At 43.0% G+C, this 217,305-nt stretch overlaps 2 protein-coding genes across 3 annotated transcripts; both read left to right on the forward strand.

Annotated features, from left to right (window-relative positions):
• The first annotated feature begins 1,907 nt into the window (after window positions 1–1,907).
• Window positions 1,908–156,895, forward strand: myo1f (myosin IF). The gene is made up of 28 exons (XM_068016402.1): window positions 1,908–2,372; window positions 37,848–37,985; window positions 68,404–68,493; window positions 76,505–76,599; window positions 78,523–78,610; window positions 81,718–81,807; window positions 82,544–82,675; window positions 89,078–89,212; window positions 93,509–93,641; window positions 95,937–96,133; window positions 98,418–98,498; window positions 102,363–102,449; window positions 103,978–104,064; window positions 105,275–105,442; window positions 116,907–116,992; window positions 121,382–121,463; window positions 128,788–128,894; window positions 132,283–132,381; window positions 135,450–135,594; window positions 135,945–136,059; window positions 138,568–138,737; window positions 140,699–140,844; window positions 142,378–142,524; window positions 147,553–147,701; window positions 150,078–150,155; window positions 150,605–150,818; window positions 152,258–152,421; window positions 154,276–156,895. The coding sequence occupies exons 1-28, from the start codon at window positions 2,370–2,372 to the stop codon at window positions 154,350–154,352; spliced, it is 3,303 nt and encodes a 1,100-aa protein (XP_067872503.1). The 5' UTR covers window positions 1,908–2,369; the 3' UTR covers window positions 154,353–156,895.
• A 5,293-nt stretch (window positions 156,896–162,188) lies between these two features.
• Window positions 162,189–194,857, forward strand: znf414 (zinc finger protein 414). 2 transcript variants are annotated; one of them, XM_068016404.1, is made up of 5 exons: window positions 162,189–162,333; window positions 165,761–165,972; window positions 185,930–186,035; window positions 190,313–190,866; window positions 191,584–194,857. In XM_068016404.1, exons 3-5 carry the CDS (start codon window positions 185,980–185,982, stop codon window positions 191,808–191,810), a joined length of 837 nt encoding a protein of 278 aa, XP_067872505.1. In that variant the 5' UTR covers window positions 162,189–162,333; window positions 165,761–165,972; window positions 185,930–185,979; the 3' UTR covers window positions 191,811–194,857. The 2 variants fall into 2 exon arrangements, with proteins under 2 accessions (XP_067872505.1, XP_067872504.1); XM_068016403.1 differs by having other exon boundaries at window positions 165,761–165,921.
• Window positions 194,858–217,305: the final 22,448 nt, after the last annotated feature.

A 217,305-nucleotide genomic window follows, 5' to 3' on the forward strand; every position in this document is an offset into this window, starting at 1 on the left:
TAAACTTTTTTCATGGGAAATTGCTGATCGTGCAATCTGATAATGTTGTAGCAAGGGAAACAGGGCCTCTAGGACCTCAATGAACAGGGCCAGAAACTGTGTATCTCCTTCACCAATCAGATTGAAGGATTGTGAAATTAACAGTGCAAGGACTGAGAAGTGTAAATGAGAGTGGGTGAATCCAATGAAAAATCATGTACAGAAAGAGAAATAAGGAACAGGAAAGAAAGATTGAATTAAGAGAGAGAGGATGAAATGAAAAGTAAAAGATAAGCTTAATTTAAAATTTTACATTTTTAAAATCTCCAACAACAATTAAAACATGAAGGAATGAGAGTCCACACTTGTAACAGTTAATTTTCCGTGCCAGAGAGGTTGACTGGCAGTCTTTAAAACTTATCACATCAGTATAAGGGTACTTAGACTTCAATAGACAAGGCTTAACTTGCTGTTGTGAGTTTTTTTCACATTTACTGTGCAAGTAGAACTTTTGAAGAATTGCACGCTAAATCCTGTGGAAATAAAGGGATGGAAATCCAAGTGTGTGACCCCAGAAGCTGGGGTCAGAGGCTCATCTGAAATTGGACCTCAGACCTCATTTTAATAATGGAGGAGAGCTGTGTCACCTGTGACATCTCGAGAAGCAGCTCGCCCATCAGCGGGGATTAAATTTGAGTCTGCTGCATTGCTGAAACATTGCAAAAACAGAAACACCACCTTAGAAAGTAAGAAACTGAATGGGATAAGGGAGCAAAGGGATCTGTGGATATGTGAACAAAATCATTAAAAGCAGCATCACAGATCAGAGAAGCAATTAAAAATGCCAACAAAGTACTGGGATTTTATTCTGGTGGTATAGAAATCAACAGCAGTAAAGTTATGTTAAACTTGTATCGGACCCTGGTCAGGCTGCACATCGAGAACAGTACACAATTCTGGTCGCCATTCCATAGAAGCACTGGAGAAAGTGGAAAAAAGATTTACAAGAATGATACCAGAACTGAGAGATTACAGTTGTCGGGAAAGATTAAGCAGGGTGGGGTTTTTCTTAAGAAAATAGAAGATTTAGAGGCGATCTGATAGTGGTCTTTTAAAATTATGAACGGGCTGCACAGGGTAGATGTGGACTGGATGTTTCCACTTGTGGGAGAATCAAAACTAGGGGCCATTAATACAAGTTAGTTACTATTAAATCCAGCATGAAATAATGAGAAATTTTTACACAGAAAGTGGTTAGATTGTGGAAGTCAGTACGAAAGGAAGTGGTTGAGACAAACAGCTTAGATGTTTTCAAAAGGAAACTAGATCAGCATGTGAGAAAAAAGAGAATAGAAAGATAGGCTGAAAGGCCAAGATGAGGTAGATGGAATGGAAGGAAATTATAATGGAGTGTCAACTCCTGTACAGACTAGGTGGGCCGAATGGCCTGTTTCAGTGCTGTTTATTCTGTATCACTCTTCGCAGTTCTGTGCAAGTCCAGCAACTTCACAGCATTCAATGTCTTTAATGGTCAGCCCCTCAGCGAGTTGGCTTTTTTCTCAAAGCTAACAGCATGGCTTTTAGATTTTCGTGTTGAACCGCGCATCAGCCCTTGCCTGAAATTACTACAGCATTCGCACTTAAATGACAGCGAATATTAGCCTCACTGTTAACCTTAACAGCAAATTATTGCCCAAATTGTCTCCAGACTCTCCTCGTGATTCAAACCCTGAAATTAGCACCAGAAATCTGGCTGTATCTGGTGTCTTCAGCATTTGGATGAATCTTCACCCTCTAAGGAGGTGTGTTACTGTTCAGAGGGAAGATGGATGGAGCTTGTTTGGGTCACAATCCAGTTGCAACACTTGCCCATTGTGAAATGCACAGAATGGGAGAGCTAGTTATTGTAACTGCCCCTTTCAGAAGTTCACACAGCAATTTAAACTTGAAAAGCCCCCAAAAATCAATGGGGGTGTCTTTATGTCTTTGTAACTCTGTCTTGCATTTTATATATAGTACAGTGTATCCGCTTATTCGTTAGTCTGTCATTAGTATCTGTTGCAATTTTTCGGTATCCAGTAATTCTTTTGAAAGTGGCCCGTCATTAAAGCCTTGGCGGTTTGAGCAGAATTACCGTATGAACTGCCAATCACAGGTTAATGGATAACTGCATACATCAAAAAAGAGGAAGTAGAGGATCCGCAGCCTGCAGCTTACTGCAAAATAACCGGCCCGTTAGCAGGACACACCGGTACAAGAAATGATCAAGTTACTGTTTGAGCATAAAATGCTAATTTAAACAGACCCAGAACGTGGATTGTGGAAAATTTGCAAATTAGGAGATTGCAGTACGGTCACCAGAAGGGAAGCGAATCCATTTCAACTGCAAAATGGTGAGTGTCAGTTCATCTCTTTGCATCTTTGTTGTATTTAAGTTGTCAGCATTCTGAACTGTCTTCAAAATGTTACTGGTGGTTGGAATAGGATCCGGCAAATTCTAGTCTTGAAACTGCTGGAAATTATGTTTCACCGAGCAGGTTGATTTCCGCAACTGCCGACTTTCCTGTCGTCAATCGGTCTCTGACATTTCAAAAGAAGATTCTGCTTTACAGTTGTCATTTAACTCTGTGACATTAAATTTACCAGTAAGTGCTCTAACAGTGGTGGACAATATAGCTTGTTCACCAGCTTTTACTAAAATTCAGTTGTGTGTTTGTTCTTGCAGCTTTTTCTAGTTATGTGTGAAGTGTCATTTGGTCTACAGAAGGGTTTGCCATTCACCCTACAACATATAATACTTCAGTTGTAAGTCAAATTACTCAAACTCCAAGTGAATATTAACTTTTTCCAAAAACAAAATCAGTAACAGGAAATGGAGAAAATAGGAACTAGACACCCATTTCAGTATTAAGTTCATGTTTCTTTTCTGGAAGTAGTCAAATAAGTCCTTTTATGTAAGCATTGTTAGCAAGTTTCTGGATAGCTCTATTACTGTTGTGTTTCTCGATATATAACCCTCCAAATAAGATCACTATTTCAATTCTGGTCTGTCTAATGGTTTTTATTTTTAACCCTTTTTGGATAGGGAGAGTAGAGGGATGGAACTTGTAGTTCCCTGTAATGGCACTACTGTCTGGTATTCCTGTGTCTGTTCTTTTAAATGTTCATTTCACTGCACCATCACCAACAGTAATTCTGAGCCTTATGTTTTAATACTTTACAATCTAAAAATGTTTGTCATGCGCAGTGAGTGAGTACAGAAAATATGAGTTAAAGTTCAGCTGTGGCACTTCCTAGAAGTTGGTTTAAAGATCTTGTTTTGATTATATCGACTCGCCTTTATTCCACTTGAAGCTACTGAAGCTAAAAATTGTTCACTGCAAATAGTTTCATAGTTAAATCCAAGTGATCCCACTGCTGCCTCTGAGCTACCATGGTATTTTGTTCCATCAGGATATCTGGATTATTATTGACGAGTGTTGTAAACAGTGTCTTTTCACAAATTAACTGAATAATTTAGAGTTAGATTCCAAATTAAAAGTGCAGGACCCTTAAAGAAAGAATTTGCAATTATGCAGCACTTTTCACATCCTCAGGATGTCCCAATAAGCTTCACAGTCAATTTTGAAGTGAACACAACAAATATTTGCACAAAGTAAGATTCCAACACGCAGCAATGAGATAAATGATCAGTTAATCCATTCTGATAGTGTTGTTTGAGGAATAAAACTTGGCTGGGACACGAGGAGAATAGTGTATGGAATCATTTATGTCCAACTGAACATGTGCACGGGCCTCTGTTTAATATCACATCCAAAAGATGGCACCTCGGAGAGTGCAGCACACCCTCAGCACTGCACTGAAATGGCAGCCTAGAATATGTGCTCAAGGCCTGCACTGGAGCTTGAACCCACAACCTTCTGACTCAGTATTGCCACTGAACCAAACTGGCACAGTAAAGTTGCAGTGAAGTCTTTAAAGGTACTTTTATTTTTGTGCTGATAGGTTTCCCATGGTTATCAAAGTTAGGGGTAATCCTTCGATGAAGAGCCTTCCACATGCATTAATTGATGCTGTAGGTATAAGTATGGGGATCATCTGCTTCTGAAGCTCCATCTAGTGGTAGCAGTATTAGGTATTACTATGGCAGAACTTTCCTGCCCTAAATTGGTGAGCTTGGAGATGGGGTGGCCAGGAAAATAGGAGGAGCCACATCGGGGACAGCTCCCCAATGCATTCCTGCTGCTGGGGAGCTATCCCAGGATGGACGGGAGCCCGGATCGGCTACCTGCACCAAACTATTTACATAGTTAAATCCCCAATTAGGGGCAATTCTGCGAGATAGCCGTCATTTTTCCAGTGACGGAGCAGCCCCACACCACATGCAGAGGCCATCAGCTTGGTGGAGGTGGTCTCCCTGTGGCAGTCTGGGAGGCCATGGGAGCCTGAGGCTCCATTCAATGGAGAAGATGCTACTTTAATAAACGGCCATGACTGCGGCAGTGCTCAATAGTTGGGTGGGGGGGGGGTGGTGTTCGCCCCCTGTCCAATGGCACTAACCCTTTTGGCTCCTCTTATCTCCCCAATTTGTGCCCCAGTGACCGGGAATAGCGGTGCCCTCATGCCTCCCTACCTACTTCGGCAGCACCCACCTCTGATAGGGCGGCTACCGATCAATAGGATGGCCTCCTATTGGCCCTCCAGATTTGGGAGCCTCCCTGCCATCCTGAATTGAACAGTGAGTGCAGAGGCGGCCAATTAGGAGGTCACCTCTGGGGAAAATAGCTCTGCCATTCTGGCTGCTGGCAAGTGTGGGCTCAAGACTCCCATTTGGTCCCATCATTGGAGTCCCGAAATCGATGGGAAAATCGTGCCGTAGATGTCACAGAATGTCAATGCCAAATTAGAGGTTTACAACATACATAGTAATTTTAATGCATTGTAACACTGAAATATCTGTAACCTCCCAGGAGATATTGTCTTGAAAAACGGAATTACAGTAGGCCAACATGCACTAAATAGAATGCCAAAAATCAAAATACATAGGGCCATGTTTTCCTGAGTTTCATACCCTAGGTGCAGCTAATTTTAGGGTGCAAAATCCATGAAAAATAAGCACTGGGTCTGCACAATATATAACAACCCAGCTATCGCTGTCTTCTGGCTGACCTCCACTTTGGGTGTGTTTCTCTACACCTGAAATAGGCATTTCACCCACTTTGTAGACAACAATCAAGTGAAGTAATCAAGGGTGCCTGCTGCAGCCCAGGCTGATGACTCCCTCACAAAATCTCAGTGCACCAGCTGAGAGAAGATATCCAAAGACCATAATAGAGAATACATTAGGCATCCTAAAGCAGCACATCCAGTGTTCAGATAGATCAGGAGGGGTTTCTGCAGTATGAGCCTGCCAAAGTCTCCTGCATCACTGTGGCTTTCTGCATCCCACATAATATTGCGAAAGGAAAAGGCATCTATATTGAGGGGCTATAGCAGGATACTGAAAATCAGATCCTTGATACCAATGGACAGGCAGCAGAGGAGATAATACCACAGTAACTGCTGGAGCAATTTGGGAGGTCCCCATCATGAGGGCAAACATTTTCTCACATCCTCACAGCAACATTGTCACCTTGCCCATCAATGCATGAAGAAAACCATGCAGCACTTGTAGGTCCATACTGCTGTGACAGAAAGCTCTTGCATCTCCTTTGCTGTCTATTCACCAGTTCCCTGAAAAATGTGACCGTCTACACTCAACAACTGTGTTTCCTAACGTCATAATTGTCCCTATTCAATGTGTCACTGTGTCTAGTGACTGCTACCCATAGTGTTCCTCCTTCCTAACAGTGAAAGCTGTGCTCAGTTACTCGTCTCATGTTTTTTGCTAAAGGCACTATGGCAAGAGCCTGGGTGGTGGCTGGCAGCATGTCTCCAGAACAGGCACTGAGGATCAAGGATGCTTTTGACTTTAGCCAGCCTGACTGTCTGAGAAGCCTCCTTCAGTCTGGAGCACTTTCACCAAGCTGGGTTCAGCTGGGCCCTGCCTGCTTTCAAGTTCCTGTAGAGCTGTCAGGTGGGGGGAGGACTGCAGTGGTAGCCTCCCCATCGTGAGAAACAGAAACCTTATGCATCAGCAGTTCTGTCCAGGGGCTGCTGGATACCTCCTATGTCACTGTGCCTGCTGACCTGTGTGCGAGTGGACTCATTGCACCAGTAACATTGCTGAAACTGCTTTTAATAGCTCTCCCCATTCAGCCAACTGATAGGATGAAGTCACATTCCAGCCCAGGGGTCTTAGGGCAACAGTCTGAGAATTCAGGTGAGGCGCTTTGAGACTGCTCCTCAGAGAAGCTAACTGATTCTTCTTTGGCCATACCTGCAAAGACAGAAAGAGGCAACTGCTAGGAAAAGGAACTCAATACTTGTGTAGAGCTGTCGTGGACAAACATCTAGCATATTGCATCAACTTGTGTGTCAGTGCTTCTGGGCATAACCAGGAGGATTATGGTGATGGTTTCATACAAACTCTGCACAGGGACATTTCTCCTGCATTTCCATCTCCAGCCCCTTGCAGGACATCCTGCCTCTGGATCGCCAAGGCCTTCTCTTCAAAAAGTGTCAGCTTATATTGCCACAGGCCTGCTTCTGTTGAGGTCCGCTCCCTTCTGTTGTGAGCAGACATTTCCTGCAGGAGAATAAGCAGCGAAAGCACTGTACCATATGTGTGATGGTAAAGACTATCAGGATTGCAAGGCCAGATTTGAGCAGCATCTCTGATGGGAAGGAGGCCAGCGGAATATTGTTTTCCTGCATGTGTTGGAGGAAGTGAGGTAGGAAAAGGGATTCGGTGGAAGGCGAGGTAATGGATATCAAAGAGTTGATGAATATTTAATGAGGATGTGGTGCTGCAACATGTTTGTGTTACTTGCTACAGATCAGAAATAAGAGGTGTCCATGCAGCTGTGTACCTTGCTGCTCCTGATGCATTTCTTCATCACTGCAGCCATATCCTATGCATCATGCTGTTGGCATTCATTGACTCAGTCCCTGTTGCAACGCTTTCCTTGTAACTGTCTTTGGCATCTTCCATCCATGGCATGGTAAGGGAACATCCCTGCTCTGCTGAACTTCCTACACCAACAGTTCAGTACTGTACTCCTCAAAGCAGGGTGCCATGCTTCTTCCCAAATTGCTACCTGCCACTTCAAGATTCTCCAAGGAACGTAGCACAGGACCAATTGTCATCACAACAGGAAATAAACCCAAATATTGACAGAAGCCAGAACATAATATTTGAGCTCAAGTATGAAATTCATAACACATTTCTCAGGAAAGAGATCTCTTAGGAAGCAAATGCAGTCAGTCTAGAAGTAGCCAATGAAATTTCCACTGCCACTTGAAGCAGGCGGAGGGCTTTAAGGACTTGAGAAGCCACTCTCAACCTATATCAGAAGATTGTGGGCAAGCATGCAGTTTTCTAATATGTGGAGAAGGACTTTTAAAAATCTGTCCTTATATATGAACTTTATGGTGAGGCTGGGTGTTCAAACTAAGTATTTGACAATGTTGATCCATCTTTGTGCTTTGTTGTGCACATTTGAGGTTAATTTGCCAGGGGAGACTTTGCATGAGGGTCAATTTCTGATCCGCAGTCATTTTTCATTATAAGGATAGAAAATACAGGAAATATACAGCAGGCCAGTTAACATCCGTAACGAGAAAAGATCAGTTCTGATCTTTCAGAGTTGTTGTGACTTGTTATTTATTTCTAGTATTTTCTATTTTTGTTTCAGATTTGCAGTTGTTCTTTTATTATGCTTCATTATAACAACCTTGTAATCCACACATAAGCTCCTTTCATCAATTCAATGTTGGAAGACGTTTTTGGAATGTTCTTTACTGCTTGGGACTATATAAAATTAATAGATTGCACAAGGACTTGCATTGATCAAAGGCTTGTGTGTAACTAACTAATGTTATTGAACTCAAAGAAAACTAGATTTAGACCTTGCTCTACCAAATGAAGGACCCAAGATAGAAAGTTTGCAGAACTGACTTGAAAGCAGTGGCTTTCCATTCTAGTCACACTGCAGCAAGTTGAGGGATCAGAACCAATACTCATATTAAACACTAGCTGCAAATTGTAGATTACTGCTCTACACTCTGTAGCTCGGGCAGTATAAATGCAAGGAAATCTTAAATTCAAAGGATTTAAAGCAGTGACCACTTCAAGTGACAATTTTAGTCATGCTTATTTTATTCAGTTGAAATCATGGGCATTTAGTGAGCCACAACTCCGTTGCAACCACAAGAAATAGCAATAATTTTATAGTTTCCAGTTATAAACAAAGGATAGTTAATATCTCAAAATTTTATGCAAGGGAAATACTGACCTAAAAAAGATTAAATAAAAAAATTAGCAGTGATTTTAGAATGGAATCTTCACTGAGCCCTGCAGCATTATATAAGCCCATAGCTTTCAATGAAAAAAAAACTATTTTTTTATGAAGAGGATCAGAGGATCAGAAATAACAAGACGGAGAAGCCAAACTGATCTGGCTGCATTCGGTATCATCTGTCATCCTCCTGCACGTACCTAGTCCACCATCTCAGCAGACCCAGGCAGTCTTAACTAAACTTCTGAAATTGCCAATCTTTACAAAGGCTGTACTTCCATCACAAGACAACAAAGATGTGCCATCTACTTTACCTTGGACCTGCAGCCCACCTGAACCAGAACTAACCGGACTGCCAGTATCAATAAAAGTAACTGTGGCCCTGAAATTCTATGCCTCTACTTCCTTGCAGGCAGCATCAGGGGACAAGTCATCTAATCAGCTTCCTACCACATCAAGCTAATAACTTGTTTGAGCAGCCCAGTTCATCTCCTTTCTTATGGATCTTCAGGCTGAGAAGGTTGTCCATTTTTACAGACTGACTGGATTTCCCCAGCTCCAAGTGAACATCAATGGGACCCACATCACCATATATTCCTCCTTCAAGAGCACAATCGACCTGATCAACACAAAAGGGTATCATTCCCTAAATGTACAACTGGTATACATAATCACAGATGTGAATACATGCCATCATAGGAGCTGTCAGAGTCCTTTTTTAAGACAGTTAACAATTCATCTGCTGTTCACAGGTCATTTCAGACACCTGCCTTTGACCTATCAGTAATTAAGGTCACCCCCTACCCCAATAACTGATGACACTGGATCAGAGCCTGAGGCCCGTGTTACAGTGCTACTCCTATTGCCTCCAGGAATGTAATTGGGCAGACCTTGGGAAACTGAAGGTGCATTCTGGTGCCTGTGTAGAACTGGGGAAGTGTCCATTGACTGCCATGATAGGGTCTCTTGCATCATTGTGGTTTGTTGCATGCTGCACAATTTTGTCATTTGCAAAGAATAGCTAATTAAATGCCCAAGGGATGAAAAGGAAGCTGAGAAGGGTGAGCAGGCATCTGAGACATTGATTGAGGAAGAGGATGTACAAGTAGACTACTTTAATATTATTATAAGATGATCTCATATTTAGGGCGGCACAGTGGCGCAGTGGTTAGCACCGCAGCCTCACAGCTCCAGGGACCTGGGTTCGATTCCGGGTACTGCTTGTGTGGAGTTTGCAAGTTCTCCCTGTGTCTGCGTGGGTTTTCTCCGGGTGCTCCGGTTTCCTCCCACAAGCCAAAAGACTTGCAGGTTGATAGGTAAATTGGCCATTATAAATTGTCACTAGTATAGGTAGGTGGTAGGGAAATATAGGGACAGGTGGGGATGTTTGGTAGGAATATGGGATTAGTGTAGGATTAGTATAAATGGGTGGTTGATGTTCGGCACAGACTCGGTGGGCTGAAGGGCCTGTTTCAGTGCTGTATCTCTAATCTAGACCCGTTGAGAACTACCGCACATATGTAGCTACAGTCCATAAAAACACATTCAGCTAAATAAGATCCTATCCTCCTAAAATGGATGAAGCATCAGGGCCAGATGAGATGCATCCAGGGATACTGAGGCAAGTGGGGGTGGAAATCGCAGAGGCACTGGCCATAATTTTTCCATCTTCCTTAGACTTGGGGTGATGCCAGAGGACTGGAGAATTGCAAACGTTACACCCTTGTTCAAAAAATGGTGTAAAGATAAGCCCAGCTACTACAGGCCAGTCAGTTTAACTTCGGTGGTAGGAATAATATCAATCGTCACATGGACAAATGCGAGTTAATTAAGAAAAGCCAACATAGAAAATCATGTTTAACTAACTTGCTGGAGTTTTTTGAGGAGGTAACAGAGAGGGTTGATGAGGGCAATGCTGTTGATGTGGTGTACATGGACTTTCAAAAGGCGTTTGATACAGTGCCACACAACAGACTTATGAGCAAACTTGTAGCTCATGGAATAAAAAGGACGGTAACAACATAGATACGAAATTGCTGAATGACAGGAAAGAAAGAGTAGTGGTTAATGGATGTTTTTTGGACTGGAGGAAAGTTTGTAGTGGAGTTCCCCAGGGATCAGTGTTGGGATCCTGACTTTATTTGATATATACTAATGACCTAGACCTTGGTGTACAGGGCACAATTTCAAAGTTTGCAGATGATACGAAACTTGGAAGTGTTGTGAACTGTGAGGAGGATAGTATAGAACTTCAAAAGGACACAGACAAATTGGTGGAATAGGCAGACAGGTGGCAGATGAAGTTCAATGCAGAGGAATGTGAGGTGATTCATTTTGGTAGGAAGAATATGGAGAGACAATATATAATAAAGGGTACAATTCTAAAAGGGGTGCCGGAGCAGAGGGACCCAGGTGTATATGTGCATGTCATTGAATGTGGCAGGACAGGTTGAGATCGCAGTTAATAAAGCGTACAGTATCCTGGGCTTTATTAATAGAGGCATAGAGTACAAGAGCAAGAAAGTTATGTTGAACTTGTATAAGACACTAGTTCAGCCTCAGCTGGAGTATTGCGTCCAATTCTGGGTGCCAGACTTGAGGAAAGACGTGAGGGCATTGGAGAGAGTACAGAAAAGGTTCACAAGAATGGTTCCAGGGATGAGGAATTTCAGTTATGAAGATAGATTGGAGAAGTTAGGCCTGTTTTTCTTGGAGAAGAGAAGGCTGTGAGATGATTTGATAGAGATATTCAAAATCATGAGGAGTCTGGACAGAGTAGATGGAGAGAAACTATTCCCACTCGTGAAAGGATTGAGAATGAGAGGCATAGATTTGAAGTATTTGGTAAGAGAAGCAAAAGTGACATGAGGAAAACTTTTTCACGCAGCGAGTGGTTAAGGTCTGGAATGCTCTGCCTGAGAACTTGGTGGAGGCAGTTTCAATTGAAGCATTCAAAAGGGAATTAGCCAGTTCTATGAAAAGGAAGAATGTGCAGAGTTACAGGAAGAAGGCAGGGGACTGGAACAGAGGAAGTAGCTCTTTCAGAGAGCCGGTGCAGACATGATGAGCCGAATGGCCCCCTTCTGCACTGTAACAATTCTGTGATTCTGTCATTATGGTCCCGTTCTGACAACTACATCATCTCATTCATGTATTCAAATGTAGCTCAGATCCTCTTTCCCTCAAGCAGTCAGCTGATTTGCCATAAAAAACCCTGCAAATATAACTTCTGTATGAGCAGATCTTTAATGAAAGTGCAAAGGGCCATTTGTACTCTTTCCTTGGTCGCCAATTGCATGCCACTTCAATCTTAGTCTCCTCATTTTCCTCAGTGCTGTCTGAGTAGCAGGAGGGATTGAGGTGTTTGTATGCTGCTATCCAGTAGGAGCCCTGGGGAACCAAGGTGGCCCTTAAGAATGTAAGATACAGGAGCAGATGTAGGCCATGTGGCCCCTCGAGCCTGCTCCGCCATTCAATAAGATCTTGTAGAAGTTCAGACATCAGCTCCACTTTCTTGTCCTATCCCCTTGTCCAGGGCAATTGAGGTCCCTGCGGAATCTACTGCAAACTGTTTCTCCTATGCTATTACAAAAGTAACCTGATTCTAGATCCCTTCTCACACATGTAGGCATCTGAAGATGCTTGCAAGAGGCACATATATGGCACTAGCCTATGAGGCAAAATCATAATACAACAACAATTTGTGTTTATATAGCACCTTTAATGTAGTCAAACTTTCAAGGCACTTCACAGCAATATTGTCAGTCAATATTTGACAGCAGGCCACATAAAGAGATATTAGGACAGGTGGCCAAAAGCTTGGTCAGGGGGGTAGGCAGACCAAATGTTTATATTTGCATCTTAGAAGCACCAAGAGATGGCGTATCTGCTCTGACACTGAGCATCAACAGTAGAAGCTACAACAGGCCTTGGATTTGCTGCTATGCTCTCTAGGGTCAGTTGCATGGCTGTGTACATATCCATCATTGTGCTGCAGTTGCAGCCTGTGGACAAAAGAATAATAGAAATTTACAGCACAGAAGATGGTTACTCAGCCCAACAAATCTGTAAGAGCTCTTCACAAGAACATTGAAATAACTAATCCCATTTCCCTGCTCTCTCCTCCAACTAAACCATCATCTGCTGCATGTACTGACACACCACTATAAGTGCTTGAAAAGGTGTTTCCTTTTAAAATGCGACATAATGATAGGGTTGGCAAAGTGGGGAAACCCTGGTTCTTGATGCTCTTCCTCTTCTGCTTATTAGTTGTATTCTCCTAAGAGGGCAGGGCAAAAGGAGTGGTTAACAGGAGTATCTGAGCTGCACAATGTCCACTGCACTTTGAAATCACATTGTGAGCTTAAGCATTACAATTCATTTTCAGGGGAAAGTTCATCCAAGCAGCAGGAGCTGAAGAAACATCACTTGCTAGGAGTTTCCTGATCAGCACACAGATGACGTCTTCTGTCCCACTGCCTGATCAACAGTTCCATAGCTTCCTCCTCATACCAAGTGAGAGGCCAGAGGTTTGCGGACCTCTCCCCATGACTGTGATTGCATGCAGTTTTCTCCTTTTAAAGGTGGAAGTGTAAATGCAGTCTGCTTGCTGTCAAACATGTTCCTCAATGGAGGGTCAAAATAGGTACATGAGCAAACACGTATATGAGTCTCTGCACCATTACCTACATGTTAGGCTGTAAGTGGAAAAAATAATTGCCGAGGAAGGCAGGGGATGTAAAAGATTTTGTGCTTCCTTGGGTTCATTTTAGAGAAGTAGTACATGATGTGGAACAGAGGGAGAGCAAGCTGGGTAGAAATGCGAACTATGCCTTTTACTTTCATTGGTTCAAGTTATGATTACCTCCTTTACTTTGGCTAACTTACTGAGGTCATTAAACTTTTTTCAGCATTGAATTGCTACAGATGACAATGCTGATGCTACTTCCTCCTACTGTCCCTGTGCCATTGCCTTTATGGACCTCCTTTCTTCACTCCCAAATGTGTGATGGCTTCTGTGCCTGATTGCGGTCGACAGCACCTCTCAAAGCAAAAGTCAGAAATTGTGGGGACTCTGTGTCCTGAAGAACCCGTCTCAGGCTTATACCAGTGTTGGAAGTTGTTGCACAAACAAAATAGCTGCCCTGGCCCTTTTACACTGTTGCAGCTACTGAAATGCTGCAGCAGCACTGGATTTATTTCCTCCCCAGAGACAGGCTCTCAAATGTGATCACAAATAATGCTGGCTGTCTGACCTGAACATTTGATTAAGGGCCACCAAGGAAACTGATACTGGATCACAGTGGATGGTGAGTGTAGTTCTAGCCCACTCCCACCAGTAATCCTGCTATAGCGGAAAATCTAGGCTCAGATGTCTCTATACATCGGAAGTTTTATATGTCTTACAGTACATGAGGTCCTTAGGATTGACATCATCTGCTGTATGTTCCAGAGCTTTGCTATTCAAAAATGAGTTACCATGCAAGATGGGGAGGAGGCTAATCTGAAAACAATACCAGAAAAAGAAGCTGACAGTGACCCTGAGGATGGAGTCCCTGAAACGCCAATGTAGCCTGAAAGACTGGGTTGCTGGATGCTCCGACAAGATAAATTAAGCTGTGCTTCAACTATCTGTTTGAAGAACTGTTATGTTCACATACACAATATAAAGTGACTTGAGATAGTTTCAGGGGTATAGGGAAGCTGTACAGATGTTGCAGACTTCACTTAATCCACATTGGTACTAATGTGTTGCAGAGAAGATAAGTAGGGAAATGATGGAAAATAATGGTGGAGTATAATGTGGGAAAATGTGAACTTGTCCACTTTGGCAGGAAGAATAGTGAAGCAGTATATTATTTAAATGGAGAGATTGCAGAACTCTGCAGTACGGAGGGATCTGGGTGCCGTGGTACATGATTCACAAAAAGTTATTTTGCAGGTACAGCAAGTGATTAGGAAGGCAAATGGAATGTTGTCCTTTAGTACAAGGGGAATGGAATATAAAAGGAGGGGAGTTTTGCTACAGTTGTACAGGGCATTGGTGAGATCACATCTGGAGTACTGCTTACCATTTTGGTCTCTTTAAGAAAGAATATAATTGCATTAGCAGTTCAGAGAAGGTTTATTTGACTGATTCCTGGGATGAAGGGGTTATCTTATGAGGAAAGGTTGGATCGGTTGGGCCTGTATCCATTGGAGTTTAGAAGAATGAGAGGTGTTGTTATTGAAACATATAAGATCCTGAGGGGACTTGACAGGGTGGATGCTGAGAGGATGGTTTCCCCTATGGGAGAGACAAGAACTAGGGGACCCAGTTTAAAAATAAGGGGTCTCCCATTTAAAATGGAGATGAGAAATTTTTTTCTCTGAGGGTTATTAGTCTGTGGAATTCTCCTCCAGAGAGCAGTGGAGACAAGGTCATTGAATATTTTTAAGGCTGATTTAGATAGATTCTAGATTGACAATGGTGTCAAAGGTTATAAACGGGTAGACAGGAAAGTAGAGTTGAGGCCACAATCGGACCAACCATGATCTCATCAAATGGCGGAACAGGCTCAAGGGGCTGAATGGCCGACTCCTGCTCCTAATTCATATGTTCATATGTAAGATGAGGAGAAAGAAGAGGAAGATACAGGAACACAGGAAGAAAGCATGAATGTGGGATTAGTTTTGGATTGCTCTAGCAAAGAACCAGAACAATCAAAGTTGGACAAATGGCAGCCTTCAGTAAGCTGCCACAGTTCTATAATGTGGAGAAACAAATAAGATAAAAAGGCAAGATAGTAATTTATATAATTAGAAGAAATATATAAAACAAAAATGTATTGAAGGATAAGTTATTAAGGTGCAATTTTAACTCAAGTTAATGTAGTAATTAAGAACTACGATATATTGGGAATTTTAGAAACATGGTTAAGCTGCACATAATTTGGTTTAAAGTAGTTATGGAAAGAGAACAGAAAATATCAAAGGTAAAAATGCACAAAGGGGAAGAGCTAATTTCAGTAATTTTAGAAGGGAGCTAGCGCAGGTAATTTGGAAAAGGTAATTGCAGGCTAAGGCAGTAATGCAGCAATGAAAGACATTCAAGGAAGAGATAGTTCAGGTACAAACTAGGAATTTTGTTTGAAGGGAAAAGGTAAAGCATCAAAAGCTAATGTGTTCAGGATGACAAAGGAAATAAAAATTAAAACATATAAAGGAGGCTTATGACAAATGGCAGGAGCAAGATCAGTTTCTATGCAAGAAGATTATGGAAAGTACAAGAGGGAATTGAAAAAGTTAATAGGAGGCAAAGAGAGGTTACAAGAAAAGATTAGCAGGCAGCATTAAATTGAACATTTTATAAAGAGATAAAGTGTAAGAGGTTATCCAGGGAAAAAGTTGGGCCTATTAAGGACCCAAAGGAAAATCTTTATGGAGCGCCAGAGGACATGACTTAAAGGAATAGTTTGCATCTGTCTTCACAAAGAAAGTGGATAATGTGAAGGTTACATTAAAAGAGGAGAGGGAAGTTATGGACAGGAGAGTAATAGAGAAGACTTACTAAAATAATTAGCATTACTGAAAGTTGATAAATCGCCAGAAATGTTAGGTACAAATAGCAGAGGCATTGATCGCAACCTTTGAAGCCTCATTGGATGCAAGAGTAGTGCTGCACGACAGGTGGGTTTCTAATGTTATACCACAATTCAAGAAAGGGGAGAGTGAAAAACCAGGAAATTACAGTCCAATGAACCTAACATCCATGGTGGGGAGTTTATTGGAAACTATTATCAGGGGCAAAATTGATTTTCATTTGGAAAGACATGGGTTAATCAAGGAGAACTAGTATGGATTTATTAAAAGCAAATGGTATCTAACTTGATTGAATTCTTTGTTGAGGTAACAGAGAAGTTTGATCAAGGTAGTACAGTAGATGTATATATGGGCTGGAATTTTATGTTGGGTGGGAGGCCCTGCCCTCTGGCCAAAAAGTCAGGGGCGAGCCCACCTCCACCAGGTCTGGGAGCCACGACAGGATTTTACGCCCCCCAGGCCCTTAATTGGCCCTGGGCAGCATGTCCACCCCTCTGAGTCAGGAAGTCCCACCACCAAGAGCTGCCAGCCAATCAGTAGGCCAGCAGCTCTCAGTCCCAGCAGCGCCACCGGGACTGGTGGTCACTGCTGGGATGCACCCAGCTTCAGCAGGTAGATATATGCTGGTCCGGAAACACAGTAGGTGTCTGGGTCCTTGCCAGGGACAGTCGACTGGGGCCGGGTGAGGCAAGGGCGGGGGTCGGTTAGGAGGGGTGGGGGAATGTTGTGTAGTAGGGACAGTTGGGCCGTGGGGGTCCCTCCATAGGACATAGGGTGCCTGATCAGGAGGGCCCTCTCCAGCCCACAAGCAGGCCACCAGGTTTTACTTGGCGGCCTCCTAAGGGACCTCAGCCACCCGCCGGCCGCTGGTAAAATACCAGAGGCAACAGGAGGAAACCCTTAAGTGGCAGTTAATTGGTGGGCGGGCCATTTCTCACCACTGTCATCCCTCGTAAATTTGCAACAGGGACGGGAAGGCGGGGGAATGGCACCCTCTGCTTCCCACTCAATTTCATGACACCACCCCACCCTCCGTTTCCACCCCCCCACACCGCCACCAGACTACTCCTGTGGGGAGGGGGGGGGGGGGTCGTAAAATTCCACCCATGGTCTTTCAGAAGGCATTTGATGAGTGCCACAAAGCAGCTTTGTTAAGAAGATGGAAGCTCATGGTCTTAAGGGGAAAGTGGTGGCATAAATACAGAATTAGTTCAGTTACAGGATGCAGAGGGTGGTAGTGGATGGATGTTTCTCATACTGGGAGGTGGTTTGCAGTGGTGTTTCCCAAGGACCAGTTTCAGGTCCATTACTCTTTTCAATTTTCATAAATGACTGAGATTCAGATTTAGGGACCAGCGTTATAAAGTTTGCAGATGATACAAAACTTGGCAACATTGTACACAATAGTGATGCAGACTTCAGGATGATATGGACAAGATGGTGAAATGAGCTGATGGAAATCAATGTGGAGAAATGTGAAGTGATGCTCTTTGGGAGGACTAATATGTAACGATAATATACTATAAATAGCATGATTTTGAAAAGTGCAGATGAGCAGAGAGACCTTGGTGTTTATATACACAAATCCTTAAAGGATTGGTAAGGTAATTTAAAAAAAGCATATGGGCTACTTGGGTTTATAAATAGAGCAATAGAATATAAAACCAAAGAGATCATGCTCAAACTTCATAAATTACTGATTAGGTTTCAGCTGGAGTATTGTGGACAAATCTGGGCACCACACTTCAGGAAAGATGTAAAGGCCGTAGAAAGGGTACAGAGGAGGTTTACCAGATGTTATCAGGGATGAGGGACTTCAGTTATAAGATGATGTTGGAAAGGTTCTCCTTGGAACAGAGGAAGTTAAGAGATGACCAATTAAAGGTTTTCATGATGATGAGAGGTTTTGGTAGAATAGAGAGAGAAAATCTATTCCCGCTGGCAATTTGGTCAATAGCCAGAGGTCATAGATTTAAAATCATTGGCAAAAGATCTAGAGGGGAGGTGAACAAAAATGTTTTCATTCAAGAGAGTTGTTAGGATCTGGAACAACCTATCACAAAAGATGGTGGAAGCTAATTCCATAAATACCTTTTAAAGGAAATTTGGCAGGTACTTGAGGATGGGGAACTTACAGGACTACAGACACAAAGCAGGTGTGTAGGAATAAGTACGGTTGCGCTATCGATGAGCCAGCACAGACCAAATGGCCTCCTTCTATGCTGTAAGTTTCTGTGATTCTATGAACCCCAAATATGGAATAGGTACCACAAATAAGAATTTAGAGCATCTAGAAGTTAGATCAGAGAGGAGATAGTGTATCTGGAATGTAAAGGAAGTAAACCAATTGGTATAAGGCAGGCTTTCTAAATAATTAATTTACTTTGGCAGACTGTACTGTGAAAAGAACAAAGAAATATTGAAGTTTGCTATAGAATGTCAAACAGATAGGATAGTGTTGTGCCTAACACGCACTCTACTCTTAAAGAATCCACGGAATCCGATTGGTGAAAGGTATCTCAATATTTTATTCACACACTAAATCGTCAAAGTACAAGCTCTCGCTACTTGTACAGTATCAAAACTCATCAAAGTATAGGCACTCACTACTTGCACAGTATACTACCCGTCAAGGCACGAGGTGATCAGTCTCGGACTTGCGGCTGCTCTTCTGTTCTCTGAGCCCCTGGCTCAGGGTATCTTCTCGAGTGTTCTTCCCCGGGGTTCTCGTACTTTCCTCAGTTTCAGTCAGGGATTAAGTCTTGTTTCTAAGACCCGCCCCTCTTACGTACTCATAGGGGTCTGGTATAATGACATAATGATAATTCCTTATTTGGCTCAGTGAGAACCTGTTCAAAACTTCACGGTTTCCCATTATCTATTATGAGTTTAATCATATCTGGTGTCCATGACGACTTCTAGTTTCTGGGATCCTCCTCAATACCTTTTCTATAATCATATCTACAACTCCTTGGCCATCTGTGTGCTGTGGCCTCTTTTACCCATCCTCCCTTCAATACACTGTTCATTGTTGTGTTACTGGCCCCTTTGTTTTAATTAAGTTCTTCTGTGTTTTTACTGTATGTGTTTTTACTGGGTCTACAGTCCTCCTTTTGATCCTGCAGGGCTATGCCCAAGAGATCACACTCTCATGTCTCTTAGGTAGTACACTTGTACAATTACAATTTCATTTTCAAAACAAAAGCATAAGCAGTGTAATGTTAAAGAAAGCACAATTTAATTATCACTATTACATAATCAATTGTGCAAACATAATACAATTTCATTCTTAGAGTACATTGATCATTCATTAACTCATTTTAAGTATATACAAATAGGTTATACAATTACCCTTGTGTTACATAACTAATTGTCTATCCTTTTATAAAGCAAGTTCGAATACTGATTGCCTTTCGGGTAGCTGTCCAACCTGCATTCATACATCCTGTCACATTGCCTAATTAATTTCTTAAGTTTCCAAATTAAGTATGTCACATATAACACCATGATACCCAAAACCACTATCAGGACATGGGAGATAATTCTAAACCAGGGGTGTATCTGCACGTTTGACCCCCAGTTCCATAAGTCCTCCCACCGGCTAGAATCGTTTATCTCATCAATCTCATCTTGTAGCATCTTCGACTGTTGTTCCAAATTGTAGTACACTACAGCAATGGCTTCTAGCTGCTGTCTCTCTTTACCCAAGCGTGCGGGCAATGGCTGAATAGTATATGCATATTCCCGGAGGTAATTTGTCAAACCCTCCTTAATATTTTCTGTCACAGGTTTCGTTTCTGTCTTTCATTTGTGTATGTCTACCAACTGCATCTTCCCTACTCGGGTTGGTATTTCTGGGTTGAAACAAAACGTACTGTTGCTCACCGGACAAGTCTGGTTATGTCCATACTGGTATTCCTTCGCTGTGGTGGTTAAGCAATATCTCCCCTTTCCCATATAGGCCACATGGGTTAGCCCTGACAATGCTTTCCTAGTCTCCATGGTGCAATTTACAGTGGCATTAAATCCACATTTTGATTCTGCCGTTTTATATATAGGATGAGGACATATGACCACCTGGTTTTCCAGACTACACTCAGATGATGTTGTTCCAACTACCTCTTTTCCAATTTCCATAACATAGGGTAAAATATCATAGTATTTTATGTAATCCTTTCCCCTTATCACCCCTATATTTTCTACTTCATATAATTGCATCCCTAACTTATCTGTCAGAATTACAGGTATTCCCAACACTACTCCAATACTCATAGATCCTGTATTTACACATTCCTGACCTCTCCATACCTTAAGTTTTCTGAGTTAGCACCTGGTAATTTTATCATTTGTGTGACTAGCTAAGTCCTGCAACTGGGTGGCATTTATCCAAACTGGCACCTGTCCCTCATCAATTTGCCTCAAATTTTCCTTCGTTTGTTCTAACATTCACGAAATGTATGTACTACAAACACTTTCATTATTTGAAATATCATGGACCTCCTTTACCTTGTCTATTATATCATTAATAGTATGAGCATGACCTTCTAGTACTCTCACCAGTCCTGTCACTATATTCATCAAATCCTTTCCTACTTTAGCTACACCACTCTGTCCCTTTTGTTCCTTTTTCAAAATATCCTTTACTAGCTGACCTTCTGATCCACATTTTCCAAATCTATAGTATTGACAATTGAAGTTCCCGTATTAAAGACTGTGGCTGCATCATTCACTAAACTACGTTTACGTCTCTTTCCCTTTATTATTCCCTCATCACCAAATTCTTGTCTTAGCAATTGGTGCAGTAGTACTTTGTACAACTCTCGGGTCTTCTCAGGGCGCCAGTCAGGTAGCTGGCTATCTGAGATATTCAATATTACCAGTACCAACTCATGCTGTATATTATCAAATACAATTTTATTAGTTTTTATTATCACAAGTCGATTTTCTGGTCCTGCAGTTAAGGCAGGGCAAGGGAGACCAGTCACTTGTGGCTGCTGGGTCGTAACCTTACTCGTCGGTAATTCGGATGTGGGGGTAACCGTGGGGGTTGGTGCTTCTTGTCCATTTAATCTCACAACCTGGAATAGGAACTGTCCTTTTTTATTTCTTCAAACACAATAGAGCCAATAGCCCCCATTATTTTGTGGTTTCACACATATTGATCGGTTTCTACCGTCTTTATCATCACACTGCCATACAGGGAACTCGGGGGGTCTCTGGTGGGTCCCTTTTGGGCATTTGACACGTACCCACTGTATTATAGTAACATTTACAAGACCCACTGCAATTCGTCCCTGAGTCCTCCTGTACATGTAATCCACGCCCTGTCTGCCTAATCCCGTCCTCCACTGTAGAGGAACAAAAAATTTTGAGTGCTGGTTTGATTGCTGGCTCCTTCCCTTGTACACCCTCCAATGATTTTGACACGAAAGGTCCCTTGAGGGCCTTTGCTGTCAAAACCTGACACACCTGGTAGATTAAATTGTCCACTAAAATAAAAGCAAAATACTGCAGATGCTGGAAATCTGAACTAAAAACAAGAAATGCTGGAAATACTCAGCAGATTAAAATGTCCACCAGGCACATAGTAGTTCTTTTTCAGGAGATTATATAAAGGGGCTGGCTTTAAGGCAAATACATCAGTAAGGTTCCTGCGATACCCAACAAGGCCCAAAAATGATCTTAGAGCTTTAATATCTTGCGGTAGGGGAGTTCGAGGATTGTCTGCGCTCACTTTTGCTGTCTCTCATGCTTTCCCTGTGTTATCACTATTCCCAAATAAGAAACCTTTTGTTTCAATATCTGTGCCTTTTTAGGGTTAACTTTCACTTTGACCTTCTGGAGGAAGGTGGAATATTGACGGACTGTTATGAAATCCCTGGGAGAGACACGTCCAGGTGAACTGTTGTCCCTGGAACGTAAACGTAAATTTATATTGACACTCTTGTGCCAGTGGTATGGACCAGAACCCATTGCTAATATCCAACACAGTAAACCACTTAGACTGTTTTGTTTTTTATTTTCTAAAACTTTGTCCTCTTAAATAGCAGATAAATTTCCCTTTGAGTGCTTTAAATAACCACTCATATCAATTAAATTGTGTTTATTGATTCCAATTTCTTATGCCCAGACTTGGTGGGTTTTTTTACCTTAAAGACAGAAGTGTTTGCAACTATCTCTCCTTCTCAAGTACTTAATCTCATTGATAAAGATGCTGTGATGTTTGATGTCTGCAATTAAGTTCTTAAATTCTTAAAGCTGCTGGATCTCTTGCTGTGGTATCAGTTCTCACGTGGCCTTGGAACCTACCATCACCTGCTTTAAATAAAACAGAAAGAATCCATTGTGGCTGTGCCCCTGAGCCCAATGGGTTAATTTGTCCAATTATATCTGTCAATTTAGAAATTTAAAATTTAATAATGTCCAATATGTATAAATTTTACTCTCAGCAATGCAAAAATTGTGTGGTGGATTAAATGGAAGAACAATAGCTGCAGTGGAGTTAATTTCTTTGTTTGTCTCCAAGGGGGCGGAGCAAAACATTCTCAGCTGCGTCACTTTACGTAACCTTTTTTTTCTGATCGAAAAGAACTACACTCTATTTTAAACTTATTTTTTCAATCCTTTTGGTATCCTTAGGGTTTGAAAACAACAAAATTATTAGTAACATTATCAACTTCAAAGGAAAGCATCTCCATCAGGAAAGAGGGCATTTTAGATCAAACTGCAATTGTTTCCAAATTTTTATCATCTTTTGTAAGACGTTTCTAATGCCAGGATTTTTTTTTTATGACAAAGATGATTCCAAATTCCAATTCACTGCAATAAATATTTAAAAATCAAAACTTCCAATGTTATATAAACAAGTTTTATGTACGGAACTGAAGACTCCTCCAAACTTGACATAATAAACTTGAAAGTTCGTTGTGGCCACAAATGAAATTTCCAGTTTTTTAACTTAACAGGTCAGTTAACCTTAATAGTATAAACTTAACTCAAACTTATTAACTTGTAATACTTACTAACTACACACACAACAGAATAGCACGTGCTTTTTTTAAGGATAGGTAAATTACGTCATCTTTCTTGTTCTTTCTTCAGGCGCCTTTTCAAATGACTGTAATAAAACCAAAAACTAAAGAAAAAGTTATTTAACATTCTTAAAACAAAAGATTTAACATCAGTTTCTTAAACAAATGTTAAACAGATAGAATCTTTCCTGTATCTCCTTTGTTTATCCTTCTCTCCCTTAAACCAATATCCAATTCTTGACATTTGCTACTTAAATACAGTCAATAAAACATGTCTTTAATTTAAACTCCAAAAAAAAAACAGATTTCAAACTGGAACTCCAATTAAAATAATGTTTTAAACTTCAAATTGGATTTTTGCCAAACATCTTCAGACCTTCAAGGTTGAAGCTTATCTCTTAGAAAATTGTTCATTGCCTTTTCACAGTTGCAAAACCAACTTTTAAAATAAAAATAAAACTTCAACTTAAATATAATTCAATTTTATATCCCATTCCTGGGTGCACAATCTTAAATTGAAATGAATACACTTAATAATCACTTTTCACACTCATTCAATTCCAAACAACTTAGAAAATTGATTCCTGTAATGGGTTATGAATTCAAAATACCAAAATCTCTCTCAAATTCCCTGTCCTGATGTCAAGGAACACACAGCTTCAACTAATTCACAACCAAAATAGGTTCCCACAAAATATACACGTGTAAAAATAGAAAAAGTAACAGACTCATTCTTTCATCATTAAGGCCAGACAACAAAGAGTTAATGACTGTTGGCTCTACAGAACACAAGCTGCACATCCCACATTCATGGAAACTTCCAACATTCACACATTCGAATCAAATGACACAGTAACTTGTTTTTACTCACTTGAAATTTCATTAAAACTAGTCTTTTTATGTCACTCTGCCATAAACTTTGTCATGGAGCCCTCTGGCCTTATCTGCCAAGTTGGCCCAATTAAAATTGTTATTGTCATCACTCTCCCTATCCACAAAAGTGCATGTTATGCCCCTCTGTGCTGAGACTTGAGACTGTAGTTTACTTGTCCCCTCCTGACATTTGGTATGATCCGCTGACTGGTACACCCACTACTTCTGTAAGCGGTGCAGAACCGTCATTGCTCTGACACTCAGAGCATTTCTGTTCCGCTCCTGTGAGCTGTTCCTTTGCCTTGTCCGCTTCCCTCTCAGCCTTACTGCGACTGTACTCAGCCTTTTTGGCCTGAGACTGGAATTGGATTAAATGCACTACCTGTGCTGAACTAACTGACTCTGCCTTCAGGGCCCTATCATGCCACTCAGCAATGGCTTTCACTAACTTAGGCGCCCATTTGGCCCTGGTGGGTATGCACATCCTCCCAATGCTGTACCCCAACGGACCCCTCACCCGCGTACTGTTTAACTGCAAACTGTATCCACGAGGGCCACTTGCCCTTCAAATATTTCTGGAGTTCCTACTCCCACTCTGGCCTGGCCAGGGCCATAATTAACTTTGTTTATAATTTAGTTCAAACTCAGCGAGGCTATTCAAAATAACTTGAAATAGCACTACAACCGAGCCCCACGTTGGGCACCAATTATGTTGTGCCCAACGCGCACTCTACTCTTAAAGAATCCACGGAATCCGATTGGTGAAAGGTATCTCAATATTTTATTCACACACTAAATCATCAAAGTACAAGCACTCACTATTTGCACAGTATACTAACCAAGACACGAGGTGATCAGTCTCGGACTTGCGGCTGCTCTTCTGTTCTCTGAGCCCCTGGCTCAGGGTATCTTCTCGAGTGTTCTTCCCCAGGGTTCTCGTACCTTCCTCAGTTTCAGTCAGGGGTTAAATCTTGTTTCTAAGACTCGCCCCTCTTACTTCTCATAGGGGTCTGGTATAAGGACATAATGATAATTCCTTATTTGGTTCAGTGAGAACCTGTTCAAAACTTCACAGTTTCCCATTGTCTGTTGTGAGTTTAATCATATCTGGTGTCCATGACGACTCCTAGTTTCTGGGATCCTCCTCAATACCTTTTCTATAATCATATCTACAACTCCTCGGCCATCTGTGTGCTGTGGCCTCTTTTACGCATCCTCCCTATGCTTTAACACGCTGTTCATTGTTGTGTTACTGGTCCCTTTGTTTTAATTAAGTTCTTCTGTGTTTTTACTGTATGTGTTTTTAATGGGTCTACAATAGGTGCCTCTGTATTAATTTTACATTCTTCCATTTCTCTTTTAAATAAAATTATAGCCTGTGCCTCAGTTGCCTTGTTCAGTAAAGTATCTCATATTCCAGTAATCTTCTGCACAAAAATGTTTTAGTAACTTCTCCCTTTGTCTAATGATAATGCTAAGTCTATGGCCCTTGTTACTTATGCCTCCATTAGATTTCTCTGCACTGAGCTATAATAACCACTTGCTCCAAGATGTCATGGTATTACTTATGATTTCAGTATTATATGTCACTGTCTGTTTTGTAACTTAAGCATCCAGTATTGTACACTTATCAGGCAACATTTAAGCATCCAGTAATTTCTTGCATTGCTTCTTCCTGAGTCCTCGTCGTTTAGCACGCTCTTAGTTTCTAGTTGTGGTTTGGCCACTCTCTGGAATTTGCTTTCCAGGAACTCTTCTTCCTTCCATATATCGTGGAGTGTCTCGAAGTACTCCTCAAGCTTGGTATTATAAATTCTAGCAAGTTCATCCGGAGACATTTGTTGTCCTTGTTGTCCTGCTCACTTATGGTTTCCAGATACTCCCACATTGTGCAAGTTCTGCATAACATTACTGTCTTGCCATATTAAATGGATTCAAATAGACTTGGATACTTAGAAAACTGAAAGTAATTTCATGACAACTGCACTTCAGTACCAGGCATTGCTTATTCATCTGCCTTCTCACTTTTCTTGACTGTATCTAGTTTGTACAATCGACCTAAATCAATTCAAGAGAATACAGTCACTACAACTAGTCAATTAAATAACTGATTTAAAAAGCAGCCAGGGAATAAAAAGCACATCCAATCAGTGTACTTTCCACCGAGTTAATAACTAGATTGTCAGTCAAACCATCCCAGCCAGTACGTACAAAGGCAATGCTCAATTAATGAGTCAAAAATTATAATTCATATTGCACTCACTCACACCATTTTGAGCCAAACCCTACATACTCAGCTGACTTCTCATAATGCTAGCCTCTTGCTGCTCTAGTTCAGAATCCATGTTTCCAGTTCAAGAGTTAGTTTTTCCCAGTGGCTCAAATGGTCATCTTCTGTGCTCCAGTTCCTACGATTCTATAAATATCTTAATTGAGGCACCTTAACCAACATACTACTGAGCATGCAAGACATATACAGACTAATGATTAGTAAGTACAGTCTAAACAAACACGGGCCTAAATAAATTAACAAAGTAGTATGAAATGAAGCAAGTAATGAAATCCACTGCATTTCAACACTGTGGCTGCAGAATAGGGCAGAAGCAGGGAACTCCCTGATGAGTGGCTGATTTCTCAATCACTCAAAGCATCTCCACCATCTACAAAGCTCACACCAAGAGCATAGTATAAGGTTCACCACTCAGTTAGATGGCTGCAACTGCAACAATGCTCAAGAAGCAGATGGAGAAGTTTTGATCATTATTCCTTGGGCTTAATGTCTACCTCCCTAGCACTAACGCACGGTTGCCATGGTATGTGTTGCCTACAGGATACATTGCAGCAATTCATTCAGCTTGCTTCAATAGTGCCTTCTTGCCCTGCGACCTCTATCACCAAGAAGGACAAGATCAGCAAGACCTTGGGAACACAATCACCTTCAAGCCACACACCACCCTGGCTTGGATTTTTACTGCCATTCTTTCAATGAGTCAAAATCCTACAATTTCCTATCTAACACCATTGTGGAAACATCATCACCACAGGGATTGCATCAGTCAGAGGAAAAATTCCATCATATTCTCAGGACAACCAGGGATAGGCAATAAATGTAATATTCCCAGCAATGCCAACAACCCAGGAATAAATATTGTTTTAAATACAAAATGGTGTGAAAACAGTGTAATAGAAGAATGAAAGCAATGTTTGAAGTAAATGCAAATGGGGCAAAGACAGAACTACAAATGAGCATGCCTTTAGAGGCAATCTACAACAGTAAAACTTCTTGCAATGCTTTAAACCTAAAGGGTTATCAAAAAAGATTTCCTGAAGGATAAAAACAGTTGAAACTAAAGATGAGCTTAAAAAAATTTAATGTACTAATGATTGCTGTGGTACTTTTATAATTTTATCGCTGATGTTTTTCTCCAGTCCGGTACCAAAGACCATTCCCAGAAGTGAGCCTTTGTTCCCGATGAGCCTGAATGTGTCTTTAGCTATGCAGTATCTAGGATTTTACAGCAAGCACAAGGATCAAGCAGAAACCTGTATCACTGTGTTCAGCTACTGGATCATATGTACACAAGTGATCCCCTTAAATTCAGGATCCGGGTTAAATTCAATCAGACTGTGGCTTTGACTGTAAACTACCAAGCAAGTATATTAACCAGTGAATAGCTAAGTGAACAGTAAAAGGGACAAATGATAGATTTGTTACAGACTTAAACGTACCTCCTTGAACTATAGAAAATACCAAATTGTCGCATCTTCTGCACTAAAACTTCAAAGTAAAACTGGGCCCGAAACAAAGTCCCTAACAATAACCTACTAGGCAGTTCACTTTCATGGAACCACTTGCCTATACTTCTCTTTGTTGCAGAAGGACTTTTAGATTGGGGGCGGCTGTTTGAGGGTAAATCAACATCTGACATGTGAGAGTCTTTCAAACGTCAGTTGATTAGAATCCAGGACCAGCATGTTCCTGTGAGGATGAAGGATGAGTTTGGCAAGTTTTGGGAACCTGGATAATGAGGGATGTTGTGAGCCTAGTCAAAAAGAAAAAGGAAGCATTCATAAGGGCTAGAAGTCTGGGAACAGACGAAGCCCTTGAGGGATATAAAGAAAGTAGGAAGGAACTTAAGCAAGGAATCAGGAGGGCTAAAAGGGGTCATGAAAAGTCATTGGCAAACAGGATTAAGGAGAATCCCAAGGCTATTTATATGAATATAAAGAGCAAGTGGGTGGAATCTATGTGTGGAGCCAGAGGAAATGGGCGATGTACTAAATGAGTACTTTGCATCAGTATTCACCCAAGAGAAGGACTTGGTGGATGATGAGTCTAGGGAAGGGAGTGTAGATAGACTGGGTCATATCAATATCAAAAAGGAGGAGGTGTTGGGCGTCTTGAAAAACATTAAGGTAGATAAGTCCCCAGGGCCTGATGGGATCTACCCTAGAATACTGAGGGAGGCAAGGGAGGACATTGCTGGGGCCTTGACAGAAATCTTTGTATCCTCATTGGCTACAGGTGAGGTCCCAGAGGACTGGAGAATAGCCAATGTTGTTCCTTTGTTTAAGAAGAGTGGCAAGGATAATCCAGGAAATTACAGGCCGGTGAGCCTTACGTCAGTGGTAGGGAAATTATTGGAGAGGATTCTGCAGGACAAAATTTACTCCCATTTGGAAACAAATGGACTTATTAGCAAGAGGCAGCATGGTTTTGTGAAGGGGAGGTCATGTCTCACTAACTTGATCGAGTTTTTTGAGGAAGTGACGAAGATGATTGATGAAGGAAGGGCAGTGGATGTTGTCTACATGGACTTCAGTAAAGTCTTTGACAAGGTCCCTCATGGCAGACTGGTACAAAAGGTGAAGTCACACGGGATCAGAAGTGAGCTGGCAAGATGGATACAGAACTAGCTCGGTCATAGAAGACAGAGGGTAGCAGTGGAAGGGTGCTTTTCTGAATGGAGGGCTGTGACTAGTGGTGTTCCGCAGGGATCATTGCTGGGTCCTTTGTTGTTTGTAGTATATATAAATGATTTGGAGGAAAATGTAGCTGGTCTGATTAGTAAGTTTGCAGACGACACAAAGGTTGGTGGAGTTGCGGATAGTGATGAGGATTATCAGAGGATACAGCAGGATATTGATCGGTTGGAGATTTGGGGTGGAGAAATGGCAGATGGAGTTTAATCTGGACAAATGTGAGGTAATGCATTTTGGAAGATCTAATGCAGGTGGGAAGTATACAGTAAATGGCAGAACCCTTAGGAGTATTGACAGGGAGAGAGATCTGGGCGTACAGGTGCACAGATCACTGAAAGTGGCAACGCAGGTAGATAAGGTAGTCAAGAAGGCATACGGCATGCTTGCCTTCATCGGTTGGGGCATAGAGTATCAAAATTGGCAAGTCATGCTGCAGCTGTACAGAACCTTAGTTAGACCACAATTGGAATATTGTATACAATTCTGGTCACCACACTACCAGAAGGATGTGGAGGCTTTGGAGGGAGTACAGAAGAGGTTTACCAGGATGTTGCCTGGTCTGGAGGGCATTAGCTATGAGGAGAGGTTGTATAAACTCGGATTGTTTTCACTGGAACGACGGAGGTGGAGGGGCGACATGATAGAGGTTTACAAAGTTATGAGCGGCATGGACAGAGTGGATAGTCAGAAGCTTTTTCCCAGGGTGGAAGAGTCAGTTACTAGGGGACATAGGTTTAAGGTGCGATGGACAAAGTTTAGAGGGGATGTGCAAGGCAAGTTTTTTTGCACAGAGGGTGGTGAGTGCTTCGCACTTGCTGCCGGGTGAGGTGGTGGAAGCAGGTACGATAGCGACGTTTAAAAAGCATCTTGACAAATACATGAATAGGAAGGGAATAGAGGGATTCGGACCCAGGAAGGGCAGAAGGTTTTAGTTTAGACAGGCATCATGATCGGTGCAGGCTGGAGGGTCGAATGGCCTGTTCCTGTACTGTACTGTTCTTTGTTCTTTGACTGCCGAATTGAAGCTGGTCAGCCTTTTGACGTACTTCCAACAGCCCTCAAAAATTGAAAAAAAAAATTAAAAATGTATCTCCTGAACTCAAGTAGAGTTGGCAATCAAGCATGTACTTAAATATGACCCAACTGAATGGTTTCTATTTCAAGCAATGTTTATCAATTGTGAGAATGTTGATTTAATAAACTTGGGAACAATCCAATTGTTGCCTGTTCGTAACAGCACCTAGAAAATAATGACTACATCAAGTCGGTAACCAAGCTTATAATTTAAGGTATTTGCATCTGTCTATCTCCCTGAAGCTATAACAGACATATTTCTGGGGCATTATGTATCAAATAGCTTGAGCCATTTTGTCTGAGTGGACCTGGTTTTAAATGAAAGAAATCATAGCTTAGTGATCCTCACATGTGTGCAGGGATCCTACTGAAGTTTTAACCAACTAAAACCATGTAGCTTACTAGCACACAGCACTATTACCAATTAGGACAGCTTACCAAGGTTAATTTCACAGCTTGTATTCCGTGTATCACATACAAATTTCCGGAAGGAGGCCATTCAGCTCATTTTGCCTGTTCCAGATCTTTGAAAGAGTTATTCAATTAGTCCCACTCCCCTGCCTTTTCTTCATAGCCTTTCAAATTTTTATCCTTCAAGTATTTATCCAATTCCCTATTGAAAGGCATTATTGAATCATCTTCCACCACCTTTTCAAGCAGTGAATTCCAGACCATAACAACTCGCAAAATAATCAGCCAAAATTGCAAGAATATCGCTGAGAATCATGTACCACTTTGCCATCAATAGAATAAATTTATACCTCAGTATGTTTAAAGAAAGTATTAAATTACCCATTAAATGTATTGAAAGTGAAGGAAGCAAAGCAAAAAAAATTAGTGAAATACTTCAGAACAGCTTGTTGAATACCATAAATGTACAAGCTATGTTCTGATCTTCACATCTTGTTAGTGAGTCACAGTTTATGTGGTCAGTTAGCTAATTATAGCATTCAAACATATGTAACCGGATGCTGTCAAGACAATTTTGTCAGTTCAGAAAATATTTAATTGATATTTGGATCACCTTCTGTACAATGTGCTGATTGTGGATGACACCGGTTATGTGCCCCACCGTCACGAATGCATTCATTCTGAATCATACCAGTCACCCTAAAAGCCTAGCAAAAGCTGACCAACAGATTCAAACATCCTGACAAAACCTCAAACGCTGACTACTCAACCACAGCTCTGAATAAAGGTTTATAACCTGTAGGTAAACTGAACATGGACTGGGGAATAGCTTTGTTTGTAATATAACTTGAACTGCTGATCCAGCATTGATATAGAAGAAGGTGTAGCAAGATTTGCAGGGATTGTCTCTCATTTTCTGTGGAGAAATTACATATATTTTATATATATGTATATATTTACACTGACTGTTACTATTTTTGATTGTTAGACAATTTCAAAACAATTTATGTGCCACTGTGACAGCTATCTAGACAATCTTCTTCCCCTTCCCAATTCACATCCTTCTCTCTCTCCCTCTTCAATTCCTGTAAGCACTCTTCTATTCCCTCCTTATTTAGTTCAAACTGGCACTCTATTCCTTCCCTCTCTCCTCAGTGTCTGTTCATACTCTCAGCATCCTGTCCCCTCATTCCATGCTTGCACTCTCCTGCACACTCTCTTCCAGTTTACACTAGCAGTTCCCTCATGCTACGCCATCCCCATTGACACTGGCAGTAGCGTTCTCCACTCTACTCTCAGCCAGTGCAGGTATAAGAATGAAGTGGTTTACTTGCTTACTGATATATTAATCTCCATTCATGCATTACATCATCTATCTGGGGAAATGTCTTCCCTGTGTTCTGTGATTCCTGCAGGCTGCAACCAGGAACTCCTATTCTGTGAAATCACTGCCAGTTCTGGTTCCTTACTGTTGCTTCTCCAAGCAATAGAATTCTGCTGATTTCACAAAACCATTGTGAAAGTTCCCATCTACGGCAGTGGTCTGTCTCCTGTAGCAACAGTGACATTATGTAGAAAGAAGAGTGGATCTGAGAATTGGAGCTAGAAGTGGTCAAGCCAATTGTGATGCTGATCTTCAACCACGAATGAGCAGATTCTGAGCTCAAAATGGCAACAGTTAAACTTGTGCATGTTAGTTTACTGTAGTTTTGTTCTAACCACCCTGGGATGTCCTGTAATGTTAAAAGAATTGATCTCATTTATAATTTCAAGGCACTTTTAAGTGGAAATCACTGAAATAAAACAAAAAAAAATCATAAACATGTTAAATGGTTAGGATGGAGGACCAATGTGGAAAGTGGAAGTGAGCGAGCCTACAGATATTAAATAACATCTTTTCAGCACAATTGCAATAATCAGAGAATAGGTAAAAAGCCTAAAGAATGTTAATGGAGCGAAAACTAAGAATGAGCATAAAATAGGTAATATACCCCACAATAATGGTGTCCAGATCTGCCTATTTCATTGCTGCAAAGCAGTGGAAAATTCAGCAGAGATCCAAAATGCCAGGTGTCCATGTAATTGCCATTTAGACTTCCAGTTCCACTTTCCTAGGGATGTACTGCGGTATTCTCAAAAGAGGGGTTATTATTTAAATTAGATTGGAATGTACGTCAAATGACACGTTTGCAACAGATTTCCTCTTGTTTCATTAATCAATTGCCGGCTGTTTGGATATAAACTAAACACTGAGGCTGCCTTTGGCCTAGAAATTGGTCAGCAAAACTGGACTATTAAGGCCCCAACATGGTGCGAAGGAAGCAAGTGCACATTTCCAGTTGGCAGTGCGGTGCCCACCATATTGGGAAAGAACACAAAATATGCATCCTTTACCTGCGATGCTAGCAGCGGCCCAACCTTCCATTCCACCGACGGGCACAAATCACATGCCCGCTCCATGATGATCGGGCCTGAGGCTAAATATCTAGGGAATCATAGGGTATCACCATTAAGGCACAGGGAATGAACCCTATGAACCCCCCCCCCCCCAAATTTATGGGTCACTGGACCAGATTTTAATTCACTCAAAACCCATTCACTTACACAGAATTGGAATCGAGCCCACTGTCTCAACAACAGAACCATTTAAAGGGACAGGCAGAAAATTGTCTAGAATTGCAATGTTGAGTTTGTGGCCATTGCTGGGCCAAATGTATGGAAGTTTCTTGCTACACCTTGGGGAGGGGGGGGGGGGGTTCTATTATGTTCCACATTTTGATGCAAGAGGTGCAGAGTGGGTGGAGCCTGCAGAATGGTGTTGGAGTGGCAGGATGGAATCCCCATCCTTATTCTTAAGGAACAATGGTCTTGAATATTCCAGTGGTTTCCAGTAATCTCCTGTTGAAATTATGGTGGAAAATTGAAACAATCCATATGAAAATTCCTGGCAATTTTCTGTTTCGGCCTTATTCCCTGCGTTACTTGCATAATTGCCCAGATCAGTCTTTTCCCTTGGTTACCCTTCTTCCCCTGTATCTGTTCTGTATTCTGTGTGCAGTACTTCTAAACATGATCCAATTTCCTTCCATATTTTTTCCCTTCTAATATTGCTATTAATTTACTCACCTTCTCAAAATCTTCCTTCGTAAAGTTGAATGTTTCTATTGTATTCGTTCTCTTTTCCATTATAAATCTAACTTCAACCATGTTATAATCATTGTTGCCAAGACATTCCCTGAACTGAGCCTGCTCACGTTGCTTCTAGGCTAATTGTCCCATATGTCAATTCAATATTTGTGCCCAGAATCATGCTTCACTCATTACAGTCTTTCTGAGCTTGCCAATATTTATCCCTCAACAAACATCGCTAAAACAGATTAACTGGTTATTATATATTGCTGTTTGTGGGACCTTGCTATGCATAAGTTAACTGTCGCATTCCTATATCACAACACTTCAAGAGTACTTCATTGACTGGAAGTGTTTGGGGACATTGTAAGGTCATGCAAAGCATTATATAAATGCAAGTCTTTCTTACTTTTGTAGATTTTCCAATCTTTCCCTCTTGTTATGACCAGGTGAGAAAGGTGTCTAGGGTCTTTTACTGTCTTCAGCTGGTCTGATTGTAACAGGGTTTAATTTTAAACACGGTGTGTTTTGAGCGCACTCTTTGTGAATCCTTGTTCACAGCTTTCCAATTATAAGACAAAGAAATGTGCACAGCAGGTTTCCTTTAGGTTTAAAGAAGAAAAGTGAAATTTATCAAAGCTTAAGCTTAAGCTTAAACTTAAACTCTAATACGGTTAACGTCTACAGATATATGACGCACCCATGCTAGCATGCACACAACAATACATGCATGCAAATAGGGACAGAAAAGAGCAGAAGAAAAATAAAATGGAGAAGTTTGAGGCAATCTCTAAAGGGGGTTTCTTGTTTCTGTTTCTGTGTTTCCAGCTCGCCGTAGGGTCCTCGATTGTAGATAGCTCTTACTTTTTGTTGGGGCCCAGTATTATTCTTAAGCCTTGTTCACTGTAGGAGACTTTTCTCTCTTGAGGTGCATATGTCTTCAATGGTTTCCAAAGCTGGTGAGAGCGAGATGAGAGCAGACAGGAGAGAGATGTTTTCTCAATCCAGGAGAACAGTGCTTTCTGATTTCAAAATTCTGTTGGAAGCTCAAATTCAAAAAACTATAACAGTCAGTCAGTCTTATGACCAAACTGGCCCGACTACATCTGTTTGTGTATTCGGCCATATTAGTAGTTAACTTTTGGAATGCTTCAATGGCTGGTAATCAAAAGTTCATTGTAGGTTAAAATTGGAGCAGGGAATAGCTCCTTTGTCTTTTAAAGTACTTGTCTGTTGATATGCCAATGTATCTCTCCAGCCAAAGTCTCCAATTGATTTTTAAAGCAAGTTCTTTCTTCACCATCAGCAGTTTAAAATCAATGTTCATGTGGTGAAATTAATTTTCCTCATTCTTGGCAGGTGGGGGCTTGCCTGACACTTTAAATTAAAATTATCCATAACAACTGCATTGTGTATGCCACCCTTATTTGATTCCAAAAGTTCTAGGTCCAGTCTTTCTCCTTAACTGGTGCTCTAGAGAAAATACATCTCTTATCCCTATTTACAGGACTCCAACTCATCCACTCTGGATCAGTTATGTACAGTTCATTATGATAAAGTATTTTTCACATAAAAAGCTATATCTCCATCCATATTGCCCTTTCTATCCCTGCAAAATGTTCAATATCCCTGTATATTTACTCAACCTTGTGTCACTGTTGAACCAGTTCTCTGTGATGCCTATTATATCATTGCCTCATTGTTTAACACAAACCTTCAGGATTCCCAATTTATTCCTACGAAGCATTCAGATATAAAACTGAGACATCAATTTTAACCAACCCTTGACCCATATGTTTATTTTATCATTATTTTCGCATGTAGTTATATTCTTACAGCGTGTAAGTGTGCATTGTATATCATTGTAAGTATTTTGAATGCTGTCTGACAGTTATTATAACATCTAGCTCCTCTATCTTTTCTACCTGTATCACTCTTCATTATCCCTTCTTCTGCTGTCTTCATTTATTTACCATGATTCAATGAAGACTGCTTTCAGAGTTGCAATAACATGATAAGATGCTCTATAAGTGCACGCTAGCTGCTGGGGGAAGTTTCAGTTTAATGCAAGGGGAGTTCCTAATCTCAATTACATTGCTGTGTGTAGACTAGGTGATAAAGGATTTAATGATGCTGTTCGCATAGGTCCATGCGGTGGCTGCTTCAGAGTGGAATTGGCAGAATCTAGATCGTAAGGTATTAAATAGTCATGATCAATCCAAAGAGTCATGCCATCGTCTCAGTGTAAGACCCAGGGCTGAAATAGGCCACAAGCATCAAGAACCCGAAATCGGGGCCAATTCTTGGTCCCCACCCCGAAATGTTTCCATAGTGCGCCCGCTGGCCTAATTTTATTGGAGGCGGACAATTAGTAGACCACCTCCTTGTGTGCTGTTGAATTGGGGACGGCAGGCAGGCTGTGGGGGTTAGAGAGCGTCAATCAGAGCGCCTGAAGCGAAGGCTAACCAGCAGTCCACTGTGTGGGCTGTGTGTAGCTGATCTGAGTGGAACAGGAGGTGGCAGCACAAGATGGAGATGTGATAATGATTATCTGACTGGCAGCCAAACCCTCCCACCCAGCGCCATCCGGCGAATCTGGTTGCAGGTGAGGCACTTCCATTTGTAAGCCACTGCAGATGGATGGCCTGAGGACTGCTTGTTTGGTCCTTCAAAATTAAAACTTACTTCACATCCTATGGTGCTCTGATCTCCCGCTCTGCTCCGACATCCTGTGAGTAGGTTTGCTGCAAACGGGGCGAGTTTTTTTTTCATTCATGGGATGTGGCCATCGCTGGCTAGGACAGAATTTATTGCCCATCCCTAATTGCCCTTGAGAAGGTGGTGGTGAGCCACCTTCTTGAACCGCTGCAGTCCATGTGAGGTAGGTACACCCACAGTGCTGTTAGGAAGGGAGTTCCAGGATTTTGACCCAGTGACAGTGAAGGAACGGCGACATAGTTCCAAGTCAGGATGGTGTGTGGCTTGGAAGGGAACTTGCAAGTGGTGGTGTTCCCATGCATCTGCTGCCCTTGTCCTTCTAGGTGGTAGAGGTCATGGGTTTGGAAGGTGCTGTCTAAGGAGCCTTGGTGCATTGCTGCAGTGTATCTTGTAGATGGTACACACTGCTGCCACTGTACGTCGGTGTTGGAGGGAGTGAATGTTTGTTGATGGGGTGCCAATCCAGCGGACTTCTTTGTCCTGGATGGTGTCAAGCTTCTTGAGTGTTGTTGGAGCTGTACCCATCCAGGCAAGTAGAGAGTATTCCACCACACTCCTGACTTGTGCCTTGTAGATGGTGGACAGGCTTTGGTGAGTCAGGAGGTGAGTTACTCGCTGCAGGATTCCTAGCCTTTGACCTGCTCTTGTAACCACAGTATTTATGTGGCTACTTCAGCTCAGTTTCTGGTCAATGGTAACCCCCCAGGATGTTGATAGTGGGGGATTCAGCGATGGTAATGCCATTGAATGTCAAGGGAGATGGTTAGATTCTCTCTTGTTGGAGATGGACATTGCCTGGCACTTGTGTGGCACCAATGTTACTTGCCACTTATCAGCCCTGGGTATTGTTCAGGTCTTGCTACACTTCTGCACAGACTGCTTCAGTATATGAGGAGTCATGAATGATGCTGAGCATTGTGCAATCATCAGCGAACATCCCCACTTCTGAGCTTATGATTGAAGGAAGGTCATTGCACCTTTGGCAAAATTGCAGGCCGCTCAAAAAATGCCTGCTAATTACATCAATAATTGCCTTAGCTTTCTTAAACTAACCTTCTCAAGGACAATTAGGGATAGGCAATAAATGCTGGCTTTGCCAGTGATGCCCACATCCCAAGAACAAATTTTAAAAACTATCCACCCGCTGCTGCCGGGCGAGTGGCTGTTCCCGCCATGCTCCTGCCTCCAGAAGATGTGCGAGAAGCGGGGAGCCAGCCTTACGCATTTTTTTCTAAATTTCCTGGCCCTTGACCCCCACCCACCACCGCCTGGAAAGCTGCCTCCATGTGGCTGGGAAAATTCTGCCCCAGGAATCAAAATCACAGTACAAGCACTGCTGAGCCATCACTAACATTTTGTTAAAGATATGTGCAACAAAACTCCACCCCAACTCCAAATGGCTGAAGGTGAAATGGAGTTTTTGAAATATTCTATTGTTGATTTCCCAAGTGTATAGCTGAAAAGGAAAAGAATAAATTATGAAAATGTAGAAGTTTGAAGTCTCTTTTCTGTTGTATGTTATACAATTGTTGAAAGTATATAAATATATGTGTGTAACTGCTTTAAATGTACATGTAAAATAAAGCCTATGTATATAATTTTCATACTTTTAAATGTTAAGATACCATCATGGCAACATTTAAACATTCATACTTACTCTTTTACACAGGGGAGTAAGGAGAGATACCACTGGCAGAGCCACAATGTCAAACAGAGTGGAGTGGATGACATGGTTCTTCTCTCTAAAATCACAGAGGAGGCGATCGTGGAAAATCTTAAGAAACGTTACTTGGATGATTACATTTTTGTATCCTTTTTAATTCAGTAAAACACTGAACTTTTAGTTTAAAAACTGTTGACAATTGTGTACAACTGTGTCGAGGCTTGTAAAAAAAACTGCAGATGGGGAACGTAGGTGGCGGAAACAGTTCAATGTAGAAAATTGTAAAGTATATATTTTGGAAGTAAGAGCAGGGCAAGAAAATGCACCTTGAATGGTAATGTTTTAAATGCAGTACAAGAGCTACTCATTTTAACTCCTCTGTTAAAATAGTGCTGAGAGCAATTTGGAATGAGCATATTAAGCATTTAAATGATAACATCAGAAGATATTTTATAGTTTTGCTCATTTTAAATGTCAGTAGTATTGTGATTAAAGGTCACAAAAATACACTGTAAAGCATGGAATTGGTTTAAAAAATAGCAACCAGGAAGTCTTAGTAAAGGTGTATTTTACATTTGAAGCAGGTTTCGAGCAGAATCTTTCTGAAATCAAGGTTCATACAGCTTCTGTTTCTCATCTAACTAAATGAATGGAATATCAAATCCAACTATGAACTGGTCTAAAAATCTGAGATTGTCATTGGGCAGACAATTGACAAAGGAAATGTAACAACGTAAGGTGCAGGTAAAATGGCAGTGGGGGCGGGTAGGCGACAGGAACGGCGCCCCCTCCCCCCGCCTCGCACTCGATTTAATGCCCCCGCGCCCGCTCCACAGGGGTGGGGGAGAAGCATAAAATTCCAGTCAATGTGAGGAAAAACACTTTTACGCAGCGAGTTGTTATGATGGAATTCACTGCCTGAAAGAGTGGTGGAAACAGATTCAGTAATAACTTTCAAAAGGGAATTAGATAAATACTTAAAAGGGGAAAAATTTGCAGGGCTAGAGGACGGAACAGGGGAGTGAGATTAACTGGATAGCTCTTTCAAAGAGCTGGCACAGGCATGCTGGCCTGAATGGCTTCTTTCTGCTCTGTAATATTCTATGAAAAAAGAAAGACTTGCACTTAGATAGCGCCTTTTCTGACCAACGCATATCTCAAAACACGTTACAGCAAATGAAGTACTTTTTTGAAGTGTAGTCACTATTGTAATGCGGGAAACATTGCAGCCAGTCTGCACACAGCAACCTCCCACAAACAGCAACGTGATAATGACCAGATAATGTTCATGCTGTTGATTGAGGGATAAATAGTGGCCAGAACACTGGGGATAACTCCCTTGCTCTTCTTCAAAAGATTCCAAAGAATGTGAAGATGTGTAACCGGAAGAGTAGAATAGAAGTTATGTTAAAGCACGATACACTGATCAAACCGCAAGGGACAAATATTATATTGATATGTTGGAGAAAGTGTGCAGATAATCAACAAGATCAATCCCAAGCATAAAGGGGATCAGTATTGAGGAATGTTTAAAAGAATGGGGAAAGGATTATAATGGTTAGATTTGGTGGGAGAGCTAGCACCAACATGGGCACAACAGGCAAAATTACTTTACCCCTTACAAGAATTTTAATGATTCTGTATCAGTGATTGTGGGTGCGTGTTGGCAAATTAAGTCCCAGATCTCATGCATACAATTCCTACGTGTTCAGTTTCTTAGTGCTGAATTTTACCAGCCCCTCAATGCTGTAGGTCGTGGCGGGGAGGCTCGTAAAATGCTAGCGGGAGCGACCCGCCACGACGCCGAGAAGGCCTCGGCGGACCGTCGTGGCGGCGGCGAGGCCTTGGTGCGGTCACCCCACCGCTTGGCAGTGGGACCTTCATTAAAATATGGAAAATTCAAAAATTAACATGCAAATGAATTTACCTGCCGCCGCCAGCCGTCCCATGCCGATTTTATGGCCACCGATCGCAACTCGCGCGCCTTCAGAATGCCATACGGAGTTCCGAAGGGGAGGACTAAAATTATCAGGGGGGGGGGGTTGCTGGGGAGCAGGGAAAACATTTTTTATTGGCTGTGGGGATGGTGGGAAGGGGTTGAAGGACAAAAGTGAGGAGGGTGGGGTGGGGGGGGGGATGCAGTTCGCGATGTCAATAAAGTTTATTCCGGGTCGGTGGCCCTAAAATAGATATTGGGAGTGGGTTGAAAGGGCCTCCAGGTTTCAAGAAAATTTTAAAATGAGGTGTAAATGAATTCCCCTTTAAATATTAAAATTTCATCTAAGGGCATCGAAGCCCTTTAAACATGGCGCCAGTGCCTGCGCAGTGGCGCCAGATGGGGACACGCCAGCCGGCCCCTCTATGTCATCAGGACGGATGCTCCGCCCCCTCCATTTATATGAGCACCCGTGTGTGATATCGCGGGGGCTCGGCGGCAGCACTTGCGTGTCGGAAGGCCAACAACGTCACAGCGGATCGCTGTGGACCACAGCGCGTTGATAAAATTCAGCTACTGATACTGTACATATTTTGGGGAGATGAATAAGGCTGCGTTACAGGGATGTATAAATCAATTTTATATGGTATATTTGGGGAAATAGGTCCACGCTCCTAGCATGCATTTTCCCCATACAAAATGGCCATATAATAAGCCTCCTCTGGCAAGGTTACTGCTGTTTTATTTAGTGTTGAAGCTTAGGACTGAACTTTTCCACTTATGGAAGTTCTGCCACCCAGTTTGAAAGTGGGAGACGACCCCGGAGCAGCATATTGTCACTGGTGGCCAATTAAGAGGCCGCTTTAAGGAGGGCACCCCCCCCCCCAAACCCCCTGGGATGTGGCCCTTAATTGGGCACTTAAGTTGCTCAACTGGCCACCAGCCACATTTCCCGTCGCCAGCAATATGCCATTGTGCTCGGAAGACGTCGGGCTTCCCTCCTAACACCTTCCCCTGCCGTATTGCCAGGCTTCCCGTCTCCCAGCCCAGTGGGCTGACAAATTTCAGCCCCTAGTTTTTTGGCTTTGAGAATGTCTTCTGTTTTTCTGTAATTGTGTTTTGAACTTCTTGCAAACTTTTATTTCCCTCTATATTTTTGACTTTTGTGGATACTTCTGTTTCATAATACACCTTTTGTAGTCTTTGTGACTACTGTCACAGAATAAAATGTGCGCCTTTGATGTCCTGTATGGGCATAGGTCACCCACATACTAAAATGTGGCGAGTCGAAGCAGTTGGCAGGAAAAAAGACAGAGGCGCAAGGGGAGAGCCAACTGTGCAACAGCCCCGACAAACAAATTTCTCTGCAGCACCTGTGGAAGGGCCTGTCACTCTAGAATTGGCCTTTATAGCCACTCCAGGCGCTGCTTCACAAACCACTGACCACCTCCAGGTGCGTATCCATTGTCTCTCGAGATAAGGAGGCCCAAAAGAAAGAATACTTACTTAAATGACATAATACCCACAAAATGGATAGGATCAATGTTCTCTGATAGCAGGGAGCAGTCTTTTCCCTGCACACTTCCGACAGTGGAGTAGGAACCTGAGAATTATGGGCTAGGGAGCTGGAGAATGGGGAGTTCTACAGTCATGATGTGAGGCAGTTGTGTGCGCTTGGAAGACGGCTAAGTAATCCAAAGAGGCGGGTGCACAAACAATGTTACAGTTATTTGTGCATTTCAGAGATGTCTTCTCCACTCGCATTTCAGCAGGGAGACATTTTCGGAACTGTCATTTCCTGCAGTCATACGTCCAACCTCATTCATGACTGGGACACCTCCTCCTGTGGTGATGAAAGTCATTACTTACCTGAGCTTCTGTGCCACTGGCTTCTTTTAAACTCCCTCTGTTAGGTCAACCATATATCAGATCAGTGGTACATTATTTACCAGAGCTCAGCAGTTAATCACTTTTGCTGAGAACAACCAACATCATGAGCAAGAGAGGGCACTTCACTTTGCAGATGGCTTGCTTCCCAGAAGGGCAGGACCTCAGTGATGGATTATATAGAGTCCTTACACCAATGCAATCGCATTTATGAATAGGAAAGGCATCCATTCTGTTAACGTCCGGGTTGTTTTTACCAACAGAACTGCATCATGCAGGATATTAGGTACCCTGGAAGCTCCCTCTACACATTTGTTCTACACCAGTCAGCAGTCCCATTTTTTTAAGCCAACTCTCCCTTTGCCTCACTTCCTTGGGCATAAACTCCATAGCACTTCTGAAAATGAAGCTACCCTCCCTCTTTTCAAGGTTTTTGTAGCATCCTGTCATATCTTCCAAAACTCGAAGGCAAAAATAATTAGCCAACAGTGAAATTTAACACCACATGAAATGTGTGTGCCACTTTAAGGCATGGCAGCTTTAACGTTGCCACATCCGTATTTCAGATGGGACATTAAACCGAGGGCCCGTCTGACCTCTCAGATGTATATAAAAGATCCCATGACACAATTCAAAGAAGAGTAGGGAAATTCTCCCGGCTGTTTTGGCCTATATTTATCCCTCAACCAACATCACTAAAACAAATTATCTGATCATTATCACTGCTGTTTATGGGATCTTGCTGTGCAACAACTGACTGCTGCATTTCCTACATTACAACGGTGACTACACTGGAAAGTACTTAATTGGCTGCAAAACACTTTCGAACAGCTTTAGATCATGAAAGGAGCTATAGTAATGCAAGCTCCTTCTTGTCACTAGATATTCCCCCTCCCCCTCCCCCCCCCCCCACCCCCCCCACCACACAACTTTGCAGACCTCTATATACTCAGCATATGCCCAATCAGCACTGGAAGTGCTATATAATTCTTCAAAGGAGAGAAAATCAGAAAATGACTTTTTCCACAAAGTGAAATGCACTTGGGACCTCCAGTCATATTGTCACTGTGCACCCAGTGGAAAATCAATCCAATGGAGCCATCCAGCCTCTAGGTCTGATGTACTTCCCATGCTCAAGAAGCATAGGCCAATAAATGGGAGGGGCTTGACTTGGGAAATGTCATAAATCATGCTCTCCCAGCTGCTGGTGCCAGACTTGTAAAATTAGAGCTTAAGTTTAAATTATACAGTCTAGAAAGAAGGTTTGAAACAACCATCGAGACAAAATGATCTAAAGGAAAATATTCCAAACGACTGCTTTGAAATAAGCCAGGAAAGTAATACCAGATGATAGAAATGAAAATTGATGAAAAGTAAATTTACGGTAGATATCAAGAGAAACTTCTTTAAATTGAGATAAATCTTTGGAGTAGTCTGTGAATCTAGAAAAGATGCAAGAATTGGAGTTGCTGCAAGGAGGAAGATCCCATAAGGATAAGCTTCAATGCTGCATTTCACATTTCAGATTTTCTTATTCTTCTTTGTTCCCACCCTGTGCTTTTTTTAAATTCATTCATGGGATGTGGACGTCGCTGGCCAGGCCAGCATTTATTGCCCATCCCTAATTGCCCTTGAGAAGGTGGTGGTGAGCTGCCTTCTTGAACCGCTGCAGTCCATGTGGGGTAGGTATACCCACAGTGCTGTTAGGAAGGGAGTTCCAGAATTTTGACCCAGTGACAGTGAAGGAACAGCGACATAGTTCCAAGTGTGGTGTGTGACTTGGAGGGGAACTTGCAAGTGGTGGTGTTCCCATGCATTTGCTGCCCTTGTCCTCCTAGTTGGTGGGGGTGGTGGGTTTGGAAGGTGCTGTCTAAGGAGCCTTAGTGCATTGCTGCAGTGCATCTTGTAGATGGTACACACTGCTGCCACTGTGCGTCGGTGGTGGAGGGAGTGAATGTTTGTTGATGGGGTGCCAATCCAGCGGGCTTCTTTGTCCTGGATGGTGTCGAGCTTCTTGAGTGTTGTTGGAGCTGCGTCCATCCAGGCAAGTGGAGAGTATTCCATCACACTCCTGACTTGTGCCTTGTAGATGGTGGACAGGCTTTGGGGAGTTAGGAAGTGAGTTACTCGCCTCAGGATTCCTAGCCTGTGACCTGCTCTTGTTGCCACAGTATATATATGGCTACTCCAGTTCAGTTTCTGGTCAATGGGAACCCCTAGGATGTTGATAGTGCGGGATTCAGCGATGGTAATGCCATTGAATGTCATGGGGAGATGGTTCGATTCTCTCTTGTTGGAGATGATTATTGCCTGGCACTTGTGTGGCGCGAATGTTACTTGCTACTTATCAGCCCAAGCCTAGATATTGTCCAGGTCTTGCTGCATTTCTACACGGACTGCTTCAGTATCGGAGGAGTCGCGAATGATGCTGAACATTGTGCAATCATCAGCGAACATCACCACTTCTGACCTTATTATTTATTTATTTATTTAGAGATACAGCACTGAAACAGGCCCTTCGGCCCACCGAGTCTGTGCCGACCATCAACCACCCATTTATACTAATCCTACATTAATCCCATTACCCTCTCACATTCCCACCTTCAATTCCCCTACCAATACTAGGGGCAATTTATAATGGCCAATTTACCTATCAACCTGCAAGTCTTTGGCTGTGGGAGGAAACTGGAGCACCCAGTGAAAATCCACACAGTCACAGGGAGAACTTGCAAACTCCGCACAGGCAGTACGCAGAATCGAACCCGGGTCACTGGAGCTGTGAGGCTGCGGTGCTAACCACTGCGCCACTGATGAAGGAAGGTCATTGATGTAGCAGCTGAAGATGGTTGGACCTTGGACACTACCCTGAGGAACTCCAGGAGTGATGTCCTGGAGCTGAGATGATTGACCTCCAACAACCACAACCATCTTCCTTTGTGCTAGGTATGACTCCAGCCAGCGGAGGGTTTTCCCCCTGATTCCCATTGACCTCAGTTTTGCTAGGGCTCCTTGATGCCATACTCGGTCAAATGCTGCCTTGATGTCAAGGACAGTCACTCTCACCTCACCTCTTGAGTTCAGCTATTTTGTTCATGTTTGAACCAAGGCTGTAATGATGTCAGAAACTGAGTGGCCCTGGTGGAACCCAAACTGAGTGTCACTGAGCAGGTTATTGCTAAGCAAGTGCTGCTTAATCGCACTGTCGATCATACAACCTGTTCTCTTCTGAAGACGATAACTATGGCAAAGTTCTGTGATTTAGGTTACTAGTGGAGACCACCAAGTTCAGTGCTGGGCATCAGCTGTTTACAATCTACATTAATAACTTAGGCGAAGGGACAAAGTGCAATGTATTCAAGTTTTTTGACAATACACAGCTAAGCATGAAAGTAAGCTGTGAGGAGGATACAAAGTGGGTATTTTAATTTTCTTGACCTGCTGGGAGCATGGGGGACCCCGTAGAGTATGGGACACTCAGAAGTCAGGGTTCGCTTGCCACTGTGGAGTTTTAACTGTGGAGATCCACGGCATGCCTGTGCTGTCACCGACAGGTTTCCCGCTCAGAAGGCACAGTGGCGCAGTGGTTAGCACCGCATCCTCACAGCTCCAGCGACCCAGGTTCAATTCTGGGTACTGCCTGTGTGGAGTTTGCAAGTTCTTCCTGTGTCTGCGTGGGTTTCCTCCGGGTGCTCCGGTTTCCTCCCACAGCCAAAAGACTTGCAGGTTGATAGGTAAATTGGCCATTATCAATTGCCCCTAGTATAGGTAGGTGGTAGAGAAATATAGAGACAGGTGAGGATGTGGTAGGAACATGGGATTAGTGTAGGATTAATATAAATGGGTGGTTAATGGTCGGCACAGACTCGGTGGGCCGAAGGGCCTGTTTCAGTGCTGTATCTCTAAATCAAATCAAAAGCCGCATTTGTGGAAGAGAGTTCCAAACTTCTACCACCTTTGCATGAAGAAATCTTTCCTAATTTCTCTCCTGAAAAGTCTGGTTCTAATTTTTTGGCCAAGCCCCCAGTCCTAGACTCCCCAAGAAGGTCTCAGGTGGAATATAAGGTGGGAAAATTTGAGGTTATTCACTTTGGGAAGAAGAATTGAAAACCAGAATATATTGTAAACAGTAAGAAACTATTAAACGTTGGTGTTCAGAGGGATTTGTGTATCCACGAAACACAGAATGTTAAGATGCAGGAACAGTAAACAATTAGGAAGATAAATGATATGTTGACCTTTATTGCAAGGGGGTTGGAGTATAAGAGAAAGGAAGTCTTGCTACAAATGTACAGGGTTTTGGTGAGACCACACCTGGCGTCCTGTGTCCAGTCTTAGTCTCTGTACCTAAGGAAGAATATATTTGCCTTAGAGAGCATACAACAAAGATTTACTGGATTGATTCCTGGGATGAAAGGGTTGTCCTGTGAAGAGAGACTGAGCAGAATGGGCCTATAATCTCTAGAGGTTAGAAGAATGAAAGGTGATCTCATTGAAACAAAAAGACTCCAATGAGAGGGCTCCACATAATAGATGCTGAGAGGCTATTTCCCCTGACTGAGGAGTCTCGAACTAGGGGTCATAGTCTCAGGAGAAGGAGCTGACCATTTAAGACTGAGATGAGGCAACATTTTTTCACTCAGAGGGTTGTGAATCTATGGAATTCTCTTCCCCAGATGGCTGCGAAAGCTCAGTCCTTGAGTATATTCAAGGCTGAAATCAATAGATTATTGGACCCTAAGGGAATCAAGGAATATGGTGATCGGGCGGGAAAGTTGTGCTTTCATATAATGCCATGACCCTATTGAATTACAGAGCAAGCTTTGGAGCTGTATGGTCTACTCCTGCTCCTATTTCTTATATTCTTATGGTAGTGGTTGCCCTCCAATACTTTACACAGGTAATTAATCTTCAGAGTGTCATCAAATCATAGAATAGTACAACACAGAAAGATGTCATTCGATTCATTGAGGCTGCACTTGCTCTTTCGAAAAGCAATAGTGGTAATGTTATTGCACTGGATTAATGCTCCAGAGACATGAGTTCAAGTCCCACCATCGCAGCTGGGAAATTTAAATTAAATTAATTAAATAAAAAGCTAGTATCAGTAATGGTGACCATGAAACTACCAGATTGTTATAAAAACCTAATGGTTCACTAATGTCCTTTAGGGAAGAAAATCTGCCATCCTTATCTGGTCCGGCCTATATGTGACTCCAGACCCACAGCAATGTGGCTGACTCTTAACTGCCCTCTGAAATGGCCTACCAGGCCACTCAATTGTATTCACGAAGGTGGCTCACCACCAACTTCTCAAGGGCAATTAGGGATGGGCAATAAATGCTGGCCTTCATACTGAATCTTCATCCACCATCCTATCATTCCAAATCCTAACCATTCATTACCTGAAAAAGTTTTTCCTCATGTTGCTCTTGTGAGTTTTCACAGTGACACAATAGAATATTCACCAAGAAGCTGTCAAAGCTTAATGGTCAAATAATAAGACATTTTGGGATTAATTCATAGTTTATCTACTCATAGGCTATGAATCATAGTTCAAAGACAGCTTTATTTTTTTCTAAGGTTTGATCAGTAACACTGTAAAATTATCCACTTATTTTGGTACCATTGCTGTGAAATATAAGAATCTATAAAAGTCACAGTGGCGCAGTGGTTAGCACCGCAGCTTCACAGCTCCAGGGACCCGGGTTCGATTCCGGGTACTGCCTGTGTGGAGTTTGCAAGTTCTCCCTGTGTCTGCGTGGGTTTTCTCCGGGTGCTCCGGTTTCCTCCCACAAGCCAAAGTACTTGCAGGTTGGTAGGTAAGTTGGCCATTATAAATTGCCCCTAGCATAGGTAGGTGGTATGGAAATATAGGGACAGGTGGGGATGTGGTAGGAATATGGGATTAGTGTAGGATTAGTATATATGGGTGGTTGATGGTCGGCACAGACACGGTGGGCCGAAGGGCCTGTTTCAGTGCTGTATCTCTAAAAAATAGCTAAAATACTCCAACTGGAAAGGTAATACTTCTGATAGTTTATACAATGATCGCCATGAACAATATGCTGCATTAAAACTGAATGATTATTTGTATTTAGAAACCCCCTGCCAAGCCCGAATGTTCCTGTTTTTTTAGAAGTATCCAGATGTTCCACCATGAGTCAAGAAAATGTAGTTCTGCAAATTACAGGAAATTCTAAGCCTGAAACGAGAAGTAACCTTGAGCAAAAATGGCCAAACTGCAAATTAAGTAAGAACAGCAATATGTAATCAGAGCATGGCTTATTATATATAATTATCACTTATCATTTATTTTCCTCCTACCATTCCAATAACCAGAGTTCTTAGTTCAAACAAGATCTTGAAGGCATCATTTCACTCCAAGTGATGTTGATTTGCAATAATTTATTGCATTGAGTGATGCTCTTACATCACGGTGCTGCTAACCATTCTCTCACAAATGTATTTCTATATTTTCAGTATAACATTTAACAATGACATTTTTAAACCAGTGTGATTATCAACTCCTTGATAGACAGATGACATTTCTGTATCATTGACCCACCTTGAGAAAATTCTAAATTGAAAATTGCCTGATATTCAGGCCCTATTGTAAAGGCTTGAGTTGGTACATTATCAGCAGTGCTAGTAAATGACATTTTGCTGAGTAGATTTTAATCCTTCAAAAGTCTTAGCTTCCTTTAAATTTTTTTCAGAAACTTTCCAAGATTCTTTTGATAATTTGATTCAATAAAATCACCTCTGAAGATTCAGGTGGTGAAATGCACTGCAGAGACTGTATTTCTCTGTATAGACATTGAATGCCCCCAGGTTCAATCATGTTCTGTGTTGAATTAGCTAATCTCATCTGATTCATCAACAATGGGGCTCAGTGTTCCCAGCCTAGGAAGGAGAAAAATAAGCACTTCGCCAGTGATCCCTGCTGGAAAGTATGCATGAAAATGTTTGACATGGACAGCAATGAGCTCCGTGTAACACCTCTTATGGTTGAATAGCTTGTTAACACTCAATGTAGAGGCTCACACGTATAAAAGTGACCACAAGGGTGAGCTGTCAGAGGACTATTAATGATGTTTGTCAAACTACCTCAAGAGGGGAAGAGAAAAATAGGTAAAAAGACAATTCTGCCACATGATTCAAAGTGTACAGAAAACTGGACATGGCCTTTTTTGAATTGATGCAATCTCACACCACTTCCCTCATTTGTATTGCAATATATTTTTTTTTCATTTCCTCATCTGCATTGGATTTAAGTAACTGACTTCTTATTGCTTGGTTTCTGAGAAGGTTGTTGATTTTGTATCTTTTCGCCATTAGAAGATAGCAATTAACTCACATTCAATTGAGTTTCCACATGATTTTTGCCAAGATATTGGCTTAATCTCATAGAGTTACGGGCTGGATTTTGTTGTACCATCAACAGGAGCGGTGGCGGGTGCAGAAAATGGCAGCCGCCCCACACGGGAGCCATGCCGCCGCGATTACGCAGCGGGCAGCCACTTAACATATTGATGGTGGCCACCCCCCCCCCCCCGCCCCCAGTCACGTGGCAGGAGCAGCATTGGCGATGCTGTTCGTGGCATCACCTGGTGCTGGAGCAAGTACTGGCACCATTTTTAAAAGGCTGCCAGCCTTGCAAACAGTTCAAAATAATGCAGAGTTGACCCCTTGCCCCCCACATACACTAAATAATGCAGAATTGACCCCATTCCCCAGCCAACGCCACAAAATATTGCAGAGTTTCTCCATTTGCACCCCCCCCACCCATCCTTACACACAATGCAGAGTTGACCTCTTCCCCGCGCCCCCCATCTATACTCAGAATGTAAAGTTGACCCATTCCACTGCCCCCCCTGCACCAAAACATCTATACTCAGAACACAGTGGTGGCCCCTTCGCCTCTTTCGTGGCACCAGATTCTCCTGGATGGAAAAGCGAAGGCGTGTGAGTGCCGAATGTCGTGCTGAAGATTGGGAAGGGATGGGAAGATTGCGGCGGATAATCTGGTAATATAACCAGTGTCCCATCACAGCGTGGCGAAGGGGCCACCATGGAGCTTCCCCGCCACCGTGAAGATCCGGCCCAGCAGTCCCAGCGTTGGGTTCTGTGGCAGCCGCTGCCACTCCGATTCTCCGGCCCCCTGCCCCGCCCCCCCAGACCACAAAACCCGACATCAGGCTGAGAACAAAATCTAGCCCATAAAGTCATTTACAGCACAGGACGGGACCATTAGGCCCATCGAGTCCATGCCGGCTGTACACAGATCTATCCAGTCAGTCCCACTCCCCTGCTCAATCCCTGTAGCCCTGCAAGTTTATTTCCCTCAAGTGGCAATCTAACTTCCTCTCGAAGTCATTGATTGTCTTCACTTCCACCACCCTCGTGGGCAGCGGGTTCCAGGTCATTACCACCCGCTGTGTCAAAAAAGTTTCTCCTCACATTTCTCCTTGCATCTCTTGCCCAAAACCTTCAATCTGTGTCCCCTAGTCCCTGTACCATTCGTTAATGGGAACAGTTTTCCCTTGTCTAACTTATCTAAGCCTATCATAATCTTGTACACCTCAATTAAATCTCCCCTCAACCTCCTTTGTTCTAAGGAGAACAAATCCAGCTTTCCCAACATAACCTTGTAACTAAAATCCCCCATCCCTGGATCCATTCTGGTAAATCTCCTCTGCACCCTGTCAAGGACCCTCACATCTTTCCTGAAGTGTGGTGACCAGAACTGGATGCAATACTCCAGTTGGGGCCTAACCAGAGCCTTATAAAGGTTCAGCATAACTTCCCTGCTTTTGTACTCAATACCTCTATTTATGAAGCCCAAGATCCCATATGTTTCACTAACCAGTCTCTCAATATGTCCTGCCACTTTTAAAGATCTATGCACATGCACCCCCAGGTCCCTCTGTTCCTGCACTGGGCAGAATCAAATCAAACAGCACAAAAGATTGCAGAATTTTAAGTGTGAGTTGTGCCTATAACTACATTATGCCCAAGTATATGCCATCTTTTAGGCTCGTTCAACAGAGTCCTTGCATGAATCAGTACCTGCCTGCTAAACTGGCCACGCCCCCAGTTCGGAATGGCAAGTTTCCAACAAGTGCTGTTTTGGGGGCATAATCACATTGTGCCTGAGAATCTGGACGCAAAGGCATCCCTGGTTACATTAATGCAACATTAATCCAGTGGTTAATTACAGTCACAGGTCTGCCCTGCTGCTCAATCAATTAGTTTTTAAAAAGTTGAAGAATGTCTGATTTCCTGGCAATCCACCTCCACCTGTTATTGTGCTGTACCTTTCCCTGCTTGATTGTGTTGATTCATGAGAGATTTTACATTTGGGCTTATGTTAATGTGTTAATGCGAAATCCTGACACAATTTCACCTCAGTGAAACTTGTGTAGGGTGCTGGGTGCATTTTGGGCTCAATTTGCCAATCGCACCCCTAGCAGAAACTCCAGGCAATGTATTTTAATACAGTTTGGTCAATGCATTGTGTATTTATATTTATTATGCTCTATATATTCGATATATTCCTGTTATCAGCCATCATTGGATTTGCATCTACAGTCAGGTTACATGATGTTTCTAATGGGATCCAAGAAAATCAGAAACACTGGCTGAAGTTTTATGCCCCCTGCCGGAGCGGGATGGAGGCGGGGTTGGGGGTTCATAAAGTTGAGTGGGAGACCTGAAGTTCCATTTCCGTCATCTTCCCACCCCACTGCAGTTTTACCAGCGGCGGGGGAGGTGCCAAATGGCCCGCCTGCCCAAGGCCAATTAATTGCCACTTAAGGGCCTCCTCCCACTGCTGCTGGAATATTACCAGCAGTGGGCGGGCAGTTCAGTAGCTCAGGGGCCGTCAAGTAAAATCTGGCGGCCATCTTGCAGGCTGTGGGGGGTCCTCCTGATCGGGCACCCTGTGCCCAGTGGAGGGTCCCCCCCCACCCACGGCATAAGCTGTCCCCCCTGGAGCACCACTCCCCGCTCGCCTCACCGAGGCCCAGCTGATTGTCCCCAGCGAGGCCCCACGCACTTACCTGTATTCCGGGGCCTCATCCATGTTGCCCGTCCTGGCTGGGTGCAGTCCCAGCAGTGGCCACTACTCTTGGTTTCACTGCTGGGACTGAAGAGCTGCCAGCCCACTGATTGGCCGTCAGATCTTGTAGGCAGGACTTCCTGCCTCAGAGGGGCAAAAGTCCCACCCAAGACCAATTAAGGGCCTAGGCCATATAAAATTACGGCATGGCTGCCAGGCCTGATGGAGGCGGACTCTGCTGGTGCGCGGGGCCTCAGCCCGACATAAAATTCCAGCCACTGTATCTTTCAGTAAAATATCCCGGTAGCATTGTCAGATTGAGAGAAAGGGGACTTATACATTTCTGAGAGGAAATAGAACTCAGAGATTGGTGAAATCAATGAGTAACACTGAATGAAAGAGACTGTTGGTCAGAGAGGCATGGAGAAAGTGGCTGAATATCAGAAGCATATTTTAATTCATATATAAATGGGAAAGGTAATAGAACTCAAAAAGCATGATTTTTGACCAAAAGAAGCATAGAGAGCTCTAAGTCAGGAGAAGCAATGTTAGTAAAAGATTTCCTTAAAAATGAATAGGAATAACGCCTTAAAAAATATGCAAATTGAAATAAGATTATTGGGAACATTTCTTGTACTTGTTTGTTCATTGACATACTTACTGTACATTGGCTGTAAATGGGTTTCCCTATGCTGTTACCCACAGAAATTGATTGTCATTGTGAAAGCAGCAAAACATTTTAGGAGCAGCTATCAAATAAGATTCTTCTCTTTAGCCAGTCCGGGTTGCAGCCCCTCAACAGAGCAGCAATGAGGTAGAGAGGGAAAGTGGAAAATAAGAGCAATGAAGCAGATAGATGGGGAAGGAGGAGACAGATGGCTGTAATATGGAGATGCTGGAAGCAGCATTTTGGGATAGGAGAGAAGGAATAAGCAGATTACAGCATTAACTGAGAGGAAGTGAGGAAAGACAGTGCCAGCGTGAACTGAAAGAAAGGTAGAATTGGAGGGAAAGGGTGACCATAAACTAGGGTTGAGTGCTAGCTTGAACTGAGAGAGCTGGAGGGGAAAAGGAGTGCTATCTGAAACTGGGGGTATGGAGGATGGGGAGTACAAGCTTAACCGTGTTTGGAAGGAATGAAGAAGGAATGGGGGCGGCACAGTGGCGCAGTGGTTAGCACCGCAGCTTCACAGCTCCAGGGACCCGGGTTCGATTCCGGGTACTGCCTGTGTGGAGTTTGCAAGTTCTCCCTGTGTCTGCGTGGGTTTTCTCCGGGTGCTCCGGTTTCCTCCCACAAGCCAAAAGACTTGCAGGTTGATAGGTAAATTGGCCATTATAAATTGTCACTAGTATAGGTAGGTGGTAGGGGAATATAAGGACAGGTGAGGATGTTTGGTAGGAATATGGGATTAGTGTAGGATTAGTATAAATGGGTGGTTGATGTTCGGCACAGACTCGGTGGGCCGAAGGGCCTGTTTCAGTGCTGTATCTCTAAAAAAAAAGAGTGACAGGTTGAATTCACTGGTTCATGGAAGGAAGTGTCAGCTTGAGTGTGGATAGAAGAAGAAAGCTGGGTTGAATTGAGGAGCAGTGTACGAACTAGGAGAGCTGAAGGAAGAAAGAATAACAGTGAAAGCGTGTAGCGATGGATGAGGTATTGGGGGTTAATTTGGGCTGCATATGTAAATAAGGGGCCAAGAGCCTGCTTCAGTTTCTTGTCGCTCACTACCTCAGAGAAACCTACCACAAGCATTGCCTTAGTTAAAAACAAAAAAAGGCAAGTATTCATCACAATCGCCATTGCTCAATGTCCCAAGGTCAAAACCTCCTGCCCTTTGAGGCGTCGATCCCTTTCTCATAGCCATTGATCCCAACTCCTCCCGATCCAAAGTTCGGGTCCCTGATTCCAACAACCCGGTGGACCTACATTCTCTCGCAACGCCATCTTCATGGTGATGAGATGCAAGGCCCAATACCTGGTGATTCTCGGGCCTTACCATTTGTCCATAGGGGAATAACGCCATGCTGGGGTGGGGGATGGGGGCACTGAAAGGGTGCTCATGATTTTAACCCTCAATATCTCTGTAAATTGGTGCAGGGAGTTGTAGTGCGGGGGGTGTGTAAGATCATTTTGTTTCCCTTTCTTTGAAGTATGAAAGTATTTAAAATTAACCAAAGAGCAACATTTTTAATATAAAACTTCAAATTTTTCCAAGGGTCATCTTAAACAGGCATAAGGCCCTTTGCATATACTAATGAGGAGCCTAATAGCTGCTTCAGGACTCCTGTTTGCGCTGGGCAATTACCCTAGAAATGCACCAACAATTTTGCATCAACGTTTGTATTTCTCCTTCTGGGCTTCTATTTGTTTTCATCCTTAATTACAAAGCATATGTGACTATTTATTACGGGTTATAGGCTTGCAGTATGGGATGTCAGACATTTGGAAGCTGTTGGTCAGCTTTGACTCATTTTCTAAAGCACAAGAATAGCTTAGGTAAAGAGGAAATTCTATATGCGCATGCATGAGAAAAGAACCTTCCATTCAAAGGTCACACACATGCTGAAGAAAGTTGTTTTCTCTGATGCACAGACACAATTTCTGAGTATTCTCCAGCAAGTTTAATGCAAATGTCTCTTCCTGAAGATTTGTTTTTAAAAGGAAGTCAATTTTCTTCCATCACTGCCCCATTCTTTTCCCTTGTCTCTGCTATTCTCTTAAAGGCAATGGGGGAAAAATTCCTTGAGGCCCATTTACAGATGCAAAATGGTCGGCACAGTTGGAGCAAAGCTGGAGAGCCGAGGCGCATTTGAAATTGGGCTGAGGTTCTCATCTGAATAACTCCAGCAAGCTGCAGACCCCAGAGGCAGCTCACCAGTTTGCTACATGTTAATTTGGGCTGGCTGCAATGTCAATAGTGGCACTCAGGTAGGCGGTTGTGGGAGTGGAGGCAGGCAAACAGGAAGTGGGTGGGGGCCAGCAGCAGCTTTCAACATTGTTGATGATTCATGAGGAGGAGACCTGGTTATGTAGCGTAAGAACCCGAAAAGCATGCACTGCACAATTCAAACAGGAGTCCTGAAGCAGATATTAGGCTCCTTATTAGTATATGCAAAGGGCCTTATGCCTGTTTAAGACGACCATCAGGGACTCTGGACAATCGCTTGAGCCAGTATTATGTTGGATGTATTTCAGGCATCCTCAGGTTCAGGACATATCCATGCGAATTTGGACCTTTCCTTCATTTTGTCCCTGGAAAATGGGCAAACAAGATCAAATTTCACCCCACGTGCCTCGCTGAAGGGCAATTAAATTGGCAGGACTACCCTCCAGTACCTCAACCAAACGATCTTGTTTCATAAGTCGACACAGACAGTGAGTGTCTACAATTTATCTGACCATGGAAGGTATTGTAGTTGATTCTGATTTTATCTTCACATGACATGACACACATGCACTTTTCAGAATGATGATCAAGAGCCAGAACCCTGGCTGTTTTTTTACTCATCAATTGTAGTGCCCCACTTCTGCTCCAGATCAAATCAGCAAACTGAGCACAGACCACAGCTCAAACCAAGTACCTTCCCAGACTACCTGCCTTAATACACACTATTCGTGCAATCACCAACTGAACCAACAGGGGAGCCTCAAACAGAGTGGGCAAAAAATTCAAAAGCAAAATACTGTGGACGCTGGAAATCGGAAACAAAACCAGAAAATGCAGGAAATATTCAGCAGGTCTGGCAATATCTGTGGAGAAAGACAAGAGTTAACAGCCAGAATCTTATGAACTGTCTGGGTCCCGACCCCATGTGTATCAGCGTCTTCTGGTGCGATCTTACAGGAAGCAGCCAGTAAACAGGCCGCCTCCACCGTCCAATTAGGGATGGCGGGTGGGCAGTGCGATTGCGTCATATTTAAAGGGACGTCAGCAGCTGAACAGTGCAACCCTGCCCCAGCGATGGCTGACTGCCACAAAAATAACCATTATTGTTTCATACATCAACTACATTGACTCTCTCACTACTCTTAGGGAAGTAACCTATTCATGGAGAATTATTTGAGTCCTTTTAGTCTGTCCCAGGCTTCCCACTGATTTATGCTGAAGTTGGAGTATCGTTACTGAGGGAGAGCATGGTGCTCACTATTTTCTCCCAGTATTCACTAGGAAAGGAATCATTTATTATATTAAATATCTCATCCTCAAATTCTACTTTGTTTACATCTCCTTACCGACCTTTTTACTGTTGTATTACTAAAATACAAGCTTACTGTTATGTTTTATGTCTCCAGTTATAATTTTTACAAGTCCTTCTTTGACCCTCTGTTCATCCTCTTAACATGTTTTGTACAGGATTTATATATGTTATTCTTCCTTCTTATTTAGTTTTGATTAATCTGATCATTTATTTATCCCTGCCCTGAGCCTTGCCATTTTACTCCTTTGCTGACCTGAATGTCTCTGTCAGTTGCAGACAACAATGACTTCCCCTCTGTGATTTTGCCTTCTCAGACCTGATGAGCTCCTAACATTGTGGGGACCCATGTGACGTTTGGGAAATTTCACTGAAGTGCCAGAATAAGCACACGTTGAAATTTAAAAGATGTTAGTTGGCTGCCTGCTGCTGCTGGGTGGATGGCAGTTGCTACTGGGAGCCCACCTCCAGGAAAACCTCATGGAGGCAGGAACATCTCAGGAAGCTTGCCTGATGACTTTCTTTCTCATTCCACCCCCCACCCCTCCCAACACCACCGCCCCTCCAAATCCACATGGCTACGAGAATTCTGGCTAGTGTTTCAGTTCGGTAACCTTTTGTCAGGACTGGTTATACAGCACAGAAACAGGCCCTTTGGCCCATCGTGTCTGTGCCGGCCATCAAGCACCTAACTATTCTAATCCCATTTTCCAGCACTTGGCCAGTAGCTTTGTATGCTATGGCGTTTCAAGTGTTCATCTAAATACTTCTTAAATCTTGTGAGGGTTCCTGCCTCTACCAACTCTTCAGGCAGTGCGTTCCAGATTCCAATCACCCTCTGAGTGAAAACATTTTTCCTCAAATCCCCTCTCAACCTCCTGCCCCTTACCTTAAATCTATGTCCCCTGGTTATTGATCCCTCTGCTAAGGGAAAAAGTTTCTTCCTATCTAACCTATCAATGCCCTTCATAATTTTGTATACCTCAATCATATCTCCCCTCAACCTTCTCTGCTCTAAAGAAAGCAACCCCAGCCTTTTCAGTCTCTCGTCATAGCTGAAATGCTCCAGCCCAGGCAACATCCTGGTGAATCTTCTCTGCACCCTCTCCAGTTCAATCACATCCTTTCCATAGTGTGGTGCCCAAAACTATACACAGTACTCCAGCTGTGGCCTAACTAGCGTTTTATACAGCTCCATCATAACTTCCCTGCTCTTATATTCTATGCCTCGGCTAATAAAGGCAAGTATCCCGTATGCTTTCCTGACCACCTTATCTACCTGTGTTGCTGCCTTTAGTGATCTATGGACAAGTACACCAAGGTCCCTCTGACCCTCTGTACTTCCTACTACCATTCATTGTACATTCCCTTGCCTTTATAGTCCTCCCAAAATGCATCACCTCACACTTCTCAGGATTAAATTCCATTTGCCACAGCTCCGCCCATCTTACCAGCCCATCTATATCGTCCTATAATCTAAGGCCTTCCTCTTCACTATTTACGATATCACCAATTTTCATGTCATCTGCAAACTTACTGATCATACCTCCTATATTCACATCTAAATCATTAATGTACACTACAAACAGCAAGGATCCCAGCACCGATCCCTGCGGTACACCACTGGTCACAGGCTTCCACTCGCAAAAACAACTCTCGACCATCACCCTCTGCTTTCTGCCAGTAAGCCAATTTTGGATCCAATTTACCAAATTGCCCTGGATCCCATGGGCTCTTACCTTCTTAACCAATCTCCCATGCAGGACCTTATTAAAAGCCTTACTGAAGTCCATGTAGACTACATCAACTGCTTTACCCTCATCTACACATTTCGTCACCGCCTCAAAAAATTCAATCAAGTTAGTCAGACACAACCACCCACTGACGAAGCCATGCTGACTATCCCTGATTAATCCCTGCCTCTCCAAGTGGAGATTAATCCTGTCCCTCAGAATTTTTTCTAATATTTTCCCTACCACTGATGTTAGACTCACCGGCCTGTAATTACCTGGTTTATTGCTGCTACCCTTCTTAAACAATGGTACCAAATTCGCTGTCCTCCAATCCTCTGGTACCTCTCCTGTAGCCAGAGAGGATTTGAAAATTTGTGTCAGAGGCCCTGCTATCTCCTCCCTTGCCTCACATAACAGCCTGGGATAATCTAATCTGGGCCTGGGATTTATCCACTTTTAAGCCCGCTAAAACCCTCCCTTTCAATGCTAATATGTTCATGTTTGTCACAATCCCCCTCCCTGATCTCTACACCTACATTGTCCTTTACCATAGTGAACACAGATGAAAAGTAATCATTTAAAACCTCACTTATGTCCTCCGGCTCCACACACAGATTGCCACTTTGGTCCCTAATGGGCCCCACTCTTTCCCTGGTTATCCTCTTGCCCTTAATATACTTATAAAGTGCCTTAGGATTTGCCTTTATCTTGCCCGCCAGCATTTTTTCATGTCCCTTCTTCACTCTCCTAATTACTTTTTTAAGTACCCCCCCTACACTTTCTCTACTCCTCCAGTGCCTCCACTGTCTTCAGCACTCTGAATCTGCCATAAGCCTCCTTTTTTTTAACTGATCCAATCCTCTATATCCTTTGACATCCAGGGACTTGTTGATCCTATCCTTCACCTTAATGGGTGCATGTTGGTTCTGAACTCTCACTATTTCCTCTTTGAATGACTCCCACTAATCTGATGTCGACTTTCCTACAAGTAGCTGCTCCCAGTCCACTTTGGCCAGATCCTGTTTTATCATCTTAAAATCAGCCTTCCCCCAATTCAGTACCTTTATTTCGGTCCATCTTTGTCCTTTTCCATAACTACCTTAAATCTTACAGAGTTATGGTCACTATCCCCGAAATGTGCCCCCACTGACACTTCTACCACTTGTCCAGCTTCATTCTCTAGGATTAGGTCCAATACTGCCCCTTCTCTTGTCGGACTATCTACGTACTGGCTCAAAAAGCTCTCCTGTATGGATTTTAAGAATTCTGCCCCCTTTAAGCCTTTTGCACTAAGACTATTCCAGTTGATATTGGGGAAGTTGTGATAGGTTTTAAGCAATTACAAAGGCGGCGTAAAGGGCGTGGAGGGAAAGAACAAAAAGGAAGGGTGGCAGGCAGGAGAGATTAAATGACAAAAAGGATGATGGTGCAAGGCAAAAGGAGATAGCAATGGGACAAGTAAAGGAACAAAAGATGGACCTAGAGGAGCCGTGAACGGGAAAGCAGAATCATCATTAAAGGTGCCATCCAAAAACATAAAAAAACACAAAAAGAAAAAAAAAATGGGCTGAAATTGTGGAAATCAGTATTGAGTCATGAAGGCTGTAAAGCACCTAATCAAAAGATGAGATAAATAACGGTTAGAAAACAAATGAAAGGGATGACAGTATGGTCAGAAATTGTGCTTTAGGCACTACAGGAAAAAGGAAAACAAAAGGTGTAAAGTAATTAAATCAGGAAAGAGAAATAAAAAACATGTGAGTAAAACATTAGACTGGAAGGACAGGTTAGCATATATGGTCCAAATAAGCATTTTTCGTACAAATGCAGGGAGCAGAAGGAACAAATTGAATGAATTGCAGGTGTAAATTCAATTTGGAGGATACAACATGGTAGCCATTACTGAGACATGTCTGCAAGACAATCAGGACTGGGAAATCAATATACCAGGTTATAACGTCCACAGGAATGATAGGAAAAATAGTAGAGGTAGAGGCTTAGTGATTAAGGATGAAATCGCTTCAATAAGAGCGGATGTAATGAGAGGTATGCAGGCAGTGGATACTTTATGGGTAGAATTACGAAATAGAAAAGGAATTAAGACTGTAGCATGAGTTGTGTATAAGTCCCCGGTAGCAACTGTGAAGTGGTAGATTCTATAAATGCAGAGATTAGACAAGCACTGTGGTTTTAATGGGAGATTTTAACTTTCATGAAGATTGGGATAAGCAGACTAGCACATCTCAGAGAGGTAGTGAATTTCTTGAATGTATCTGGGATAGTTTCTGCAACAATATGTCCTAGAACCAACAAGGGGGCATGCCATATCATATCTAATAATGAGCAATGAGTCAGATTTAGTTAGCATTTATCTAATAATGGTCATAATATAATCGAGTTCAATGTAGTGTTCGAAAGGGAGAAATGTGAAACAACTACTAAGATTCTAGATTTAGGTACAGCTGACTTCAATGGGATGAGACAGAGACTGTCCACATTAAACTGGGCAAATCTATTAATGGGTAAAATGACAGAAGATCAGTGGGAGGTGTTTAAAAAAACAATTTAATGTAACACAGTACTAGTTTATACCTCTAAGGAGCAAGAGCTTTACTTGCCAAAAAAACAGCCCTGGATGACTAAAGAGATAAGTGATGACATAAAGCTAAAAGGAAAGGCATACAAAAATGCAAAATATAGCACAGATCCTGGTGAACGGGAAAGGTACAATGGTACAAAGAACAACAACAGATGACAAAACAGATGGTAAGAGCTACAAAAAGATCAATATCAACACGAAAAGCTTTTAGTTACCATAGGGAAAAGAGGGTGATCAGGAGCAATGTAGGCTCCTTGAAATCTAGTAACGGTGACATTGTCAGTATAAATAAGGAAATGGCGCTTGTGCTGAATAATTACTTTGCGCCAGTATTTAGTTGAGGAAGATGTCAACATGCTGGAATCCCAAGGAAAGTAACATTGAATTAGAGACAGATACTTACCAAAATTAACATAAACAAAATAACAGTAATAAAGAAAATAATGGCACTAAAGAGTGACAGATCCCTAGGACCAGATGGTTTCCATCCCAGGATCTTAAAGGAAGTGGGTGAGAATATTGAAGGTGCTCTAACTGTAGTCTTCCAAAGTTTTCTCAATTCTGAAACTGTTTCCTTGGAGTGGAAAATTATTCCTGTCACTCAACTATTGAGGAAAGGCGAGAGGGGGAAATGACGAAACTATAGGCCAGTTAGCCTAACATCTGCTGCCAGGAAATTACTAGAGTCTATAATTAAGGATAGGGTGACTGAACACCTTGAAAATTTTCAGCTAATCAGAGACAGCCAGCTTGGATTTGTAAAGCGTGGGTCATGCCTGACAAACCTGATTGAATTTTTTGAAGGGGTGACTAAAGCAGTGGACAGGGGAATGGCTATAGATGTTATTTATATTGGCTTCCAGAAGGCATTTGATAAAATTCCTCAATAGACTGTGAGCTAAAGTTGAAGCTCATGGGATTGCATGCAAATTATTGACCAGGTTCGGAAATTGGCTGGGTGGCAGGCAACAGAGACTACAGATAATGGGTGGGCTTTCTAATTGGCAGGTTGTGACCAGTGGTATCCCGCAAAGATCTCTGTTGGGACCTCAACTATTTGCCTTATTTATTAAAGACTTTGATGATGCGATAGAAAGCAACATATCCAAATTTTCCAATGACACAAAGATAGGTCGCATTGTAATCAGCATAGATGGAAACATAAAATTATGAAGAGATAGCTTAAGTGAATGTGCAAAACTGTGGCAAATGAATATCAATGGAGGCAAATGTGAGGTCATCCAATTTGGATCTAAAATGGATAGAACAGGGTACTCTTTAAATGGTGAGAAGCTAGAAAGTGGAAATCCAAAAAGACTTGGGGGTCCAGGTACATAGATCATTAAAATATCATGAACAGGTACAGAAAATAATCAAAAAAGGCTAATGGAATGCTGGCCTTTCTGGCTCGAAGACTTGAATACAAGGCGTAGAAGTCATGCTTCAGCTATTCAAAGCCCTGACTAGACTACACCAGGAGTACTGTGAACAGCTCTGGGCATCACACCTTAGGGAGGATATATTGGCCTTTGAGAGAGTGTAGTATATATTTATCAGAATGATACGTGGACACCAAGAGGAGCGTTTATGCAAACTAGGATTGTATTCGGCGGCATTTAGGTTATGAGGTAATTTGATTGACGTTTTCAAGATATTAAGGAGAACAAATTGGGTAGATGGAGATAAACTATTTCTGCTGATTGGGGAGTCTAGGACTAGGGAGACAAAGTCAAAAAATTAGAGCCAGACCTTTCAAAAGTGAAATTAGGCAACACTTCTCGACACAAAGGGTGGTAGAAGTTTGAAACTCTCTTCTGCAAACTGCAATTGATGCTCGGTCAACTGTTAATTTTAAATCTGATATTGGTAGATTTTTGTTAACCAAAGAAATACAAGGCAAAGGTGGGTGAATGGAGTTAGGTCACACATTAACCATGATCTCATTGAATGGCTCAAGGGGCTGAATGGCCTACTTCTATCCCTATATTCCTGACAAATCTCATTTCTCAACCATTTGCCTTGTAAAGTAGCTGTTGTAACTACAAGGCTGATGTGTTGCTGGCCATCCATTTTTCCATGGATTTTCTGATTGTCAGGCCTTCACTCCAGGTAACCCTCTGAACTAGGAAACTGACCAAGTGAGAAAAGCTGCTGCCAGGGGATATAAGCTCATAAAATCTGCTTCTTCTGGGAGTGGAATACAGACCCAGCATCGCTAAAGGCAGCAGAATTTGGGGCAGAACCCGGATCCACCTGGTTTTCAACCCCTCAGTTCAGCCACAGAAATTTTCCAGGAAGAGGGAAGTGGGTGCTTATTCTGTCCAACTCTCGCAGCACACCTCTTCCTGCAACCACCCCCCTCCCCCCACCCCCCGCAACTGATCATACCTAGCAACCATTTGGGGACATATCTGAGCATTCCCGGGCTACTTCGGAAATCCTGCCAGATATCAATGCGATACATCTGCAGAGGTCAGGCATAAATGTTGTTCTGGGCTGACTGAACCCCAGAAAGTGGGAACTGACTGGTAATCTGCCACTGCTACATTAGTGCCTACCAGCATATGAATGATGTCTAACCAACCTGTAGCCTCCCCCCACCCCCAACATGCAGAGGCAAGGTACTGCTTCAAAATTCTTCTGCACTATTAATGACATAGGAACCTGCCCCCTATTACGTTAATGAACCTGTTCCCATATTTGGGGCCGGATCATGGGGAGGCCAAAGCACTGGGTGTAATTTGAGCCTCATTGCATTTCTCGCACTGCAGTGGTGCTCCAGAACTTCTACCCTTCACTCCCCAGCAGCTGAGATGTCCAGTCATACTGACTCCATTTTCCCTTCTTCCTGCACAATATTGCTTCACTCTGAGACATTCATGAAGTAGCATATCTGCATTTCATTTGTCAACATCACATGTTGCAATATTCACAGGAAAGCACTGCAACTTTGTCTTTACAGAACACATTACACACTCTGTGATCCCACTTCCTCTTCCTTTGGTTTGGTCTGCACTGTCATGACTAATAAATGTATCCAGAAGTCATGTTACTGCAACTGTAATACCATTTATTTAGCACTTAGATAATTGAAAATGGTGTCTAAATGCATGATAATCTGGCAAAGATGTAAGTAAGTTAAATACCCAAATGTGGGAGAATGGTCCTTAGATTGTGGATGTACCTGCACTCCCTCACTGCAAGAGAAGGGAGCTGACCTCACTGGATTCAATGAAGTCAGATTATTGTCATAATTAAAGTATGCCCCCTGCACATGTACAGAGGGAACTGTATGGCAGCAGATGGCCAGAGAAGCTGTTATAGGGCTGCTGCTCATTTCATAACATATAGCTTGTTGTAGTTGATTTTGATGACCAGGATGGCTATGTGCCTATGGCCAAATGGCAGAACTATGAATGATACCAGTGGCATCTTGAAAGAATCTGATTCCATAAATATTCAATGCAGTGGTGACTTTGACACAGCAGCAAAGCTGTCACTGTGTAGGGATCTTGTATCCAAATCAGCAACCCTTGTGAAGCAGAGATGGTGAAGGCAGGTATTCTGGATTGAATTGTAAGTCATTGTTTTAGCAAGACTTAGTTGTTTTTTAAAAATTATAATAGTCTTCTGAAGTTTTAAATTGAAAGGGTTTAGTCATGGCAGGAGAGCTTAAAGCCGTGGTTTGCTCCTCTTGCTGCATGTGTGAATCTGGGAACATTTCCAGTCCCCGGGACCAGCATGTGTGCAGGAAGTGTGTCCAGCTGCAGCTCCTGGAAGCTCGGGTTTCAGAGCTGGAACGGCGGCCGGAAACACTGTGGAGCATCCGTGAGTCTGAGAGCATTGTGGATAGCACATATAGAGAGGTAGTCACACCACAGCTGAAGGGACTTGAGGAAGGAAGGGAATGGGTGACCACCAGGCAGTCCAAGAGAAACAGGCAGGTAGTTCAGGAGTCCCCTGGGGTCCCGCTTGCAAATCGGTATTCCATTTAGGAGGCTGATGAGGCTGGTTCCTCCAGGGAGTGCGGACAGAGCCAAGCTTCTGGTACCACAAGCAGCCTGGCTGTACAGGAAGGGGGAAAGAGAGGAAGAGCAATAGTAATAGGGGATTCTATAGTCAGGGGAACAGATAGGCGCTACTGTGGCCGTCAACGTGACTCCAGGATGGTGTGTTGCCTCCCTGGTGCCAGGGTCCGGGATGTCACTGAACGGCTGCAGGGCATCCTGAATGGGGAGGGTGATGAGGCAGAGGTCATGGTACATGTTGGTACCAATGACATAGGTAGAAAGAGGGATGAGGTCTTGCATCAAGAATTCAGGGAGTTAGGCAGTAGACTAAAAAGCAGGACCTCTCGGGTTGTAATCTCTGGATTACTCCCAGTGCCACGTGCTAACGAGTATAGAAATAGGAGAATAGCACAGATGAATGCGTGGCTTAAGAGTTGGTGCAGGAGAGAGGGTTTTAGATTCCTGGACCACTGCGACCGTTTCTGGGGAAGGTGGGACCTGTACAAGCGGGACGGTCTACATCTGAACCAGAGGGGGACTAACATCCTTGCTGGCGGGTTTGCTAGTGCTGTTGGGAAGAGTTCAAACTAATTTGGCAGGGGGAGGGGATGCAGACTCCTAGCAGAATAGGGACACAGCTAAACACAGGAAAGCGAACAAGTCAGAGGGAATACAGCGGAAGTAAGTTTCAAGGGAGTAAGACCAGGATGGAAGGCCTCTACTTTAATGCTAGGAGTATTGCAGGTAAAATGGATGAGTTAAGGGCAAGGATTGACACGTGGAATTGTGATTATAGTAGCCATCACTGAGACATGGTTGAGGGAGGGCAGGATTGGCAGCTCAATATCCCAGAATCTTCAGGCGAGACAGAGGAGGGGGTAAAAGAGGAGGGGGCATTGCAATATTAGTTAAGGAGTCAGTTACTGCAGTAAGGAGAGATGATATCTTGGAGGGGGCATCAAATGAAGCTTTATGGGTAGAGTTTAGGAATAAAAAAGGGACAGCCACATTGCTAGGTGTTTATTATAGACCCCCAGATAATCAGCGGGAAATTGAGGAGCAAATATGTGCGCAATTTGCAGAAGTGTGTAAAAATAATAATAGGGTAATTATATTAGGTAATTTCAACTTTCCCAACATTAATTAGGATAGTCATCGTGTTAAGGGCTTAGATGGAGTGGAGTTCTTAAAATGTATACAGGAGAACTTTTTAGCTCAATATGCACAGGATCCAACAAGGGAGGGTGCAGTGCTGGACCTAATTCTGGGGAATGAAGCCGGACAGGTGGTTAATGTGTTGGTGGGGGCGCATTTTGGTGATAGCGACCACAACATGGTACAATTTAAGCTTGTTATGGAGAAAGAAACAGACAAGTTGCAAAAAAAGGTTTTGGATTGGGGGAGAGCGAATTTTAGTAAAATAAGGCAGGATCTGGCCAAGGTAGACTGGAAAGAGTTACTTGTCGGAAAATCTACAGAAGAGCAGTCGAGGGCATTCAGAAAGGAAATGGGGAGGGTACAGGCCCAACATGTTCCCTCTAAGTTAATAGGTAGGAGCAACAAGCCCAGAGAACCATGGATGACCAGAAACATTCAGGGTACAATGAGAAAGAAATGAGAGGCTTTTAGCAAATACAAGGAGAGCAAATCGACGGAAGCATAAGTGGAGTACAGAAAGTGTAGGATGGAGCTTAAGAAAGGAATTAGGAGAGCAAAGAGGGGATATGAGAAAGCTCTGGCTGGTAAAAGTAGGGAAAATCCCAAGATATTCTATAAGTATATCAATGGGAAGAGGATAACCAGGAAAGAGTAGGACCCATTAGGGACCAAGGGGGAAATTTGTGGGTGGAGCCAGAGGACATTGGTAAGGTATTGAACGAATACTTCACATCTGTCTTCACCCAAGAGAATGAGAATGTAGATATGGAACTTAGAGAGAGAGACTGTGAGGTCCTTGAGCAAATTGTCATAGGGAGTGACAAGGTATTGGAGGTTTAGGAATGCTTAAAAGTGGACACATCTCCAGGTCTGGACGATTTGTGTCCCAGGATGCTGTGGGAGGCGAGGGTGGAGATTGCAGGGGCTCTGACCCTAATTTTTAATTCCTTTCTGGCCATGGGGGAGGTGCCAGAGGACTGGACAACAGCTACTGTGGCCCCACTATTTAAGAAAGGTTGTAGAGATAAGCCAGGGAACTACAGACCGGTGAGTCTCACGTCAGTGGTAGGGAAACTATTGGAGAAAATTCTGAAGGAGAGAATCTATCTCCACTTGGAGAGGCAAAATTTGATTAGGAATAGTCAGCATGGCTTTGTCAAAGGGAGGTCATGCCTAACAAATTTGATTGCATTTTTTGAGCATGTGACCAGGTGTGTAGATGAGGGTAGTGCATGTAGTTTACATGGATTTCAGCAAAGCCTTTGACAAAGTCCCACATAGGAGACTTATCAAGAAAGCAAATGCACATGGGATACAAGGTAACTTGATAAGGTGGATTCAAAATTGGCTTAGCTGTAGGAAACAGAGAGTGATGGCAGACGGCTGTTTTAGTGACTGGAAGTCAGTGTCCAGTGGCGTACCACAGGGATCTGTGCTGGGTCCCCTATTGTTTGTCATTTATATAAACGACATAGATGACTATGTTGGGGGGTAGGATCAGTAAGTTCGCGGATGACACAAAGATTGGCCGAGTGGTTAACAGTGAGGTGAAGTGTCTTAGGTTACAGGAAGATATAGATGGGAAAGTCAAATGGGCAGAAAAGTGGCAGATGGAATTTAACGCTGAAAAGTGTGAGGTGATACACTTTGGAAGGAGTAATGTGACATGGAAGTATTCAATGAATGGCCTGACACTGGGAAGTTCTGAGGAACAAAGGGACCTTGGCGTGTTTGTCCATAGATCTCTGAAGGCAGAAGGGCAGGTTAATAGGGTGGTGAAAAAGGCAAATGGGACACTTGCCTTTATCAATCGAGGCATAGATTACAAAAGCAGGGAGGTCATGTTGGAGTTGTACAGAACTTTGGTAAGGCCACAGCTGAAGTACTGTGTGCAATTCTGGTCACCACATTATAGGAAGGATGTGATTGCATTGGAGGGGGTGCAGAGGCGATTCACCAGGATGTTGCCTGGGATGGAACATTTAAGCTATGAAGAGAGGTTGGATAGGCTTAGGTTGTTTTCGCTGGAACAGAGAAGACTGAGGGGTGACCTGATTGAGGTGTACAAGATTATGAGGGGCATGGACAGGGTGGATAGGGAGCAGCTGTTCACCTTAGTTGAAGGGTCAGTTACGAGGGGTCACAAGTTTAAGGTGAGGGGCGGGAGGTTTAAGGGGGATTTGAAGAAGAACTTTTTTACCCAGAGGGTGGTGATGGTGTGGAATGCCCTGCCTGGGAGGGTGGTAGAGGCAGGTTGCCTCACATCCTTTAAAAAGTACCTGGATGAGCACTTGGCACGTCGTAACATTCAAGGCTATGGGCCAAGTGCTGGCAAATGGGATTAGGTAGACAGGTCAGGTGTCGTTAATGCATCAGTGCAGATTCGATGGGCTGAAGGGCCTCTTCTGCACTGTATCATTCTGTGATTCTCAGGCCTGCTCATGTAGATGTGCTGGGTACGAAAACTTGGTCCTTTATCTCTTCCATCAATGTAATACAGGTCAAGTGCCTCATTAAAGCAATGATGTAGAAAACATGCAGTCTCAACATTATATGATCTTGGCTGTCTAAATGATAGAAATAGTGCAAACATTAAGATTAATCAAATGGAATTGCTTACAGGTCATTTTTAAAGAAAATGAACATGAAATTTTCAGGGGTCCTAATACACCTTTGTGGAGGCCAGGTATGTCTCTCCTCAACTTGGTGTACTAGCCACCCACAGAGATGGCGGGTACCTTTCCAGATCCAAGAATGGGAAATTGAGAAGTTAACACCCCGATCTCCACCCCATCGATGAAATTTTCCTTGCCAGGGGCGAACAAGATTTCTACAGAGCAGCCAGGAAACTCTCTGCCATTTTCCTGAGCTGGGAAGGTTTCCTCCTAGTGATGTTATATGGAAGACCGGTGGATCTTTTCTGGAGTGTCAGCTTCCATTCTCAACCATCACTCCAGTAAAACGCCTTAACTTGTGTCTCAGACATACATCGGTACCGTGCTCATTTCAGTGAACCCCTTCAAACAGATGCCTTACTTCACGGACAGAGAAGTTGAAATTTATCAAGGAGCTGTAAGTAAACTTCAGGTTTTAGCATCTTTTTCCAGAGCTAACTTTTGGCACCGACTTGCAGCTTTCAAATTCAGCTTGCACTTGCTTTGGTCAATCATGTATAAACATCCACTGTGTTTCTGTATTTTTCTCTTCTGTGGCTGTGATTCTGTAGTAATGTCACTAGCACAAGTGGGGACTGCTAGCAACTGCAGATGCATTTACTTATTTAGTCATTGAGTGGCAGAGCTTGTCACTCATTACACCTTCCTCAAAAGCTCTGATGGTCAGATTAAAAGCATTTTGCTTGCAGTCAAATGTTACACCTATAAGTTGGTTGCATTTTCTAGTTGAACTGGAAGATTTCTGTTGTAAAAGAAGAAATATGTTGTTGTTAAGCTGTTCATTTATAAGAAAAGGTGATTTTCACATCTTTTCAATATTATTTCATTACCTCCTCTCCAAGCCTGAAGGTAGTAGCTCTTTCATAGGCAGTTTCATCAGCACCTGTATAGGCAAGTGTAAGCCCGAACAGTGTGTATCTGCATGCTGTTGGAACACTGGAGGCATCATAGTCAAGCCTGATCCTATCCTAGCCTGACAACTTCCCAGAAGGGGTCACTGGACCCCTATCAGAACTATCAGAAGTGGCAATAGATAAAAAAAGAACCACTCCAAATGCTGAAAATCAGTCATCAAAACAGAAAATGTTGGAAATATTCAACAGATCGTTTAGTGTGTGATAAGGGTAAAGACTGAGAACAGCAAATTAAGCACAGACCAGGGATTGAACCTGCTGGCTTCTAGATTTATATAGTTTGGCATCGGACAAGGGGGTGTAAATAACCTCTGCTACTATCTCATCAACTGTGATTTGCCTATATGCATCATTTACTTAACATTCATTTTAATTTTAAGCGAAACTATAAATTTATATTTTCGGATAGAAAGGCGTTCCAAAAGAAACAATTACTAATATGTACTCTTGTAAAAATGTGAAATAAAGTTTGAATATGTGTATGTGAGAGGGGAGAAGGGGAAGTCAGTTAGTTACGCTTCTGATAGTTGCCAGTTCCACACTATCTGCTGTGGTAAATTTATGGTCAAACTATTTAGATGCATTAAATTGAAGATGAGTTTGGTGCTGTGATAAGGTCAGTGATCTGGTCAGGCGAGGAGTGGAGTGAGGTTTGTGAGATCTGTGTTTAGTTCATCAGCTCTACATTTGTCTTTTCCTGTAACTATTTATATGTCTTCTTTCTGCCCACCTTGTTTCCATCTGGAGAGCCAAAAAAATTTAATATAATAAAAACTGTTATTTTAGATGAAGTAAGAAAGTTTCTTCTGTTTAAAGAAAGAAGCAAAGCACTTCTAGGCCGCAGTGTTTTAACAAAATGCTAGAAGGAACATAAAGAGAGGTCAATTATACACAAGGAAACAACAAATAGAAAGGACTCAGATTACTGCAACTGGCAACTGAGGTTAGATAAAGCACTAAGAAAAGTAAAAAAAGTAAAGGGTCAAACCTCACAAGGCATAGAGGAACCCAAAATAGCCATACAATTGCAATAGTAGCAGAAGGAAGGGGAAAAAAAGGTTGGAGGCATTAAAGGATGAATTCAGTAAAACTGTTCACAGATGATCAAGATCTGGCAGATAGAGAATATTCTTCATGTTCATTCAACATATCTTCATCGGTTCATCATTTTTTTTTCTCGGCAGTGAAGCTGTTTACTGATGATTTCATCGTGTTCAGCTCCACGGATAACTCCTCTGATAATAGATCAGCCCATGCCTATGGACAACATCCAGGCTTTGACTGACAAGTGTTAGGTAATGTTTGCACGACATAAGTGCCAGGCATTGACCATTTCCAACAAGAAAAGGACCAACCACCTCCCTCTGACCTTCCACTGCATCACTAATGCCGAGTCCCCCACCATTACCGTTAACCAGGAGGTTAACTGGATCAGCCATAGCAATGAAGTGGCAACAAGAGAAAGGCAGAGATTGGTTTCAAGTCTCTCTACCATTTTCAAGGCTTAACTCAGGAATGTGATTGAATACTCACCACTCACACAAAAGTAGCAAGGTCATGGGAATGTAAGTTCCCCTCCAAGTCACAAACCATCCTGACTTGAACATATATCACAATTGCTTCATCATCATGTTTGGTGTAGTTTAAGTATTCAGAGTAAAAGAAGGTACAAACCTGCTGTTACGACCAAGGCAGGAGGAGTGCACTGTCTTTTCTAGTTCCACTTCTCCACCGGTCACAACATATATTTTTTTAAATGTTTACCCAGTTACCGATGCAGTCAATTTACTCTTTATCCCAGAATAAAATACACCAACCAGGTTTCTTCAATAAACAACAAAATTATCAGTTTATTATAAAACAAGACTTAACCAGTAACGAAGCAAAGCAATAACAAACAGATTGAAAGATGAAAGTTCCCTTTTTAAATTCCCCACACACAAGCTCCCACACACACTGAAAAGATACAGAAATTCTCTCTGCAGAGGTCTGTTACAAAAAATAATACTTTGGCCAAATACTTGCTAATTCTTAAAGAAAAAAGAGGAAATATGGAAAGATGTCAGTTGTCCCTTTTTGGTTTGACGTCCCAAATACGCGTAGACGGCTGTCACTGGGGTCTTTCTGGAGCAGTTCTTTCCAGATGCCATTGAGGATCCGTTTGGCAGACATTCCAGGGGAAATGCAGCATCAGTTTCTCTATTTCTTACACTTGATTCTCAGGAGGTTCTCAAAGAGATGAAAGAGGGTGAGTTGATGGCGGCTGCTCGCTTGGCTGATTTTCTCCAACTGTCTTCACACCCCAACACACTGTGCAAAGCAAAACCAAAAACAATATCTCAAGAGTCAAGCCTCCTGACCCCTATAAGTCTGACCTGTCACTTCTCTGTAGACATCTTCCCCAGGTCTCCAAGGTTTCTGTTGTTTATTGCTTAAAGCACATGACTTCCAGCAAGGCTGTTTTTATACAACATCTCAGTGTCCTTTCAACAACTGTCAACAACAAAGCAAAGTCCAGCTTCTATGAAATCTTCAGCCTTCCAATGAATTCATCTCCACAATTTAAATATAATTCCTCAAAAACATATACATAACAAAAAAAGGAAGCACTTTCGCAAAACTGCTAATTACAGGCCAGTTTGCCCAACATCTCTGGTGGGAAAATATTCCAGGGTGTTCAAAGGCGTACTATTAATGAGCACTTAAAGTGCACAAGTATCATAGGGAGCAAGGTTTGGGGTCTGTTGTGAAACTCCCGGTGAACTGTTGTGCATCGTAAATGCAGGCCAGCAGCCTGATGCCACCTAAATCTCTAGGATGAGAACATTAACATAAATAGGTGGATGGTCCCCAAAAAGCAATGAATATCAGACTGGCACCTTGGCACTTCATGGGTGGCAGGCTGTAATGATCAAAGGTCCTGCTTTCTCTTATATAATGTAGATGAATTGACAATTATTGAAAACAATAGCATAGGCCCTCACTTTCACCAGTATGTAACATTGGAAATAAAGTACTCCTACATCATAAAAGGTATACTTTCCCTTTGACCAGCAGGTGAGGTGCCCTTCTTTCTGTCAGAATATTGGAAAGGACAATAAATGGGGAAAATTCCTGGCAGAATCAGCTCCTGCCAGAAATCCCTTCCCTACCCATCCAGATCAGCTGCGAATTTTTCATCACCTGACAGGATAATGGATAAGCGGAACAAACTCCCAGAGGTGTCATTGATTTGGCGGCAAGTGTCGCATTTAGAAAAGAGCAAGACTAACATCAGTAAAGAAATGATACTGAGAGTTATTAAGATATTTAGCATGCTGATTATTTTCAGAGAAGGTTTAGGAAGGAAATTAATGTTCTCTAATTTAGGAGACAAGCAACCTGTGTTGCAGTGAGTTCACAATAAAATAATCATCCATAGTTTTCTGGTTGGAATGAGCTGAATGGTTTCTTTCTCCAGATTTTACATTCTTACGATAAGGATGTGTTTCACACCAAGAAATCCAATTATCATCCAATTGCCATTTTTATTCTCCATTCCGCTCCCACTTTGTGACCTCTCTATCTTCGGCCTCCTACACTGTTCCAATGAAGCTGAACAGGAACAACAACTCACCTTGCGATGAGGCACTTCACAGCCTTCCAGTCTCAGCATGAAGCAGTTCAACAACTTTAGATCATAACCACCACTCCCATTTTTTCGGACAGCAGGTGCTGGCAATGGTTCTGCTGTAACCATTTACATCTCCTCTAGACCCATCTTTTTTTCTTCACTTGTGCAATACCATCCCTTTATTGCCTAGCACCATCATCCCTTTTGTCATTCAATCACTCCTGTCATCCACCCTGCCACAGACCTCTCTTTTTGTTCTTTATTCTTCCCTGGCTCTGTGTTTGCTTCAAAATTGTTGTCTTTAACTTCCAGTTCTGATGACCTAAAAAGTTAAGTCTGTTTTTCTCTCTCCACATATGCTGCCTCATTTGCTGACAACATTTTCTGTTTTTATTTCTGATTATCACTTGTTTATTTCTTCCTTTTTCAAGATTATCCCTTTTTCCCCCCTCTCCCAAGTTAACCACAGTCTGTATCATTTTGGAATGTGCAGGAGCATCCTAGAATGACTCTCATTTTGATTCTCTGCAAAGAGGTGCCTAGCCTGCACTCAGCAGGTCTTCCTCATGGGATGACTGAGATTGGGAACTTCTATTGGGAATCAAAATATGCATTTTAAACAGAATTTTTTTAAATGACCAACATTGCATTACCCTATGTATTAAGGAGCAGGACAGCCATTGCTTTCCTCCTGTGCCATTGTTTTCAGTCCCTGCTCCAAACTCTGTTCCCTAGCTACCATCTCCATCCTTCTCCCTGGCAACAGTCTGAGACTAAACCAGTCTGTTCACAATCTTGGTGTCGTATTTGGCCCCGAGGTACCACATTCTGACCACATACTCAGGCGTTCACAAAGACTCCTTATTTCCACCTCCGTAACATTGCCCCACTTCATCCCTATCTCAGTTCATCTGCTGCTGAAACCCTTTGTTACCTCTAGAGTTGACTATTCCAATGCACCCCTGACTTGTTTCCCACATTCTACTCTCTATAAACTTGAGGACATTCAAATCTCTGCTGCCTTTGTCTTGACTCGCACCAAGTCCCATTCACCTTTCAGCCCTGTGCTCGCTGACTTACATTGACTCCCAGACAGGCAGCATCTTCAAAGAATCACAGAATTGTTACAGTGCAGAAGGAGGCCATTCAGCCCATCATGTCTGCACCAGCTCTCCGAATTAGCATTTCACCTAGTGCCACGGCCCTGCCTTCTCGCCGTATCCCTGCACATTCTTCCTTTTCATATAACAGTCTAATTCCCTGTTGAATGCTCCAATTGAACCTGCTTCCACCATGCTCTCAGGCAGCGCATTCCAGACCTTAACCACTCATTGTGTGAAAAAGTTTTTCTTCATATTGCTTTTGCTTCTTTTGCCAGTTACTTTAAATCTGTGCCCTCTCGTTCTTGATCCTTTCCCGAGTGGGAACAGTTTCTCCCTATCTATTCTGTCCAGATCCCTCATGATTTTAATTACTTCTATCAAATCACCTCTCAGCATTCTCTTGATTTTTAAAATTCTCATCCTTGTTTTCAATTCCCTTCAAGGCCTCACCCCTCCCTATCTCTGTAATCTCCTCCAGCCTCACAACCCTCCAAGATATCTGCACTTCTCTAATTCTGGCCTCCTGTGCATCTCACATTTTAATCACTCCGCTATAGGTGCCCCGCCATCAGTTGCCTGGGCCCTAAGCTCTGGAACACCCTCCCTACACCTCTCCGCCTCTCTACCTCACTTTCCTCCTTTACGACACTCCTTAAAACCTACCTCTTTGACCAAGCTTTGGTCATCTGGCCTAATATCAAGTTATGTGGCTTGGTGTCATATTTTGTAATGCTCCTGTGAAGTGCCTTGGGACATTTTATTACATTAAAGGCGCTATATAAATATAAGTAGTTGTTGTGGTGGTGATGGTAGAGGGGTGATATAGGGGAGACCAAAGAGTGAAGAAGAAAACATGTTCAATGGGAACTTCCTCCTGGATTTTCCTGAACAGCCGTCGTAATTTCAGTGGATACACTGGATATACCATGTGAAGAAGGGGCTTCTGTCAATCTTCCACCAGAACCAATCAGGAGAATTCCCAAGGAAATTCTCTGTGCATAAAACTAAGGCTGCATTTGCTGACAACTCAACCACTAGGTGGTGCAGTGCTAGCACATGCACAAATGCAGCCTCTTCCACTGGAGTGTCACAGTCTGCGACATCTCAGGCAGCTGCCAAGATTAAAGACGGTGCTGCTCAATGTATCACAAAAAACAAATTCGACCAGAAAATCCCCTTAATGACTGCCATCGCCGCTTCTATCCAATTCCCAACAGTCCCTTGCTCCCTCCTGCCATTGTGCTTCTCTTTGCCAGTCTCTCCTGCGCCCACCTTCTCACCGCTAGCTCCCTGCTGCCTTCCCTTAGCCACTGCCTCTGGCCTCGCCACTACCACCCCCCACCCCCACTCCCCACCAGCATCTGGTGTCTCGCTCCAAACCTCGTCACTGCTCCACCCCTCCCCCCCTCCCTTCAGCCAATCGTACCCCGCTCCTCACTTCCACCCCACCCCACCACTGTTCGGCCATTTGCTCCCCCTCCCTCACCACGCTTCCCAACCACCCCCTCCCCCCAGCTGCTAGCTCCAGACCGCACCACTGTGAATCTTTGGAATTCTCTACCCCAGAGGGCTGTGGAAGCTCAGTCATTGAGTATGTTGAAAGCAGAGATTGACAGATTTCTAAATACCAATGACATAAGTGGATAGTGTGGTGAAAAAGGCATTGAAGTTAGTGATCAGGTCATGATTGTATTGAATGATAGGGCAGTCTTGATGGGCTGAATGACCTACTCCTGCTCCTATGTTCCAGAGTGAAGAAGAGTAGATTGGTTAGATTTGCGTCCACAACAATAAAAAGAATATACAGTCTGTGGAGTCTGGTAATTCAGTTGTATTCTGGATGAAATCTGGATGAAAAATATACAAACTGGGTGGTTTTATTTTAATTTTTAAAAAGTCAACAGATGAAACTCTCCGCCGAACAAAGGCGGTGGAGGGGTACCACCACCACCCGGTAAACGGGACCTGGAACAAGCAGCTTCTGGCTGGTAGAGGTGGCCAACTGGTTCAGGATTTTCTTGGAGACAGTGATGTAGATGGTTTTCTCCCTGGGGTCTCTGCCTGCAGCAATGATAGTCTTGGACGTTTTGCAGCCAGCAGGCAGGGTTCAAATCTACAGCATTGTCTGAAGAGAGAGAGAGAGAAACAGACCCCCCACTTGGGTCCTGCATTGGTCAAACTCAGGTGCTGGTCTGCTGTAGCAAAAAGAAACTGCAAGCTTTCACACAGATGGAGAGACTGTCACATGATTGTTCAGTGTATTCTCTCTTCTGCAATTTAATTAGATCATGTCTAAATTCCAATCTCTCATGGTCCCATTGTTTCAGTGTTTACCCTTCGTCTTCACCAGTGTTAATGTTCCAAGATGGCTTTGAATGTCTTGTTAATGGAGGTAAGGTAGGTATCTCATTCAAATTCGCAAGCCATTATTCTGGTGGGAGATTAACCGGACATTCATCTCCACCTCGATAGCTTGGTTTGTGAGGTATTTCGATGCAAATTGCGATAGCTATTTTAGCTGCTTTCTTTTTAAAATTGAACTCAAATTCTTTGTCTCCTGATTTCTTTTTAAAGTTTAATTCAGGTTTCCAACTGATGGATTAAAAAAAATCATTCAGCATAGCGTGTGTTCATGACAACATGCTCATTATATAAAGGAAGACAACACGCTGTTGAGTAGAACTTCCTATGTGTTTATTTTGCAATTGTAACTGTTATCTTAAGTACAATGCTTGACAGTTTTTCCTTTGGCTCAGACAATTTCCTTTCTTTCTGCAGGCTCAGTATGAAAATCCACCTCATATTTATGCTCTAACGGACAGTATGTACAGGAATATGTTGATTGATGCAGAGAACCAGTGTGTTATAATCAGGTATGAAACAGCACAGTTCACAGATTACGAGAAGGGAGCCCATTATGCTCCATCCAAACCTTTTATTCATTGACCATCAAATGCCCCACAAGATTGCTGACAAAAGATTGCTGACAAGCTGATTAACATCTGCTATGCACCATCACAGATCCATGCACAAATATTAGTCTTTGCTGTAACTTTCTGGACCTTTGAAACAAAAGCAACACATGTCTCATCAAAGTTAGAGGGAAAGAGATGGGTAAATGCTTTTTTCAAGATTTTATCATTCTTTTACCTAGAAGTGATAGATGGCTGCGAACACTGCATGTTTAGCATCAACAGAGGCGTTGGCAGAGAATGGACAATTAAAATGATATAATTTTGAGTATATACAGTGGTAGATTCTTTGCACAAATATGGTCAAAAAATACAGCTGTTTTAACTCAAAACGATCTATTTTGTAACACTGCTACTGCAAATGTTGCTGACAGATGAAAAGCAAGAACCTGGAAGCTGTTTATCAAAAATTCTCATGTGCAATTTACACGCTTATGGGTAGAACACACCGGGCTGGATTTCACAGCAACCCCCTCCCCCCTGATATCAGGGGCCGGGAAATACCTCCGGGAGAGGCCCACCTTGGCCACTCAGCAGCGACATTGCCGGGGATGTTGAGGCCTCATGGCAGCCCTCACCACCCCCCCCCCCCCCACCTCGGCCACTCAGCAACGGGACCAAAGTTTACATCGGCTAATTTATTAAAATGCATGAATGAATGACTTACCCGCTCCTGCCGTCCGTTCCGGGGCGAAATTAGTGTCAGTGGCTGGCACTGCCACACCTTTGGATACCTGTTCGGAGATCCGATGCAGGACATTGGTTGGGAGGGGGGAGTGGGTAAGTATTTCAGTGCCGGTGGGGAGCAGGGTCAAACTAATCTGATTGGTGTAGGGGATGGTGAGAAGGGGTGAAGTTGAAAGTTTGTGAAATTTGAGGGGGGTAAAGGTCAGGTTCACAAGGTAAGTATTTTGGGAGGGGAGAGGGCAAGGAAGGAGTGTATAATTATTGGGGGGGGGGAGAGGGCTTGAAACATTTATTTAATGTTTTAAAATAAATTTTAATGCACTATCGCTTTAAAACTTTAAATTGTAATGTAAGGTTGGAAGCCATTTAGAAATGGCATCAGTGCCGATGCAGTGGCGCTAGACACCGTTGCCAGGGATGAATCACCCACCCCTCCAAGGGACAGTCCACCCCAGCCATTTAAATGAGCCACCGCGCTGAATATCATGGCGGCTCTGCGATGTCTGGTCCGTGCAGGCGGAGCACCATTTTTGAAGCTCGCCGCCAATCCAGCCCACTGTGTTCCACACAAACATTGTTATTGAATTTTGGAGATTGGATCCCTGCGAGGCTGCAGTGGGGACATAGGTAGATAGAATAGTGGAAGTGTCTTAGTGGAAGTGTGGGCAGCTAGTCCAATATATTATAAGTGGTTAACAGGAGCCAAATTATTGGGCAAAAATGGATGGTTCTCCTTCCATTTGTTTCAGATATATTGTGAACTTAGAAAATTCACCTTTATGCCATGTGTTCCTTTTTATTCTGAATTTTATAAAACAGAAATTCTTGCTGAAAGACAACTATATTGGAACTAACATATTGAACTTGTTTGCATTTTTGGAAAAGGAGTTTAGAAAGGTGAAAATCCCTGTACAAGTGCTGGTCACATGCTAAATATCTGTATGGTATTTTAACTTTTTCACTTTCCTTTCTGAAAGAAAAGCCAAAATGGGTAGCGCGAATCCTGTTGAAATCATTTGAATTACTGTTGACTGAATGCAGCTTTAAGCATGAATGAAGTATCAGAGGTCAGTACAGCAGAGACACCTGAGAAAATTCATACCACTGCAGTTATCTATCCTTTTTTTTGTCTTCCAGTGGTGAAAGTGGTGCTGGAAAAACAGTAGCAGCAAAATATATTATGGGTTACATCTCCAAAGTGTCAGGAGGAGGAGCAAAAGTCCAGGTAACGATAGAGGATCTAAAAACTTTTATTAACTTCGGCGTTTTTGTGTGTATGAGGATCATCAGTTTGCAAATTCTCAGATCCCAGGCCCGAGGGAGAGGAAAAGGGTAAAGAGAATCACTATGCTGGGTTTACACCCTCTCTTCATAGCTTAAGGAGTTCCTGTGGGCCCTCTAAGGGAAAGGATGGGGTGGAGGGAGACAATTACTCCTCTATCAGTTATCAACAGTATCATCCCATTCAAATGAGGCAGGAGGGAATAAACAGAACCTTCTACCTAATTTTATTCATTCCAAGCACCAGGTAGGCACCCATTTGGAGGAATGCCCAGTAGAAGTGGCCTCATAACTTTAAATCCAGCCCCACTCAGATTGGAAGATTTGAGCAGAGTCAGGCTGCCACCTGATGACGCTATACAGAAAGTATGGACCTGCTTTTGCAGTTGCATGGAGAAGAAGATCAGGGTTGGAGGTCTTCTTGCTGTTGTTTATGCAGCAGCTGCTGACTTTCTTCCCCAGCTTCCAGGCATATGTAACTGAACTGAACACAAAAATGCAGAAATATTCAGACCATATCAAGTGGAGGGCTCTTCAGGTGCATTCCGTCTGACTAGCCCCCAGCTGGAGAGCGATGATGAATTTCAGCCTTATTGAATGGACTTTCATTGAGTTGTACATGTATGTCTTTCTTGCTCTCCTCCTCCAGCTGATCTCAGGCAGGATGTGCTGCTAAAACCTGACTGTCAAGGATTTGAGGACCTATGCTCCCTTTACACTGAATTGTTCTCTCACGTAACATAAGGGCTAACAACAGCTTCCTCAGGTATCCCTGCCACTGGTGCCCTTCAGGGAAGCCTTGAAGACAATGAGAAGGGGAGCTAACAATGTCCCCTCCTCCCCTTGTCTGCACCTGGTCTAGGTTCAGGCGCTCCGTGCCCCATCACAGAATCACAGAATAATACAGTGCAGAAGAGGGCCTTCGGCCCATCGAGTCTGCACCGATGCATTAAAGACACCTGACCTGTCTACCTAATCCCATTTGCCAGCACTTGGCCCAAAGCCTTGAATGTTATGATGTGCCAAGTGCTCATCCAGGTACTTTTTAAAGGATGTGAGGCAACCTGCCTCTACCACCCTCCCAGCCAGGGCATTCCAGACCCTCGCCACCCTCTGGGTAAAAAAGTTCTTCCTCAAATCCCCCTTAAATCTCCCGCCCCTCACCTTAAACTTGTGACCCCTCGTAACTGACCCTTCAACTAAGGGGAACAGCTGCTCCCTATCCACGCTGTCCATGCCCCTCATAATCTTGTACACCTCAATCAGGTCACCCATCAGTCTTCTCTGCTCCAGCGAAAACAACCCAAGCCTATCCAACCTCTCTTCATAGCTTAAATGTTCCATCCCAGGCAACATCCTGGTGAATCGCCTCTGCACCCCCTCCAATGCAATCACATCCTTCCTATAACGTAGCAACCAGAATTGCACACTGTACTCCAGCTGTGGCCTTACCAAAGTTCTGTACAACTCCAACATGACCTCCCTGCTTTTGTAATCTATGCCTCGATTGATAAAGGCAAGTGTCCCATTTGCCTTTTTCACCACCCTATTAACCTTCCCTTCTGCCTTCAGAGATCTATGGACAAACACGCCAAGGTCCCTTTGTTCCTCAGAACTTCCCAGTGTCAGGCCATTCATTGAAAACTTCCATGTCACATTACTCCTTCCACAGTGTATCACCTCACACTTTTCAGCGTTAAATTCCATCTGCCACTTTTCTGCCCATTTGACCATCCCGTCCATATCTTCCTGTAACCAAAGACACTCCACCTCACTGTTAACCACTCGGCCAATCTTTGTGTCATCCGCGAACTTACTGATCCTACCCCCCACACAGTCATCTATGTCATTTATATAAATGACAAACAATAGGGGACCCAGCACAGATCCCTGTGGTACGCCACTGGACACTGGCTTCCAGTTACTAAAACAGCCATCTGTCATCACTCTCTGTCTCCAACAGCTAAGCCAATTTTGAATCCACCTTATCAAGTTATTTTGTATCCCATGTGCATTTGCTTTCTTGAAAGGTCTCCCATGTGGGACCTTGACAAAGGCTTTGCTGAAATCCTTGTAAACTACATCAACTGCACTACCCTCATCTACACACCTGGTCACATGCTCAAAAAATGCAATCAAATTTGTTAGGCATGACCTCCCTTTGACAAAGCCATGCTGACTATTCCTAATCAAATTTTGCCTCTCCAAGTGGAGATAGATTCTCTCCTTCAGAACTTTCTCCAATAGTTTCCCTACCACTGATGTGAGACTCACTGGTCTGTAGTTCCCTGGCTTATCTCTACAACCTTTCTTAAATAGTGGGACCACATTAGCTGTTCTCCAGTCCTGTGGCACCTCCCCCGTGGCCAGAAAGGAATTAAAAATTAGGGTCAGAGCCCCTGCAATCTCCACCCTCGCCTCCCACAGCATCCTGGGGCACAAATCGTCCAGACCTGGAGATTTGTCCACTTTTAAGCCTTCCAAAACCTCCAATACCTTGTCACTCCCTATGACAATTTGCTCAAGAACCTCACAGTCTCTCTCTCTCAGTTCCATATCTACATCCTCATTCTCTTGGGTGAAGACAGATGTGAAGTATTCGTTCAATACCTTACCAATGTCCTCTGGCTCCACCCACAAATTTCCCCCTTGGTCCCTATTGGGTCCTACTCTTTCCCTAGTTATCCTCTTCCCATTGATATACTTATAGAATATCTTGGGATTTTCCCTACTTTTACCAGCCAGAGCTTTCTCATATCCCCTCTTTGCTCTCCTAATTGCTTTCTTAAGCTCCATCCGACACGTTCTGTACTCCACTAATGCTTCCATTAATGCTTCCATCCCTTGAGAGAAGCCCCAAAAATATTCAGGCAATGTAAAGAAGGTTGAAATCCAGTGTTGTGAGCCTGCATCTTTATTCCTCTTCATTTCATCTGGGAACTGAGCATTTCCTAGATGCGTAGAAAGAAATATCAGTGCCAGATATATACTGCATGTTTGTAATGGAGGCAAAGACATAACCTTTTTTTTTACTTTGTCTACTTTATCTAGCATGTAAAAGATATTATCCTACAGTCAAACCCTTTGCTCGAGGCTTTTGGAAATGCCAAGACTGTACGAAACAATAACTCCAGTCGATTTGTAAGTCAGTCCTTAGCAGTGGTTTCTACTGTACATATTTGAAATGTCTTACCTCTCACACATCATTGACCTGAATCAGTTGATTGTGATTTGCAGTGACCCTAATAGTTTCGAAATAGTATGGGAATAAATTTCCACGGGGATTCATCTATGGGGATTTTTACATTGTTTCTCCAGGGTTTTCAGTGATCTTCTGCCGAAGATATGGCAAACACGAAACCCTCTGGAAATTCAACCCCTCAGTCTCCTTTTGACGAGTAATCCATTTGCCACACAATGTTTATCACCTATTGGCAATGCAGATAATTTGTCTGCTTGACCATTGGTTCTCTGCATCTTACCAATAACTCAACATGAGAATGTACTGATATCTTTTGTTGTTTACAAAAGGGGGATACACCGTGTTATGTTTTAATTAGTGAGCATATTTACTTAACTATAAAATGCATTACTGCAGGTCTTTGCGTGCCCTTGGTGTCCCTGTGCCACGGGGTTTGGTGTGCTCAGTGCCAGGTTGTCATATGCACTGGCTCACCCCTATTCCATGCAAATAAGCCTGCTCTGGAAAAGCCTTACACATTGCTGATCCTTCTAGAGGAGCATCGTTTTAACACTGTCTTCTGTCTATAAAACAAATTGGTCCTAAGTTTCTTTTTTATGTGTGTGTGTCTATGTATGCGAGAGAGAGCGTGTTACTGTTCAGATCCTATACTAATATGTATTATTTCTGCCTTAGGGAAAATATGTTGAAATTCAGTTCAGTCGTGGTGGTGAGCCAGATGGAGGTAAAATCTCTAATTTTCTGTTGGAGAAATCCCGTGTTGTTAGCCAGAATGAGAACGAGAGGAACTTCCACATTTATTACCAGGTAATGCATCACTTCTTTACAACCTGAATTTACGGCTGGATGCCCAACAGTGATACAAAGCAGTAACCTTGCCAAAGAGTTCAGATGATTTTATAAACAAAAAGAATGAGGTTTGAACATGATGTAACCATGAACCGAAAACTTGGAATAAAATGATTGCTTAGAAAAAAAATTCATTTTTCCCTCAGTGCCATAACTTCTGCACCAAAATGACATATGAAAGGCTTCCAGAGATTATAATCAGGATCGAAGAATGGGCAGAGAGGTGGCTGATAATTCAATGCAGAGCATAGTGAAGTAATTCATTTTGGAAGGAAATACAAGGAATGGAAGTGTAAATTCAATGTAAAAATACTGAAGAGTGTGGAGAGAAAGATCAAGAAGTTCAAGTACATAATTCCTGGAATCTGTGATTGTAGCCATAAAAAGCTATATTTCCACTGCAGCAGGAAAGGCTGTGCAGATTTAGCTGCGGCAGTTAGAATAATGAAAGGTTTTGATAAGGTCAATAAGGAGAATAACCCTCAAAAATGAGTGGGGTTGGGTTGGGGGAAAGCTAAAATGTTAAATATTTGGAACAGGAACCCAAGCTGCCTCAAACCTGCCCAACTGGTGGTGGAATGAGAAGGGAGCAACCAAGCTGCTCTCAGGAGACGGATCGGTCATTGAAACCTTTTAAGGAGAGTGTGAGACTACATTTTAGCAGGATTTCTATTTTTAGCCCATGTTGGTTGGGTTTCCCAGGCTTTGGGTAACCTGGCAGGTAAAAACAGGTGAGAAGAGCTGAATCTATCAGGTAAGTGCCTTTATAGCACTGCTTGTGGGCCAGTAGGAGCAGGAGTTCTTTCTCTGATCACAGGAAACAATTTTCTAAACAGCACCCCCTCTCTTCCTGATACCCACCAACACAACCCACACCCCGCCGACATTGACGCCCCCCCCGCACCCCGTGATCAACAACACCCCTATCACCGACCCCAGCCTGCCGCACAACCTCCACTTCTCCCCACAACCTCCATCTCTCCCCTGATCTCCAACACCCCTCTGCACTTTCACGCTGTACCATTCCCACCCACTCCCGGCAATCTCTACCCCAACAACCCTAAACCTACCTTCTCCTGGGCTGCAACTTTTTCTGGAGCGTTTTCCAACTGATCGGCAGCCTGTCAATCAGACTGGCATCCAGACAGCAAATCATTTTTGAAATAAACGCGTGCCATGGAGTTAAAGATATTTCCACCCCCAGCTCCAAATCCTCACCCCAGTAAATATTGTGGCCTCTGAGACAATTTAACCCTACCCATCTGGCAGAAACTGGGTGGGTAGTCAATTAAAATCACCAGAGGACCCAATGAAGTCATCAGAACCCGACTACAGATTTTACTAAGACGCCTGAATGGGAAACGGCAGTGAATTTCACGCCAGGCCAACCTAGCAAAGAACTGAATCAGGTCCAGAAAAGATCCATACAGTCATAGAGTCATAGAGTTATACAGCACAGAAGCAGGCCCTTCGGCCCATCGTGTCTGTGCCGATCATCAAGCACCTAACTATTCTAATCCCATTTTCCAGCACTTGGCCCATAGCCTTGTATGCTATGGCTTTTCAAGTGCTCATCTAAATACTTCTTAAATGTTGTGAGGGTTCCTGCCTCTACCACCCCTTCAGGCAGTGTGTTCCAGATTCCAATCCCCCTCTGAGTGAAATTATTTTTTCTTCAAATCCCCTCTAAACCTCCTGCCCCTTACCTTAAATCTATGCCCCCTGGTTATTGACCCCTCTGCTAAGGGAAAAAGTTTCTTCCTATCTAACTTATCAATGCCCTTCATAATTTTGTATACCTCAATCATGTCCCCCCTCAGCCTTCTCTGCTCTAAGGAAAACAACCCTAGCCTTTTCACTCTCTCTTCATAACTGAAATGCTCCAGCCCAAGCAACCTCATGGTGAATCTCCTCTGCACCCTCTCCAGTGCAATCACATCCTTCCTATAGTGTGGTGCCCAGAACTGTGCACAGTACTCCAGCTGTGGCCTAACTAGCATTTTATACAGCTCCATCATAACCTCCCTGCTCTTATATTCTGTGCCTTGGCTAATAAAGGTAAGTATCCCATATGACTTCCTAACCACCTTATCTACCTGTGCTGCTGCCTTCAGTGATCTATGGAAAAGTACACCAAGGTCCCTCTGACCCTCTGTACTTCCTAGAGTCCTACCATCCTTTGTATATTCCCTTGCCTTGTTAGTCCTCCCAAAATGCACCTCATACTTCTCAGGATTAGATTCCATTTGCCACTGCTCCGCCCATCTTACCAGCCCATCTATATTGTCGTGTAGTCTAAGGCTTTCCTCCTCACTATTTACAACACCACCAATTTTTGTGTCATCTTCAAACTTACTGATCATACCTCCTATATTCACGTCTAAATCATTAATGTACACTACAACCAGCAAGGGTCCCAGCACCGATCCCTGCAGTACCCCACTGGTCACAGGCTTCCACTTGCAAAAACAACCCTCGACCATTACCCTCTGCCTCCTGCCACTAAGCCAATTTTGGATCCAATTTACCAAATTGTCCTGGATCCCATGGGCTCTTACCTTCTTAACCAATCTCCCATGCAGGACCTTATCAAAAGCCTTACTGAAGTCCATGTAGACTACATCAACTGCTTTACCCTCATCTACACATCTAGTCACTGCCTCGAAAAATTCAATCAAGTTATTTAAACACGATCTCCCCCTGACAAAGCCATGCTGACTATCCCTGATTAATCCCTGCCTCTCCGAGTGGAGATTAATCCTGTCCCTCAGAATTTTTTCCAATAGTTTCCCTACCACTGATGTTATACTCACCGGTTTGTAATTACCTGGTTTATCCCTGCTACCCTTCTTGAATAATGGTACCACATTCGCTGTCCTCCAATCCTCTGGTACCTCCCCTGTAGCCAGAGAGGATTTGAAAATTTGTGTCAGAGGCCCTGCAATCTCCTCCCTTGCCTCACATAACAGCCTGGGATACATCTCATCTGGGCCTGGGGATTTATCCACTTTTAAGCCCGCTAAAACAGCTAATACTTCCTCCCTTTCAATGCTAATATGTTCATGTATGTCACAATCCCCCTCCCTGATCTCTACACCTACATTGTCCTTCACCATAGTGAACACAGATGAAAAGTAATCATTTAAAACCTCACCTATGTCCTCTGGCTCCACACACAGATTGCCACTTTGGTCCCTAATGGGCCTTACTCTTTCCCTGGTTATCCTCTTGCCCTTAATATATTTATAAAATGCCTTTGGATTTTCCTTTATCTTGCCCGCCAGTGTTTTTTCATGTCCCGTCTTCACTCTCCTAATTACTTTTTTAAGTACCCCCCTACACTTTCTCTACTCCTGTAGTGCCTCTGCTTTTTTCAACACTCTAAATCTGCTATAAGCCTCCTTTTTTTTTCCTGATCCAATCCTCTATATCCTTTGACATCCAGGGTTCCCTGGACTTGTTGGACCTACCCTTCACCATAACAGGTACATGTTGGCTCTGAACTCTCACTATTTCCTTTTTGAATGACTCCCACTGATGTGATGTAGACTTTCTTACAAGTAGCTGCTCCTGGTCTACTTTGGCCAGATCCTGTTTTATCATATTGAAATCGGCCTTCCCCCAATTCAGTACTTTTATTTCCAGTCCATCTTTGTCCTTTTCCATAACTACCTTAAATCTTATTGAGTTATGGTCACTATCCCCGAAATGTTCCTCCACTGACACTTCTACCACTTGTCCGACTTCATTCCCTCGGATTAGGTCCAGTACTGCCCCTTCTATTGTAGGACTTTCTATGTCCTGACTCAAAAAGCTCTGCTGTGTGCATTTTAAGAATTCTGCCCCCTTTAAGCCTTTTGCACTAAGACTATCCCAGTTGATATTGGGGAGTTTGAAATCCCCTACTATTATTACCCTATTATTTTTACACTTCTCTGAGATTTGCCTACATATCTGCTCCTCTATATCTCCCTGACTGTTTGGAGGCCTGTAGTACACTCCCAGCCAAGTGATTGCCCCCTTTTTGTTTTTAAGTTCTACCCATATGGCCTCATTAGAAGAACCTTCTAAGATATCATCCCTCCTGACTGCAGTAATTGACTCCTTGATCAACAGTGCAATGCCACCTCCTCTTTTACCCCCTCCCCTGTCTCACCTGTAGATTCTATACCCTGGAATATTGAGTTGCCAGTCCTGCCCCTCCCTCAGCCATGTTTCTGTGATAGCAATAATATCATAATCCCGTGTGCTAATCATCACCCTCAATTCATCTGCCTTACTAGTAAAATAGATGCAATCCAGCCTTACATTTTTCACTTGTGCCTTGACAGGTCTATATTTGCTCTGCCTTCCAGACTGACTCGGTTTCTCTGCTATATTTGACTGCATCACCCCCTACAGTACCTCCACTCTGTATCCCATCCCCCTGCCAAATTAGTTTAAACACCCCGCCCCCCTCCACCCCAACAGCACTGGCAAACCTCCCAGCAAGGATGTTGGTCCCATTCCGGTTCAGGTACAACCCGTCCAACTTGTACAGGTCCCACCTTTGCCAGAAACAGACCCAGTGATCCAGGAAACTAAAGCCCTCACTCCTGCACCATCTCCTCAGCCACGCATTCATCTGCTCTGTCCTCCTATTCCTATACTCACTAGCATGTGGCACCGGGAATAATCCAGAGATTACAACCTTTGAGGTCCTGCTTTTTAATCTGCTACCTAGCTCCCTAAATTCTTGTCGCAGGATCTCATCCCTCTTTCTACCTATGTTGTTGGTACCAATGTGCACCATGACCTCTGACTGTTCACACTCCCCCTTCAGAATGTCCTGCAGCCGCTCCGTGACATCCTTGACCTAGCACCAGGGAGTCAACATACCATCCTGGAGTCAGGTTTGCGGCCACTGAAACGCCTATCTGTATCCCTTACGATAGAATCCCCTATCACTATAGCTCTTCCACTCCTTTTCTCCCCTCCTGTGCAGCTGAGCCACCCGTGGTGCCACAGACATGGCTCTTGCTGCATTCTCCCAACAGTATCCAAAGTGGAAAATCATTTAGATAGGGAGATAGACCCAGGGGACTCCTGCACTACCTGCCTAGTTCTTCTACTCTGCCTGGCAGTCACCCATTCCCTTTCTGCCTGAGCAGTCTTTACCTGCAGTGTGACCACGTCCCTGTACTTGCTATCCACAATGATCTCAGACTCGCGGATGCTCCACAGTGTCTCCAGCCGCCGCTCCAGATCCGAAACGTGGATTTCGAGTAGCTGCAGCTGGAGTCACTTCCTGCACATGTGTTCGCCCTAGATACTGGAAGTGTCCCCTGACTTCCCACATTGCACACGAGGAGTACTCCACGTTGCCGAGCTGCCCTGCCATGACTTACCTTAATTTATCCCCTTAAATTACCCAAAAATTAGGTGATTTACACTAGGGACCTTGATTTCCTAAAAAAACACTACCTACTATATTTTAAAAAACTGTAGACCTTTCCCTTTACTTTTTGTTACTTACCCAGCTATTTAGAGTTAGTCCCTAACAGCAAAATGATAATCTCTACTTTTTGTTGCTATACTTATGGGGGCCAGAAGACTAAGCGTAATCCTTCAGGCCCACAAGGAAATTTTATGTCTCCCCTGCCATGATCCCATGCACCCCCCACCCCGCCACTTCCCCAATCATGAGGATCCCTGTGGGACAGTGTGGCAGCCAATCCCACCGTGCACCAGGTCTCAGGAGATAATTCGCAGGCTGTGCAAATTTCTGGTGCTTCCTACCCAGAACTAGTGGGGAGTCAGCCAACAGCATTTATACTGTTAAAATGCCCCAGTCTCTTTTTAGCCACTGCGGCTGAGTTTTGAAGAGACGCCAAAACTCACTTACCAAAAATTGGCCCGCAGTTAAAATGGGGGCCAAAAGGCGTCTGTGACCAGGGGTCATCAATTTAAAATTGGCACTGAGAGAGTGAGGAGCGAGGTTTTGAGAAACATCTTTGTGCAGATACCTGTTAGAATGCATGAGGCAGCGATTTCCCTTTTAAGGGAAAGTGGATAAATATTTGAAGCAAAGGAAGATACAGGGCAACAGGAAGAGGACAGGATTAGTTTTGATTGCTTTAGCAAAGAACCTGCATTGGCATGCATAGGCCAAATGGTTCCTTTATGTAAACATCCATGGTTCTATGGTGCCTTAAAAGTGATATTGATGATTTTTAAGATGTGCCTAATCCGAATATTATACCAATATTATATCAGTATGGGTACTGTTCCAATACAATGTTGCAAGTGTGATTGGGAGGTAAATTCAAACAAATGTTGAAATCTGAAGCTCAAAAATGTATTCACTTTTTCTTCAAACAGCTGCTTGAAGGGGCTTCAGCAGAGCAGGTTGATAATCTAGGCATTGCTGATCCTACTTATTACTTCTACTTAAACCAGTCAGGCACCTACAAGGTGGATGGAACAGATGACAAGAAAGAATTCAATGAAACAATGGTAAATGCGGCAGTATTGTTTTTATTTTGAATTGAGCTGTGCAAATAACTCACGCAAAAAATTCATGATTGAATGATAGAGTTTCCTCCCACCTCTTCCCACCACATACTTCCTGCAGCTTACAAATTTCAACAATACTGCTGTTAGTCTGCCACGCAAAAAATCTTGGGTGATTCTGCCCACTGACATTCATTCAGATTCTTCATCCGATGGTTATGTCACCACTGCACAATGCTCCAGGGTACCATGTACAATGCTAATTGTCACCCATTGGGAGTGATGATCACGATTTTCTTTACCAATGTTATCCATAAAGCAGAAAGCAGAAAATGCAGCAATCACACATATCAGTCAGCATCTGTGATGAAAACAGAGAAGTTAACATTTTAGGTATAGCCCCTTCTCCACTTCTGAAACTTCATCTCATTTATTCACTCCTGCAGGCCTGCTGCTTTCTGGGGTGGGGGTGGAGGCGGTTCAGATTTCGAGCATCTGCAGCATTTTTCTTTTACCATTGTAATTTAGGTTCATACATAGGAACAGGAGTAGGCCATTCAGCCCCTCAAACCTGTTCTGTAGTTCCGTTAGATCATGATTGATCTGTATCTTAACTCCAAATGCCCACCTTGGATCCATAATGTTTAATACCCTTGCCTAATGTTACGACCGAGGCAGGAGGAGTGCACTGTTTATTCTATTTCCACTTCTCCATGGGTCACAACATATATTTAAATTTTTTCCCACTTACCAATACGGTTAGTCATAGACTCTATTTTATGCCAGAATAAAACACACCAACCAGGTTTCTTTAATAAACAACAAAATTATCAGTTTATTATAAAACAAGTCTTAACCAGTAATGAAATAAAGCATAAACACACAAATTGAAATATTAAAGTTCCCTTTTGACCTTAGCCCCTCACACTCACACACACAGCCACACACACACTGGGTAACCCAGAAACATAAAGGGATTTGTGTTTTAGAGCTCTATTACAAATGAAAGACAGAAGAGCATTTGGGTTAAATACTTGCTAATTCTTGAAGAAGAATGAGAAGATATGGAAAAATGTCCTTGGTTTTGTTTTGGCATCCCAAATGCGTCTGGACAGCTGTCACTGGGATCTTCCTAGATCAGGCGACGTTGAAGATCAGTTTGGGTAGGCTTCCAGGAAATGCAGCAACAGAGGTTTCAGACACAGGACTTACAGGAGGAATGCAGCCATAGTTTCAGTCTGCTTCTTACACTTGCTTTTCAGCTCCACGAGAGATTTCCAAACTGCTGGAACAGACTGTGTTGGGGTGGTTTGTTCTTCTTGGCAAGTTTTCTCCAATTGTCTTTTCCAAACCACTGTTCATCCCGAACTATCTTATGTAACAATCCAAAGTGAAACCAAAAACATTCCAGAAGTCAAGCCTCCTGACCTCCATAAATCTTGACCTGTCACTTCTCCGTAAACTTCTTCCCCAAGTCAAAAACAACCCCTGCTCGGTAATTATTTGAAGACAGGTGCATTTCAGTAACTGTTTACAATTCAAACTTCAGTCACCCTTGTTTAAAAAAAAACACATCCATGGATTCCTTTTCAGTTTTAAAACACAAATTTAACAAACAATTGGAAGCACTCGTAACACCTAGAAAAAATCTATCAAGCTCAGTTTTGAACCTTTCAATTGACCTAGCCTTAACAACTTTCTGGCGGAGAGAGTTCCAGATTTCCACTACCCTTTGTGTGAAGAAAAGCTTTCTGACATCACCCCGGAATGACATAGCTCTAATTTAAGGAACTGCCCCCTTGTTCCAGCTCTTTTGAGATAAAGGGCAATATTCCATTAGCCTTTTAATTATTTATTGTATTTGTCCAATAGCTTCTAGTAATTTCTGTACTTGGACCCCAAAGTCTCTCTGTTCATTCACAGTTCCTAGCTTGTCACCATTTAGAAAATATCCTGATTTTAAGTCCCAAGTGGGTGACCTCACACTTTCCATATTGAACTCCATCTGCCACAGTTTTGCCCAATCATTTAATCTATCAATGTCCCATTTACTGTGCCACCTAACTTAGTGCCATCAGCAAACTTAGTTGTAAGGCTCCCTCTTCCTTTATTTATTTATTTAGAGATACAGCACTGAAAGAGGCCCTTCGGCCCACTGAGTCTGTGCCAACCAACAACCACCCATTTATGCTAACCCTACAGTAATCCCATATTCCCTACCACCTACCTACACTAGGGGCAATTTACAATGCCAATTTACCTATCACCTGCAAGTCTTTGGCTGTGGGAGGAAACCGGAGCACCCGGCGAAAACCCGTGCGATCACAGGGAGAACTTGGAAACTCCACGCAGATTGAACCCGGGTCCCTGGAGCTGTGAGGCTGCGGTGCTCGCCACTGTGCCGTTCCTTCTTACAAGTCATTTATAAAGATTGTGAAAAGCTATGGCCCAGTACCAATCCCTGGAGGGACACCACTCGTCACATCCTGCCAGTTTGAGTACATACCATTGTCCCTACTCTCTGTCTGCAATATTCTAACTGTTATGACCAGGTGAGAAAGGTGTCTAGGGGTCCCTCTCAGCCTTCACCTGGTTTTACCGTAACAGGGTTTTATTTTTAAACACATCGTGGTGAATCCTCATTCACCGCTTTCCAATTATAAGGCAAAGAAACCACCACAAACAGGTTTTCTTAGGTTTAAAGAAGAAAAGTGAAATTTATTAAACTTGAACTTAAACTCTAATTTGGTTAACACCTATAGATACACGACGCACCCACGCTAGCATGCATATGCGATACACACATGCAAATAGAGACAGAATAGAACAGAAGAAATAAAGTGGAAAAGTTTAAGGCAATATCTGAAGAGTTTTTGTTATGGTTCTTCGAGCTTACTATAGAGTCCATGATTGTAGGTAGATCTTGCTTTTTGTTGGGGCCCAGTATTCTTCTTAAACGTTGTTCACTGTAAGAGACTTTTCTCTCTTGGGTTCATGCATCTTCAGTGGATTCAGAGGCTTGTGAGAAAGAGATGGGAGCAGACAGGAGAGATCTTCTCAGTACAGGAGACAGTCTGGGTTCAAACTGTTTCTACAATTCAGAAAAACCCAGGTTGACAAGTAGGTTAGTCATGTGACTAACTGGTCTGACCACGTCTTGGATTGTATCACCTTAGCAGTCTCTGGAATGCTCTTCTTACACACAATACCTGGTGATCAAGGTCCATTGTGGGTTGAGTGTGTCAGGGAATGGTCCTTTGTCCTTCCAATCACCATCTGTTAACATGCAAATATCTCTTCCAGCCACGGCTGATCTGTTTAACAAGTCCTTTCTTCACTCCAGTAACAGTTTAAAATCAATGTTCGTGACAAAATTAATGTGCCTCATTCTTGGCAGGTGGGGTCCTAACATGACACTAACCAATTCCCTATCCAAGCTAATAGGTTGCTTCCAATTCCATATGCTGTCATTTTTGATAACTGTCTCTTATATGGATCCTTGTCAAATATCTTCTGTAAGTCCATATAAATAACAAACATAGACACTCCCTTATCTGCCATGTTAGTTACCTCCTCAATAGGTTTGTTCGATATGACATACCATTTACAAATTCAGAGTGACTCTCTCTGATCAGTTCATATTTGTCCAGAAATGCTCCAGTTCAGTCACGCTGCTTTTAAAATTTAGGCTGCTATTAACCACAACTCCATAGGATAATATTTGGTAAAGTGGGAGTGCCATGATTTGGGAACACTAACCTTCAAGCTTAATTTTCTATCCTGTAAAACAAGACTTCACACTGGGAGTGGAGCATCACAGAATTCTAATGTTCAGATGGATTGGGAAGATTAGGTTACACATGCCAATCATAAATGTTTCTGCTATTGTTTTCTTAATGCTAACAGATTGATGCATTTTATAATCTATTCAATGGTGCCATCGATTTTCTATCAGAAATGCTGCAGTAGATAATCTTCCCTAAAATGAACTCAGCCCCTTTTCTTAAAAGGGAAAACCTATATCATCAACATTTGTCTAATCAGTACATGGTGCCCATTCCCAAGCTAATGTGTTGGCTGAGCTCATGGTTTGATAAGCTTGGTTGAATCATTGTTCTCAGGCAAATTCATCATTAACTTACACTGAAAATTCAAGTGATCGGTTTGTGATGTACATTGAATTGTACATTTAAAGCAAATAACAGCAAACTAATCAGATGTTTTTAAATGTCAAACAGATTTGATCCGAGCTTTAATTTTATTTACTATCTAATTACCAAGTTTCTTTTTCACCCGCAGAATGCCATGCAAGTCATAGGTATATCAGCAGAGGTTCAGATGATGGTACTACAGATTGTTGCTGGAATTTTGCACCTTGGAAATATAAATTTTGTTGAAGTAGGGAATTATGCTGAAGTGGAGAATGAGGCTCGTGAGTAATATTTATTTGTATACACATATTTTGGAAGAAAAGTGTTGCTCGGTCACTGTTACATTTACAGGGATGTAATAGTGATAAATAAGCATGTGACCCAATTAGCTATATGTATTTTGTGGAAAAAAGAATCTAAACTTAGTTTCAGGAGTACTTGTTGTGATATAGGAAATTCAAATTGAAACAAGGTGAACATGGTAAGTCAAGAAACTGCAGGCAGATGTAAAAAGTGTGAAGTGCACGTTTCCTGTAGATACTCCTACTATACATACACCAACCAGTTTTATTTAGTTACATTCTCATTTTATGTAGCCCTACCATATCCAGTCAAGAATGATAGAGATGGACAATCAAGCAACTAACAAGGAGGGCAGAAGGTTCCATAAAACAACACCATCCTTGGCTCCAACAAAGCCCAGCACCTGAGACGATAGACAAGGCTAAAATGATTGCCAGGTTCTTCAGCCAAAAATGCCAAGTGGATGATTCCTTCTCTTGACATCTCCACCATCTCCTTCATTCAGCTAACTCAGGCCATTCTACATAACATTAAGAAGCTACTGAATGCACTGGACATGATGAAGGCTATGGGTGCTGACATCAACTCAGCTGTTAACATTTACACCATTAAATGCCAGGCATAAATGCCAGGCAATGACCATCTCCAGTTTTTTTAAAAAAAGGTTCAGCCACCTCTGCCTGACCTTCAGTAGCATCAGCATCATCAAGTTCACCACCATTAACATAATGAGGGTCACCATTAGTAATAAGCTTAACTGGGCAGAGACTAGGTACTCTGTGACAAGTGGCTTACCTCCAAACCCCTCCTAATCTCTCTGGCATCTACAAGACTCAAATCAGGAATGTAGTGAAATACCACTTATCTGGATAGGTGCAGCAGCAGCAACACTCAAGAATCTCTGCTCCATCCAGGTCAAGGCAGCCTATTTGTTCTGTGCCCTTGCCACTGGTACTCAATATCTACTCCCTCCTATACTAGAACATTGTATAATACGTACTATCCACAGGATGCATTGCTGCAAATCTTTACGCTTACTTTCACAAGAGCCGAAAAATCATGGAGATACTATCATCTCCAAGTTCCTATCCAAGCCATAGGATCTCGACTTTGACTTATACTGCTCCATATTCCTTCACCTAGAATTCCCCACCTAACACACTTGTGGGAATACGATCACCATACGGACTGCAGAGGTTCAAGAAAATAGTGAACCATCAACTTCCTCTGCAATGTTGTAAGCACTGTGCTGCACAATGCCGGAAAGGGGTGCAGCCATTCAAATTGTATTTACATCAATGAGGTAGATTTTTGTTTTCACCGCCCAGATGATAATCTGGAGGAGCAGATCAGCAGCCTGTTATAGAATCCACCTAATTTTCACTCCGTTGATATAATTGGAATCATAATTAAGTGGGGTCTTTAACAGACAGGTCATCTGCTCCACCAGATTGTGGCCCATGCGGTGAAGACGAAAATCTACCCCAGTGTTAAATAGCATTGTATGACCTGGGAGCAGCTTTCCTCACCTTCTACTGGTTGCAGATAAATGGTAAGATGTCCACAAAAAAACTTGGTGCTACTGCTTCCTTTGCTGACTCACTTGGAAACCCTGATTTTAAATAGGAGACGGAATTGGGCGAACAGAGGAGCAGGCAATGATGATTTTTCTGCCTCTTCTTGTCCTTCAATATCACAGAAAGAATGATTGATACCTGGAAATTATAAAGTGGTAGAGGCCAGAACTCTGGAGTAATTCAAGAAGAAATTGAATGCTGTGATGGAGAGCCATAGATTTCTATGTAATGAAGAGCTAGTTGAAGAAATTGTTTTCCTCATTTGTACTTATCTTTGACTGGTCAGTTGCACTTTACCATTATCAAATGAGCTATCAGAGGAATCACTGTTTATTACGGTCGAATGAATACACAATAAATAATTGCTAGAGATTAGTGTTGGGAATTGGAGGAGGAAGAGAAATGATCCAAAATCGTATCTATATAACAGTAGCATTAATAAGCATTCCCACTCCAAGTGATTCCCTTGGCCAGAATCACGCCAGTGCACCCATTTCATGGAGTACTTTTGTAAATGACATAGCTTACACAACAGATTAAAAATGTTATCTTAGCCTTATCCAGCGCGAACTAATTGCTATTCCTAATACTTTACTCAACAATGCTTCTTTAAATATTCATTACTGGTTTGTGACTAGTGCAGAAACAATGACCACACCATCAATAATTGATTTACTTTCTTTGTTTTTCATAAAGACTTGGCCTTTCCTGCGTTCTTGCTGGGAATTGATCAAATGAAGTTAAGAGAGAAAGTGACCAGCAGAAAAATGGACAGCAAATGGGGAGGCAAGACAGAATCCATCAATATGACTCTAAACGTACAGCAGGCGGGATACACCCGAGATGCATTGGCAAAAGCCCTCTATGCACGATTATTTGATTATTTAGTAGATGTAAGTATTTCTCAAATATCAAATTAATTTGAATATGAGCAATTCTTACCAAGTCAATCTTATATATACTGGAATAATCAAGGGAGATTATTGCCAGTTGCAGAAGGTGATTAATAGAGTAGCTGCATATCACTGGTCTTCAACAGGATAGAAGTCTGTCACCAAGACATCATAAGCAGTCGATGTAATGATGTTTCAGACTTGGGTTACTTTATCACAATATGAATTATTCTGTTTACAAGACATTAGAAATAGTTTTATCTGCTATTGCACAAGGATATTTATATATAATTATATATATATTCCTTTCTAATATAATGTATAGAAAATAAATGACATTATGACATCAGTTCAGCAATGGTATTATTTTTCACACAGACTGGAACTGAAATTTTATTGAATTATTAAAGGCAACATATTTACAACATTCAGAAATAATGGATATTGTATAGTCACAAGGAGTAGGAACATAGGAACGTGAAGAGGCCATTCAGCCCCTTGAGGCTGTCCTGCCATTCATTTAGATCATGGCTGATCTGCAGCTCAATTTTATTTACCCGCCTTTGTTTCATATTCTTTGATAGCCTTATCTAACAAAAATCTATCGCTCTTGGTATTGAAAATTTCAATTGGTCGAGGATTTGCAGCTTTTTGGGGGAGGAAATTCAAAATTTCCACCACCATTTGAATGAAAAAGTGCTTCCTGATCCCAAATGGCCTAGCTGTCATTTTAAGATTACGCCCCTTTATTCTGGATTTCCCCCCACCAGCGGAAATATGTACCCTGTATGTATCCTATTTTTAATTGTTTTAACTACTTTGATTACATCACCCCTCAACTTTCTAAACTCAAGTGAATACAAGCCAAGTTTATGCAACCAGTCTTCATAATTTAACTCTTTAAGTCCTAGGGTAAATTCTAGGGTATCCGTGCTGTACCCCTTCCAAGGCCAAAAGATCTTTCCAGAGGTTCGGTGCCCAAAACTGAATGCTGTACTCCAGATGGGGTCTGGCCAAGGCTCTGTAGAATGGAAGCAGCACTTCCTCACATTCGAATTTCAAACCCCTTATGATAAAGGTCAACATTCGATTAGTTTTTCTAATTATTAGTTGTACCTGTACACTTGCCTTTGGTGATTTGTGTACATAGGCACCAAAATCCCTTTTCTCTCTCACAGCTCCTTGTCTGTCACCATTCAAAAGATATTCCGATTTGTCTTTCTTGGACCTCGCACTTTCCCACATTGAATTCTATCTGTCATCGTATTTCTCACCCAGTTAGTCTGTTTATGTCCCTTCTGATTCCATCCACATGACTTACTCTACTTCCTAAGCAGTTACCTTTCATCAAAGATCTACTGAAAAGAATCTGGAGCTAGAAATTCAAGGAGCCACAGCTTTGCCACTGGACTTGCACCTGCTCATCTGCTCTGGCCCTGAATCTGCAATTAATTGCATAATAGGTTCAGGCCCTTACACTGCTTATGGTGCTACTGGAGCACCCACCCCTTAGGAACAATGGGATTTCAGACTAGCAGCTTGCCATTCCCATAGGGGGTAATGGGTTGGTCTGGCCAATATAACAGAAGGTCTCAATTTCTGCCCTTATCTGGTCCACCAATGGTATGTTCTACCCCTGATAGCAGCCAATCCCTGATATGGCATTTTAAGGCACACTTACGGCCACTGTACGACAAATGTGCCTGAATCATGGAGGTGGACGTACCTCTGGGTAGAACTAGTGGAATTTCCCAGGGAGCTTGGCTTGCCAGCACCTCTTCCAAATACGATGTATCAATGAAGGGCTGAGCGGATGAAAGATGTACCCACCAGCCCCTCCCTCTGGAATTTAGCAACCAGGCCAGAAAGAAATAGAAATCTACTAGTTCTGACCAAAATTCCTTCTGCTGCTGCTCCTGCCAACAACCCCACCCCCCCCCCCCCCCCCCGGACCCCTAAATTATGCTAATTTTGTGCCCAAAACTTAAATTTCTAGGCTTTGTTATCCATCTGGTAATATAAAAGTGCAACGTCTGAAAGTTGGTACAAAATATTACAAGACACTATGGAGGTATACTTTGTGGCAATATAATTTTGGTAACAATTTCCATCTAACTGAAAGAATTCCTGGCCAGTGTTGGACGAGGCAACTGCACAGGCTTTCTAAACTACAATACCAAATGCAGGTTTACTTAACATGTTCTATTAAGGGATCTAATCATTTTAATTCATGTCCTCAAAACATCCTTATTTATTACACATCCATTTTATTCCTTCTGTTTAGGCCGTTAACAAAGCTATGCAGAAACCGTATGAGGAATATAGTACTGGAGTACTGGATATTTACGGTTTTGAAATTTTTCGGGTAATGTATAAAAGTCAACTTCTCTCAAATTTAAACAAAGGAGCTGGGTTCAATTTCTACATTTTGCAAATGGTGAATGAAATATGAACAGTAATTTCAGTTCACTATAATAAAACAGAATTCAAGTTTACTATGCTGTAGAAATGAACCTTCAAAGAATAATCCTGCAAAGCAGCAACAACCACCGTGCACTCCGTGTGAAAATCCATCGCTAATTTAATGCAAACACAGCAGGTCCATGTTGGATTGATGCCCTGTAGCGTGTCAGCAGCTCTGAGTTGAAGAACATTTTCAGCAATACGAATTAAATTGGAGGGGCGACATTAAACCTGCCCAGCCAGCAGAAATCAGGTGGGCGGGCAGTTAAAATCACCCATGGGGCTTAACTGCTAAGATCCTACAGCCTTCCTGCACGTTTCAATTTTATCCTGCTCTTCTAAGCAGGCAAGAGGGACACTATTTGGAATCCAGTGGAGCCCTTCGTTAAATATGCAGACTGAATTCCAATTACATCATCAAAGCCCAACTGTTATAACCAGAAGCATGCAAAGTGAAGTTGTTGTAGCTTTTCCGTCAGGCCAAATGGGCAGGAATGTTCAGCTCCTACAAGGAAGGTTTAGTCCTCCCCTGCCCTAGGCTACCCTCCTCCAATCATAAGGCTCTCCTGAACCCCCTCCCAGCCATTTACTTTAGTGCTGGTGACTACTCCTTCAGTCCCCGGTGCTGAGCCCCAGCTCCCTGACAGTCCTCTTCTGCCCATCAGCTAGGTACTTATTGTTGGTTTTGGTGGAACGCTGACAGGCTGTGTGCAGATGAAGCTTGAGAGTTAAAACCTCCTTGGCATCATGTTGCCAAGTTTAGGACGGTTTGCCCCACCAACAACATTTTTATTCAGGTTACAAGCTTTTTCAAACATCTTCTAACACGAATGCTTTCATGACAATTTCTGTAAAGAATCTGCTATTTTTATGAACTCAACTCTGCGTCTTTTGTTCTCTTGTGCACTTAGCTGAGGCCCATTACATCCCATTCACAGAAAAATTGCTTACTGGAGAAAATGTAAGATGCTCACTGTGTGTGCTCTCAAATAAGAAGGCAGAATATATGCATAGTGCAGGGATTACTTTGTACAGATAAATTGGTATCAGATTTATACACCTTTGTACTTATAAGTGTAATGATGAATAGAAATTGTTGAATGCGAGAAGATTCTCAAACTTTAAGGATAATTTTCTCCTTTGAATTTCAAGCAATTTTCTCGAAGAAGTCAGGCAAACAGAATGGTAACGTGTATCTATACCTTGATAAACAGTGCATTATTGGATTTCAATAGTAGCATTTTCTTTCGTGGGATAAAAACAAGAAATGCTGGAACTACTCAGCAGGTCTGGCAGCATCTGTGGAAAGAGAAGCAGAGTTAACTTTTCGGGTCAGTGACCCTTCTTCGGAACTAGTTCTGCAGAGATAGTGGATGGATTTGTTGTAATCTTCCAAAATTCCCTAGATTCTGGAAAGGTCCCAGCGGCTTGGAAAACAACAAATGTAACACCTCTATTCAAGAATGGAGGGAGACAGAAAGCAGGAAACTATAGGCCAGTTAACCTAACATCTGTCGTTAGGGAAAATGCAAGAATCTATTATTATGGAAGTAGTAGCAGGACATTTAGAAAATCATAATGCAATCAGGCAGATGCAACATGGTTTTGTGCAAGGGTGATCGTGTTTGACAAATTCATTAGAGTTCTTTGAGGATGTAACAAGCAGGGTAGATAAAGGGGCACCAGTAGATGTAGTGTATTTGGATTTCCCAAAAGGCATTCGATAAGATGACACATTAAAGGTGACTGCACAAGAGCTCATTGTATGGGGGGCAACATATTAGCATGGGTAGAGAATTGGCTGACAAACAGGAAATGGAGTCGAGATAAATGGGACATTTTTAGGTTGGCAAACTGTAACTAGTGGAGTGCCACAGGGGTCAGTGCAGGGGCCTCAACCAATTACAATCTATATTAATGACTTGGTTGAAGGGACTGAGTATATTGTAGCCAAATTTCCCCCATGGCACGTTTGGAGGAGGGGAGGACATTTAATCGTGCGGAATGGGGGCCTCAACACCCTTCCGCCAACATCCCGATTAAATCTGAGGCAAGAAGGCCTGTGGACGGCCTTCCTGCCCTGCCACCAATTGCCTAAAGGGGCAATTAATGTCCAATTAAGGGCCTCTTCCCACCACCAATGGTATTAACCCAGTGGCAGGCCTGTTACCACACAGGGAGCATGACTTGCAAACCCATGCGGGGTTGCTTGTGGTCTCCCGGGTGAGGCGTCCCTCCTTCAAAGGCTGATCGAGGGACTTGGCATTGGGAAGGGGGGTGCCAGCTGAGAGTCAGCTGCTACTGACCAGCCCCCTCCCCCACGACCCTCACCCCATGAAACCCCTCCCACCATCACTTACCTCTGGCCTGGGTCACTCCACAATCCTGGGCCTCCGGTGGGTGCTGTTCAAGCAGCGGCCACTGCCTCCCTGCTGGCACACCCAAGCAAATGAGCTGCTGGCCTCTGATTGGCTGGCAGCTCTTGGCAGGTGGGACTTCCTGTCCCTGGAGTCCTGATCCCAGGAAAGGCCTGCCGGTGGCCTGTCGTGCCTGATTGGCTCTTGATATGGCAGGCCTTCCCGAAAGGAGGTAATGCGGGTCTCTCGCCAGCTCTAGACAGGGTGGATAGCAAGAGGCTTTTTCCCAGAGTGGGGGTTTCAATTACTAGAGGACACGAGTTCAAAGTGAAAGGGGAAAAGTTTAGGGGGGATATGCGTGGAAAGTTCTTTACGCAGAGGGTGGTGGGCACCTGGAACGCATTGCCAGCGGAGGTGGTAGATGCGGGCACGATGGAGTCTTTTAAGATGTATCTAGACAGATACATGAATGGGCAGGAAGAAAAGAGATACAGAACCTTAGAAAATAGGCGACATGTTTAGAGAGAGGATCTGGATCGGCGCAGGCTTGGAGGGCCGAAGGGCCTGTTCCTGTGCTGTAATTATCTTTGTTCTTTGTTCTTTGTTCTCTCCAGTTGACAGCCAAGACCCCTGTCACCTCCATAAAAATTCTCCCAAAGAGTCTACACAGGGAAATAGATAGGTTAAGTGAGTGGGCAAAAATTTGCTAGATGCAGTATGTTGTAGGAAAATGTGAGGTTGTCCACTTTGACAGGAAGAATAGAAAAGCAAAAGATTATTTAAATGGAGAGAATGCTGTGGTACAGAGAGATCTGGGTGTCCTTGTACATGAATCACAAAAAGTTAGCATGCAGGTACAGCAAGTAACTAGGAAGGCAAATGGATTGTTCATCTTAATTGCAAGGGCTTTGAAGTATAAAGGTAGAGAGGTCTTGCTACAACTGTACAAGGCATTGGTAAGATCGCACCTAGAGTATTGTGAAATAAAAACAATAAGTGCTGGAAATACTCAGCAGGTCAGGCAACATTTGTGGAGAGAGAAGCAGAGTTAAGGTTTCAGGTCTGTGACCTTGCTTCAGAACTTGCCACCCTCACCAATCCCACATGACAACAAATGCCCTACGTCCCATAAAGTCTGTAGATCCCGAATCGGCCGCATCAGCCATCTTTGACTCATGGAAGACAATTGTCCTTGCCTGCGAAGGATAGCTAATAATAATAATAACTAATATCTATTTGCAACATAGGCTTCATCCGGCCAGTTTTCCTCTTTTCATTTAAATCTGTAATACTTGATTCCACTCTTCATTTCTCGGAAGTTTCATAATAGCAACAAGTTGTGTCCATTTGAATCAATATCAAGATGATATCATCCTTATACTGTGTTATGCTTTCCTTCTTACTCACAGAAAAATGGGTTTGAACAGTTCTGCATTAATTTTGTAAATGAGAAGCTTCAGCAGATTTTCATTGAGTTAACTCTCAAAGCTGAACAGGTAAGAAAGTTACTGTATTTAAGATAAGAAACAATACCAGTGCCCCAGTCAGCATTAATTTAACAGGGAAATAGAAACTAGGCTTCTATACTTAGCTTCTAAAAGTGGTTTAGATTAAAAAGACTGTTTTCTAATTGGGGCGGCCATTTCGCATATTTCCATGGGAAGGGAATGAAGAAGCGAGGGGTGAGGAGGGACAGGGAGGCAAGAAGCATCTGCCTGAATTGGGCTGGAGCTTCACTAAAATATTAAAATTAGGCAGTGAATGTCCCGCGTGCCATTTTCCAATGTTTTTCTTTATCAATTGTACTTATCCCCATGAGTAATGGATTTCCATTAAGGATTAACTAAGGAGTCAGCTGTGAATGTTAGTTCATTTAGAGAGCATGTCCATTAGCTCTTTCTTGTGTTTTTTTTTTCTCCTGGCCCTTGGGTCCTTATGAGTCATTAAACTGTTTATTTCCCTCAGCACCATTACTGGTGCCAATAAGCTTCCCAATGGGAATCTTCCTATCTTGTGTGCTTTGGAAGAAGAAAGGAGGCCCAAAGAAGGGCTGATCTTGCAGGTCAGGCTGCACAGGAAGTGTTCTGCCCACACACTGGTACCCAAGCACCAGCAGCTGGAAACCAGACATCCCACATGATAACAAATGCCCTACGTCCCATTAAGTTCAATGTGGGAAAGTGTGAGGCCATCCACTTCGGATCCGAGAAAGATAAATCAAATAGTTACAGTCATCCAAATCTGCAACTTGAGCTATGCATAATTCTGGTAACTAGCTAACCTTGGGAAATTGCAAAGAGCACACTTCTGGTGTAAGTGCAACGTCTGTTTCTATAGTTTGTAAACTGCATTCTTATCAGAAAATTGAGGCTAATGAGTGCAACAGTTTGTTGCACTTACGAGAGGCCGGAGAACATTTTCCACATTCTGATGTAGATGGTTATCAAAAATCTTGGTGGCCATTTCTAGGTCAGTTTCTTTTACTGACATGTGAGTCTATAATCTACAGGTTGTAGATGGCAACATAATCACTTTTGCCATTGTTAAACCATGAAAAAATGACAAGACTTTAGTATTATTTTGATACTTTCTTTCTATGAAGTCATCCTAAAGCGGAGAGTAAACGCTGCTTGTGAGATGCCTTGGAATGTTTTACTACATTAAAGGCACTATAAATGCAAGTTGTTGTTGTAAGTGTAACAATCATGTTTGGGTGAGGTTGAGTATCTTGCACTAGTATGCCATGGTGGTGTGGGGTTATATTAAGCACATTATGCTGGAACCCTGTTGTAAATGTAAATTAAACTGGGTGCAAAACTTAAGGATTCCGTGTAACATCCCAACCTGATGTTTGGTTCATGGCATCTTAGTAACATTTTATTCAAGTATATTAAGCAAATGGTTTGCAGTTAAAGAGAATAAGTCTATGTTCTGGGGAGGTATCTTACAAGTTTATGATGAGGCAGTGACCCTATTTAAATGAATAGCACTGCTGACAACATTCTTTGTCTTTCTTACCAACAGGAAGAGTATGTACAAGAGGGGATTAAGTGGACACCCATTGAATATTTCAATAACAAAATTGTCTGTGATCTGATAGAAAACAAAGTTGTAAGTGATTTTCCCGTCAATTTTATTGAGGAACTTATCAAAACATCTGCTGTTTATTGAATATCTCACAATTTGGGATGCTTTCAGAACCACAGAATTGAATATCTGTCTGAAAACTTAGTCCCAAACATATACTATTCTATATGTGTGTTATAAATGTAGCCAGGAATATCACTGTCCTCTCACAGGATTAAACTTAACTGTCGAGATAGAAATTTTATTTATTTGTTATTGTTTTATTGAAAACTCTTAATATGAAGCTGCAGAATTATAATACAATTGATGAATCAAATTGTTTATATATGGTTTCATATTTCACACATGCTTATCAATAAAAGATGGACATTTTGTATTTATGTTTGATGGAGTACAGCGTATTGCTGATAAAGGAATTGTAAGATTTGGGGTAGAAATGCATCTCGGGCATAGTGCAAAACAGGTGATAGTGAATCGGCAGCTGTATTACATTTCCCCAATTTTCTTTCCTATTGAAGTCAAGTCCAGATCGCTAAGTTTTTGCTGTTTCTAGAATTTTCCAGCTTGCCTTTTAAGAGTTGGCTTGCCTGCCCCTTAAAAGCCAAATATCCTCTGTAGGGTGGGGGGACTGGGGGGTGGGGGGGGTGGGTGCGGGGTGGTGGTTTGTCTCTACACTAGGTGTGCCCACCTCCCTGGCTCATTCAGGAGTTGGCATAGCGCTGGAGACCCTCTGGCAGAGTCTGTGCTGGAGGACACTGGTGTACATGATTCCAGCAGAACCAATGGTATTACATCCTGTGAATTTTGAGGGTCATTTTTTTCTGAATTAAACTTGTAGCAGTGCTGTTTGCTGTTTAATGCCCTTCAATGGGCATCATTCTGCATTTGTCAGCTCAAGCTATTTTTAAAAAGTGCTCAAAAGAACAAGATTAATTTGATTGCAGTAAAAGATTTCCCAGTGTGTATTTTCAAAACAAAATGGTAAGCATTAAGGGACTACAAGGCCATTATGCAATCTTGAGATTAAAGAGGCATTAACATATGGTTAAACTATCTGCTTTTGGATGATGTAGTTTACTTTGGACTGCATCACTATTCTGTAATTCATTCCCTGATATACATTATTATATGTTGTGTTATTTTAGGTGAGATTTCCAAAGTGACCTATCCTTTCCAGTCCTCAATATGCACAGTATAATAAAGTGAGACTGTTTCTGTGTGTCCTTGTTTTCAGAATCCGCCTGGAATTATGAGTGTCCTGGATGATGTCTGTGCCACTATGCATGCCACAGGAGAAGGAGCAGATTCAACTCTGTTACAGAAACTCCAGGCTGCAGTAGGAGTTCATGACCATTTTAACAGCTGGAACCAAGGATTTGTAATACATCACTATGCTGGAAAGGTACTGTATCGTCATGCACAGTTCAATACTGCTATCATTACTGTATAGACATTCAAGCAACATAGGGGTCTGAGGTTTCAGTTTGCTGCATCTACCTGCAAATTTCTTTACCTGAATTTGTCAAAAGGAATAAAATGAACATACGAATTAGGAGCAGGAGGAGGCCACTCGGCCCTTCGAGCCTGCTCCGCCATTCAGTAAGTTCATGGCTGAACTGATTACTCCACATTTCCACCTACCTCCGATAACCATACCCCTTTCCTTATCAAGAATCTGTCTACCTCTGCCTTAAAAACATTCAAAGACTCTGTTTCCACCGCCTTTTGAGGAAGAGAATTCCAAAGACTCTGAGAGAAAAAATTTCTCCTCATCTCTGTCTTAAATGGGTGACCCCTTGTTTTAAAACAGTGTCCCATAGTTCTAGATTCTCCCACAAGGGGAAACATCCTTTCCACATCCACCCTGTCAAGACCCCTCAGGATCTTATATGTTTCAATCAAGTCACCTCTTACTCTTCTAAATTCCAGTGGATACAAGCCTAGCCTGAACAATCTTTCCTCATAAGACAGCCTGCCCATTCTAGATATTAGTCTAGTAAACCTTTTCTGTACTGCCTCCAACACATTTACATCCTTCCTTAAATAAGGAGGCCAGTACTGTACACAATACTCCAGATCTGGTCTCACCAATGCCCTGTATTGCTGAAGCATAATCTCCCTACTTTTGTATTCAATTCCCCTCGCGATAAACAATACCATTCTATTAGCTTTCCTAATTACGTGCTGTACCTGCATACTAACCTTTTGCGATTCATGCACTAGGACACCCAGATCACTCTGCATCTCAGAGCTCTGCAATCTCTCATCATTTGGATCATATGATTCTTTTTTATTCTTCCTGCCAAAGTGGACAATTTCCCACTTTCCCACATTATACTCCATTTGCCAGGTCTTTGCCCACTCATTTAACCTATCTATATCCCTTTGTAGACTCTTATGTCCTCTTCACAACTTACTTTCCTACATATCTTTGTGTCATCAGTAAATGTAGCAACCACACCTTCGGTCCCTTTATCCAAGTCATTTATATAAATTGTAAAAAGTTGAGGCCCCAGCACTGATCCCTGTGACACACCACTCGTTACATCTTGCCAACCAGAAAATGACCCATTTATGCCTACTCTCTATTCCTGTTAGCAGGCCAATCGTCTATCCATGCCAATATGTTACCCCCTACACCATGAGCTTTTATTTACTGCAATAACCTTTGATGTGGCACTTTATCAAATGCCTTCTGGAAATCTAAGTACAATAGATCCACTGGTTTCCCTTTATCCATAGCACATGTAACTCGCTCAAAGAATTCCAATAAATTGGTTAAACATGATTTCCCTTTCACAAAACCCCGTTGGCTCCGCTTGATTACCTTGAATTTTTCCAAATGCTCTGCTACAATGTCTTTAATAATAGCTTCTATCATTTTCCCTAAAACAGATGTTAAGCTAACTGGCCTGTAGTTTCCTGCTTTCTGTCTCCCACCCTTTTTGAATAAAGGAGTTACATTTGCTATTTTCCAATCTAACGGAACCTTCCCCGAATCTAGGGAATTTTGGAAAACTAAAACTAATGCATCAACTATCTCACTGGCCACTTCTTTTAACACCCTAGGATGAAGTCCATCAGGACCCAGGGACTTGTCAGCCCACAGCTGCAACAATTTGTTCAGCACCACTTCCCTGGTGATTGTAATTTTCTTGAGTTCCTCCCTCCCTTCCATTTCCTGACTGACAGCAAATACTGGGATGTTACTTGTATCCTCAATAGTGAAGACCGATACAAAATATCATAATCCTATCTTGTTGCACAATACCAGATCTAGTATAGCCTGCTCTCTGGTTGGCTCCAGAATGTATTGTTCCAAGAATTTATCCCGAAAACATTCTATGTACTCCTCATCTAGGCTACCTCGACCCATCTGATTTTTCCAATCTATATTTAGGCTAAAATCGCCCATAATTATCACTGTACCTTTCTGACAAGCTGCCATTATTTCTTCCTTTATACCCCGTCCTACAGTGTGGTTAATGTTAGGCGGCCTGTACACCACTCCCACAAGTGACTTCTTGCCTTTATGATTTCTCATCTCTACCCAAACTGCTTCTACATCCTGGTCTCCTGAACTAAGGTCATCCCTCTCTATTGTGCTAATACCATCATTAATTAACAACGCTACCCCTCCACCTTTTCCCAGCTTCCTGTCCTTCCTAAGTGCCATATACCCTTCAATATTCAGGTCCCAATCTATGTCGTCCTGCAGCCATGTCTCTGTAATGGCCATCAGATCATATTTATTTCTATTTGCGCTCTCAGTTCATCTGTTTTGTTTCGAATGATACGTGCGTTCAGATACAGAGCCTTTAGTTTTGTCCTTTTATTATTTTTGTAATCTCTAGCCTTATCTGTTGATTTACTCTTAGATTTGTATGCTCTGCCCCTTCCTGTCACAGTCTGGTTATCATTTCCCATATTAATATCTTTCTCTCTTACCTTGTCTCTACTCCTTGATTTACCATATCTTCCCAAATTTGATCCCTTGCCCCCACTATTCAGTTTAAAACCCTCTGTACTTCCGTAGTTATGTGGCTTGCTAGAACACAGTGGCGGCACAGTGGCGCAGTGGTTAGCACCGCAGCCTCACAGCTCCAGCGACCCGGGTTCAATTCTGGGTACTGCCTGTGTGGAGTTTGCAAGTTCTCCCTGTGTCTGCGTGGGTTTCCTCCGGGTGCTCCGGTTTCCTCCCACATGCCAAAAGACTTGCAGGTGGATAGGTTAATTGGCCATTATAAATTGCCCCTAGTATAGGTAGGTGGTAGGGAAATATAGGGACAGGTGGGGATGTGGTAGGAATATGGGATTAGTGTAGGATTAGTATAAATGGGTGGTTGATGGTCGGCACAGACTCGGTGGGCCGAAGGGCCTGTTTCAGTGCTGTATCTCTAAACTAAACTATCTAAAATCTAAACCAGCCTAGCACGGTTCAGGTGTAGACCGTCCCAATGGTACAGCCACCACTTTCCCCAGTACTGGTGCCAGTGCCCCATGAACTGGAACCCACTTCTACCACACCAGTCTTTGAGCCACACATTAATTTCTCTAATCTGCCCTATGCCAATTTGCATGTGGCTCAGGTAATAATCCAGAGATTATTACCTTTGAGGTTCTGCTTCTTAATTTGGTACCTAATTCCTCATACTGACTGTGCAGAACCTCTTTCCTTGTCCTTCCTATATCATTGGTACTGACATGGACTATGACAACTGGATTCTCCCCTGCCCACTGTAAGTTCCTCTCCAACCCTGAGCAGATGTCCCGAACGCTGGCACTGTGCAGTCAACACAGCCATCTGGACACTCGCTCTTTGCTGCAGAGAACAGTGTCAATCTCCCTAACCTTACTATCCCCTACTACCACTACATTCCATTTTTCTCCCTCCACTTGAATGGCTTCCTGTGCCATGGTGCCATGGTCAAATTGCTCATCCACTCTGCAGCCCCCACTCTCATCCAAACTAGCTGAAAGAACCTCAAACCTGTTGGACAATCGCAAAGGCTGAGGCTCCTGCACTCCTGCCCTCTGGGTTCCCTTACCTGCCTCAGCTGCAGCCACACTCTCCTGTCCCTGACCACTGACCAAATCAGAAGACCCTGTCCTAAGGGGTGTGACCGTCTCATGGTACAATATGTCCAGCTAATTCTCCCCCTCCCTGATATGTCGCAGTGTCTGCAGCTCGGACTCCAGGTCAATGACTGAGCCGAAGCTCTTCGAACCGCAAACACTTACTGCAGATGTGTTTGTCCTGGATCACACTGGCATCCAGGAGCGCCCACATGCTGCAGCCATGTCACATCACCTGTCCTGCCATCCTTAATGTGTTTATTAACTACTTAACTATTTTATACTATTATTTATTTTATTTTCATTTTTATATATCTATTTTATTAAGGATTCAGGGAAAGTTGGCTGTCTGGATACAAAATTGGCTGGCCCATAGAAGTCAGAGGGTGGTAGTAGATGGAAAGTATTCAGCATGGAGCTCGGTGACCAGTGGTGTTCCACAAGGATCTGTTCTGGGACCTCTGCTCTTTGTGATTTTTATAAATGACTTGGATGAGGAAGTGGAAGGCTGGGTTAGCAAGTTTGCCGATGACACGAAGGTTGCTGGAGTTGTGGGTAGTGTGGAAGGCTGTTGTAGGTTGCAACGGGACATTGACAGGATGCAGAGCTGGGCTGAGAAGTGGCAGATGGAGTTCAACCTGGAAAAGTGTGAAGTGATTCATTTTGGAAGGTCGAATTTGAATGCGGAATACAGGCTTAAAGACAGGATTCTTGGTAGTGTGGAGGAACAGAGGGATCTTGGGGTCCATGTCCATAGATCGCTCAAAGTTGCCACCCAAGTTGATAGGGTTGTTAAGAAGGCGTATGGCGTGTTGGCTTTCATTAACAGGGGGATTGAGTTTAAGAGCCGCGAGGTTATGTTGCAGCTCTATAAGGCCCTGGTTCGACCACACTTAGAATATTGTGTTCAGTTCTGGTCGCCTCATTATAGGAAGGATGTGGAAGCTTTAGAGAGGGTGCAGAGGAGATTTACCAGGATGCTGCCTGGACTGGAGGGCATGTCCTACGAAGAAAGATTGAGGGAGCTGGGGCTTTTCTCATTGGAGCGAAGAAGGATGAGAGGTGACTTGATAGAGGGGTACAAGATGATGAGAGGCATAGATAGAGTGGATAGTCAGAGACTTTTTCCCAGGGTGGAAAGGGCTATCACCAGGGGGCATAATTTTAAGGTGATTGGAGGAAGGTTTCGGGGAGATGTCAGAGGTAGGTTCTTTACACAGAGAGTGGTGGGTGCGTGGAATGCACTGCCAGCGGTGGTAGTAGAAGCAGATACATTAGGGGCATTTAAGCGACTCTTGGATAGGTACATGGATGATAGTAGAATGAAGGGTAGGTAGTTAGTTTGATCTTAGAGTAGGTTAAAGGTTCGGCACAACATCGTGGGCCGAAGGGCCTGTACTGTGCTGTACTGTTCTATGTCCTATGTTCTATGTTCTTACCACTAGTTCCTTTACTATTTTAAATATCAGGATTAGAATAGACCTTAATCACTTACCAGATGTTCACCAAACAGATAGCTTCTTCCCAAACCAATCACCTACCTGCTTGCCTGTGATGTTTGATGCTATGTTTGATTGAAATTAAAACCTTACCTCTATACTCACCCCGGCGACTCTCTGTTTCCCTGATTGTGGCGTCACTCTGATGTCATTTTTTGATTTTTTTCCCTGCTTGGCTCCTGCTGATCCCACCGTGCTCCCCTTCTCTCTCTCCACTCCCGCCGTGCTCCTCTCTCTCCGCTCCTGCCGTGCTCCCCTTCTCTCTCTCCGCTCCCGCTGTGCTCCTCTCTCTCCCTCCGCTCAGGCCATGCTCCCCCTCTCTCTCCGCTCCCGCCGTGCTCCTCTGTCTCTCTCCGCTCCCGCTGTGCTCCTTTCTTTCTCTGGCCCCGCCATGCTCCTCTCTCTGTCTGCTCCCACCATGCTGCTCTCTCATTCTACACTCCTGCCGTGCTCTTCTCTCTCTCTGTGCTCCCGCCGTGCTTCTCTCTCTCTCCGCTCCCACCATGCTTCTCTCTCTCTCTGCTCCCGCCGTGCTCCTCTCTCTCTCTCTCTCCATTCCCGCTGTGCTCCGCCCTCTCTCCACTCACACCCAACTCCTCTCTCTCTCCACTCCCGCCATGCTCCTCTATCTCGCCACTCCCACCGTGCTTCTGTCTCTCTGCTCCCGCTGTGCTCCTCTCTCTCTCTGCTCCCGCCATGCTCCCCCTCTCTCCGCTCACGCCTTGCTCCTCTCTCTCTCTCTCCACTCCCGCGGTGCTCCCCTTCTCTCTCCGATCCCGCTGTGCTCCTCTCTCTCTCTGCTCCCTCCATGCTCCCCCTCTCCCCGCTCACGCCGTGCTCCCCTTCTCTCTCCGCTCCCACTGTGCCCCTCTGTCTCTCTCCACTCCCGCTGTGCTCCTTTCTCTCTCTGCTGCCGCTGTGCTCCTCTCTCTCTCTGGCCCTGCCATGCTCCTCTCTTCGTCCACTCCCACCATGCTCCTCTCTCACTCTACACTCCCGCTGTGCTCCTCTCTCTCTCAGTGCTCCCGCCGTGCATCTCTCTCTCTACACTCCTGCCGTGCTTCTCTCTCTCTCCACTCCCACTGTGCTCCTCTCTCTCTCTGCTCCCGCCGTGTTCCTCTCTCCATTCCCGCCGTGCTCCTCCCTCTCTCCACTCCTGCTGTGCTCCTCTCTCTCTCCACTCCCACCATGCTCCTCTCTCTCGTCACTCCCACCGTGCTTCTGTCTCTCCACTCCCGCCGTGCTCCCCCCGTCTCTCCACTCCCGTCGTGCTCTTCCCTCTCTCCACTGCCACTGGGCTTCTCTCTCTCTCTCTCTCTCTCTCTGCTCCCGCCATGCTCCTCTCTCTCTCCGCTCCTGCCGTGCTCCACTCTCTCTCTCTCTGCTCCCACCGTACTCCCCTCTCTCTCTCTCTGCTCCCGCCATGCTCCTCTCTCTCTCTCCGCCCCTGCCGTGCTCCCCCCTCTCTCGCTCTGTCTCCGGTCTCTGATTCTGGGCTTTAGGTGGGCTTTTTAAACCTCCACTCCTGCTATGCTTCTCTCGCTCTTGCTCTATCTCTGTCTCCAGTCTCCGACTCTGGGCTTTTGGTGCCCTTTTTAAACCTCCGCTCCTGCCATGTTCCTGTCTTTCGCTTTGTCTCTGTCTCCATCTCCAGTCTCTAATAGGTACATTTGTTAGGAGAAAGCAGTGTGCGGGCGATATTTTGATAAGATAAAACAATGGATGCCTTTAACTCCAATGAGTAATGTATCTGTATAGAACTTTGTGTTCAGGATCTTCAGTTACCACTAATCCAGGAGCACAAGCCCTGCTCCTTGACCCTCAGCCAGAATTTTAAGAGCCCTGTAGTGCCAGGAATAGAAGCAGGGGGGCCCATAAAATTGAGAGGGAAGACCGGGGGTGGAGTGCCCGTCCCCTCCCTCCCTGATGCCATAGAATTTAGTCCGGGGTGGAGAAGGCCACCCTGGGCCTTCCCCACCCATAGGTCAATTGAGGCCCTTAATTGGCCAATTAATGTCCATATCTATAATTTCCATGGAGCCTTGCACTCAATGTCACCTGGGTTCTTGCTACTCTGTATATTATCAGCCATAGGAACCCTCCAGGAGGTTCTGATCCTGCACCTCTCTGCAAGGTGTTACTGAAGTATGCAGCAAACTGTCAGATCATAAAATCATAGAAATTTACAGCACAGAAGGAGGTCATTCAGCCCATCGTGTGCACATCGGCCAATAAATAGCCATCCAGCCTCATCCCACTTGCCAGCTCTTGGTCTGAAGCCCTACTGGTACAACACTTCAAGTGCATAGCCAAGTACTTTTTCAATGTTATGAGGGCTTCTGCCTCTACCACCCTTTCAGTGAGTTCCAGATCCCCACCGCCCTCTAGATGAAAAAATTTCCCCTCGAATCCTGTCTAAACCTCCTATCTCTTACCCTAAATCGATGCTCCCTGGTTATGGACCCTCAACCAAGGGGACTAGAGCCTTCCCATCCACCCTATCTAGACCCTTCATTATGTTATACACTATTTTATATACAGATGCTAACTGTCCTCCCTTATATGTTGGAATGTCTCCAGTTCACAGAACCGCTCAATGACTCTGAGCTGGAGAGATTCGAGACAAAGACATCTACTGCAGACATGTTCACCCAGGACAGTCTCACATCCACAAACTCCCTCAAACTGCAGTGCAGACACGCAGCTGCTCTGCTTCTCTTTACAGGCTCTGCTGCTGCCAGTTCTTGCATGCTGCTCATATCTGTCCCTCTACTTACTTGCTCAAGCTTATGCCACAGTACAAATGTTAAAGGCAGAGAGAAGCATCTCCTTCCTTCTCTACACTGAATTCCTACTCTCACCAAATTCTGAACTTCCCACTCTGTTCACAATGCACTCAGTTTAAAGTTGCAATCTGTGGTTACACTCTGCATTGCAACTCTGTGCTCCGGCTCCAGATGATTCTTGTTCGCTCTTATTGCAAAAGCTAATTTAAAAGCAGTCTGATGCCTTTGAATTCAGGTACTTTTGTTTAAGAGGAGTAGACTGTAGTGCTCATGGTTAACATGTTCTATTCCACTTCATATCATATGGTCCTATAAGATCCCATCTCATTGAAGTCCTTTCAAGGCTGAAGAGTCAAAGCTTTTCAAGCCTTTCCTTATAACTTCCTCTTCAAAGGGGAAAACATTGCACAACCAAAGAGAACGAAATTCCACTTCAGTGTCACAAGACTGCAGCTGGATAGAATCCACCTTAAAGACTCCATCCACTGAGGGAGCACCGAGAAGAAGTATGAGATTGGGATTGAAAGTGCACACAATTACTTGCACCAAACGGAGGCAAGGTAGTTAAAAAAACAATGGGAAGGTATACAGATTAGCTTTAATTAAAATGTTTTTATATCACTCATAGGATGCATGCAGAATAACTTGCAGCATGGTGGGGGGTAATATCTGAGAGAAAGAGTCGCAGGATGTTTTCCATATGGGAACCTTGATAGTTGTGAAGCAGAACTACATTCAACAAATGACTGAATTTGTGGCGTTTCAAAATGGACACCACTCTAGCAGGACTGATTTTGCAGTGGGTATGAATCTTATTGAGATAGTATCACTGGCAATGGTTTTTCTGGACAGCCTCTCACTGCTGCATTGCCCCAGCTGCCTATCACTTTCCACTACATCCCCAAGTCTTCAATGAAAACACTTTTCATAGAGTGAAATTGTGCATCACGCAACAATGATTATAGGAGAGGTCCTGGCTGGACTGTGTAGCAGCATTCCAACAAATTGTCAAGGCATCTGAGACATGCCTTCAGAATCCCATGGTCTGCTCACCAGGAGACTTCTTGTCGTAGAGTGAAACAGGAATGCAAGCAAATGAACCAGAGGGATGAGCCAGTGCTGCAGGGGGTAACCCTGATCCCCAACCAACCATCTAAACACCTGCCTTTCATCAGTAAACAGTAGGAATATGTTTTGACTGGCAGCTGTTTAGACAATGCGCATTAATGTACATGATGATGTGGTTCAGATGACACACTGGCTTGACACTGAACAAGTGAAATGCTTTCCTGTCCCTGATGTTTTCTCAAATAGGGCACAAATAGTGGTGTTGGTGCAGTTGATTGTACTTTGCATTAGCGGAAATCTTGCCACTTAGTAAACGTTTCTCACCGTCCTATGTTGATGTGCTGGGTCAATCAGAAAAGTGATGAACGGTGCAATTCATGCGAACTATGAATCTGTCAACTGCTTTATATATTGATGGACATGCTTGACAAATCTACTAGAATTCTTCAAGGATGTAACAAGTAGAGTTGATGAGGGGGAGCCAGTGGATGTGGTTTATTTAGACTTTCAGAAGGTTAGCATGTAAAATTAAAGCGCATGGGATTGGGGGCAGTGTATTGCGATGGATAGAAAATTGGTTGGCAGACAGGAAACAAAGGGTAGGGATAAATGGGTCTTTTTCCGAATGGCAGGCAGTGACTAGTGGGGTACTGCAGGGATCGATGCTAGGACCCCAGCTATTCACAATATATATTAATGATTTAGATGAGGGAACTAAATGTAATATCTCCAAATTTGCAGATGACACAAAACTGGGTGGGAGGGTGAGTTGTGAGGAGGATGCAAGGAGGCTTCAGAGTGATTTGGACAAGTTGAGTGAGTGGGCTAATGCATGGCAGATGCAGTAAAATGTGGATAAATGTGAGGTTATCCACTTTGGTAGCAAAAACAGGAAGGCAGACTATTATCTGAATGGCTATAAACTGAGAGAAGGGAATATGCAGTGAGACCTGGGTGTTCTCGTACACCAGTCGCTGAAGGTAAGCATGCAGGTGCAACAGGCGGTAAAAAAGGCAAATGGTATGTTGGCCTTCATAGCGAGAGGATTCGAGTACAGGAGCAGGGATGTCTTGCTGCAATTATACAGGGCCTTGGTGAGGCCACACCTGAATTATTGTGTGCAGTTTTGGTCTCCTTATCTGAGGAAGGATGTTCTCGCTATAGAGGGAGTGCAGCGAAGGTTTACCAGACTGATTCCTGGGATGGCGGAACTGACATATGAGGAGAGATTGAGTCGGTTAGGATAATATTTGCTGGAGTTCAGAAGAGTGAGGGGGATCTCATAGAAACCTTTAAGATTGTAACAGGACTTGACAGGGTAGATGCAGGAAGGATGTTCCCGATGGTGGGGGAGTCCAGAACCAGGGGTCATAGTCTAAGGATACGGGGTAAACCTTTCAGGACTGAGATGAGGAGAAATTTCTCCACCCGGGGAGTAGTGAGCCTGTGGAATTCACTACCACAGAAAGCAGCTGAGGCCAAAACATTACATGTTTTCAAGAAGGAGTTAGATATAGCTGTTGGGTCTAAAGGGATCAAAGGGTATGGGGCGAAAGCGGGAACTGGTTACTGAGTTGGATGATCAGCCATGATCATAATGAATGGCGGAGCAGGCTCGAAGGGCTGAATGGCCTACTCCTGCTCCTATTTTCTATGTTTCTATGACAGCCGCATGGCTTATATTGCGTATGACCGCTGATGCATCCTGAGAGAAACCTGTTGCGTAGAGGTTGATTGCTATGGTGAATTTGACAATGCCATGCTTTTAGTGGAGATGGAGCCCCGGTCGAGCGAAAGCAGGTGGCAAAACATCTCTACCGTATCGCAAGGGAAATACAGCCTCCTGATGCACTGGCCCTGATATTTATTGAGGTGCGGTTTCAGTGCGGGATGGGAGAGGGGGCAGGAATTATGGTCAGGAAACCCAGAATAACTCCTGCTCCTCCTGGTCCACAAGTAGTATTGTGGAGGCATTTACCTTATGGATTCAGGCTTTCTCATCTCTTGGGAGTGCATTGGCTGCCCACCCTTCATCCCACCTCCATTGAAAATGGAAGTGAGCGGGTTCAAGGTGTGTTGGTGTTTTGTTTGAAACTTTTAACGTTTGTACTTCCCACGTGTTTTTGAGGCTTAAAATTATCTCCATTGTCTACTGGAGGGTTTGAGATATGACTCTGACTCAGGTCTGTAAATGCAGAGTCTGAGTACAAGATGTGTCTGATGAGCCTGCCCTTTCAGAGTTGCTCCTCTTTATTATGCAATTCTTCCTCTTCAGAGTAAAGATACAGTGGAACACCCTGTTAAAAATTGCAGGAGAATTGTACCTCATAAAGCCTGAGGTTTAAAGTAAGAAACAAAGGAGAGTGGAAAAGAGGGGAACCATTCATTTCATATAAAATATCTACATCTGAGTGTTGTTTGCAATATTTCACTGCAGGTATCCTATGATGCAAACGGATTTTGTGAGCGCAACAGAGATGTCCTCTTCACCGATTTGATAGAGCTAATGCAAACCAGTGAATAGTAGGTTATTGGCTTTTCATTTCGTATACAATAATAAATATGGTCCTCATTTAAATTATCTTTTGAAAACTCTGTAGATTTCAAATTAGATGTTTATCTTCTATCATAATATATCAACAACTTTTGTACCAGTGCTGTCAGATTGAAACAGATAAATGTACAGAAATACAATAACAATGTAATTGATCTGCCCACTATAGATGAGGAAGTGCCGTTGAAGGTGGAGGTGGACTAATACTTTCCACATTTGTATGCATTTCTCATTAGAATTGCTACTTTTAAATCTGTTAATGCCTAATGTCCTATCATAAGATTAAGTATTCATTCACTCATCTCAGTGACAGTCATTTATAGCCATGTGTGTCAAAAATATCCGAGAATGTTTTCTCTGTTTGATATTTCTGGTGAAATCATAAACATAGAGTCATTTATGGCACAGAAGGAGGCCATTAACCCATAGAGTCCAGGCTGGCCCTCCATAGAGCTATGCTGTCAATCCCACTCCCTGGCTCAATCTCTGTAGCCCCGCAAGTCTCAGGTGGCCATCCAACTTCCTCAAAGTCATTGATCCTTTTCACTTCCACCATCCTTGTGGGCAGCAAGTTCCAGGTCATTACCACTCACTGCGTAAAAAAGTGCTTCCTCATATTCCCCCTGCATCTTTTGCCCAAAACTTTCAATCTGTATGCCCTAGTCCTTGTACCATTTGTTAATGGGAACAGCTTTTCCTTGTCAAACTATCTAAGTCTGTCATAATGTTGTACACTTCTATTAAATCTCCCCTCAGACTCATTTGTTCCAAGGAGAACAAACACAGCTTTTCCAACCTAACCTTGTAACTAAAATCCTCCACCCCGGAACCTTTCTGGTAAATCTCCTCTCCACCCGCTCTAGGACCCTCACATCCTTCCTGAAGTGTGCTGACCAGAACTGGATGTAATACTCCAGTTGGGGCCTAACCAGAGCTTTATAAAGATTCAACATAATTTTCCCGCTTTGGTACTCAACGCCTTTATTTTTTCAAAAGAACAAGTTGATGACCTGGCAAGGAATATGAAACAAAGGAAATATTTACGCAGTGGTTAGCACCACAACCTCACAGCTCCAGCGACCCGGGTTCAATTCTGGGTACTGCCTGTGTGAAGTTTGCAAGTTCTCCCTGTGTCTGCGTGGGTTTCCTCCGGGTGCTCCGGTTTCCTCCCACAGCCAAAAGACTTGCAGGTTGATAGGTAAATTGGCCATTATAAATTGCCCCCAGTATAGGTAGGTGGTAGGGGAATATAGGGACAGGTGAGGATGTGGTTGGAATGTGGGATTAGTGTAGGATTAGTATGGATGGGTGTCAGAAATATCCGAGATGGTCGGCACAGACTCGGTGGGCCGAAGGGCCTGTTTCAGTGCTGTATCTCTAAATCTAAATCTAAAAAATCTAAGACAATCCAAGGAACTCTTACCCTAGTATTCTTAAAATGAGTACAAATCGTGATCTTGTTATATTTTTATTTCATTGAAGATACTTTACCATCATCAAAGAATGTTTATACATAGATGTTGCACAATAGGGAATCCTGGAATAAGTGGTACGATCCCAGAAAATCAGCAACAAATAATGAGTTCTGAAGTTTTTCCTCACCTAATGTACTAAGTTAGTGTTCTGCAGTTCCCCTTTGATTGTTCTGTTTGTTTTAAAACAAATAAGTTTTACATTTTTATTCAGTGAGCAATTTTAGCTATTGGTGTAGATTCTAGTCCAGTGTGGTACAATCCACTGGCGCATTAATGGGCTTTTAAGATTTTGAATCCAATACTTCCCCAATGATTCAGTGTATAAATTCACATTATGGCATTGGACTAAACCCAAGAATGTCCTGAATCTGAACCTTGGTCTGTGTCATCTCAACTTCAGTTGGCTTCAGCAATAAAAATGTTCAAAGTTCCCATTCAAGCTCTGTGCGGATGAAATAAGAACATAGGAATTTTTGGAACACAACCATTAATCCTAACAAGCCCACATCTTCAGGGTTAATTTCAATCCCACTTCTGTGTCTCTTCTTTCTTCTAACTCCTCTTTCTCCAGAAACGTATCAGTGAAAGACATAGTTGGGTTTGGCTGTGATGATTCACATGGTCAAAAAGTTTGGCAACAGTTATTATCCAGACATACATGAAGAATGACCACTTGTTAAGGTAATAGGATGAGGCTGGTGCATGTTGAACCACAGTTCAGCATGAGTCATTGTCTTCAGGAAAGGAAGGGCACAGAGAAACTATTGAAGGGATTTTGTCAGTACTTTAAAAGTGGGACTATTCATTCAAAGAGATATGGTACAATTTAGGTCTCATGAATAATTCAGATTTCAGTAATTAATCTCTACTGTATTTCAGTCAAGTTTAACTGAGGAAGTTCTAAAAGGCTAATGCTCTGGGGACATGGGTTCAAATCCCACTACGGCAGATGGTGAAATTAGAATTCAATTAATATATCTGGAATTAAAAAGCTAGTCTAATGATGACCATGAAACCATTGTCAATTGTTGTAAAACCCCATCTGGTTCACTAATGTCTTTTAGGGAAGGAAATCTGCCATCCTTAACTGGTCTGGTCTGCATGTGACTCCAGACCCACAGCAATGTTGTTGACTCTTAAATGCCCTCTGAAATGGCCTAGCAAGCTACTCAGTTCAAGGGAAATTAGGGATGGGCAATAAATGCTGGCCTTGCCAGTGATGCCCACATCCCACAAACGAATAAAAAAAAAACAACTGTTTGAAAATAGTACTGGGGCGGATTTTGTTGGCTTGCCAAAGAAAATATCAATTTATGTCACCAGCTCAGTAGTTGCCTCTACTGTACAATATTTTAACTTCCACTTTTATCCACAAGCAATGCCACAACATAGTAGAACACAGTCTCCTCTACATTGGGGAGACCAAACACAGATTGGGTGACCGCTTTGCGGAACATCTCCTCTCAGTCCGCCAGCATGACCCCAAGCTTCCCGTTGCTTGCCATTTCAGTTCAGCATCCTGCTGTCACACCCAAATTTCTGTCCTTGGTCTGCTGCAGTGTTCCAGTGAATATCAATGCAAGCTTGAGGAACAGCACCTCATTTTCCGATTCGGCACTTTACAGCCTTCTGGGCTCACCATTGAGTTCAATAATTTCAGAGCATGACTGCCCTTTTTTATTATTATTTTATTTTTTAACCACATGCCTGCCTTCAACTTGGTTTTTCATGTTTGTGCTTTTGGACAGAGCTATCATTTTGTCATTAACACTCCCTTTGCCTTTGTCCTGTGACATCTTTGTCATTTAATCTCTGCTGCCCTCTGCCCTAACCTTCCCGTTTGTCCTCTTCCCCCACCCCCCCCCCCCATCCCCGCTTCACTTGCTTAAAACCTATTATATTTCTAACCTTTGCCAGTTCTGCTGAAGGGTCACAGACCTGAAACGTTAACGCTGCTTCTCTCTCTACAGATGCTGCCAGACCTGCTGAGTATTTCTAGCACTTTCTGTTTTTATTTCAGATTTCCAGCATCCGCAGTATTTTGTTCTTATTACAGTGGAACACCATCCCTGGGGAGGAGGGGAAAGTGAAGAGTAGAAATGCAAAATAATCACTGATTCTAAAAGACTGTCATAGAACACCTCTTAAATCCCCAGAACATTCCAAGCACTTTACAACCAATGAAGTACTTTTGAAGTGTAGTCACTGTTGTTGGAAATGCAGCAGTCAGCTTGCGTACAGCAAGATCCCACAAAGAGCAATGTGATAATGACCAGATAATCTGTTTCAGGGGTGTTAGTTGAGGAATAATTGTTGGCCAGAACAATACAACCTGCATTTATATAGCTACTGCTCCCATTTTTTTTGGATGGCAGCTGTTAGTAATGATTCTATTATTGCCATTTACAGCCCCTCTAAACCCATCTTTTGTTTCTTGTCCCGTTACCATATGCTTTTGCCTTGTGCCTTTTCCTTTTTCATCTAATCATTCCTGCCTTCCACCCGATCACAGACCTTCCCTTTTGTTCTTTCCTCCCCTCCCCTCTTTCTCTGGCTCTGCATTTGCTTAAAAACTTTGACAGTTTTTGAGGAGAGGTCACTAAACAGAAATTTTGAGTTAGATTTTCGGTTACAAGCATTTTTGTAATTGTACCCCAATGAGTCGCTGTCTTCAGAATAGAAAGGAACAACATTGGAGGAGAGAATAAGATTATTTTCTTGCCTATGCGAGATCCAGATCCCGACTACACCTGAGCTCAGTCACTCCCCTTGAAAAGAAATTGAAAAGTTTCAGTAATTGCACATGCCTGGCTTAATTTAACGTGTGATACAATGGGAGAGTACAGCTCTTCTGTTCTGATCTGTTGCTGTTTCTATTTCCAGCCCCTTCTTTCAAATACTGTTTGCAGAAAATCTACAAAATGAGAAGAAAGGCAGGCCGACTACAGCAAGCATGAAGATTAAGGTAAGTTCTTCCATTTCTAAGAGTCAATGATGTGTTCTGTCTATTTGCACTTGGCAGAGAGTTTAACCAAGGCTAAGCATTGCTGCTGGCACAGAGCTTAATTAAACCACTCCAGCCTCTCCTGAAGACTGATGGCAAAAACCTGCTAATATTCTTTATCCCCTGAGTGGCTTTTCCCTACATTACAACAAAGACTACACTTAAGAACTACTTCATTGGCTGTGAAGTGCTTTGGGAAGTCCTGAAAATATGAGAAGTACATTATAAATGCAAGTTCATTCTTTCCTTACCTTAGTAAGCCACCTAGTGGTACAAACACTGCTCTATATAGCATCATCTTTCTCTTTTCTAAAGCACCTTGGGACATTTTTCTACAGTAAAGATTTTGGGCACAGTTTTCAAGTCCGTAGCCCCGCTGCAGATGGCACTAGAGAAGCCGAACACTCTCCCCAGGGTGCATACTTCACCATCAGCCGCTTCTGGCACAGCCCACACGACATACCATGTTGAGAAGGGCACTTATGCAGGCGTCCCCTGTGTGTTCCCAAAACAGATGTGAAGTTCTGCTGTCATGACATCACTCAGCCCTAGCAGCTGATGTGTGACATCCCACTTTCAAATTTGATGCACACAGGTCCATTGGACAAATTTGCTTCTCAGTCACCCAAGATCAAACGTTCAGCTGCACGAGGAGCCCAGCATTAACATCAATTAAAGGGCCAGGCACCTTAGATAATCCTGAAATTAGAAAATCAAAAGGGGTAGGTTGGGCTGAGGACTGGGGATGGGATGGAAAGCTAGAGCTCCAAGGTCACACCATCTGCAGGTTGCTCATCATGCTAGATAGCATGATGAGGGTGAGCTGGGAGTTGCATACGGCAGGATCATGCCATCATCCTTAATGATCTCAGTGACACTGGATGCCACAGGCTTGTCGCAGCTGGCCCCATGATGCTGAGAGCCAGCTCCTCCTTGGGCTCCAGAGATGCAGTCTGCCTTGTCTCCCACCAGTTCTGCTCTGCTCCTTTCTATTTCATGCCACCTTGTCCTGCACGAGAGTGGGAAGAATGCCAGTGATTGAGTAGCCCTGTGTTTGGGTGATGAGCCTGCCATAGCTGAATAGTTGGAGGTATGTGGAGGCAGCAAGATCTGAGTGTGAGGCTGACCGTATTGATAGCTATGTGAGGCTGAGGTGGAGTATCTGGATGTTAGAAGTAAGTTCTGAGTGTGAGGGAGTGCAGCTGAGTGAGTGTGGTGCATTGAGCAGCATGAAAGCCTGGTGGAGCGATGTGTAGGAGATGCCATGTGAAAATGCACACACTGACCTTGACCACCCACGTGTGGTCATTAGACCACTTGTGGCACTGCTGCCAGGTCCTCAGGACCAGACCATTCTGTCCACTTGCTCCCAATGCCTTCTGAAAGTGCCCCTTGAGGGCCTCATTGCCCCCCCCCACCCCCATGGAACAATGGCATTTCTGCTCCTGTCCACCTTCACCATTAAATCCTCCAGCAGTGCATCCTTGACTCTGGAACCTTCTCTCTGTCATGTTCCATTCTCCTTGTTTACAATTACAATACAATAGTACATTACAAGCTTATAGTCACTTATTTATTTCTAGAAGAACAGAATGAATGTTAGGGTTTTCATCTGGAGGTTCACAAGTGAGCAACAACAACAATAATAACTTGCATTTATATAGCTCCTTCAATGGCCCAAGGCAATGCACAGTCACGTTATCAAACAAAATTTGGCACTGAGCCACATAAGGAGATATAATTGCGGATTTCCCAGGTAGCAGCAAAGTGAGTACTCGTCGCTAATCTCAAAGAAAGCTGCCCACAAAGATCTAGTGATCTCTGCGGCATGGATTTCCCCTTCCCGAACGACAGTTTAAATCTGGCACCAAGTCAAGGGGATCTTCAGGCATGCAGCAACAGTGATATACGAATTAGGAGCAGGATTACGCCACTCAACCCCTCAAGCCTGCTGTGCCATTCAGTAAGGATCATGGCTGATCTGATTGTAGCCTTGACTCTACATTCCTGCCTACCCCCGATAACCTTTCACCCCCAGCTTATCAAGAATCTATCTCCCTCTGCCTTAAAAATATTTAAAGACTCTGCTTCCAACGTCTTTTGAGGAAGAGAGTTCCAAAGACTCACGACACTCTGGGAGAAAAAATTTCCAAAGTGACTCCTGATAAGCAGCAGCCCGCCAACATCATCAGAATGCTCCAAGCTGCGCACATGCGCAAACGGTCTCCTGTGCTCAATGAGATGCTGCGCATGCACGGCCTATGTCTTGCCAGCACTAATTGGCGCATGCACGGGAAGACATCATCGGGTACTCGCTCCCCCCAACTCAGCTACTCTCTCCCACCCCACTGGCCACTCTCCCCCCTCGACCATTCCTTCCAGGCCTCGAAGCTTTCTCCCCCTCCTTCCTCCACCCCGTCAGCCGCTTTGCCCCCACTCTCCGGCTGCCCCCGCCACCCCCCCCATCCCACTCTCCGGCCGCTCGCTCCCCTCTTCCCCCTCGTCCTCCCTCCAGATGCTAGCTCCAGGCTGCAGTACTTCCCTCCTCTCGGCCACTCGCTCCCACGTTTGATCGTTCCTCACCGCGCCGCCCGAAGAAGTAAGGTGGGCCATGAGGGGTGACAGGACGACGTTGGAGCGAGTGGCCAAGAGGAGGGGAGTGGCACGGCCTAGAGCTAGCATCTGGAGGGAGGGCGGTGGGGGGAAGCAGGGAGCGAGCGGCTGGAGAGCGGGGTGGGGGGGGAAGCGGGGAGCAAGGAGCAGGAAACAATCAGCCGAGGGGAAGGGGGGGGAGCAGTGGTGAGGTCTCGAGCGAGCGGCTGAGGGAGGGGGGAAATGGCGAGGCTGTAGCGAGTGTGAATGTATGGATTGGGAGAATGGGAGATTGTAGAATGGAGGCGGGCGTGGAGCAGAAATTCACAGTTATTTTCCCCATAAACTTCACCATGTAATTGTTGGCTTTACTGCCCCATAGAAAATTGCTTTACATTCCAAATTTCAATGGCAATATCATACCAGACTCCTGTCTTGTTTTGATGTGATAAATTGAGCAGTGCCATCTTTAATCCTGGCAGCTGCCTGAACATCACAGACAGTGACATTTCAGTGGAAGAGGCTGCATTTGCACATGTGCTAACATTGCACCACCTAGTGATTATGTTGTCAGCAAACGCAGCTAAAAATTTCTCCTCATCTCTGTATTAAATGGGCAACCCCTTATTTTTAAATAGTGACCTGTAGTTCTAGATTCTCCCACAAGAGGAAACATCCCTTCAACATCCACCCTGTCAAGATCCCTCAGATTCTTACATGTTCAATCAAGTTGCCTCTTACTCTTCTAAACTCCAGCGGATACAACCCTAGCCTTTCCAACCTTTCCTCATAAGACAACCTGCCTGTTCCAGGTATTAGTCTAGTAAACCTTCTCTGAACTGCTTCCGACGTATTTACATCCTTAAATAAGGAGATGTCATACTGTACACAGTACTCCAGATCTGGTCTCACCAATGCCCTATATAACTGAAGTATAACCTCTCTACTTTTGTATTCAATTCCCCTTGCAATAAACTATAACATTCTATTAGCTTTCCTAATTACGTGCTGAACCATGCAAACTAACCTTTTGTGATTCATGCACTAGGACACCCAGATCCATCTGCATCTCAGAGTTCTACAATCTCTCACCATTGAGATAATATGTTTCCTTTTTATTCTCCCTGCCAAAGTGGACAATTTCACATTTTCCCACATTATATTCCATTTGCCAGATCTTTTCCCACTCACTTAACCTATCTGTTTCCCTTTGTAGCCTCCTTAAGTCCTCTTCACAACTTACTTTCCTACCTATCTTTGTGTCATCAGCAAATGTATCAACCATACCTTCGGTCCCTTCAACCAGGTCATTTATATAAATTGTAAAAAGTTGAGGCCCCAGCACTGATCCCTGTGGCTCACCAATCATTACATCTTGCCAACCAGAAAATGACCCATTTATGCCTACTCTCTGTTTACTGTTAGCTAGCCAATCTTCTATCCATGTCACTATGTTGCCCGCTACACCATGAGCTTTTATTTTCTGCAGTAACCTCTGATGTGGCATCTTATCAAATGCCCTCTCGAAATCTAAGTACCGTACATCCACTGGTTCCCCTTTATCCACAGCACGTGTTACTTCTTCAAAGAACTCCAATAAATTGGCTAAACATGATTTCCCTTTCACTAAACCATGTTGACTCGACCTGATTACCTTGAATTTTTCTAAGTGCCCTGCTATAATGTCTTTAATTATAGCGTCTAACATTTTCCCTAAGACAATCAAGCAGGGTAAGCAGTCACATGTTGAAATATTCTCATTAGACAGCTAGCCAGGAAGTAAAATGCATTGTTTACCCTTAATTAAAATTTTACAGAGAGCCAATCAAATAATTGGGACATACACATAGGATTACAATAGAAGCTGAAATATCATTAAAAAAATCTAAAGAAGTATATTATTCTAAAAATGTGTTTTTTGTCATAATGGAGAAATTAGACATTTCACAAATATAAAATTAGTTTTCTTTCAGGGCCAATGAGGCTGTTCAGCAGTAATAATGAATTTATCACACAGTTAAAACCCCATTTGCACCTCTTTCAACAAGATGTATAACTTTTTCAAAGTTTTTACAGCAAGACAAACAATGCATAAAGGCAACTACGTGTCAGTTCAGTGATTTCTATTTGTCGTCTAGGGGGATTTCAACAGTGTACCCTCTGGAGAAGCATAGAATCACTGACAGCAGCTTCTAGATTTCTGCATTTAACTGCACATGTGCAGACTCCAGAAGTTGCTGTCAGTTTCGGAGGAGTAATGAAAGTGAACACTGACAGTTTCAACATCATTACTATCACAAAACTGGGTCGTTAGGCCAGATGACCAAAATCTTGGTCAAAAAGGTAGGTTTTATGGAACATCTCAAAGAAGGAAAGAGAGGTAGCAACAGCAGACAGTAGTGGCAGGGACACCTGTGGACAGTCTGCATCAGAGGGCACTGCTCTCACCAAGTCCTGCTCAGCTGCACACAGATGCTGCATTCAGGGGGCCTTTTGATAGCTGTACAGGCAGGCCTTCCACGCACACTGTCCATGGTTGTAGAGAGAATAGAGGAGTCCACCTCAAACATCAGTGGGTTGATGTCACAGGGCATTGCGAGGATATCTCCTTCCAGGATAGAGTGGCCAATTGCATGGAACATTTCTAACTGCAATCAAATGAGTCTACGCAAGTCTTGATCATGGTCGTGCAAACTCTAGATACCAATGTGTCTGACACCTTAAATAGGATGGCAGATACCTTAGCCTTGACCTTGGGCACCACACTAATCTGCATCAAGCTGCTTTCTAGAAGAGTGATGGCAGTGAAGTGTGGTTGGTGCATAGGAGGGATGATGAAAAAGAGACATGGAAGTGGGAGCTTTACTCACAGCACTTTCACTTTTCACCCATTGCCCCAAACCCTATTCAGTACCTGACATGCTGCCTGGTGTCCCAATAGCAGAGTCTACCCGTGCACAGGTGCAGGTGGAGCAGTCTTTGGTGGAGCCCTCACAGGCTCCAAAATCCAGAGATCATCGGCCAAGAGCATCTCAGCAGACAGGGCAGGGCCCTGAGCAGCCCACCTCTACCCGTGCTGAAGCCACAGTGGTTGCACCATGTAGGAGAGATAGGAAAAAGATGAAGAAAGCTTTGTAGTTCACCAAATGTATGCACATGGTTGTGTGAGAAAATGTTGTTATGTTTCTGTTTGTACATTCACACAAAATTGATTATTTGAACCACTTTCCTGTGTGTTACCCATTCTTGGTTGTTGGTGGCAACTTGCCTCTTCAGTTGTTTGATGAGGAATGAGAAGATATGAATGGATGGGGATCAATGGGGCATGTGCAATGGATGGTTGGTTGGCTATCGGTGGGGGTGGGGAAGGGGAATCCCTAGCATCCTACCAGCAATGTGAGGAGCTGGTGCTGCTTTGGAGTCACCATCCTTCTTCCTCCTCCTCCTCGAATGTGTCTGTGGATGATGTGTGCTCAGTGCCTTCTTCCTCCTGCTGCTCCAATGCGCACTGCTGCACAGTGCTGTACAGAGCACACCACAGTCATTCTGGAGATGATGGATGACAAATACTGAAAGGTGTCTCCAGATCTGCAGCACATCTTCAGCATACTGATCACATGCTCAATGGCACATCTGGTTATCATATCGCATCCACTGTACCACTCTTGTGCTTGATTGGTTGCGTTTTCCGTGAGTGTCATCAGCCAAGTTTGAAGGGGATATCATTGGTCTCTTGTCAGCCACCCCTTAAGTCTGCTTCCAGATTCAAAGAGGTCGGGGAACTTTAACTGCTGCAGGACGACGGCATCGCTGCAGGTCCCTGGAAATCTGGTGCACACATGCACAAACCATTTTGTGTGGTTGCTCACTGGCTGAGCATTGATCAAATGAAACCCCTTGCAGTCTACAACTGCTTCTGGTTGATTTAGGGGTGGCCTCTCACCACAAGTCCTCTCAACAGACTCTTTCCTAGTGGGAGGTAAGAAAGCAGCTGTGAGCACTGAGTAAATGTCAGGCAACTACATCAATATAGTGATTAAATATTCAAATTGCTAACCCGTCTGTCTGAATGTGTTACACATACGCAACTGAATGTGCCTGAGTTGAAGCCAGAAGTTTCCACATCCCAGCCATACCAACATTTTCACTGACTTTAAACCCCCTCCTCTCTCCCCCACCACTATTAAACCATACATTCCTCAATGTTAAAATCCCCCCTTTAATTCTGTGAATTAAGCTGATTTTTAACCTCATAGGTGGCTGAACTAAAGTGGCAAATACCAAGGTAGATCTTAGACAGACATGGTTCATTTTCATTACATACCTGATCAGCAGAAAAGTGCACTGAGTAAACCTGTACATTCATGTGATATGCTCTTGAAAATTACATCTAATTTGATCTAATGTGTACAGACTTCACATGCTCCTGGAGCAATAAACTGGTTCTGTGGCTCTGGTTTGCCCACCAGGCTGTACAAAGATCGATCTGTAATACAAGCACCTGTTTGAAGCTGAGCAGTTCAGGTCATGATTGGCTGAGTATGGGAGAGTCAGAAACTGCATGCAGAAAAGAATCACTGTTCTCGCCCTATTTGGAAGAAATTTGCTTTCCTTTCATTTGAAATCCAAAGGGTTAATAATCATTGGTATTTTTCAAATTTGTTACTATATTTGTATCTTTCCTCTGATTTAGAAACAAGCAAATGACCTGGTAAGCAAGTTAATGAAGTGTACTCCACACTACATCCGCTGCATAAAACCCAATGAGACCAAGAGACCCAAGGACTGGGAGGAGAGCAGGTATTTTTTTATTTGTATTATTTGACCTGTCATTAGAAACTGCTTTCTTATCTTGTAGCCATTTTAAAGTGCTTCCCCTTCAATGAAAGGTTTTGAAGTGTTGTGAGACATCTCCATGTATAAAACTGGTTGAGAATAGAAGTAAATAATTGTAGGGGAGCCTGATGTTTTGCTGCACAGGAGATCAGTTGGGCTAATGTAACTCCAGTCCATGAGACTGGGTTGACTCTTTATATCATGTGAAGTGGACTAGAAAGCCACGCAATTGTAAATTCAGGGTAGCTAGGGATAGGATAAATATCCCACGTGCTGGGAATAAAGATTTTTTAAAACTTTATAAAATTATACTAGTAGCAGCTTCATTGATTCAATTATAAAATAGCATCTCTGAATGTTTCTGTGAAAAAATTATTGAATCTTTCCCAAAATTAATCAGCAGCTGAGTCAAAATCCTGGAACTCCCTTCCTAACAGTACTTTGGGCGGCACAGTGGTTAGCACTGCAGCCTCACAGCTCCAGGGACCTGGGTTCAATTCTGGGTACTGCCTGTGTGGAGTTTGCAAGTTCTCCCTGTGTCTGCGTGGGTTTTCTCCGGGTGCTCCGGTTTCCTCCCACCGCCAAAGACTTGCAGGTGATAGGTAAATTGGCTGTTATAAATTGCCTCTAGTATAGGTAGGTGGTAGGGCATATGGGATTACTGTGAGGTTAGTATAGATGGGTGGTTGTTGGTCGGCACAGACTCGGTGGGCCGAAGGGCCTGTTTCAGTGCTGTATCTCTAAATAAAAATTTTTTTAAAGTACTGTTGGTGTACTTACACCACAAGGACTGCAGTGGTTCAAAAAGGCAGCTCACCACCACCTTCTCAGGGGCAATTAGTGATGGGCAATAAATGCTGGCCTAGCCAGAGATGCTCACATCCCAAGAACGAATACAAAAAATATCAAACTGAAGTCAATTCCATCATTTCACTAACAGCTCATTGTCACTTCTTGGGCAGGCAACTAAAAAGAAAATCTCAGAAAATGCACTATTTCAAAACTCAAACACACAGCCTCAGGCTCCACTTTTTGTTCAATATTGCCATATTTGTGATATTTGGTTACAGTCATCAGGTTATCAATTGTGATATTTTCAACATCAGTGAATACAAGTGATCAATCATAAGGCCAGTAGAAGAGGAAAATTTACTTTTGCCATTTTTAAAAGTGTTATGCATATATCTGTAACTGCAACTTCTCATATTAAAATTTCATTCATGGATCAAAGCTCCTGGTCTGGAGTTTCTTCCACTTTTGTGTCCAGATGCACATGTGATTTGGGCACAACCTAATTACATGGCTTAAAAGAACCCAGACCTTTGGATGCAAGTGAGTTACCTGCATAACTACAACATGCCCAAGTTTCCTCAGTCTTTTACATTGGTCCATCAAAATGGTCCAAATGAACCTACACCCACAAAACTGGTCAATGACCCTGTTCCCCACCCCAACTTGCAAATGCGAGTATCTTCCAGTTGTGCTAGTTCAGGGAACTCAACATTATGACCAGATTTTCAGGCACAGCGGGAAAGTCAGTATTCTTGCCTTTTAATTGCATTTTTGAGCATTAAGGGCAGCAAAGTGGCGCAGTGGTTAGCACCGCAGCCTCACAGCTCCAGCAACCCGGGTTCAGTTCTGGGTACTGCCCGTGTGGAGTTTGCAAGTTCTCCCTGTGACTGTGTGGGTTTTCGCTGGGTGCTCCGGTTTCCTCCCACAGCCAAAGACTTGCAGGTTAATTGGCCATTATTAATTGCCCCTAGTATAGGTCGGTGGTAGGGGAATTGAGGGAAGGTGGGGATGTGGTAGGAATATGGGATTAATGTAGGATTAGTATAAAGCTGGCGGGCAGCCATAAAGGCGGGGCTAAAGTGTGGCGATTCGAAGAGACTTAGTAGTTGGCAGGAAAAAAGACAGAGGCGCAAGGGGAGAGCCAACTGTGTAACAGCCCCGACAAACAAATTTCTCTGCAGCACCTGTGGAAGAGCCTGTCACTCTAGAATTGGCCTTTATAGCCACTCCAGGCGCTGCTTCACAAACCACTGACCACCTCCAGGCGCTTATCCATTGTCTCTCGAGATAAGGAGACCAAAGAAGTATAAATGGGTGGTTGATGGTCGGCACAGACTCGGTGGGCCAAAGGGCCTGTTTCAGTGCTGTATCTCAAAATAAATAAATAAATAATGCATTTTTATGACAAAGTTTAAGTCACATTAATATTTGAAAAGCTATCCCGATTGCAGGATCATAAAAATGCTGTGCTTGATGTGAATGAAGGATGGTTAAATCTTGGTGGTTATGATGGTGGAATCCTTCAATTTTAAGACTTAAAGAAGATATACTATAATTTCCTTGGGCCATAATTGTTTCCACTGATTTATGCTAATTTACACCCATTTTGAATTCGGGCATTTCCTAAAGAGACTGGGTCTCTTTGGCATCATCAATTGGGCGCAGCTTCAGGTGCAACTTCTGGGTTATCCTCAAGGAGGGCTCATATGTCCATGAACACGTATGCATATACATCTATAGTTCAGTGTCTATCTTCATTGGGTTGCAGACGTGCAAGCAGTTACTGTTTATTCACACAGGTCTAATGTGCCTGTGTTGTGGTCAGCAGGCTGGTGGCAATGCGCGTTTATATATTACACAGTGAGCTGTGCTAATGACCACATCACTCAGAAGGAGTAACTGGTTATTGCTGTGCAACATGTGAGGACTCAAGCCCGTGTCTGTCACTTGTCCAGTGACCTACTGGTGATTAGTTTCCTTAACAGCATGATCAACCGGGCTGATGCCTGCAAATATACGCCTGCAGATGGGAGATTGAGACTAAATCAATCTGCTGTGACAGACACTGTAATCTGATACCTAAACTAAGAAGGTTTGCAATACTCCGGGAAGATGTTGATGATGGACAAACCAATGAAGGACCTGTCACTGGAGGCTAAGATTCTTCTCACTTGGTTGCAGGTTAAGCGGAAAACCAATATGCTGACAGGAAGGATGGTTTTACCTGGACAAGCAGTGGAAGCTTACCAGTGCTCTGTGCTGGTAAGCTGCGTAGTTTTACCCACGTAACCTCCATTGGATCACCTATATACATTTAGGTGTCCCTGGGCCTTACCATTGCCCGCTTGCTAGGTTATCTGGGCTTAGGTAAGTGGGGTGTGTCCCTCTGAGGAGCTCAACAGATTCACTGTGTATCTGGATTTTTCAGTAGTTCAGTTTGAATCCTTTATGGCACATCCAGATGTATCAGTCACCTGCCTGACCAAAAAGAAAAGTTTCCATCTTTGGCTGAGGTCATTATACTATTTCTAATCACTGTTTTCATATCCAAATCTTTCAGAGTGAAGCATCAAGTTGAATATCTGGGACTAAAAGAAAACATTCGAGTCCGACGAGCGGGGTTTGCTTACAGAAGAGCTTTCCCAAAATTCATACAGAGGTACCATTCTCATTTAGGCCGCACTTAGTGATAGTTAAAGTGAAAACATCCCCATCAGTGTCACTCTGTAAAATCAACCTAAAAATGAATTGTGATTTTGTTCATTAGCTTTTACCTTATTATTAATGTTACCAACTCTGGTTGGGTGTTTTCCTCATGGTTTCATCACTTGCCCTCCCACCTCTAACTGTCTTTTTTCCTCTGTCTCAATACTTTTGCAACTAATAAACAGATTGTTCAAAGAAAGTATTTTTGAACGCCTGTATGATTTTTCTTCCAGATTGCTTGCACCAGTAGAAAGCACATTAGTGTGCGAGGGAGACTGAGCTGCAAAAGGCTGTGTGAGTGAGACAGTGACAGAGTGAGGTTGTCCTGATAGAAGGCAAGCGAGGGAAATTTGGCCTGAGTGCGGATTTTGGCTCTGAGACAGAGTGGGCCTGAATCTAAAAGGGCAGAGAAGTAAATACAAAAATTAAATCTAGGGGTAGTACTTGCGATTAGCACAGTGTTTAGTAGTATGGAAATAGCAGAATCAGGATGTAGACCTGTGGGAGTTAATTTTAATTTCTATCACTGGGCAAAAACCACATGATAATGAATTGTCGCCCATTCAGGATAACAGTGTTACAGCTCTGAGCAAAACGTTAAATCCAAGCTTAACATTTTGGGAGAGGCTGGGGCCTTCAGGTAAAAGTTTAATAAAAGCATTAAAACACAAAAAACACAATTGAATAATATTATTAAATATTTAAGCTGAACTTTTCTAGGGATGATCAAGCCCCACCGCCAGGACCGACAGCAGGATCCAATGTGTGGCAGGCAGCGGGACATTGGGGGTGGCACTTTAGCGGCAGGAGCCAATTAGCAGGCTGCTGCTGGGGCTGCTGTCCAGTTGAGGATGAGGGCACACCCCCCAAGAGCTGCCAGTCCAATCAGAGGGCCAGCAGCTCGGCAGACTCAGCAGCACTAGCGGTGGCCAATGCTGAGGCTACAGCAGGAAGGAGAGGGTGCCTCAATGCTGAGCACCCTTGAAGATGTGTCAGTTGCTTTCAGGAAGCTGAGGCCAGCAGGCAAGCCCTGGCGATCGGTTGGGGGGGTTCCCCATATGCCAATGGCAGTTGCCACAGCTGCAGGGGTGACTCTATGGGCCATGGAGCAGCCATTAAGGAGGGACCTTCCCCCCCTCCCCTCCCCCCCGCAAGGACCCACTGGGAGGCTGCCAGGATTTACCTTGAGGTCCCTCCACGTGGATGCAGACTAAATACCAGCGAGGGCAGGAAGTAACCCTTAATTGGGCCCTTCCAAAGCCTTCCTCCACCATATTACCAACTCTCCAGCCTCTCATCCATCGTTACAGGGCTGTGAAAATTCAGCCCATGGTTCTTCTTTTTGTTTAAACGCTTACCTTGGACATTAAGTGGAGAAATTTGTCCACATCGTGCCACTTCTTTGATATAAATGAAGAGCGTGGCACGCACTATACAGGTAGCAGCCCATGATGCCGCCTGCTCCCGGTAAATCGGTGTAAATCTGTGTAGCGCCACTAGAAGCTACGGGCTGGACTTTACACCCCCCACCCTGACGTCGGGGATTGTGGCGGGGTGGGGGGGCCAGAAAATGCCTCCGGGAGCGGACTACCATGTGCCCTGACGCCGGGATGGCCCAGCCCCATATTGCCGCCGGCAATGAGACCTCGAGGCGGCCACCCCACCGCTCAGCGACGGGATCAAAATTTAAATATGTTAATTAATTTTAGAGAACGAATTAATCACTTACTCACTTCCGCCATCAGTCCCGGTGCGATATTCGTGCCAGTGGCCGGCACTCCTGCACCTTCGGATCCCCACTCGGGGATCTGTGGTGGAACACTGGTCGGGAGGGGGGGAGCAGGTAGGTTTTCAGGGCCAGGGGGCCGGGGTGGGGGGGAGGGGGGGGGAGAGCCGGGTCAAACTTATCTGATTGGTCTAGGGGATGGTGGGAAGGGGTAAAGTTTAAAGTTTTTGAAGTTTGTTGTGGGGGGAAGATCGGGAACACAAAGTAAGTGTTTTAGAGTGGGGGAGAGGGCGAGTAATGAATTTGATGGTCATTTGGGGAGTTGATGGAAGAGGGTCGGGATAACTTTATTTAATTTTTTTAATTTACTTTTCTTTAAACATTTAAACTGTAATGTAGGGCTCGAAGCCCTTTAAAAACGGTGTCGGCACCTGCACAGTGGCAGATGACGCCATTGCTGGGGACAGACTGCTCGCCCCCTCCATGTCGTCGGAGGCTGAGGGGCGGGTGGTGGAGGGAGGGTGCGGTCCACCCCAGCCATTTAAATGACCCACCGCGTTTAATATCGCGGCGACTCCGCGGAGTATAGCCCGTGCGTGCGGGCTGCCATTGTTTACAACTGCCGCGTAAATTTCAGCTCTTCGCATCAAATTTATCCTTCAAGAAGTTTCAGTTACTGAGAAAAAAATAGTAGAAGAGCACCAACTAGGGGCCAGAGCCTATAATTGCATCATAACAAGAACAAGTGAAATGTTCCATTTAGGGGTGGACCTTGGAATTTATAATAGAGCAAGTTGACAGAGAATTGTGAGAAAAAAAGAATGACAATAGAAAGTAAGGTCTTGTAGACAGGAATTGCATACAGAAGTAAGATTTTTATAGTAGATAAAGCGGCACAGTGGCGCAGTGATTAGCACCGCAGTCTCACAGCTCCAGCGACCCGGGTTTGATTCTGGATACTGCCTGTGCGGAGTTTGCAAGTTCTCCCTGTGACTGCATGGGTTTCCGCCGGGTGCTCCGGTTTCCTCCCACAGCCAAAGACTTGCAGGTTGATAGGTAAATTGGCCATTGTAAATTGTTCCTGGTGTAGGTAGGTGGTAGGAGAATGGTGGGGATGTGGTAGGGAATATGGGATTATTGTAGGGTTAGTATAAATGAGTGGTTGTTGGTTGGCACAGACTCGGTGGGCCAAAGGGCCTGTTTCAGTGCTGTTTCTCTAAATAAATAAAATAAATATGTGGTGCATCTTCTCAATAAACTAAAATATGTGCTCTCTGATTTGTATTTGTTTAAAGGTATGCTATCCTTACACCAGAGACCTGGCCACGTTGGCGTGGCGATGAGCGCCAAGGGGCTCAGCATTTGCTTCGTTCTGTCAACATGGATGCTGACCAGTACCAGATGGGGAAAAGCAAAGTATTTATAAAGAATCCAGAATCTGTAAGTTACAGCTATGGATTAAGTTTACAATTTTTTTTTATTAGTTAGGCCTTGGTGGCCAAAACTAGATTGTTTATGAAAAACAACCAAAGCTTCGTTGATGACTCAGTGGGTAGTTGACTGCATGACATATTGTTTCACCACACAGACCAGGGAGGTCCCTTTGCTGAGGCATTGATGAATGAGCATTATAAGATTTTTAGCAGCGAATGTGTAGTTTGATTAGGAATGATTTTAAGCCTGGTGTGATATCAATGTTTGTTTTAACATTTTATTTTTTTCTATCTGTTCTGTCAATGGCTTTCTTCATTCACTTAAGTTTCTAATCATCCAGTATTTTGAAATTCCAGCTTTTCCTTTTGGAAGAAATGAGAGAACGAAAGTTTGATAGATTTGCAAGAACCATTCAAAAAGCATGGAGGAAGTACATTGCACGAAGAAAGTATGAACAGATGAGAGAAGAAGGTACAACATTAATAGTCATTATAACAAATATGTAAGAAGATATACACAGATGAGGAAATTTGCCTAATATTGGTGATTTGGTCCAGTTTGATCAAACTTAAAATGGTTCTAAGCTTATAAAATTTGTGCAAGATTTGAATAGATGGTCAGATCTACAGCGGCTGTTAAGGGAACCGCTGGAGGCCACCGAAAAACTGTTCAGGTAAGCTTTTTTCTCCTTGCCTCAGTGTGGATCCAGGAGGAGCAGGAATGCTCTTCCTGCCTCCACATTAATGCTATGAGCCCCTGCTGGCCTGCACCTGACCACTCCCAATCGCCTCCCCTGCCTGCCCCAGGACAAGCACCACGACCATGGTGTTAGAAAGAAATCTTTATATTTATCCATTCTTACTTCTCATTCAACCTTGAAAAGGCCAGCATTTATCAATACTCCTGAATAACGTACTAAATGAACACTTTGCGTCTGTCTTTACTAAGGAAGAAGATGTTGCCCAAGTCATAGTGAAAGAGGCAGTAGTTGAGACACTGGATGGACTAAAAATTGATAAAGAGTAGGTCCTTAAAGTTGCTAAGTCGCCAGGCCAGATGAGATGCATCCAAGGATACTGAGGGAAGTAAGGGTGAAAATTGCAGAGACACTGGCCATAATCTTCCAATCCTCCTCAGATACAGGGCTGAAGAATTGCAAACGTTACACCCTTCTTCAAAAAAGGCTGTACGGATAAACCCAGCAATTACAGGCCAGTCAGTTAAACCTTGGTGGTGGCAAAGCTTTTAAAAATGATAATTCAGGAAAGCTTAACAGCCACTTCGACGAATATGTAATAATTAAGGAAAGCCAGCATGGATTTGTTAAAGGCAAATTGTGTTTAACTAATTTGTTTGAGCTTTTTGATAAGGTAACAGAGAGGGTAATGCGATTGATGTGCTGTACATGGACTTTGAAAAGGCATTTGATAAAGTGCCACATAACAGACTTGTCAGCAAAGTTAGAGCCCATGGAATAAAAGGGACAGTGGCAGCATGGATACAATGTTGACTGAGTGACAGGAAACAGAGTGTAGTGGTGAACAGTTATTTTTCGGACTAGAGGAAGGTATATAGTGGGGTTCCTCCGGCGTGGTGTTAGGACCCCTGCTTTTCTTGATATATATTAATGACCTAGACTTGGGTGTACAGGGCATAATTTCAAAATTTGCAGATGACACATAACATGGATGTATTGTGAACTGTAAGGAGAATAGTGATAAACTTCAAGAGGACATGGACAGGCTGGCAGAATAGGCGAACAGCTGGCAGATGAAATTTAATGTGGAGAAGTGATTCATTTTGGTAGGAAGAACAAGGAGAGGCAATATAAAATAAAGGGTACAATGCTCAAGGGGGTGTAGGAACAGAGAGACTTGGGTGGGGGGGGGGGGAGGTATATGTGCACAAATCATTGAAAGTGGCAGGGCAGGTTGAGAAAGCAGTTAATAAAGCATATGGGATCCTGAGCTTTATAAATAGGGGCATAGAGTACAAAGGCAAGGAAGTTGTGATAAGCCTGTATAAAACACTGGTTCAGATTCAACTGTTGTATTGTGTCCAGTTCTGGCAACACACTTTAGGAAGGATGTGAAGGCATTAGAGAGGGTGCAGAAAGATTCACAAGAATGGTTCCAGGGATGAAGAACTTCAGTTACGTGGATAGATTGGAGAAGAGAAGATTAAGAGGAGATCTGATAGAGGTGTTCAAAATCATGAGAGGTCTGGAAAGAGTAGGTAGGAAGAAAATGTTCCCATTGATGAAAGGATCAAGAACAAGAGGACTCCAATTTAAGGTGATTTTCAAAAGAAGTAACAATGACATGAGGAAAAATCTCTTTTCGGCAGCAAGTGGTTAGAATCTGGAGTGTACTAGCTGAGAGTGTAGTGGAGGCAGATTCAACCTTCAAAAGAGAATTGGATGATTATCTGGAGAAACAATTTGCGGAGCCACGGGGAAAAGGCGGGAGTGGGACTAGGTGAGTTGCTCTTGTACAGAGCCAGCCTGGACATGGTGGGCCGAATGGCCTCCTTCTGTGCTATAACCATGCTATGATTTAACTGCCCTCACCATGGGCTACAGTGAGAGTCGAATCCAAGTTATGTAAATAAGCTATGAGTGTTTAATAAAATTCCCAGCATCAGTCTATTGATGGCTCCTGTCCAACTTCTAAGTTATACATCCTTCCACTGTTTTTCCTCCAAAATGTAACACTTCACAGTTTTCTGCATTAAACAGCATCTGCTCACTCTACCAACATGTCTATGGTTGCTTGCAATCCCTTCATTCTTCCTCACATTTTGCCAAGGCTTCTAATTTGTACCATCAACATATTTCAATATTATTCCTGTTGTACCTACTTACAAATGATTGTCATAAATGGAAAACGCCAGAGGCCCTATCACTGATCTGGGGTCTCTGTCTTTGTGCTTGTCTTTCATTTTTGTACCATGAACCCTATTTCTGGTTGTTTACTCTAGCCTCCAGCATACTTTACAACTTTAAAGAGAGAAGAAGGAACAGTATTAACCGAAACTTTGTTGGTGACTATCTTGGCATTGAAGACCGACCAGAGCTACGACAGTTTCTCGGGAAGCGGGAGAGGATAGATTTTGCAGACTCTATCACTAAGTTTGACAGAAGATTTAAGGTAATGATTGACAATCATATTTTTAAATAATGGAAAGGAGAAAGATCCAGGTTCCATTTTTCTTCGTTTAGTCTTCTCTTATTGTTTTCACTTACCTCTGCCCATCCCACCACACTGATAGACCAGATTGTTCTCCATGGTAGGCACTAAGGTTTCCCTAAAATAATTAGTAATGGCATTGCAAAACTCTGATTCAGAATAATGTTTTATAATAGTGAAAATATTGAGGTTCAGTGAACATTGCTATGTGATACCATTAGGGATTAGGCTTGTTTTTAGTGTTAGTGATTAGTGATTTTTAGGCCCTCAACCAGTCATATGATTGTCTGACCTAGGTTATCTAAAAGAGCAATATCACTCTTGTAGTTTATGACACCAGGTCCAGTCCTGGATGTGTTACTATCTTGCAATAATAAGACTGTATACATCGGGGCAGATTTTTCTCTGTTTTGTGCCTGGCAAATGCTCAAAGGCAAGGGAAAAGGAACATAGAACAATTGTGCTGAGTCTTCACCTTCTTTACATTGCACAGGGTATCCCCTGCAGAGCAAAGGCGAAATGCTTGCACCTGGAACAGGCATGAGCATGAGACAGCCATGTAAATGAGGTAGAAATTTCTGGTCTTATTTTCCTATTGGCTCACCAAATGGGTGCTGATTTGGATTAGGAGCCAGATGAATCATGCCTTTTGGCCTTGTGCTGAATCCTGCTCCGATCGGAGGGTCTGGGTGCAGCCTGCTATCCAGCCAAAAGGTAAGTTGGTAGGAGAAGGACAGGTGCTGAAGGCCTTCTGCTTGCTGTTCTTGGAAAACAGCCCGAAGACCCTGAAACTGACAGCTATTATCCCTCATGGTCGGCAACAATGGCAACTGGATTCCTGTCCCCATTTACACCCACAAGGCCCTGCCAAGGGACAGGCCTGCAATTAATGGTACATTGATCCAGTTTAAATGACCAGATCCCACAAATTTAGCCAGATTCAGGCCAAGTCTACTTCACCTGCACCCTGATGGGGTCAGGGAGGACAACTGCAACAATATAAAAGAGAATGAGATATGGAAAAATGTTATGTACTTTTTCTATTTATACCAGACTAATTTTGTCGAGTATTTAATATGGAAGCTGGTTGATTTTAATTCTGATCGTCTTTGAGAGTGGAAGCATGTTTGCGACATATCTGGTTAGATTAACATCCGTGATTCGACCTGAAATCGGGGTTGTGTGTTGATGAATTCAGAAATGATGAAATCAGAAAATTCAGGTGGTAAAGCCGAGAGCTGCTTCCCCACCAACCTACATGTTCCTTCCTCCCCCTCTCCATCACATTTACTGCAGGCTTTACTGCCAATCCCTCCCAGAAAGGTCTGGAAATCTTAGGGCAACATGAAAGGAACAGAAATCTAGTGAAACAGGGCTCCCTTCACATTTTGTCCTGATCTTTGCAGTCAGGGAGCTGGATGTTCCTCAGCAGCAAGGGACAGGAAAATTAACCCTCTGACGTCTCATTCCATGTAACACCCGTGGAGAGAAGATTTTTTTTCTTTCTTTCTTTTGAAATTGCTCCATTCTCTTGAAGCAGTACCTCATGTTAGATTAGCAAGAAAAAAATAACCTGTAAATAGAAAATTGCCAGTGATGAAACAGCAGACAAAAAAAGTCACACAAATATATTGAATATTTGTCTTCCAGTACGATCAATAATAATTTAGTTATAGTTGCCTGAAACCTATAAGAATCCCATGGTATATTTTATGAACTTTGAATAGTCAATTATATTCAATATTTTAGTGAGCCCTTACAGACTGGCAGCAGAACAGCTGACAGAGGTGTCAAACCATTTGTATTAGCAGTGTGCTGGTCCTGTGTATTACATCAATTCAATTACTTATTGTATCACCACATTATTTAATACATAAATGTTATGGTGAATAATGAGTCTTGCATCATATTCAATTTTTCAGGCTATAAAGCGTGACCTTATACTATCCTCAAAGCATATTTATTTAATTGGTCGAGAAAAGGTTAAAAAGGGGCCTGAAAAGGGTCAAATCAAGGAGATCCTAAAAAGAAAGATTGAAATTCAGAACATTACTGCAGTTTCTATGAGGTACAGTAATCCTGTTTTGTAGTTACACATTTGCTTTCTTATCTAAAGACTCTAGCAAACACCCCAGAAAGCATAGTCTGGATACTCTGTGGTATACCGCGCTAGGGCAGGTCATAACTCAAGTCTCACACATGAGATTCCTGAGTCCTTTACTCGGGAAGAGTAGCTCAAGTGGTTTCCTGTTACCTTCCTTACGGTTGCGATTTTTAGAATATCTTTTCCTAGGTGGATTGTAACCAAGGCAATCCCAGCCAATGGGAGAGATGTATAATGGTGGCTGATCCAATATCGTCATTTTACACTATCACGCAAATTCAAAATTAATCCCATAGTGCTGCCCTCCCAGTGTGCATCATGGAATCTCCTTTGCACACTCCTTTCATGAAAATTACTTATTAATATTTGACTTCTTATGAGCAGTTACAAGAGAGGCCTTGTGTCCAAAGTGTGTGAAAATTGTATAGTATGTAACCACAGAGCTGAACTATGAAAGCAACATTACATACAGCTCATTGCTGCCATTTTACAATACAAGAGATTAAATTTTTTCAAAGTCTACTCTTTTCCTTCAGTTTCTGTCCTTCCCCTTCCCTTGCTGACGGCAATGAGGGTACAGGTGCCTGCAGCTCCTTGGTATCCAACCAAAGTGGCTATTCTTCATGTGTGGGCCTGAACAGGAAAGACTAGCAGCTCCTACTCTCCCACAGCTCCGAGCCTCTCAGTTTCCATTCCCCACCCTTGAGGAAAGGCCCTGCTAGGGGTACTGGGCCCACACCCCAGTACAACATGGACTAGACCACAAATTCAGTTGTACTGCGCCTGTCCAGAATGCAGATTCAGAGCTCCCAAGAAAACTAACCCCCACCACCCAGCTCCCTCCCCAATAGCTTGATAAAATTAAGAATATCATGTCAGTTGAGAAAACAGTCTAAATGAATAAATCCATGTATAACTGGTATTTATCTACAGATTTGCAAAAAAATAAATAAAATTGACTTCCTCCTTTACTTGATGTAGGTGTCACAAAATTGTTCTTGAAACTGAGGCCTGATGTTTCTGGCTACTTTCAACCCTGTGACAATCTGGTTCAGGTACACCATGGCTCAGTAATGCAGATTTCCTTTCACAATACATAGTTTTGACAATGGACCCCAGTCCAGTCTGTGAGCCAATCCCTCTTCCATCAGTGCACAGATTGCGCAATCTGATCCTGTAACTCCTGTAATGAGGCTAACGATTCCTTACATTGTACCAAATCTGAGAACAGTTTTACACTTTGGTCTTATACCCATACTGATCTTAGATGGACCAAATCAAACTTCAGCTTTTGTGGTCTGGACAGCTCAGAAATGATAAAGCTCTCAACTCATCCACTTTGTTTGAATTCTTATTGTTTATGATACTTAGCAATCATTAATTGCTATTTTAGATCTACAGTTTCAGATCTAATATCGGATGTACCTGTTGAAAGCAGTGAGAGCGCCTTGAAGAGATTATACATGATATAATGTTTGTCTTCTGCTTTTATTTTAGCACCAGGCAAGATGATTTTGTTATCCTGCACGAAGCAGAGTATGACAGCCTTCTGGAGTCCATTTTTAAGACTGAATTCGTTAGTCTTCTGTGCAAACGAACTGAAGAGTTAACACATCAGAAATTACAGCTCAGATTTGCTGACTCGTAAGAAAGCACCTTGTTTGTTTTTCCTTCATTGGTCTTGTGATAAAACATTTGAGTCTAGAAATGGGCAGCACAGTGGCGCAGTGGTTAGCACCACAGCCTCACAGCTCCAGTGACCCGGGTTCAATTCCAGGTACTGCCTGTGTGGAGTTTGCATGTTCTCCTTGTGTCTGCGTGGGTTTTCGCCGTGTACTCCGGTTTCCTCCCACAGCCAAAGACTTGCAGGTTGGTAGGTAAATTGGCCATTATAAATTGCCCCTAGTATAGGTAGGTGGTAGGGGAATCGAGGAACAGGTGGGGATGTGGTAGGAATATGGGATTAGTGTAGGATTAGTATAAATGGGTAGTTGATGGTCGGCACAGACTCGGTCGTCCGAAGGGCCTGTTTCAGTGCTGTATCTCTAAATAAATAAATAATAAATAAATAAATGACTGTGAAAACAGGATATGATATTACCTTATCTGCTATAGTAATGACTGTCCTAGAACAATCATTTCTAGACGTATATTGCTACAGTTGTTCAGGTTAAATAGTTCAATACATGCCTCATCATATTTATATTTTCGCTCCTTCCCCTAACCCTTCCATTCAACCCTGAACTAAGCATGACCTACTCCTAAGCAGCCCCCAAATCCATGGCAGTAGCACAGAATCAACTTCAGTTGTTTCTCACTGCCTGCCCTCTGTGGTTTTATAAATTTACATAGAAATTACAGCACAGAAACAGGTCATTCAGCCAACCAATATACTGGTGTTTATGCTCCACGCGAGCCTCCTCCCACCATATAAGTAGTAAATATTAGGCAAATAAAAAGACAGGAAGCAAATAACTGCAGTCACAACACTGTAAGGCCATAACCAAATGTAATGTCAGAGAATCATCATAGTAACATATTCCTCTCAGCACAGTTAAAGGTGTGAACACAATTTTTTTAATACAATTAATGAGAAAATTATAACTGTTGGTAATCAAAATTAAAGCAGAAAATGTACTCTTAGGGTTTCATTGGGTGTGGTCCATGAGTCAGTCAGGTTTATTGCATTAATGGGTTAAAACGGGGTGTAAATTCTAAACTAATCTGTGGAAACTTTGGGCCCGATATTAATCTGAAGCTGACTTCTGAGTGGGGGTGGGGGTGGAATTCATTGGATGAAACGTGGAAGTCAACTCAACAGATCAGAATCTGTGATCCGAACACATTGAAGCAATTACTTTTCACTTCTGGGTTTCGGGTCTCCAAGCAGCAGACTCACTGTGATGTGCATTTGCATCACGTGATCCCATTTGTATTTAAAGGGACAATGTACAGACGGAAATTGGAGGTGTCCATGTTGGATGGTGCACATAGAGACCAGAATTGTACGCCGCCCCAGCGGGTCAGATGGTGGCGTGGGGGCGGCGTAAAATTGAGTGACAGGCTCTGGGAAGCCTACCCGCCCTGATTCTGCGGCCGGACAAGTTTACGGAGGTCAGGCAGGGGGGGGTGGGGGGGTGGGAAACGGCCCGCCCACCCAAGGACAATCAAGACCCTCAAGTGGCCACTTAACGGCTGCTTAAGGGCCCTCGCCCACCTCCACGGGTATTTTACCCGTGGCAAGCATGTGTGCTGGGGACGTGAAAGGCTGCCCAGTGATAGCTGCCGGCCTTTCCGCGCCCCGGGGGAGGGAGAGCATGGCAGTCGGGCACAGGGTGCCCAATTGAGGGCCGCCCCTGTCTCCCAACTCATCCCCGGGACCCAAGACACCCCCTTCCCCCAAAGGACCACTCCAGCCTCACCAGGGAAGGACCAATCCCCCCGGTGAGGCATGCCCCTAATTACCCCCTCCTGGATCCATGGTGTCGGCTTGGCTGCAGTCCCAGCAGTGGCCACCGCTCCCGGTCGCGCTGCTGGGACTAAGAGCTGCCAGCCCGCTGATTGGCCGGCAGCTCACTGAGACGGGACCTCCTCCCTCAAGTGGGTGGAAGTCCCGCCTCAGGACACTTAAAGCCTGGGGATCCTTAGAATATAGGACGGATCCCCAGGCTAGGCAGAAGCGGGTTTGCCACTGACTTTCACATCGGAGTCCAGCTCCCATCCATCCACCGTAAAATTCTGGCCAGAGTCATAGAACGGTTACAGCACAAAAGGTCACTCAGCCCATCATTTCTGTGCCAGCTCTCTGCAAGAGCAACACTGCTAGTCCCACTGCCCTGCCCTCTTCCCATTGCTGTACAATTATTTTCTCTTCAGGTGCATATCCAACTTCCCTTTGAAAACCCCGATTGAATCTGCTTCCATCACACTCTCTGGTAGTACATTCCAGATCCTAACCACGCATTGCGTAAAAAGTCTTTCCTCATGTCACCTTTTGTTCTTTTACAATACACTTTAAATTAGTGTCCTCTGGTTCTTGACCTTTCCACGAGTGGCAACAGTTTCTCTCAATCTGCACTGTCTAGACTCCCCATGATTTTGAACACTTCTATCAAATCTCCTCTCAACCTGCTCTTCTCTAAGGAGAACAACCTCAGATTCTCCAATCTGTCCACCTAACTGAAGTCCCTCATCCATGGAACCATTCTGCACCCTCTCTTAAACCCTTCACAACTTTCCTACAGCGCAGTGACCAGAATTGCCAGAATGCTCCAATTGAGGCCAAACCAGAGTTTTATAAAGGTTCACCATAACTTCCTTGCTTTTGTACTCTTTGCATCTATTTATAAAGCCCAGGATTCAGTATGGCTTTTTAACAACTTTCTCAATCTCAGAAAATGTGGAGGTACTGACCATAATCTTCCAATCCTCCTTAGATACAGGGGACTGGAGAATTGCAACATAGGGAAACTGCAGCACTCAGATTCAATAATGCATCACTGAAATCATTGCTTGGTGTAGTCAGGAGCAGGAGAGACATACCAAAAATTGTAATTCTTTTTATTCTTTCATAGGACATGAATGTTGCTGGCTAAGACAGCATTTGTTGCCCTTCCCTAATTGCCCATGAGAAGGTGGTGGTGAGCCGCCGTCTTGAACCGCTGCAGTCCATCTGCTGTAGGTACTCCCACAGTGCTGTCAGGAAGGGATTTCCATGTTCTTGACCCAGAGACAATGAAAGAAAGGTGATATAGGTCCAAGTCAGAATGGTGTGTGACTTGGAGGGAAACTTGGAGCTGGTGTTGTTCCCATGCGTCTGCTACCCTTGTGCTTCTAGGTGGTAGAGGTTGAGAGTTTGTAAGGTGTTGTTGAACGAGGTGTGGTGCGTTACTACAGTGCATCTTGTAGATGGTACACACTGCTGCCATTGTGTGCCGGTGGTGAAGGGAGTGAATGTTTAAAGGTTGTGGATGGTGTGCCTGTCAAGCGGGCTGCTTTGTCCTGAATGGTGTTGAACTTCTTGAGTGTTGGAGCTGCACCCATCCAGGCAAGTGGAGAGTATTCTAGCACACACCTGACTTGTGCCTTGTAGGTGGTGGACAGGCTTTAGGGAGTCAGGAGATGAGTTACTCACCGCAGAATTCCCAGCCTCTGACCTGTTCTTGTGGCCACTGTCTTCATTGCCTGGCATTTGTGTGGCATGAATGTTACATGCCACTTATCAGCTCAAGCCTGAATGTTGTCCAGGTCTTGCTGCATGTGCACAGTGACTGCTTCAGTATCTGAGGAGTCGCAAATGGTACTGAACCCTGTGCAATTATCAGCGCTTTCAATCCCCACTTCTGACTTTATGATGGAGGGAAGGTCATTGATGAAGCAGCTGAAGATGGTTGGGCCTAGGACGCTACCCTGAGGAACTCCTGCAGTGATGTCCTGGGGCTTAGACGTTTGGCCTCCAACAACCACAACCATCTTCCTCTGGACTAGATATGACTGCAACCAGTGGCAAGTTTTCCCTCTGATTCCCATTGACTTCAATTTGGCCAGGGCTGCTTGATGCCGGTCAAATGCTGCCATGATGTCAAGGGCAATCACTCTCACCTCTTGAATTCAGCTCTTTTAACCATATTTGGTCCCGTGTAAAATGAGGTCTGGAGCCAACTAGCCCTGGCGGAACCCAAACTGAGCATCAGTGAGCACGTCACTGACCTGTAAATGCCACTTGATAGCCACTATCAATGACGCCTTCCATCATTTTGGTTGTGTGTGTATTTTTTTGCTGCAACTTTTGTCGACTCTTCTGGAAGAACTGTAACAATATTCCAGGAGTTGAATGGATTATATTTTTGTCCTGGCATTCTCCTTCCTACCCCATTGCCATTTATTTCTGTTATGAAAGCGGGGAAAAAAGGGATCAGGACGAAGAATTCATGGATGTCAGATTTCATAGTACCAACCCACAGATACTCATGTCACCATGCTTGCCAGCCCATGTACCCTCATCTCAACTGTCAATGCTTCAGAACGCTGTGTTTCTCATAAGAGTTGATAATGCAATTGTGCCAGCAGCTTCCCTTTCATGCAAACAGTAGAAGGTGTCGAACTCTCTCCCACTAAATGCAGTAGATGTTAGCTCAATTAATAATTTTGAACCTGAGATCGATAGGCTTCTATTAACTATGGGTATAAGGGGATATGAAGCCAAGACAGGTGGAAGGTGTTAAGATACAGATCAGCCATGATCTCACTGAATGGTGGAACAGTCTTCATGGGCTAAATGGCCTACTTCTGTTCCTATGTTGCCTTATAATAGAATGAAAGGAAAAAGATTAAAATTTGTTCCAGTTATTAGAGACAGGGCTGAAGTGTTTGCAAACATCTTCAGTCAAAGGTGCCAGGTGAAGGAACTTATCCTGCATCCTCCTAAGGCCCCAACCATCATAGATACCAGTGCCCAGCCAAATCCCTGCCCATCCACTTCCATTGCACTGCAATTACACCTCCCAAAACCCCAGATGTTCAATGGTATTGTATTTTCTTAGGTAGTAAAATGTATGTTCAATCAGTGATGCAAGCTCGTCATTCTAATTATTGATAGTTTTGAAGAATGATTCAAGATTTCCTGCTGATTTTAATTATGGAGCTTCATTTTATTCTGTTTGTGTTTAACAGCATACAATTTAAAATCAAGAAGGAAGGATGGGGAGGAGGTGGCACTCGAAATCTGATCTTCAGCAGAGGCCCGGGGGAGATGGTAGTACTTAAACCTGCAGGAAAGACACTTAACATTAGTATTGGAGATGGGTTACCCAAGAATTCGAGTAAGTAGTCCTTATAAAGTACCATTAAAATGAGCTGTTTGCTGCTCGTGCTACGGTTTTCAAACAGGGTTGTCAATTAATTGAGGGCGAGAGAGCTATTCCAGTAACTGTAGGACCTGTTGCATTAAGTAATGGATAACTTGCTTGTGGCAATGTTTTCAAATTCAGAGTCCTGAAGGTGTGGGAGTACAACAGGCCAACTGATCAGAGCATGTCAACTATGTTTTAATATTTATATTTATGCCATGAATAATCATTCTCCCTATAACATATATTAAATGGTGAATAAATGGGTATTGTGCTGCCAAACTTCGGAATGTACTTTTGCAAACTCTCAAGCTTTATTCTTTTCTGCTTCAAATCTACTGTCATCACCATCTCCTCTAAAATCCCACCCTTGGCCTGTCTGTCTTTGCAAACCACCATACCATTTCCAATCTTCCTTTCCTCTCCAAAGTCCATGAACGTGTTGCCGCCTCCCAAATTCATGCCCATCTTTCACACAACTCCATGCTTGAACCCCTCCAATCATGTTTCCATCCTTGCCATAGCACTGAAACATCCCTTATCAAAATTACAAAGGACATCCTATGTGACTGGGACAATGGTAAACTATCCCTCCTTGTCCTTCTCAAACTTCTTCCAGTGCCTTTCCTCTGTTGTACAAGTGGATGGGACTGCCCTTGCCTGGTTCCATTCCCATCTATCCCATCATAGCCAGAGAATCACTTGCAATGGCTTCTGTTTCTGCTCATGCACCATTACCTCTGGAGTTCCCAAAGGATCTATCCTTGGCACCCTCCTATTTCTCATCTATATACTGCCCCTCAGTGGCATCATCCGAAAGTACAGTGTCAGTTTCTACATGTACACTGACGACATCGAGCTCGACCTCATCACCACCCTTCCACTGCGACTGATTTATCACACAGCTTGTCTGACATCCAACTAAATATTGGGAAGACCAAAGTCATTGCGGGAAATTATAACTTATTCAAAACTCACCCACTTACACAGAGTTAAAATCGGGTCCATTGGCTCCAGTCACTGCCAGAAACTCCTTCCCTCGCCACTGACTCCATTCTTCTCCCTGCCACTGTCTGAGACTGAGTTAGGTTATTCACAATCTTGGTGATGTATGTGACCCTGAGATGAATTTCTGACCCCCATATCTACTCCATCACCAAGTCTGCCTACTTCCACCTTCGTAACATCACTCATCTGTGCCCCTGCCCCAGCTCATCTGTTGCTGAAACCCTCATACATGCCTTTGTTACCTCTAGACTCACCCAATGTTCTCCTGGCCGACCTCCCATCTTCCACCTTCTGTAAACTTCAGCTGATACAAGTCACTGGCCCCCATATCCTAACTCACACCAAGTCCTGTTCACCCATCACCCCTATGCTTGCTGGCGTACATTGACTCCCGGTCTAGCAAAGCCTGAATATTAAAATTCTCATCCTTGTTTTCAGATTCCTCCTTGGCCTCACCTCATACTATCTCTGTAACCTCCTCCAGCCCTGGAACCTTTTGAGATCTCTGCACTCCCCAATTTTCATCAGTGGCCATGCATTTGGCTGCCTAGGCCTTAAGCTCTAAAATTCCCTTGCTAAATCTCTTCAACTCTTTCTCCTCCTTTATGACCCTCCTTAAAACCTACCTCATTGACCAAGCTTTTAGTAATATCTGTTGATGTGGCTCAGTGTCAAATTTTGTTTGATAATACTCCTGTGAAGTGCATTGGGAAATTTTACTATCGTAAAGGCACTATGAAAATACAAGTTATTCTTGTTCTTGTTCTATGGTACATATCTCTGAAGTGGTACTTTCTAATCAAATATCAGTTATGCTTGTTTACTGCATCATGCTGCATTTAACATGCTGCATTTGGGTCCGCTGCTCCTACCTCGAGCTGGTCCAGGGGTGGGGGCGGGAGATGATGACAGGAATGTCAGGCCTTTACTTTTTCCCATCCAGCAGTTATGATTTATGGTTCATTATAATGCTAAATTGAGTATATTTTAAGCAAAATGTATCGATGTCTTACATGCCTCAGACATTAAGATTAGCAGGTGCAGTTGTTAACCCAAAACTCTACTTCCCCCAACCCTGTCAATACCCATTCCACTATTCTCTACAACTGCTCAGTTTTCCAGCCGCTTCGCTGCTCTGACACACTCTTCCAAATCTTTCAAAATGCAACAACCTTCTCTTAAATAACGTACCTTCTTACTTATTTACAGCAACGCTTCTTAATAAAAGTAAAATGTACTGAGAGTGAGATTGCACTGTATAAGCAGCTGACACCTTGTAATAGTTTGCCATACTCGCTGTCCTGTGAGATACTAACTTTTTTTTTCTCTCCTTTGTAACAGAGCCAACGAGGAAAGGTGTTGCAAACAGAGGGTTTACAAGTAATCCTCCATCTCGATCTGCCCCAGCACCACCATCAGGTAACAAGTGGTGCAAAAGTATCAAATGAAGCAAAACACATGGTAGCAAATAAGTGGCAGCTGCCAAATATTTCCTCTGTTTGTAACAAAATCATAAATGACATTTTTCTAGCAGTGTTTGTGATTCTGCTGCAAAGTGAACATAGGAAATCTTTCAGCCTCGAGAGACAAGAAGCACCATGGTTGAAATTGACTGATGTAAAAAGCAGGGGCACTGCTTACAAAGTAACGTGCGTATCTGTGAGGTGTGTATATGACCTGTTTGCAGGATCTGAGGATCCATACCTCACTGTGGGCTGGTACTGGTCCAAGATGGTTACATTTTACTTGCCTTGAAATTTAGAAATGCTAAGGCAAGTACTGCAGAGGATGAGCTTAATACTCGCCCCACTAAGATGGAATTTCGAAGGAAGAAGTCTTTCTAACAATTACTATTTTTCTTACTTAAGGGCAGTGTCGGAATGGTGCACCAAGATTCTCACAGAATAATCAAGTGAGACAAGAACAAACCTATTCCAGACCCATGAAAGGCCCAAGAATAACCTCAATCAGTTCTGAAATGCCTTCGCTGCCAAAACAAGGTGCAACCACTAAAGCAAGAAAAACAGCGAACACCAATGCTAATATGGAGTTCATGCAAGTGCCTGATCAAGGAGTTGCAGGGTAGGTGTCAAAAAACACAGCATTGCAGTACTACAGAGCTAAATGTGGTCAGCCTAGCACAGTTAGTACATGTATATCTCTGAATCAGAAGGTTGTGGCTTCAAACCCCACTTCAGGACTTGAGCACATAATTAGACTAACATTCTAATTTAATACTGAGGGAATAATACAATGTGGCTCAGTGCCATAGGTCGTTTTAAACTTCCCCTGTGAAGCACCTTGGGGCATTTTATTACATTAAAGGTGCTATATATATTAGAAGCTGTTGTTTTGTTTTTGGAGTCAGCTTTCTTCAGACAAGATGTTAAACAGAGGGCCTGTGTCACATTGCGGGATTTTTGGTCAATTTTTTTAATGGCAAGGTTTTTGGATTTGAGTTGTGTTTGTGTTAACTTTTCAAAAAAGGAAATTTGTATATGGTTACAAAAGACACCGCTCCAATCATTGAAGAATATTTATTATTATTTATTTATGGAAAGTCAAAGCTCACACTCTATTTGAAACTGAGAGAATGGTGGGGATTTTAACTCCCGCGTGGGACAGCAGCCAGCCCATCTGGGAGCAGCAGAAGGAGGTCCAGCTCATTTTAACATCCAGGCTTCATTAACATGCAGCTGGCCAACTTCCAGACCAAAGTAGCCCTGAAGTGGCAGGGTACGGCAGAAAGTTGGGCAGTGGCCCAAAGTAAGTGTGGGGATAGGGGTTCCCGGGCAGTCAATGGTTTGGAAGGAGCAGAGGTCGGGCCAGGGCGGCCCCTGAAAAGTTTTAAACCCACCTTACGGGGCCTCTTTAGTGGCTGTCAGGTCAATCACTACGGCCTGACTTCCTGGTTAGGATGGTATAGGTATCCTATTGACCCAATAGGACCCTGATCCACAGAAATGTAGGAGGTGCACTCTGACTTCTGACTTGGGCGGGCATGTCATACACCTGAAAAATCAGGCATTTTAAACTTGAAACGGGTCTGGACAATGAGATGGGGTGGGGGGGTGTTAAAGTTTCCCCCAACGAGGGTTGATTAGTTCATTCCAGGCTATTTGCCAGGATGACCAGATACAGTAACACAGTAGTTATGCCACTAGACCAACAATCTAGCAGTTGTGAACTCAAATCCCACTGTGCCAATTCTGAAAATAAATTCAATAAAATTTGGTCAATTTCTGGCCTGGCACCAGAAAGCTAATTGCTGAATTGTTGTAAAAACCCAACATATTCCCATGTCTTTCAGGGTAAGGAACCTGCCATTCCTATCTGGTCCAGTCCCACACTACATGGTTGACTTGTAATGCCCGTGGGGCACCTAGAGATGGGTGATTTATACTGCACTTGCCAACATCACCCACATCCTGAGCACAAATAATACTGACAAAAACTATTCCTTAGGGTGCACTGAATTGATTGGATTGCTGAAATTGCTTGTCACAAATGTGTCTTTGTAGAATGCAAAGAAGAAGAAGTCTATCTCAAAGACCTCTGCCTGGAGTGGGCCGCCCAAAACCACAGACACAGCGTCCCAGGTGTCGGGCACTTTATCAGTACACAGGTCAGGATGTAGATGAACTCAGCTTCAATGTCAATGACGTCATTGATATCCTTCTTGAAGGTAAGATTACATAGATGTTATGTTTGGCAATAAATATAATAGTGAATACTGCAGCTGAAAACAAAACGTTGGTTAGATTCAAAGCTGGAAGCAGAAATGCATTAGCCTCTTTCTTTTCGATTGTTTATTTCTACTGGTCAAGAAGTTAAAGTTCCATTCTTATTTGGAAGTTAGTAGAGAAATGAACAAGTAACTATTGTTGCTGCCCATTTCCCTGTTACATTTCCTTATGGTGGTTTTACATTATTGTGGTCTTCAAAGTAAAAACATAAAATGCTGCAAATGCACAGCAGATCAATCAGTAACTGGAGACAAGACAAGATATGGTACTTCAGCTGTGTGCCGTTCGTCAACATTTAGTTTCACATTCCCAGCATTTGCAGTTTTTTCCTTTTTACAACAGTGCCCAGCAATACTAGTGGCGGGCTCCATGGTGGGCTGTGATCTTCTGCCCAGCACTCCCACCCCCATCACAGAGCCTGATGTTGGGAGTGCAACAAAATTCAGCCCATTGTCAGCAACAAGTATCTCTAAAACTCTAAACTTCCTATGATCTTTCTCCCATCTATGGAAAACAGTAGAACAACACAATCTTAGACTTTGTTTCAAACTTTGAATATCAATTGAATTGATTTAACAACAGATAAACAAGAGAATAAAGAAAAGTAATATAACATATATTTGCAACAGAAATTATACTATCCAGCTCCTCAAAAGGAAAAACAAATGTTCACAACCTCAATACTAAATAACAATTCTTTACAATTGTAATTTTTCATAGGCATTAGCTCCTATATTTTTTCATTACTGCGGGAGCTACACTGATCTGATCTGACTCTCAAAAGTTTCAAACTATTTCTTGAACAATTTAGTTTACTTAAACATCCTAGAAAACAGTATCAGGGGTTTCTTGATTTAAATAACATTCAATTCAAATAAAGTTGTCAAGCATACACACAACTGGGCCAATCATGCAGCTTTGCTTATATTTGAAATAGATGTCTTGGCTTCTCTCAGTTGAGCCTGTAACCTTGGAGACAAATTGAACCTGGGAACACTTGTACTGATTTAGGCAGAGGATATGAAATTTAACTGCAGATGGCTTTTAAACTTATTGGGGCTGAAATTCCTGTGTTTTCATCCAGCCATTTTCCAATGAGGGACCACCATGAATGGTTCTTCTGCCTGCCCCCACCAACCACCCATCATGGGGTTATGTCTGGGGAAGTTCCAGGCCTACCCTGTAAATTCCACATTTATGTCCTTACAAGTACTTAGCAGAACCTACCCAGCGGCGAGATGGGATGAGGTCCAACAAATGTCCTATGTACTGACAGAAGTAAGGTAATTCATCCGAGAATGGTGTCAGAGTTCTATTTCCCGTTGAAACCAAAGATCTTTCAGTGACAGTTTCTCTTCAGTCTGAAAAGGTCCTTGAGGGAAACCTAGCAGGTTCCCTAGTGGGGAAACCTAGTGATTGGGTATGGGTTCCCTGCTGTCAGATGGACCAAGGCGGGCTGCTTGACCCAAATGTGCTAATCGCTCCATATCCGCAATTTGTGGTGGGATCAGCACCCTTCAGTTTCTGCGGCCATGGGTCCTTCTCTGCATCATTTGCACCAGAGGCATGGCCCTGTTTGAATTTAGCCCCCTTCTATGTTGATTTAGAAGGATGTACACCCAGTCAAAATTTACTGATAAAATTATTAATCTTCTCTGGTTGTACAGTGACCTGTTCCAGTTTACATTTTCTTTTGAAATTAAAATTTGCTATTCTGATCTCAGAAAGGTTTAATGGACATGCGGTGAATGTGGACATGTGTTCAAATTTAATGAATTCACTGAATTTTACAGATCCTTCGGGATGGTGGAAGGGTCGTTTACATGGAAAAGATGGGCTTTTTCCAGGAAACCATGTGGAGAAGATATGAACTATTGACTTGGTCCTGAATTTTACCATACTGAAAATTAGAAGCACAGAAATACTGATCAACTAATGGACAACTTGTGCATCAGAGTGGTCACCTAAGGGGACTTTTATTCCAGAACAACTTAATTCTTAATATTCATTCAATGGAAGATAGGAACAGGAGGAGACCATTCAGCCCCTCAAACTTGTTCATTATTCAATTAAATCATGACGAATCTGTACCTTAACTCCATCTACCCGCCATTACAATAATAAAGTTGCTTATAGGATCAGTTTAAACTGAGGTTTTATAGGCACAATTCATAACCAGTACTGTAACTAAGTCATAGCTGGACTAAGCAATGAAAATCCTTTTTTACATAAAACTAGCATGAGTTTTGTTTGCAAATAAATACATTTTGTGGTCTTTACTGATTGGCAGTGATAAGGTTTTATGAACAAATGAAGCTTAGCTAAAAATATTGAGCTTACATAAATTATTTGCATAACCTTTCGCTTTTGTCATACAACATACCCAGTCTTAGGCTTGATAGGACAGTGTCAGCCTCACAAATCATCCAATGAAAATGTCCCATTTGAGGTGGATTAGTGACATGATTTAAATGGCACTAATAGGGCACACTAAAGCCAACTAGTAGCAGTACTTTAATAGTGTTTTCTTGGTTAGTACATATAAAAATGTTACAAGCAGAAGTACTGAGTAATTAATGGGCAACCTGTACATTAGACAGTTTATTTAAAGGAACAATTACTCAGGGACTTGTTCAGTAAACCTAGTTCATCTCTCCTTGTCCCCTTCTATTTCTCATCTACATGCTGCCCCTTGGTGACATCATCCAAAAACACATCAGGTTCAACATGTACACTGACAACACCCTGCTCTACCTCACAACCACCTCTCTTGATCCCTTCACTATCTCTAAATTGTCAGACCCTTGTCCGACATCCAGTACTGGAGGAGAAGAAATCTCCTCCAACTAAATATTGGTAAAATGGAAGGTCTTTGGACCCCACTACAAACTCTGTTCCCTAGCCATCCGACTCCATCCCTCTCCCTGACAACCATCAAAATCAAATCGTTTGCAACCTTATGTCGTATCCGACCACAGGATGAGCTTCCAATCACACATCCACGCCATCACCAAGACCGCCTATTTCCAACGCTGTAACATTGTCTAACTGCTCCCCCACCTCAAACCACCTACTGCTGAAACCGTCATCTATGCCTTTGTTACCTCTAGACTTGACAATTTCAATGCTCTCCTGGCTAGCCTCCCATCTTCCACCCTCCCTAAACTTGAGCTGATCCAAAACTCTGCTGCCCATATTCTAACTTACACCAAGTTCCATTTACCCATCATCCTTGTGCTTGCTGACCTCCATCGGCTCCCAGTCCAACAAAACCTCAATTTTAAGATTCTCAGCCTTGTTTTCAGATCACTCCATGGCTTTGCCCTCCCTATCTCTGCAACCTCCTCTAGTTCAACAACCCTCCAAGATCTCGGTGCTCCTCCAATTCTGGCTTCCTGCGCATCACTTACTTTAATCGCTCCACTGTGCTTTCAGCTGCTTAGGTCCTAAACTCTGAAATTCCCTCGCGAAACCGCTCCTCCTCTCTACCTCTTTCTCCACCTTAAGACACTCCTTAGAATCTACCTCTTTGACAAAACGTTTGGTCATCTATCCCAGTATCTCCTCATGTGGCTCAGGGTCAAATTTTGTTTGATAATGTTTCTGTGAAAGGCCTTGGACAATTTTACTATGATAGTGTTATATAAATGCAAGTTGTTTTGTAAAGGATGAATGAAAGAGGGGGAATACTGAAAAAAGTAGGATGTCAGAATCCAGCACCTGTGGTGCTATCAACTCATGAAACTGTTCCACTTTTACTGGGATTGTTTTCTTGAAACAGATACTGGCTCCAATTGCACCCATTCTCACAAAGCCAGACTTTCTTCCTACCTACCTCTACATAAATATTACTTAATTCATATTCTAAGAAAAATCAAAATGGAATAAGTTATTAAATTAGGTCCAGATCTCAGACCTAATATTACAGAAGATGCATGCCTATTCAAAGGTTTAATTAAAAAAAAACTTTGGATGTGAACAAATTTATAAAAGACATCTTCTTACTACAAACTAAATGAGACATGAATGCCAGGAACAACTGAGCTTGCTATGCATTTCAGTATCTCAAGAAATAAGCCTTTGATTTATATATCTTGTTCACCTTTATAAGAAGAACTCTTCAACAGATTTTCATTTGCAAGGTAACCCGCAGGTTTTTAGGTTTTTATGGTAATCAATACAACAACTTGCATTTATATAGCACCTTTAATGTAGTTAAACTTCCCAAGGTGCTTACTGAGCCACACAAGGAGACATTAGGACAGGTGACCAAAAGCTTGGTCAAAGAGGTGGAGCACCAGTGGTGGAGTGATGAAAATCAGGGATGTGCTACATATAATTCCTATTCAAAGAAGGAAACAAACTATCTCAAAGCTACCATGAACAAAGTTAAGTGAAAGGAAATATTTTCCCTGAAACCCAAATAGGATTAAACTTTTTGCATAAAAAAATAACCTTTGTTCTGCCTTTACTGCCTACAACATATATAATGCTTCATGCTGTTGGTTACAGCAATCCTAAATTTAGTTATGGTTATCTAAAAAGACATAGAACAGACCCCAAACCTTTTCTAACTATAGAGAGACTGGATATGTAGTCCACCCTTTAGAGATCAGCAGTGTGCTGTATGGACTCTTTTAGCCATTCCCTAAGCTGACTCATGCACAGTTCTTTAATGTTCCAGTGTTATAGGTTGTATCCTCAATTTATTTAAACAGATCGCCATAAAAAGAGAATGTAAAATGGTGCAAAATGTAAAGCTTCTACATCATTTCTCTTTAAATCAATGTTCCTTCATTGTTCATTCATTCCACTCCATCCCAGAAAAACAAATCTGGTTTACTGCAATCAATGCAGTGGGTGAACTTTTAAGCTTAACTTTCAACCTTGACTTAGAGTTCAAGGAGCCTGCCAGAGACCAGAAGCTCATCTTAAGTAATGAAAATTGCATGAAATTGATATTAAGAGTGAAGCATTCAAATTGTACAAGGGTTTGCATGTATCCTCATACATTTTCAGCAAGTATATATGTAGCTCATTTTAAAACATTCAGATAATTGACAGCGCCTATCTTGAGCTGCCATGATGTCCCATTGAGTATTTCACTTCTATGCAATCGTGGAGTACTTTAAACCATTTAAATATTGCATTTTTATATCCTTAATAGAACGAAAGAGCTGTCTATAAAACTAGTATTCTATACAACTATAAAGTTTAACAATATATAAAGCACTGAATGTACAACAAAGGCTGTATCCTTATGGTGTTCTTTAAAATCAAACAAATTGTTATTTTGCCGCGTCTTCTGGATGTGTAAATTTTTTGAAACCTGTTTACGGTTTTACTGAATATGAATTTGCTACATTTGTTGACCATTGCAAAACAAATGGAGAAAGTGTGATCAATCTTATAATGCACAACATGCCTAAATAAAAGTTATTTAAAAAGTCCACATACAACTTAACTGACAAATGGGGGGGGGGGGGGGGGGGGAACTCAATTTAATCCAATTACATGTAGTCAAAAGATTTATTGGCATATATGCTGACAAAATTGGAATATTGGAAGTTTGACCTTAAGCAGTTTGAGATTCAATTTTATTTGCAGATGCAGTTGGGAAGAGCTATCTGAACCAGAGGTGAACGCAACAGAATTTCCTGGGCACACTGCCATTTGCATAATTTGGATGAAGTGCAGATGTGGACAGTGCTTGGGATTCGCCAACTACAGCATAGAAACTCAGATGCTGCTGGTCTTAGAGGCCTGCAGCTGTGTATAGTGGCACTTTCCAGCAATAAGAGCCTTAAGTTCCAAGAAGATGCTTTGGGCAATGGAAGGAATAGTCAGGCAAAACTGGGGATTAGGTGAAAAGGTTAGGCAGGAGAGACATAAGGGGCAAATTTAACTCACCCCAGTCTGCAGGAATGTAGTGGGGAAGCAGTTAAAATGGAGGGACTCGATTCTTCTGCTCCTTTCCCGCTGATCTGCAATTTTAATGCTGTTGGTTTTGGTAACAACCTTATAAATAAATGAATATCAGAGTACATTGGACCCCGATGGGATTTTATCTGGCTCCTGCATAGGTCGCTTATCCCTGCCAACCGACCAGGTAAACCTGTTGGGAATCCAGCAAAGCCCACAAAAATAGGTTTAAAAAACTTCCTCCCTACTACACCAAAACTTGCTTTGTTGCTGGCAACCTTCTTTTAATGGCAGCAGGTGGCCTCAGACTTCTCCATTTTCATCCTTCATCACCAGCCAGTTCCACTGGAAATGGCCTAGCAGAAGACCAGCAGGATAGAATAGAGACCCAAGTCTGCCAGGCCTTGTACTCACATTCCCACCTGCTCCTGCTCGCTCCTTGCCAATCAACCTAATCCTGTTCCCCAGAGATGGGTGCCATGTCTCATGGTGGGTTGGGAAAAGGGCTTGGCAGAAGCTTGTTAATCACATCAGTGCCAGCAGCACACTTACTATGAAACTCCTCACGTTCTATAGGGCATGACCCCTGTCACCTTCTCCCCAGCCTATCATTTAATTCTTTCCCACAGGTGGCATTATGCAGCAGGGAAGACATTGCAGCCTGTCCTTGCTTCTTTTCCTTGCACTCTGAAAAACTGCTCTGCTAATAATTCGTCCCAGCATTTGTCGAAGCAGAGATCGAGGCCTACAAAGGTAGGTTCATTGGAGGGAGAGGAAGCCAGCACAAGGTGATCTCAGGGCTGCTCCCAAATCTTATGTCCACTTTTCACATTGTGGTCCTGGGAAGCAGATGTTGAAAAGTTCACCCAGGACGGTTTCTGTGTGATAGTTATTGAAGGAAGAAGCCAGTGGAAGTCCCAGTGACAACAACAAAAGAAAAATTGAGGTTGGACGGTCAGGCAGTGACAGGTCTCAGACTCATCTTCGCTCCCTTGTGCCAGTACCCCACCTAAGGTTGGGCTGGATAAATGAAAGACAATCCAGATCACTTTTCCTTTCTTTTTGTTCATGCTTCCGTCCTTCATTCATTACCTAACCCAGTGCAACCACATCAATTATTGAACATGCCAGCTTTGTCTGGCCTAACACTGAATGTGATCAGACATGCTCTTACCATCCAAGCTTTTCCTGTTCTTTCCCACAGGTGGACAGATGATTTGAACTTGAGGGCCAGGGAGAGGAATGAGTAAAGTCCTACTGATGACTTATGATCAATCAGCCTTACACTGCCAAGCACCAGCTCGAATAAAGGACCTAGGACAATTTGGACAGAGGAGAGTGCACTGGGTGATGCACCAAGTGCAAGTGAGCAGGAGTATATGGTGTTGGTAGAGGAGAAGAAAGAACAGCTGAGCAGAGGGCCAGTTTATAACCTTTCTCTGTTGAACAGGACGGCGATGTGGGCTTCTGGGGTTCAGATTATAAAGGAAGGAAGCTTTCTGAGCATTAGAGATTACTGAAGCATTGGACTGTCTACCAAAGAGTTTTGATACATGTTACCTAGTGTCAATGATTCCTCTACCCATATGTGCGTTACTCTAGTACATAGCATCAAAATTTCACAGTCCACCATATAATGTGTGATCATGCCAGAATGTTTTGCAGCCAAGTCCTCCATGAGAGAGCCTATATGCCAGTAGTCACAACTCTCTGGGTGCTCTTACTGTAGCCATGTAGACCGTGGGTTGAAGTATCTCAAAGGGTTTGGACAGGCCAAAAAGGAATAAAGATGCTGCAATTAGCCTGAAATAGAAAAGGAGGAAAATAAGTAAAATTTCCTACTCTTGACTGGTATCCAATGATCAGTACTGAAAATGTTTCAAGTATATGTTGGGTGAGGACAGAATCAGGTTCAGCTTTGATAACCTCGGGAGTTAAATTTCCTGTTTAGTTCACAGTTCAGGCTCTCTCACACACAATGGCCTCTTGGACAAGGTCGCAGAAATCTGCCAATGCCCATGTCATCATACCCCAGAAAGAGTCATCATCTTCAAGAGAGGAAAGGATAAGTGAGATATTTAAATTGGATATTTCTAATTCAGTCTCAAGCCTTCAAATGGTCCATTTTAAATAATATTGTTCTCCTATTTGAGCTTTTTTGCCACACATTAAGGTGGTGACTACCTAACCCTGTCTCGTCAGGCGCATTGTAATGCTGTTGAATGTCAAGGGGAGATGGTTAGATTCCCTCTTGTTGGGGATGGTCATTGCCTGGCACTCGTGTGGCACGAATGTTGCTTGCCACTTATCAGCCCAAGCCTGGATATTGTCCAGATCTTGTTGCATTTCTACATGGGCTGCTTCAGTATCTGAGGAGTCATGAATGGTGCTGAACATTGTGCAATCATCAGCAAACATCCCCACTTCTGACCTTATAATTGAAGGAAGGTCATTGATGAAGCAGCTGAAAATGACTGGGCCTAGGACACTACCCTGAGGAACTCCTGCAGTGATGTCCTGGAGCTGAGATGATTGACCTCCAACAACTACAACCATCTTCCTTTGCACTAGGTACGATTCCAACCACCAGAGTGTTTTCCTCTGATTCCCATTGACTCCAGTTTTGCTAGGGCTCCTCGATGCCACACTTGGTCAAATGCTGCCTTGATGTCAAGGGCAATCACTCTCACCTCACCTCTTGAGTTCAGCTCTTTTGTCCATGTTTGAACCAAGGTTGTAATGAGGTCAGGAGCTGAGTGGCCCTGGCGGAACCCAAACTGAGCGTCACTGAGCAGGCTATTGCTAAGCAAGTGCAGATTGATGGCACTGTCAATGACACTTTCCATCACCAGTTCTCTGTAACACAGCTCTTCCATATCTTCATCCTTCAGATGCAGTAGCAAAATAGTTGAATATGCGTTGTAACAAAATCACATTGGCAATTCATTTTGACAGCAACAAGGCAACTCTCTTCAAGACACCCAACCTTTCCTGATACCACTGTCTTCTCCTTATCGACAACTGACATGAAGGGCGGATAGTCAATGCTCGTATAAATCATATCATTTCCGATCCTACATTGTCAACAAGGATTTAACTGGCCACAACTGGGCACTTCTGAACTGCTTTCAAATTGAACAGGCCACTGCAACCCAAATTTTCACCTATGGGGCCTTCACGGGGACAACAAATATCATTACGGGCAAATGCAAACCATCTCCCATGTTGTTGAATCAAGGTTAATAACTAAACTATCTGGGTGGCCTATACACTTTGCGTGATGACAGTGCTTCCGAATGGCTGGAACTTTACGCCAAGTCTGTATACCCTAAATTAAAAAAATATAAATTAGACATGATACACTGCTGTCGACCAACATTACCATTTTCCAAGTTTACAATTAAAATTTTTACACCAAAACGGAAATTAAAATTGAAGATCTGCTGGAGGTGTTCAAAATTCTTGAGAAGGAAAAACTATTTCTAAAAGGAGGGAGAGGTTTGGAATATTTGTTTTGCAGAGTTGTTGAGATATGTAATTAATTCCCGACCAGAAACAGTGGTGGATCGGAATCTATAATAATCTTTAAAAGGGAGGAAAATGAAATAAAAGACAGGGGAAAGGGAACGAACTGACTGGTAGCTCTTTCAGAATGCCGTCACAGATACAGTGTTACTTCTGTAACCGTATAACAGATGATGAGGAATCCATTACATTGCATTGGGTGCGACTCCGAGACAGAGTAACCCTTTAAACTGTGTGGCTGCCCCACCTCAATCGCAGAGTCTCGCGATGTTTGAGACTATGTTTTAAAATGGCTACAATGTAGCTGGGTTGTGTTGCGAACGTCATCTTGTGACAGTATCTATCATTCCTTCGGAAGGTAGCGCACACCAGCCTGGATGCTGGAGTTCCACTCGGTGTTCCTGGTGAGTGAACTGTTTGTGCTGGTGTCCGGCGCCTGTAGGCTGGAGTTGAGCTGTGTCCCCAGGTCGGCTGTGGATCTTGCCCCTTATTAATTCGGAGGAGCGCAGCCCCGGACCTGTTTTGTTTACAATTCTGATGAAACTGATCAAAGCTTTCCCGCGCACTGAGGGAAATTCACATTTCTAATCACTTAAATGCATTTAAAATTTGAAGGAATTCCTTCATTCGATAGACGAGGATTTGCAGTAGTCGTTGAACATCATGCTGGAATGAGGGAGATTTAATCAGAGTGTCCCTCAAAATTTTGAAGTAATCATTAAACTGCCTTTCATCTGATAAGTGTCAATAGTTATTTGATTTTAGGTGTAGGATCATGAAGATGAGCTGAACTTCGGAATAGCTTTGGAATCCTAAAACCCTTTAACCTAATTTAAAGGCAAATAAGCTCCTCTGAAATCGGACGTAATGTAGTACCGAATTGGTAATTATTGTACTGCAAAACCCGATTCAGGATCTTTTTGACATTGCTGATGGTCAGTTTGGAATTTGAAGCATGTGATCAGAGCTAGATTAGCAATCCTTGAGGATTACCAACCCTGGCAGCTTCTGCAGCCCAGAGGCATTAAGACACACAATGTATGAAGGACTAGGCCTGTAGAATGTTTCCACACTATATTACTAATAAAGCAAATCCTTTCAAATCCTCAAATGATCCAGCAGTTGTGTGCAGTCTTCTTGCTAATGTGAGTCTTGGTTGGGGCTCCTGGGCTTGAGGCCAGTTAGATGAGAAGTTTGCAGACTACCAGGTATTTCATGTTCCAAGCCAATCTGCAAGCTTTCCTACTTTTGGAATTGAGCTCAGTGTGAAATAATTGGGTTTCTTTCTGTTTGTATCTATCACCTTATGTACTGTTGCTTATTGTGGGGCTGTTATGTAATGTGCAGTGTATAGTTATTTGAAAAAGAGGATCTTTTAAAGGTATAGTGTGAGCAAGAGAATGGGATCAGACTGTTTCAAATGGAGAAAAATACCAGTGCAGACATTGTGGGACTGTCAGATTCTATATTAAAAATATTGCAGCAGAAATATACTTTGCCTCACATTTTGTGTTTGCCAGAGAGCAACAAATCAGAACTCATTTTTAAGCCACGATGGAAAAAAACAGAAATTCTATTTTTATTCCTTTTAGCCTGCTGACTGCATGCAAAATACAATTTATAACAATGTAAAGAAATTGCAAAAATTCTAACCATAAGATTCCCAATTCCTATCAGGAATGCATCTATTGATTGTTGTCCACTGAAGCTTAACCTCTGTCGGGGGCCGAGGGCTCGAGTTTAACGATGAGGCAATGGTTTGTGTTTCTGGTCTGACTCTAAGGATTGGGAGATCACCTACCTGCAGTCTTTCTGTAGATAGATTGAGTCATTTCTAACCAGCTCAAATTATCCTCGGCCATTGTAATTCATTCCTGGGCCATATCAACCTGCTATGACTTTATCCTGAACTATAAGAATTGCCTTGAGTCTGTTATTGGTCATCAGACTGTGCCTAGCACCAGGCTGGTTTTCAGCAGTCTAATACTATATTTTCAAACTGCATTCACAATTATAGTTGGAAAATATGTTAAAATGTTAAAAATGCTGCAAAATAGCTTGTGAACAGGCTAGGCCTGGACTAGATCCTGGTCTCAGAAGCTAATGGGTAAATTTTGGGAGATGAAATCTCTCCCAGTGCTATCAGACCTCAGGAACACCATCCCAGTCTTCCAGATCTAGAATTCCCTCTTCCCCAGCCCCTCCACTACCACCCCGACCCACCCCACCAACATGGCTGCCATATTCCAGAAATTCTACCAGTGAGTTGGACCCTGCATTCTATTGTCTGCACCTCATGCTACCAAACCCCATGATCCATTCCTCATTGATACCAGACAACAGAACACCACCCAAAGCTCCCAAACCCCAGGAACACCACTTCCCCAGTGCTGTTATATCCCAAAACCCTTTCTCGTGTGTGTTGAATTAGCTTTCTCCATCAGGATGTTAAATGCAGTAGAACTGATTCCAGCTTAATCATTATTTGGTAGCTTGGTATGGGTTGGACCTCCTTATAAACCTCTACCTGAATGTTTGTTTTTCTGTATATGCATGAGCTCACCTATCTCTGACAATGTTCTACTATGTTTAGTTTATAATGGAACCTCACATATTTACAATGTTATGTCTGCATTCTCAAAATATTGTCATCATGGGAAATCAGTGGGAATTGGGACTGCTTGTCAAATTCAGGACAGCAATCTGCTGTGTTACTTTGGGGACTCCAGCCAACAATTTCCATTATTTGCAATGTAATAGATAATTGAGATTCCACTGTGGCCCATTCTAAGCAAATTTGTCACAGCTTTCCAACACTCTTTATATCACTGCTGCTTAGTATAACTCCTGACGCAAGCTTAATATACAAAGATTTGATCTGACTACAGTAGGAATAAGAGAAGGTCTTTCAACCCCCTCGAGTCTGTTCTCCCATTGAATTAAATTGTGGCTGATCTGTACCTGAACTCTGTTAGTAACTGACCAATTATCCTGCTCTCAAATACTTCATCTACCACAGCTTTCAGTTGAAGACAGGAGAGTGTAATTGCAGTGTGATAAGTTTACAGAAGCAGTTTCCATCATGAACGTAGACATGGGAATTTATAATGAAAATATAAGAATAAGAACTGCATGTATGACTTTAAAATGAGTACTGATTTATGTTTATATATCCTGGCCTGATTACCCTCTGCTCTCTAACCCTGCTTCACTTGAAGACTATATAGTCTTTACTCCAGTTGTTAGACCACAAGGGATTTACTCTCATAAATTAAAGCAAGTTCTTTTCTTTATTTAAATTTGCTTAGTTTAAAACTAGAAGTTTTGCTTTGGATATCTTGAGTTTATGAACCCAACCTGCACATAATGTTAATCTCCCTCTTAAGACAATTATCAAATGTGTGCACAGTAGAATGATAAATGAATAGAACCACATATGCTTCATAATGTTCCTTACAAAAACTAATTGAATAAGAATCTTTTTAAAGAAAAAATAGCTTGGTACCCCCCCCCCCCCCCCCCCACCCCAAAAAAAAATTGTTGAGAAGGCTCTCAGCTTAACAAATGTATATGAACTGTTGGAGCTGTGAGCTCTTTGACCAGGAACCCTTTTCTGTTACTGGCTATCTCTTGTATGCATGAACTCCTGAAAGATAGCAACCTTAGTCTTGGAATTTGGACCCTTGAGTGTACCTGTGATTGGGATTATGTTTATATTTGTTGAACTGCTTGTTACAGTCTGGTGACTAAATTTAGATGCTATTGTTCAATCATTTGTTTAGAAAAAATCCAGAATTATTGGTTTCATTTAAACTTTTGTTTCCTCTGTAGACGGAACCATCAGTTAAAGTTGTTTCCCCTGGAGTCTGGTGTCACACTTACCCCATGTGAGGCATTGTCTTATGATGAGCCCAGTCCCAGTCCTGGCACAAACATGTCTCTCAGAACGGAGCCAGAAAAGGGAGTGGTAGCCACCACCCAATCAATGGAGGGTATGAAACACTGAACAGGATTACAACAAGCCTTCCTTTAAACTATTCGATGTAATTTTGTGTATTTGAATGTTTCCAGGTGCAGCTTTGTTGAAGTACCATTTTGTTCATTAATAGAATAGTTTCAGTCATCACAAAAGGCCATTTGATACATTATGTGTGCGTACTTATCTCTTTAAGCGACATCAGCCACAGAATCGCATTTTCCTGTCCTTTAAACACTAATCCAGTTCCCTTTTTTTTTAAAAAAGAAATTTTAGCCCTGCCCTAATAGTTATTTGCGCTTAAAGCATTCCATGTTCTAATAACCCTCTATAGGAGAGACAAAAAAAACTTCTAACTTCCCCCTTGACTCTTCTAAAGAGAATCTATACCACCTTGTTACCAATTTGCAAAGCAGTAGAAAGAGTTGTGTGCTATTTACCTTCTCAAAGATTTTTCATACACTTGAAAACCTCTTCGATTAATCTCCACCCAACTGATTAATTTTCTAGGAAGAAGGGGTGAGGAGAAAAACTATTTTCAGATCATCTTCATTAGATGTAACTTCTCATCTGATGCATTCCAATGTATCTTTCTTGTTTTGCATAATTCTTAACATTCTTTCTCTAATAGAATGCTGAGAACTGCATGTAATACTCCAACTTTGACTTAACCAATGCCTTGTACAATTTTTTAATGCTCGTTTCAGCATTCTTCTGCACGATTTGATGCAGAATTCATCTGTTCCATGTGACTGCATCTTGCTGCCTAGACCAAACTTTCCCATCCAATGCTTGGTTTCCCTTTCTGGCCCAGTGCTTGTCTACATCATTAAAACCCTTCACGTTACACTCCATTGAAAAAGGACTAACTTTCCTAGGCTATTAACTAGCTCATTGCTTCCTGTGATGTATTTCTGCTCAATACTGTTTTAAATCTTAGAAACTGTCTCTACATGAAAAGGAAACAATCCAGGAGCTCTTGTATTCATTTAGCCTTAATACTTGCATGGATCAATAGGAATTTTATATTTTAAAAAATGCACCATTAAGACACTCTGGGCTAGAACTTGCACATTAATTTTAATTGGTGGAAAATTCTGCAGCATCTGCTGACTTCTTCATTTAAATTCATAATATCTAGTCCCATTGCACTTATCTTGTGCTAGCGGTGCTAATTCATAAAATCTACTTTCCATTAAGAATTTACTGAGAGTAACTTTAAGAATTACAGACACTTATCTGTTTTTAGACCAAGTTTGATTCCATTGTTGGTGCATTAGTATTATTATTGCTTCTGTGTTCCTTTAATTAAGTCCGGATAGGTGTCATTAGTGGTGGTGTTTTCCCGCTTTGAGGTTAATGGAGAATATTGTGGGCATCCCATACATTCTACAATAATTTATTGAAAGTTAGGGTTAACTGTTAGCTGTGGCCTATGCTAACCTATATCTGCCAGAGAGTAAATATGTGACTGTTGGCAGATCCATGTCTCGTATAAGGTTACAGAAACTGCAATCAAGAAGTGAACATAACTGTAGCATGGATATGTTGAGGATGGGACCAAACTTAACTCTGGCGTTCCCTGATCAGCGTCCAATCTGTGTTCATAAATGAAGAATGGACATTTAGATAAGGTACAGATAGATTTGTTTCCATGGGTGCAAAACCTTTAGGACAAGAGAAAAGGGGAGATTGTTTTTAAAGTAAAATATACAACAAGGAGACAGAATTGATCGAATTTCATCATCAGAGGATTTCACTTCATTATGCAGTGACTGCATAAATGTAGGCTGCATTGTAAAGTCAGCATATTCAGAATTGAGATCTCCCCATTTTATACTGTAAAAGCGTTGGTTATAGTTCCAGCTGCACATTTATTCACTTGTGTTGTAACATTGTTTTTGCCCTATACTCCTGATTGTCATCACTGTCAATCACCAATGTTAACAAAAGTAATGAATTCAATGCTAGCCACAGGGAGAGCTGCCCTTACCAAACTTACTAAGGCAAACTGTTTCCTTTTGTTGGGCGTGGATAATGTGCATTTGACCAAGCCAGCAGGCCATTTGTCAAATTGGATGGTCGTCTAGCTGCTTCTCGCTAACGAAAGGAAGTTGTGTAATATTTTTCACCATTTACTGGGAAGGAGTGTGGCAGCTGGGGAGAAGTGTCCCACAAGCATACATTTTGCTAATGAAACCATGAGAACAGTGGCTAGGCTGCTGCATTTAGTGCTAACTTCTTTTGAGTCTTACACTAGAAGGTGCAGCAAAGTAGGGTGACACTCTGGTGCTGAAGCCATCCACCTTTTAAAGTCGAGGTGCAAGCTGCATGAATGGAAGGAGGACCAAGGAAAGTGAATGGAATCATCCAGATCTGTCGTGAGTGAGAATAACTATACAAAGTTCAGTGGCATCGGAAGAAATGCTAAGATAAATGTACCAACCTCATGGGTACCTGCTGACTCTTCATCCTATGTAACTTTCTCTCCTGAGATAAATGTTCACTGCATCAATCTCTTCGCTATACTCAGTCCTACATCAAAAACTGTGAGGCACAACTAGAGTGGGGAATATAGCAAACACTTGCACAATGCGGTTTTCAAGGAGTAAATGCCAGACAATTTAATTTTCAAAGTTTTGTTATAGTGGAAGATGATCTTGGCACTGGACTGCCATTTTGGGTGCTTGAGTCATTATGAACGTCTTAAAAACGTTCCACTCACAGGCCAAGACTGTCCACAGGCACCAGATGAGCACCAGGTGGCCCACTTCATCCAAAATGAGGAGATAACCCTGAGAGTTCCAGCAGTAAATCTATGGAGAAGATTAGTGAGGACAAGTTTGTTGGTTTGATACCATTGCCCAGCTGGTGGTAATCATTTATTGTCCTTCCTCAGTTGCTTAACCCATGCTACAAGCTACACTTGCAAGTCAGGTGAGCAATGCACAGCTTTTTTTTAATCTTGCTGTTTTGTTTCTCTTGCATTGTCAAGGGGATGGACCATAAATCATCCCTCTTTTTATTCTCTTCCTGCAGCTTCTTTCCAAGATGAAGAGGCCAGACTGAGGACCATGACTTTTCACAGCAGGGTGTATCAAGTGCTGTCCCCTGCCCCGACAACACATTTGCTGACATCCAAGAGATTTAGGTATTGAATTTGAGGAAGGTGATTCCCTCCTAAAGAGGAGCAAAAGGAAGAATCTGCCAAGCTTTAAGCCCGTGACAGGTGTCTGCTGTGCTTGGCACAGTCTGTGATCTAGCATCCACTTACAACAATTTGGAATGAATAGCGATGGTGCACTTCCGCTGCTGGAGACTCTGTCTAGCAACAAGGGCATAACCAGAAAAGGGTCATATAAGGCAGCAGCATAGGATGCCTGCATTTCCCTCCATTTGGATTCAAGGACCCAACCATTGCAGCTCTATTGCAGTGACCAACAGCACCTACCACTACACTTGCTCCTCCTATTATGAGCCCCCGGACAAAGTCCAAGGTTAGATAGCAGGGCAAGCACACTAATAGCATCACTAAATGGAGGCTTGGGGATTAGAGGACATATTTTCTGTAAATAGTGCTAACTAGGGTTTTTTTCTTAATCTTTGTACATATATTTTGCTGGTCCCACTTTGGAAGGTAATAGCTATTATAGGGGACTAACAGATGGCAATTTGGCTTCAGTATAAGCAATGTGTGGTTCAGAAGAGCAGGGCTGTACAAAATTTTGAGAAAAATTGACTGTCCACCGAAGCTCCTCAGTCTCATCTGCTCCTTCCATGACAAGATGCACTGCACTGTACAGTTTGATGGCTCCACTTCCTACTGTTTTGGAGGGAAGAATGGAGAGAAACAGGGTTGTGTCCAAGCACTCTATTTGGCATCTTCTTCTCCACGCTTCTGAGCTTTGCCTTACCTGCAGATATGGAAGGAGTCTACTTGCACACTAGGTCAAATAGCAAGCTTTACAATCTATCAAGACTGAAAATGAAGGCAAAAACACATCACGTCCTGATCAGGGAACTCCTCTACGCTGATGATGCTGCACTCATCGCTCACACGGAAACTCAGCTACAAAGACTGATGGGCTGTCTGTCCCATGGTTGTAACTTGTTTTCCTTGACTATAAGCGTCAAGAAAACTGTGGTCATATCTCTGCCCAATCACATTAAATAACATCCCGCTGGACGTGGATAGCACATTCTGCTAACTTGGGTCCAAGGTGACAGACAATCTGTCCCTTGACACAGAGCTCGATACACGCATAGAGAAGGTAGCTACCATCTTTGGCCGACTTGTGAAACACGAATGGGATAACACCAAGCTGACCCTTAGGACCAAGCTGATGGTTTATAAGGCCTGTGTTCTTAATACCTTGCTGTATGACTGGGAAACATGGGCTACTTACAGCTACCAGGAAAAGAAGCTCAATAATTTCCATCTTTGCTGTCTGCGGCACATTATAGGTATATCCTGGCAGGCAAAAACTCGCATGCGGCAGTTGTCTCAAAGACAGAACTCCCAAGTATGTTGGTGCTAATCAAACAGGTGGCTTCGGACACCTCCACAGGATGGAAGACAGTCGCATACCCAAGGACCTTCTGTATGGTGAGGTAGCTGGGTCCAGGCAACCAGTGGGATGTCCAAAGATTCACTTCAAGGATGCTTGCAAGCATGACATGAAGGCGCTAAATGTCAACTAACGTTACTGGAGTCACCAGCTGGTGAAAGAGGGAAATGGCGACACATCCTGTGGACTGGTGTGCACTGCCACGATGACCAGTTGCAACAGCAGCTTGGGCAACAGGTGCTAACGTCAAAAACAACAGCTCGCAGCTTCATATGCAGCACTTGTGGCAGAATCTGCCTCTCAAGGATTGGCCTTCACTGCCATTAGCAAAGGTGCACCAAAAGAAGACACCCCACCTAAATGGATTGTTTGCTGCCTGTCCATCTTTTGTAGATGGAAGGATGCCAACCAGGCACCCCCAGGGAGGAGAGAAAAAATCTGTTTTCATTATAAAAACAAAGTTAGTCAGTGGCAGATGTGTCTATTATTAGAGTAGTTTTCAATCCCCAATCTTTGTTCTAATCTTCCTAGCTGTTCACTGTCACCCTACTCCTCCTCTTCTGTGAACCTGCAGCCCTGCAGGCGGTCTTGTCTTCCCTGCCTATTCCTTTAGAAGGCAAATTTACAGGGATAATTTTGAATATTTTGACTGTGCTACAGAACTGCTCTGATCTGAGTGGTCCAAACAATAGAATCATTGCTTCAACATCCCTCATATGTGCTTAGAAGCAACTTAGATTATCATACGAGCCTCATTTGTTTTGCTCTCTGCTGGTGTATGGAGATTTCTAATTGGGGTATTAGCCATAGCTATAAAGGGTAGTCTTGGCCTCTCGTGAACATCACCTTTCTATCTGGACTTCCAAATAACAGTTACCTTGAATTACTGAATAATGAAAGTGTCATGGGTCCTTCTTTAATATGTAGGATCATACTTCTGTGGTCCTAATCTACCTAAACATTTATGGAGTGTTGACCCTTTGTTGTCATGCCTATATTTGGGTGACTTCTGGGGCCTGATGGACACTAACTATAAAGACCTGCTGTACTGGGAAGTCTGCCACATTGTAAAAGCTGTGTGCCCAGTTGGTATCACCTTTTCACTGAAAGTGGCTTTCCTCTGTTGAAATTGCATCAGTCACATTATCTGGATCTTTTTGCTGCAGACAGACTTATCCTAAATGTCACCTGTGGCAGCTGTAATGATCATGTCATATTTAGAAGCTTAACAGATGTTTGACCTTTTTGTACCCTAATTTCTTTTTGTCTTCGATCTTTTGGATTACTCTCCCAGATAAGTTCCAATTTCCTATGATCTTCAGAGTTTCTTGTTGCCTTGGTATTGGGTAGAAAATGTCAGGAGTTTTACCAGAGGTCAGTGAAGGAAAGATAATGCGTATTTCCAAGACATAATGGTGTATGACTTGGAGAGGATCATTGAGGATGTGACGTTCCCCTGATCCTGTTGCTCTTGTCCTTTTGTTAATAGACTTTGTGGGTATGGAAGCTGCAGTCAGTTAATTTTGCATTGCTGCAGTCTATTCTGCAGATACAAGGGTAAATGTAGGATACTTGTCGCCACATTGCATTGATAGTGGAGGGAGTGAATATTGATTCCAATAATGGACACTGATCAAATGCTTTATCCTGGATAATGTTGAGCTTAAGGAGTATTACAACTGCATCCATCTAAGCGACTGTTTGTTTTGTATTTTGTCATACCTGATCCTTTTGTAGATGTTGCAGAGGCTTTGAGCAATTTGGAAGTGAGCCACTCCTTGCAGAGTGCCCAGTAGCTGTCTTACTCATGTAACCATGTTGGTATGACTGGTCCAGTTAAACCTCTGGTCAATGGTGACCCCCCCCACAAGGATGTTGCTGCTATAGCAGTGGAAGGTCAGAGAAGGTTGCTGAAAATGTGCTTGAAAATAAACTCCTAACAGATAAATCCTTTCTAGTTTGTGATCAGATCTTTTTAGTTCTTCAGTTTATCTCCTTTTCAACATTCAGTTAAGTAGTGAAGGATCGTTGAATCCAGATGAAAAATAACAAAATATGTTGAGAATAGATGAGGTATGTGCATTCATTTACTCGCCGTCAACTGATAAGTCAGTACTGCATATTGAACACCACTTGGAAGAAGCTAGGGCAGAGATTGTACTCTGGTTGGGGTACTTCAGTGTCTGTCACAAAGAGTAGCTCATTAGCACCACTATTGACTGAACTGGCTGAGTTCTGAAGGACATTTCTGCCAGACTGGGCATCCCCTGAAGTCCCCAGCGTCACAGATGCCAGTCTTCAGTCAATTCGATTCACTCCACGTGATATCAAGAACGGAGTGTCTCCCTGACAATGTAGAGCATTTGCCAATGTCAGAAGTGCGTCCGAGCATTTGCCAGCTTGCCTGTATAAATGTGCACGTTAACATCGCCACCCAATGAGATCCGATGTAATGACGTCAGAGTGTTCCCTCACCCCTCCAATGGCTGCGATCACTGCCTCCATTCCTCACAACAGTACCCTGCTCCCTCCCACCATCCCCATCTCAATCGCTGCTTTCAGTTTCCTGCTCCCGACTACTCACTGCTCTATCCCGCCTTGCCGCCAACCCTCCCTGCCCCCCACCAAACCTTTGGCTGCACGTTCCCTGCCTCGCCACCCCCCCACCCTTCCAGCTGCTCACTCTCTGCCTTGCCATTTCCCCTTCTCAACCACTCGCTTCCTGCTACCCCCACCTCCTCTCCAGGCAGCACGGCGGGGAGTGAGAGGCCGGGAGTGAACAGCCAGGGGAGGGGGGGGGTGGTGGTGAAGCGTCAACGTGGGGAGCAAGCGGCTGAGGGTGGGGGGAAGTAGAAGGCAGAGTGTGAGTAGCCAGGGGAGAGGAGGGAGTGGCGAGGCAGGGAGCGAACAGCCGAGGTGGGGGGGGAGTGGCGAGCAGACGGGCATGGGGGGGAGCGGGGTACTGTTGGGAGTCAGATGGAGAACGTGATCGCTGCCATTGTGGGGGTTTGGGTTTAATTCGTTTTTTGTGTCATATTGAGCAGCACCATTTTTTATTGGCAGCTGCCTGAGACATTGCAGACATATTTCAGTCGATGAGGCTGCATTTGCACATGTGCCAGTACTGCTCCACCTAGTGGTTACATGGTCAGCAAACACAGCCTATCAAGAAACAGCCGAGTGCAGTGGATACGGCAAAGGCTATGGGCCCTGAAACATCCCAACTGCAATCCAAAAGACTTGTGCTGCAGAACTAGCTGCACCCCTAGTCAAGCTTTTAAATTGCGCAGGCTGGTGGCCCCACAAAAAGCAGGACAAATCCAATTCGGTCAATTACAGGCCCATCGGTCTACTCTTAATCATCAACAAAGTGAAAGAAGGTGTCATTAACAGTGCTATCCAGTAACTTACTCACTAATAACCTGCTCACTGGTGCTGCATTTGGGTTCTGCCAGGGCGAATGTAGCCTCTAGCTTTTTTTTTTTTGTTCATGGCTGATTAGTTTAAGGGTGCGGGGTCTTAAAATTTTTTGTATGGCTGCAGGTGAATGGTAACTCAAAAGGGCCAACTTGTGCTCGGCCTGTGAAGGAACTTTTGGGTTGTTGAGCAGCCACACAGCTTAGAGGGAACATTGGTCGCGAGCACTCGGCTCCAAACCTCATTACATCCTTGGTCCAAACATGGACAAAAGAGCTGAGTTCCAAATGTGAAGTGAGAGTGCCTGCCCTCGACATTAAGGCAGCATTTGACTGAGTGTGGCATCAAAGAGCCTTAGTAAAATTGAAGTCAATGGAAATCAAGAGAAACTTTTCCATTGACTGACTGGAGTCATACCTCGCACAAAGGAAGATGGTTGTGGTTGTTGGAGGCCAATCATCTCAGTCTCAGGGCATCATTGCAGGCCTTCCTCAGGACAGTGTCCTAGGTCCAATCATCCTCATGTACTTCATCAGTGTCCTCTCCATCATAGGCCAGAAACGGGGATGTTTGCTGATGACTGCAGTGTTCAGTACCATTCACAACGCTTCAGATAATGAAGTAGTCCGTGCCCACATGCTGCAGGCCCTGGACAACATTCAGGCTTGGGCTGATAAGCGGCAAGTAACATTCATGCCACACAAGAACCAGGCAATTATCATCTCCAATAGAGGAGAATCTAACTGCCTCCTCTTGACATTCAACAGTATTACCATCGCTGAATTCCCCCATCAACTTCCTGAGGATGACCATTGACCAAAAAGTTATCTAGACCAGCCACATAAATACTGTGGCTATAAGAGCAGGTCAGAGGCTGGGAATTCTGTGATGAGTAACTCACTTCCTGACTCCCCAATGCCTTTCCACCATCTACAAGGTCCCCCCCCCAATCAGGACTGGGATGGAATACTTCCCTTTTGCCTGGATTAATGCAGCTCCAACAACACTCTAGCAGCTCAACACAATCCAGGACAAGCAGCCCACTTGATTGGCACCCCACCCAGCACCTTAAACATTGATTTTGTCCACCTCTGGCACACCATGGCAGCAGTGTGTACCATCTACAAGATGCACTGCCAAGGCTCCTTTAGCAGCATTTTCCAAACCTGTGAGCTATATCACCTGAAAAGAACAGGGGCAGCATAGGAACACCACCATCCTGACTTGGAATTATATTACCATTAGTTAATTGTTGCTGGGTCAAAATCCTGGAACTCCCTCCCTAACAGCACTGTGGGTGTATCTTCACGCGTGTATGCAGCAGTTGAAGAAGGCCATCACCGCCTTCTCCAGGGCAATTAGGGATGAGCAATAGCACTCACATCCCATGAACAAATTATATTTATAAGAAAAAAAGCACAAACATGTATAGACTGGTAACTGTGATCACAGTTAATAGTAAAGCCTTGGCCTGTATTTTGGGTTTGTTAATTATCTCTGGGCAGCTCACCAGTTTGGCTGAGTGTCTTTAACCTCGTGATTTTTACATTGGAATTACAGTTGAGAAAATTTGTTTAATTTTGCATTCTTTCTGTGGAAGGAAAACAATATTTTTGGCTATTAGATGATTGATTTGGATTCTCACACATAATGCCTGAGGAGATGAAAATCTAGATTCAGATAGAAATGAACAGGTAAGTAACAGCTAAACCTTGAAGAGTTGTCTGAATGGGCTATTTAGATGTAAATTCGTAGCTCTATAACTGGTTTCTGGTGGAGAGTAGTTTAATACATTAATTGTTTAAATTTTTCCAATAATCCCATCTTTTTCTCCCAAACATCCTATATAATTCACTAAAAATAACAGTCAAGCAAAAGTAGCTAGTCTGTTTAATGTCTCTTGTTGTTTTGACCTATTATCATGAGTCATTTCAGGTCAACTATCACGGACCAAGGAATTGGACCCAGTCTGGGTTCATGATTTTCTTTTTAAGAGATACAGCACTGAAACAGGCCCTTCGGCCCACCGAGTCTGTGCCAACCAACAACCATCCATTATACTAACCCTACAGTAATCCCATATTCCCTACCACCTACCTACACTAGGGGCAATTTACAATGGCCAATTTACCTATCACCTGCAAGTCTTTGGCTGTGGGAGGAAACTGGAGCACCAGGCGAAAACCCATGCAGTCATAGGGAGAACTTGCAAACTCCACACAGGCAGTACCCAGAATCGAACCCAGAGCTGTGAGCTGGAGCTGTGAGGCTGCGGTGCTAACCACTGCGCCACTGTGCTGCCCATATCTCTCTCTTCATCCAGACAACTTGAAATCAGAGACAGGTCAGGCCTGTGAGAGCCACTGATTCTTTGTAGTCCTTTTGATGGAAAGCTGTGTGACTAAGTATTCCAAGTTTATGTTGAGCTACCTCTGCCTGGACCAGTTAGCCTGCTGTGTGAAGTGCTTCAATGGCTCTGTGCTGGTGGAGCTTTAACAAGTAAGAAATGAGCATCCACTTTGAGGGAGAATCCAGAGAGAGCCATTATTTTGGATAGACACGATGAAATATAGTAAAATTTTTAAATTACCAGGTTAAATCTCTTGGACTGAATACAGTTGACTTTAGCTGCTGTAATTTGAATAAATTGTGTGTTGGTTTATAGCTGCCTGCATTTACTCATACCCAGGTATAGAATAGCATTGGTGGAGGCTGAGAAACAGCTCACCCTTGTCTATTTATTAATGGTACGAGTTGGAATTGGGGAAATAAGAAAATAATAACAAAAAAACTTCAGAATAAGGGTGAATCTTTTGGTTTTTACCAATGATTTTTTTCCCTCAGACAGTGAGGGTGTAAGCTAAATTGAATAACTGCTGTCACGACTGAGGTGGGAGGAGTGCACTGTCTTTCTCTAGTCCCACTTCTCCACTGGTCACAACATATATTTAAATGTTTGATCCAGTTACTGATATTTTTATTTCAGAATAAAATCCCCCAACCAGACTTCTTTAATAAACAACAAAATTATTAATTTATTATAAAACAGGACTTAATCAATACAGGTGCAAAGCATTAACACACAGGTTGGAATATGAAAATTTGCTTCTAACTTAACTCAACACACGCCCAAAGCACGCACACCGGTTAAAGAAAAAATAAAGATGTTTTCTGTGCAGAGATCTCTTTACAAAAAAGACCGATAAAATACTTTGACCAAATACTTGTTAATTCTTGAAGGAAAAGGATAAGATATGGTATGTTCCCAGTCCTTTATTCTGACGTCCAAATAAGCATAAACAACTGTCACTGGGATCTTTTTGAAGCAGTTCTTTTCAGGCAATGTCGAGGTTTAGTCTGGCAGGCTTTCCAGGAGAATCACTGCATCAGGGGTTTCAGCTATCACACTGGATTCTCGGAGTTTCTCAGAGGTGGAAAAAGGATGAGCTGGTGGCTTCTCTCAGCAGGCTTACCCCCAACTAAAGCAAAACAATATCCAAAACGAAACCAACTCTTGACCACCATAAATTTTGACATGTCACTTCTCTGTAAACAACTCCTCTAGTCAGAAGACTCCTGCTGTTTACTTAGTTGAAGACGTGACTTCCAGTAACTGTGTTTTCAAACCAAGTCCCAAAGTCCTTCCAGTGACCTTTTTTTTAAAAAAAAAAGTCCAGCATCTATGGAATCTCTACAGTTTTTCAAATGAATCAATTTCCCCATTTTTAAACGAGTCCTTAAAGCATATTTTTAAAAATGACAGCATTTTCATAACACTGCATTGATTATTTTTTTTAAAAGCTATTTTGGACGCTTTGTAATGTAGGCAAGATTGCAGCAGGGGGCGTACAAAAATAGGAATTAGATAATTCAGCTGTACTGAGTCCTGTGCCATTTTCAGTCTTTTGAATCTTGACATGAATATTCATAGCTTCTGAGCATTAATGCAAATTGTGGCCGCATCTCAGTTTTTTAACTTTTGGCCATCTTCATGATCTGAAAACCTGATGTATGAAGACTCAAAATAATTACTATTAAACCCAATCAAGCAAAGTATATCCCATAATGGGATTAAAGCAGTCTTTAAAGATACATATGTCACCATTTTTAATAAACTGCTAATTGAGGTTCTAAGGCTTTTTTTTTAAGTGCACACATGTGGAAAACTGAAGATATAATTTCCATCATCCTTTTCAAATCTGATCCAGCACACGACCACAAACTATGGAAGTTTAGGGTGAATTATGGGATCCTGGAATGGTAGTTAGCATTATGTGATGTGGTAATGGATCAGTTAAATGCTAGTGGAGAGGAAAGGAAATCATTTGGTCAGTTATTTAGGTTGGTGTACAAGCCCACTTTTCATTTCTGTTTTTATCTCCAGTTCAAGCCTGCAGGATTATGCTCTAGTTAATTAAAGAATGTCTTTGTTCTCGAATTCTTCAACCATAGTGTTAATTGACAGTCTATTCAGGTTAACGTTTCCTCCTGTACGGGCCAAAAATTGAATTTGTTTTAACAATTTCCATAAATTGATCTGCTCGTTGCCTTCAGGAGTTTAAGAACTTGGATTATCTTTCCTTTCAATCAGTGTTTCCATTTTTTTGTTGTCTTTCTCCCACACCAGGCTTAAATTCCCTTGATGCCTCTTCATTGCTTTCTGGTATAAAGCAGGTCTCCTTTCTCTATCTCCCTCCTCTGTCTGGTGCAATGACCTGTACTGGACATAAATAAAAAGGTGTTGCTCCATAATTTACCCATATTATTCTGGGCTTCTACCCTGTGATCAGTTAATATTCCCTATGTTTTGTTTCCTTTATAAACTAGTACAAAAAAGGTTGATTATATAAATCATGGTATTAAAAATTGAGTGTGTTTGATCATGAGGGAGAAACTATTTCCACTAGCCAGCCAGTTGGTAACTGGAGGCTATAAGTTTAAAAGTTGTTGTCAAAAGAATGAAGAGGAAGGTTAGGAGAACTTCAATTTTTTTTTAAAGAGTATTATTGAGACATAGAGTAGCTTACCAGGAATGTGGGTGGAGTCAGAATCCACAGTAGCTTTTAAGAGAAGTGGATAAATAATTTTTTTAAGGTTATTGGAAAAGGGGCAGGGGAATAGCTGTAAGTAGTGAACCAGCACAAGTTTGATGGGCCAAATGACCACGTCCTATAAGATTCAATGATTTGTTCACTAACAATTCATTGTTCCTGGGCCACTTATTTAATGATTAATCCCTTATGTAATATTGTTGCCTTTAGTACTCCATTGGCAACCCACACTAGTTGGTTGACTAATGACCAACCAATAACTATCCTGTTTAATGTTGAGGTGGCTCCAAGGTAACCTGTCAGGCAACAAACATTCCCCTGTGTGAAGTTCAGTAACCTGACAACTGAAAGAGGCTGGTATGCAATACTGTAGAACATGACTAATACATTTCTATGATTCTATGGCACCTAAGGAGGCTATTTGGCCCATTGTGACTGCCGGCTGAAAAAGAGCTATCCAGTGTAATTCCACCTTCCAGCTCCTGGTCTATAGCCTTGTAGGTTATCCAAGTACTTGATAAATGTGATGAGGGTTTCTGCTTCTATCACCTTTACAGGCAGTGAGTTCCAGACACCACCACTCTCTGGGTGAGAGAATTTATCCTCCGCTCCCCTCTAATCCTTCTACCAATCGTTTTAAATCATCACTTTAAATCTGTGCTTCTGCTAAGGGAAATCTGACCTCTCTGCTAAGGGAAATGGGCCCTTCCTGTCTACTCTACCTAAGTCCCTTATGATGTTTTCACCTCAAATAAGAAAACAACCCCAGCCTATTCAATCTTTCCTCATAGCTAAAATTCTCCATTCCTGGAAACATCCTTGTAAATCTCCTGTATCGCGCTAGAGCAATCGCGTCCCTCCTGCAATGCAGTGGTTCGAACTGCACTGAGTACTCTAGCTATGGCCTAACTGATGTTTTATACAGCTCTAGCATAATCTCCCTGCTCTTGTTTACTATGCATCAACTAATCGGTGTCCCTTATGCCTTATTAACTGCCTTATCTACCTGTCCTGCTTCCTTCAGTAATCTGTGGTCTTGGACTCCAAAGGTCCCTCTGTTCTTCTACACTTCAGAGAATCCTACCATTTATTGTGTGCTCTGTTGCCTTGTTTACTCTACCTAAATGCATGACCTCACACTTTTCTGGATTGAATTCCATTTGCCACTTTTCTGCCCACCTGATCACTCCATTGATATCTTCCTGCAGTCTACAGCTTTCTTCCTATCAACCACACAACCAATTTTTGTATCCTCTGTAAACTTCTTAATCATGCCCCCTACATTTAGGCCTGAATCATTGCTGTGTACCACGAAAAGCAAGGGAATTAATACTGAACCCTGTGGAACCCCACTAGAAACAGCCTTCCAGTTATAGAGACACCCGATAACCATTACCTTTTGCTTCCTGCCATTGACCCAATTTTGGATTCAACTTGCCACTTTCCCTTGGATCCCATGAGTTTTAATTTTCTGACCAGTTTGCCATGTGAGACCTTATCAAAAACCTTGCTAAAATCCATGTAGACTACATCAAACGTCCTATCCTTTTTTTTTATTCATTCATGGGATGTGGACGTCGCTGGCCAGGCCAGCATTTATTGCCCATCCCTAATTGCCCTTGAGAAGGTGGTGGTGAGCTACCTTCTTGGACTGCTGCAGTCCATGTGGGGTAGGTACACCCACTGTGCTGTTAGGAAGGGAGTTCCAGGATTTTGACCCAGCAACAGTGAAGGAACAGCGATATAGTTCCAAGTCAGGATGGTGTGTGACTTGGAGGGGAACTGCAGGTGGTGGTGTTCCCATGTATTTGCTGCCCATGTCCTTCCAGTTGGTAGAGGTCGCGGGTTTGGAAGGTGCTGTTTAAGGAGCCTTGGTGCATTGCTGCAGTGCATCTTGTAGATGGTACACACTGCTGCCACTGTGCGTCGGTGGTGGAGGGAATGAATGTTTGTAGATGGGGTGCCAATCAAGCGGGCTGCTTTGTCCTGGATGGTGTCGAGCTTCTTGAGTGTTGTTGGAGCTGCACCCATCCAGGCAAGTGGAGAGTATTCCATCACACTCCTGACTTGTGCCTTGTAGATGGTGGACAGGCTTTGGGGAGTCAGGAGGTGAGTTACTCACCTCAGGATTCCTAGCCTGTGACCTGCTCTTGTAGCCATGGTATTTATATGGCTACTCCAGTTCAGTTTCTGGTCCTAATCGACCCTCCTTATTAACTCCTCAAAAAATTCAATCGAGTTACTCAGACACGACCGTCCCTTAATAAATCCATGCTGTCATTGATCTGTGTTTTTCTAAATACTAGTTCATACTGTCCCTCAAAGGTTTTCCAATAAGTTTCCTACCACAGGGGTTAGGCTGACTGATCTGAAGTTACTCTGTCCTTCCCTTTCACTTTTTTTTTAGACAATGGTATAATGTTAGCAATCCTCCAATACACGGCGCAGTGGTTAGCACCGCAGCCTCACAGAGCCAACAACCCGGGTTCAGTTCTGGGTCCTGCCTGTGTGGAGTTTGCAAGTTCTCCCTGTGACCGCGTGGGTTTCCATCGGGTGCTCCAGTTTCCTCCCACAGCCAAAGACATGCAGGTTGATGGGTAAATTGGCCATTGTAAATTGCCCCTAGTGTCGGTAGGTGGTAGGAGAATTGTGGGGATATGAGAGGGAATATGGGATTAATGTAGGATTAGTATAAATGGGTGGTTGATGGTCGGCACAGACTCGGTGGGCTGAAGGGCCTGTTTCAGTGCTGTATATCTCTATGAATCTCAATGAATAAGCCACACCTGTAGCCAGAAAGGATTGGAAAATGAGGGTCAGAATTTCTGCTGTATCCTCCCTTGCTTCTCTTAGCAGCCTGAGATACATTTTATCTGGGCCTGGTAATTTGACAATAGATTAGGCAACCCTAGTTCATTAGTGGAGCTTGGAGGGGTAGGCCTGTCTCAAGAGCCTGGGGATTTTTCCCAGTCCCCTCCAGATAACTCTGGAAAGCAAAATCTCTAATGAGTCCAGTGATCTTAGCTGGAAGTGCAGTTGGGAGCTTACCAGTGTTCTCTGTACTGGTAATCTGTAGGATCTTAGCAGGCCACACCCACATACATGTATGTGTACCTCACAGTGTCCCCATATACACTTGGGGCTGCCTCAGCCTTGGGATTCCTGGGACTCCCTGACAGCACTGTGGGTGTGCCTGCACCACATTGTTACAGCCACATGGTGGGGGGTTTAAGTGGTTCCCACTGTTCAACTCTCACCTGACTACAGCAAGTGTGTTTTGTTATTGGGGTTTAACCCATTGATGTTTTATTTGTCAAATAAACAGGCAGCAACAGGTTTTCTTGTAGGCTTAAACGGAAAATCAATTATTTATTGATCAATACACCTTAACCCAAAATTGACGCAACCGCATCCACTCACTTATTCGCTGTCTCGCACGCACGCAGATGCCCGAAGAGACAGAGAGGAAAAGGGGTAAGCGGTTGTAAGCGGAGTGTAGGTTTCGGGGCATTTGGTAAACCTGTTGATTTTGCTTGGAAGTTAAGTTCTCGTTGGTTGCAAGTCTGAGGTTTTTGTAGGTTTCTCTCTTGGTTGAAAGTTCAGTTGAAGACAGAGGATCACTTCTAATTGACTGCTGTATAAGTATAGACGTAGAATTCTACACAGCAGGGTACACCCCTTCTGCCTTGCTAGATTCTTCCCAGCCCCTCAGCTGGAAAAGCTGTTTGGTCATGCTTCTTTCTAGATCTTTTTTTTCCTCTTTCTCTTTTTGCTCTCTCGCGCTCTCTCGCGCTCTCTCGCGCTCTCTCGCGCTCTCTCGCGCTCTCTCGCGCTCTCTCGCGCTCTCTCGCGCTCTCTCGCGCGCTCTCGCGCTCTCTCTCTCTCGCGCGCTCTCTCTCTCGCGCGCTCTCTCTCTCGCGCGCTCTCTCTCTCTTGCCCTCCTTTCCCCCCCCTCTCTCGCTCGCCCCTTTAAAGTAAAAAAAATGTGTTACTTCTCACCTCTGCTGGAGACAGGTATTTTCATCCCTGTAGGGACAGACAGTGGCCCAGGATGTGGCAACTTCACACCTTCTTTATTTCAGAAGCACCTATTCAATTCAAAAGTGTCGCCTCATGGATTCAGTTGACACCTCACAACCTAGCTAAGCATCGTTTGTTCTAAAGAGATGGTGTGGCCAGATTCAAATACACATATGGCCATTTTTAGCAGCATTGTTCACTTTTTAAAAGAATGGTCAATTTTTATAACTCTTCATTTAGTCTGTAATTTTTAAAAATCGGATGGGGTGGCTGGTGTGCTATGCCCGTCACCTCCCTAATTAGCTGGTATTTTACCAATGCGGATGGGTACTTCGCTAGTTGGGAAAGCTGCCCAGTAAAATGTGGCAGCCTCCCTGTGGCCTTGGTGGGGTGGGGGGTGCTGTTGTCCCTCCTGATTGGGCACCCTGTTTCCCACAGAGGGCCCTTGCTTTTAACCACACGCCCCCTCCCCGGCCACCCTCGCTGGGGCCTGCCTTATGGACCCAGTGATTTCCCTGACCCCACTTACCAGCACTCCGGGCCTCCTTGATGGCTGCTGCTCCAGGGACTGTTGCAGTCTGAGCAGTGGCCACTGCTCCCAGTGGCACTGCTGGGACTGAAGAGCTGCTGGTCCTCTAATTGGCCAGCAGCTCTTGGAGGTGGGACATCCTGTTGTAGGGCGGAAGTCATGATTGCAAGCAGTTTATTGCCCGAGGACCATAAAATTTGGTTGTAACTTCCAGGGCCGGCAGAGGAGGGCTCAGCCTGGACTTTCCAGCCAGTGGGCAGGGCAACTGCCTCTGCATTAAATCCTGCCCTCTGTTTCTTCCTCCACAGATGCTGTCAGACCTGCCGAGTATTTCCATTGTCGGTTTTTATTTCTGATTTCCAGCATCCACGGAATTTTGCTTTTTTTTCTTAACTATGGTGGTGGGACTCTATTTGTGTGGGCACCCCATGTCCCAAAAAATGTCCTGTGCATACTGTCCATTTCACAGAATTTAAATGTGTTTTGCTATCTATCTACCCAGTGGCTGTCAAGTTAAAGTGGAGTGAGATGAAAACAGTACTTCCATAACAAATATTGACCCTAATGTGAATTTGTAGGGGTGGAAGAAGGAGCAGAGTAGTTTAATTGAAATTTAAGCAGTTAAGGATGTACACTTAACTAACATTTATAGTAAGAAAGACAGGAAGGGATAGTAGTGTGTGGTTCCTGTAGGATGTGGAAGTTTCCAGTAGCAGATGTTAACTCTGACAAATACATTTGCAGGAAGTGCCTCCAAACTGAGATTACTTGAGATCAAGATTTCAATAATAGAGTGGGAGTGATTTCTGGATTGAGCGCTTAAGGGTAGACACCCTGCTGAAATGGGAACTTGACAGTGACAGAGCAAGGTGTGGTGATTATCCACATTTCAGGGAATGCAAGAACCCACAGCAAACTATCCTTACCCACAAGCGGGAAATACTGGCTTCCTGTAAAGAAGATGAGCACTCTGGGAAGACAATCAAATGGATTATTATTGCACTCAAGACTAGGCTGAAGGAGGGAGAGGTGCATGGAGATTAGCAGTTCTGTTATAAGTTTAGTAGTAAACAGAGACTTGATGTTGTCCACCTTTCCATAACTATCTTCATTTTTAGTCCAGACTGAGAATCCCAGATGCATTGTTAAATGCTGAGTTAAGGGAGGGGAGGTGGGATTTGCATTTATGTAGCACCACAGGATGTCCCAATGTGGCAACCAAAATTGTGCACAGCAAGGTCCCACAAACAGCAACAAGATCATGGCCAGATAATGTGTGTTAGGTGTTATTTGGTTGATGTTGTCCAGGACACACGAAGAATTCTGCTACCCTTCTTTGAAATAGTGCAATGGGATCTTTTTACCTTCATTTGAAAGGGCAGGTGAAGCCTCAGTTTAACGTTTCTTCTGAGGATAGCACCTCAGGCAGTGCAACATTCCACAGTACTGCACTGAAGTATCAAACTAGACCATGTGCTCATGAGCATTTGAGTGGAGCTCAAATCTGCAGTCTTTTGACTTGAGTGAGACTACTACAATTTGAGTCAAGTCAAATACAAAAGGACTTGAAAAATTGGGCTGTTGTCATTGTCATTGAAACAAGGGTGATTTGATGGAGTTGTTTAAAAATATGATGGGATGGGACTGGGGCAGACTGATTCCAGTGTTTGAGGGGCAGATAGAAGATTAAATGGAAGACATTTATGATCGAGAATAGGAAACCCTTTTACACGGGGTTGTGAGCCTGTGGAATGCATGACCAGAATTTGCGACGGAAATCAAGAGTAGGTCAATATTTAAGCATAGGTTCAATAGGTAGTTGAAGAAAAGGGATATAGTGTTATGGGAACAAAGTGACCACACTGGATTGGGACTACTGCTCATGTAAAGGATAAACACCAACACAGACTGGTTGGGCCTGTTGCTGTGTAATTCTCTGTTCGAGTGATATCCCCATTATCTGTACATCCTGCTTTCCCATAATAACTTGGTTTTGCCAATCGTCATTAATAAATATCCTTAACAGTTGGCATTCCAGCAGCAATCCCTGTCAAATCCCTAGTTAATAGCCAACTAATCAGAAGGGGTTTTTAAAATCCCTCCGAAGCATTTTTTTGATAACTGGCTATTGGTTATGTTGTCAGTTAAGTTGTTGTATAAGCCATGTTTTAAAGGCATGCCCTGGACTGGGGTAAGAGAAATTGCCTTTTTAATATTTTTAAATCACTATTGAATTTCAGTATAAAATGTATGTCGGTCTCCCATCTGTGAGTTCTTTTATCAGATTAGCTTGTAATTGCCATTACTGACCCTTGATTTAGAGGCTACTGTAAGTCACAGTCTTGAGTTTGCTCTGCACAGGATATAAAATTAATATGTTGTAATGCTAATACAATTACTACATGTGCTACTTTGTGTCTGACTCTGTTTTCCTTTCAGGGAAAGCGTATAAATGTTGTGCAAATGACTGTAAAGAGTCTTTCTCTAGTATGCACCATCTGGTGAATCACATGAGAGTACATCACAAACCTAACCGATACTTCAAGTAAGTTAAACATTCGGCCAGATTGAATTAGTCTCAACACATGTACATCCAGTATAAAAGTAAATGTAGAACCTTCTTGCCAGTTCCAGCAATGAAATTAAGTGTTGACTGCTGTGAAATGCCTTGAAGTTGGAACCCAGCTTCACCAGGATGTGAGAGACCCATCTTGCCGGTGGGAGTCTCTTCACTCGGGTTCGATGCCAAACCTGCCTTTAAATATCCTGTACCTTTTTTTTTTAAACCTGGGTACAGTTGGTTTAAACGTACATCGTGTGTAGGTGCTGCTATCTGCAGTGTCAAATCATTTACATTTTAACCACTGGGAGAATGCCTCTGCATGTGAGTGCAAAAGTACTATTACTCTTCAAACTGCTCAACAGTAGAGAGAGCACTTTCCCTCCTTGTATCCAGTGATCCTTTCAAGTTTTGAAGTGCTTTGGGATGTCCGAAGGTCATGAAAGTACAATACAGTCCCCAGCACTTTATCAGGCAAATACTGCTAGCCATTTGTCATTACCATAGGTGTCAGTTACAAAGGCATCACTTAAATTCTGTTAAGTGTGCTAGCTGTTTTGTGCCATTCAATAAATACTTAGCCTGTTGTCATGCTCACCCCCAGCTGCCAAGAATAAGGCACATTTAAGTTTGTCATGAACATTGATTTTAAACTGTTACTGGTGTGAAGAAAGGGCTTGTTAAACGGATCAACCATGGCTGGAAAGACATTTGCATATTAACAGATGGTGCTTGGAAGGACAAAGGACCATTTCGTGACATATTCAACCCAAAATGGACCTTCATCGTCAGGTATTGTGTGTAAGAGGAGCATTCCAGAGACTGCTAAGGTGATACAATCCAGGACTGGTTAGACCAGCTGGTCACATGACTAACTGGCTGTTCCAGGGTCTTTTGAACTAGCCACAGAGAGTTTGAACGGAGAAGGACTGTTTGCTCCTGGACTGAGAATTTCTCTCCTGTCTGCCCCCATTTCTTTCTCACAAGCCTCTGAATCCACTGAAGACACATGAACCCCAAGAGAGAAAAACCTCCTACAATGAATTAAGGTTTAAGAAGAATACTGGGACCCAACGAAAAGCAAGATCTACCTACAATCAAGGACTCTACAGTGAGCTCGAAGAACCATAACAAAAACTCTTCAGATATTGACTCAAACTTTCCCAGTTTATTTTTCTTCTGCTCTTTTCTGTCTCTATTTGCATGTGTGTATCACGAATGCATGCTAATGTGGGCGTGTCTTGTATCCGTATGTGTCAACCGAGTTAGCGTTTAAGTTTAATAAATTTCTTTAAACCTAAGAAAACCTGTTTGTGCTGGTCTCTTTGCCTTAGAATTGAAAAGCGGGGAACAAGGATTCACCAAGGGGGAGCTAAAAACAGAGTGGGCTGAATTTTATGAGTGCGCTGCAGTTCGTGTGGGCTCATTAAAATAGAGGGGGTGGAGCATCCGCCCCCGATGACATAGAGGAAACAGCCACCAGGTCCCCGGCAACGGCGTGCAGTGCCACCATCTTTAAAGGGCTTTAAGCCCTTAATACACATTTAAATTTTTAAAGATGTATTGTACTTAATATGTTTTTGATAAATAATTAGGAGATGGAGGCCCTTCCCCAACCCCGGCAATGTTCATTTCATTGCCCGAAATGACCATCCATTGATTTTGCAAAGACCCGAACTTTCCCCCTCCTTACCTTCAATCTTGTGCCCTTCAACCCCTTCCCACCATCCCCACATCCAATTAAAATTGATTTCCCCACTCCTCCACCCTTTCTGCCCTGAAGATTCTATTGCTGCCCCCTCCTCGCCGTACTCCGCGTGGAGTTCCGGGCGAGAACCTGAACGGTGGCCGTAATATTGGAGTGGGACGGCCGCCGCCTGCAGGTAGGTTTATTTACATATGTTCAATGTTACTTTGCATATGTATATGAAGGGCCCGCCGCCTGGTGGCAGGGGGCTGCACCGAGGTCCCCCCGCCGCCGGTAATGTGGCGGGCCCTTCTCAACGTCACGGGTCGAGATGGGCCTCTCCCCCGCAGGATTTTACCGGCCCCCACACTGTGACCCACAGTGTCGAGGGGCCGGTGAAGTTCAGCCCAGTGTGTTTAAAAATAAAACCCTGTTACATAAGACCAAGTGAAGCCTGAGAGGGACCACCAGACACCTTTCTCACCTGGTCGTAAAACTGTACTTACTGATATTTTACTTTTTTTTTTAAATGCTCTGCTGATTTCTGGCAAAGTGAAACCTTTTCACCCTGTTGATAATTATGGAAGGCAGTCAGGAAGTGAAGCTGCTTGAAGTCTGCAAACAGCTGAATGAAGCTGCCTGAAGTCTCCACTCTCTAACTGTTTCCCATAGTTGTTAACTGTGGGAACAGTCTCCATCAGCTGTCACAATATTGACAACTAATGTGGAACTTGGTGTATTACATATGAACATATGAATTAGGAGCAGGAGTAGGCCACTCGGCCCCTCGAGTCTGCTCACCATTCAGTAAGTTTATGGCTGAACTGATTACTCCATATTTCCACCTTCCCCCGATAACCTTCCACCCACTTGCTTATCAAGAATCTATCTACCTCTGGCTTAAAAATATTCAAAGATTCTGCTTCCACTGTCTTTTGAGGAAGAGGATTCCAAAGACTCACGACCCTCTTGAGAGAAAAATTTCTCCTCATCTCTGTCTTAAATGGGCGACGCCTTATTTTTAAACAGTGACCCCTAGTTCTAGATTCTCCCAGTTGCCAGAAAGGGACGGCTTCAGGCAGCTTTGGGAGTTATTTAATTCTGTTTGGGTTTTTCTGTCCACCACATATATAGCGGGCAAATTGTGTTAGTCTGGATGTGCCTGCTCTATGCAGTGGAGACTGTGTAAATACGAGCTCATTTTTTCTTTGAGTTAATTTTTTTCCTAAGCCTACTCCTCCAGCCAAGGGGTAACAGTCTGTTCCTAGACCTTTGCCACAGCAATAAACCATGAGGAAGAATATCAGAGCAGCAGAGACTGACCTGCCCCTATGGAAGATTGCAGTATATGTCTGTATGCCATTCATTGAAGGTCAAAGATCATTCTGTACTCCACCACCAGACTACTCTTTAATTGTTAGAAATTTTACATTTTGTTTACATATTTATGTTAATATATATAGTTCTTCCACAATGCAGGCAGAGCAATCCCATTGCTTAGAGACTTGGATCACTTACCTGCTAATAGATTTTCAGAGGTATACCCAAAATGGCTGAGGTCTGTGAAAATGCGGGTCCTAAATGAAAAAAGGGAATGACTTGCCCTGAGGTCAGTTGTAGCACGTTCGCTGCTATCCTGGTTGAGATCAGCTAACTCAGCTCAGACTGTGGGGTCTTTATGGCTCAGTGATCCATCAGAGGGTCCATTCATTCACTGAGCTAATAGGCGAACGCTTGCAGTTTTTAACTGGCCTTGATGTGGTTTTCTTGTATTGTTCCTGAGAAAATCTTGCGTAATGTTCATAATCCAGGTGCTCAAGTCAAAAATGAACTTTAAAATTTGTAGCAAAGTTAAATAAACTGTTTGCCACCATCCTGATCGTCTCAAAGCAATGGTGTTTGTGTGCCTGCATTTTTGGCAGTACAGAATGAATATTGATCTCCAATGAGATGAATGTGCTACATTCCTCTACAGGGACAAATCAGTCTCAGCTTTTCTCATATATTTCCTTCTGGTTTATTGCTGTGGCAAATGTCTGGGAACAGATTGTCACCCCTTGGCTGGAGAATTAGGCATAGGACTTTAACACATTCATAACCTCAACGTTTCAAAGCTAATGAATTACTTTTGGAATGTAGCAGCTGTTATAGGGAAATGCGACAGCCAACTTGCCAGCAGCACAGTCCCACAAGCAGCAATGAGTTAAATGACCAGATAATCTTATTTTGATGTTCGTTGAGGGATAAATATTGGCCAGGACACCATGGAGAAATCGCTGCGTTTCGAAATAGTGTTTACACCCACCCGAGTAGGCAGAGAGGGCCTCAATTTTAATCCAAAAGACAGTACCTCTGACAGTACAACACTTCGTGCTGCATTAGGCTAGTTTATGTGCTCAAGTCTCTGGAATGGCACTCAAAGCTGTAACCTTCTGATTCTGAAGTGAGAGTGTCACACTGAGCCATGGCTCCTTCATCATTAAAGTTTTAAAGTTTTTAAAGTTTTTAAAGTTTTAAAAACCCAGAAAAGGTGCCAAGAGTCCAAGATTAATTTTTGAAATGATTTATTTTACAGATGTGAAGCATGTAAACTACGTTTTCGTACACATCGATCTCTTTTCAAACATATGCATGTTTGTTATAATGCTGTGACAAATTCTCTGCCACAGAAGATAGAGAAGCAGTGTTCCAGCCCTTTACCTGCCAGTGAATCAGATCCTCTGATTAAACAACCAATCTCTGTGGAGCCAGTGAAATTTCAAAGTGTCATCAAGCAGCTTGAAAAGGATAGCAATGTGGGAAGCATTGATACCATCAGCAAGGCAACTAATTCAAAGCCAGTCACACCACTCCCAAGTCCCCTATCAACTCTTCATACATCACTAAATTCAATGCCCTTAGTCTCAGCAACCCCACATTCATTTTCACTGCTGGAGCCATCTCTGTTTGCCACACCCAGCCTAAGCAGGTTTCCTAGCCAAGCACACACTCCAGTGCCTGGGCCCTTCATTCCATACATGCATCCACCACCTTACAGCCTCTCCCAAGGTGCCACACAGCCACGTCTTAGGTCTTATGTTCCCTCAGAAAGTCTACCATTCTCCAATGCAGTCTGGAGGAAGAGTGCGGGTAAGGTGTATTTTAATCTTACAACTACTTTTTTGACTTTCCAAAGGAAATTATATTTTTCTTTTTTTTGGTCAATTTTTCATTATTGAATGCTAAATTTCTGCTGAAAACTGCAATTTGTGAACTAGATTCTTTGGGGGGGGGGGGGGGGAGGGGTGTAATTTCTTTTTAAAACTGAAGAATGCCTGTTTTGTCTTCATAATTAATGATCCTCCAATGAAATTTAATTCTTTATAATTACATGTTTCAAAGTTAGAAGGCCGTTGCTTATGGGAGAAAGACACAGTTTCATTGAAAAATGTTGGGCATAAGCAGTTTAATTCCTGGGCAACAGTTTTTGTTGATTTTTCTGGTCACTTGCTTGCTATTTTCTTGCCAATACATTTCATTGATCTTGCTGATCTGACCCGTTCATTTTGTATTGAGAAAATGATCGGCTTGAAGTGAGTCTCCTCCTGCATGACTGGCAGTTGTGCCGTTTGCTTTATATTACATTTCAGCAGCTGAAAAATAAAAACATACGGTCAAGTTTGGTACTTGATACCCAACACTTTTTAATTAACTGTGTCTGGGGATGTTGTGTTTGTATTGATTCATCACCAGATTTTAACAGTAGCAGTGATTTTTTTTTTTTCAGGTAAATTTATCCTTGGTTATATAACCATGCACTTCATTTTGGTAAATTCTGACCAAATATTGTTCCTTACCTTTTTGCAGCTCAATCGGCGAACAGCAGAATTGTGTGGGAGCACACCAGAGGTCGATATAACTGCATGCAGTGTCCATACTCCAGTGTGTCACGGGAAGAAATGACCTTGCACCTGCAAGAGCATAACAAAATCCTCAGCAGCAGCAGATTACCGAATGAGATGGGTATGTTCGTAAATGCTGGCGACAACTACAGTGCACTGTCAATGCAATTCAGCGAATCTCTGTTTACTTAAGTTTACACGGACCGAGGCCTGTGTTCTAAAGGCCATCACCAATATTATATGCTTTACAGTTGAAAGTTCAACAATATGTATTGTGATTGTTGGTGAATTTGGGTCCAGTGAATTTTTCTCTGTTGGAAGTTGACAGAAAAGTATAAAGACCAGCTTGCACCAAAAGAAGGAACCATTTATATTTGCCATCAAGGCACAGTGTGAAGTGGCACTCTGTTTCTAGAGGCAATAGCGTATTTGATTTATGTTTCAGCATTTAACATTCCACGTGATTTTCTTCCCCCTCTGAAGACATTGGCTCCTTGTTGGCACACAATTTCATGGGTTTCAAGTGCCCTTTGCAGCATCTCGCCCAACTCCCTGCCATTCATGGGTCTAAAATAGTGTGATCTATTTGACCACAAGGCTCATCAAGCCTGTTTCTGCCTTCATTTGACCTTCATGCATCCTAAATTCCAGCAGATGTCACTGGATAGTCATCAATTTTCCCCTTAACCCAGGGCACTAAGGTCAGTTGCAGAAGCTCTATCTTGACAAAATCTAGGGATTAATCCTGGGACTTCCCTCACTTGTATAGTTCAACTGTCCTGCCGTAACTGGTTAAGCAATCAAGGAAACTTTGAGTCACAATTTTGCATATTACCCTTCATAACTTTGCTTTTGTACTTCGTGTCCCAGCAGATTTGGCCTCCCAGTTCTTTGGCACTTTGATGATGTATTTGTTCATTTCTGAGTCAAGAGCCAACCGGTTGATATGAAGTTTTTGTTTGAAGCATATCCATGTTATTGCTATACTTTTCCCATTTAATTAAGCAGAAGTCTGTTTTCTTCAATTTTCATGGAAGGCTTTTAGCTTTCTTTTAGAAATGTTTTTAAGACACAATTTGTTTGCCTTGGCTAGATAATACAACATTACACAGTGTCTGAACCCTATGGGTATCTCTCATTTGTAATATCTCAGAAATCTTTGTCAGACTTGATAATGGCACAGCAGTTTTGATATAGAAGATCCCATTAAAATTTTCCATTTAAAAAAAATCATGCTTTCAAACAGTTCCCTCACTGCTCCACTAAATTGCTCTAATATATCAAGATACTAGTACCACTGTTGCTGTAATCTTAAAGTATGGTACCATTACATATTGTACCATTTGAAACCTCATATGGAAAAGTTGCATATGCCTAAAATGAAAATTCCATTGCACTTGGAAATGGATTTTTATTCTAGTTTGGCTGCTTCTCATCCAAGGTTTGTGCCAAGTGTGGTTAATGGCACTTTCTGTTTGCTGGATTTTTCTACTGATATTCAAAACAGATGATGTGATGTATATCCATACTACTATAAATCTTCCCTTCTGCTGCATCCTCTTGTCTATGATGCTTACGCAACATTGTTAAACACTGGACTTAAATTATGTTGTGCGATAATGGGAACAAAGGCTTAAATACCTTTATATAAAAGCAAAATACTGTGGATGCTGGAAATCTGAAATAAAAACAAGAAATGCTGGAACCACTCAGCAGGAGTGGCAGCATCTGTGAAAAGAGAAGCAGAAGCTGCCAGACCTGCTGAGTGGTTCCAGTATTTCTTGTTTTTATTTTAGCTTAAATACCTTTTGTCTGGAATTCCCCTCGCCATTCAAGTGTAGGTGGGGCAGGAATTCCTGAGCTGTATACTGAGGCACTGCTAGATGCTATATTGTTCATGAAGGCAGCCCAATTGAAACTGTGTCTGGAAGTAAATATTGGGCAATATTGGGAAAATAACCTGTTAAATGGTCCATTCTTGGGTCAGGCAATCTCAATTGGCAGTGTGGATCACATTTAAGATCCTGCAATAATTTAATTTTCTTGCATTAGTAACCACAAATAAATGATCCAGCATACGAGCCCAAAAGATGTTTGTTAACTCTTCCATAGCTTCTCCAGCATATGTTTAGCATCAAAGGGCTCAACTAGTGCAAATGTTTGTTTTTGGATGATTTGTTTCAAATCATCTATCCAAGGGGGGCTGCAATTTGCTGTTGGATCATACCATCAGATCTTGGAGGACTTTCTTCCATTCTGTCTGTCTGAGAAGTGAATTGTGCCCCAGTTGAGTTTACTTTTCAGTAAACCTGGTGATCATTTACATATGGGAGGCATGTTGTGCTAACCTCGACTTGAATATTTCAGGTTGACAGTGGAATTGGTGTTTAGTCCTCATAGTACTGCTACCAGTATCCAGCTTAGGAAGGACCAGTTTCACCATATCAATGCACCTGCACGACTTAGAGCCGCTGATTTGTGCTGCAAGGGCTGGGCAGCAATTAGTTGATGAATCTTCTCTTTGCTGCCAATACACTTCTTCTAGATGCATGTGGAATGTTTTGCAATCTGCCTAAGTTTCAGGAGGTTTGGAAGATAGCTGAATCAGAGAACATCATTGTTCATTTGTCAGCTGCAATTGGTGATGTTTTTCAGGACTTGGTGAATAGATGAAATTCCTCCTAGTTTTTACTAAAAATTATCAATAGCAGGAATTTTATTTCTACATTCCTGCTCCCCACCACCCCCGTACCCCACCCCCCCTACCCCCACCCCTCCCCCGGATTATCAATTTCTAGATGTCTTATTCTAACCCTCCTGACCAGGATAACAGGGTCAGATGTACCTTCTGTTAAAACTGAGCATGGAGGTCTTAAAAGACCTTTATCTTTAACTCTTTATTCAAGGGCAGAAATCATTGGTGACAAGAGTACAGCAGAGTTTTGCTGTGTTGTTTTAACTAGTTTCTTGCAATGCTATAACAGGCCAAATGAAAACAATTTCCAGGTTAAGCTCCCTTATGTAATGTACTTGGGATTAAATCTAATTGTTCACTGGGAAACACAATGTCCAAACTGATCATTTGTGGTTGTGGGCATTTGAATAGATACATTGGGTTCATGATTACCTTCCTTCACAGTTGCTTGAAGACCATGTATGGGTTTAATTATGCTGGTTGTTTTGCTTTTATTGTATCCTGTACAGTTATTGAAAATCTTAAATAAAAAAATTGAGATAAATGTAATTGACCAGTATTCTTTCTTGCATTGGGCAGCCTATCCATTCCTTGACAGAGTTTAGCCTTTTGCAGTTTAATGCTGATCATAGACCCATCTCAAACTAGCAAATTTGACAAACTAGTTAATGGAGTCTGATTAGAACTTTTAAGAACATAGACTTTCGTATTTCCTTGTTGTTGAGATGCATATTAACTACATTTTTAACAAAGTGAAATTTTTGATGCTTTATAAAGGAAATTATTAGTGTTCACCCTGGACCCAAAGTTGCAAAATCTATAGCATCAACAGCAACTCAATAGTGGAAGGCAAAATAAACAAACGTCCGGGCAGAGACTCTGCTGCAGATTGCATCTTATCATTGAGATAAAGTTTTTAAAGACACGAGTAGCCACAACTAATAATTCCAATGCAAAACTGATGCGATCGCCTCATTCTTATCTTGCAAATTGTACATTGTCCTAACCCCTCCCTAATGCACCAAATGAGTATTAAAGTAGGATTTCATAATTGGTTGTCAAATTTTTTTTTTTATAGCTCTTCAGATTTTGACTGGTAGCAAAGACTAAAGTGGTGTTTTTGTGCTGTACAGAATTTTGCACCAGAAAATGTGGTAGTGTTTGTGGTTTAGCAGTGTGAGTTATTTATGTGCATGCCTGCCTTTTTAGCTTGATGCACTTGGAGAGTTGTGCAGTATGGAAGCTTCCCAACACTTGAAGGCCAATTTGAAATAATAGCTTGAGACTCAAACTAGAAGTTCACTTTATTTAATAAAATGCTTGTGTGTGTGTGTGTGTGTATTGTTATCCTAGTACTTAGGGTACTGTTACGGTCAAGTGAGGAGGGGTCGAAGGGCTTCCCTCTTCTCCCTTTCCTTGTTTGACCACAGCAGGTTTAATTCTCTCTTAAAGTGGATGTACTGGCCAATTCCATAGGTGTTTGGTTCTTGTTATGATCATAGCAAATAAGTAATCAGACAGGTTTTCTTGAGTTAATAAAGAGGTTAACTCTATTGTACCTAAACTGAACTAATGAAAATAATAAACTACACGCCAACTTTCATTCACACACAAACACACAAATAGGTTGCAGAGTGGGGAAAGTTAGATTGGTTGGTTGAGTTAGAGTCCATAGAAAAAAAAGGAGTACAGTCTCTGGGGTTTGGTGATTCAGCTGGCTTCTAGCTGAATTCAGTGGTGCTGAGGATTTTAGTTTGAAGAGGTAGATGATTGGTTCAGTGGGTCTGTTGGAGACAGTGATATGGATGATTTCCTCCAACGGGGTTTCTGAAGGTAGCTGGAGTATGCAAAGGTGGTCAATCAACTAGCTGGATTTGAAGCTTTCAAGCTGGAATAGAGAGAGAGGGACCCCCACTTGCTTCTGCGCGTGTCAGAGTCCAGAAGCTTCTCCCCAATTGCTGTAGAAAGACACAAGCTTAAAACCACAGATGGGGAGGGGCTTGTCACATGACAGTCACTCAGTGATTCAAACATAGCAGTTAGCAGTATTTCTCTCTTGCTAAAAATAGTAGGTAGTTCCCTTAAACTTCCTGGGTCTTGGTTCCTGCTGGGGAACGAGCAGACATTTTGTCTCCCTCACAGGCCTTGCAATGTACGATACAGGCCGGGATTTCATGTAGGGCGGACGGGAGCCGGCCACCGATTGAAAAGTCGGTGGTGAACCTGCTTCCGCTCGCCTGGGGATCCGACCCATATTTTACTGGTCCCCAGGCTTTAATTGTTCCGAGGTGGGACTTCCACCCGCTTGAGGGAGGAAGTCCTGCCGCATTGAGCTGCCAGCCAATCAGTGGGCTGACAGCTCTTAGTCCCAGCAGTGCCACTGGGAGCAGTGGCCACTGCTGGGACTGCAGTCCAGTGTGCACAGAAGATTCCTGGGAACCGGGAAGGTAGTTGCCTTGCCGGGGGTAATCGGTCGGGTACCGTCTAGGCGAGGGTGGTCATTTGGGGGGAAGGGGGGCGTCTTGGGGGTGGTTGGGGTAGCAGGGATGTCCCTCCATCGGGCACCCTGTATGGGATACCACCTGCTTTTCCTGGCCGCTTTTTCCAGCTCCAGGACACCCGCTTGCCACATGTAAAATTCGCGTGAAGGCGGGCAAAGGCCCTTAAGTAGCCACTTAAGGGCCTTGATTGGCGTGGGACGGACGAGCCTCCCCCACCCCTCCTTGTCCTACGTAAAGCCGTGCAGAGTCGGGAACGCTTCCCGGAGCCTCCTGCTCCATTTTATGCCCTTCCCCCGCCACCATCCAGCTCTTTAGGGTGGCGTAAAATTCCACCCACAGTGTTGCAAATTAGGTGGCCATCCTAAGCTGCCAGCAAAGTCATTTTTTTTAATTTCATCAAAAAATATTAATTCAGATCTCCAGTCAGTGGATTAAAGAAAATTATCATTCAACAAAACAAGTTGGCGTGACAGTACATTATAATAATTGCTCATCAAGTGGTTTGAATATGTGTTTTCTTTTATCAGCAAATTGGCACAATATTCAGTGCAGTTTCATTGCTTAGTTCATTGGAATAACCCAAAGTTAGAATTGTTGTTCATTGGATTTTATTTTCCCCGTTTACAAATCCCTTCTCTTCTGGATCACAATCCAATTGCAGACAGTAATGAATAATCTCACCGGACTCACTTTTTTTTTGGTTTTAGATCTGTTGCTCTGCGCTGTGATTTCCTTGGTGTATTTGAGCATTGTGTTGTCCTATCAGTTATGTGGAACACACTTCCATGTCTAAAACTATGCACAATGCCACCCTTGAGCCCTATCCTGTGGGCTTTTTTCCGATACTGTTGGAAGAGCTCCGGTTGTTGAGTATTTAATATCTAACTTTAATAGTCTATTGGTTACACTTGGCTCCAAACTTGTGCTACCCAGTGGTGTACAGCAATGCTCTGCAATGATGTATTCGTTTTGTGCACCCAAAAAATTGAGGACCTTTTTTGGGTAAAAAGAAAGTTACAGAGGAAGTACTATTTTAAAATCTACAAGAAACCTTCAAATATTGGAAATCTGAAATGAAACGAAAAGGGAATGCTGCAACTACACAGCAGACACATTGAGCTGAAATTTATGGCACTGCCGCCGTAAACTATGGCGGTCTGCCCGCACGATATTTAGTGTGGCGGCTCATTTAAATGGCCAGGGTGGACCACCCACCCTGATGATGTGGAGGGAGTGGGCTGTCTGTGCCCGGAAATGGTGTCAGCTGCCTTTGTGCAGGTGCTGACGCATTTTTAAAGGGCTTCAAGCCCTAACATCCAATTTAATTATTTAAAGATACAGTCTTTTTAAAAAATAAAAATAAATTGATCCTGATCCTCTCCCACTGCCCCCCCCCCCAATAACCATAGAATAAATTACCTGCCCTCCTTACCCCCACCAAAGCACTTACATTGTGCACCTGACCTTCTCTTTCTCCCCACCCCCAACAAGGTTCATAAACTTTAAACTTTTACCCCTTCCCACCATCTTCTAGACCAATGAAATGGGTCTGGTGCCTCTTTTTTCCCCCCCACCCCCAACTCCCACACTGAAAAATTTACCACTTTCCGCCCTCCCCCACCCACCTCATCAGTGTTCTGCCTCGAATCCCCAGACAGGGATACAAAGGCACGGGAGTGTTAACCATTGGCATCAATATCACTACGGGATGGGCAGCAGGAGTGGAAAGGTGATCAATTTGTTTATTTAAATAAATTTATATATTTAAATGGGGCTCCTGTTGCCGAGTGACAGGGGGGTCCGCCACAAGGCCTCACCGTCGTCTGCAATATAGGCCAGGCCTTCCTGGCGTCGAGGCCCACGGCGGGCCTCTGATGGAGGCATTTTCCGCCCCCCCCTCCACCCCCCCATGACCCCCGTCGTCGGGGGGTGGTGGGGGGGGGCTGTAAAATTCAGCCCATCAACACCTGCAGATAGGGGGAGGGGGGGAGTTTCAAGGTTCAGTGCAAATCCCTTGTAAAGAAGTGGAAATTGGAATTCAATTCATTAACTCCACTCTGTCGGGGGTTAACATCGCTGATGTGTTACTGTCATTCACCTGCCTTTCTTCTGTTGAGACCCATTTGTGTGCTTGCTTACTTTCCATTCTCCAATTCTGATAGGTTTACACTGAACAATAACCCAGCTTTTTTCCTCTTCACAGATGCTCGTGGATCTGCTGTGTTGTTCCAACATTTTCGATATAATCTTTCTCATCTTCCTGCATGACCAAGATCAGTGTTTCAAAAAATAGCCACACAGTCAGACTCATTCTATTTGTGCTGTCACTGTGATTGAGAGCCTTAATTTATCCCCCTGATGATTGGTAGTAGATACATCCAGTTTTTATTTTAACCATTTTTACTGGTATCATATACTTGGCCCTTTGTTTCTCAAAAAAATACCCAAGCACAATTTCTCCAGATCCCCTTGCGTGGCTATTGGGTAATTGTGCTTGAGGGAAGTGAAAGTTTCCAACTTCACTCTCCCAGCTGGATGTGAGAAGTTAGAAAATGACTCCTCAAATCTAATTTGAATTTGGACTTTTTATGCCAACCAGTTTTTTTTTTTTTTTGGAGTGCTGTTTCGCATAGGAACCATCAAAAATCATTGCTTTCTCTGGATAGAAAGAACTTCATTTATCCTTTCCACCTCATCAGTAGCAGCATAGATTAAGGGAGCCAGTGAACAGGAATTGGGTGATTGCTCAGGTATTTCTTGCACGTGTTTACTAAGCCAGCTACTATATCTTTTACATTCACCTGAAAAGGCTTCACCTGAAAAGGTGCTTCAGTTTAATGTCTCATCTGAAAGGTGGCACTTCCAAAAGTGCAGCACTCCCTCAGTACTGGATCAAAGTGTTAGCTGACAATATGTCCTTAAGTCTTGGAGTGGGCCTTGAACACAAAACCTTCTGACTCAGAAACAAGAGGGCTATATAGTTATTACTATAGAAATTACATGACACCATTCCACCTGTGATAACTGGGTGAATTCCTGGGGGCCTCCACAAGGCCCACAGCAAATTCTGTGTTTTCTCTCAGCGTATGTAGATCCCACTGGGCCTACCAGGGGTACTTTGCACCTAATTCTTTGGTAAGCATGAGAATAACCCAATAGGGGCGGCACAGTGGCGCAGTGGTTAGCACCGCAGCCTCACAGCTCCAGGGACCCGGGTTCGATTCTGGGTACTGCCTGTGTGGAGTTTGCAAGTTCTCCCTGTGTCTGCGTGGGTTTTCTCCGGGTGCTCCGGTTTCCTCCCACAAGCCAAAAGACTTGCAGGTTGATAGGTAAATTGGCCATTATAAATTGTCACTAGTATAAGTAGGTGGTAGGGAAATATAGGGACAGGTGGGGATGTTTGGTAGGAATATGGGATTAGTATAAATGGGTGGTTGATGTTCGGCACAGACTCGGTGGGCCGAAGGGCCTGTTTCAGTGCTGTATCTCTAATCTAATCAAATGTCCTCATAGTACTGCAGCAATGAAATTGAGGCTGGAATAAAAAATTGTCCAAACCTCCTTCCTCACATGATTTCCTGAAAATTTATAAATAAGTAGAAACTTGTGGTTCTGGTTTCCACTCCAAATTACAGCCCAGCCTGTTTAAACCAAATTTCTTGGCTATTATTTGTAGTGGTAACTTTTCAATCTTTTCTGTCTGCTAGTTATTGGCCACTGTATTATTTTCCATGCAATGCAAAACAATCCAGTCCCTGTGGAATCTAAATGGGATTTTTTGTGAAATTCCCCTTGTATCCACTGCTTTTGGTTACATGCCGCAAAGCATGATTTTAGTAAATCTAAGTTGCGGTGAAAACTTTTTTTTGGGAGTGTTAGATTTTACAAGTAAGAAATCTCTCCTTTATCATCTGTTAAGCTGCTGTCGTTTGCTGAGTTTTCAGTATAATAGACCAGCTAGTTTAACATAAGGAGTTTTAGCTGAAAGAGTTTCCTGTTTCCCGGAGCTTCTCTGAGGGATGGAACGTCTTCCTGCCCCATACAAGTCAAATGATAGGGGACTACTTCTGCCAGTAGTTACCACACCTGATTCTCAGTTGGGGATCAGCATTGTAGTAGTGGATGGTACAATGTATGACTGAACATAACATAAGAAGTAGGAGGTGGCATAGGCCATTTAGCCCTTCAAGCCTATTACACCATTTAATGAGATCATGGCTGATCTTCTACCTCAACTCCACCTACCCGCACTTTCTTCATATCCCTTAATTCCCTTAGTACCCAAAAATCTATCGACATCTGTCTTGAATATACTATACCACTGTCTGGGGTGGGATTCACCAGCCAGAGAAACATTTTTTTCAGGAGCCACACTGTCAAGTTCCATAAGAAACTTATATGTTTTAGTTAGATCACCTAGATCTTCTAAACTCCGGAGAATATAGGCCTAGTCTACCCAATCTCTCCTGATAGGATAATCTCCTTAGTCTACTGAATTTTTGTTGCACTCTCTCTAGAGCAGGTATATCCTTTATTAGGTAAGGAGAACAAAACTGCACACACTACTCCAAGTATGGCCTCACCAATGGAGTTAATGTAAGCCAATTAAGAAGGATAATATTGAGCAATTACTTTTTTTTTTATACAGGTACAGATTTCTTTTTGTGCTATCACAATCATTAGTCTTGCTATTATTCCCAGATCAGCACAAGAATCGTCTGGGGGCTGTGGTGAAAATTCAATAGCAATACTGCGTTGTTTTGAAGCCGTTGCCCATAGGAACATAAACTGGTTCATATATAACTTCAATAATATATCCTCAAGTATTTTGGGTAAGCCAAGCCACATTAGTGCCACTCACCTAATGTGTTTGGTTTTAAACCACTACATCCCACTGTTACGACTGAGGTGGGAGTAATGCACTGTCAATTCAGTCCCATTACTCCACAGGTCACAGCATATTATTAAAGTTTCCCACCTACCGGAAATTAGCCAAATTAAACACTTTATTAACCCCCAGAATAAAACACACCAAACCAGGTATCTTTAAACAACAATAAATTAACTATTAATAAACTAAATCTTAAACAATACTGAGATAAATCCATGTCTGAAAAAACTTTATAACTTCCTATTCCTCCTAACCCTCTTGCACATACACATACATTCAAAAACCAAAGGTTAACCCATTCTGAAATGAGGTTTTAAATTAGAGCTATTTCTTAGGAATAATAAAACTACTGGGTTGGATGGCTTGATGGGTTATAGAAACATAGAAAAATAGGAGCAGGAGTAGGCCATTCAGCCCTTCAAGTCTGCTCCGCTATTCAATATGATCATGGCTGATCATCCAAACTCAGTACCCTGTTCCCGTTTCTCCCCATATCCTTTGATCCCTTTAGCCCTAAGAACTATATCTAACTCTTTCTTAAATATATTTAATGACCCCGGTTATGTTCCTGATTCGGTGAGGTGTCCCAAAGTCGAATAGTCAGATACCATTCAAAGTCTCCAGGCGAGTTTGATGAACAGTCTGTAATGGAGAGGGGTTCATGGTACTTCAGCTGCAGTAGGCGTCACACAGATCTTTCAACAAAAAGTATAACAACAGGTCTATCAGTAGAAACGTTACTGAGTTTCCAAAACTCCCAAAAACACGAAAGGCAACAAAAAGTCACTCCTGAGGCAGAGACTGAAATTAAAAAGGAATTTGCTACCTCCAATAATGCAAATATTCCTTTCCAGGGGTCTTTTCCTCTTAAGGCGAAACACAGCCTATAGGCCAATGTAGATTTTCTGCTGAGAGACACATTCTTCCTGCCTTCAAGGAGAGCATGCTTCACTGGTCTGCCATTTCAAACCGCTTCTGACTAATCTTTACATATTGTCAAACTGGTACAATACGGCATGTGATCTCTCTCTCTCGCTGTTGCTTAGGAAACAGGCTTGCAGCTCACACACTGTTCCCAGAGAATATAAAAACTGCTTTGTTAAAGGCACACAGACTCTCTTTAGTTTTTAAACAGAGAGAAAAAAAACACTTCCATGACACCACCATTTGCCTGATTTGAACATTGGACATGGGGGAGTCTGTTAAGTGGAAGGGGTCCAGCGATTGGCGGTCGCAGAATCTTCACTGAGGCCAGAATTAAAATTGCAGTTGGGACCTGATGATGTTTTCAGACACCAACCTGCATATTTAAAGAAGGACCCGCCAGCCTCAGCTGCCTTTGGTGCCTGTTCAGAACAGGTTAAAATAAAAGGGGGCGGGACATCGGCATTGAAGTAAGCCCAGCTGATTTTAACTGCCCACTCACCTGATTTCCACCGAGTAGATAAGTTTACAATCACCCCTGTAGTTTCTATTTTTGCAGTTTCCAGTGATAGTTCAGACTCCCTTTTGAAATGTAGTAGTTTATTTTTTTAAGAAGGGATTTGGATTGCAGTTAAGTAATTTAGAAAATAAGCACAAACTAAACTCAGCCAAACCATGTTATAAGCAAATAAAACCAAAAAGTTCTGGAAATACTCAACAGGTCTGGCAGCATCAATGCAGGGAGAAGCAAAGTTAACGTTTCAGGTCAGTGACCTTTCATCATGTTATAAGCATGTAGGTTATTTCAACATCAAATGTAGATATTTTTGGTGTTACCAAAAATATAATCTATTCCCAGAAATGTGGAAATACAACCGTGGCACAGCATATTGCAACCGATACTAAATGTCATGCTCTAACTTTAGCTGCTCTAAATACATAGTGAAATGACTAAATGGCTTTGATTTGCTCAAGTCTGCATCAAAAGTTTAAATTAATGCCAGTGCTCAGGGATTGGGGAAAATCTGAGGGAAAATAAACAAAACAGTATTTTATCAAATTATGGAAGTATTCAAAAGAAACTTTACAACATTTTTAGTTTCTTATTTATATCTTTACATGTTTTGGAACTAGTTTTATGCTCATACATCGAGATATGATTGGTAAAAGGAATATATTTCCATACCCCATGTCAACTACTAAATTATATTTCTCCTATCACTGTACATAATTCACTTTGATATACCCATTGTTAGATTGACTCAAGTTTTGCTTTGTTTGACTTTCATACTGTCACATTTGTGACACTTATGTCCATTAATCCAGTGGCTATACATCACTGGGTTCCCTTCATGCGGTTGTGGGTACAGAATTGACATTGATATAAATGTAAATATGGGACACCTTTCCTCCAATAAAATGTTTTCAAAAGCATGTTTGAAATCCATTTTTAAGGGACAATGTAATTTTACTGGCACCTAACAATTGACAATTAGCCCCCAAGGGAGTTGTTCTTTCTTATAACAAGCCCAGTTTTCGGACTCACTGGGTGTTTTTCAGTACAGAGCTGCTAAAGCTGTGACCAGGAATGGAGTCACAAATTCATTTTGGATGACTGGATTCTTTTTTAGGAAAGTCTGAATTTGGTCCTGGTAGGATTTTGAAGTGATTTGACTATGTAGTCTTTAAAATATGACCGTATATGGCTGACCACCAAGTATTTTCCATGTCAATTTCTAAGATAGCTGCAGCTTGAAAAAAATCCATAGCTGAAACTGGAAAGATTACAGAAGGTAGGTGTATATTTGTTTTTTTTTTTGTGGCAGTGATATCAGGCAACTTTTTAATGTTTTTAACATTGTAAATGTTTTGCAAAGCATTGCTAGTTGTAAGTGGTTCAAATCTTCAATAAAGCTAAATAATTCCTGACATCAGTATTCTCTGCAAAGACCTGGAACTCTCGAATTCCTGATTTGTCATCACTCCCATTTTTCTGCCTACATAAATCAGCATCCACAAGTTGATTTGCTCCTACCCTAGCAACAACAGTTTATAACTAGCCTCCAGAGGATGCATTGGTGATCTAGATTAATTCATGCATATTGCTGAGGTCCTACTCAGCAAAGAACCAATGTAAGATAATTGGCAAAAGAATCAGAGGGAAGATGAGAATTTTTTTTATACACAGCATGTTATTATCTGGAATGCACTTCCTAAGATTAGTGTAAGCAGATTCAATAGTAGTTTTCAAAAAGGAATTGGATATATACTTGAAAAATGAATTTTGCAGGGAGTGAGACCAGTTGAATAGCTTCTTATTTCATGGGTTGTAGGCATCGCTGGCAAAGCCAGCATTTGTTGCCTATCCCTAATTGCCCTTGAGAAGGTGGTGATGAGCCATCTTTTTGAACCGCAGCAGTCCATCTGGTGTAGGTAAACCCACAGCGCTGTTAGGATGGGAATTTCAGGTTTTGACCCAGCGACAGTGAAGGAACGGTGCATTAGTTCCAAGTCCGGATGGTGTGTGGCTTGGAGGGGAATTTGCAGGTGGTGGTTTTCTCATGTCTGCTGTCCTTGCCCTTCTAGGTGGTAGAGGTTGCGGGCTTGGAAGGTGCTGCTGAAGGAGGCTTGGCAACACTGCAGTGCATCCTGTAGGTGGTACACACTGCTGCCAAAAAGACTTCACAGCATGAGGGGATGAATGACCTCATTCTGTCATAAGAAAACAGAAAATGCTGGAAACACTCAATTAGTCATTTGTGGAGAGAGCAATTGAGTTAACATTTCAGGTCAATGACCTTAGGTCAGTATTGGGAGAAGCTAGAGATTTTAGTCTACAAGGAAGTACAGAGTGAAGGAAAAGGAGGGGATGAAAGAACAAAGGGGAATGTCTGTGATAGGATGGTGGGGGGGGGGGGAGGCAGGTGGCAGGAGAGATTGATTGATGAAAGAGATGATGGTGCAAGGCAAAAGTGGGTAGTAAGGAAACAAAACATTGGTCTAGAGGAGTTGTAACTGGCAACAGCAGAACGATTACCAGCAACTGCTGACTGCATAAAAAATGGGAACAGTGGTTGTGGGCTGAAGTTATTGAAATCAATATCGAGTCCTGAGGTTCTAAAGTGTCTGCCTAATCGAAAGATGAGGTACTGATCTTCCAGTTGAGTGCCTCCTGTCCTGAACACTAGACTGTTAACACAATTATCAGCACAAAGCTCTATCTCAGAATGCAAAGTAATATCAGTTTGTTATTTGCTGGACCACTACTGCGATATACTACAAAACGTGGTTAAAACAGGTTCCAAACAGTTGTTGACAGAAAGAATTAATGGACTACAGCAATTCCAACTTTCAGTACCAGTGACATTATACTATCCAAACGGAATCAAAGAATTCAATGCATAATATCATTTACCTACAATGGCATGACATTTTAAGGAATGGGTTTTTACATTTAACATTTCTGCTGGGTACTTTCTAATGAGCTGGTCATGATGAAATTTGAATACCCTATTCAGTTTTGATCACAAAGCTTCTAAAGAGATGTGTGCATTGTAAAGGGTGCAGGGGCGAGTATGGAAAAATATCATCCCAGTTCTGTGACTGCATTGCATACAACCTCCACAAATACCTTCCCAGAAACATCAGCTAAATGATGAATACGCAGAAGATTAGTCATATATGTAGGCGCAGGTCAACCTTCAGCACATGCTGTTACACATTTGGCTCTACACCCTCTGTTAAGGTAATATTTTGAAGAAAGCCATTATAATCCTGCATCAAACCTATGAATTGCACAATGTATACATCAAAGAAAAATGCATGGGCCAGAATCCCCTGTGGGGCCAGGTGAAGTTCAACATCATGCAAACTTGAAATAAAAAGTTTCTAAACCATTTGCAGCATAAGTTGTCATTTAGTATTTTCAAAAGGAATTTTTATAACACCAAAGTATTTTGATGTTTTACATTTTTTGTGACTGTGGAACCAGGAGGAAGCATGCAATTATTATGAAAATGAGCTCAAGGAGCCTCTTGCCTCAATTTTAGAGGATTTTGTCAGATGCCACACCAATCAACCCTAAAGAAACTTTTCTGCTGGAATTAGTAAGACCGCCCCTTCAGGTCAGGGATCCGCCAGCACTTCAGCCAATTCATCAGAACTGTAGGAATGAAGTACATGGAATCGAAATTAGTGAGTGGTTGGTTTAAAAAAGTCACATATTTGCATTTCTGCAGGCCATTCAGGTCAGCAGCTCAAAATGGCTGACTACCTACCTTCCCTTCTGGGCCCCCATGTTAGTTGATGTTGTAAATGGATCCCTCACCTCAAACGCAGATCCCCTCCTTTCAACTCTGCTGTCATCACCACCCCACTCCAAAAGTTCCACCCTTGCCCCATCTGTCCTCATAACCTACCACCCCGGTCTGAATTTTGAAAGCTCATTTACATGGAGGGGGCAGAACGCCTGCCCCCGTTATGTCAGCGGGGACAGGCGCCCCTCCCCGGCAGTGGCATTCGGCGCCATTTTTAAAGAGCTTCAGGCCCTTCAGTTAGCGTTACATTTTTAAAGGTGTCTGGAAAATTGAAATAATATTTTAATATTACTTTGAATCCCTTCTCCCACCCCCGCCCCCCAATGATAACTCAATATATTAATTGCCCTCTTTCCACCCCCCCCAAAAAAACATTTTTTCAATTCCCAAACTTCCCACCCCCCCCAACCAAACTTTATAAACTCTGACCCGCAACCCCTTGCCACCATTCCCGCAACCAATAGGAGCAGTTTCCCCCACTCCCCACCGTCCCCACCCTGAAAACTTCATTCCTCCCCCTCATCGCCAGTGTTACTTTCGAAGATCCGAAGGCACTGTATTTCTGGCCACCGGCTGTAATATCGCTGTGGGATGGCCATCGGGACAAGGTAAGTGTTCATGCATTCATTATAATTTATTTAAATATTTAAATTAAGGCTCCACCGTCAAGCTCCAGGGGGCCACCCTGAGGCCTTGCCGCCGCCGGAAAAATGGGGTAGGGCCTTCCCGGCGTCAAGGCCCGTGGCGGACCTCTCCTAGAAGTATTTTCTGGGCGCCACCCCACCATGAACCCGATGTCGGGGGGCTGGTGAAATTCAGCCCCCCATCTCGAACCTCCCTTTCCTCTCTAAAGTCCTTCAACGTGTTGCTTCCTAAATCCATTCCTATCTTTCTTGTCACTCCATATTTGATCCAATTAGGTTTGTGACCCTACCACAGCACTGAAGCAGTCCTTATCAAAGACACGAATGATACTCTATGTGACTATGACCATCGCGCACTATACCTCCTATCCTTTTCAACTGGTCAGCAATCTTTGACATAGTTAATCACACCATTCTCCTCCAATGCTTCACCTTCATTGTCCAGCTAGCTGGGATTGTCCTCACCAAGTTCCATTCTTCTCTCTCCAGTCATAACCAGAGAATCACCTGCAATGACCTCTCTTCCCATTCCCATTACCTCTGATGGCACCCAAGGATTTATCAGCTTCCTTTTTCTCATCGGCCCCTCCGTGACATCATCCGAAAACACATATACATTGACAGTTACCAGCACTTCCTAATCACCACCTTTCTTGACTCCTCCACTGCCTTTATTTTTTATTGGGATGTGAGCATTGGTGGCAAGGCTAGCATTTATTTTCCATCCCGGATTGCCCTTGAGCAGGTGGTGATGAGCTGCCGCTTTGAACCACAGCTGTCCATATGGTGTAGGAACACCCACTGTGCTATTAGAGAGGGAGTTCCAGGATTTTCACCCAGCCACAGTGAAGGAAGATGGTGTGTTACTTGGAGGGGAACCTACAGGTGGTGTTTCTATGTGTCTGCTGCCCTTATTCTTCCAGGTGGTTGAGGTCGCAGATTTGGATGGTGCTGTCAAAAGAGTCTTGGTGAGTTGCTTCATTGCAGCTTGTAGATATTGCACACTGCTGCCGCTGTGCACCAGTGGTAGAGAGAGTGAATGTTTAAGGAGGTGGATGGTGTTGAGCTTCTTGACCATTGTTCGAGCTGCATTCATCTAGGCAAGTGAAGAGAATTCCATCACGCTCCTGACGTGACTTGTAGATGGCAGGCATGCTTTGGGGAGTCAGGTGGTGAGTTACTTGCTGCAGAATTCCCAGCCTCTGACCTGCTGTTGTAGCTACAGTATTTATATGGCTGGTCCGGTAAGGTTTCCAGTCAATGGTAACACCCAGGATGTTGATGGTGGGGGATTCAGCGATGGTAATACCATTGACTGTCAAGGGGAGATGACCAGAGTCTCTGTTGGAGATGGTCATTGCCTGGCACCTGTGTAGTGCAAATCTTGCTTGCCACTTATCAGCTCAAGTCTGAATGTTGTCCAGGTCTTTGTTGCATGCAGGCATTGACTGCTTCAGTATCTGAGGAGTTGCGAATGGTACTGAATACTGTGCAATCATCAGCGAATGTGCCCACTTCTGACCTTATGTTGGAGGGAAGGTCATTGCTGAAGCAGCAAAAGATGGTTGAGCCGAGGACACTACCCTGTGGAACTCCTGCAGTGATGTCTTGGGGATGAGATGATTGGTCCTTAACAACCACAACTATCTTCCTTTGTGCTAGATATGACTCCAAGCAGTGGAGAATTTTCACTCCAATTCTCATTGACTTCAATTTTGCTAGGACTCCTTGATGCCACAATTGGTCAAATGCTGCTTTGATATCAAGGGCAATCACTCCCACCTCACCTCTGGAATTCAGCTCTTTCTTTTGTCCATGTTTGGACCAAGGCTTTGATGATGTCTGGCTACTGATAAACCAAACTGTTCATCCTGAGTTGAGCTTCCAACTGCATAGTCCTCTCTATCACCAAAACTGCTTACTTCCACCTCCTTTATATTGCCCATTTCTGCCCTTGCCTCCTTATCCATGCTTTTACCTGCAGATTCAACGATCCTAATGCTTTCCTGGCTGACTTCCTATCTTCCACCCTTCATAAACTTGAGTTCATCCAGAACTCCTGCTGCTGATATCCAGCCTCACAGCTGCAGGGACCCGGGTTCGATTCTGGGTACTGCCTGTGTGGAGTTTGCAAGTTCTCCCTGTGTCTGCGTGGGTTTTCTCCGGGTGCTCCGGTTTCCTCCCACAAGCCAAAAGACTTGCAGGTCGGTAGGTAAATTGGCCATTATAAATTGTCACTAGTATAGGTAGGTGGTAGGGAAATATAGGGACAGGTGGAGATGTTTGGTAGGAATATGGGATTAGTGTAGGATTAGTATAAATGGGTGGTTGATGGTCGGCACAGACTCGGTGGGCCGAAGGGCCTGTTTCAGTGCTGTATCTCTCTCTCTCTAATCTAATCTAATCTAACTTGCACAATGTCCTGTCTGATCATCACCCATGTGCTCGCTGACCTACATTGGCTCCTGGTTCAGCTTGAATTGAATTGAATGGCTTAAATTTAAATTCTCATCCTAGTGTTCAAATCTTTATATGGCCTCCCCTCTCCCTATCTGTAGACCATTCTCCAGCCCTACAACCCTCTGAAACCTCTCTTTCACCAATTTTGCCCATTTGTGCATCTCCAATTTCTTTTATCCCACCATTGGCATCATGCCTTCAGCTGCCTACACCTTAAGCTATGGAATTCCCTCCCTAAGCCTCTCCACCTCTACTTCTCTATGTTGCTCTTTAAAGCCCTTTGATTAAGCTTTTGGTCACCTGCCCTAATATCTGCTTATGTAGTTCCATGGTAAATTGATAGCAACATCATAACGGAAGTAGGCCAGTCAGTCCCTCGAGCTTGTTCTGCCATTAAGTGAGAGCAAAGCTGATCTGTATCTTAACTCCATCCACCTGCCTTGGCTCCATATCCTTTTATACCCTTGTCTAGCAAAAATCTATCAATCTCAGATTTAAAATTATTAATTGAGCTTACATATACTGCTTTCTGTGGGAGAGGGTTCCACACTCCATGCAAAGGGTGCTAGAAGAAGTGTTTCCTAACACCTCTGCTGGATGGTGTGGCTCGGATTTTAAGGTTATGTCCTCTTGTCCAAGACTGTCCCACCAGCAGAAAATCCAACTTTACAACCTGGTGTCAAGTTGAAAATTTCCCCCCATGTATATGGCAGTGGGAAGCGAGCTAAAGAGAGCAGACCTAGACAAAGAGAAAATAAAGCATGATGCGCAAAATGAAGATATGGAAACCTAGTGTTACGGTACAAAATAGGAGCAACTACATGGTGGTTCAAGAGCAGCCACTGATACTGCAGGTAGAGTAGAAGAATATGAGCATATAAGGAAATAATGACAAGATAAACACATCAGTTCAGGGTTTGAGGGATAAAAGCATCAAAATTCTACATACATCCACCAGGTCCTTGCTCCAGAGGGAGCAGCATAGGCATCATAGATAACTAGTTTAACTGTAATGTACAGGGACACAGAGTACTTCATAGAGATAGAAAAGATAATTTGGGATGGCCTGATAGTCTTTTAAGTGAGAAAGTACTTGATTATAATGACAATGAACCTGGGTATTAACAAGGTCTCCCAATAGTCAGTTGGAGGCATTGAACCAATAGCTTTTTAGTTAAATAAGGGAAGTATGTGCAGGAAAGATGCAGTTGGCATGGGGGTACTAGATAGCTTTGGGTTAGATGTGACAGAAAGGCATGACAGAACTAGCAAGATGGAAACTGGCATGACAGGAAATTATGCTATCATCATTGCTTTCTCACTAAGTTAAGAAACTTAGTACTGGAAATAACTATGTGTCATGATGTACAGACAAAAATTATTAAATTTAACTACACAGCTGCCTTCTAGATGAAATATGCAAAATTAAGAAGGATAAATTCCATGCAATGATGGAACAGCCAAAGCAAGTAGATTGTAGAAGTATGTTCAGCTTTTCAGTAAAGAACAAGTTCAACAGCTTGCAAGATGTAATGGTGAGCTTGCAAGATAAATATATACTAGCCTCATACTAAGTAAATGTGACCCTAATTGATCAACACACAAAATTGACAAAGAGGGAAATTACCTGTACAAATGCTGCAGGGAGAAGAGGGACAGGGGTTATTGAGATATACATAAGAAAATACAAAAACACATTAAACGAGTCAAACAAAGGGCAAAGGGAATTGGGAGAAACAACCCTAAAAAGAGGTACATTTATATAGTGCCTTTTACAACCTCAGATTTCCCAAAGTGCCCACCAACCAATGAAGTATAATGCCATTATGATGTAGGGAAATTTGATAGGCAATATGGACACAGCTAAGTGCCACAACCAGCAATGAGATAAATGACTAGATAATCTGTTTTAGCGATGTTGGCTGAGGGATAAATGTTGGCCAGGACAACAGGAGATCTTCTTTAATAATGCTATTGGATCTTTTACATTCACCTGAAAAGGCTTCACCTGAAAAGGTGCTTCAGTTTAATATCTCATCTGAAAGGTGGCACTTTCAAAAGTGAAGCACTCCCTCAGTACTGGATCAAAGTGTCAGCTTACAATATGTCCTTAAGTCTTGGAGTGGGCCTTGAGCACAAAACCTTCTGACTCAGAAACAAGAGGGCTATCTAGTTATTACTATAGAAATTACATGGCACCATTCCACCTGTGATAACTGGGTGAATTCCTGGGGGCCTCCACAAGGCCCAGAGCAGATTCTGTGTTTTCTCTCAGCGTATGCAGATCCCACTGGGCCTACCAGGGGTACTTTGCACCTAATTCTTTGGGAAGCATGAGAATAACCCAAGAAATGTCCTCATAGTACTGCTGCGATGAAATTGAGGCTGGGATAAAAAATTGTCCAAAACTCCTTCCTCACATGATTTCCTGAAAATTTATAAATAAGCAGAAACTTGTGGTTCTGGTTTCCACTCCAAATTACAGCCCAGCCTGTTTAAACCAAATTTCTTGGCTATTATTTGTAGTGGTAACTTTTCAATCTTTTCTGTCTGCTAGTTATTGGCCGCTGTATTATTTTCCATGCAATGCAAAACAATCCAGTCCCTGTGGAATCTGAATGGGATTTTTTGTGAAATTCCCCTTGTATCCACTGCTTTTGGCTACATGCCACAAAGCATGATTTTAGTAAATCTAAGTTGCGGTGAAAACTTTTTTTTGGGAGTGTTAGATTTTACAAGTAAGAAATCTCTCCTTTATCATCTGTTAAGCCGCTGTCGTTTGCTGAGTTTTCAGTATAATAGACCAGCTAGTTTAACATAAGGAGTTTTCGCTGAAAGAGTTTCCTGTTTCCCGGAGCTTCTCTGAGGGATGGAACATCTTCCTGCCCCATACAAGTCAAATGATAGGGGACTACTTCTGCCAGTAGTTACCACACCTGATTCTCAGTTGGGGATCAGCATTGTAGTAGTGGATGGTACAATGTATGACTGAACATAACATAAGAAGTAGGAGGTGGCATAGGCCATTTAGCCCTTCAAGCCTATTACACCATTTAATGAGATCATGGCTGATCTTCTACCTCAACTCCACCTACCCGCACTTTCTTCATATCCCTTAATTCCCTTAGTACCCAAAAATCTATCGACATCTGTCTTGAATATACTATACCACTGTCTGGGGTGGGATTCACCAGCCAGAGAAACATTTTTTCAGGAGCCACACTGTCAAGTTCCATAAGAAACTTATATGTTTTAGTTAGATCACCTAGATCTTCTAAACTCCGGAGAATATAGGCCTAGTCTACCCAATCTCTCCTGATAGGATAATCTCCTTAGTCTACTGAATTTTTGTTGCACTCTCTCTAGAGCAGCTATATCCTTTATTAGGGAAGGAGAACAAAACTGCACACACTACTCCAGGTATGGCCTCACCAATGCCCTGCACAATTATAGTAAGACTTCTTTATTCAAATGCCTTCGTAACAAAAGCTAACATACCATTTGCCTTCTTAATTGCTTGCTGTACCTGCATGCTAACTTTCCATGAATCATGTACAAGGACACCCAGGCCCCTCTCAATGCACATTTTTCCCAGTTCCTCAGCATTCAAAAAAATTCTGCTTTTTTATTTTTCCTACCAAATTGGATAACTTCACCCTTTGTCATATTGTATTCCATCTACCTTGTTCTTGCCCACTCACCCAACCTGTCTATATCTCTCTGCAGCCTTTTTGCATCCTCCTCATCGCTTACTTTCCCACCTAACTTTGTACCATCAGAAAACTTGGATACATCACACTCAGTTCCTACCATCAACCTCACTGATATAGATTGTAAAAAGCTGAGGCCCAAAAGGTCCCATTTATTCCTATTCTCTGTTTTCTGTCCATTAGCCAATCCTCAATCCATGCTAATATATTACCTCCAATCCCATGAGTTCTAATTTTGTGTAATAACCTCTTGTGTAGAACCTTATTGAATGCTTTTTGAAAATCCAAATAAACTACATCCACTAGTTTCCCCCTTATCCATCCTACTAGTTACATTCTCAAAAAACTCTGACAGATTTGTCCAACACAATTTCCCTTTCATAAATCCGCATTGATTCTGCTTAATCATATTATGATTTTCTAAGTGTCCTATTACAACGTCCCTAATAGTTAATTCTACTACTAATGTTAGGCTAATCGGCTTATAGATCCCCGTTTTCTCTCTTCCTCCTTTCTTATATAGCGGGGTTCTGTTTGTTAACTTCCAATCCTTGGAAAGTGTTCTAGAATCTAAGGAATTCTGGAAGATCAAAACCAATTGTTACGACCTCAGTAGAGACTGTTAACTTGAAAACAAGGGATATGAATTTCCCAGTGACTGATTAAAGAACCACACAACAAGATTTCACATTTTAAGACTCTTACTGTAACAACTACTCTAAAAATAAACATTAACTAAACAGTACTTCTTTGGGCCTCCTTATCTCGAGAGACAATGGATACGCGCCTGGAGGTGGTCAGTGGTTTGTGAAGCAGCGCCTGGAGTGGCTATAAAGGCCAATTCGAGAGTGACAGGCTTTTCCACAGGTGCTGCAGAGAAATTTGTTTGTCGGGGCTGTTGCACAGTTGGCTCTCCCCTTGCGCCTCTGTCTTTTTTCCTGCCAACTACTAAGTCTCTTCGACTCGCCACATTTTAGCCCCATCTTTATGGCTGCCCGCCAGCTCTGGCGAATGCTGGCAACTGACTCCCACGACTTGTGATCAATGTCACAGGATTTCATGTCGCGTTTGCAGACGTCTTTATAGCGGAGACATGGATGGCCGGTGGGTCTGATACCAGTGGCGAGCTCGCTGTACAATGTGTCTTTGGGGATCCTGCCATCTTCCATGCGGCTCACATGGCCAAAAACAGTACTTAATAGGTAGCTAATACACTAAATTACAGAGTAAGGTATTTCACATTAACTTATAAACATACTCGCAAACCCCACACCACATTTATACAATACACAGTGATCTCAGCAAAAAGGTATCCTTGCAGTTAGAAGTCCCAAACTCCTCCCAGCTACAATTGTTTGGATCTCCCAGTGTCCTTCTCAAAGCAAATGTCTTCTTCATTCACTTCTTCCAAGGACGTGTAACTGGACTCTCGATAATATGGCAATCTCTGGTGACCCCGTTGATCTTTTCTCCTCTGCAAACCTTGAGCCATCGAATTGGGTTCAAATCTTAGCAGTCTTTTGCTGTATCAGTTATCTGAGAGCAGCTGTTTCCCCAGAAAACAGCCAACTGGCCCCTCTCTCTCTCTCTCTCTTAGGCTGCACAGCTGACTGCTGGTCCTTGTTTCTTCCTTTCAGCTCCCAGAGTTAGGAAAGCCTCTCAAATTAATCCAGATCAAAAATCAATAGTCGTTTGCCTTTGACAGTTCTCAGAGACCATGGCTGCATTTTAAGACTTCGCCACTGAAGTAGGCAACGGATGTAAAGAAATGTGGCCTGCGCGCATGGACACCACATCACGGAGCCGCCGTGATTTCAAACACAGTGGCTCATTTGCATGACTGTGGCACCCACCCCCTCGCGATGACGTGGAGGGGGCGGGTGAGCCGTCACAGGCAACGGCATCTGGCACCAATGCGCCGGCACTGGCGCCATTTTTAAAGGGCTTACAGCCCTCAATGGACATTTAAAAATTAACAGGACAGGTAAGTTAATTTTTCGCAAAACAGAATTAAATGACCTTTACATGCATTCTCCCCCACCCCCATGGCATTTCTGAATATTCGTGCCCTTTCCCCCTCCGTAATTCAAATATTGAGAATTTTACCTTTCCCCACCCCCCTAAAGTTCGGCAACTTTGCCCTTTACCCCTTCCCATAACCCACCCCCAACCAATTTGTATCGTTGTTACTCCTCCCCCTCTCCACACAGAGATAAAATCCTCCTCCCCCCTCCCCACAGGTGTCACGCCATGTTTCCCTGAACGGGGCTTCGAAGGCACGACATTGTCGGCCGCCCAAATGAAGATCGGTGCGGTGATTAAGGTGGAGACGGGACCCTCATTAAATCAGGTATGTAAATTAGTTTACATATTGAAATGGGGGTCCCATCGCTGAGTGGCGGGGTGGCTGCTATGAGGCCTCACCGCCGCTGTCAAGATCGGCACGGGGCCAGCTGCCGTCAGAGTCGGTGGCAGGCCTCTGCCGCACCGATCTTCATTGCCCCCCGTCACCGTTCCTGACGGTGGAGGGGCTTTAAATTCCAGCCCCATAAATCTAACCATAGCAAAACCACCTGGGCCTTCCTTTGTTTCCATGTGTTAAAAATTGCAATTCAAATCCAGATTTTAGAGCCCTGGCTCCCTCTTACAATCTGTGAGGCTGGAAGAGCGAAATCCATTGTCCTTTAGGTGTTACAATCTTGCACTCTGTTTTCAAAAGGGTCTTTGATCTAGGCAGATTTTGTATGAGGTCACATCTTTCCTCTGAATGTCCATTTTACAGGGTATTAAAGATCACAGTTTTTAAAACATAACCATACTACAAAGTCCAGCACTCATAACACAATGCATCCACTATTTCTGCAGCTACCTCTTTTAAAACCCTAGGATGCAGGTCATCAGGTCCAAGGGATTTGTCACCACTTAGTCCCATTAATTTCTCTGGTACTATTCTTTAATTATACTGATTTTTTAAAGTTCTTCATTCTCACTAGACTCTTAGTTCTCCATTATTTCCAGGATATTTTGTGTCTTCTACTGTGGAGACAGATACAAAGTATTTAGTGTCTGAATTTCCTTATTCCCCATTATAATTTCACCTGTCTCTGCCTCTAATGGGCTCAGGTTTACTTTCACTAATCTCATCCTGTTTACACACCTAGAGAAACATTTACAATCTGTTTTTATGTTTCTTGCTAGTCTACTCCCATATTCTCTTTTCTCTTTCCTTATCAATTTCTTAGTCCTCCTTTGCCGAATTATAAAATCGTTCCCCCCCCCCCCCCAATCCTCAGGCTTACTACTCTTTTGGCAACATTATAAGCCTCTTCCTTTTATCTAATACTATCTTGAACTCTTCTCGTTAGCCACGGTTGCACCACTTTTTTCTAAACTGAATGTGGGCCCCACCAGTGCAGGAAAATGCCCTGAATCCTTGACGCCGCCCACCCATCAACCTCCCAAGCATGGTTGGTGGGGGGAGGGAAACTGGGCAGTCCCCATCTTACAGGCAGGCGAGTGCCAGAATTTCCAGCAGGGATAAGCAAC

This window comes from Heterodontus francisci, chromosome 36 (genome assembly GCF_036365525.1).
Source record: "Heterodontus francisci isolate sHetFra1 chromosome 36, sHetFra1.hap1, whole genome shotgun sequence".
Lineage (NCBI taxonomy): Eukaryota > Metazoa > Chordata > Chondrichthyes > Heterodontiformes > Heterodontidae > Heterodontus > Heterodontus francisci.

Excerpts from the sequence above, each read along its gene's own strand:
- znf414 (XM_068016403.1), top strand. The coding sequence starts at position 165,864 with ATGTCTCTCAGAACGGAGCCAGAAAAGGGAGTGGTAGCCACCACCCAA. Across the intron at positions 186,036-190,312 it reads AAACCTAACCGATACTTCAA|ATGTGAAGCATGTAAACTAC; the intron begins GTAAGTTAAACA and ends TTTATTTTACAG. Across the intron at positions 190,867-191,583 it reads AGTCTGGAGGAAGAGTGCGG|CTCAATCGGCGAACAGCAGA; the intron begins GTAAGGTGTATT and ends ACCTTTTTGCAG.
- myo1f (XM_068016402.1), top strand. Across the intron at positions 98,499-102,362 it reads ACGGTTTTGAAATTTTTCGG|AAAAATGGGTTTGAACAGTT; the intron begins GTAATGTATAAA and ends TCTTACTCACAG. Across the intron at positions 104,065-105,274 it reads ATCTGATAGAAAACAAAGTT|AATCCGCCTGGAATTATGAG; the intron begins GTAAGTGATTTT and ends CCTTGTTTTCAG.